This window comes from Doryrhamphus excisus, linkage group LG23 (assembly GCF_037039965.1).
Source record: "Doryrhamphus excisus strain RoL-2023G ecotype Guam linkage group LG23, RoL_Dexc_Guam_v1.1, whole genome shotgun sequence".
Classification (NCBI taxonomy): Eukaryota; Metazoa; Chordata; class Actinopteri; order Syngnathiformes; family Syngnathidae; genus Doryrhamphus; species Doryrhamphus excisus.
Window position 1 is genome coordinate 6,520,139 of NC_136379.1, and position 207,362 is coordinate 6,727,500.

Here is a 207,362-nt window from a genome sequence, read left to right on the forward strand (position 1 = left end):
GTCAGATATAGAAGATCTCTGACTAGCATTTAGCAGTAGGTTATCAAAAATAGCAGAGCACTCCTGCCATATAGGGTTTTTGTGTCATTTTTTTGCTGGATGTCCTCAAAAACAGCATAGTGCCCCGGTCAGATGTAAAAGATGTCTGGCTAGCATTTAGCTGTAGGTTATCAAAAATAGCAACGCACTCTTGCCATATAGAGTTTTTGTGTCTATTTTGCTGGATATCCTTAAAAACAGCAAAATACCTCAGTCAGGTATAGAAGATCTCTGACTAGCATTTAGCTTTAGGTTATCAAAAATAGCAGAGCACTCTTGTTGTATAGGATTTTTGTGTCTATTTTGCTGGATATCCTTAAAAACAGCAAAATGCCCCAGTCAGATATACAAGATCTCTGACTAGCATTTAGTTGTAGGTTATCAAAAATAGCAGAGCACTCCTGCCATATCAGGTTTTTGTGTCAGTTTTTTTGCTGGACGTCCTTAAAAACAGCATAGTGCCTCTGTCAGATACAGGAGACCTCTGACTAGCATTTTAGCAGTAGGTTCTCAAAAACAGCAGAACACTCCTGTTGTATAGGATTTTGATTCATTGCTGGAGGTTCTTAAAAACAGCATAGTGCCCCGGTCAGATAGAGAAGATCTCTGGCTAGCACTTAGCTGTAGGTTATCAAAAATAGCAGAGCATTCCTGCCATATCAGATTTTTGTGTCAGTTTTTGCCGGATGTCCTTAAAAACAGCACAGTGCCTCTGTCAGATACAGGAGACCATCATCTTGTCATATAGAGATTCTTGTCCTTGCATTTTTGCAGGTTCTCAAAAATAGCAGAACTTTCCTGTAATGTAAAAGGTCCTTAAAAACAGCATGTTCTTGTCATGAACAATCTTTGTCGCGTGTTTCAGCAGTGGTGCCCCTGTCATTTTTGCAATATATCCTAAAAAATAGTATCATACAGATGATCTTTTACTTGCGTTTTTGCAGTAGGTTCTCAAAAACAGCAGAACACTCCTCTCATACACATGATTTTTGAGTAGCGTTTTTGATGATGGTCCTTAAAAGCAGCAGGACATTTCTGTCATTTTGAGGTTCTCTGACTGCCATTTTTTGCAGTTGGTCCTTAAAAACAGCAGAGCTCTACCGTCAAAGAGAATCGTTGATTAGCTTTTTCGCCATAGCGCTCCTGCGATATGAGAATCTTTGACAGTATGCAGTGCAGGCTCAAAAACAGCAGAGCGCTCCTCTCATATCCAGGATTTTTGAGTGACGTTTTTGCAGTTGATCCTTAACAACAGCAGGACGTTCCTGTCATTTTGAGGATCTCTTAAGCTCCTCTGAATGACTTTGAAGAGCGTGATGCTGGTTGTGTTGCGGTCAAGGTCAGTAATGGAAAAAAACGAGCCCACCCTGATGTTCTAATTGTGGCGGCGCTGGTCTCATTCAACCGCCGACTGACCCGCCGTGACAAATCCATTCATGCGCTCCTGAAAGGGAATCACTTTTCTGACTATTCCCGCCGCACGGCTGTAAATTACTGCCAAAGACGGGAGAAAAACGGGATTAGGGCCCACGAGCCATCAGACGGCACCTGAGGCCTCAATCAGCCGTCGGGTGGAAAATGATGGAAGGGATAGCGGCCTGATTACGCCGCACGTCTTATGAATGAGGTAATAGCCGGCGTCAGAGTCCGGCGTTAATGGAAGAGGGAGGGGCCAGTCCGCCCATGTGACCTAGAGAAGATAAAGCACTGACAATAGATAATTAAGAAAGCGCCAGGACCTCATTTCTCTGCACATGGCTGTTTTATTAAAGGAAGGATCTTATTATAAGCCAGCCTGTGTGGCCATGATGGAATATAAATGGAGACGGGTGGGCATGGAAAGCATTAGGAGAAGAGTGCATTCCTCGATGCTGTCGATCACAAACGGCACTGTCAAGCTAACATTTACACCGACATGAGTCACAATTGTGATGCCCAGCATGCCTTGCGGCATTATGTGGATAGTTATGTGTTCTGTCCTTGTTCTAGTCCTTGTTTATGACCTTAGAGTAGTATCAATGTTTTCTCTTTTCTGTGCATTATAACGCCAGAAATGGAGTTAATATGAGCTAGCTAACTATGCACATCATTAGATATTAGCTATTCCATTTCCAGAAGTGACATGTATATTAACCGAGCTACAACGATATTGTTATTGTAGCAGCTAACATGAAATACTATATTTCTGGCAGAATAACACAACATATAATTTAACAAGAAAATAAAAAACACACAGCAGCAAAAATGAAAATAAAAATCAGTTGGAATAAAGTCAAAATATTAAGAGAAAAAATTGTCATCTAATGAGCAAAAAATAAAAATAAAAAATATAAATTTTAAAAGAATAAAGGTGTTCTATTATTAGGAAAAAATAATGTTACTTTAGTAGCATGAAGTTGGAATATATTTTTTTTAACATGAGAAACAAAACATTAGGTAGCAGAAAATGTTCTAATGTTACAAGAATTATTCCAAATATGATGGGAAAATTTAAATGAAGAACAACGTAAACAATATATCAAAAATTAAAAAAAAAACTGCTGAAATTTTATGAGAATAACGTCCAAATATTATGACAAAAAATAATAATGACATGAAAAGTGAGAATGAGAATTAATTTAATGTTAATTAATTAATGTTAATTTTAACAGCACGGCGTTGAAAGATGAACTAAAACTATTTTTAACTATATTATATTTGACTATATTTAAATATATTTATAATATAAAAACTAAGAAAAATAAATTATAAGTTATTATAAGTTATCAAGCTGAAAATTAGATTGGGAAAAATTTTATAATATTATGGGAATACCGTGAAAATATTCTGGAAATAACGTCATAATATTAGGATACAAAAATTATTTTATTTAAAAAGAAAGAAAAAAACAACCGCAAAAGTGGAAACAACAAGGAACGGCTGAATTTGATACGAAAAAACACCCTTCCATCGACTCTAGTAACGCGAGGACCGAGAGTGGTGTAAAAATATTTCTGAATGTGATTTATATAGACCGTAGTACTAGCCACCATCCATCCTGTACGTGTGCTCGCAGTGGAATGAATTACAGATTAAAAATGGAGGATATGTCTTTAATCTAGTCGGATACCTTCCAGTTTGCCTCGGGCGGTCATACGCTTAATCATATCCGTGCTGACTTTCACATTGAAGTAGGGGAAAAAAATATCCAGAATATGATTTTCATATTATATTTTATATGCTCACTGCAGTGCATAACAAAGATCACTGCATTAAATACTGTCATTAGAGCCGAGGGCGTTTATTTACCAAAAGCACAAAGAAGATGAGGCATTAATTGGAAGCAGGGAGTCTGATACAACTTTTTAACTCTAATAATGAGTTGGAATGACCTGGAAAGTTCAAAGGGCAGGGAAGATCTCCTTGACCGCATCATGAGTGTCGAGTTTAGCAACTAAAAATGCAGTTTAACAAGAAAAAAACGATAACATTCCACATTCTATCACGTTTATGAGGTATTCTAATGTACTTTTTTACACATAGGAGCTGTGTGAAAAAGATAAATAACAGTCGGTTGGTGCCCTATTTTTTTTTTTTTCCGGGAGTTACCAACCTCGTCTACTCTGCATCTAAACCAGGGGTCACCAACACTGTGCGCCCGTGAGGCATCTTCTAAAAAATAGCATTGGTCACAAATTATCATTGTTATTTTGTGCTTTAAATTTTGAATCAGAATTGCTTACATTCATGTATTTTTTTTAATCATCTTATAACAGGGGTCGGCAACCTTTCCTATCAAAAGAGCCATTTTACCCCCTTGCTCGCTAAAGGAAAAGGACTGGAGCTGCAAAACATAATTCAAAATTCTTATAAACTTTCAAATTTTATACCTGATGCCCGAAGAAATGTGCAGCGAATTGCGAGGTTCCCATGATTTTGAATGCCAGATTTAGAGAGAATTTTGGGGTATCAAAGTAGTTCAGAGGAGAAAAAGCGGAGTTGATCGAGTACTCTTGCTAGTATCGGATCTTGCTAATATAGAAAATAAATGTACATAAATATCTCTGTAAATTAAATGTAAACTTTGTTTACATTTGTTGACAAACATGTTTACTCTGGCCCCAACAAGTCCAAGTGTTAAATACTTTGCAAAGGGGGCCACAACAAAGAGGCTGAAGAGCCACATGCGGCTCTGGAGCCGTGGGTTGCTGACCCCTGTCTTATAACATCAAAAATTCAAACAAAAATATTTTATAACAAACTCTTTGTGTAAACACAGGAAGTTTAGCTTTTTATCTGTCCTCACAAAGTAGCCCTCGGCCTCAAAAAGGTTGGTGACCCCTGATCTAAACAATTGTCCGCTTTATTCATCCATCATTACTCAATGGAATGGCTGCAATATTTCTTTATTATTATTATTATTATTATTATTATTATTATTATTATTATTATTATTATTATTATTATTATTATTATTATTATTATTATTATTATTATTATTATTATTATCTTGAAACGTCTACCCAGTGTGTCGGCGAGTCCTGCTGCGATGATTACCAACAACGCCGACATTGATCTTGTGGGACAAGATTGTGTTAGTGATTGAAGGAGCAGATATCACACTCTGGTTTCATTTGTACAGATTTTTTTTTATTGGTGAAGTAAAATGACAAGCGTTTCTATATAAATAGCAATCGCACCAAAGGGGACACGCACACAAGACATGACTACACGGACGTGAAAGCTTCTACAGCACGTGGATGAAGACGCGAGTCTTATCTTAACGAGGGTATTTTGCTTAGAAAATGGCGAGCTTTAAATCTGTACAGGCGTAATGAAGTCACTGGACCAGCCGCTGTTTGGACGGAAAGAGAAAGGATGCAACGGGATGTACGGATGGAAGTCCGGAAAAGACAGATTGACTTGATGTATGTACAATGTCCACGTCAGAAGTCCACTCGGAATGTGCCATTCAGTTGCTCGTTGGGGGTTCTAAGGTTGTTAATGCATAGAAAGGTACCAACTTGATCCACTTGCTTCAAGGCGTGGATACGTACTACACCACAAATATCCACTTCCTGTTGTCACCGCATTCCCGTTTTGTACGCTTGGTCAGGAGTTTAAAAGTTTACATTTTTTTTTCCGATTCATATTTAAATTTCCATAAAGTAGCATAACGATCCACTTTGATTTTCCGCACTTCGGGCTGAAACGAAAACTTCTCAAACGCTGGTTCTAATTGGGGATTAAAGGTTAGAGAGCGCCCGGTCGTAATGAAGCTCTCGGGCGCCACTTCAAACTGGATGGGATCACAGCGCAGGCTTCGTTTAATCAGGCGCATAGAAAAGAGCAAGCGGATCTGCCACCACGTGAACGGACGGGTCGATGAAAGTCTGCAGGCGCGCCGGGAATAATTACATGAATTCCTCTGAAGGACGGGGGTTTTTATTTGAAGGCACGGGAAGAAAAGTTTGGGATGGTTGAAGTTAAAAGAGACAATCCTGATCTAACCAGTTCTGATCTTAGAAGGTATTTGCATCATTTGATAGAACTTGGTGATTAACTGGAATGGTATCGTTTTCCGATCGGTCATCCGTAGAACTCCACGGGATCAATTTGGTTTTTCAATTACGTGACGCTCGCTCTTCCACGCCCATAAAATTCTAAAAACGACAGGAATTCAGTGCAACAGTACCTTCTGAGGAAAAACTCGATCGGCATAACGGACTAAGACTCGCCCACCCACGCCAGAACGTTGCCCTTGACGACGTCGGTGATCTCACAGTTGAGCTTGTTAAGCCGCCCGTCCAGGATGAAGAGCGACTCCCGAGACGGGGTCATAAGGTACTGGCCGAAAACACCGCCGCCCACCATGACCCTGTTCTTACCGCTCCACGGCCACTCGTACGCCTTGATGGCCTCTTTCAAGCTCTTGATCATCTTCACTTTGCCGCTGCTCAGCTCCACGAAAAGAACGTCCGTTTGGCGGCCGGAGCTTCCGAACACGTTGTACTGATGAGTCTCTGTGAAGGAACGCTGGAAAGCCAGATCCGAGATGTGAAGGTTGGTGTGGATGTCGTACGGTTCCCTGATCTGCCCTCGCTCTGAGATGGTCTGGATCCTCATCAGGCCGTCGCCGTCATCAACGGTGACCAAGTAGCGGCCGTCCGGAGACACGTAAGGCGTTCCGACGACATCCCGGTTCTGTGCAACTACGCTATCCGTCACGCTGTCTACGATAATTTGAGGGCGTGTGGCGCCGGTGGAGTCGGGCCGGCAGTTGACAAAGTAGTAACCTCCCAGGTGGGTGTAGGCCACAGACTTGGGGACGCAGTTGGAATCCCGCAGGCTGATGTTTTTCACGTAGGCCAGCGTCTCCAAGTCGATCTTGTGGAGGACAGGCTCATTTCGGTGAAAGATGAGACCAAATCTGTTGGCAATTTCAAGAGAAACAACACAGAAGATGGAATCAATAACCAATAAGGATATTTCTGGACTTGGTTAAGTCCATCGCCACTTTGGTCCAAAATCATCAACTCTTGATGTTTCTCCACAAGGCAAAACCCGACAGACTTTGGTGCCACAACAGCTTTAGCTTCTAGGCGTTGTCCCTTCATGAGTGTACGCGCGTACTACACACTCAATATCTGCTGACTCTGCGGAAAATGTATCGCCTGCTTTGCTCTGTACTAGCTTTTTCGGAATCGCCATGTTATTGATTATCGAGAATTTTTCGACTTCTCACGTACAAGTCAAGAAACAAATTACAGTTAGTTTAGGAAAGTTTAGGATGATCTATCTCAAATGAAGGGCAGACTCACATGCCTAGACAAAACACTGTTTGAATCAGGTGACAAGCATGTGGAGGACTTGTTTTGAAGAATGAGTGTGACAGTAATATGTATCTTAGCAGTAGTAGTCCATAATTATAAGTAATATTCGTATAATCAAATTGATTATTGGACAGAAAGAGTGGTTAGTGCGCATGCCTCGCAGCTAGGAGACCCAAGTTCAATTCCACCCTCGGCCATCTCTGTGTGAAGTTTGCATTTTCTCCCCGTGCATGCGTGGGTTTTATCCGGGTACTCCGGTTTCATCCCACATTCCAAAAACATGCTAGGTTAATTAGCGACTCCAAATTGTCCATAGGTATGAATGTGAGTGTGAATGGTTGTTTGTCTATATGTGCCCTGTGATTGGCTGGCAACCAGTCCAGGGTGTAGCCCGAAGACAGCTGGGATAGGCTCAAGCACCCCTGCGACCCTCGTGAGGATAAGCGGTAGAAAATGAATGAATGAATGAATGAAAACAAAAAGTGCAATACAAACAAAGCATATTTTCATGACAGGACCCCCCCCCTTCTGATTTGGTACAGTCAATTGCTAAGTTAGTGTTGGTGAAAGATGCATTCAAGTGCTTCAATAACACATTCTGGCCCCTGACACCTGAGCGGAGTCTTGTCTTTGGAGCACCATCTAAGCGCCCGTGCCCTCATAAAAAATGTACATGGATCACTGAAGAGACTGCGGAGAACGTGTTAATGGAGCATTACACGTTGACAGCAGCACAAGGTAAGCCTGCTCCTGACGGGCCACAACTAAACGAGAAGACCGACGCTGGTTGACGGGCGGCTCAATCTCGACATCGTTCGTCATCTTTTATGCCGTTTGAACACAAAGCAGGCAGCTCTTGAGACACGAAGCACATTATCGGTCCCGTCGAGGCAATCATCGATCCACAGATTGTGTTTTCTGCAGGCGGCCTCTCTGGCTCACACTGGCCGTCACAACCTTTTTTTTTTTATACACGTCACTCAGAAGATAAGACATTGATTGAACGGTAAACAATCTTTTACATATCCATAATTCCATTCCGAGAACGACTGTCACCATTGTCAGTTTAGCGATAGCTCCACTGTAAAAAATAAATAAAAGTGAACTCTGCAGCAGGGTGAATAAATGGAGATATTGAGATGCTGCTATCACAATAGCGAGGAACTCCTGGAAGTGTTGTGATGCCTAGATAATAACTTTATCGTGTCCTCCATCCAAATAAATGTGTTTTGCCATTTTTATTCCCTTTTCCGAGATAAAGTCTGGTGCTTGTGTAGCAACAACTGCCATAATCACGGTTCCGTTTTGAGGTAGAGCAGTGCTGGAGACACCGGGACCACATTCAATATTTGTGAAGACCTACCAACATGTATGAACGTGTCGTACCCAGCATGCAATTTGACTCTTGAACGCTTATATCCTTCACTGCCCTCCATTTTCTTGCATTTCGTAACATTCATTCATTCATTTTCTACCACTTTTTCCTAACGAGGGTCGCGGGGGGTGCTGGAGCCTATCCCAGCTGACTTTGGGCGAGAGGCGGGGTACACCCTGGACTGGTCGCCAGCCAATCACAGGGCACATATAGACAAACAACCATTCACACTCACATTCATACCTATGGACAATTTGGAGTCGCTAATTAACCTAGCATGTTTTTGGAATGTGGGAGGAAACCGGAGTACCCGGAGAAAACCCACGCATGCACGGGGAGAACATGCAAACTCCACGCAGAGATGGCCGAGGGTGGAATTGAACCCTGGTCTCCTAGCTGTGAGGCCTGCGCGCTAACCACTAGACTGTCGTGCCGCCCATTTCGTAACATATATTTGAAAATATTGACAGAAAATAATTGAGAACCACTAAAGTAGAGGAAGGAATCAAATGCACAACATAAAACTGCGGAAAATAAGCAATCAAATAAAAATACAAAAATAATTTGATTGGTGTTATAATTATTATTTATTTTTATTTTGAAAACGTATCAAAAAAATTTGTTTTTTATTGCACTGCAAAAATGTTTTGCATCCATTCTTCCATTTGATATTATTACAGAAAGCAGGAAGTGAACAAATGTAACAGTTAGTTTTAAAAGTACCAGATGGAGGGGTAGGATTTAATAAGCTTTGCTTCTTCCTACTCCTTTTGGACATGTGGAACTGTGAACTGATTATGGGATGCATTCAATTGTAATCTGATGCATGTTCAAATGAAATAATACCATTACCATTTTCGGTACGTGACAAAAAAAAATTCTATTAGGAAAGCAGGAAGTGAACAAATGTAACAGTTACTGATTGTAAAAGTACCAGATGGAGGGGTCGGATTTAATAAACTTTGCTTCTTCCTACTCCTTTTGGACATGTGGAACTGTGAACTGATTATGTGATGCATTCAATTGTAATCTGATGCATGTTTAAATGAAATAAAACCATTACCATTACACTAATATTAGTACACAGGAGGTCCAAAAGAAGTCCTCCACATGCTTATCACCTGATTCGAGATGTCTTCTCAGGTTGTACCTCCTATTTTTCTCAAATAACGTGTCTCGTCTCACATCAATATTGGATCCAGCAGCAGATTTTCCCTTGATAATATGTAATTTATTATTACTGTTATATTTATATTCCATTTATATGAAGTGCAACATAGAGTTTGAAGAGACTTCAGAGCTCTGCTTTCTCCTTGGCACTATCGCTCCAGTAACTTGGTGGTTAACTTAATAAGCCAAAGTACAATACTGAAAACTCCCCTCATGTACCTTGGTAGATTTCAGTAAATGAAAATATGGCACAAGAATTAAAACCTGGTTAGATGTTTGTTTGCTGAAAGTGATTTTTGAATAAATAAAAGCCGAATGCGGATTAGCATTAATCGTGTGTATTGTCCGATTTTATGCGTGTTTGTTTTGTGTTGTGTTGAACACATGGAGTTTCTTCACTGCCAAACTGACAGCTGCTGCTTGTCATTCCCTTCCATGGTTGATTTATTGAAACATATTTCAGCACGCTGTCAGAACAGTGAAGCGTTCAAACAAGGCCTATTTGCATTTTTAGTATCAGCGTCTTCGCTCATCCTGATGTGATTTTTGAGTGGTTTGATTTGAAGAGCCTGAGGGCATAGAGCTTCCACGCTTTGCAAAGCTATCCAGAATCCTTGCATTAAAAAAAAAAAAAAATATATAAGAATGAATCAACATCTTGCTTGGAGCAATGATTGGATATTGTTGACAAAGTGATAGGGGCTGTCTCTGCTAAAAATAACAAGTAGCCCTGAGTTGTTTGAATGTATTCCCTCGCTGGATGAAAGCCCGCGGAGTTGTTGCTCACATTTGAGTTGAAGGGCATCCTGGTAACAAAACAACACTTGGAAGAAGGAAACTGGACTTGTTGGCTGTTTTGTCCACAAAATGATCTAACATATTGGTATGTTAAATAAAAGAAAAATAAAGTAAAGAAACAAAATGTTTTTTTTTTTTTTAAACATCTAATGCCATTGTTTTTTGTTTCTTTTTCAGTTGCTGCCATGAATTGGACTGGTGAACATCGCGCTTTTATTGTGGAAACTTTTATCAAAACAAATCTGTAACTGCAAGCGTTACGTTTGCACTTGGTAGCACTTGGTGGCATTGAAACCAAAATCAACCGGCCGACCTCGCACCGCCAGAACTGATTTAATTTTTAAAACATAATGAAAAATTATGGCATTATATGTACTTTTTGAAAAAAAAACAAAAACATTGTTGGGCTGCATGTTTTGACCAAATTTCACCCATCTGTGTGCATTGGTTCAAGAGTATAAGAGATTCTAAACAATACAGTCATTACTATATACTCTACAGCAGGGGTCTCAAACTCAATTTACTTGGGGGCCACTGGAGCTCGGGTCTGGGTGAGACTGGGCAGCATCAGGTTTTCCAAAAAAAAAAACAACAAAAAACGCATTTATTAAAAACAAAAAACTTCACTTTGGTTCCAATTTTCTACAATAAAAGCTCTTAAAACATTCCACTGTTCTCAAATATCTTACTTTTTATTTTTCTACACAAAATAAGATGAAAAATAAATAAACAAATCAAGAATAAAGAAAATCAATCAATCAGTAATAAATAAATATAATAATAATAAAACGGCAAATAATAAAAACCCAAGAAACCACATATAGTTGGTGGGTAGACAAATGATTTTTTTCAGATTAAAATGAACAAAGCATTATTAGAGCCCTGTAGACATGACAAAACACGACTATAGTCACATTTATACTCTTTTTATTTACAACATATTGCGCAACTGCAGGGTCTTGAGACACATGCTAACTCGCAAACTAGAGAGCTAGCGACCTAAACGGTAGCCTTCAAGTTATTTCCTTTAAACTTAAATAGCCGAAAACTTACCACTTCCACACGGATAGGGAGGATAACTATTAACAGTTATTTAACCTTTAACACGACGAGGGTCGCGGGGGGTGCTGGAGCCTATCCCAGCTGTCTTCGGGCGAGAGGCGGGGTACACCCTGGACTGGTGGCCAGCCAATCACAGGGCACATATAGACAAACAACCATTCACACTCACATTCATACCTATGGACAATTTGGAGTCGCTAATTAACCAAGCATGTTTTTGGAATGTGGGAGGAAACCGGAGTACCCGGAGAAAACCCACGCGTGCACGGGGAGAACATGCAAACTCCACACAGAGATGGCCGAGGGTGGGAATTGAACATGGTCTCCTAGCTGTGAGGTCTGCGCGCTAACCACTAGACCGCCGTGCCGCCCGAACATTAATCAAACGTAATAATTTTTTCTGGGTACATGATACCATACAGCATCCATATCAAACTTGCGCGGGCCGCACTTAAACATTAAACTTTCATATCAAGGCGGGGGCCTCAAACTAGTGTCCTGCGGGCCACATTTGGCCCGCGGGCCACATGTTTGAGACCCCTGCTCTACAGTATACAGTATGTATTGTATGTGTCTTGATAAACAATAAGGACGAATAACGGATAAAATCCGATGCAAAGGTTGTGCCCGAAGAAAGATAATGATGCTCACTTGACGATATAGTTAGTAGTGTAATTGTACTTGGCAAATATTAGCTTCAAAATATTATTTTCCATACTGAAGAGTCACATATATATTTTTATTTTTCTAAAAAAGGGCATCCAAACAGAAAAGTAGAATCTTTCCTCAAAGTCCCAGTGGATCTAATTACAACAGCGCTAACATACCACCCAACCTTGACTGTGACACACACACACACACACACACACACACGTCCCCTCGAAATGTTTCCGACCTCCCGCTTGTTGTTGACCTCTTGGTGACATCGGTCAAATGTGGTTGTGTTCGTCTCCACATTGTATTTTTAGATTCGGTCATAGCAGTCACCTGTAAGTGTTGTTTATTTGCTTTTACACGCATTTAAAAATACAAACCAAAAAGTGTCATTATCTAAACGCAGTACCCAGAGTATGGATAAAAGTATACACAGGTGGTCAATATACTGTATACAGAAAATGAATGCAAATACGGAATTGGTCTCTTGTGTGAAGCATACAGTAATTATTGCAGGATGTGCTGCCATGACCATTTTTCAATGCACACTGAATGAAAGTTAAATCCCAGCCAGATTAATTATAAAGGAAATTTGGTTTCCGTCATTAATTTATCAACAAAAATCAAAACGTAAGAAAAGTCGAGAGAATAATATAAATCCAGTTCATCGGTCGCGGACACCCACAGTATATAATAATACACAAGAAAATACATTTTATAGAGATGAATTATAGGCAGTCGCGTGGTTAGCGCGCAGACCTCACAGCAAAAAGACCCGGGTTCAATTCCACCCTCGGCCATCTCTGTGTGGAGTTTGCATGTTCTCGCCGTGCATGCGTGGGTTTTCTCCGGGTACTCCGGTTTCCTCCCACATTCCAAAAACATGCTAGGTTAATTGGCGACATCACTTCCTGTCCACCACACACACACATTTACAGCAAAACATACTCACAAAGTCTTATTTCCTGTTATTATGTCTACAAAATTCCCGCACAGTGGTCGAGTGGTTAGCGCACAGGCCTCACAGCTAGGAGAGGGTCTTACTCAATCCATTCCATAGTTTGATTCCACATACTGAAATGCTATGGCTTTTTAACATAGTCCTAGCATATAAGTGTTTCAAATGTACTTCTTCCCTGAGATCATATTTCTCCTCTCTTGTAGAGAAGTATTAGATGACATTTTTAGATAATTGGTTATTTTTAGCCTTATGCATTATTTTAGCTGTTTGAAGATGAACTATATCAGCAAGTTGAAGTATTTGTGATTTTAGAAATAAGGAGTTAGTATGTTCTCTGTAGGCGGCATTATGAATTATCCTTACTGACCTTTTTTGCAGTACATTTAGCGAGTGAAAATTGCTTTTATAGTTATTATCCCATATTTCCACACAATAAGTAAGATATGGTAGAACCAGAAAGCAATAAAGAGTGTGGAGTGATTTCTGATTGAGAACAAATTTTGCTTTGTTCAATATTGAAATATTTCTGGCCATTTTATGTTGTATATTTTCATCTATTGTGATCCCCAGAAAATTATTTTCCTTTCCTTCCTTCCAGATTGTTTATTTTTTTTTTGTTAATATGTAATTTTCAGTGGGAAAGGCTTAAATATGTGAATATTCTTGTTATTACGCTAAAACAAAGTTGTCATAGCTTATGGTTTGAATGTCTGATTTGTTAATTCTCTTTTTGCTCTTTTTCCAACAGTGCACTCGCACACACACACACACACACACACACACACACCCTTCATGGTATTGGAAAATAAGGCCGAGCTAAATTAAGACTGCCTCCCTGGCTGATGGCGGTCATCAGCCTTGACTCTCTGCCCTGGACGCTTGGCACTGTAATTACGCCGCCTCCCCTCCTTTGATAGACAAGTGGCAGCACCTTCTCAACATCCTTGCACGGACAACGCTCCAGGGGTCCTCCGGGAATCAAACTATCTGCTTTTCTACTTTTAGAACACTCCACAGAAGGAGCGCAGGTCCAATTCGGTGAGTATTAAGATGGTATTTTTGGAGAACATGTGGGTTGAAGGTCATTCCGTGGAGAGCGATGTTGACTCACGTACCTGATGTGGTTGTCGATGAGGCTGGACGAAGGAATGAAGAAGTCGTCCACTCGGTCGATGCGCCTTCCCACCGGCTGCATGTGGACTGTGTGATGGGAGACTTTTCCACTGGCCTGATTGATCACCTGATGGATCGGGAGACGTGTTAGCATCTTATACCAAGCAGGCTTCTCTAGACTTTTACCGAAAGTCCAAACCTGCAGCGTTGGGAAGTTCTTCTGTCTGTCTCCCCAGCTGAGAAGCCACACCTGGTCGCGGGACTTGTCGTAGTGCAGCTTCACAGGGTACGGGTCGGTACTGACCGTCTGGAAGGCCACACACAAACCCGATGTTCAAGTTTGTTGGTTCTTCCGAATGTTATCACGCAGCCATGATTGTCTTAATGGCTTGCAACACAAGCGAGTGCCGCCAGTGCCGAGGAACCGCGGTTCATTAAACGGAAAGATGAATTCCAACATTGTGAACCAGATCATGACCCCCCCCCCCTTCCTTTGGGAAACAGATTTCGTACATAAGGAGTCCAAATCCAGCTACAAGACGCTTACCATGCTGAAGAAGCTGAAGTGGATGTGTGCGTGGCCACGCATCCTGACTCCCCCACACCTGAAAACAATCGTGTACCTGAGGGGCATCCTCAAGCAGACGGACAAGGTCCGGTCATGGAGAGGGGGGGAAGATTCCAGGATCCCACTAACAATTCCATACCCAGGAGGATTACGGCAGCAATAGATACAATTTGGACTTCGCTTATGGGGTACACTCACTTGTATTTTCAGTGGGCTCATATTAACCCACTAGTAAGATCTCATAGTGTATAGACTGGTCATATATTTCATCTCATTTCATATCTGCAAACTGTATTTGTATATAAAATAACAACTGAAATTGTTGATTTGTTAATACTTGGGTTGTTTATATTGTTTATTTTTTATATTTTTTATACCGAGGGACGAATAAAGGCATATATTATCTTATCTTGTCATGTCTTTGGGTCAAAGACATTAATAATTCATACGTTTCATAAGTTAGTAATAAATAGCTAAAAGTTCTAATAAATATTGTTAAAAACGCTAAGGTTAAAAAATTTACAGAGTGAGACATCTTCTCTAGAAAGTATCGTTTCGGGCCACCAGAGAGTGAGTGCTCTCGCATATACACAAGCTTTGACGTTTTCTCTCGGTGAGAAGCAGGCTAGCCTCACGGCAGAAACGAAACAAGAAAACCACATAAACACGCTGAAAGTTGCTCTAAACGCTTGTTTCTTGGGAAATTATTGTCTTTGTAAGTACATTGGTGTATAAAACACTTACGTAGATGCATTTTCTATTTCAAAAGTTGTACTTTTGTCAAGTTCGCTAACTTCATGCTAATGCTAGTTTGCATTTGCAGTTGGTGTACGTGTGTTAGCTAACTGTTAGCTGATGTGTGTTTAGCCTGAAACGTGAGCAATATTGGAATTTTGTTTTATTTTTTCTGTATGTTTCAGTTACCACTTATTTTTTACAAGAAAGCTTCATAAAGCAAGAAAAGCGAGCCTTGTGTGCGGAGTTTTCTTCATTGGTTGGCTGGCTGTCTCGCAGCATTCAGACACGGGCTTGTTCAGGCAGGGACGGCAAGTAGAAGCACGGATGAAAAATGACTACAATCCCACATCTTACTTTTAATAAACACGTTCTGGCTGCAGATTGCTAATGCGAGTGTTTACATGTCGTATGGATGAGAGAACCCCCGCAGTGTGTTGCTGTGGATTCACACTATAATCTCTGGGCATGGAGCCACTGGAGGAAACAGGTGTTGTTGCTACGTTTGCGGCTGTGGAATGTTCCGGAGAGCCTCTGTGTCGTGTAAAGTCAAGCCAAGGGAAGACACTGGAAAAGGGGCAGGAGGCGTACGATGCATGGGGGACGACTCGTGAAATTTCTTCAAGGTCGGCAGTACAAATAATTTATGCGAGTGCGTTCATAACCACCAAACATTGTAACATAAAACGCAATAACAAAATGAAATAATATGAAACATCCAGTCCGGTCTCTGTGTGGAGTTTGCATGTTCTCCTCGTGCATGCGTGGGTTTTCTACGGGTACTCCGGTTTTGCTTGGTTAGCGACTCCAAATTGTCCATAGGTATGAATGTGAGTGTGAATGGTTGTTTGTCTATATGTGCCCTGTGATTGGCTGGCCACCAGTCCAGGGTGTATCCCGCCTCTCGCTCGAAGACAGCTGGGATAGGCTCCAGCACGCCCCACGACCCTCGTGTGGATAAGCGGTATAAAATGAATGATAGTTGTACATGCAAAAAATAATTATAATTAATAATTAATCTAAGATTTACATAATATAAAAAAACAACAAGAAAAGTACTTAGTATACTTGTATTTAGTACATAGTATTTTTTCAGGTATTGAATCTAGCTGAGAATGCACTTTTTGCCGTGTCGATTTAGGATCTTTAGGAAAACTGACCAGGATGGAGATCATCTCAAACTCTTGTTTTGCATAGTAACATATTTGTTGCCTTGTTTTCCACTTTTCTGACCTATAACTGCTTTTACAATGTTGTATTTTTGTGTAAAACGATGCCAAATGTCAGATAATGAGGTTTGTGTATTTTTTTTTCTCACACTGAGATCTACTGACATCAATGCGATGCTTCCTTTTATAGGCTGCAGATGGCCTCCACTCAGTAACCCGATGTATCCTGAAGTCCTCTGGAGTGCTTTGGAGTGTGACCAATGACGGCGAAGTGGGGGTGGAGTAAATTAAAGAGTCATCAGAAGCAGGAAGTCTAAGAGGTGCAGAATCTGGAAGAGCTAGAAAGCTTTCTGTGCGGGTCATTGTGTGAAGCTGGTGCTTGTTTGTCTATATGTGCCCTGTGATTCTTGCCCGAAGACAGCTGGGATAGGCTCCAGCATACCGGCGATGGTCTTCATCCAGTTTCTCAACCACTTATTGTTATGTTCATTACTGCAGAGGAGCATCCTCCGTAATAGTAAGCCTTATTTACAGAAAAACAATTTACACAAGGCAGTATTCCATCCACTATGCTGTTTCCTGCCCCATTAAATCCCATTGCAATGGCCGCTAAGCAAGGACGGGAGGAACCTACTATGACACGATTTTACCGCTTCATTGATCCCCACTGCTGGTGTCATCACATCGCTACTTTAAAGCGTTAAAAGTGAAACTGAAAGCAAGAGTGCACGTGTTTTCCCGCAGCTGGAGGCAGGCGGTTCAGGTGGTTAATTAACGGCTGCTAATACAATGCGGTGAAGCCAAACCTCCAGGCGACCTGAATAATGAGCCAGTGACAGTTTTTAGGGGGGAAATGCAGGCTGCTTAGCGGCGTCTCCCCGTGAGGCTTGTGAGCTGTAAACTGCCATCTGCAGAGGACGTACTACGTGAGCCGCCCTGGATGACACGCCCACAAAGGCAATGACACAGGCGACTGAACTCGCAGGCACTTAGTTGTTGGAAAAAAAACAACAATAACTGTCACTTTAAGAGGCACCCGGCGAAATCAAACACCTCTTCTCCCCACCATGTTAACACATCTGCAATGGGTTGCTTAGTTACCATTTCAAGGCTACTCAGCCAAGCCAGCAGCATTTATTAACTTGAAAGGTCCTCATTAAGCAAAAGGGATATAAATGGTGTTCCAACACTAATATGTGCCAGGAGTCTGCACCAAAATTATTTCCCAGGCTTCGCTACACATCTTAACATAAAGCTCTATCAACTAGTCAGTTACAGATGTGGGAGCTGTAAGTTTGATCATGTTTTCCTTTAGCGAAAAGGCTAATCTAGCATGACATTGCTGTTAAAACGGAAGTGTAATGTTAGCGTGTGTTGCTAACTCATTAAATCCCAGCCATTTTTCAAAAGCCGTCCTAAAGAGGTTTGTTTAGAACCAGCAGTATAACAGGGGTGTTCAAACTACAGCCCGGGGGCCACATGCGGCCCACCAGTTGCTTTCTAAGTATTTCAACTTTTAGCATACAAACTGGCAAGTCGGATGTCTCATTAAGTAAAAAAACAACAAAACTGTCAAATTAAATGACATAATTTGATGTGGTCTGATGTTTAAAGTGCTCCTGAAAAAATTGACATGAGAACATACAGCTGATAGTATAACACCTCTACAGATAAACTTACACAAATAAATAAAAATAAAATTGTGTGTATTAAATATATGTTTTGGCCAATTTTGTTAACTCAATGTGGCCCACGAGTCAGAATATTTACCCACCCCTGCAGTAGAACATTAGTACGTTTCAGCAAAATATCAGTTCTCAACAAAGAAAAGGTAGAAAAAAGGCTTTTGTGAAAAATGTAGCCATACATATTTCGCCAAAATGTCTAAACAACAAAGCCATGACATAAACAACACAAAAAAATGGTTGAAAATAACAAGAGATGTCCGAGAATTATCTGTACCAATAATTATCGTCCCAACATCGGTTGATATTGGTATTTTTTCCCCGATCAGAAAAAACAATATTAAACAAATGCTGTATACAGCACATATGTGTTCATTGCACCATTACAATATTGCCAATTCAGTTTTCTGTAATAATGTTTAATAACTATTTATAATTTTCACATTTGCAAGTGAACTGCGTGTGTACGTGTTTGCGTGCACACGTGTGCATGCCTTAAAAGTTTCCTTTCAATGCCTAACCTCCCTTGTGCAACATGGATCCCAGCCTTTCTACTTCCTGGTTGCTGCATAGAAGGCAAAGATGCAGGCCATGCTCTTGAGGACGTTTCTTTGGCTTAAAATTGAACCAAACGGGCTCTCTTTCTCTCTGCAACACCGACTCTCTCACAAAAAAGACGTATAAATATGTCAAAAATGTAACATCTTTGGTAAAGAAATGAGTTAAGGTTACTTCCTTGTACGTGATATATGACTCTCACTACGTTGGACAGCGTTACAATGTAGAAGTAAAAGGTGAATGAAGCTCGACACACACAAAACAGCGTGTTCCCTTTCAGACTCACTAAAAGCACTTTTAGATTTTGGAGCTCTGACATTCATTTAGAATTGGTGAAAAAGAATAAATAATAACGAGGGACCTTTCAACATGAAGACATAATTTGAAGGTGATACGGCTCTCTTTTTTTTTTTTTTTACATTTTCATCTGTCGCACTCCCCAACTGGAGTATTCAGCCGTGATGGATTCAATGCCCTTAGAGTACAATGACTGTCACATAAGTGTAAAAAGCAAATTAAGCACAGTAAGACCCACCAAAAGAGTCGACGTTAACGTGAAGTCACGTCGAGTCTTATAGTTTTTAATGGAAACCTTTTTGGTGAGGGTGATGGTGCATTACTCCTGTTTTTTTTATTAAAAGTTGCATTTTTGCTCGATTGAAAAAAAGTGAGGATCCTGAACGTTACCTGGACAGCTTTCTGGGACTGGATGTCCACTATGAGCACTCGATCCAAGGTCGGCTGCGCTGCGTAAATAAATTTATCCTTCACGTTGACCGCTGAGGACCACACACACTTCTGTACCGTGTCATCTTCCAAAGCGGGACACACCTCTTCCTGGAAAAGAAAACACACAAAAGATATAGAGTGGTTATCTCCATTTTTTCACTGACTTATCAATGTTCTTCCTGTGTCACTCCAATCCACACAACAAAGCCTGCATTTAAATTTACTCAGTTTGTGAGCCAACGACTTCTTCATGTCGTGTGGTGGAAATTGAATGTGTGTTGCAGCTGAGGGTGTGAAGGTGTTGTACAATGCATACTGTACTGTACTTGTACTGTGCGTGGGGGAGTAGCATAAACAGAACAGAAAATATAAAGAAGGCGGCAAAGATGTTTGTTCTTGTTCCATATGGAATTCTCCTGACACTGACCAGTATTTTTCTTCTCATGAATGAATTAAGATATTTAATCTGTGTTAAACACACCATGCAGGAGACAGACTGAAGAAGATTATTTGTACACAAGCTTTCTTGCTGTCATAACCATGCTGAAAGTCATTATAGTTCATATTTTTACATCAGTTTAACCCTTTTAAAGCATTAGAACCTCAAAGAGCTGACTCAAGACTGAGGGGGGTACTGTTTTGAAAACATGCTTTTTCATAAGACCACATTTTTCCCAATGAAAACTTCAAAAAATTCCCACTTTCCTCGTTATTCTAAATTTGGCATAACACAAATTCACTTTCAAATATCAACATCCATGCCATATACAGGAATTGTTTATAGTTCCGTAATAAAAAAGTTCCTAGCTAGTGAAATCCAAAGTGAAAACATTAATCTCATTTAGGACACTCCCATTTCTCCTGTAATTCCTTAGTTTCTGTAACACAAATTCCCTTTGAATTGAGAATTCTTTATACTTCAATTTTTCTTTACCAATTTAAACTACCTGTAATACATTTATTCTTTCATTCTTTATCTACCGCTTATCCTCACGAGGAGCCTATCCCAGCTGTCTTCGGGCGAGAGGCGGGGTACACCCTGGACTGGTGGCCAGCCAATCACAGGGCACATATAGACAAACAACCATTCACACTCACATTCATACCTATGGACAATTTGGAGTCGCCAATTAACCTAGCATGTTTTTGGAATGTGGGAGGAAAGCGGAGTACCCGGAGAAAACCCACGCATGCACGGGGAGAACATGCAAACTCCACACAGAGATGGCCGAGGGTGGAATTGAACTCGGGTCTCCTAGCTGTGAGGCCTGCATGCTAATCACTCATCCGCCATGCAGCCTACAAGTGTTTTTTACTTTAATTTATTTCAAACATTAAAAAACGTCATCATGACTTAAGAGATTAAGTCATTAAATTCTTAAGCATAAGCATTTTTCATATTCCAAAAATTCTCATATTTCACAACTTTTTTTATATGTATTTAACCTTCAGGTTCTTTTTGCATGAAAAAAAGCCTATCTAATAATTGTGCATGCCTTGTTATAGAATTACATGAATACACATTTTATTTCACATGTGACCTTCGCAGGTACCAAACTAAACAGTGTAGTGGTACCTACATTGAAAAAAAAAGAATAATCCAATTATCCTTCCAGGTATCTCAGCAGGGAGTAAAAACTTGTAAATAGTCTGTCTGTCGAGAGAAGCAACATAAAGAGGCTTCCTGGAGGGTTTTTTGTTTACAAGCACAGTGCATATATTGCAGTAAAAGACTCCCTGGTACAGTAGTTGAGCACAATAGCTCGGCTGAATGATTATGGTAAACAAATATGTCAGGAAACGCCAGCGCCTCTCTGATGTCTATCACCCAAGATGCCCGCGTGTGATCACAGCAGCCACCACTGATTGATACACTCGTACTAGCGCTCTCCGAGGACGGCTCCTTGTCTTGCATTCATTGTGGAGCGCTTTATGTTTGACAAGGATCCAATCAGTGCACACTCTCGGGGGGGGGGGGGACGTGCCCATTCAACAACACATGGAGATAGAACACATGGAAATGAAATCTGCATTTAATACATTGACAACAATCCCACAACCCCCTTATGTTTGTTATATACATTTTGGATTGTTGCAATAAAAATAAACTACCATAAATGCTACCATAAAGCTGCTTTTTATTTTTTAATTTTAATTTTAATTTTAATTTTAATTTTAATTTTAATTTTAATTTTAATTTTAATTTTAATTTTAATTTTAATTTTAATTTTAATTTTAATTTTAATTTTAATTTTAATTTTAATTTTAATTTTATAAAGCTGCTGAATGCCGACCAGCCATGATACTTTGAATGCAGCTCTTGGAGTCTTCATTAAAAAACATCAGGAAGTTACCTTCACCCACAGCTGTTAATGTTAAGTATTGTGACCCGGCGCTAATTAAGAGAGCCCGGCGTGTGAAAGGTGAAAACACACCCTGTGAATGCCGAGAAGCTATTTCCAAAACATCCCACCATCTTTGGGAATGTCACGTCTTCTGTTTACAGACACGTTTCTTGGATATTTCAGCATTCATTCTATTATTTCCTTTCTTTGGTAATGGTAATGGTTTTATTTCATTTGAACATGCATCAGATTACAATTGAATGCATCCCATAATGAGTTCCCAGTTCCACATGTCCAAAAGGAGTAGGAAGAAGCAAAGCTTATTAAATCCTACCCCTCCATCTGGTACTTTTACAATCAGTAACTGTTACATTTGTTCACTTCCTGCTTTCCTGATTTAATTTTAATTTTAATTTTTTTCTTTCTAGCTGTGATTAATTATGAGTTAACTACATAGTGCGATTAATCATTCATTCATTTTCTACCGCTTTTTCCTCACGAGTGGGGAGGTCTGCGCGCTAACCACTCGACTGCCGTGCCGCCCGCGATTAATCATGATTAAATATTTTAATCAATTGGCAGCCTTAAAATAAAGTTATAATTCAGAAAAGAACATTTACTAGAAGACATTTTTGTAGTCTGTGGCATTCGCTGGAAAAAAGCTTAGACATCTTTGAGTTATAAGTTCATAAGAAATGACACCAGAAAGTTGATTATTATTATTATTATTTTTTTGGACCCAGCGCTAACTAGCAACCCCGGCGTTTATTTGCTTTAGTAGCCCACCCCCCCTGCGACTATAAGAGACCAGGAGTAGAGCTACAATATGATTGTTGATGTCAGTGTGTAAATAAAGCTCCGGCTGTGCAGTACAGGCCGAGCTTAGCAACTAAAAATAAATAAAAGCCTTTTTCTCCGTTGTCAGCAACTCTTTTGCTGTACAGTTACAGTTATAAAAATATGTAATGGCGTTCTTGCTCGTTAAGTTCCAATATTCAAACCTGAGTGAGTTATACGTTTCTCACCTGCAGAGCCAGCAGCTTCTCGCTGGGCTTGATATGGCGCTGGATCTCGCACGCCACTGGCTCCATGACTTTAATGCCATCCTCGTAGAACACGTAGAACATATTGCCGATACCCAGCCCTGCAAAAAAAACAAAATAAAACAAACAAACCAAAAAAAACAGCTTCTTTTACTGTGTTGAAACAGTGCACATGATATTGCAGTTTGCAAAGTAAATAAGGCAACATTATCTGCTTCCAAAGCATCCAATCATTTAATCCCGCTCGTCACAGTTCACTAACCCCATTACAGGAATTCAATTAAGGCGCTTTAATGAATTCAGCAATGGAGCAGGAGCACGTACCTTCTTCCCGCCACAAAATGTTGGCCACTGCCGGAGAGAGAGAGAGAAGGAAAGAAAGGGTTGGACATAAAACGCCACAATCAATAACGTCACATTTGTGATAGAACAGGGAATTTTATAGGAATTGTCTCACTGCGATCGAGTCCAACAAATAAGAAAGCTCTCTGCTTGGAGAATAAAGTCCATGTTTTGGATTTTTAGAGGTTGTGACCTGTGTTTAGGCGGCACAAATCCTTTTCACAGCCACAATACTTTCAGTTTCAGTTGAGAATGACAGCTTTATGGTACTAGGCTTATATTAGGGAAAATAATGGACCAGCCAGGACCACCCTCTTGTGTTTTAATGCTGTCAAAGTCTGTGTTTACGTGTTATATAACAGATTTTTTGCATTTAGCATGTACATTTACTCGCTTGTACTGTATTCTGCATATAACCACAATGTAGTTTGGGTGAACCTGTCCCAAAAAATGTCCATTGTTGACATTTGTGGACCAGCCAGGACACCTTCTTATGTATTAATTCTAGCAAAGTTGTGGATTAGAGTTGCACACACATCATATGAGAGCGACAGTTAATTACACTTTTCAACTCTAAGAGGAGTCCTGTGGCATAAAAATGTCCATTGTTGACATTGGTGGACCAGCCAGGACACCTTCTTATGTATTAATTCTAACAAAGTTGTGGTTGTTTAGAGTTGCATATACATACCTTGTATGTTAGCATTCACATTGTAGCACCGCAGTGTTGTTTAGTCAAGTTAATTACACTTTTCAACTCTAAGTGAAGTCCTGTGGCATAAAAGTGTCCATTGTTGACATTGGTGGACCAGCCAGGACACCTTCTTATGTATTAATTGTAACAAAGTTGTGGTTGTTTAGAGTTACATATACATACCTTGTATGTTAGCATTCACATTGTAGCACCGGAGTGTTGTTTAGTCAAGTTAATTACACTTTTCAACTCTAAGAGGAGTCCTGTGGCATAAAAATGTCCATTGTTGACATTGGTGGACCAGCCAGGACACCTTCTTATGTATTAATTGTAACAAAGTTGTGGTTGTTTAGAGTTACATATACATACCTTGTATGTTAGCATTCACATTGTAGCACCGCAGTGTTGTTTAGTCAAGTTAATTACACTTTTCAACTCTAAGTGAAGTCCTGTGGCATAAAAATGTCCATTGTTGACATTGGTGGACCAGCCAGGACACCTTCTTATGTATTAATTCTAACAAAGTTGTGGTTGTATATGCATCGTATGAGAGCGTATGTTAGCATTTAGCATGCACATTGTGGCACCGCTTTGTTTAGTCAAGTTAATTACACTTTTCAACTCTAAGAGGAGTCCTGTGGCATAAACATGTCCATTGTTGACATTTGTGGACCAGCCAGGACAACCAGTTTTGCAATAATGTTAGCAAAATTGCTGTTTAAATTTGTACTGTATATCCATGCTGCAAGACAGTTAGCATTTAGCATGTATGTTTATTTGCTAGTATATATTGCAGTATAATTAAGTCAAGCTAATTACATTTAACACTAGTGGGGGTCCTGTAGCAAAAAAAAAGTCAACTGTTGACATTCATGGACCAGCCAGGACACGTTGTCGTTGTGTATTAATTCGGGTTGTATCTAAATGTAATAGGAAAACTTGTTAGCATCTAGCATGTATATTTACCTGCTTGTGTATACCGCAGTATAGTTTAGTGAAGCTAATTACACTTTATAACTTTAGGGTTAATCCTGTTGTAAAAAAGTCCATTGTTGACATTTGTGGACCAGCCAGGACACCTTGTTTGGAAATAATGTTATTAAAATTGCTGTTTAAAATTGTATATTGATGTTCTATATCAGCTTGTTAGCATTAAGCCTGTGTATTCAGTTGCTTGTATATTAGACAAGTCAATTATATTTTCCTCTGGAGCCCAAAGGAAAAAAAAAAAAAAACTTAATTAAATTTTTTACAAAAAATCCATAAATACTATACTATATATTTACAAATAAAATAATGAATTTATGTTAAAATTAATAATAAAATAAAATGATTTAAAATGCAAATCATAAAAGTATGCAAATTAAACGGCCCAATTGCCTTGTGAGGTGTGAAGCTGCAGATATTCATGATCACCCCCCCCCCCCCGCACCCCCAGAAGGCACCCTCAAGTAGATCATCTTTCGGTCTAAGATGACTCTGATATGTGATTAGGTGGGATTAACGGCCCAGCCATCTTTGGCTCTTCTAAGCAGACATTTCTCATTAAAGGTGGCTAATGGCACTCCAAGAGGAATGGAAGCCACATAAGAACCCTGAGTGCTTTAATGGACAAAGTAAAAAAGCCCCCCCCCACCATCCTTTCCTGGAGAAGCTCCACAATTGGCAAGGAGGAGATTGCAACGGCGTTATATGTCGTTTGTTTCCATGCAAATATCACATGGCGTCCTCCTTAATGGTGACCTTCCCTCCACATTGTTCCTGCTCTGCTCCAGCTTTCATTTCCAGCCCACAAACCAATCTGCAGGCCAATTCACGCCGATGTTAATCTCGCCACCGCCACCACGCTCATTCCTCCCGCCTTTTGCCGGGGCTGAGAAAGAAAGAGACAAAAGCCGACGGGACGCCACAGCACCGTCAGTGTAGCGTAATCTTTCCAAAAGTGCTTTGTCGAGTGTTCCTTGTGCACTCTTGCATACCTTTTGAGCTCATTAAAAGTTACACAAAAGGAGCGACGATTGGAAAAGGGAACGGGGGAAGCAGACGAGGCCCGGAAATCAAAAAGAAACGATAGCATTTATTTGAGATGTGCCAAGAATGGAAAATATAAAAGAGTGGAGATGAGATCTGCTGCCGCTTGCTGCACGGCCACCGTTTTGATGCTATTCATCACTTGGCGGAAAGACTGCGGCTGTAGTGCTCGTGCGAGGGCCTCATACATCAACTTCATCACCCGTACAACACACACCACGGCGCCCGCCGCTGTCGCCGCCTGCTTCACTCTTTCTGCTCCTAATAACTGTTTGCACTGGACGCCAAAGCTCGGGGACGTCACGCTTGGCCGGCCCTGACGGCAAGGTTACACAAGTTGGCTCCGTCCGCACACACAACACGTACACACACACACACACACACACACACACAGGAACTGACGGTGGGCCAAGCAGCCTGAGGTGCTTTCCATCGCATCCCAGGACTGAGAATCCATGAGACGCTGGAGGTACTTGGCTGTTGGCTAATGAAAAGTGAGGCTGCAATAAAAGAAAGTACTTTTTTTATAGTGGGCTGCACGGTGGACAAGTGGTTAGTGTGCAGACCTCACAGCTAAGAGACCAGGGTTCAATTCCACCCTCGGCCGTGCATGTGTGGGTTTTCGCTGTGTATTCCGGTTTCCTCCCACATTCCAAAAACATGCTAGGTTAATTAGCGACTCCAAATTGTCCATAGGTATGAATGTGAGTGTGAATGGTTGTTTGTCTATATGTGCCCTGTGATTGGCTGGCCACCAGTCCAGGGTGTACCCCGCCTCTTGTCCGAAGACAGCTGGGATAGGCTCCAGCAACCCCCGCGACCCTCGTGAGGAAAAGCGGTAGAAAACGAATTAATTAATATTGGTTGTTGTGCTGCACGGCGATCAAGTGGTTAGCGCGCAGATCTCACAGCTAGAAGACCAGAGTTCAATTCCACCTCCGGCCGTCTCTGTGTGGAGTTTGCATGTTCTCCCCGTGCATGCGTGGGTTTTCTCCGGGTACTCCGGTTTCCTCCCACATTCCTAAAACATGCTAGGTTAATTAGCGACTCCAAATTGTCCATAGGTATGAATGTGAGTGTGAATGGTTGTTTGTCTATATGTGCCCTGTGATTGGCTGGCCACCAGTCCAGGGTGTACCCCGCTTCTCACCTGAAGACAGCTGGGATAGGCTCCAGCACCTCTGCGACCCTCATTAGGATAAACAGTAGAAAATGAATGAATGTAAGAATGAATGTAAAAAAAAAATAAAAATAAAAAAGAAAATAAAAAAAAAGAAAATGAATGAATGTATAAAAAAAAACAAATACAGTGTAGTCAACGTGACGCTCTGGAAAAGCAGCCCCTCGGGTTTTGCAAGTCACGTGGTCAGACCCCAGCAAAGAGGTATAACAGGATGAAGTGAAATTCAGGAAAGTGTGGTCGCACTTCACGTGACAAGACAAAGCCTCAGCCACCTGCGACAACTGCTTGAAGGTGATATTGTATCACTTTCACTTCTCTCGTCGTGCATCCGCCCGTCACAGAACACACAGCTCGTCTTTGACCAGCTGCACAATGCAGCTGGCAGCGCTTACTTCAAAATAAGAGCAACAAGTACATTTGGATTCACGCGTGTGAAAGGAAAACAGCACTGAGAAGAATTGGTCCCTGAAGGGAAGCATCCGAGAACATCCGTTTCTGGGGAGCGTTTGAACCAACCAAGCAGCCAAAAATAAAAGTGTGTTTCCAAACAAAAGCCGCGGTGAGAGACAGAGAGATGTGTTTTGACAGCAGAAGGCCAATAATCCTGTTAGCTCCTGATGATACGTCTCTAAAGAAGTGCCATTATCGACCTTCACCACATAACCGGGCCAACAGAAAACTGATTAAACGCCATTTTCACATTTCCCCTTCTTTTGTTCCACACAATGAGATGCAGCAGTACAGAGCAGCAAATATATTTCTGGCTGTGCAACGCCCAACCATTCAGCCCACCAGTGTTCCTCTGAAGACTGTGAGTTCCTGCTGAGGTCATTTATTATCTAATAGACCTTTACTGTGAGTCATAAAGTTTGATGAGGAGGATTTAGTGGAGTCGTGAGACCTCGCTGAGATCCAACGTAGGAATGTTCTGATGTTTGGACGAGCGCTACGCTGCTATATTTACCCACACAGAAAAACGAAATGATGTGGGGGGGCACTTTGATCGGCTTTCTGAAACTAAATGCTAAAAACTGATGCTAAGACCAAGCCAATGTGGGTCAAGATAAGGTAAGCAGTTAAATATAGTAGACCAATACATTTTTGTTATTGTAAAATTATAATGAATTAATACATTTCCTAATTATTTAAATATTATATAAACCAATATTTTTTTTTATGATTTTTTATCAGTTTTTTTTACAAAGTCAACTATAATTGTAAAAAAAATTAATAATTAAAATGAATATTAATATAGGAGGGCGGCACGGCGGGCTAGTGGTTAGCGCGCAGACCTCACAGCTAGGAGACCTGGGTTCAATTCCACCCTCGGCCATCTCTGTGTGGAGTTTGCATGTTCTCCCCGTGCATGCGTGGGTTTTCTCCGGGTACTCCGGTTTCCTCCCACATTCCAAAAAAAATAATTGGTGACTCCAAATTGTCCATAGGTATGAATGTGAGTGTGAATGGTTGTTTGTCTATATGTGCCCTGTGATTGGCTGGCCACCAGTCCAGGGTGTACCCTGCCTCTCGCCCAAAGACAGCTGGGATAGGCTCCAGCACCCCCCGCGACCCTCGTGAGGAAAAAGCGGTAGAAAATGAATGAATTAATTAATAATATAGGGGACTATTTATTTATTTTTTTACCTTTATTTACCCAGGCAAGCAATTTAAGAACAAATTCTTATTTACAAGTGCAGCCTGAACAAAGATGGGAGAGCGGAGTGCTGAAAATAAGAACAACGTGATATAAAATTCCAAATATCAATACAATAACAGAGACAATGACTTATTACTGAATGAATGAATTATTCTTGAACATCAAAATGAAGGCCAACACTTAAAAAACTATTTTATCATGCCTTTTTCATTTCAGCCTGGCCCTAATCATCCTTAGCAATGTTCTCATGCAAGCCCTCATTTTTTTTTTTTAATATGCCTTAGGCAAACCAAAATGAGCTGGGGGATGCAAATAGCTTCTGGGCCTTGTCTTGGTGATTTCCATAATTATATATTGTATATGAAGAACACCAGTATTACTTATGAAGGAAACTGTTTAATCATGACTCATCTTGTCAGCTTTACTTTAACATAACAGCTAAAAATCACACTTGCTTGTAATATATCATAATAATAATAATAACACCAACACATTACACACTAGTCAGTTTTTCCTGTATAGTATCATTCCACGGAATGCTGACTCACATGCTGTGCATTCTTATTGATCCTGAGAGCTAAATAACCCACCATGGGACCAAGGAAAGGTTGTACAGGATGTCGGCATCAACAATAAGTTCCACATGATGTTTTATTCTCTTATGTAAAAGAGGTGCTGTGGTTATTTTGTTGTACGTGTTGTACATCTAATCTTTCTTTTTGGCTAATAATCTACAAAAAAATGAATATGGGTTAATTTTGTTCATATCTGCTTGGAATACTGCAGTGTTTTTATTTTGCATCGACCAAGAAGTCACCATATTTAATGTTGATGTTGTCCACTGTATATAAAGGGTGTGTCCCCATACATTCCAAAAGAAAAGTGCCAATCCGAATGACATATAATCTGATTCCCAGGGGTGGAATATTCCTTTCCCCAATCCGATTGAGGTATCTTGTACCAACTCAAATGGAAAGTTGTCAGGGTGTGTTCTTCTTCGTTGTGTTTTTCTTCTTCTGTTGTTTATTGGTGGTTGGCAAGCAGCTTTAAGTGTGCATTATGCTAACTGTGGAACAGAATCTAAACACTTATATACTCCATTCATAAATCCAGTTTTTATTTAAAATTAAATATATATCTATATAAAACATGTCCCGAGTTTAATTATAAAATATTAACAAGAATGAATTTTATATTTTCCTGTTTAAATTTACCCCGGGTGCGTTCTTTCAGCGCATGCTCAGATATGACGTAACACACCACTCGAGACGTTCTTTAGCTTTAAAAATGGAGGTGAGCAATCGGCACTGGACTACTGCGGAAAGTTTTATTTTTTTATCCAAACTAAATTTCAAGACTGGACGAACGAAAAACTCGCAATACGGAGTTATTCCAACAAGTGAAAGAAAAAAACTCAGGTCGGAATCACGTGACGTTGATGTTTACATTTTACTGCGCATGCCCCGTTGACTATTCTGTTTGATTGCAGTAACGCATGCAGACTTGAGATTGGAATATTCCTTTGCATTGTATACCATTTTTTCGGAAAAACTCCTCATGTCAACGTGGCTAATGAAACCGCAGCGTTTACTGGTGTTGCTGGTGGATGAAACAACTCAGCGGTAAGATGAACACACCTTTCATAATTGGCACTCGTCGTATTTGAAGACGCTATGTTGTGACATGTGACTTGTTTGGTTGGGCCTTCGTGCCATGAACGCCATTGTGATAATGTCTTTTTTTCATGGACTTCTTAATTTATTAATTATTGCGTGACTGACTGACTAGTAGTGTCATTGGCTTAAGTTTTTATTGTTTTTATTTAATTGTTATATACATCCACCTATTTTCCAAAACATTTCTAATATATCATTTTATTTCAACTTCATCTTTGTTTATCTAAATAATTAACAAATTGCTCATTCATGACTTAGTCGAATGTTTTTATTTTTTTCTTGTAGATTTATTATTTCTTTTGAAACAAGAAAAAACATGTTTTATCTGATGACTTGATTAATTGAATGCTTTAATTCATGCTTATTTGGGAAGCACTGAATTAAACTGATATTAATATTGGACGGGGACACGCCTAGTACATGGCAATGCCTGGTTACGTGACTTCATACACTGCTAAACATGACAAACGTCACCGTAGCACAGCCATGATCATCACCATTAAACAGCAGACTAACAAACAGAACAGAAGCTGTAATAATTGTTCACATTGTGAAGGGCAGATTTTTGTGACAGTCCGAGATGGATGCTTTCCCTGCCTGCTGGTGACAAGACCGTTGAAGAGCTCTTAAAATGTGATGGCTCCAGCATTCCTCAAACAATTTATTGCACGGAATTTGACAGTACAGCGCTTGTAAATAAGAAGAGGCTCTGACCTTCAGAGGTGAGCCAATGGTGTCGTGTTCAGCTGGTTTGTACTTTGTTCAGGCCTTCCTAAAGCAGCATGGTCTCCAGTGTGTTAAAGATCTAAACATGCAGTACTGACTACAAAATATACCCCCTCCCCATTCGAGTTTGAGTTTAATGCTGTTCTAGCTTTTAAAGCAGTGACTTCTGACCTCCCGGAGTGTGATCTCTGATGCTGAGGTGCAAGGAAGGCGTTAAACATGCAGCACGGAAGACGTGTGACGTGACCGTATGTGTGGTTTGGGCAGCTTAATTACCCCCATGCTGCCGCTGATTACGCTATTCCATCCCCAAACACCACTTCTGACATTTCATAAAAGGTCACAGTTAATTATCGCCTGTGTGTGTGTGTGTGTGTGTGTGTGTGTGTGTGTGTGTGACTTAGCAAGTCACAATTTGAAAGCAGTTACTTGTCTCTCGGAATAATGTTGTGTTGACATATTGACGTATTTTTTACCAAATAACTGCTGGCATTTAACACTGTATTACAACGCATAGCGACACGCTCAATAGGGGGTAAACATACTTACGCAATGGAAAAGTTATTGATGAGAGGTCCCAAATGACGGTATTGTTCAGTAGTTTTAAGTAAGTCTCTCAGGACTGCTGGAATTTAGTGTTTTAGTCACCGTTTTGCATTTTCCATCTTTATTATCCACATTTCTGATAAAATAAGACACCTATAAAAAAGCATTATATTAAAGCAGCATGGTCTGCAGTGTGTCAAAGATCGATTGAACAAAGTTTGTTCTTAAACAAAAATCACTCCACACTCTTTATTGCGCTCTGGTTCTACCATATCTTACTTATTGTGTGGAAATATGGGCTAATAGCTATAAAAGCAATATTCACTCGCAAAATGTACTGCAAAAAAGGTCAGTAAGGATAATTCATAATGCCGCCTACAGAGAACATACTAACTTCTTATTTCTAAAATCACAATTACTTCAACTTGCTGATATAGTTCATCTTCAAACCGCTAAAATGATGCATAAGGCTAAAAATAACCAATTATCTAAAAATGTCATCCAGTACTTCTCTACAAGAGAGGAGAAATATGATCTCAGGGAAGAAGTACATTTTAAACACTTATATGCTAGGACTACGTTAAAAAGCCATAGCATTTCAGTATGTGGAATCAAACTATGGAATGGATTGAGTAAGGAACTCAAACAATGCACAACGATGAGCCAATTCAAGAAACAATACAAGCAGTTGATGTTTGCTAAATACAAGGATGAAGAGTCTTGAACCAGTCATGATGTGCTATATATATCACTATATTGACACTTACTATGGTACCCATTATGTCATTGGATGGTCATATCACCTCGTACTGCGGTACGGGACAAAAAAACAAAAAAAAAATAAATAAAAAAAAAACATTTTTTTGGAAAGCAGGAAGTGAACAAATATAACAGTTACTGATTGTAAAAGTACCAGATGGAGGGGTAGGATTTAATAAGCTTTGCTTCTTCCTACTCCTTTTGGACATGTGGAACTGTGAACTGATTATGTGATGCATTCAATTGTAATCTGATGCATGTTCAAATGAAATAAAACCATTACCATACATACAATAAAAATCCTCCTTGAATTTGTAGCGGCTAGTTCCGTGCAAAACCTTAAAAAAAAAAAAAAAAAGTCCATTGTGCCGGTTCCGCCCTGAACTCCAACGCATTTTTCTACAAGTACTTCTTATTGTTGCTATTATTTGATTTTGAATTGGAAAAAAAAATCCTCTTAAGGCTTAAGTATGTAGCCTTGACCTCGTGTGTGTGTGTGTGTGTGTGCATGAACTGTGGTTATAATGAACACTACGTAGTTTGAATGAAAAACACAAAAACCTTAAAACCCACTTTGCTAACTTCATACAAAGTGACTTTATTTGTATTTAAAGTGAAACTATAATCATAACTTTTCCTTCAGTGTAGTCGTAGTTTCTTGTGACATATAAAGAGCAGGAAAAATTAATTTTTTTACGAGCGTAGATATCTATTAAGTTGTATATTAAAGTGTTTCCCAATATCTACTTTGACCGAACTGCCTCAAGCATCTTGCACTGAATATCACTCATAATCAATATAGTCCATGATCGCATACGGAGAAAATAAGGCCAAACACTTTGAAGAAAGTGAAGAATGAAAGTGCCTCCAATAGAAGTTTTTGCAAGATCTGAATTTTGATCCCAGCTAGGTTGGCTGGCTTGGAAATCAATAGATGCATGAATCGTCCCTGAAAGTCATAATGTGCTTTGGAATCATAATGATATGAAGAATAATGACTAAAGAAGAAGCCTACTAGAGGAAAGTACCGTCATCACATTTACCTCCCTTGCAGAGGCTCTCTCATTGCTGCACACAACAAGGACGCAAGGACCGACACCTTGACGCACCTCCAACTCAAAGATCCGACATCTACTCACGGGTTTTGCGTGCCGAGTCTTCCACAAACAGCGAAGTGATGTCCTCGTCCACGCCCGCCTCGTTTTTGGCGATGCAGGTGTAAGCGCCGGTGTCCTCAAAGTGCACGTTGCTGATGTGCACCTCGCTCCCGTTCGCTGTGGGAATCGCACACGGCGATAAGAACCAGATGACACTTGTGAGGGGCAATTCTGTGTAACCAGTGTTTTTGTCTCTCAAGTGCTGCAGGAGCCTGGTAGTTTTTTTTTTTTTTTGGGGGGGGGCATTTGTCTCTTGTCTTTTTCCTGAAAAATGAGGCTTTATTCGTGTCCAAAAATCTACACTGGTCACATTTCCAGTCAAGAAACTTGCTCGAAAGCAGGTTGTGGATCTGTTGTTGTTGTTATTATTATTATTATTATTATTAAGGCAGAAATATATGCACTTTAACGCAACATTATTGTCTAAATAGCTGGCAAAACAAGTTTTTTCTTCTTTATTTCGAACATGAAGAGCAACCAGTTCATTACTAGTCATCCTATTGTACATCGTCCAGTACAAAATTTTCATTTTTTCTTCTTTATTTTCAAATGTGAAAATAATCCAAAGCACAACAAACCAAGCATAAAGTTCCAGTTCATTACTAGTCATCCTATTGTACATCGTCCAGTACATAATTTTAATTTTATTCAAATTTTAAGCCCTCACCCGGCTGCCCTACTCAACTTGAGTTAATTACTGGTTGTCCTATGCTGTGTGTTGTATTAAAAAGACAAGACTGAGTCTGTTGGGATGGGTAGACCCCGCCCTGCCAGACCCATGTCTACCCTACCCGAGTGGGGATAGCAGTGGTTAAAGCAGCAATTAACTTGTCAACAAAACTAAATCCAATCACTAACCAAGCCAACCAAAAGAAAAAAAAAACCATTGTAGATGCTTGACTAGTAAAAGTAAAGGTCTCACTGCGTTAAAGCCGCACGAGTGCTGTCGGCTGTGGGGAGCTACGGCTCATTGAGTGATGCATGAATTCCAGCATGCACATGGCATTCTCTCAGTAGATCTATTCCACAATTCTATACAAAGTATACTGTACTTTAGAGTAGTCAGTGTACAGCCTGTATATGAGTCTCTATTCACTATAACACAAAGCCATTATTGTCTAAAGACCAGGCAACACAAGTTAAAGAGCGTACCTTGCAGGGTCAGTTGCTTGGACAGCTTGGGTGTGATGTCCATTCCGTTCTTCAGCCAGGTCAGCTGGGGGCGTGGGATGCCCTCGGCGTGGCAGCGTAGGCTAGCGGTGACGCCCGGCTCCCTGGCTTGGCTCTCTGGGTACACGCGGATGACGGGGGGAACTAGGGGGGGGACAGTGAGGAAGTAGGCTTGAAATGACTGCTTATGAACCTATTTCAGGTACAGTAGTACCTCAAATCCTGAATTGTTCCACCGCCCAACTATTCATTTTAAGGATACACAATAATAATATTATCATCTTTCATGTCATGTCGTGTGTTCAGTATACAATATCATCAAAAACAGTACAGTAAGCTCCACGGTGGCATATACAAATCAAACATAAGTGAGGGAGAGAACCATTACCAGGTCATTGATTTCTTCCTTGGTTTCTATTGATTTTATGTCACTTTTTTTGTCAGCAAGGAGACGAGACGGAACAAAAAGCGAAGCGTCGCTCGAGCTGACTTGACACATTTCTGCACACGCTGCTGCCGCAGTTTCTTGTCTTTACCCCGAAGCCATGGCAAATCACTAAAACACACTCTGTACTTGCAAGCGGCGTAAGATAAATCAATAACGGAGATTATAAGAAGAATAATAATAATCATATGTATTTATGCATTGAGCACCCACAGGGGATTAGGTCTTGTTAATCTTGCAGTACACATTCAACATGTTGAGTGAATATCAATGAATGGGAGTTTGTGTTGAAAACAAGTACACATAACACATTTTGGACGTCTTTGTGTTTGGAAAAAAAACATGGAAGTACGGTAATCTCTCGTTTATCACAGTTCATTGGTGTGATAAGTGAATTTCCATGGAGTAGGGTTCCTTATTATGGATTTGAATAATAGATACACCACAGAAAGCCTGTTTGTTTATTCTTATAGGCATGAAATAACACCCCTATAGTCACCATTACACTCCTATTAACCCAATATAGTGGACATAATAACGTGGGTTACGATCACAACGGTAAAACGTGTTAGGGGGCATAATTCAAACCGACAATAACAGACTCTTGTTCCCGCAATCAAGTCTGGTGCTTGTGTGTCCCGCCGAACAATACACTAATATCGGTGGCACATGTTCATATCATCACGTCTTTGAATGCCTTACATTTGTACTTTACTTCATTTAGACATTTCTATGCTTGAAAATGCTTAATTTAGGCAAAAAAACATGAATATATTTGACTAATAAGAGACAGTATTCAATCAGTGTGATTATTAATTAATGCAGGAGCGCCCAAACTTTTTCCAGCGAGGGACACATACTGAAAAATGGAAAAGCAATGAATTACTATATTTTTTATTGTATACGATTAGTATTTCTTTAGCATTTTTTTTGGAGCAAATGTACAACTTTTTTCCCCCATAATAATTTGACTTCCCAGAAAATTTAGATTTTTTTTCTCATTGGAATATGCAATTTTTTGCACATTATTTTAATAAAAATCCAATTGTTTTCCCACTTCTGCTGTTTTTTTTAAATATTAAAATATATTATTTTTCAGTTATTACAATATGCTAATTTTTCCTCATATTAGAACAGCGAGCCAACAAAAAAACATGAAATCCAACGGGTAAAGTGGTGAGGGATCACTGTACATGCGGAGGGTTCAACACTGTGTGTGTTAAACATCATATATTGCATTTCAAACAGAACATTGAATGCAACACGCGGCCATCAGCAGATGAATGCAGAGCAGCATTCCCCATCTGTGCTTGGAGGTGTGAAGTGCTGTCGAGGGCCGTGCAGCATCAGCAGCAGCATCAGCAGCAGCAACAGCCGCCACGTCATAAATTCATTCTCTTTCCAGGGTGCCTTGAGAAGCCTGCATGAGCACCTATAGATCTTTTGATCGTGGAGGGGCAAATCCTGGTCTCCAGCTGGAATTTCGTACGTCTCGGTGTTAATTTTCTGCGTTTAATTCTATCATTTCTGGCCATGCATCCTCAAATATGGCTAGAACTAGTAGGTACCGTGCAGTGGAAAATGGTCCTCATGTGCAAATAGATGGTTGGAGTTTTCTTTAACAAGCCGCTCCCATTCTGAGTAATTTACATGACGATGCCTACAGCTGTCGGTCCATATAAGATTGTCCGTAGAACCACTGCAGGCAGACTGCGGCACAGCAGCGCTGACAGCCCCCTCATGCTGATCCCCAGCCGGTCGTCAATCACTCAGCAAGGCCGCCGTCTGCAGCACCTTCCTCCAGAAATCCACACGCACGCACGCACGGGAACACACGCACGCACGCACGCAGCAGGCTGTTTTGCTCTCCGACTGTGAAATTCCAACAAAGTGCACCCAAACGCTTCAATCACGTCGAGCTGGAGGCGGCTGCTAAAAAGATGGGGTCGTAACCGCCGGTTTGAGATGTCCAGGTACCTTTTTCAGATATGCACCCCCCCTCCCCCCAATCACGCACACGTGTGCTTACACAGTGAGACTAATATGTACATGCAAACATCTTCTCAGTGGTGTTTCCCCACTAGCACCTCCCACCAAGATGAGATGGCACTTCCCGATTCAATTCAGAGCAGGTAGAAAAGGTAGAAAAAGTACTAAAATAAGACCCTTTAAAAAATCGAAAAGTTTCTGTCTTACTGCTAAACTCTTGGAAGTTTTATAACATGCACCTCATGCGAGAAGGATTCTTTTATATGGGTCCAATTCACACACAAAAAAGGCGCATTCCAACAAAAATGAGCACACTGGCGACAGGCCTTGAGACTAAAACAAGCCAAATAATGTTATAGCGTTTTCTCCAAGGTTGCTTATAAAGCCGACTGTTCTATAAAACTCATATCAACTTTACACTTTTTCCACTGGGGCCCGCATGCAGAATAATGAAATGATACTTTTGTGCTTTAAAGAGAGTAAAACCAATCTAGTGTAGGTCACGATATGCTAAGCTATCAGAACAAAACATCTTAGCCGAGAAATTAAAGTTACATTTAAAAATTAATCTCCGTTCATTTTTATTTTTAGAATATGGCGAATAAAAATGAGCTGCGGGCGGAAAACACTCACACATTCCAAACTATCAGCACAAAGACACCCTGCAGCTTGCAGTATTTATGTAATAATCACTCACTCTTTCCATTATGACGCCAACATCTGTGCTGCCGCTGATTAAACATCCATCCTCGCCATCTGCAGCAAAATAGTTTGGGAGAGCGGCGACACGATACGGATAAACGTCGCACTGGAGATGGACGCTTGTGGTTGCACCGTGAGTGAGGGAGGTGTCCGGTTGGGTGTCTTCTTGGTTTTCGTGTCAAAATACCATTTTACAAATGGATCAATCATTTTTGTTATTGGGTTCATTATAAGACTTGATTGAGGACTTGTTTCAATTGTTCAAAAGATAAAGACAAAAAAAGCATTAATTAGTTATGGCCTAATTAATGTATATATTAATCTTTTTTTTTTTAATCTCACCTAAAAATTGCTTCAAAAGGCCCTCACCATGAGGTACAGTCATGCCTAGTTTAAGGTTCCATTATCATAAACTTATATACTAATATTAAAAACTTCATTTATTTATTTATTTTTTTACTTATTTTTTTTTCCCTTTTCAAAAAAAATAAAAAAAATAATAAACTTAATTTATTTTTTTTAACAGTCCCACGTGCTGATGCAACCTTTAGTTTTAAACACAAGGGCAGAATATTACTGTGTTCTTTAGTTAATCTCTAAATAATTATTAAATAAAACTAAAATAGGTGCACAGTGGACGAGTGGTTCATGCGCAGGGCTCACAGCTAGGAGACCCAAGTTCAATTCCACCCTTGACCATCTCTGTGTGGAGTTTGCATGTTCTCCCCGTGCATGCGTGGGTTTTCTCCGGTTTCCTCCCACATTCCAAAAACATGCTAGGTTAATTAGCAACTCCAAAATTGTCCATAGGTATGAATGTGAGTGTGAATGGTTGTTTGTCTATATGTGCCCTGTGATTGGCTGGCCACCAGTCCAGGGTATACCCCGCCTCTCACCTGAAGACAGCTGGGATAGGCTCCAGCACCCCCTGCAACTCTTTGTGAGGATAAGCGGTAGAAAATGAACGAATGACTAAATAAAACTAAAATACATCTTTCACATGCACTTCCATTCTCATGTCTCCTTTCCTCAACTCGCCGCTCCTCACCTTGCCCTCAGGGTATGAATGACTATTGTTTTTCCAACCCTAACAGCTCTAGTCCAAGAAGTTTAACATATAAAAACAGATTAAACATTTAATTCATGCAATTAATCACCACTTATGCTTTATTTTTCACGCTTGTAATGGTGGTTGATCCTCTGTCAGCGCCGGTAATAATAAGGCCATGTAGCGGTCTTATGATTGAAATGGAAAGGTTGCGAGTGCTTTGTTTTTATTGAGTTTCTCACGTCTAGATTGTACAATTAAGTAACAGTAACAGTGTGGTTTCCACTTTCCAAGGGGAACAAATATACCAAATATAGATATAGATCCATTATTGGACTCAATTTATGTACTGCATACTTCCTAACAGCAGTACTTTGGAGATTACATAGAAACGGCTAATTGTAAGGAGTCAAAAGTATGCATGCTGTGGTGTGAGGGCCATGAACTTGTACTTTTATGTATTTCCTGCTCTTGCCACGCCCTCCCCAGGTTTACAGAAAAACATGGCGACCATGGCCTCCCCCCAAAGAACATACAGACTGAAAACCTGCACGGCGGGTTGTGACATCTTCATCGTCGTATGTTTGACAGACGTCTGCTTCATTCTCCTTTCATTTAAAGCAGGAGGTTAACTGACACGCAATGGCGGGACCGCCAGCCTTATTACGGCCATTGTTCTGTTTATGAAAAGGAGCGAAAGCCTGAGAGAGCGGCGACTCTCTCACTCGTAATTGATTGCGAAGCGGACCTTTTCAGCACAGACTATGGATTCCACGTTTCTCGTCTAGGCCCCCGGTCCCTGGAGGAGCCGCTATCACGCTGCGGAGGCGACTGCCATTTTCTAAAACTCAATTAGGAAACGGGCCGATGAGTGAGTGGATTGGCGATGCTGTTCATCACCGACGGAATTGACTTTTAATCAGAAGGAGAGACGCACTTGAGGCAGAGGAAAGTTTTTGGCTTGGCTGGCAGCGAGCTGATGTTTGTACAATGTAAAGGATGTAAAGTTTCCAAGCAACACTTGAGATTGATTTCAAAAAATCGATTGTGTAACTTTCTGATGCCCCTCCGTCCTCCGTCCTTTGCATTTAAACTATCGATGCCGTTATTGTCAGCCATGTTTGCTCCGCCTTCAACCCTTGTTGCTGACTTGAGGCAAACAATAACTTTTGAAGTATTGGACTTTTATGATTTAGACGTCCCATATTGTGTTCTTTGTTAGCCTATTCGCTGAAAAAAACGAATTAAGAGCGCTAGAGTCTGCATTTTAAGATGTGTAGCGAAGCCTAAAGACTTAAGCCAACAGAGTCATTTATCAAGGGGCGTCCGTGATAAAGGGGCCATCTTCTTCCGTTCATCCGAGGTTGGGTCATGGGATCAGCAGCTAAAGCACGGAAATCCATGGCGTTCCCAGGCCACTTGAGAGACAGTGTCTCTCCAATGTGTCCTGGGTCTTCCCGAACTCCTCCCATTGAACACTGAACACCTCCAGGGAGGCGTCCCACAGGCTAAAAGTAGGACTTTAGGACCAGGGACCGGGCAGGTTACACTTCCACTTTGGAAAGCCCCATTATTGTATAGTATATATGTGATACTTGTTTACTGGTATGTACAAGTACAAACAACACAATACTTGGCAAAATCGGAATAGAGTCAAATTTGGGCGTCAACTTGAGGAAAAGGTGTGCTCTCTCGTGGTCAATAAAAATGATCCAATATTCCGCTAACAGTGAAGCTTCTTATTAGTGCTGACAATAATGAAGCCGGATTTACTCCAACAGATGTTTGGGAATCCCATAGGAGAAATCCCTCTGTGATAAATGTCAAGAGACTACCACGATCAGCGGAGCTCATTTGTCTCGCCGAGTCAATCCGTCTTTTAAGGTGGCAAGAATGATTAGAAATTGAGCATCTGCTACATGTGCCGTAACAACAAAGTGATTCAGGAGCTCCGGAAAAAACAAAGGAAATCATGGAATTTATGACAGCAGCCTCTTACCGTCCACTTGTAGAACGTGCGTCTGAACGAGTGCATCGTAGCCGTCGGCGTGGCAGGTGTAATTGCCCATGTGGGCGGTGGTCACCTTGGTGAAGTACAATGAGCCGTCGTCGCCAAAGTCCTGATTCAGACAGAGAAACAGAGTCGGTTAAAAGCTGCTGGATTTTGGAATTCAGGACAAATATTTCCATGTTTCATGAGCAACGTCCTTCCAAGGAGGACGCGCTTCGGAGTCGATGGCCATCAAAGTCTAGATTGTATGACATAACACGTATGGACAGAATTCCTGCATCAGAACACATTTTCTGTTAAATAACCACTTCCACACTAATATACATGAAAAACAATACTATTTTTTGTTGGGAAGCCCATGAATAGACTTCCCCAACAGGAAGTTACCCAGTTACCCGTGATTTACGGGTTATACATTTGTATAAAATATAATTTTTTTTTGCACGTTTATCAGCGTGTAAGCCCTTATCTCAATACCGACATCGGCTATGTGGTGCAGTTACATTGTGGGTTACTTGTGGTGTTATTTGTGTTGCACCGTGAGTAAGGATGTCATCCGGTTGGGTTGCCTTAGAGTTAGTTAAATGCAATAACACTGAATTTGTGTCCGATCCCATACTGGTGTCAACTTTTAACGCTACTGAGTCGAGTGGTTAGCGCGCAGACCTCACAGCTAGGAGACCAGGGTTCAATTCCACCCTCGGCCATCTCTGTGTGGAGTTTGCATGTGTTCTCCCCGTGCATGCGTGGGTTTTCTCCGGGTACTCCGGTTTCCTCCCACATTCCAAAAACATGCTAGGTTAATTAGCGACTCCAAATTGTCCATAGGTATGAATGTGAGTGTGAATGGTTGTTTGTCTATATGTGCCCTGTGATTGGCTGGCCACCAGTCCGGGGTGTACCCCGCCTCTCGCCCGAAGACAGCTGGGATAGGCTCCAGCATCCCCCGCGACCCTCGTGAGGAAAAAGCGGTAGAAAATGAATGAATGAATGAATTACCTAAACAAAAAGTTTCATTTGTTTCTCTTTGGAAAATTCGGAGAAAGTTTCTCCCCTGCATGTCAACCTTGATCGTGAGACAAGAATTTGTGCTTCATAGGCCTCGGGAAAAAAATGCCACAGGTCAAAAAGCTTTGATATGAACAGCTGTGGCTGTAGGCAACCTCCCGATGCGTGTTGTTGTCACTCTCAAGTGACGTTTTCTTCAGTAATATTAAGGTATGAATGTGAGTGTGAATGGTTGTTTGTCTACATGTGCCCTGTGATTGGCTGGCCATCAGTCCAGGGTGTACCCCGCCTCTCGCCCGAAGACAGCTGGGATAGGCTCCAGCACCCCTGTGACCCTCGTGAGGAAAAGTGGTAGAAAATGAATGAATGAATGAATAGTTCAAGAAACAGGAGAACTTCCACCAAATGACTAAAGACGCCTCTCTATCTGCGAACACGAAACTCGTTGAAAAGCTCAATTGCATACAGGACATCGCTAGGAAAGCCAATATGGCCGCATCTCTTGGCTCGACATGCCACACGCTTTGTTTTGTGGTGTCAATCAAAGCTCATGCTCTTTTGCATCATTACCATCCAAACGCTGGTTAACATGCACACTAAGACGCGCTAATTCTCACTTGGCCTATTAGGCGGCCCGTGACTTGAGCGTGTGGCCCAAGCCATGATTAATTCATGCTGCCTTTGTCAGACAGCAAACACGTAAACAACGCTGCTGGCCGACGTGGAAAAAAGATGCTAACGGAAAAACAAATATTTGCGGCGCTAACACAGACCCCCCCACATCCCTTCCAAGCTAATGAGCTCATTGGCGGCGTGCGGCACGCGTGGAGGTCGCCCGGAAAAGAGGAACATTTGTTCCAACCACATGGCAATCTCTTGAAAGAGGATCTTGGGGATTATTCATGATAGTCAAAAGGAAAATTTTGCTTTTGTGAAATGGGAGTGTTCCGTTTTTTTTTTTTTTTTATGCTGCACTTTTCTCAAATATGTTGTAGATTTAGTCCAACTTCATCGATGCCAGTCATATAAATGCAAGACAAGTAGCCAACCTCTCCAAAGGAGCTCTAATAGTCATGAAAGGTGGAGACCCCTGCAGTATAGTGATTTATTATAAAGCTGCTGTTCAGGCTCTGGAGGTATCTCACACAGCTTGACGCAGCAATTGAACGCTGATTTTTTTTTTCCACGAGTAAAAAAATTGTATTTTTATAACAAATGTAGAAGCAAGAACACCGGCTTGAAGTATGAGGCCCGAATGTAATTCTTTAAGTCAGGGGGTGCCTATGAAGTACTTTTAAAATAACCAAAAATATCCACCTCCTACTATAAACATAGAAAACATATTTAGAAATAAAATAAAATATTACCCATAAACTTGAAAACGACTAACCTCAAGAAAAGGTGTGCACCATAATAACTTCTGATCAGTATGAGAGTATTATAACGACAATAACCTACAATTAAAACACTATGAGGCAAAATTACCCATACTTCCTGGGTGTGAGCAAATCAAGCGCTCCTTTTTTCTCCTGCCTGTGACATCATAATTTCCCCTAAGCTCACTTATAAACAAACATTTCCCGTTCCGAGGAAGACTTTTTGCGTCCTCGTTGTACCAAATGGGGAACAAAGCTCATCGAACACACACAAAACCATTATCTGCTACGTGAAAAGCCAGTGTCACTGCGTTTGAAAAGTGCAAAAAGGTTTGATCCCATCTCCGTGGCATCACACCAGCTGCTCTGAGCGTGTGCCCAAATACAGTGCACTTTGCTGGGCCACGTCAGGTTCCTTCTCCTGCTCCATACTCTGGTTCTCCTGACCTCCGTAGCAGCACACTGACTGTTCGGAGCATGTATCCGAATACAGTACACCTTTCTGGCTAGGTGGATCCCTCCACTCTATACTCCGGTTCTCCCGATAGTAAGAGAACTATCGCCATCTGTAAAGATATGCATCTCTACTAAATACTAATGCTTAGTATTTCACATTATTATTAACATTTGCCATGAAACATTACAGACATTTATTATGCAAAAGACAATGCAGCCCAAGTCAAGGCAACATATTTACAAGGTTTCAGCAATGAGCACATTTTCCAGTTAATCATGAAATAATAGTTTAACAAATGTATTTTTTCTGCAGAACTTTGCAATAAAAAATGGATAACTTACGGCTGAGTTAGTTTATCTGTAATCAGAATACTAAAGATGAAAGTCACATCTCCGTGTGTATCTTGAGATGACTGGTCATCACTTAATCATTGCCATGGGGGGGCACAGCTAGTCAGGAGGGGAGCTGAATGTCAGCTGACTGATGTCAAATGACAGCTACAAAGTGACCTTTATGCAATCGACCCATACTATACCTTCGTGATCGACCGGTCGCTCGCGATCAGCAGCATCATGGGCACCGCTGCTTTAAGTCCTCCCAGACAATGTACAACGGAAATATACCCGATACCCGACGAACCGATACATTTGCAGTCAGGTCATTAGGTTAGCGCTACAACCACGCTTCCGTCTGTTGTCATCCGTCTCCCCGAAAAACTGTTGGCTCGTGCCTGGCTGGCTGAGAAGCCGCATCTACATAATCCACACTGCTTGCCTGTTGGAATTCTATTGTGTATTAAAATTGTCTATATATATATAGATATTTATTTTTTTATTTTAACCAAAAATCTGCAAATATGCAAGAAATCCACTGTCGCTGTCCATGGTGGCCTCACTGTCTGGAACATTTTAACAATCACGACATAACGTGTCAAAGGGGGCGGAAGTGACACGCTGAGACCATCCATCATGACGGCGTCTTCCTGCGTCTATTAGTCTGACGGAGGCCAGGAGGCGAAAAACGTGTTGCTGTGGAATTGCCGCTGCGCATTAAACATTCATACACGCATCATTCAGCATGCGACCTTCGGCTTTTAGGGACATGTAATTCTGCCCCCCCCCCCCCCTTTTTGGTTTCTTTGTCGCTTCTCATTAAGTAACTCGTAACCCTAACCCTTAACATTCTGACCGACTGACCATTCTGACCACGTTCCATTGTAGTGACAAAACCGAGGTTTTATACCGCCTTCTATTTGTGTACCAAGGGGGGGGGGGTGCTGCGTATAATTGGCAAGCTTATTTCGCTGGGATTTGACTAATATACAACATTCAAGCAACAACACATAAACCTAAATGCTTTGAAAACTCGGTATTCCAACTGCAAATATATCTCCCGCCAGAATGAGCCGATTATGTTGACAATGAGCCAGTAAATGTACTGCGGTAAGACAGTAGGTTCACATCAAGCCTTTATTTCTTAAAGGTACACTAACCTGTTGTGTACATATTTTCCACATACTACCGAGAGTAAATCAGACTCATTCTATCAAAATAAAGCACTTTTTTTGCCAGTCGACTATCAACTTCCATACTACGTGATGACTGACTGAATAGCCAATAAAATTGTGAAAACGGTTAAATGCAGGTTAATGGGTAAGGAAATTGGGCTTCATGTGCCTTTGACGTTGACTACTGTTTGTCCTATCTAGTCATTGAGCATGAAGTGGAGGCAAAAGGTTTTCTAAGACAATCCAGTTGTGATCCATTCAATGCTACAAGAATACAATAACCTGCATGAATGATCATATTTCCAGCTTATGTTTTTGTTCTTCTTATTGTACAAAAAATAATGACAAACTGTCTAGAATCAATGGAGCTGTTTCCATCCATTCATTTTCTATACCGCTTATCCTCACTAGGGTCGCCAGCCAATCACAGAGCACATATAGTCAAACAACCATTCACACTCACATTCATACCTATAGACAATTTGGTGTCGCTAATTAACCTAGCATGTTTTTGGAATGGGAGAGGAAATTCCATGCAAAACTCCACACAGAGATGGCCGAGGGTGGAATTGAACCCGGGTCTCCAAGCTGTGGGGCCTGCATGGTAACCACTCGTACACCGTGCAGCCCATGAAATCCCAGCTGAGAGGCGGCGTACACCCTGGACTGGTGGCCAGCCAATCACAGGGCACATATAGACAAACAACCATTCACACTCACATTCATACCTATAGACAATTTGGTGTCGCTAATTAACCTAGCATGTTTTTGGAATGGGAGAGGAAATTCCATGCAAAACTCCACACAGAGATGGCCGAGGGTGGAATTGAACCCGGGTCTCCAAGCTGTGGGGCCTGCATGGTAACCACTCGTACACCGTGCAGCCCATGAAATCCCAGCTGAGAGGCGGGGTACACCCTGGACTGGTTGCCAGCCAATCACAGCCAATCACAGGGCACATATATAGACAAACAACCATTCACACTCACATTCATACCTATGGACAATTTGGAGTCGCTAATTAACCTAGCATGTTTTTGGAATGTGGGAGGAAACCGGAGTACCCGGAGAAAACCCACGCAGATTCTAACCCAGGTCTTCCCGATCTCCTGACTGTGTGGCCAACATGTTAACCACTCGGACACCGAACCTGTGTAAAATGCTCAACTTTTGTCATATTTTGTAGCATTTAAGATAGGCAAGGACTCAAGCCTTAGTTATTTTTAAGATGAACTTACAAAATTTTTTTTTGTCTCTGCATATTCAAACTCATCTTCTGAAATGTCAGCAGCACTTAGACGGATTCTCATTTCCGAGGATATAATTCCGCTTGTTAGCTTTCAAAAGAGCCTGATGCCCTTATTCCAAATAGCTAAATGACAGCTTCACATTTAGACTGAAATTCCCGGAATGACAAGCAAGGTTGTGTTTATCAGTTCTTCACTAAGTGTGCTCATCTAGCCTGCGACTATGAAAGCAAATCGATGGCACGTTTTGGCCCCTGGAGACCCCCAAGCGTCCACCGTGTCACCTTCTGAAATGAAAAATGAACAGGGCGCACCAATGAAAGCCAGAGCGATGGAAGCGAGCAGGCTGTCGAGTGGGGACGATAGCTGTGGCTATCGGGGGTGCCCGGCTCAGTGCTGACAAAGCGTACACTGTGGTAGGTTGGGGGGGGGGGGGTATAGGTAGACAAGGGCAGGTGTAGGTGGATTTACAAATAGGCCATGGCCCCCAGGAGGCTGTAATTAATATAGCCGTCAGAGGAGGGTCACCCTGAATCAAGCAGCTCAAAAGTGGACCTCAGCTAGCGACATTACGCTCACGCACACTTTTTAATGTATGGGAATATCAACACAATTTTCCCCTTTAATATGATGGACTGGGATGAATACACAGGCGGATGAATATGCAGTTGGGCATTACTACACTGAGGAAGGACGTCGCTTATTATCTTTTTTGTGAACTTTTCCCCGTCATTATGACTGTTACCATGTGTCAAAGAAAAGGAAAGTGAAATTAGTACTTTCATGCTAGGTTAATTGGCGACTCCAAATTGTCCAAAAGTATGAATGTGAGTGTGAATGGTTGTTTGTCTACGTATATGTGCCCTGTGATTGGCTGGCCACCAGTCCAGGGTGTACCCCGCCTCTCGCCCTAAGACAGCTGGGATAGGCTCCAGCACCGCCTGCAACCATCATAAGTATTAGCGGTAGAAAATGAGTGAATGAATCATTTTTTTTAGGTTTTCATACAGGATATTACGGCTCTCATCATCAGTTTATGATTAAAGACTAGATAGGACAGCTCTAGTCTGAGGGAATGGTTTATCCTCCCAGGTAGCAGCACGCCCCCCCCCCCCCCCCCCAAACAAGAACACCTCCAGTTGTAACAATAATCATGGAGAGACCTAAAATACATAAAGGAAAGAATACGTAGACTGGACAATTTGCTACCTTTTTCTAGTTCACTTCCTCTCATTATAAGACTCTTCTGATTGCGATGCATTCAAAAAAAATGGAAATGAAAATTGCAGGGCAATTATCAGGCCATTAAATCAATCACAAATGGACAGTTTAGCTTGTCTTAGAAGATGTTTCAGCTGTCATCCGAGCAGTCTTCCATCATTCAGACAAGATAAGACGACCCTCATCTGAAGGAATGGTACAGAATCCATAGTATTTATTATTCACTCCTTTATGGTACAAAAATGATAAGATATAGTAAAAGGAGTCATTTGAGTGCAATCACTCTTGCTAGCATAACATTAATTTGTAACAATGGTCATGAACGGACCACAAGAGATTGAAACCGTTCTTGTTTGAATAAACACTTGGATCCTGGACCAGCATCTCAGAGTAGAGCTGTCCTATCTAGTCTTTTAGCATGAACTGTTTGACCGGTTGAGAGGTGAAACGGACAACCTGAACAGTCCAGCTGTGATCAATCCCGTGCCTTTAAGAATACACTTATCTCCATGTTTGTGTTTATTAGATAGATAGATAGATAGATAGATAGATAGATAGATAGATAGATAGATAGATAGATAGACTTCCTTTATTGTCATTGCACAATAACACAGCAGTGAAATTGCCAACGAAATGTCGTTACCTGGCTCCTGTATAATAAATAATAAATGATAAATGATAAATGATAAATAAATGATAAATAATAATTAAAAATAATTAAAAATAATTAAAAACAACAATAAAAAATAATTACAAATAATTAAAATAATTAAAATAATTAAAAATAATGAAAATAATAAATAATAAATAAATAAAATAATGTGGAGAATTAATAGATGACATCAAATATGAACAATGTACACTGTAAACATTAATTTGTACAAACAGTTTAAATAATTTTGAATAAATAATAATAATTTAAAGTTTTGCGTGTGGGCAGAAAGAGGGGCTTATTTGGCATTGAGCAGTCTGATGGCCTGGGGGGGAAGTAGCTGTCTCTTTATTTATTTATTTATTTATTTATTTATTTATTTATTTATTTATTTATTTATTTATTTATCTATATATTTCATTATTCTAATGAAAAAAAGCAACAACACATTCTTTGTGTTTTGATGCAACAACAGCAAGCATGCATTCGTATCCAGAATGACTTGGCAGCTTTGTGTGGAAGAGAGAGAGGAAAGGAGCGACAACGCCGCAACGGGGAGACGAATGTGAAACACAATAAACTTCCTACCTGAGACGGGATCTGTCAGAGGGGGGGGGGGAAACAGAGGTCAAATGTAGAGAATTGGAGCGTAAGAGCATGGAAAAAAAAAAAGGAGTGTCTTCCCTGCGCTGACACCTAATGACATACTTGGTATATATCTGGTATTTCCTGATCCGAATGCATCATCGGGGTGTGTTGAGCTTGTTTGACAAAAAACACTTTGACAGTCGGGGAAAAAGAGAAAAGATTGAGTTTGTTAGCCTGTGAAATGGAGCAGGAAGAGAGCAAGGAACTGCACAGGAGGTGAAGCTCACCGATCAAAGCCTCAGGCAGAGATTTGAAGAATAATCATATCCTGTTATTGTTTTACCGCTAAAGCGCTGACAAACTGGGAACTTCACAACAAAAACTCCAATGCTCCTACTGAGGCATGCATTTTCTCATTATTCACAGATTAACAATGCATAGAAGTTTGATATTTGATAGACCAGGGGTCTCAAACACGCGGCCCGCGGGCCAAATGTGGCCCACAGGACACTAGTTTGAGGCCCCCGCCTTGATAGGAAAGTTTAATGTTAGTGCGACCCGCGCAAGTTTGATACGGATGCTGTATGGTATCATGTACCCAGAAAAAAATATTACGTTTGATTAATGTTCATGTTAAAGGTTAAATAACTGTTAATAGTTATCCTCCCTATCCGTGTGGAAGTGGTAAGTTTTTGGCTATTTAAGTTTAAAGGAAATAACTTGAAGGCTACCGTTTAGGTCGCTAGCTCTCTAGTTTGCGAGTTAGCATGTGTCTCAAGACCCTGCAGTTGCGCAATATGTTGTAAATAAAAAGAGTATAAATGTGACTATAGTCGTGTTTTGTCATGTCTACAGGGCTCTAATAATGCTTTGTTCATTTTAATCTGAAAAAAATAATTTGTCTACCCACCAACTATATGTGGTTTCTTAAGTTTTTTATTATTTGCCGTTTTATTATTATTATTATATTTATTTATTTATTACTGATTGACTGATTTTCTTTATTCTTGATTTGTTTATTTATTTTTCAACTTTTTTTAAATTTTTTAGTTTTTAATAAATGCATTTTTATTTTTTTTTGGAAAACCTGATGCAGCCCAGTCTCACCCAGACCCGAGCTCCAGTGGCCCCCAAGTAAATTGAGTTTAAGACCCCTGCGATAGACATTCAAATAATGGACTTGCCCAAAGATACCTGAACATGGTTATGTGACGACTTTGGATCGAACCAGCAACCTTCACATTTGGAGACTCGGTTCCTCCCATCCAAACAACCACTAAAAGTCTGCATCCCCATCCTGTACAATGGCACCCATTTAATAACACCAACAACCAATCCAGGAGCTCCGTAACGCTGACAGCTTTGACTGATGATGCAACAACCAGGCAACAGCCGGCAACCCACTGGAATTACGCCGTAAGCCGCTTTCGTGAAAATGTCGAGAGGCTAAGATGAACTCCCGGGGTACACGGGTGCACGCTGCGGGATTAGAGAGGCGTTCACTACCGTTAAATGTTGACGGGTTCTAACATTGGCTCATTCTGCGTGGCTGGAGGGCTGATTGAACCACCCGTGCTGATGAGACTGGCGACGAATAATTCCAGATATCCCTCGACAGGAAGAATCAGTGAAGGAATTTCTAATGACGACGATGACGGCAGATGCAGAAAGCATTTGTTTATTTTTGTTATGATGTTTCCTTGGCATATACCAATGACTATCTGGCTTCTCCAAGATGGAGGAGTAGCGGCTTTACTCTGAACTCGTTCCAGATAGCAGAACTTCTCACGTTATTTTGTGATCATCTCCTTTGAGTCACTACCCAAAGCTCATGACCATAGATAGGTGGGAGCGGGAATGCCGATCGAGAGGTAAATTTAGAGCTTTGCCTTTGGGCTCGGCTGCCTCTTCACTGGGACGGACCAAACCAGTCGATCTTTGGGCTACCACCTTATGGGTTTGTGTGTTCCAGTTGTGGAATCCAGTTGGGGACCCATGCCCTTGGTCGAGGCACCCATGACACCCACGTCCAAGGAGAGGAGTGGCTAGTGACCCAATGGAGAGACCAAACATTGGACTTAGTTTTCTATTGCTTGGAAGCCGGCGGTTGGGGCTCGATGGCGAGTGACTGGTAGCCAGGCTTGCACCTACGGGGCCCGACCGTGCACAGTCCAAAGAGACAACACCGGGACCCCCCTCCAATGGCATCACCCCAAAGGGGTCAGTGTGCTTAAATATTTCAATTTTAGACTACTAATAGGTCGTAGTCAACCACAAAACAGCCATGAGTCCATTCATTCTTTTTCTACCGCTTATCCTCATGGGGGTTGCGGGGGGTGCTGGAGCCTATCCCAGCTGAGGTGGGGTACACCCTGGACTGGTGGCCAGCCAATCACAGGGCACATATAGACAAACAACCATTCACACTCACATTCATACTTATGTAAACTGGAGAGAACATGCAAACTCCACACAGAGAGGGTGGAATTGAACCCCGGTCTCTTAGCTGCGAGGCCAGCATTTTATCCACTCCACTCCTATTCATTGATATATATTTAAAAAACTGTTAAAGTGAAGCTGCAAAATTCCAAGTAAGGAATCATTCATTCATTTTCTACCGCTTATCCTCACGAAAGTCGCGGGGGGTGCTGGAGCCTATCCCAGCTGTCTTCGGACGAGAGGCGGGATACACCCTGTCCTGGTGGCCAGCCAATCACAGGGCACATATAGACAAACAACCATTCACACTCACATTCATACCTATGTAAACCGGGGAGAACATGCAAACTCCACACAGAGAGGGTGGAGTTGAACTCGGGTCTCTTAGCTACGAGGCCAACATTTTACCCACTCAACCACCGTGCAGCCACAGCGATGAGTTATTCATTGATATAGTATATTTAAAAAAAAAACTCTGTTAAAGTGAAGCTGCAAAATTCCAAGTAAGGAATCATTCATTCATTTTCTACCGCTTATCCTCACGAGGGTCGCGGGGGTGCTGGAGCCTATCCCAGCTGTCTTCGGGCAAGAGGCGGGGTACACCCTGGACTGGTGGCCAGCCAATCACAGGGCACATATAGACAAACAACCATTCACACTCACATTCATACCTATGGAAACCGGGGAGAACACGCAAACTCCACACATAGAGGGTGGAATTGAACTCGGGTCTCTTAGCTACGAGGCCAACATTTTACCCACTCAACCACCGTGCAGCCACAGCGATGAGTTATTCATTGATATATATTTTAAAAAAAAAACTCTGTTAAAGTGAAGCTGCAAAATTCCAAGTAAGGAATCATTCATTCATTTTCTACCGCTTATCCTCACGAGGGTCGCGGGGGTGCTGGAGCCTATCCCAGCTGTCTTCAGGCAAGAGGCGGGGTACACCCTGGACTGGTGGCCAGCCAATCGCAGGGCACATATAGACAAACAACCATTCACACTCACATTCATACCTATGGAAACCGGGGAGAACACGCAAACTCCACACATAGAGGGTGGAATTGAACTCGGGTCTCTTAGCTACGAGGCCAACATTTTACCCACTCCAGCACCGTGCAGCCACAGCGATGAGTTATTCATTGATATATATTTAAAAAAAAACTCTGTTAAAGTGAAGCTGCAAAATTCCAAGTAAGGAATCATTCATTCATTCATTCATTTTCTACCGCTTATCTCCATGAGGGTCGCGGGGGTGCTGGAGCCTATCCCAGCTGTCTTCGGGCAAGAGGCGGGGTACACCCTGGACTGGTGGCCAGCCAATCACAGGGCACATATAGACAAACAACCATTCACACTCACATTCATACCTATGGAAACCGGGGAGAACACGCAAACTCCACACATAGAGGGTGGAATTGAACTCGGGTCTCTTAGCTACGAGGCCAACATTTTACCCACTCAAAAATGCAAAATTCCAAGTAAGGAATCAGTGTACTCTAATTTTGACTTTTACACCCCAAAGAAGAGAAGCTGAGAAACGAAAACAAAAACCTACTTTTGAAATCAGCGACAACCTTCCGACAGCCTTCCTTTTTGATTTTACTCCTCTCACATTCATCCTGCCAAAGTGTGAAGAAATAATCTGACTCGACGTGTGGAGCCTCCTCGCAAAACATCTTTTTACCCACAAGGACACTTCCAATGTATGATGGAGAGAGAGAGCGAGAGCAAGAGAAGGGGCAATCAAGGATTTAAATGTGAGCGGGGCCTCGTCCAGACGTGCTTTCCAGTCAGAGGACGGTGTCGAGGAAGACTGGGGGGGGGGACAGCTGGGCTCCTCGCTTCTCATTTTAAGGGTCATCAACATTTAATGTTACATTGGCTGTGTCTCCCTTTATCTGCTGCGACAGTGTTTACTTAATTATGCACTGCAGCATCACCGGGCGCCCACGTCCACCCTCACACACACACACACACACACAGTGGAAACGTCCATTGTGGTATCTCCCCTTGATACACAGGTCTGCTGCTGACACACACACACACACACACATTCACAGAGTCCGCAACAGCATTGTTGTAGAAGTCGGCTTTGAACCCCTTTGGTATCCGCCTTCATTTTCTTCTCCCGGCCCTTAAATCCCACCTCAGTCCCTCCCAGCACTCTCTGAGCACAGAAGACCATCTGACATCCTGGATTATTGTCAGAGTCTCGACACAAAGCACTAAAAGTCACAACAGCCAAGCATCTACTCGGAACTCTCTCAGACGGAGAGTGGAAACAAGAACTATACTTTTACCTTTTAAAATGTCTTTTTCCGACTCCAAAGCTCCAAAGATCACCGACGTCCGTGTGATTAGAACCAACTTCACAACACTTTTAGCTACCTGGAAAGGGCAGCCGTTTGATTCCTTGTTACGAGGCGGAATCGGCATACCATAAATGCTCCAATTAAAGCTGCTACTTAATTAATTACAGAATACCCAATGGAGTCGCTGGGGGAAAATTACAAATTTGCAACCTCCTGATGTCGTTTTACTAGCTGCTTTTATGAAAGACACATATTGAATCATATTTTAAACAACTGCTTGATAAATAAAATGTAAAACTAAACACTATTTTTTAAACTCATTACATAAACGGCCATTATTATCTTACCAAAAAAAAGCATCATAACCTCTGGTTTGGTTGCTAGCTTGCTAACAACTCTCACTGTCTGTTCCTAGTCATTTGTAAGTGTGAGTGAGTGACAAGAAAAAAAGCTCTGACTAGTTTGGAAATCCGTCATTTATCATGGCTACTTGGTTCCAGGTCCGACCGTGATAAGTGAATTTCCAATTTCAGTATAAATGAAATATTTTCAAAAGAAAAGAAAACCTTTTAAATACTGTTTTTCACTATTAGAGCCCTGCAGACATGAAATAACACCCCTATAGTCACTTTTACACCCATATTAACCAATGCAGTTGACATAATATGTGAAAATAAGATATATTAGACATAAATAAGACTTGTGCTTGTTTGTGTTGCTGTAAATGTGTTCTGATGCTAGGGGAGCTGAGTGGGTGGCGGACAGGAAGTGATGTAAGGGGTTAGGGATTATTGTGTCTGTTCTGAGATCCTACAACAGTTGTTGTTGTTCCAGTGAACAAGTCGGGTGCTTGTGTGTCTCATCGAATATTACAGTAAATGTAGGCAAATATGCATATTTGTTGACTAATAATGGGTGGACTCTACTCTGTATTAACTATAAAGTACACTTTTGGATCTTTGTTCCAGTGAACAAGTCGGGTGCTTGTGTGTCTCATCGAATATTACAGTACATTTAGGCAAATATGCATATTTGTTGACTAATAATGGGTGGACTCTACTCTGTATTAACTATAAAGTACAATTTTGGATCTTTGTTCCAGTGAACAAGTCGGGTGCTTGTGTGTCTCATCGAATATTACAGTAAATGTAGGCAAATATGCATATTTGTTGACTAATAATGGGTGGACTCTACTCTGTATTAACTATAAAGTACAATTTTGGATCTTTGTTCCAGTGAACAAGTCGGGTGCTTGTGTGTCTCATCAAATATTACAGTAAATGTAAGCAAATATGCATATTTGTTGACTAATAATGGGTGGACTCTACTCTGTATTAACTATAAAGTACAATTTTGGATCTTTGTTCCAGTGAACAAGTCGGGTGCTTGTGTGTCTTATCGAATATTACAGTAAATGTAGGCAAATATGCATATTTGTTGACTAATAATGTGTGGACTCTACTCTGTATTAACTATAAAGTACAATTTTGGATCTGCTGCATCACTCCAGGATGTCGGCCAACTTACGTTGATGTCCTCCAGGTTCAGGGAGTTGAGATACTGACGGTTCCTCCTCCAAAGTATCGGCGGCCGGTGCTCGCCTGTGATGGTGCATGTCAGCACGGCGCTCTGGCCGACGGTTACGGTTTTCACCAGAACCCTCTGGTGGTCCGGGAGGTCAAGCAGATACACGTCTGTTGAGGACAGAAGAGTGGTAATGCGGTTGGTCGGGGTCGTATGTGCTTCTTTTTTCACTTTAAGGTGGCTAAATAAAAAAAAAAAACGTATCTGAGAAGATGGCAGTGTGTCCAGAGAGCTGAGTAAAATCACCGATTTTGTGTTATGTAACGCAGCTTGTTAGAGAATGCATTCTAATCATCCTCTGCAGCCGCGAGCGGTGGCACCAGAGTAAAACAGACTCCATTAGTTTCTGCTCCTGGAGGCATGAAATGCAACAGCTGAAGATAGAGCGAGCGCCGACCCTCCAGCGACCTGTGGAAGTGGTTTTTTTTCTTAACCTTTTCAGCCAATTGGAGGTTTGGTCCGCTCGGCGTGTTCGGCGACCGACGACCTGGGTGAACTTGCGAGAGCCCAACCGGTCCAATCAGAGCGCAGCGCTGACAGACTGGCGAGGCTCAGAGTCAGGACTGGTAATCTCTCAGTTGGCCCAGTAAATTGACGCCTGGATCACAACAAAATTAGAGGATTAAGATCGTGTACGCCCGGCCAGTCGGCGACACCTTCAACCTTCCATTTTCTTATTCTGTTAGTGTGAGTTTTCTTCTTCTTTTGCGCTCATGTGCCGTTTCAGTCAGCAAAAGTGATGACTTGCAACACGAAAAGGCAAATGTTTGAATCCGAAAACCAAAAAAACTCAAATTCTTATTTGTTTCTCTTTCAAATTCGCACCTGATATACCTAATTAATAAATCGGCATACCATAAATGCTAAAATTACATAACCACATTGTAACTTCCAGCTGTGGCTGTAGGCAACCTCCTGATTGTTTTAACTCTACAATTTTGTCTCCTGTGTCGCTCCCATGTCATGTTTGATTCATTAATAGCAATTTATTTGCGATAGAAATCATTCATTTTCTACCGCTTTTCCTCACGAGGGTCGCGGGGGTGCTGGAGCCTATCCCAGCTGTCTTCGGGCGAGAGGCGGGGTACACCCTGGACTGGTTGCCAGCCAATCACAGGGCACATATAGACAAACAACCATTCACACTTGCATTCATACCTATGGACAATTTGGAGTCGCTAATTAACCTAGCATGTTTTTGGAATGTGGGAGGAAACCGGAGTACCCGGAGAAACATGCTAGGTTAATTAGCGACTCCAAATTGTCCATAGGTATGAATGTGAGTGTGAATGGTTGTTTGTCTATATGTGCCCTGTGATTGGCTGGCCACCAGTCCAGGGTGTACCCCGTGCCTCTCGCCCGAGGACAGCTGGGATAGGCTCCAGCACCCCCCACAACCCTCGTGTGGAAAAAGCGGTAGAAAATGAATGAATGAATGAATTTGTTTCTCTTTGGAAAACTCGGAGAAAGTTCTTCCCTGCATGTCAACCTTGATCGTGAGACAAGAATTTGTGCTTCATAGGACTCGTAAAAAAATGCCACAGGTCAAAAAGCTTTGATATTAACAGCTGTGGCTGTAGGCAACCTCCTGATGCGTGTTGTTGTCATATACAACAGTAATAATAGTTTGTCCTTCTCATTTGTTTCGCTTCTAAAAACTTTTGACAAAGTTAAATTTCCAGGCAGGCTCAACGACTCGGTGGGTCTATTCTAGTCTGACTAGGTAGGACGGCTCAAGTCCTTCAGACTCGGGATTCAATGCCCTGAGAAATGTAATTCAATATTAAAAAAAAAAAAGTTTGCCTAACTGAAACGTTCACCCTTCATGCCAGCCTGGATTTGTGGGAATTAGGCCCCATGTGACACGGATATCCAGTCCATCCCGCTCCTCGGATCCTGAATCCCAGCAAAGCCGTCAGATCAGCTCGCCACGACGCGTCCCCCTTGTCCGGGTGGTGGCTGCTGGATCAGCGGATCCCAAATCTCATTCCAGTAATGTCGTCCCTAACCATTCAATCACGGACACCTTGTAGCCGAACGCTCCGGCGGGATATGCTACAAGCCACAAACTCGATTTGCCGCTGATCCCCGGGGAGGATGGAGCCTGGTGAACTTCTCCGCCGCCGCTTCGGCTGCAAGGTGGAAAGTGAAAGTCCCAGGATAGATGCTCTTGGATCGGAATGGAAGATTCCGTGTGCAGGAAGCTTGTCTTTTACCTCTGATTTTAAAGCTCCAACGACTGAACGCCCCCCCCGGGGAAGAGGTCAAGCTTCCATCGGTTGAGCTGTAATTAGCGTTAAAGGACGAGGCTCAGATGTTAGATTTACTCCGAGAATGGGATGCGGTGGCACGCTCTGGTTTTAAATTGGAGTTTGTCAGGGAAGAGAGCCAGCAGGACTACGGCGAAGGGGGTGGACTACATGAAGACAAATTGCGGAGAGGTTGCTTAGCCAACCTCTTTTGACTCAGCCCTCAATCACGCGCTGCTTCTCAAGCGCTCGCGTAATCTTCGGGTCCGTACGGCGGAAACTGAACATTTTGAACATGTTGGAGTGCAGATAAAAGTATTTTCCATCACGCTGCCACATGGGCATCAAGTCAAAAAAAAAAAGATCAACATCAGAAAAGACATTCAAGCGAACGTTCTCTGATCTTGGATGGCTGCGTTCATTCACTCTTTCCCAAAAGAAGAACAACAAGGACGGGTTGCAGTTTTTGATACCGCACACGAACGACTCCAACGCATCCAAATCTCTGACAGAGATCGAAAATAGTTTGAGCGATGAAACACAAACAAGTCCCTTTTGTCTTCCTAAGGAAAACTCTTTTTTTTTTTTTTTCGTCTTTGATGTCGAGTTGCCGCCGCCGCTGCTGCTCGAGCGCCGCAACCAAACAAAGGGAGTCTCTGCACAACATCAACGTGGATCTTCAATTCCCCTTATGTTTGTCTTCCAGGCCTGAAACTAAACTCACTTTATAAGAGAGGCTGCTTTTGTAGACAAAAGGACACCTTTAAAGGAAAACTGCACTTTTGTTAGAATTTTGCCCTTTTTTTTGCCTTCTGAAGATATAAAAACATATTTAAAAAGAGACAGCTCATTACTGCATGTAATGAGACACGCATCAAAAAGTTTAGTGGTTTTATATACATCCTGTAAGCATGTAGTACATTCATGATAACACTGAAAATTGGCAGCAACCTTGTTGGGATATTGAACCATCAACTTTACAAGCATGAAAACAATGAAACCGGGACTGTATCTCACCTCACTGGTTTGTGTGGGATGTCATTATAATGCAAAAAGGACACGTACTTACCGACCAATTTGTCTTTCGTCTACCCACAAACGCTAGCAGCATAATAACGCCTCTAATGTGATTACAAATGAAACGCTGCTGCAACATCATGACAGTTTTTTGTTTTTTTTTTGTGTCCGAGCAGCTGCGGTGGCAAAATCCCGAAGGGTGACGCGTACTGCAGAATCTGATCAAATTGGGCTAATTTTACCACGGCTATTGTGCGGTAAGGAATGTTGTTGAAATTAAAATTGAGAATGCAAAATCACGGATTCATGCTGTAATTAACACCTCGATCTAACGAAGCACAGTGTCTCCTGTAATGGTCCCGGTGTCTAATTTGTGTTAGAGCAAATTAGCAATGTATGCTGAAATATGGAGAAAAAGTGTCTTCACTTTATGAGTATTTTTTTGTGTCTCCTCAAATTTGCAGATTTTGGTAAAAAAAAAAAACATTCTTTCATGCGTTCCTTCAGCATTTTTGATGTGTAATTAAATAAATTAAATTAAATAATATTTTTTTTTAACAAAAAGCACATTTTTGTAACTAAAATATGTGATTTTTTTAACGTATCAAAATCATTAAAAAATAAAATAAATAGTATATATGTAAATACATTGTTAGACTATGGATTTAAAATTCATATATTTATTTAAAAATTTTAATTAATTATTTTTTAATGAAAATATGCTGAAATATGGAGAAAGTTTCCCCACTTTGAGTATTTTTTGTGTATCCTCAAATTGCAAATTTTGGTAAAAAAAAAAACATTCTTTTTTAAATTGATGGTTGGCGTTCCTTCAGCATTTTTGATGTGTAATTAAATAAATTAAATAAGTAGTATTTTTTTTAACAAAAAACACATTTTTGTAACTAAAATATGTGATTTTTTAATGTATCAAAATCATTAAAAAATAAATCATACATATGTAAATACTTTGTTAGACTATGACATTTAAAATTAATATATTTATTTTTAAATTTAATTAATAATTTTTTTATGAAAATATGCTGAAATATGCAGAAAAAGTTTCTCCATTTTGAGTATTTTTGTGTCTCCTCAAATTAGCAGATTTTGATAAAAATGACTTTTGTTTATACGGTATTCATAATTTATGGGAGTGCATACCGAGTACAAACGAGAGGTTAATTCTTGTGTTAGCAATATTTAAAGCAATATTTAATTTTTATACATTGAAATAAATTTTAATTTAATTGATTTGTACAAAATATTTTTAAATATTAAATTAATTTAATTTATTTTTTTAAATGAAATGATATTAATTTTTACATTTTAATCTTTCTTTTATTTGAAAATTGGCTGCTTTACTGTAGAAAAAAAACATCTCTCTCATCGTAAGTGTCCAAGATGGACTTTGTTTACTTTGTCCCATACGCTTGTATTCCAAAATGTACGCCAAAGCGTTCGATCCCCATTCTATTCGATTGCAGCCTCGCTTCCGCGTCCACTTAGAGAAGGGCGAGGGTGGGGGGGGGGGTGTTATTGGGCTATTGAAGGGTTATCTGTTTTCACTGGGAGCAGAGATGTTAAGATAGAGCACAGCCAGGCCCAATTGCCTCCTGAAAGCATACTTCAAATAACAGATGTCCGCTGGTGTGCCGTGTGTGCGACCAAGTCCGAGGCAGCACGTTAGCTGACGCGGCCGTGGATCACCTGACAATGCTCAGGGCGTTTTAGCTTACGTTTACATTTGGTCTGTCTTTTGCAGCTGCAGCACTTTCCACTCTTATGGAAAAATGACATTGGTGGCCAACAGATATCCTAAAACAAAATATAATTATATAATCAGTGGCTTATGGACAGTTAGTTGCCAATCTGACACCACTGCACCGCTTATTATCACTGTTCATTTCATAGGAATATGAAATAGGAGTATCGCACCTTTACCCCTCATAGTGGTCACTGTGTTTGAAGGGCTAGGACCAGGCATGCAGCCAATGATGATTGGTGTCTCTCCCTTCCACACTAATTGGCAGATTTTTGGTTAAAAAAATGTTTTAATTAAGTAATTTTTTTGTATTAAATTAAATAAATTGTATTTTTTTTTAACAAAAAGCAATTTTTTTGTAACTAAAATATGTGATTTTTTTAAACATATCAAAATCATTAAAAAATAATTCATACATATGTAAATACATTGTTAAACTGTGACATTTAAAATTCATATATTTATTTTTTAAAATTTAATTAATTATTTTTTAATGAAAATATGCTGAAATATGGAGAAAAGGTTTCTCCACTTTATGAGCATTTTTTTGTGTCCCCTCAAATTAGCAGATTTTGGTTAAAAAAAAACATTCTTTTTGAAATTGATGGTTGGCGTTCCTTCAGCATTTTTGATGTGTAATTAAATAAATTAAATAAGTAGTATTTTTTTAACAAAAAGCACATTTTTGTAACTAAAATATGTGATTTTTTTAACGTATCAAAATCATTAAAAAATAAAATAAATCATACATATGTAAATACATTGTTAAACTGACATTTTAAATTCATATAGATATTTTTTATTTAATTAATTATTTTTAAATGAAAATATGCTGAAATATGCAGAAAAAGTTTCTCTGCTTTATGAGTATTTTTGTGTCTCCTCAAATTAGCAGATTTTGATTAAAAAAAAAAAAACATTCTTTTTGAAATTGATGGTTGGCGTTCCTTCAGCATTTTTGATGTGTAATTAAATAAATTAAATAGTAGTGTTTTTTTTTTACAAAAAGCACATTTTTGTAACTAAAATATGTGATTTTTTTAACGTATCAAAATCATTAAAAAATAAAATAAATCATATGTAAATACATTGTTAGACTATGACATTTAAAATGCATATATTTATTTTTAAAATGTAATTAATAATTTTTTTATGAAAATATGCTGAAATATGCAGAAAAAGTTTCTCTACTTTATGAGTATTTTTGTGTCTCCTCAAATTAGCAGATTTTGGTAAAAAACAAAACAAAACATGAAAACCATGAAATTGATGGTTGGTGTTCCTTCAGCATTTTTGATATGTAATTTTCACTTTTGCTTTCCTTTTCTTTGACACAGTGCCATCAGAAGCTTTAGAGACATAATAAAAGGGAAAAATTTAACTAAGAAAAACAAAAAGGATGTTGACCTTCCTCGGTGTAACAATGCAATATTCTTCCTGCACTTTTGTTTATACGATATTCATAATTTATGGGCATGCATACCAAGTACAAACGAGAGGTTAATTCTTGTGTTAAAAGTCGAAGCCAATGCTTGGCTACCTTGAGTCGGTTTATTCAACATATTTTACCTCCCCTCGGATCTTTAATAACAGTAACCAGGAAGTACTATGGTACAAAAAACTTTAAAAAAAAGCCTCCCATGGATACAGTATTTGGTCGAATTAGCACACATGCTAAATGAGTCAAACAACGCATGTGGTCTGTCATGTCCACATCAAGTAAACATCAAATAAACAGATGAAGCAAGGATACTTTTGTAAGCATTCGTTAAGAAATTGTGACTCGAGTTGACCTGGAAGATCACTTGACAACATAAAAAGGAAGGACTCGTAATTAATTTCAAATCTCTCTAATGCATTCCGCCTTAAGGGAGCGAGTGAAAAGGCACATTTGGGATAACGAAGCGTGAATTACCATTTTGCCGTGCTCCTCGCAGCGAGCGGAATGAATTCCCAGCAGGGTTTTTTTGACAGCGAAAACCCCGAGTATCCATTAATTGGTGTTTTATAACGCCGCCGTCTCTTTAATGGATTAAAACCTTCCCGAGTGTAAGTGACGTAAAAAAAAAAAAAAAAAAAAGTCACTGTCACTGCAGCTTTTTTCTAGGTGTGACGTTGTCAAGCTGACAAAGGTTTACTTTGCTATTCCAGTGGAGTTTTTCATGCTGGTGAAAAACTGTAGTGTGACCTTTTTCTTTCCGCTTTGTTTGGCAGCTTGTGCCTGGTGGGCTGCACACGGCGGACCTTCCTCTCCGTGCTCACTGCAGCTATCTTTGTTTGCAAGCATTTCACAGCTCCACGCTGGGGGAAAGACAAGCAAACACATACCCAAAAAAATAAATAAATAATAACACAACTGCAGTCCTGCAGTACTCAGTCCTCTCATCCATCTCTGTGACCTTCCTTTTAGTTTGGTGACACTTTCCATGAGCTTAAACTGTCATAGTTGTGTTTTTTTTTTTTACTGTCGGAATACCAGGATTGCTTCCTGGTTGTAATTTGCTGTCTCCAACTGTAAGAAATGCTTTTCAGTAACACTACTACAAATATGATGATGAATAACTGGCAAACTATGAACAAATCATGAATACACTTACATTTAACTTCATTCATTTGACCTCTAACTGACTCATTCAGCCTAAAATGCGACCATAGTTGCGTTTTGGAATGGATATAATAGTCAAATAGAGGAAGGAAGAGGCAGCAGTGAGTGGCTGTTATTGCTACACAGGCAGGATCATCAATTATTGATTGCTAAGAATAACTAAAGGTAAATTTAGGCAATTGCATAGGCAAAATGCATTGCACTACTTGGCTACAATCTGCAGGGGCGCTGTAACCAGTCTCCATTCTAAAGACTTGCAGACTAAGAATAAACGACATCTTTGAAGCTGTAACTAATTCAGTAACATTCCGACTGAAAGAAAAATTCCAGAGGAAATTTTGAATGGGCCCACGACCTTGGCTGACACTAGTGAATGGCTGCTATTGCCCCGTCGGCAGGCCCGTCATGAATCAATCACAAAGAATACTAAAATGATAGGGATGAGCCGGATATTCAATATAAATGAGAAATACTGGGATTGAATGTGTTAATAATCATAATAATGGTTTAATTTCATTTGAACATGCATCGGATTACAATTGAATGCATCCCATAATCAGTTCACAGTTCCACATGTCCAAAAGGAGTAGGAAGAAGCAAAGCTTATTCAATCCTACCCCTCCATCTGGTACTTTTACAATCACTAACTGTTACATTTGTTCACTTCCTGCTTTCCTAATATAGTTTATTTATTTATTTTTCACGTACCGAAAATGGTAATGGTTTAATTTAATTTGAACATGCATCAGATTACAATTGAATGCATCACATAATCAGTTCACAGTTCCACATGTCCAAAAGGAGTAGGAAGAAGCCAAGCTTATTAAATCCTACCCCTCCATCTGGTACTTTTACAATCAGTAATTGTTACATTTGTTCACTTCCTGCTTTCATAATATAGTTAAAAAACATTTTTTTTGTCACATACCGAAAATAGTAATGGTAACATTTGAACATGCATCAGATTACAATTGAATGCATCCCATAATCAGTTCCCAGTTCCACATGTCCAAAAGGAGTAGGAAGAAGCAAAGCTTATTAAATCCTACCCCTCCATCTGGTACTTTTACAATCAGTAACTGTTACATTTGTTCACTTCCTGCTTTCCTAATATAGTTAATATTTTTTTTTGTCACGTACCGAAAATGGTAATGGTTATATTTCATTTGAACATGCATCAGATTACAACTGAATGCATCACATAATCAGTTCCCAGTTCCACATGTCCAAAAGGAGTAGGAAGAAGCAAAGCTTATTAAATCCTACCCCTCCATCTGGTACTTTTACAATCAGTAATTGTTACATTTGTTCACTTCCTGCTTTCATAATATAGTAAAAAAACATTTTTTTTTGTCACATACCGAAAATAGTAATGGTAACATTTGAACATGCATCAGATTACAATTGAATGCATCACATAATCAGTTCCCAGTTCCACATGTCCAAAAGGAGTAGGAAGAAGCAAAGCTTATTAAATCCTACCCCTCCATCTGGTACTTTTACAATCAGTAATTGTTACATTTGTTCACTTCCTGCTTTCCTAATATAGTTAATATTTTTTTTGTCACGTACCGAAAATGGTAATGGTTATATTTCATTTGAACATGCATCAGATTACAATTGAATGCATCCCATAATCAGTTCACAGTTCCACATGTCCAAAAGGAGTAGGAAGAAGCAAAGCTTATTAAATCCTACCCCTCCATCTGGTACTTTTACAATCAGTAATTGTTACATTTGTTCACTTCCTGCTTTCATAATATAGTTAAAAAACATTTTTTTGTCACATACCGAAAATAGTAATGGTAACATTTGAACATGCATCATATTACAATTGAATGCATCCCATAATCAGTTCCCAGTTCCACATGTCCAAAAGGAGTAGGAAGAAGCAAAGCTTATTAAATCCTACCCCGCCATCTGGTACTTTTACAATTACTGTTACTTTTACTGTTACTTTTGTTCACTTCCTGCTTTCCTAATATTATTATATATTATTATATATTATTCCTAATATTCCTATATATACATTTTTTTATTTTATTTTTGTCATGTACCGAAATAATAATAATAATAATAGTCACCGCTTAGTTAATATGTAAGTCACATTCTAAATAAATGGAGAATTTTTGCTGCTTTTTGGAGTCTTTTTCAGAAGGCTTAATATGTTTCCCATTACTCGCAGTAATGAGCTGTTTCATCTGTTTTTAAACTTTTACAGCACACACAGAAAAGAGAAAAACGCGTGTTCAAGTCCCCCAAAAGTGCAGTTTTCCTTTAAAACTGAGGAACACCCTGCAGCGTGTTAACGGCACCCTTAATAAATGCCTCATTGGTGATAATGTAATGTGATGTAATTATGTAAGGGACTGTTTATGATGTAATAATGATTATCATCAGCGACAATCAGTAATATATCACCAAGCATTACTCCTGCATTCAAAGTAGGAAGGAGTATAACAGATCCATGTTTACACGTGATTACAGCTGCATGCTGCTGAGAGTTGGCTGTACAAATTGACGCTCATTTGCGATATGATCTCATGACCCCCCCCCCCCCCCCATTGCGAGACGGCGCCGCCGCTAATGCTGCAAGACCTCTATGCATTTTGTGTCGCCGGTACAGACCGACCGTCACATGACTCAAAACTAACAACGCTTTGTGATAGATGAGACTTTATCTGCTTAGCCACGACGCCGCCACGGCCGTCATTCAGCGAGTTATTTGACGGTGGCAAGAGGCCGCCTATCAGCATTCCTATCAGTGGCATCATCTAATTAAAAGACATCGCTTGTGCCAGACGGCTTCCTTTGCCGCAAGCTGAGGCAAATTGATTGCGGAGCGCCTTCTAGGAGCCTTTGAATAATGCATGGGCTTTAAGGCGATATCTCTCGCCATGACAAACAATGTTGCCACACCATGCTGGCTCCACAAAGGTGCGCTTCCTGGCTCTATAAAGGTGCGCTTCCTTATTAACAGGTGCCGCTCTCATGCCGGAACGTTGAAATCCCACAGCTGCTCCGGACACAACGAGTGACTCAGTTTAGCGGCGACGCTGACGATATTTTGCATAGTCGGATCATTTTTTTGATGATGTTGACACTGAGGGCTGCACGGTGGTCGAGTGGTTAGCGCATAGACCTCACAGCTAGGAGACCAGGGTTCAATTCCACCCTCGGCCATCTCTGCGTGGGTTTTCTCTGGGTACTCCGGTTTCCTCCCACATTCCAAAAACATGCTAGGTTAATTAGCGACTCCAAATTGTCCATAGGTATGAATGTGAGTGTGAATGGTTGTTTGTCTATATGTGCCCTGTGATTGGCCGGCCATCAGTCCAGGGTGTACGAAGACAGCTGGGATAGGCTCCAGCACAAGTGCTAACATTACACATTTTAACAGCAAAATCATGCTATCAAAGAAAAAACGGATGACCTCTGGTATTTATTTTAAGTTGTGTAGTGAAGCCTTGCTTTTTTTTTTTAATAAAAAAGCAGCACATTTTTGCAGGAAATTCCTAAAAACAGCAAAAAACAACAAAAAAAAGCTCCCATGTCTGTAGCTGACTGACTTGATAGTTTCAGGCTGCATTTTAAGATGTGCAGCGAAGCCTGAAGTGGCCAAAGGTGTCAATTTCACTGTGAGCGCCTCTTCACCCAAACTAGCATGTTCCAAAAACATGCTAGGTTAATTGGCGACTCCAAATTGTCCATAGGTATGAATGTGAGTGTGAATGGTTGTTTGTCTATATGTGCCCTGTGATTGGCTGGCCACCAGTCCAGGGTGTATGAAGACAGCTGGGATAGGCTCCAGCACAAGTGCTAACATTATAAATTTTAACAGCAAAATCATGCTATCAAAGAAAAATCGGATGACCTCTGGTATTTATTTTAAGTTGTGTAGTGAAGCCTGCTTTTCTTTTCTTGCTTTTTTTTTTAAATAAAAAAGCAGCACATTTTTGCAGGAAATTCCTAAAAACAACAAAAAAAGCTCCCATGTCTGTAGCTGACTGACTTGATAGTTTCAGGCTGCATTTTAAGATGTGTAGCGAAGCCTGAAGTGGCCAAAGGTGTCAACTTCACTGTGAGCGCCTCTTCACCCAAACTAGCATGTTCCAAAAACATGCTAGGTTAATTGGCGACTCCAAATTGTCCATAGGTATGAATGTGAGTGTGAATGGTTGTTTGTCTATATGTGCCCTGTGATTGGCTGGCCACCAGTCCAGGGTGTACCCCGCCTCTCGCCAAAAGACAGTTGGGATAGGCTCCAGCACCCCTGCGAAGTGTAACTTTTTCCTTGGGCTGCAGGAGACCTCGCCATAGTTGCTGGTTTGTGTCCGATTCCGAGTATTACATGCACGTAACGCTTATGCATGGTTTAATCATGTATGTACGTATTACTAGAAGTACCACACTGCATGATAACAGCTGTATATATTTAATATCAACATACATTATTGACTAAAAAGATGGCACCACAAGTGAGCTGCAAGATAATGGTGATGGTAGCGTCATTGTTTTGGGCTGCACGAGTGCTGCCAGCAATGGGGAGTTGCGGTTATTATGCTGCAGTGTCACGGTTCCTATAGCTCCTCCCGCTTCGCTTCAATTGTGGCACAATGAAACGGTTTCTCATGAAAAGCTTTGAGTTTTGGAGGAAAAAAAAAGTCCAAGCAGGTGTTTGAACTTCTTAGCAGATGATTAATACATCGCTGCAGCTAGCATGGGCGGAGCTAAATAAAAAATGTTAAAAAGCAAGTATGGGACCGTGATCTCATTAAGGGTGTTGCGTCTTCTTTGTGAGAAGCGGAGCTGGAAGTAGAAGATGAAAAGCGGAGAAGTGGCCCCTTCAAGGCGGCACGACGGTCCCCAGATTGGTTGGAGTTTGAAGAGCTTGAAGAGCTTTGCACCTACGCACTCGCCCTCCTTCATGTTGCTATTTGCTGCTGCAACTCCGCGTCGCCTGCTGGGTCGACTCTCCACCGAGGTGATGAGATGAAGACGATGCCTTGTGAGCCCCCCACCACCACCCCCCCGCACCCTTCGCGCTCCCGCTAAATGTGTCACTCCCGCCAAATGTCACAGGAGATCCCGTATGAAGATACTGATCCCGCTGCAAATGTCAGACAGGAAGGAATCATGAAAGATACATGCAGGAACAAAAGGAGGAATCTGGTGCACACATGTTTGCCTTTTGTGGAGCATCTGGCGCCATAATGCCTAATGAGTTGTTGTGACCTGCTTGCTTTGGCAACACATTCATCAGAACACCCCGGTGGACCAAACATAAGCTTCACACTTTTGGATAACGCAACTTTCGGAATCACTTCATCAAGTTCACGTTCTAATGGAAATTTAAATCCATTTGTTCTTAAAATATACAGTAATCCCTCGTTTATTGCTGTTTATTGGTTCCAGACAAGCCAATTTCTGTAAAGTACGATTCCTATTTTTATAGTGGGGCTGCACGTCGGTCGTGCACATTCCCACACGCCCACATTCCCAAAACATGCTAGTTTAATTAGCGACTCCAAATTGTCTATAGGTATGAATGTGAGTGTGAATGGTTACTCAACCAAATAAAAAATGGATATATGTGGCAAATTAAAAAAACCCTTAAAAAAGCAATGTTTGAATCACAGGGTCTTTTTAATCTATCTTTAATCTTTTTAATCTATCAAACAAACAAACAGATTTAAAGTTTTAACAAAATCGTCACACAGCAACTTAACACTCAAATGTTATACCTCAGAAATTTAGAATATGGATCAATATAAGTTCAATACGGGCTGCACGGCGGTTGAGTGGTTAGCACAGAGACCTCACAGCTAAGAGACCAGGGTTCAATTCCACCCACGGCCATCTCTGTGTGGAGTTTGCATGTTCTCCCCGTGCATGCGTGGGTTTTCTCCGGGTACTCCAGTTTCCTCCCACATTCCAAAAACATGCTAGGTTAATTAGCGACTCCAAATTGTCCATCGGTATGAATGTGAGTGTGAATGGTTGTTTGTCTATATGTGCCCTGTGATTGGCTGGCCACCAGTCCAGGGTGTACCTGGAAAATGTACAAAATTTTTCTGTAAAGTGTCTTTAAGTATTTTGAAAAGCGCTATACAAATAAAATGTATTATTATTATTGTTATTATTACCCCGCCTCTCGCGGAGACAGCTGGGATAGGCTCCAGCTGGAATAGGCTCCAGCACCCCGCGGCCCTTGTGAGAATAGCAGTAGAAAATGAATGAATATGTAGTATATAGCTACAGTATAGAAAACCTGTTTACAACTTCTAAATAGTTTTCAACATCATTAGAGCTCTCCAGACATGAAATAACACCCCTAGAGTCACCTCTACATGACTATTACCCAATATAAAATAAGATATAAATAAGAAATGCTTGTGTGTGTTGCTGTAAGAAGAGTGGGGAGGCGGATGGGAAGTGATGTTGGGGGTTCAGAACCGGCATGGATTATTGGACCTGCTGTGAGATCATAAAACCTTGCAATAAAAGTGTTGCTTGTGTGTCACCCAACATTACAGCAACAACACTGCCACCTAGTGACCGGTGTAGAATGCTGCATATCGTCACATCTTTGCATGCATCTTCTGAATGCCTTCAATTCTGTATTGGGCTTTATTTTGATGCTTGACAATGCTGTGCGTATGGTGATTAATCATGATTAATCTATTAAAAAAACTGATTAATCTGATTAATCTTTTAAAATTATTTGACAGCCCTATTGAATATGTGTAAAAATACTGTATCTTTGAAAAGGGGGTAAACTTAATGAGCAGGGTACTGAAATACGTACGTCCCCGCTGCTCCTGACATAAAGACATCAGCATCTTATTCCCATTGTTCCCTTTACGGGTTATGATTCCATTATCGGTATCCATGGAAGCGCGCCACAATGCAAAAACCTACCGAAGGCGGTGTAGAACTCCTCCTTTGTCAGCAGCTCATCATCGTCCACGTCGCTGTACTTGAGCAGATCGAACAACGAGCACTTGCCCACGTCCTTGGATAGACCCTCGTGCTTGATGACCTTCAGAGAGTCGCATTCACAATCAGACACAAGATCAGAGACCAAAAGTTTCACAAACATCCCAAAGTTAACAAGGTGGCTTTGTGTCCCAATCGGATTGTGTTCGATGCTGCCTTGCGACAAAAACATAAAGGATGAAAAATGCCATGGTTTCTTCCTTTGTGAAAAACTAGAATATATTATACGTTCTAGTCAATGTCAGAGGTATCATTGTTCAACTCAACCTTTCATTTAATGCCCATACAATATATGAAATATGTTGAAAAATATCCAGCTTAAAAATCTATTAGCCCACCTGTTATGCAAAGAGAAAGCATACCGGAACAGATATTTTATTATTTATTTGCCAAATACCGTATTTTCCGGACTATAAGTCACACTTTTTTTCATAGGTTGGCTGTTCCTGCAACTTATACTCCAGAACGACTTATAAATGAAAAAAGATCTTGATCTTGGACTTGCGTTTTTGCAGTCAAACCATAAATACAACAGAGAACTCCTGTCACATAGAGGATCTTTGACTGGCATTTTTCCTAAACAAAAAATAAATACAAAGATGGACAGGTGGACACAGATGTCAGTAACACTAGCATAGCTATGTGAGCTAAAGTGCTAACATTACACATTTTAACAGCAAAATCATGCTAGGTTCATCAAAGAAAAAATGGATGAACGCTGGTATTTATTTTAAGTTGTGTAGTGAAGCCTGCTTTTCTTTTCTTGCTTTTTAAAAACAAAAACAGCAGCACATTTTTGCAGGAAATTCCTAAAAACAGCAAACATGTTATACTATGTATGCTGTTCCTGCGACTTATACTCCAGAGCGACTTAGAAATGAAAAAACTTTATGTAACATAAACACTGGACACCTTTTCTGTTCATGTTTATTTTTTGTGTAGCTTAATAACCATCGTGTTAGCATATCTTACATCTATTCAGCCTGTTCTCTATTCTTTTATTGTTACAACTTATGTAATATCTGTTTTGGTCATGTAGTTTGTCAAATAAATTACCCGCAAAAAATACGACTTATACTCCGGAGCAACTTATGTATGGTTTTTTTTTCTACCTAATTATGCATTTTTGGCCTTGTGCGACTTATACTCCGGAGCAACTTATGTATGTTTTTTTTCTACCTAATTATGCATTTTTGGCTTTGTGCGACTTATACTCCGGAGCGACTTATGTATGTTTTTTTTCTACCTAATTATGCATTTTTGGCCTTGTGTGACTTATACTCCAGTGCGACTTATGTATGTTTTTTTCAACCTAATTATGCATTTTTGGCCTTGTGCGACTTATACTCCGGAGCGACTTATGTATGTTTTTTTTCTACCTAATTATGCATTTTTGGCCTTGTGCGACTTATACTCCGGAGCGACTTATGTATGTTTTTTTCTACCTAATTATGCATTTTTGGCCTTGTGTGACTTATACTCCGGAGCGACTTATGTATGTTTCTTTTTCTACCTAATTATGCATTTTTGGCCTTGTGCAACTTATACTCCAGTGCGACTTATGTATGTTTGTGCGACTTATACTCCGGAGCGACTTATGTATGTTTTTTTTCTACCTAATTATGCATTTTTGGCTTTGTGCGACTTATACTCCGGAGCGACTTATGTATGTTTCTTTTTCTACCTAATTATGCATTTTTGGCTTTGTGCGACTTATACTCCGGAGCGACTTATGTATGTTTTTTTCTACTTAATTATGCATTTTTGGCCTTGTGCGACTTATACTCCGGAGCGACTTATGTATGTTTCTTTTTCTACCTAATTATGCATTTTTGGCCTTGTGCGACTTATACTCCAGTGCGACTTATGTATGTTTTTTTCTACCTAATTATGCATTTTTGCACGACTAGTGTCGTGGGGGATATGCTGGAGCCTATCCCAGCTGACTCCAGGCGATAATTAAATAAAGCAGTATTAGGGAAATTGATTTTCAGACGTGTACCATCTATTGATTTGATTTGCCCTATAATTTGTCATTAATCATGATTAATTAATTTGAAAACCGTGATTAATCTGCTTTAAAATGTGTAATCATTTGACAGCCCTAGTCTAGTGCGTTTACTGTAAGTGTACATGGTTTCTGGCGTATCCTGCCAGCAAATAACCCAGAAAGTGTAATTGTATGTGAAGACGCGGAGGTTGGATCACACGGCGCCTCAACAGATGTGCAATGAGCTTGTTAGCCCAAGTCTGCTTCCTTTGTGCAGAGAAAAAGGCAAACTCTTCTTCTTCCTCCCAGAGACTTTCAGTAATTGCTCTCAAAAAAGAAGAAAAAAAAAAACGAAGCCATGAAGACTATCTCCCCTAAAGACGCTCATTACGTGATTTATCACACCCATGAAGACACCGTAGCAACTTTTATGTTTTGTCACTTCATAGACAGCAAAACTTTCGTCAAACTTTTCAGGCTGATGTCAACTCACCTCATTTGCAGATTAATTTTCAAATCTATTTTTGGTCCAATTTCAGTCTCATAGTATTTTGACTTACAGTACATATCACATACAACAAACATGAAAACAAATGTTAGCAACATTAGCATTGCTACAGCTAAAATGCTACGTTATACGAGTCATTTAAGCTCCCACATATGTATGTAGTTGACTGACGGATAGTTGGCAGACTGCCATGCTGTATTTTAAGACGTGTAGCAAAGCCTGCTTTTTAATTGTGGTTTTGGACTCCTGGCAGATTATAGAATCTAAGACAACCATTTTTGCAATTGGTCCATAAAAACAGCATAACGCTTCTGACATGAATAAAGTATCTTTGAATAGTGTTTGCTGCACGGCGGTCGTGTGGTTAGCGCACAGACCTCACAGCTAGGAGACCCGATTTCGATTCCACCCTCGGGCATCTCTGTGTGGAGTTGACATGTTCTCCCCGTGCATGCGTGGGTTTTCTCCGGGTACTCCGGTTTCCTCCCACATTCCAAAAACATGCTAGGTTAATTAGCAACTCCAAATTGTCCATAGGTACGAATGTGAGTGTGAATGGTTGTTTGTCTATATGTGCCCTGTGATTGGCTGGCCACCAGTCCAGGGTGTACGAAGACAGCTGGGATAGGCTCCAGCACCCTCTGCGACCCTCATGAGAATAAGTGGTAGAAAATGAATGAATGAATGACTAGTTTTTTTGCCAGTAATTCCTGAAATTCAACAGAATATTCCATTATACATAAGGTACAGCAATGTAACATTCAGGAATGGTGACAGGAGAACAAAAATGACAGGAGCGCCAGGATAGCTACGTGAGCTAATATGCTAACATTACACTGACTAGCATTTTTGCAGGAAATTCCTAAAAATAGCAGAACACAACATTATAGATGCCATACTATGTAACATTAACATGCTATAAACTAAAGTGCTAACGCATTTTAACAGCAGCATCATGCTAGGTTAGCATTAGCACAGGCTGCATTTTCAAATGTGGAGCACACCTTGATTTATATTGTGCTGAGCACCAAGCTAGCTGAGCATTTCTAGTGTATAAATGATCTTGTACTTGCGTTTTTGCAGTCAAAATCATAAATACAACAGAGCCCTCCTGTCACATAGAGGATCTTTGACTAGCATTTTTCCTAAACTAATACAAAGTGGGACAGGATGTCATCAACACTAGCACAGCTATGTGAGCTAAAGTGCTAACATTACACATTTTAACAGAATCAAAATCATGCCAGGTTTATCAAAGAAAAATGGATTAACTCTGGTATTTATTTTAAGTTGTGTAGTGAAGCCTGCTTTTCTTTTTTTGCTTTTTTTTTAAAAAAAAAAAAGCAGCACATTTTTGTAGGAAATTCTTAAAAACAGCAAACATGTTATACTATGTATGCTACAGTGCTAACAGCAACATCATGCTAGGTTAGCCTATTCACTGACAAAAAAAAAAAGCTCCCATGTCTGTAGCTTACTGACTGGATAGTTTCAGACTGCATTTTAAGATGTGTAGCGAAGCCTGAAATGGCCAAGTGAGGAAGATGATGATTTTTTCCCACGTTTGGTGCTCATCAACAGGCTCTAGGGACAGGAATTACTGTTAGCATATGATGAAAAAGTCACTTTTGCATAATGGGCGACCTTTAAGACACATGACACATGAATCGCTTTTAATCTTCTTTTTGTAGCAAATTGAGATGAAAATGCAGCAAGCAGGCTCGTAAAGGGCACGTCCAAAGTCACATTCGGGAAACATGTCTCCCAAATCCTATCAAATAAAAAAAACAAAAAAAAACACAGCACATCCTCTTTTATTGACTTAGCGTTTGGCTCAGCAGGCGCTGATTCCTGTCAGGCTGACACAAGCAGGGTGTAAAATGTAAAAACATGTAAAAATATGTAAATATTATGAAAAGATGCCATTTTCTTGCACAGTTATTTGGGCGCTTTAAAGCAAAGCTGCAGTAGATGAAAATTGATTTCCAAAAAGAAAGAAGAGGGCCCTGACAAAGCGAAACAAAAGCCAAACCCCATGAGAAACGTCAGGTTCTCCTCATCTACCAGGAGATGCACGACTTCAATGGCTGCTCCTTTCACCTGCGTGGCGGGGAGCAACGTTAAAAGGCCGCCGCCCCCGATGACAACCGGGATCTTTTGACCCCCGCCTATTGCTTTTCTAAACATGTAACAGCAACAACCAGACGGAGGGCAGAAGAGGCCTGACATGGACTCAGCTCACGGCAAATTAAACTTTAATGATACTGTATATATTAATATCATATATTAACAATAATAGCAATAATAATAGCACTTGCTCACATCTCCAAGAGTTATTTTTAGTAGAGATGTTCGATATTGGATTTTTCTGCAGAAAACCGATGTTGTCCAACTCTCAATTTCCGATACCCGATGAAAAGAATCTTTGATTGTGTGTGTTAGTTTTGGTTTTTATGACAAAAAAAATTAGGGTTGTCTGATAATTATTGCTACCGATAATCATCTGCCCAATATCAGCATAAAAATACAATATCGGTTTTTTGACCTGGAAAAAAATCAGATACCTATCGCATTTTTATGCTGATATCAGGCAGACAATTATCAGTATCATTTTTGTCATTAAAAACAAAAACTAACACACCCTAGTCAAAGATCCTTATTATGGCAGGAGAACTAAGTTGTTTTTAACTCATTGATGATTTGGACTGGCACACAAAATATTGTGTTCTGGTGCAATCTAGACATGGCGTATACCAAAATAAAGGTTAAACTCTCATCTTTCATGAGGCTACCCTTTCCTGTTCTTTAGTTATCAGCAAAATATCAGTTCTCAACAAAAAAGGCGACATTCCTACAAAAAAGACACAAATTAAGCCATATATATTGAAAGTCGAGTTGAAAAAAAAAAAAAGTCTAAAAACCGGCTGCACGGTGGACGAGTGGTTAGCACGCAGACCTCACAGCTAGGAGACCAGGGTTCAATCCCACCCTCGGCTATCTCTGTGTGTGTGCATGTGTGGGTTTTCATTCCAGGTTGAATGCTAGGTTAATTAGCGACTCCAAATTGTCCATAGGTATGAATGTGAGTGTGAATGGTTGTTTGTCTATATGTGCCCTGTGATTGGCTGGCGACCAGTCCAGGGTGTACCCCGCCTCTCGCCCGAAGTCAGCTGGGATAGGCTCCAGCATACCCCCAGCGACCCAAATGAGGATAAGCGGTATATAAAATAGATGGATCGAGTCTAAAGGTGACTATAGGGGTGCTATTTCATGTCTAGAGGGCTCTAATAATGTTCATTCCATCATTCATTCAAGACAGCTGGGATAGGCTCCAGCACCCCTGCGGCCGTCGTGAGGAAAAGCGGTAGAAAATGAATGAATGAATGAACGTCTAAAAACGTCGGTAGCGAATGAGTTAAGGACCTGTTGCAAAAAAAAAAACTAGTCAAAGATCCTCTATCAGACAAGACCTCTCCACTCTACTGTTTTTAAGGACTTAAATGCTAAAATGCTAAAAATGCTAGTCAATAATCCTCCATATGACAGGAGTACTCTTCTGTTTTTAAAGCACCTACTGCACAAATGATTGTCAAAGATCCTCAAAAATGCTCATCAAAGATCCTTTATTAGTAAGATGTGTTCTGTTGTTTAAGGCTAAAATTGCACATCTCCAACAGTCACTTTTAGTCATAAAATGTAAAACAAATACACATTAGTCAAAGATCCTTTACATGGCAGGATCACTCTGCTGTTTTTAGGGCCTGATTCCAAACCCGCTAATCCACTTGATAGGATCATTTGGATCCATTTGGTGTAAAGAGGAAATGGACTCAGACGTGAATGCAGTATCTGCTTTACCTGTGAAAGCTCTCCTGTCGAGATGTGCGAGTTCCCGTCTGCGTCGAAGCCTTTGAACATTTTATCGACCAGTTGCTTCCTGACAGCCATGTTGTCCCTGTGGACCCCGTGAACCGTGGAACCCGTGTATCTTTTGTCGTAGAGGTCCAGCATCTTGGCTTTGAGCCTTCGGTAGTCGCTCAGCCTGCAGTTGTCATCTGTAAAGAAGAAGAAAGCCGCAGATTTAGACGTTAAAGCCAAACATCTTATGAGCGTTGAAATGTCGAAGGAAGCATGGTTTATACAACTGCATGCAACGCTTGCAAACACTCATGGAGAATTGCATCATGGGAGAAAAAAAAAACCAAAAAACACCAAATCGGTGCCGGTCTTTGAACGTCTCCACGGCACTGACTGGGAATCCTTCCCCCGCTGAGGTGGCTTTAATAGGACGTGGTGGACGAGAACATCACACAGGTGTCATTCCCACGGAAGACAGCGAGGTTTACGCCTTACAAGACACCTTCCCATGGATCCCAGCATAAGACTGAGGTCAGGAGTCAAAGTGCTGCTATTGTTGGACACGGAGGTGACGTCTCCTCTGACAATGTTACTAACATCTGCTGTCCCAACGTTTCATCAAGATGCTGTTGGCATCTCAGGAAGATCCAGCAGAGAAGCAATGAGTGGGTTTCTTTGTGAGCAGCGATTTGTTAGAAAGAAGAATAAATTATCCCTGCTGCACCACTTTTAGGCAGTCAAACGTCAGTTGCTAGGCAGATTTTAGCAGCCAAAATATAAATATATAAACCCAAAGGTCCCATATTATGCACAAGTGCATTTTTATGATGTCTTAACAATGGTAATGGTTTTATTTCATTTGAACATGCATCAGATTACAATTGAATGCATCACATAATCAGTTCACAGTTCCACATGTCCAAAAGGAGTAGGAAGAAGCAAAGCTTATTATTAATCCTACCCCTCCATCTGGTACTTTTACAATCAGTGACTGTTACATTTGTTCACTTCCTGCTTTCCATAATACAGTTTACTTTTACAATCAGTGACTGTTACATTTGTTCACTTCCTTCTTTCCACGATACAGTTTACTTTTACAATCAGTAACTGTTACATTTGTTCACTTCCTGCTTTCCACGATACAGTTTACTTTTACAATCAGTAACTGTTACATTTGTTCACTTCCTGCTTTCCATAATACAGTTTACATTTACAATCAGCAACTGTTACATTTGTTCACTTCCTGTTTTCCACAATACAGTTTACTTTTACAATCAGTAACTGTTACATTTGTTCACTTCCTGCTTTCCATAATACAGTTTACATTTACAATCAGCAACTGTTAGATTTGTTCACTTCCTGCTTTCCACAATATAGTTTACTTTTACAATCAGTAACTGTTACATTTGTTCACTTCCTGCTTTCCACGATACAGTTTACTTTTACAATCAGTAACTGTTACATTTGTTCACTTCCTGCTTTCCACAATACAGTTTACTTTACAATCAGTAACTGTTACATTTGTTCAATTCCTGCTTTCCATAATACAGTTTACATTTACAATCAGCAACTGTTAGATTTGTTCACTTCCTGCTTTCCACAATACAGTTTACTTTTACAATCAGTAACTGTTACATTTGTTCACTTCCTGCTTTCCATAATACAGTTTGTTTTTTTTTTTTAAATAATGTACCTCGTACTGAAGTACGGTGTGATATGACCATACAATGACATTATGTGTACCATAGTAACTGTCAATATAGTGTTGACAATGACAGCTGACGATTTTGAAAACAAAACTAGATAGCAGGCTTCGCTACACATCTTCACATATGTACTGTGGACCATGGATTGGCATGACATGGCATATAAAATAAATGAATGACATACTTCATGTGACTTTTCAGTGCTGCTAATCAGAGAGGCGGCGGTCATGTGACCGATACCCGCCATGGCTGATTTGGTGGGAAAAAAGAGAGACGTTTTGATTGGATTGTGGTGGTGGGAGCGGCACGCTCGGCACATTACGCCATAGTTTTGACAAGCGTCAATGCCAGCCAGACAAGCCGGCTGCGTGAACGCAAATGGCACAATGAATAAAAGATAAATGGCTGCCAGCAGACCCGTGGGACGTGAAGGTCAAAGCACGCCACACACACACACACACACACACACACACACATACACACATGTTGCGAAGTACAGTAGCTATAATCACATGACTTTTTGAACCTGCCAATACACACGTCGTTTTGTAGCAGGAAATGTGACTGTGATCTACGTTCTTATTGCTCATGCAAATAGCTGCCATGTCTTGTTTGCTTGTACCGTGCAGTACCGCCACCTACAGGATGGGGGTGACACAGTACACAGTCATTTAAAAGAATACTTAAGGAGGAAGTTGATTATGTCATATAGAGGATCTTTGATACATTTTTTGCAGGTTCTTAAAAACAGCAAAGGGCTCCTGTCACAAAGAAGGTTCTTGATGAGGCTTTTGCAGTCGGTCCTAAAAAACAGCACTTCTGTCATATACAGCATCTTTGATGCCCTTGACTTGTATATTTTTGCAGGTTCTTAAAAACAGCAGATCACCCAAAGTACAGTATTTGACTAGCGTTTTGCACTAGCATGTGCTTAAAAACAGCAATATGATATTTGATGAGTGTTTTCAGAGTAGACACTAAAAACAGCACAATGCTTCTGTCATGTAGAGGATCTTTGACTGCATTTTTGCTGTGTGTGCTTAAAAACAGTGGAGCACCCTTGTCATATGAATTATCTTTGACTAGCATTTTTGCTAAATGTGCTAAAAAAAACAGCAGACAGCTGGGATAGGCTCCAGCAGTGAGGATAGAAAGCGGTATAGAAAATAGATGGATTGAACACTCATTGTCATGGAAAGGATCTTTGACTTACAAGGCGCTCCTCTCATATAGAATATATTTGACAAGTGTTTTTGTAGTAGATCCTCAAAAACAGCACACCACTCCTGTCGTATAGCAGATCTTTGATGATTATTTTGGAAGTATTTGTTTAAAAACAGCAGAGGACTCATTTCATATAAAGGATCTATGATTCATATTTCTGCAGCAGGTCCTTAAAAACAGCAGGCTGCTCCTGGCATATAGAGGATCTTTGACTTGATCTGGTCCTATGGCATACAGGATCACCGACTAGTGTTTTTGTCATAGGCCCTTAAAAACAGCAAAGCATGCCTGTCATGTAGGGGATCTTTGACTTGATCTGGTCCTATGGCATACAGGATCACTGACGAGTATTTTTGTAGTAGATCCTTAAAAACAGCAGAGGACCCCTTTCATATAGAGGATCTATGACTCATATTTTTGCAGCAGGTCCTTAAAAACAGCATGGTGCTCCTGGCATATAGATGATCTTTGACTTGCATCTGGTCCTATGGCATACAGGATCACTGACTAGTGTTTTTAGTAGGTCCTTAAAAACAGCAGTGTGCTCCTGGCATATAGAGGATCTTTGACTTGCATGTGGTCCTATGGCATACAGGATCAATGACTAGTGATTTTTTTTTAGTAGATCCTTAAAAACAGCAGAGCATGCCTGTCATATAGGGGATCTTTGACAAGTGTTTTTTTGTGATAGATCCTTAAAAACAGCAGAGCATGCCTGTCATATAGGGGACCTTTGACAAGTGTTTTTTGTGGTAGATCCTTAAAAACAGCAGAGCATGCCTGTCGTGTAGGGGATCTTTGACAAGTGTTTTCTTTGTGGTAGATCCTTAAAAACAGCAGAGCATGCCTGTCATATATGGGATCTTTGACAAGTGTTGTCTTTGTGGTAGAGCCTTAAAAACAGCAGAGCATGCCTGTCGTATAGGGGATCTTTGACAAGTGTTTTCTTTGTGGTAGATCCTTAAAAACAGCAGAGCATGCCTGTCATATATGGGATCTTTGACAAGTGTTTTCTTTGTGGTAGAGCCTTAAAAACAGCAGAGCATGCCTGTCGTATAGGGGACCTTTGACAAGTGTTTTTTGTGGTAGATCCTTAAAAACAGCAGAGCATGCCTGTCGTATAGGGGATCTTTGACAAGTGTTTTCTTTGTGGTAGAGCCTTAAAAACAGCAGAGCATGCCTGTCATATGGGGATCTTTGACAAGTGTTTTTTGTGGTAGATCCTTAAAAACAGCAGAGCATGCCTGTCATATATGGGATCTTTGACAAGTGTTGTCTTTGTGGTAGAGCCTTAAAAACAGCAGAGCATGCCTGTCGTATGGGGATCTTTGACAAGTGTTTTTTGTGGTAGATCCTTAAAAACAGCAGAGCATGCCTGTCGTATAGGGGATCTTTGACAAGTGTTTTTTTTGTGGTAGATCCTTAAAAACAGCAGAGCATGCCTGTCGTATAGGGGATCTTTGACAAGTGTTTTTTTGTGATAGATCCTTAAAAACAGCAGAGCATGCCTGTCATATATGGGATCTTTAACAAGTGTTTTTTTTGTGGTAGATCCTTAAAAACAGCAGAGCATGCCTGTCGTATAGGGGATCTTTGACAAGTGTTTTCTTTGTGGTAGATCCTTAAAAACAGCAGAGCATGCCTGTCGTATAGGGGATCTTTGACAAGTGTTTTCTTTGTGGTAGATCCTTAAAAACAGCAGAGCATGCCTGTCATATATGGGATCTTTGACAAGTGTTTTCTTTGTGGTAGAGCCTTAAAAACAGCAGAGCATGCCTGTCGTATAGGGGACCTTTGACAAGTGTTTTTTGTGGTAGATCCTTAAAAACAGCAGAGCATGCCTGTCGTATAGGGGATCTTTGACAAGTGTTTTCTTTGTGGTAGATCCTTAAAAACAGCAGAGCATGCCTGTCATATAGGGGATCTTTGACAAGTGTTTTCTTTGTGGTAGATCCTTAAAAACAGCAGAGCATGCCTGTCGTATAGGGGATCTTTGACAAGTGTTTTCTTTGTGGTAGATCCTTAAAAACAGCAGAGCATGCCTGTCATATATGGGATCTTTGACAAGTGTTTTCTTTGTGGTAGAGCCTTAAAAACAGCAGAGCATGCCTGTCGTATAGGGGATCTTTGACAAGTGTTTTCTTTGTGGTAGAGCCTTAAAAACAGCAGAGCATGCCTGTCGTATAGGGGATCTTTGACAAGTGTTTTTTGTGGTAGATCCTTAAAAACAGCAGAGCTATCCTGTCAGATAGAGATCCTTAAAAACAGCAGAGCATGCCTGTCATATAGGGGATCTTTGACAAGTGTTTTTTTGTGTGGTAGATCCTTAAAAACAGCAGAGCACTCCTATCATGTGGAAGATCTTTGACACAATTCCTAAAAACAGCATGGTACTCCTGTCAGATAGAGGATCTTTGACTAGCAACTTTGTATGTGAGAATGGTCCAGTCATATCGAAGCTCTTTGACTAGCGCTCCTGTCATATAGAGGATCTTGGACAGATGTTTATGTGGCGGATTGTTTAAAACATCTTTGCTTTGTGTGCTAATCATAAAAAAGTGATAGTGATGGGAAATGAGACGAATGCACGTACAGTATGTGAAGATATTCATGGGAGAAACAAAACGAGAATTTGGATGATGTTGATGTTGGAAAAGATAAGTCGAGCAGCGGAGCTTGAAATGAGAATGGGGAATGTAAATATTAGGCTTTTTTAAATATGTTTGTTGTTTTCACTTAAACCAAAATATAAAAAACATACCATGTGACTTGAAGTAAAATGACTTCTCTCCATATGATACATCCGAGGAATACTATACATAGATTGTGTATTTCCTAGCAGTGTCTGACACATCAGACACATCTTTTTAAATGCTTGGCTTTTCTCTATTCAACGTCGTGGTACGACTCCCGGCGGATCTCTTTAGTGTAATACAACATTATTCACAGAAGAAATAAAACCTTTTTGTGCTAGTCTGTTTTTTTATTGCGACACTCGTCAAAGTGCGCTCGCCTTGACTGCACGGTGACCTTGTCACTGACAAACGTCTTGCGTGTGCGTTCCACAGGGAATGTGCTCCGTTTTGGTCAGGAGAGCAGCAGGAGGCAGCTGTCTTGTCTTCATTATTACGACATGTTGCATTAGTCGAGCCGACGCTTGTTAATAATAATAATAATAATAATGCAGAGCTTAACTTGAAGAATCATACAGACGAACATTTCCATTGTGGTTCAAACTCCCTGGTTCCTCATATGAAGACGTTACGGCATTAAAGTGCCGTTATTTTACCGTTTATTTGTGTTGCAACTTGCAACGTGTGCAACACCTCCACAAAGTTACAAAGAAATTGGCTGTGTAGTTTTTATGTCATCTGCTAACTAACTCCCATTGGTTGCCAATTTGTGTGAGCAAACCTCTTGAAGCGACGTATACCAAAAGCGGGAAAAATTGGTCAAAACATCGCTGCTGTGTGGCTTATGCTATTATTTTTCTGACAAATCCACCACATGATAATAAACCCCAAAGTTTGACCCCATAAGTCAAAGCGGTCAAATAATACACCCCTGTAGTGTTGCTTGTGCTATTATTCTCTGTTGTTAAACCCCAAAGTTTGACCTTGGAAGTCGGATTGACTTAAAATGTCTTAAAGAGCTCAACCAAACAGCCACTGTAACTTTAGGGTGTTTGATTGAATCTCAACACAATTTGGTACCCCACTTTAGTAAACTGATGGGGTACTTGTGGTTACATTTTTTGCAGTATTGGTTATAAAATACATACTGGAAGGTTCATATAGGTTTGTTTTTGTTTGTTTTTGACTGTGCATCTAACTCTTCTACCCACAAAAGGAAGAAAAGGAATCAAAAGGGATCTTTTGCTTGTCCCATTAAACTCCCAAATTTGATCCCAGAAGTCAAATTGACTTGAAATGTCTTGCAAAATTCAATTCAAAACCCGTTGTAACTTGGGGGTGTTTAGTTGGATCCCCATAAAATTTATAAAACTTATAAAAAAATTAAATTAAAATTAAATTTGCCCAATTAAAATTAAATTAAAATAAAAAAATTAATCCGTTCCAGACACCCATGAATATGAACAAAAATACATTTTATAGAGAATAATTTTACATGCATAAACCATCCTGGCAAGATGGAATCCAACTGTGTTTTTTTTTACCCAACTACTGTGCTTGCATTTTGACCACAACCCATAGGGGGTGCAAAAAACATTTTTTTTGTTAACTCAACTCCTGAAGCTGGCTCACCGCCGTCTTCAAAACTTGCATCAAAAAAAAAAACAAAAAAAAACGTTGTCTCAGCAGCACGAGCGTCCCGAGCTGTGCAGCCACCGCAGCATCCTGTCATCCATCACGGCGGCTCGTTGACAAGCAAGCTACCCCAATCACAGGTCAACCATTGCAATCTTTAAGTGTGACCGAAGGTGTTGCCACCGCCGCAACACCTGGCCGAGCTGCAAACACGCCGGGGTGGGGTGGAGAGTAGGGGGGCGTCACGGCTGCTGAGGGCTGAGATGGCGCATGACTTGTATCGCTTTAGTTTTGACTTCCACAAAGATCATATTTCAGCATAATAGCATAAAGCTGCCATGATGCTACCACTGATGACAATAAATGACTTTCCCTTTAAGACGTCTACATTGACTTTACATCGTGTTCTGAAGATGAAGCTAAATTGATCCATTCACAGCAGGGATGGAATAAAAGAGGATGGTAGAGGATTTCTTGTTGATGACACCGAGCTTTCCCTCGGACTCAATACGGGACTTAAACAAAGACGAGGAACAAAACACCGCTGTGCGTTTTTGTAGCAGAGATAACAACCGAGAGGAGAACATTCCTCAGATAAACTGCTGCAGAGTGGATGCCACCGCTTGATTTAAAAACTTAATAAGGTTTGTCGCCGGCTCGCTGGAAAGACAAGGGAGTTCAATTCTATGCGGCAGAAGCAAAGACATGCAAAGCGATTTAGCGACCATTTCGTGCACAACTAAATCAAATCAGTCTGAGTTCAAAGCCAAACTCCAAAATTGTGTTTTTCTTTGTTTTTTTTAATGATGCCAGGTGGAAGGTGTGATGATGGCCATAGAACAGGAAATGGACAATTAAAACTGTATTGTACCGATTCCTAATTTAACGTAAGAAACAAGTCTGTCTGGCCTTACTGTGTCGTTTCCGAACAAACCACCCAAAGCGTTGCTGACTGACCGTAAAATAGCCCACCATGGGGCCAAAAATTTTTTTAAGTCCCAACAAATTTGCAAAGAAGGTAAAAAAAACACTGTTGGATGTTTTCTGCGTGTAAAATTATTTTCGATAAAATGTATTTTTGTTCATATTTATCGGTGTCTGGAACTGATTATTTTTTTAATTTTAATTTATGGTAATGGTAACCATTACAATAAATTAAAATTAAAAAAAATAATTGTAATTATTAATTAATTAATAATTATTAATTAATTTAATTTTAATTGGGGGAATTTAATTGTAATTTTTTTTGTAAGTTTTGTATTTTCTTTAACTTTTTCAAACAAATTAATTACGAAAACTGAGGTGCCTCTGTACAGTCATCCTTCGCCACGTTGCGCTTCAAATTCCGTTGCTTCTATCACATTTTTTCTCTATTAATTAAGCAGTTTCGTGGTTAAATACAGGCTATAAAATATTCATATTTAAGCAAATTGTACACATTTTTTTGCCTAAATTAAGGGCTTTTAAACAACAAAAAATGATTAATTGAACTAAAACAGTAGAAATAGTATTCTAAAATTGGTTGGTCACTAGATGACAGTAATGTTGCACTGAAGACACTGACAGAAGAAAAAAAAGAACAACAAGGAACTCTCCCAAAACATATGAGTATATATTATGTCTTATTTATGTCTTATTTTCTGTTATTATGTCTACAATATTGGGTAATAGGAATGTAAAGTTGATTATAGGTTGCCATGTGTAGAGTGTTCTCATCATGTTAAAAACTGTATTTAGAAGGTCATAAGCAGTTTTTTTTATACTCAGAAATTCACTTATCCCACGTCTGGAAGAAATCAATGGCGATAAACAATGGATTACTGGATTTATTTTTATTCATTTTAATGGATTAAGAGTAGCGTGCAATATACGACGCTTGGACTTGCTACAGTGCAAAAGCATTTGCTAAAGACCATCAATGCCCCAGTTTGGACCTTCATTCAATGAACCGCCAAGACTCCTACAGTTGCCAGGTCTACATGAGAAAATATAGTTATCCTTCTTTTTGGAACTTTTATTTCCACTCTGTCTCATATTTTGAGAGATTGAGTGATGATGTTTTCCAAGTGCAAGCACAGTGCAGAGGTTATGTTTTTGACTGTATTTATCAGTTTATGTTCAAAATAACTTGAAAAACTCCAAATGAATTTGGATGAAATTATCAGGACTTGTCGGATATGAGATATGAAAGAACTGTTTACATTTTGGGGGGGGTGATCTGGATGCAGGATTTTTTTTATGATTCTTTTGTGCATATAACGACACAATAAATGGTCAGGTCGCTTGGGGAAAAATACACACAATGTCAAAAATGTAGGATTATTATTTTGGTATAAATCACAATATGGTGGGGGGCTATGACACTTCTCTACTTCGATTAGAAATTTACCTCTATCCTATTAACACCCCGTCGTCTGTAGGTGCGTCAGGTAAATTAACATCCTGTGATAATTGGGGATCGTTTAAAATAATGACTTCTTCTATCCGCCTCTCGGCATCATGCAGTGTCTTCTTGTAGGCCCGTTCTGAAGGTATGAAAGTAGATCATTGTAGTCAACACACTGATTGTCAACATGCCTCTTGAGACCTGCCTGTAATCCTCTCTAGGGTCAGCAGCAGGTAAACACACACACACACACACACACACACACACACACACCACTGTGATCATCATCACCAAAATCATTCATCCATCCAGCCGGCCGCCCCCCGCTAGCTGGGACCCATAAAGCGATGTAATCCTGTAGATCTACTGCGCCACATGAGGCGTCTTCCCCAGCTTTTCATCGATCGGCCCTTAAAGCCATCGGCTTGACAAAGAGGTGATGCTAACAGGAAGTGTCACTATTTCCGTTTTTTTTTTTACTACCTTCACTGACAAAGTTTTTTTTTGTGTTCTTCGACTGCAGGTTGTTTGTTGGTGAACATGATTACTTCAGAAAAAACAAACCTGGTACCCAGTGTACCAGAGAGTATCTTATCATTCTTAAACTCATTCATTCATTTTCTACTGCTTATCCTCATGAGGGTTGCGGGGGTGCTGGAGCCTATCCCAGCTGTCTTCGGGCGAGAGGCGGTGTACATCCTTCTTTTATAACCATCATAGACATTTGGTAATGTACTCCTGTTTGTTTCTGTGTGTTTTTTTCTTTTTTCTTTTCTATCCCCTCCTGCTCCGGGAGCCCGGCAGCTCCAAAACATGCTGGAGCCTATCCCAGCTGTCTTCGGGCGAGAGGCAGGCGGTGTACACCCTGGACTGGTGGCCAGCCAATCACATGGTACATATAGACAAACAACCATTCACACTCACATTCATACCTATGGTCAATTTGGAGTCGCTAATTAACCTAGCATGTTTTTGGAATGTGGGAGGAAACCGGAGTACCCGGAGAAAACCCACGCATGCACGAGGAGAACATGCAAACTCCACACAGAGATGGCCGAGGGTGGAATTGAACTCGAGTTTCCGAGCTGTGAGGTCAGAGCACTAACCACTCGTCCGCCGTGCAGCCCGTATTAAACTTGTATTGATCCATATCGATCCATATTCTACATTTCTGAGGTATAACATTTGAGTGTTAAGTTGCTGTGTGACGATTTTAAATCTTTTTGTTTGTTTGATTGATTAAAAAGTCCCTGTTATTCAAACATCGCTTTCTTAAGGTTTTTTAAATTTTCCCATTCAATCCCAATATCTGATTTTGAACTGCTGATACCAATATTATGCCACATAGATCCATTTTTTGTTTGGTTGAGTAACCATTCACACTCACATTCATACCTATTGACAATTTGGAGTTGCTAATTAACCTAGCATGTTTTTGGAATGTGAGAGGAAACCGGAGACCTGGAGAAAACCCACATGGGGAGAACATGCAAACTCCACACAGAGATGCATGAGCGAAGAATCGAACCCAGGTCTTCCCGATCTCCTGACTGTGTAGCCAACATGCTAACCACTCATCCACCGTGACGTTGATAGGAGAAAAAGTTCATACTAGTAATGCTTTGTCGCTGATAATAGAAAACTGAGATGCAGGCTAAAAATAGGAATAAAACATCTTTGCATATCTACATGGGTTGGTTTTAAAAAAGTAAAAGTGGCCCCGCATCTTGGACACCCCTGTATTTCTGTGTATAATCTTGCTTGGATATCAGATTCTGCAGTGTAATGTGGGATTCCATCGCAGGAGGTGTCGATCTGTGGTCTGCCGTGGCGGGGTGGGGGTCTGCTGCATGGAATTCTAACACGGTTCTTATTTTCGTCTCGGGTTGTGTGCTGGTGTGTCAGTCTCATTGATCAAATTGACGTCAACGACCGCGTTCAGCTGCACGCAACCATCACGGCGTTGCCTGCTATGTTTGCTAACAGCGCTCATAAAAGCTGCATGACGCCGCCGCTTTCTGCATGATGTCACGTTCTCGCTCTTGCAAGAAGCCTGCATCGATCTCACCGATGATGGAAGCTTAGTGGACGAGAGTGGATGGATGGATGGATGGATGCATGGTTTGATGTCGAGTAGAAAGTAAAGTGTATCCAGGTCAGCAGGATCATAAAACACGAGCGTCCATTTGTCTTGCCGGTAGATTGTCAGAAATCGAAATGTTTGCTGATGTATGGAGTCATCCTCACTATTGGCAGCGAGCGCCGCTTGTTTATCCTCCAAGTTGGCAGCGGGAGGAAGAAAGTTTATGGAAGTGGGACAAAGACAAGTGATTCATCAACAAGAAGCAAAGGAGGAGTTCAGACCTTAAAAACGTGGCCTGGAGACTCAAAAGGTGTTTGGAAAGTATTTGAAACCAGGAACAATAAGACTCTCAAGAAGCACGAAGTACACAGGTTCACCCAGGTGACCGTGTAATGTATCCAAAAACATATTCAAACCACCCTTTGACTATGATGTCCACTAAGTTGGACTTAAGTCCTTAGTTGTCCCTGTAAAAATCCTTATTATGGAGACAAATCTGTGTTTTATTTACTCAACTAAACAAAATATGGATTCAAAAGTTCAAAATCAGATATTGGGATTGAATGGGAAAATTAAAGAAAGCAATGTTTGAATCACAGGGTCTTTTTAATTAATCAAACAAACAAAAAAAAATTAAGTTTTAACAAAATCATCACACAGCAACTTAACACTCAAATGTTATACCTCAGAAATTTCGAATATGGATCAATATGAGTTTAATACGGGCTGCACGGCGGTCGAGTGGTTAGTGTGCTGACCTCACAGCTATATGAGACCCGAGTTCAATCCCACCCTCGGCCATATCTGTGTGGAGTTTACATGTTCTCCACATGCATGCGTGGGCTTTCTTCGGGTACTTCGGTTTCCTCCCACATTCCAAAAACATGTGAGGTTAATTGGCGACTTGTATTGTATTAAAACATAATGTAAAATGTAATATAATAAAATATAATATAATAACAAACAAAAAGATTTGAAGTTTTAACAAAATCCTCACACAGCAACTTAACACTCAAATGTTGTACCTCAGAAATTTAGAATATGTATCAATACAAAGTTTAATACGAGCTGCATGGCGGTCGAGTGGTTAATGCGCAGACCTCGCAGCTAGGAGACCAGGGTTCAATTCCACCCTCGGCCATCTCTATGTGCATGTTCTCCCCATGCATGCGTGGGTTTTCTCCGGGTACTCCGGTTTCCTCCCACATTCCAAAAACATGCTAGGTTAATTAGTGACTCCAAATTGTCCATAGGTATGAATGTGAGTGTGAATGGTTGTTTGTCTATACGTATGTGCCCTGTGATTGGCTGGCCTCTTGCCCAAAGACAGCTGGGATAGGCTCCAGCATACCCCGCGACCCTTGTGAGGATAAGCGGTATGTTTACCCCATAATGCTTAGAAAGCATAGAAAACAGTGAATGGCGCTGCAGTGCTTCCTCTGTCCACCATAGGGATCCAAAGGACCCAGAGAGCACAAAGCCCAGAGGGAAGCTGACGTCATTGCAGTGCCTCAAAAAAAAGCATTGCTCATATGCAATGCCTTATTGGAAAACTTTAAAATTGGGTTTTTCCTATTTATTTTCAACTCATATTGAGATATGTTTGTATATATTCACAAATGCCCTATGAGTGTTAACTTGTCGGGTGATGAATTTAGTGTTCTTTGAACGATGACATCTGTGACTGTTATGTTGTTATACATACTGAACTGCTATTCCCAATGGTTTGACAAGCTCGTGTGGAGTGCCAAAACAGGCTACTGACGGCTGCAAGAATATCAGCAAATGTCGCTAAAAGAATATCATCAAACACACAAGCTAATAAAATCATCATTAGCATTGATTTGACATAGGGTTGTTATAAACAACAAAAAGGTGAAGAACATCAAGCCCGGAGGTTTTGTGTCGTAGAGTGTGTGATGCCCGACTCATTTGTGTGGCCGTGAAGGCATCAAGTGTGTGAGATTTTGGACAACACACTTCCAATACACCTTTCACACTATTTACACACACACACACAAATGGTATATATATATATATATATATATAGGGGACATTTTTATCCAATATTTTTTCACCACATTTCACATCAGAAGTAAAAAAAAAAAGCTATTAGTAATGTTTCGGGGGGGGGGGGGCGCTAATGACAGCCGATTGTGTTCTGCCATTGGAGCCGCTATTTACTGGACTCTAAGGAAAGAATCTTCAATGGCCTTTACATGGAAATATGGTCGCCATGGTGATTCCAACTCATGCTGTGCAACCACGGTGGAAAGCACATATTTTAGCTCATATAATAATAATAATAATATGTTATGTGTCATTTTTTTTCTTTCACCTCACCAGAATGTGTGAACGCCTGAGTACCATTTAATTACAACAGACTGCTTTTTTATTATTATTATTATTAAGTACCGCAGACTACTCTTAGAGTAAGTTTACTTTCTGCAGTACTGCAGTCCGACAAGATATAATAAAATACTTGCTTAAATGTGTCCTGGCTTCTGTGAGATACTGTATAGTATCATGTAATACCATCAAATTGGCCCAGGAGGAGTATTATAAAGATGTTTTATTGAGAGCTTTAGAGGACATAAAATGACAGTAGATCATAGGAGAATGACTTAACGGGACATACAGTATGACACGGAACGTTTACCTCATTGCTTCTATGTTATTTGGATTCTCTGCAGGAGTGCCAAAGCATTCCGTCTGCAGCGTCAACATCTCATTCAGCTCTACAGGGAGGGGAGAAAACATCCAAGCTGTTTACTCGGCTAATTTGTCATGCGATTGTTTGGGACTAGCGCAAGGAATAATGCTCCATTCCAGGCCCATAATGAACATGCAGATCAATACGCAAAAGGTCTGAAGCGGAGCATGCTATAAATAAGCCTATTGATCACACACACACACACACACACACACACAGTCGCGCACGTGTGCTCGTCAAGCTGCAGGAAAAGCGAGACAAGCTGAAGGAGAGAAAACGTTTCGGTGCAGCTTGTTTTGTCAAACTCTGATGTCATTGATGGATTTTATTATCGACAAGATCATTGAATGGAGACCTTCAATAGAAATGGACATTAAATATAAAATGTCATGAAATAATGGAAAGGATTTTTAATTGATTTATTCATCATTATTTTAAACAATTTAATACATTTTGTGGCAAAATAAATATTTAAATATTTAATTAAACATTTAATTAAATTAAATTTAAATCAAAATATTTAATAAATATATAAATATTTAATAATCAATAATAATATAATATTATAAAATATAATTATATTATTATTGATGATTATTATATTATTACAATGATTTATTTATCATTATTTTAAACAATTTAATACATGTTGTGGCAAAATAAATATTTAAATATTTAATTACACATTTAATTAAATTAAATTTAAATCAAAATATTTTATAAATATATAAATATTTTATAATCAATAATAATATAATTATATTATAATATATTATTTATTATAATACAATTATGTTATATAATAATATATAATATAATAATAATATATAAAAATAATAATATAATTATATTATAAAAATAATAATATAATTATATAATAATATTATAATATAATTATATCATTATTGATTATAATAATATTATAATATAATATTATAAAATAATTATATTATTATGATTATTATAATATATAATAATATTATTAAATATTTATATATTTATACAATATTTTGATTTAAATTTAATTTAATTAAATGTTTAATATTATATAATAATATTATAATTATATAATATAATTATTATATGATTAATTATATTATATAATATAATGATTATTATATTGTTATATTATTAATGAATTATATTATTAATAATTATATTAAATAATAAAAATAATTTCCCAATTTGTCCCAATTTAATTACCTTTTTATTTGGCTTTATATTGAATTAATTCTCACACAGAAATCCTCCATTTACCTGAAACTTACATGAAATATTCAATAAAATATGTCAAGAAATTAAGTTAAATGCCAAGAAATAATTCATAAGTAATTCAAAAACTATATAAATGTCTCAGTTAATTATTTTTTAATGCAATTATATTTGCATTATATTTATATTTCACCGTTGAATATATTATTTAGTAAAATAAAACGATAAATCTTTTTTCACATTCATTTTGCTTTCTATGAAATAGAATGCCCGGAAGCTTCCATGAAATATTGATGAAAACATGTCAGCGGTCAAAGTTCCTGACGACTGTGATTAGAAACGTTGCTTTCTGTCTTTTTCTGAAAGGAAAAGTGAAAGCGCGTAGCGTGCAATTGATGCTTCAACGTGTAAGTAGAAAAATATCTGAGCTGTTGAGTTGTTCAGGGTCGGGTGCTTCATATTTGGAATAATTCTTCACTTTGCCAAGACTTGAGACGCACGCTTTCAATTTGTTGATGAAGTGCTTTGAGGTGCCTGAAAATGACACCCATTTCTCCCACATGAAGCCAAATTAAAGAACACCGGGGGCCACTTATTTGATGTTCTTCACCTTTTTGTTGATTAAAACACGCTGAAAAAAGAAACGTGCTCGGCCTGGTGACTGGATGGATTATCTCAGATTGTGTTGTTGATGATGAGAGCATCACCTTTAATCCTTCGGGGGTTGCCATGACGCCTGGAGGCCACCCGGTAGGAGACAAAGCCCGTAAGATGACCTTGCCAATCTAGCAAAGACGGTCAGGTCTACATTTTTAACGAGGAGCTTGTTCTTTGCGCTGAAGTCGTTAAAGCAAGACAAAACAGAAGACAGAAGCAGGTCCGGTGGGACGTAGCGACGCCTCGTTAGGGTGGATGGTCTCCAGAGACCTCAGCATGTTCTTGGCTTGTTGTTGTCGGGGGCGTCGTGCAGCTCGAGGGAGTTTCCAGCAACCGGTTGCTCCAAAATAAGCTAATTAGTGGAGCTCATTATTGCGAAGGTACATAAAGTACAGTACTTGTACTGTAAGTTCCCTTAACTATACGCTCCCAAAGATGTATCTCACTGTGTAGTACACAGGTGGTTACACACTGAAGTTACACACAGTTCAGTTGGAAATGTGGAAATTGTAAATAGTTAATAATAATAATAATGGTTATTTTCATGTAAAACAACTAAAAATGTCTGATAACAATCGGTACCGATAACTATCGGCCCGATATCGGCATAAAAATGCAATATCGGTATCAGATTTTTTTTCCCCCGATCATGAAAAACGATATTTAAAAAAATTCTGTGTACAACATACTGTACATGTGTTTATTCCACCACACAAGATCTGTCATCGGCTGATATCGATATTGGAAAGTAAGAGTTAGACAATATCGGCATATCGGTTTTCAGCAAAAAAGCTAATATCGGACATCCCTAAAAACAACCATTTTTTGTAATGTTTATGTTATGGCATTGTTTAGACGACATTTTGTCTAAATATATAAATAAATTTAAAGTGAAAGTTATGCTTTTTCCAAAAATATTTTTTTTTCCTTTTTTTGTTGAGAAGTGATATTTTGCTGAAACTTACCTATGTTCTACTGATGATGACTAAAGAACGGGAAAAGGTAGAAACAAACCTTTTTTCTGATTTTTGTTTTGCTATATAGCATGTCTATATCGCCCCTACAAGACAAAATTCTTTCAAAATCATCAAAAATTGACTTTTTCCCGATGACAACGATATTTAAACAATGCTGTATAGATGAACATTTCAACTTTGATGATATGTCGTGTTACACATATCAGTATCGGCTGATATCGGTATCGGAAATTGAGAGTTGGGCAATATCGGCATATCGGTTTTTGGCAAAAAAGCTAATATCGGACATCCCTAAAAACAACAATTCTTTGTGATGTTTATGTTATAGCATTGTCGTTTAGACATTTTGCCTAAGTATATATGGCTACATTTAAAGTGAAAGTTATGCTTTTGCACATTTTTTTTTTGTTGAGAAATGATATTTTGCTAAAACTTACCTATGATTACTGATGATTACTAAAGAATGGAAAAAGGTAGAAACAAACCTTTTTTTCTGATCTTTGTTTTGCTATATAGCATCGCCCCTACAAGACAAAAATCGCTCAAAATCATCAAAAATGTACTTTTTCCCAATGACAACTGATATTTAAACAATGCTGTATAGCTGAACCAACTGTTACACTTATCGACATCGGAAAATGAGAGTTTGATGATATCGGGATATCGGTTTTTGGCAAAAAGGCTAATATCGGGCATCCCTAAAAACAACAATTTTTTGTGATGTTTATGTTATGGCATTGTTGTTTAGACATTTTGCCTAAATATATATGGCTAAATTTAAAGTGAAAGTTATGCTTTTGCACATTTTTTTTTGTTGAGAAATTATATTTTGCTAAAACTTACCTATGATTACTGATGATTACTAAAGAATGGAAAAAGGTAGAAACAAACCTTTTTTTCTGATCTTTGTTTTGCTATATAGCATCGCCCCTACAAGACAAAAATCGCTCAAAATCATCAAAAATGTACTTTTTCCCGATGACAACTGATATTTAAACAATGCTGTATAGCTGAACCAACTGTTAGACTTATCGACATTGGAAAATGAGAGTTTGATAATATCGGGATATCGGTTTTTGGCAAAAAGGCTAATATCGGACATCCCTAAAAACAACAATTTTTTTGTGATGTTTATGTTATGGCATTGTTGTTTAGACATTTTGCCTAAATATATATGGCTAAATTTAAAGTGAAAGTTATGCTTTTGCACTTTTTTTTTTTGTTGAGAAATGATATTTTGCTGAAACTTACCTATGTTCTACTGATGATGACTAAAGAACGGGAAAAGGTAGAAACAAACCTTTTCTGATCTTTGTTTTGCTATATAGCATGTCTATATCGCCCTGTAAGACAAAAATCGCTCAAAATCATCAAAAATTGACCATTTCCAGATGACAACTGATATTTAAACAATGCTGTATTGATGAATATTTCAACTTTGATATGTCGTGTTACACATATCGGTATCGGAAATTGAGAGTTGGATAATATCGGCATATCGGTTTTCGGCAAAAAAGCTAATATCGGACATCCCTAAAAACAACCATTTTTTGTGATGTTTATGTTATGGCATTGTTGTTTAGACACTTTGTCTAAATATATATGGCTACATTTAAATTAAAAAAAATTAACCTATATTATGAAAGCAGGAAGTGAACAAATGTAACAGTTACTGATTGTAAAAGTACCAGATGGAGGGGTAGGGTTTAATAAGCTTTGCGTCTTCCTACTCCTTTTGGGCATGTGGAACTGTGAACTGATTATGTGATGCATTCAAGTGTAATCTGATGCATGTTCAAATGAAATAAAACCATTATCATTATCATTACCATATCGCCCCACAAAACAAAAAATGCTCAAAATCATCAAAAATTGCTTTTTTGTGATGACAATGGTATTTAAACAATGCTGTATAGATTAGATAGATAGAACATTTCAACTTTGATGGTATCGGAAATTGGTCGTTGGACCATATCGGCCAATATCGTCCAAAAAAAGCCAATATCGTACATCCATAAGCTTCATTTAAAACCGTATTCTAGTTTTAGTTGTGTTATTACTGACTAATACTGTATTTAAATTAGTTTTCAAACATTTAAGTGTGACAATAATGCCCAAAAATACGAATCATGACAAAGCTAAAATGTCAGCGTAATGTTAGCACTTTAGCTCGTGTCGCTAACGTTGGTCCCACTGATACCAAACGCCGTCACATGTTCCAAATGTCATCCTGATGCCACGCCGTGACATCACCCAATCTATTGCACAACTTCCGTGCGCTCCTGTTAATTTCCCCATCAATATTCCATCCCGGTTAAAGAGGAGCAGCTCGACGCTCCAAACCCCCCCCCCCCCCCCCCTTTCCTCCCTCGCCGTACGCTAATGAGAGCCTTCACTCAACACATGGCTGTCATGGCTTCTCCAGTGGATAACGCAGCTTTGACTGACATCGGCAGTCCGGCGGCAGCGATAATGGCTCGCACCTCTTTGCATAAAACACTTCAAAGTGATAAATGCCCCCGTCGTCGCTTGGGGGGGGGGGGACATCTGAACACAATCTGTATGTCCAATCTATCCAGGCACAAAAAAAACATTGCAATCTCATATAGATACTGTTGTGTACATTAAATGCATATCTATATGTATTTATGCATTGCATTTCATTACTCGCTATATAAAAGACCGCCGGGGACTCTTTCACTGAATATGTAAATACTATAAATACTTCAATATGAATGACTTGGTGTACTGTTTGCATATGTTATGTTCAAGAGGCAATATTTGGGATGGATGCTGCTGCCGGTGCTGGGGGGGGGGTGTATGGGGGGGGCACACTGTTGATTAAGACTTCATCTACGTGATGATTTATTCACCCAGACGCTCTCATATGGTTATGATGTTATAATTAGAAGGAGTTCATTTGTGGCATCAGCAGCTACACGACGTACTCGTGCCCGTGTTGCATTTGTGTGTCGTTTGAGCACAAAACGAAAATGATTAGAAATACAACTGACTTTTTTTTTTTTCCTCTGGCTTCTTTTTGTCTTTTTTTTATGTGACGAGCAAGACGGAGCCGCTTGCGAGTGCTTTGAAATCAGGGGCGTCTGAAATGCGACTCGAGGCTGTTATTGCTCGGTGACACGTTCTAAAATTATAATGTAACAAGACAACTAAAAAACATGGATAGATCTGCAGTCATTAAGTGTAAAAAATATGGAGGGAAAAAAAGTAGGAATCTAATGAGAAAGTTGAGCGCTCATCAAATTCACAGATTTTATGGTTTAAAAGTGCTCTGAAATATTATTAAAATGTTTTTTAAAATGTTTTAAAATACAAGCACCAAAACAGAATAAAGTTTGCATTTTTTGGAAAATTAGGTTGGGGGAAATGCAGTAATATTATGGGAATATGGCCAAATATTGCAAAAATTAAAAAAAAATGAAATATACACAATTTCACCTCTATAACAAAGATAACTTTTTATGTTTTTATGTTTTATATTTAATTTTTGGAAAAATAGGTTGGGGGAAATGCAGTAATATTATGGGAATATGGCCAAATATTGCAGGAATAAAGTAAAAAAAATGAAATATACACAATTTCACCTCTATAACAAAGATAACTTTTTATGTTTTTATGTTTTATATTTAATTTTTGGAAAAATAGGTTGGGGGAAATGCAATAATACTATGAGAATATGGCCAAATATTGCAGGAATAAAGTACAAAAAAATAAATATACACAATTTCACCTCTATAACAAAGATAACTTTTTATGAAGTTTTAATTTTTGGAAAATTAGGTTGGGGGAAATGCAATAATATTATGAGAATATGGCCAAATATTGCAGGAATAAATAAATAATAAAAAAATATTTATACACAATTTCACCTCTATAACAAAGATGACTTTTTATGAAGTTTTAATTTTTGGAAAATTAGGTTGGAGGAAATGCAATAATATTATGAGAATATGGCCAAATATTGCAGGAATAAAGTTTAAAAAAAAAATAAAATAAATATACACAATTTCACCTCTATAACAAAGATAACTTTTTATGGAGTTTAAATTTTTAGAAAATTAGGTTGTAAAAAATAACAATACTGTAATATTATGGGAATAAAGTCCAAATATTATGGCACTGAAGCAGTGGTGAGCAAACTGCGGGCCACGTCGTGCCTGTCAAGCATCTTAATCCAACCCCCCCCCCCCCCCCCCCCCCCCCCCCTGGAGATTTCCAAAGTCCTTAAAGGGGAACTGCATTTTTTGGGAGGAATTTTGCCCATCATTCACAATCCTTATGTGAAACATGAACTCATATTCCTTCACCTTTTCTGTGTATTTTAACACAAGAAAACGAGTTAATATGAGCTAGCTAACAATGCTGTCATTGGGGGATACTGTACCTATTTCGACTATGAAGCCCTCTAACAACATTGCATGGTTTGATATCCATGCTGTGATCATGCATTAATATGTACATTGATGGTAATATGAAATAGTTGCAGTATCTTGCCGTATTTTGCTGATTTAAAACACTACCAAAACTTCTTTGCCAGGCGCACTGATACACATACTTATGCTAGTTCCGTCAACAACAACAACAACAACAGCAGCATAGATACAGCGACAACACTTCCAATGTCCGCTCTCCTTGGGATGGCTGTATCTTCCAGCACACGACGTGTGCTACAGTCCTCAGGTAAAAAATGCAGATGGCAAACGAGCATCTTGTTGAGTCTTTGTAGCGAAATTGAGAGCTAGGTGTCCACTCTTTTGTCCGTACGGAGTTGGAGAGACAAGATGCACTCACCGAGGGTCCCGTTATAATGTGTTTATAAGCCAGGGCCAACAGGTAATTATTAAATCTGTTTGTGCCAGTACAAACTTAATCGTGTCGTGGCGCCACAAATGAATGAATGCATGTGAAGCACTGGTAAGGACTGGTAAAGACTGGTAAGGACTGGTAAGGACTGGTAAAGACTGGTAAGGACTGGTAAAGACTGGTAAGGACTGGTAAGGACTGGTAAGGACTGATAAGGACTGGTAAGGACAGGTAAAGACAGGTAAAGACTGGTAAGGACTGGTAAGGACTGGTAAGGACTGGTAAGGACTGGTAAGGACTGGTAAAGACTGGTAAAGACTGGTAAGGACTGGTAAGGACAGGTAAAGACAGGTAAAGACTGGTAAGGACTGGTAAGGACTGGTAAGGACTGGTAAGGACAGGTAAAGACTGGTAAAGACTGGTAAGGACTGGTAAGGACTGGTAAGGACTGGTAAGGACTGGTAAAGACTGGTAAAGACTGGTAAAGACTGGTAAAGACTGGTAAAGACTGGTAAAGACTGGTAAGGACTGGTAAAGACTGGTAAAGACTGGTAAGGACTGGTAAGGACTGGTAAGGACTGGTAAAGACTGGTAAAGACTGGTAAAGACTGGTAAAGACTGGTAAGGACTGGTAAGGACTGGTAAAGACTGGTAAGGACTGGTAAGAAACTGGTAAGGACTGGTAAAGACTGGTAAGGACTGGTAAAGACTGGTAAGGACTGGTAAGGACTGGTAAGGACTGGTATGGACTGGTATGGACTGGTAAGGACTGGTAAGGACTGGTAAGGACTGGTAAGGACTTGTGGCATGTTACGTAACTTAAGTCAAATATTCTGACTTGAACACATAGGTTATGTTTACATTCTGCAATCAAAAGCTTCCAAAATAGACTTTTCAAGAGCAGCTAACATATCTGTCATAATTGCATGCCGTCATTTTGGCCTGTGTATCATTCACGTTTGACTTGGAGTTCACTTCCAAGTGCTCCGAGATCAATCCCTCAAGTGTTGTTGGAGCGAAGGATACTAAAAGAATGCCAGGACAGCAGTGGTGCAGGCAGCGGGAATGCACAAACATTCCGCAAGCGGCAAAGGCAGGCAGGAGGTGCACGGAAATAACTATGGAACGTTGCATTCATGTTTCCTTCCAGTCTATATGGAGCTACTTGACAATGCGGTGCAGGGGGGGGCATTCACATCAGGCCATCCTTACCGTGCCATCACTATATTCATATTTTATGGGCTACATTTTACCATGCACTGATTTCATTTATGTGTATTCAAATCAATAAATGGCGACTTCGACACCTCTAGTCTAACCCTCTGATGAATACTGCGTTGGTAAACAACTTACTATACCCCCCCCCAGACCCCCCAGGGACACAACCTTGATGTCTCCTGTTACGAGGGACAAAGAATAATTGGTGTTTTTATGAAATCAGTGGCGGCAAAGAGTCAAGCTTCTCTGTGGGGAGAAACACGAACTCTCAAAACAGGCGGCGTTGTTTGTTTGTTTGCGTGTCTCATTCACTTCCTCCACAGCCAAAGAACGCTGGCTGACAAATAAATGTGTGTGTTTGTTTGTGTGGAATGTCGGGAAGCCGTTTATGCCAACGCAGACGTAGGAAAACACAAACCGAAAAAAAATGGGTGATAATTAAGGAAGTGTGCATCTTCTTATGGTCTTTCCATATTTCCATGTTTCCTGATGCGCTTATTTTCTTCTACGTCCTGACTTTAGACGCAAAAGTGTTTGCGGATGGGAAAATATTTCTTCCGGTGGATAACAGTCTTAAAAAAACTAATTTTGTTAATTTGGGTTAAAACTACTCTGCCTTTATTGACACTTACTTTGCACTGAACAGGAAGTCGCCGTCATTTAATGCTGTGTAACTAGACAGTAGTTATGTTGCTTAGCAATAATGATGACGTTAACAACATTAGTAAAAAATAATAATAAATTTCATTTCATTTTACATTTTATTTTACATTGACATTTTTGAATATTGTGACTTTATTCCCATAATATTTTCACATTTTACAACTTTTTCCTAATTTTAGAAGAACTTTGTTTTGTTTCTCATAATGTTACAACATCTTTAATGTTTCCACTCTTTGGTAAAAAAATAAACATTATTATATTATTATTTATATTAATAATATTTTTATTTTTCCCTATAATATTACCAGTTTATTCTTGTAAAACTGCATTTTTTTCTCATTAGTATATGACTTTTTCTGTTAATATTGTGATTTTATTTTTTTAAATTACAGCTTTTTTTTTCCATTTGTGCTGTTTTTTTAATTTAATTTTATTATTTGATTCTTTGTGGTAATGATGACTTAATCCCATAATATTTTCACATTTTACAACTTTTTCCTAATTTTAAAACTGTTTTGTTTCTCATAATGTTGCAATGTCTTTAATGTTTCCACTCTTTGTTAAAAAAATAAATATTTTTATATTATTATTTTTATTAATAATATTATAATATTATTATTTTTCCCTATAATATTACAGGTTTATTCTTGTAAAACTGCATTTTTTTTGTCATTAGTATATTACTTTTTTTTGTTAATATTATAATTTTATTTTTTTAAATTACAGCTTTTTTCCCATTTATGCTGTTTTTTTTAATTTATTTTTATTATTTGATTATTTGTGGTAATGATGACTTAATCCCCATAATATTTTCATATTTTACAACTTTTTCCTAATTTTAAAACTTTGTTTTGTTTCTCATAATGTTACAATGTCTTTAATGTTTCCACTCTTTGGTAAAAAAATAAATATTATTATTTTTATTAATAATATTATAATATTATTTTTCCCTATAATATTACAGGTTTATTCTTGTAAAACTGCATTTTTTTGTCATTAGTATATGACTTTTTTTGTTAATATTGTAATTTTATTTTTTTAAATTACAGCTTTTTTCCCATTTGTGCTGTTTTTTTTAATTTATTTTTATTATTTGATTATTTGTGGTAATGATGACTTAATCCCCATAATATTTTCACATTTTAAAACTTTTTCCTAATTTTAAAACAACTTTGTTTTGTTTCTCATAATGTTACAACTTCTTTAATGTTTCCACTCTTTGGTAAAAAAAAAAATAAATATTATTATTTATATTAATAATATTATTATTTTTCCTTATAATATTACAGGTTTATTCTTGTAAAACTGCATTTTTTTTCTCATTAGTATATCACTTTTTCTGTTTATTTTTTTTAAATTACAGTTTTTTTTCCCCATTTGTGCTGTTTTTTTAATTTATTTTTATTATTTGATTCTTTGTGGTATTGATGACTTAATCCCATAATATTTTGTCTTTATTGCTGTAACATTAGAACTTTTTCTGCAACCTCATTTTCCAAAATTGACAGCTTTTTTTTTTATTGTTTTGTTTCTCCTCACATAACTTAAAGAAAACATATTTTTTTTCTTGAATATTCCAAAATATTATTACTACTTCCAGTGTATGATGTATTTGTTTGAAAGGTGCTCATTCACTGTAAGATCTGTGCAACTTATTTTAATAGCGTGGTTAAAAGTGGCCCCACAATGTGTTGTATCAGCAACCTCTGCAAAATGTCTTTGTGCGGGCGGGCGGGGGGGGGGGGGCGCCGTGTGAAATCCCATCATCAACATTATCGGAGCGTTGCCATTTTATCCACTCCATAAGTTGCTAAGTCCCCGGGTAGGCACTTTCTGTTTCTGCCAGCATTCACCTTCCAACTCGCGGGAAGATTAGAAGGGAACCTCTTAATGACGCTTGGGAGGCCGCCAAAGAGACGGCGCCGAGCGGAGCGGCCCGAGTTTGGCTGGTGCTTCCCGCTCGTTGTCTGTGATGTTAGCGTTCCCGATCGAAAAGTCTCCTCGAGTCAATGAGCCAACGACTCGATGAGCGAGCCGACTTAATGCGCTAACTTGTTTTGCTCATTGAACGCCGTTGTTGCTCTGCGGTGGAACCTCCAAGGTCAAACGTCAGATATTCCCGCATCATTTGCTCAGGTTTGGAAACCATTTTCCCTCGGGAAAGCAAGGAAATATAACTAGTATTTAGTATTTTAAGAAAAAACAACAAGAAAAAGTAGAATTTCTAATACAATAACATCATATTAGGAGGAAAAATGAGGTCATTTTAGTTGAAAAAAAGGTGTCATTTTTTTAAAAAAGTTTCTCATAACTGTGCGACTTAAAAAAAATACACACTTTTTCTTAAATATTGCAAATCTTGAAAAATATATTTTTAAATATTTCAACTTTATGCTGCTACAATTATTTTTTTAATTAGTTTTTTAAATTTAATTCTTGTAAAATTATTGCAGTATTTTTCTGTTTTTAAAAGAAGTTTCTCATAACTGTGGGACTTAAAAAAGATACACACTTTTTCTTAAATACTGCAAATCTTGAAAAATATTTTTTTTAATGTTTCAACTTTATCCTACTACAATTATTTTTTTAATTAGTTTTTTTAATTTAATTCTTGTAAAATTATTGCAGTATTTTTCCATTTTTAAAAGAAGTTTCTCATAACTGTGCTACTTAAAAAAGATACACACTTTTTCTTAAATATTGCAAATCTTGAATTTTTTTTTTTTAATATTTCAACTTTATGCGGCTACAATTATTTTTTATTAGTTTTTTTATTTAATTCTTGTAAAATTATTGCAGTATTTTTCCATTTTTAAAAGAAGTTTCTCATAACTGTGCGACTTAAAAAAGATACATACTTTTCCTTAAATATTGCAAATCTTGAAAAATATATTTTTAAATATTTCAACTTTATGCTGCTACAATTATTTTTTTTATTAGTTTTTTTTTATTTAATTTTTGTAAAATTATTGCAGTATTTTTCTGTTTTTAAAAGAAGTTTCTCATAACTGTGCGACTTAAAAAAGATACATACTTTTTCTTAAATATTGCAAATCTTGAAAAATATATTTTTTTATATTTCAACTTTATGCTGCTACAATTATTTTTTATTAGTTTTTTTATTTGTAAAATTATTGCAGTATTTTTCTATTTTTAAAAGAAGTTTCTCATAACTGTGCGACTTAAAAAAGATACACACTTTTTCTTAAATACTGCAAATCTTGAAAAATATTTTTTTTAATATTTCAACTTTATGCTGCTCCAATTATTTTTTGTATTATTTTTTTTATTTGTTAAATTATTGCAGTATTTTTCTATTTGTAAAAGAAGTTTCTCATAACTGTGCGACTTAAAAAAGATACACACTTTTTCTTAAATACTGCAAATCTTGAAAAATATTTTTTTTCATATTTCAACTTTATGCTGCTCCAATTATTTTTTTTAATTACTTTTTTTTATTTAATTCTTGTAAAATTATTGCAGTATTTTTCTGTTTGTAAAAGAAGTTTCTCATAACTGTGCGACTTAAAAAAGATACACACTTTTTCTTAAATACTGCAAATCTTGAAAAATATTTTTTTTAATATTTCAACTTTATGCTGCTACAATTTTTTTTATTAGTTTTTTTTTTTATTTAATTCTTGTAAAATTATTGCAGTATTTTTCTATTGCGGCTGTTATTTCTTTTTAGTTTCCCAACTATTTACACTTTCTTCTTCGAACTATTCTACTCATAATATTAAAAATATTAGTATATAATTAATAATTAATGTTAATATATAATTTTTTTTTAATTTGTACTTTTCCTTGAGATAATTTACAAAAAACTACAATTATATTTTGTAAGTTCCTCATGATTTTACAACTAAATTTTTTTTTCTTTAATATATATTTTATTTTCTACGTTATTTTTTTCTCATAATATTCAGACAATATTTTTGCTAAATTATAGCCTTTTTTCTTCATATTTTGACTTGTAAAAGTTGTAAAGTAGTGGTTTAGGTGCTGCGCTAGATGGGATGAGGACTGACATTTCGGTGTAGAACTTTCCAGAAGTGTACGCGCGATGGTGGGTTTATTGGCGGTATTAGCGTAAATCCTGCTATAATCCAGTCCTAAAGGCTACAAAGGGACCTGATCAGCATGGTAAAGGTTGCTATTCCTCCACGCGTGCATAGAGTCTGCTTCGTTAGGTAAAGGTCATGTTGACGCCTACCTTTGTAGAAGCACTCCTCGCCGTGCACGATGGTGATCCTGCGGCGCTCCAAGCAGGAGGCCCGGTGCAGCTCGCAGTGGTTGGGATAGAGCTTCCCGTCCGATCCGCACACGGGCTTGTAGTGGTCCTTGCAGCGCTCCAGACAGTCGCACTCGCCTCGGCCCGTGGCGTGGTTGACAGCGCAGCGGCGGCCCAGGCCGCAGTACTTGTGCTCGCAGGCGTTGGCGTTTCCACTGTGGCCCGTCAGACCTGGCAACACAAAAGAAAAGTCGCTTTGAGGGAACGTGTCTGACTGACGGCCATCTTTGCCGGCTGATGATATATTGGACCTCGTCCTGTTCCGTTTTTCTCCCCCTGCGCCAACATCGCATGCTGTTTCTTCTCGCCGCTCAAAGTGTCCGTCGCATTCAAGCCGGCTACAAAGTGTCCTCGCTGGGAGTGCTTAAAAGTCGCTGCTTTCATGGCCGGTATCACACGGCATACATTGTTTATCTCTCATCAAAGGCACATCTCTCTCAATTTTGATGCTTTTTGGCGTCGCCCTTGCTTAAGCCACGGCAGATGTGCTTTTATTTTGAGGAGCGTTCCAGATAAGTCGAGCTCAGCGATAGCAAATCAGCGCTGGCAGAAAATGTGCAGTCCCGTATGGCAACCAACATCATGAATGTTTTTCCAAATGAGTTGTTGTTGTTGCTCCAGGAAGGAGCCCAGTCCCACCCTAAACAACCCCTGACTAGCAACGCAAGGCCAACAGGAGAACAATGCCACCATCTTGATAGAAATAAAGTACTGCATTCAAACAAACTAGCATTTTAAAAGCCATTAAAATAAACAGGATGAGTCCCATTTAACTCATTTGCTACCAAACCTGAACGCCACGTCCGTTTTATGGTAAAAGAGGTGATGATGCAAGTGCACAATAGATGAGATCATGTTCAGTGCAGATTTAAGATGAAAAAATCTTTCCCGTGTAATAATAACACTTTCCGCACCAAACAGGAAGTGGAAAAGCATGGAGGGGTGTAGCGTGCAGAAGGTTTACGCACAAACACATACAGTTCAGTTCCAAATGTGAGATAGTACGGTGGATAAGTGGATAGGATGCAGGACTCGCAGCTAGGAGACCCGAGTTCAATTCCACCCTCGGCCATCTCTGTGTGGCGTTTTGCATGGAATTTTCCTCCCACATTCCAAAAACATGCTAGGTTAATTAGCGACTCCAAATTGTCCATAGGTATGAATGTGAGTGTGAATGGTTGTTTGTCTATATGTGGCCTGTGATTGGCTGGCCACCAGTCCAGGGTGTACGAAGACAGCTGGGATAGGCTCCAGCACCCCCCGCGACCCTCATGCGGATAAGCGGTAGAAAATGAATGTCCAACAACCATTTTGCTGTGTTGTTTATGTTGTGGCCTTGTTGTTTAGACCAGTATCTCCATTAGTCGCATCTTTAGACCTTAGACCCTTTAGACCTAGATCTTCCACAACGAAAAAAAAAAACCCTATTGTCGTTTTATGAACCCATTTGCCACACCAAAGACCTATTTATATGTTTTTTTTTCCCACTCGAGGCATATAGAGGTGATGATGCAACTGCACAATAGAGGAGATCATGTTTGGTGCATGATGTGCAGCAACCAGGAAGTGGAAAGGCGCCTCACTGTGTAGCGTATGGGAGGTCATGCTTGTTTATTTTTATTTTTATTTTTATTTTTATTTTTATTTTTATTTTTATTTTTATTTTTATTTTTATTTTTATTTTTATTTTTATTTTTATTTTTATTTTATTTTATTTTTATTTTTATTATATTCTTGTTTTTATATTATATTTTTATTATATTTTTATGTACATGTGAATGGTAAAAATAATTGACTTTGCTGTTATATTCATATGGATGTCTGATGTTGGCTTTTTTGCAGAAAACCAAGATTATCCAACTCTCAATTTCCAATAACTAATCATATTTTTGTATATCTATCTTATTTGCCAAACTTTTTTTCAGAATATTTGTAATGTTTTGTACGCATCCTGATTTTCCAAAGATTTACAGTTAAGTTTCCTTTATCGGAGGATGTATTTAGCATTTATATTTGTTTCCTATATTTTTCTGTGAATAATAAATCGATATTTCTAATAGATTTTCATATTTCAACAGCCAAAACGAGGTGAAAGGACGTGTTGTTGCAGCAATGGAAGCATCCATCAATATTTGTTGCCAACCACAAAGCTTTTGTAGCATGTGGACCTGCAGGCTATTGCTAGAAAAATAAATGTGCATGATCCAATATTAAAGGACGGGTTAGACCAGGGGTGGGCAAACTACGGCCCGGGGGCCACATCCGGCCCGCCAAGTGTTTGAATACGGCCCGCCCAATCTTTCCAAAGTATTTCATTTAAACTCAACATACAACCTGGCATCATGGCCTGAGCCAACCTTTTGATGGTTTTATCAATTTCGTTTTTTGACATGGTCTGTTGTTTACAAAGTGTTCCTGAAAAAAGGGACACAAGCACATAATAATAATAATAATAATAATAATAATAATAATAATAATAATAATAATAATAATAATAATTATTATTATTATTATTATTATTATTATTATTATTATTATTATTATTAGATTGTTATAATTATTATTGGAACTATTATGATTATTATAATTATTATATTAATGCTAATTATTATATTAATTATATATAATATTATTGTTATATTTGCATATTTTACATAATAATAATATAATAATTATTATTTTAATCTTATTGTAATATTATAATATTTTATTATTTTTTAAGTATTTAAATATAAATATAAAATAATAAATAATAATAGCAGATTGCATGACAATTTTACAGATACAATAATACCAGGTGGACTGTTACGTGTAAAATATAGTCTGCCCCCCCCCCTGTAAATTTTGTCATATCAATGCGGCCCGCGAGTCAACCCCACCCCTGGGTTAGACGCTGATAGCCTGAGGTCATCGGGTCGGAGATACATGATGATGCACGGCATCGGCATCCAGCAGCCGCGTCATTTCTGAGGAAAATGACGTGACGCCCAATCCAGCAGATTAGGCGACCCCGGCGTGTGCATGGCGGGTAAACAAAGTGAGAACATTAAAGCTAATTCAGCCGTGTGACGTCACACTGGGGGGTTCACACTGCGACCCGCTGATAGACAATTTGCTAGTCTTTACATTCCCAGCGGTAATGATTATTCCGCCAATTGCCGCGACACGGGGCGAGCATCCTTTGCCACCGGCGGGGTCGTTGAAGGGCGCGCTTGTTTGTTTGTTTAGTCATGACGCTTAGCTTACCGGATTCAGTTTTTTAAAAACTTTTTTTTTTCTAATTCTAATCTCGAGTTTCCATATCTATCTCATTTATTCACCTGGAAAACTATTATTACGGATTCTGGAACAGATTTTTAGGTAATGTGTTCTTTCCGTGTGTGTGTGTGTGTAAAGGGAATATGGTAGCACATGCTGCAAAAGGGATTGCAGATGTACGAGGACAGCGGCCCGAGCTAAGCCTCAATATCGCAGTAATGCATAAGTAGACTCCACAACAAACCCCGGGCCCTTTTGGGGTGCCTGCACTGAATCTAAATGCTAACATCCACACCAAGCGACGTGCCCTGATGTCTTCAAGCACTTTACCGGTACTATCCACCCTCTCCCTCCTAAAAAAAAAAACTGGGTCCTGTTCTCGTTTTTTTTTTATTTATTTTTTTTATTCCTTCTTCCTCCTGAACCGAGCGTGTTTGTCTGCTCTACATGTGATGTTTTCCATTACAGCGGCTCTCCGTCCTGAGGGAGCGAACGCACCGTGGTAAACAACAACCAAAGTTGGTGCGACCGTTGACCACCGGGGGCGCCAATCCTGGGAAAGCTAACAATAATTGCCGTCTCATGGTATATTTCCATTTCCTGTAGCCTAAAGAAAGACTTTGAAAGGACATGGTGTACGAGTCAAAAGTTTAGAGACACTACCTCATTCAATAATATGGGGAACTGTCTCCAAACTTTTGACCGCTAGCTTGTACGCAAATGTAATAACAACATTTTATATATTATATGTGAGTGTGAATGGTTGTTTGTCTATATGTGCACTGTGATTGGCTGGCCACCAGTCCAGGGTGTACCCCCGCCTCTCACCCAAAGACAGCTGGGATAGGCTCCAGCACCCCCGATAGCGGAGACACTACCTCATTCAACAATATGGGGAACTGTCTCCAAACTTTTGACCGCTAGCTTGTACGCGAACGTAATAACAACATTTTATATATTATATGTGAGTGTGAGTGGTCGTTTGTCTATATGTGCCCTGTGATTGGCTGGCCACCAGTTCAGCAGGGTGTACCCCGCCTCTCACCCAAAGACAGCTGGGATAGGCTCCAGCACCGCCAATAGCGGAGACACTACCTCATTCAACAACATGGGGAACTGTCTCCAAACTTTTGACCGCTAGCTTGTACGCGAACGTAATAACAACACAAAGCTCATCTTTTATAGCCTCTTTTTCCAGGCTTTGTCACTGTTCTGTATGAAAGGCAACACAACACAGAATTCAAGTCAACAATCAAGTTTTCCGGCTTCTGAAGTGACATAAAAACTATAATAATTCATTCATTTTCTACCGCTTTTCCTCACGAGGGTCGCGGCGGGTGCTGGAGCCTATCCCAGCTGTCTTCAGGCGAGAGGCGGGGTACACCCTGGACTGGTGGCCAGCCAATCACAGGGCACATATAGACAAACAACCATTCACACTCACATTCATACCTATGGACAATTTGGAGTCGCTAATTAACCTAGCATGTTTTTGGAATGTGGGAGGAAACCGGAGTACCCGGAGAAAACCCACGCATGCACAGGGAGAACATGCAAATTCCACACAGAGATGGCCGAGGGTGGAATTGAACCTTGGTCTCGTAGCTGTGAAGTCTGCGCGCTAACCACTAGACCGCTGTGCTATAATAATTCAAATTATGTCATTATCTGATTGTGGGATACTATGTCGCTGCGTAGAAATCCCTGCAATATTCCACTTTTGGGGTTCTTTCTAACAGAAAATGCATGATCTGCTTCTATGGCTTGGATTGTTGCCACTGTTTCTGTGTGAAAGAGGCTAAATATTCTGTACTTTAACAGCTTTTTAGACAATTGTGTGCAAGAAATAACCGCTCACGCTGAAATGACAAAAGCTACAACGCCAGGGATGTATGGATTCTGACTTGGCACCAGAGCTGTAAAAGAGGCAGGACAGCACCTGTGTAAAAGGGTATCCCGCATTGCCGAGCTTGGGGTGGAAAGTTGGAAAGTGCTTTGCTGTGTGAAAGGAACAAGTGAATAAACACGTCATCTGCTGTTACGATACAGTTTTATGCCAATTTTCTGTGTGAAAGAGGCATCAAGTCAACATAGTTAATATTTGTACACTTGTTACACGTAACAATGCGTAACCTCCTATTCCGGGATGCCTTTTCACTTCCTGGTTGCTGCACAGCATGGATTTCAATGGGAGGCATGCATGCAGAGCTCTTATAAAATGCACTTCTGCCACCTTGTGGCCATTTTTTTGGCTTAAAACTGCACCAAACATGGTCTCTTCTATTGTGCGGTTGCATCATCACCTCTATGTAAAAGACGTATATATTTATATATCTTTGGGAACGAGCCGTGGGGGTGAAAAAAGCGTATAAATAGCGAATGAGTTGACGTAATGACGATATTTCTTCCCGTTGTGGAAGGTGAGGTCTAAAAGGCAACTAATTCTACCCTAAAAACAAAATGGCGTTGGTGTTTGCATTGGCGGTTTGGCTGCAGACGTTGAACAGGAAGCCACAGATGACGTCTTTTGCAGGCCACCTGTTGCCACGCAAAGACAAGCACTCACTCGTACAAAGGTCTGATTCCATTAAAGCCCGCCATTTTTTTTCTCCCGCCGCCGTGACTGAAGCAAAGCGGGAACATTAGCGTCGTCCCGGCATGAGCATTGATTCGTGGAACAAAAAGAAGATGCTTCTTAAGCCTGTTGCCATTTTTGACTCGGGTCTCGGTCTTATCTGTCACGTTGCGGCGTTATCGCCTGCTGAAACGCATCCCCACCTATGCTAATTGCTGCACGGCGGCAACACTTTGAGCTCCTGCTGGCATAAACAAGTGGTAAACATTTTATGAGGAGCTATTTGAGGCATAAGAGCTTTTTCATCCCTTTGGAGCGCTGCTAACTCGCTGGCTTTAAAACATTGATGACTTCCACCTCGGTGAGTCTGCGAGTGGCGGAGATGCAAAGAGCTCGCCGAGGGAAGTCGAGCTTTCAGCCATGTCCCTGTGAGGTTTGCACAGTGAGAGCTAAAACTCTTCACTGGGTTGAGTTTAGGGAGTTTGCACCGTCATGCTATGCAAATATTGTCTCCAGCAATTAGCAATCTGGCACCCGAGCTAGCTTGTTTTGTTATTCTGTGCACACAAAAGACACATTTTAATAGAATGCACGTCTTCCATAATGCATCACGTCTAAGGTCTTCATCTATGATGCTCGGCCTTCATATGGAAAAATACAATATTTGGATTTAAAACTCAGCATGTTCAAGTGAAGCCAGGTCAATCTTAATTTGCATCTCTTAATTAAGCAAAAGTGGGGCGATACTGCATAGTTTCTTATCTATCTGATACCAAGCAATTAAGGAGCTAGTATCGCCAATACCGATACTGATAGAGACGCTCGGATTAATCGTTTGTGGATAAAATCAAATAGAACAACACAACCAAAAACTCAAATATTTATGAAAAAAAAACATGGAAAAGAACTGGAAAATATCAGTTTTATTACTTATACTTATACTAATAATGATGTGATACTGATACTACCCTTGGTGTGCATATTTGCATCAAACCAAACCAATGAGAAACATTCATTCATTCATTCTATCCCAGCTGTCTTCGGGCGAGAGGCGGGGTACACCCTGGACTGGTGGCCAGCCAATCACAGGGCACATATAGACAAACAACCATTCACACTCACATTCATACCTATGGACAATTTGGAGTCGCTAATTAACCTAGCATGTTTTTTTGGAATGTGGGAGGAAACCGGAGTACCCGGAGAAAACCCACGCATGCACGGGGAGAACATGCAAACTCCACACAGAGATGGCCGAGGGTGGGAATTGAACCCTGGTCTCCTAGCTGTGAGGTCTGCGCGCTAACCACTAGCCGCCGTGCCGCCCAATGAGAAACAATAGCCACGTATACATGGACCCAAATATTCCAATTGCATTCGGTTTATTTGCTCAAACGGAAAAATGTAACTTTTTTATACACATCATTCCAAAATAAAAGTGCCAATCCGAATTGACATATAATCAGATTCCCAGGGGTGGAATATTCCTTTCCGATAATCCGATTGACGTATCTTATACCCGCTCAAACGGAAAGTTTTTTCTTTGTAGTGTTTTTCTTCTTCTGTTGTTTATTGGCGGTTGGCAAGCAGCTTTCGGTGTGCATTACCGACATTCACAAGTCTGGTTTATCTTTAAAAATTAAATATATACGTATCTAGATAAAAACATGTCTCGAGTTTAATGATAAAATATTAGCAAGATTGAATTTTATCTTTTAAAATTTGTTTAAATTTGCGTTTTTTTCAGCGCATGCTCAAATATGACGTAACACACAGTTCGGGATGTTCTTCGGGTTTAAAAATGGAGGCGAGCAATCGGCACTGGACTGCTGCGGAATTTTTTTTTTTTTTTATCCAAACTAAATTTCAAGACTGGACAAACGAAAAACTCTGAGTTATTCCAACAAGTAAAAGAAAAACTCTAGGAAGTCGGAATCACGTGATGTTGATGTTTACATTTTACTGCACATGCCCCGTTGAATATTCAGTTTGATTACTGCAACGCATGTAGATTGGAATATTCCTTTCCATGTATACCATTGTTTTCGGAAAAGTCATTTGGAAAGATTATTAAAAAGAGGAAAAACTCCTTATGTAAATGTGGCTAATATCACAAGCTAAGTTGCTCAGCTCGCCATATTATTATTATTATTATTAGACTTCTTCTCTGCTCAGGAAGTTATTAAAGACAAATTTACGTGATGGAACATCCAGTTTCGGAGAGACTGGCTAAATCAACAAGGAGGGAAAATATTCAACGCTGAAGTTAAAAGTATCAATTTGTGCGTTTTTTTCCATTAGTGCCAGAAAATAATATTTAATGTATGCAAACACTCAACAATCAGCCCCATTTATCTCTCCCATGCTGATCGTGCATGATGACTATTTGTTCTAATTAGACTAATTGCTTTTGTGGCTCAAACAATATCCCCCCCCCCCCATAAAAAAAAAAAATGTTTGAGGAGATTATCCTGAAAAATACTGTATCATGCAAATATGCATACTGGCCTAAAATGCAAATCATTCAGATGAGACCAATTTCAACACCATAAAAATGCACCATTAGCTTCTCCGCCTCAGTTGCACACAAAAGGGTGAACATTTCTCAAAACATGCACCCCCACTGTTGTTCTGACAAATACACAACACACTGGTGCTGTTATTAAACACCAAAGTTTGAGCCCTTAAGTGGACTTCTACACAATTGTACGTATTTGTGAAAGCTAACTCTTTACTCCTTAACGGATGCACACAAAAGGATGGAAATTTATCAAAACATGCACCCCTACTGTGTCGTCATGACAAATACACCACATGGTGGCGCCGTAATTAATTAAACCTCTAAGTTACACCACAGACTTAACAGTATGTGTTTATGTTCACTTTTCAAGTCCGGAACCGCTTCACATAAAAGAGTGAAAATTGGTCAAAATACTCACCCGAACGGTGCAACCCGTGCTATTATTTTTCAGAGAAATACAACAACAACAACTTCCATTTCTTAACCTCTTCTCACAAAAGAGTGTGGTCAGAACACGGACCCCTGTGGTGTTACCTGCGCTATTTTTTAGCACCAATACATCACATTGTGCTGCTGTTACTAAACCCCAAAGTTTGATGTCTAAGAGAGGTGAGCGGTGTCACGAATCGAGTGTTTGTTTAGTTTCCTTTCACGCTCTTATTTTGTAGTCACTTCCTTTTGTTGTTGCTTTGTGCCTTTTAGTTTGTGGTTACACACACCTGACGCTTATCTTTTGTTTATTTAATTCAGGTGCTGCGCTTCTCTACTTGCTGGAGCATTCTGTCACGGCCGTGTTTGTCGACGTTGCGTTGCAAGTCCAGGATGCAGACAGCAGGACTCAAATGCAGGTAAAAATATTATTTTTTTATAATAATTGCGTCTGTACAGCAGCAGGAAAACAAGCAACATGTAGCAAACCAAACATTAGCAGCAGGTGCGTGTAACCAGAAATTAAAGGAAGAACAGAACAACAAAGGAAGTGACTACAAAATAAAGGCATGACGAATGTGAGCTATTAAACATTTTCTATAAATTCAGGGTGTTTAGCCGTGTTATCACAAAATTTGGTACCCATCTTGAGGTGATTGACAAGCTGTGTCAAATTTGAAGAAGATGGGTTGAAAGACATGGCTGCCATATTTGCAGGGGTATTGACATAGCTTGCCAAATAACTCTCCAAAGGTGTAATAATAATAAGTATTATAATATATTATAAAATACAAATAAAATATTATAATTAATAGTAATAATAAACAATGTGTAATAATTATGCAACGTTGGGGGTTACTATGGACAGTATATACTACGCAAAGTATTTTGACCACCACCCATAGGGGGCACCACCTATGGGGTGGCGTCTTTTTTTTTTTTTTGCATGATTAAGTTGTTCGGTCATTTCATTCCATGAAAATATTTGTATTGCTAGCGGCATAGTATGCTTCTATTAACACAAAGATATATTATTTGTATTGTTGCAGTGTGTGTGTGTGTGTGTGTGTGTGTGTTTGTGCACGTCCATAGAAAAATGGGAGCACCTGGCAGCCACTTTCCGTCTCATTTCATCGCCGCGCCAAACGACCGAGCATGAGCCTTCCTCTTTTCTCATTCTGTCCTCATAAAGGATGAGGCAGAGATCAAAACATCTATCACCGTGCCAACTAATTACTACTTCACATTCCAGTCAGATGCTTGGCTAACTTAGTGGGCTGAAGTTGTGTTTTTCTCGACAAAAAGTGCCACGATTGGAGGACTTTTATTTGGGATTTAGACAGCGTTGTAGCAGTGAAGCATCGCTTGATCAATATAAAGTTAAAGTCTACATTGTTGTAACACATTGGAAGATGATGACCATTTCAGGTCAGTCGGGGTCCCTCAAGTCTCTATGCTAGAACCAATATTACTTCTACATGGACCATCCGAGAGCTATCAATAATAGCAACAGGATTGGCAATAATAACAAATGCTTTGACTAGAGTAATCCCTCCTTTATTGAGGTTAATCGGTTAATCGGTAATTTCCGTATAGTAGGATTCCTTATTTATTAATGGAAAAGTCAAAGCATAGAAGACCTGCTTAATACATTTTTTTAACATTATTAGAGCCCTACATACCTTAAAATAGCACCCCTATAGTCACATATCTATTACCCAATATAGTAGACATAATAAGAGAAAATAATACATAGACAATACAAAATTTAAGATGTTCTCAAGTGTGCACAATGTTTGAATAATTATAGGTATTATTATAGAATAAAAATTTATTTCTATCATTATAGAATAATAATAATTAGTATTATTATAGAATAATAATAATAATAAAAATAATAATAATTATATTATAATAAAAATAATAATAATTATTATTATTATTGTTATAATAATAATAATGATAATGATAATGATAATGATAATAATAATAATAATAATAATAATAGTAATAATAATAATAGTAATAATAATAATAAAAAATAATAATAATAATTATTATTATTATAGGTACACACACAAAAAAAAATATTTATATAAAACACCTGTAAAAAAAAACCTCTGAAGCTTACTAGGCATGGTTTTCATTAAAAGTCCAAATATGGACTGGCACCCCTCTCTATCCGTCCAAATGTATTATGCAAGATTATGCAAATTATGCAAATGTGACTTTTTAATTACAGTTGTCCCTTGTCCATCGTGGTTATGAATGTATTTCTGCAATATAGGATTCAATGTTGATAAATGGAACATATTGGAATTTCGAGCACACAAAACCTGTTTATGACTTTCTGAATGCAGTATCGAACAATAGCAAAGCCCCCGTAGACATGAAATAACACAAACATAATCGCCTATACACTCCGGTTAGTCGTTGTTTACAACACATTGCTGAACTCTTGCTCTGCAGGGACTCAAGACAAATCTAAAAAATTACCACTTCCACACAGAATTGGAGGATACATTTTTTTTCACTTTGTCATGGCTGACTTAACTAATTAAGATTAATCACCATGCGCAAACTACGTCTGAAATATGACAATTTTTACTATATTTAAGTGCACGGGTTAGTTTTTTTTTGTTTGTTTTTTTCCATCCTCGTTCCGCTCCCACCACCACCACCACCACCAGCAGCAGAACTATTGAAGGAACTAGAGACGTGTGGGTTGGTGATACATACAGTATACGTGTTGGAATGTTCAGGTCAGACGTTATAAAACAGTGTCCCTTTTTTTGGAAGTGATGTTTTGATGAAACTTAGCTATGTTCTACTGCTGATTACTAAAGCACGGAAGACGGTAGAAACAAACTTTTTTTTTCTAATGAAAGACAAGAGTCGGATCTTTCTCTTGGTATGATCCATGTTTATATAGCTGTAGAACACAATATTCTGCGTGCCTTGAAAGATCAGTCAAACTTCTGGCTGGTAGTGAATGAGTTAATGTTACGTTGTGTGTGATTTATGGCATCTATTATATTGGACAAGTGCTAAAAAGTGGATAAAGTACGCAATAGCGCTTCTTGGAGACATCGGGAGACAAACACAGCTCATAAACATTAAAAGGGAACTGAACTTTTTGGGAAATTTTGCCCATCATTCTCTTTTCTGTGCATTGTAGCGCGAGTACATGACTTAATATGAGCTAGCTAACAACGAACATTATGGGAAATACCTATTGTGATGCTAAAACCCTCACAAAAAAAAACTCAAAAATGGCAACAATGTACATCATTTATATAACACAATTTATGTAACTTTTATATTAGCTTAACTACAGCGATAGCATTGTTGTAGCAGCTAACACGGAAAATGTATCTAGCGGACGCCTCATGAGCCATTCGTGACGTCGTCATTCACAGATACCTAGCTGTCAATTACGCTAGGAAGACTAAACAAGATTCTAATTTGCTGGTCAGCGAGTAACGCAGCAAAAATCTTGTGCTGGAAGACACGGCCATCCCAAGAAGAGCGGACATCGTAAGTGTGTACGAAAGTACCGTCAGGTAAATGCTCGATGTGAAATCAATGTGCGAGGAAATAAGTTTGGTTGTTTTTTTAGAGGGCTTTGTCGTCAAAATAGGTATGTCCCAATGTCGTTCATTGTTAGCTAGCTCACATTAACTTGTTTCTGGTGTTTTAATGTACAAAAAAGTCTTTCACGATCTTACGGTCGATTTGTAAAGGTAGTTTTGCTACTTTTTAATGAAAACAATCAGCACAAATTACATAACTCAAAACGAGTTTTCAGGCATAAACGTTGCATACTTCATGGCTACTTTTAACTCCGCCCCTCGCATGCTTCCACCTTCTGGAAACGTGACTTGCAATACGAGCTGAGCTAGCTAATCCCTCAATGTTCTCCTCTTTTGTCACCCGTGAGCTCCTGCTCCTTATTAGCCGGGTAAAAAATGAGTAGGTATTTCCAGGAAGAAACCTTCTCGATGCCTTTCCATCATTTTGTCATCATCGTTTGTAGCGAGAGTTATTAACGCGCAATAAACGTTGACTGATTGACTTGCCAAGGCTGCACTCTTATGATGACACGCCATCGATTTTCCTGAGCTGAATCGCAATCGTGAAGCGACCAGGAGCATTAAGCGGCTTATGGGGGAATGATAACAATAACACACAGGAAGTTAGCAAGACAGAGAGAGAGCAACATTAGCATTATAACAGCCCCAAATTAAGTAGAGTTTGAAAAAAATCTTATTGAGATTTAGCGAGCGATTCGAGGTGTTTATGTCTCAAGGTCAGTGCGTTCACGGTGGCGTCCGATGAACGTAAACGTTGCGTTTTAGCCGAGCATCCATTTTTCCAGCTTCTCTCGCACGTCTCGCTGAACACGTAGCTTGACACTGATCGGGCCCGCAAGCCGCGGCAATGAGCCTAATTCTGAGACAGTAAATTTAAGACGCCTTAAAGCCAAAGACGCTGAGGTCTTAGCGTTGGATCCCAGATGATCCTTTGTGGCTGCTGTGTGAATTCCAAGTGATGAAAAAAAAAAGGAGTGACAGAACACTTGTCTTCTTCAACGCGCTTTTTGTCTCGTTGCTAGCGGGGTCTCGGCTTAGATGCTGGCTGCAAAACACAACAATAGCGTTTGGCCTTGGCTTTGTCACTTCTCAGCCCTCCAATCAAGGACAGACAATAACGCCGGCGGATACTGCAATACTCAACATTTTTAACACTCCTATGTTGTGGCAGCAGAAGTACCACGACAGTCCTGAGGGTGGCGATAAAGCACATTTACAATTTTATATGAAACTAATCCCTGGTTAATCACGGTTAACTGCATCCAGACCTGACTGTGATGAGTTAATTTCTACAGAGTAGGATTCCTTATCCACAGTAGAAATGAAATGTTTTCATACTTAGAGCATAGAAAACATATTTACAACCTTTTTTAAACAGTAGAGCCCTCTAGACATGAAATAGCACCCCTATGACACCTTTTAGACTCCATCAATCTATTTTCTATGCTGCTTATCCTCATTAGGGTCAGAGGGGGTATGTTGGAGCCTATCCCAGCTGACTTTGCGCACAGGGTACATATAGACAAACAACCATTCACATTCACATTTATACCTATGGACAATTTGGAGTCGCTAATTAACCTAGCATGTTTTTGGAATGTGGGAGGAAACCGGAGTACCCGGAGAAAACCCACGCATGCACGGGGAGAACATGCAAACTCCACACAGAGATGCCCGAGGGTGGAATTGGACTCGGGTCTCCTAGCTGTGAGGTCTGCGCGCTAACCACACGACCGCCAATATGCAGCCCATAGAAAACTAGAAAACCTATTTACGTAAAATTTTCAACATTATTAGAGCCCTGGAGACATGAAATAGCACCCCTATAGTCACCTTTAGACTCCATCCATCTATTTCATATACCGCTTATCCTCATGAGGGTCGCGGGGGTGCTGGAGCCTATCCCAGCTGACTTCAGGTGAGAGGTGGGGAATACCCTGGACTGGTCGGCAGCCAATCACAGGGCACATATAGACAAACAACCATTCACACTCACATTCATACCTATGGACAATTTGGAGTCGCTAATTAACCTAGCATGTTTTTGGAATGGCGGCACTGCGGTCGAGTGGTTAGCGTGCAGACCTCACAGCTAGGAGACCAGGGTTCAATTCCACCCTCGGCCATCTCTGTGTGGAGTTTGCATGTTCTCCCCGTGCATGCGTGGGTTTTCTCCGGGTACTCCGGTTTCCTCCCACATTCCAAAAACATGCTAGGTTAATTAGCGACTCCAAATTGTCCATAGGTATGAATGTGAGTGTGAATGGTTGTTTGTCTATATGTGTCCTGTGATTGGCTGGCCACCAGTCCAGGGTGTACCCCGCCTCTCGCCTGAAGACAGCTGGGATAGGCTCCAGCACCCCCGCGACCCTCATGAGGAAAAAGTGGTAGAAAATGAATGTTTTTGGAATGTGGGAGGATGAACGAATCGCAAGGAGGAGGGCGAGTCGCACCCAAGCCCCACCCACGCCTCATTCAACAGTATCCAAAATGTCCAAAGTCTATTTGCTGCCGAACGACTCCTTTTTTTTAAAAAAAAAACCCTGTTTTATTTCCCCCTGCTGTGTACGCCCCATCATTTTTTCCACGTGAAAACACCACAGCTCCAGCACCATTCCCAAAGGCGAGTCCGACACAGGCGACTAAACCCGTCAGTGCCCTTGCAAGCATTGCCGCCCCCCCACTGCCAAAAAAAAAAGACAGATCCTGCTGGGTGGATCTCCTCTAACTGGATGGAGACGTACGGTTTTGAAAGCCATTGCGCGTGAAATTGAGGCGTGACAGCGCTGAAACAACAGGGAGTCGCCGACGCGCAGATGGGATGACTTATTCAAGGTGTGGCCCGGCGGCCCGAGGAAGGGGGGGGGGGCGTTGTGTCGTTTTAGATCTGGCAGCTGCTAAATTATTCAAATGCACCTCTTGCTTATGAACCTGGTGGCGTCCTGGGGATGCTGGCATACTGATGAAGATCTTACGTTATGTATGACGGGGATGGGGGCTGACAGATGAGAGCAACGTAAAAGCAAACGCAAAAGACGTGCGATGACGGGGGGGGGGGGTTCAGACTTGTTGCTGGAGGTCGCCAGACTGACACGCGCAAAGATGGTCTTGATGAAGCGACACAATCTGACGCATCCCTCCGCTTTGAGGAGATGTGATTAAGCCTCGCGAGTGTCTTTGAACACGCGACATATTAGTTGCGGTGCCATTGATTGGACCCCCCCCCCCCCCATACCCACACTCAAGCGTGCAATAGGCTGAATTTGATTACAAACATTCTCACGTTGAATGCAATTTCCAATTACGAAGGGACCGTTTTGTGACACGTAATTGTGGTTTCTTTCATTTAAAATGACGACTTGCTATCAGACGCCAGCTTATGAAAGCCTTCTTCACCTCCTTGCTAGCTTGCAGCTGAAACGCACGTTGCTTGAAGACGACGTCCAATTTTAGCTCCGATTGGCGGCTGCTTCATTAAGACCAAAACACAATGGAACCACTAAGGACCAACGCAATCTGTCTTATTAGAGGCTGCCTCTTATGTAAAAGGGACTTAGTAATGACGTTTTACACGAGTAACATGTGCTCATACAAGGACTAAGTCATATCATGTCAATATTCCGTGTCATAAACTCACATTTTTAACATTAACATTATTAGAGCGGCGGCACGGCCGTCTAGTGGTTCGCGCGCAGACCACACAGCTAGGAGACCAGGGTTCAATTCCACCCTCGGGCATCTTTGTGTGGAGTTTGCATGTTCTCCCCGTGCATGCATTTTCTCCGGGTACTCCGGTTTCCTCCCACATGAGGAAAAAGGGGTAGAAAATGAATGAATGAATGAATATTGACTCCCACCCGCTTTCCAAACTGATTAATCTCAGTTAACTTATTATGTCTCAGTTAACTTTTTCACACAGGGCCATGTAGCTTTGATTTTTTTTCCCCTTAATAATAAAAAGTTTTATTTAAAATTAGGGCTGCACGACGGTCGAGTGGTTAGCGCGCAGACCTCACAGCTAGGAGACCAGGGTTCAATTCCACCCTCGGCCATCTCTATGTGGAGTTTGCTTGTTCGTGGGTTTCCTCCCACATTCCAAAAACATGCTAGGTTAATTAGCGACTCCAAATTGTCCATAGGTATGAATGTGAGTGTGAATGGTTGTTTGTCTATATGTGCCCTGTGATTGGCTGGCAACCACTCCAGGGTGTACCCCAGGGTGTACCCCGCCTCTCGCCCAACGACAGCTGGGATAGGCCCCAGCACACCCTGCGACCCTCGTGAGGAAATAGCGGTAGAAAATGAATGAACGAATGAACATTATTAGAGCCCTCAAGACATGAAATAGCACCCCTATAGTCACCTTTAGACTCCAACCATCTATTTTATGTACCGCTTATCCTCATTAGGGTCGCGGGGAATACGCTGGAGCCTATCCCAGCTGACTTCAGGCAAGAGGTGGGGTACACCCTGGACTGGTGTAAACCCTTACTGTATTGCGGAATCGAGCACTCAAACAAACATGTTGCTGATTTTTAGTGCAACTGCTAAACAACCTACCACGGGGCCAAAGAAGGTTGTGAGGGCCAGCACTAAAAATATCTGAGCAATACTATGAAACTTAAAAAAAAAGGATGAAAATGGCGTCCATGTCCACTTCACGCCGTCCGCCCTTTCAATGAAAATGCTAACGTTTTTCCATGTTTCAGTTTTGGAGTGAGGTACCACTATATATATACTTTTTAAATCCTGGAGTTTTTTAAGGAGTAGACGGTGTAATGCTATTTTTTTTTTTTCTTTTGGCATGAACTCCATCATCCAATCAGCTGCGGCGGTGTCATCCCGTCATCCCACGGAGGTTGACGTGGCTCGTAAAAGTGAGGCATTAAGGCTAAATTGACCTGGCTTGCGTAACCATCAGCGGAAGCCTCCGCCGTGTGAATTATTTATGACTTTCTCCGAGACGCCGCCCCGGCTCCTCCTCGTCAAATGGGTTCGCTGGAAATAGTCGAGAGAGAGCGAGAGAGACCTCCTCTCTCGATTTATTGACGAAGAAGAAGTCGTTGAAGCGAATCGCAGCAGACAGGCGGAGGGAGGGAAGATTGCGGGGGGGGGGGGGCTCTCGTTATGCTAATGCCCCCTCCGCAATTACCGCTTTGACCTTCCGCGCCGCAGAGAAGCGTGGTGGCGTCCGATCTCCGACGCTTAGCTCGGGGCCACAAAAGCCTCGTTTACACGACAACAGCTCTTGTTTGGAGGAGCTGAAGCGCCCGTTTACACTTTTTAGGAAATGACGAAAGGTTGCTTATATTCAAAGGAATCAATTAGCAATCGGCTAATCAATTCTGATAAAATAAAATAAATAAACCTGATGAATTGACTAGCGGGCGTGTCCTCCATTAGCATGGAATGAGGATGAGCCATGATGGTGGATGACATCAATCAATACTCAGTCAGAGAGAGGAATTTCCTTGCCTTTGTCGCCCATGTGGGGCAGACAAAAAATGAATGTGACATCTTGCATTGTTGCCCTGTGATTGGCTGGCGACCAGTCCAGGGTGGACCCCTGGACTGGGGGCATTCATCATATTATGAGTTATTAAAGTCTGGTTTGAGATAAAATGACATCACATAACATTTTTGTAGTATTAATTACATGATTAATACTTTTAAATAACATTTTTAAAGTTTGTAACTGTCATAAAAGTGTAACAGGACGATGTAAACATTTGATTTCTTCTATGTAAATAGAATATTTCTGTGGTTAGAGCATAGAAAACCTGTTTTATGAGCTTCTGAATAATTTTTTTAACGTTATTAGAGTCCTCTAGACATGAAATAGCATCCCTATAGTCATCTTTAAATTATTATTACCCAAATAGAATATTTCTGTGGTTAGAGCATAGAAAACCTGTTTTATGACCTTCTCAATAATTTTTTTACCATCATTAGAGCCCTCTAGACATGAAATAGCACCCCTATAGTCATCTTGAAATTCTCATTACCCAAATAGAATATTTCTGTGGTTAGAGCATAGAAAACCTGTTTTATGACCTTCTGAATACATTTTTTTACCATCATTAGAGCCCTCTAGACACGAAATAGCACCCCTATAGTCATCTTTAAATTCTTATTACCCAAATAGAATATTTCTGTGGTTAGAACATAGAAAACCTGTTTTATGACCTTCTGAATAGATTTTTTTACCATTATTAGAGCCCTCTAGACATGAAATAACACCCCTATAGTCATCTTTAAATTCTTATTACCCAAATTGAATATTTCTGTGGTTAGAACATAGAAAACCTGTTTTATGACCTTCTGAATAGATTTTTTTACCATTATTAGAGCCCTCTAGACATGAAATAACACCCCTATAGTCATCTTTAATTTCTTATTACCCAAATTGAATATTTCTGTGGTTAAAGCAAAACCTGTTTTATGACCTTCTCAATACATTTTTTTACCATCATTAGAGCCCTGTAGACATGAAATAACACCCCTATAGTCATCTTAAAATTCTTATTACCCAAATAGAATATTTCTGTGGTTAGAGCATAGAAAACCTGTTTTATGACCTTTTCAATACATTTTTTTTACCATCATTAGAGCCCTCTAGACACGAAATAGCACCCCTATAGTCATCTTTAAATTCTTATTACCCAATATAAGAGATGTAATAACAGAAAATAAGACATAAATAGGGATTATTAGGAATTGTTGTGAGATCATTCAAACCTGCAATAAAAGGCTGTTGTTTTGGTGGTCGGGTGTCTCACCAAACTCCACATTAGTCAATCAACTTGGAATTGCGACTTCGACTTCCTGTCGAAGGACCCCTGACCAGGAAGCATAGCCCTGACCCCGCCTAATTAGCGTCCGGCATATATCATTATTCTGCTAATTAAAAGTCTGACATGAAAGCATCGGAGAGCAGCGGAGTCCAAATGCAGCTATTTTAATTGCTCTCTCGTTACATGAGCATCCACGCTCGCCGCCGCTGCCGCGTCCAAGTCTTTGAGTTTGAAACCCGACGTTGCAACTAAATGTGTCTAAATGTGCAACGTTGCCGCCCGTTAGCTTGTGTAACCTGATTTGATTGGCGCACAAAGAGAAGGAAACCAGGACGAATAAAAAAGCAGAAGCCAGCCTTTTGTGCCGGCCGAGTCCGCTGTCAAGCTGCCAGCAAAGAACTCCACAATAAAAGAGCTAAAAAAAAAATGTTGCTGGAGGAAAATAAATTGAAGCACTTCTAAGCTCAACGCCGTCACGAATGTGGGATTTTCCCTTCATCGATGGGACTGTCCTCCGCTTTGATCAGCGCCGTTTAGCCAAGCGACGGGACCGCCAGCTCCGAAATAACTTGTGAAGGCGCATAACGTGACGTCCGTGCGCTTCCCGCTCATTAGTATTCCGACCTTCCTGTCTGCGTAAAAAAAAAAAAAACGCCAACGCCGGAGAGAGGAAATTCGAGCTCGGTGTACGTCCTTGGAGGCTTCATGTAAAAACCATGTTGAGGTCATCGCTCTCGCCTGCTTTTTCAAACCCCCCAGACCCCCGGCCCACACTGTGGACCAAGATAAATGTTTTATATATGTTTTTGTTTTGTTTCCCATTGTGCACAAACACATGCATTAACTCTTGCCTTGACCGGTGCACAACATTCCGCTACGACTGGGAATAGGATGCAGACCAAAAAAGTGGAATGAAAGATTCCTGTTGTGGTTTGCTTCGCGTTCACACTGGTATTGAACCAGAAACTGTGTCGTCGATAACAGATACATCAAATAAGGACTGGATTGGTCAGATTAGTACAATTTTGCCTTGATTTTCGTACAATATTACACATAACTAGTCCGTTTGTATTGAGTGAAATTGCTAAATAACCTGCCATGGGGCCAAAAAAAAAAGTTGCGAGTCCCAGTGATTTCATAAAGAAGGTGAGAAACACTATTGAATTCCATTCCATTTTCTCCGGGTACTCCGGTTTCCTCCCACATTCCAAAAAGATGCTAGGTTAATTAGCGACTCCAAATTGTCCATAGGTATGAATGTGAATGGTTACTCAACCAAACAAAATCTCTGTGACTTCAGCATAATATTGCTATCAGCAGTTCAAAATCAGATACTGGGATTGAATGGGAACATTAAAAAACCTAAAACCAAAAAGATTTGACGTTTTAACAAAATCATCACACAGCAACTTAACACTCAAATGTTGTATCTCAGAAATTTTGAATATGGATCAATATGAGTTTAATACGAGCTGCACGGCGATCGAGTGGTTAATGCGCTGACCTCACAGCTAGGAGACTCGAGTTCAATTCCACCCTCGGCCATCTCTGTGTGGAGTTTGCATGTTCTCCCCGTGCATGCGTGGAAAAAAAACAACTCCCCCAATGCTAATATGTGTGAGTCTATGTTATGCCTTCTCTTATTATGTCGACTATATTGGTGAATAGGAGTGTAAAAGTGACTATAGGGCTGTTATTTTATGTATAGAGGGCTCTAATAATGTTAAAAAATGTATTTAGAAGGTCATAAAGAATCCTACTTTGGAAAAATTCACTTATAACAGCCAGGTCTAGAACCGACTAACCAACTCCAATCAGGTATCTTCTGCATGCGAGAAGGCTTCCTTAGCGCCCCCCCCCCCCACCCCCCCCCCCTCAAATAGAACCGTCTTAATTAGATGTTCACTAAAAGCCAAAGGACATGAAAGCTGCTGACAGTCGCCATGTTTCTGCCATCCATGCACACCACCCCCCCCCCCACATGTCATTCGAATCAGAAATGGGGGAAAAAAAGCAACTTACCCTTCATCCTTAAGCTGCCAGGGATTCCATCCTGCGAGATAAAGAGAGAGAGTTAAATTAAGCCAAGCTGGGGTGACAGAGAACCTTTTTTTCTTTCCATTTTAGAGGAATAAACACGACACTGATGCAATGCTAAGGTCCTCATATTCCATTGATTCCATGATCCTGGAATGTTTACACCAGCGCGGCGGGAGGCCAACATAGTGGAAAATGTTCAATATTATACAACTTTATTTTATTTTAGTTGTTTTCATGAAACTCTTCAACTCAGAAGTACTAAAACAACATTATTTTTCATTTCATCATCACAAGCTTATTTCAAATGTATTCTTTCTCATTAGAATATGACTTTTTTCTTCATATTTTGACTTTATTCTCGTACAATTACAGCTGTTTTCTTTTTGCTATTTCTTGTATATTTTCTTCTCAAAATATTTTGATTCTCATAACATTTGAAAATTTTCTACATCATTTATGGAATTTGTCAAAAATTACATGTATTTTTATTTCAATTTGTAATTTAATTTACATAATATTTGGATTATTTGACTGATTATTTATTCTTTTCCTATTATGACTTTATTCCCACTTTATTATGACTTTATTCCATTACATTATAACGTTTTCCACAGCCTAACTTTCATAAATTACGACTATTCCTTATCCCGTTCTTATTCATTTATTATAATATAAATATTTATATAAAATATAATATTTATATATAATATTTAACTATGAAAATCATATTATTTTTCTCATTATACTCCTAAAATTATGACTTTTTTTTCTCATTAGATTACTTTTTTCTTATTTTTAGTTTATTTAGTTTTTTTTCAATTTATAAAAAATCCAAAGCTCAGGAGCCATGGATATCCCATAGCTAATTTTTTCATGTGCCTGTGTCATATTAAAAAAAATATTTTTTTTAATTCATATTCTAATTTTTTTTAGTGTGTGTAAGAAATTCCCAGCTGCATAGAAAAGTAAAGGTATAGTTATTTTACAAAGTGCATGTGTGTGAACATAGCCTTGTATTTCCTCATCTACTTTCGTCCATCATTCCTTTTTTCCGTGTGCGAACATCTAAACCACTCTCCGGGCCGCAATTTCCCCCCGACCCCCGTGTCTATTTCGTGTCAAAGCACACCTGATTATTTTCCAAGAAAGAAATAGCCAAACGAGGACGCGGACGAGTGGGTGAGGGCGGTGCATTTGCTGCACGGGAAAAAAGAGTGTTTTTAACATGGCCGCTGTCCACCATGCATGAATATGAAAAATGCTGCCATCAATATTTGATTTCTCTGAGTCGCCACAGTCCTTCTTGTTCCTGCACACGCTTTCTCCTTGCTCTCGCCCAGATTCAGCAAGGAGGTGTTGTGAAGACGATGCATTATGCAACAGGTCAATAAGCAACAAGGCGATCTGGCTGCTTGCTGAAAATAGCAACATTAAGCATTTTTTACCCGATAAATAAACCCTGGATGTCGCACTTTTTGGAACCTTTTGATGTCGATAGATGAAGCACATTAGAAGTATCGTGAGTGGTCATCACCCAGCAGGTCCATCTAGCTCTGCATGCGCTTTAAAATGGCTCTGCTGGGCTGTCTATGTGCAACGCTATTAATGCTGATTGAGCAGTTTGCTCCATACCGCTGTTACAGCATTGCTTCTTGGATGATCATGTGATCAAAGATCGTTATCATAAGTCATTATGAAAGTTAAATACGTGGAAACATATACACACAAATATGTATATACATTACATATACTTTTGCAATTTAGAAAAATTAATAAGAGCTAAATAATACAATTGCATGTGCAAATATATTACATATTATATATTATATTATTATATTATATTAATTATAGAATAATTGGATATGCAATATAAAAATATAATATAATATATGCAATATGCATATATAATAATTATATATTATATATTATATTAATTATAGAATAATTAGATATGCAATATGTAATTATTATATATGATATATACATATGATATGATATATTATTGTATATACAGTACAGTGGTGTAAAAAAAGTGGGGGGTTTTGCGTGTTGGCCTTAACAAAAGGCTATAAAGTCATTTCTAAAGCTTTAGGACTCCAGCAAACCACAGTAAGAGCCATTATCCACAATCAGTGAAAACATGGAACAGTAGTGAACCCTCCCAGGAATAGCCGGCCAACCACAATTAGCCCAAGAGCACAGCAACGACTCATTCAAGAGGTCACAAAAGACCCCACAAGAACAAGACCCCAACCTCACTTTGCCTCAGTTAAGGTCGGTGTTCATGTGTTCAGTCTAAGACGAAAACCAAAAGAACATTAGTTAACTTAACAAAGGTTAAGAACATCAGTTCTTTCAACAGTAAAATATGGTGGTGGTAGTGTGATGGTCTGGGGCTGTTTTGCTGCTTCGGGACCCGGAAGACTTGCTGTGATAAATGGAACCATGAATTATGCTGTCTACCAAAACATCCTGAAGGAGAATATCCATGACGGCCATCTTGACCTCAAACTGAAACCAACTTGGGTTCTGCAGCAGGACAATGATCCAAAACACACCAGGAAGTCCACCTCTGAATGACCTTAAAAAGACGCTTCTATTGCTCATATCGTACTGAGCAAGTTCCATTTCGGATTCTAAGATGTTCTAAAATGTTACTTTCATGGTGTTTGACTGTAAAGTTAAATGAAAAGCGGCGTGTCGACGCAAAAACAAGCTCAGAGCCATCGCCGCCGCCGCCACCTGTGGCTGCGTGCTATTCCTGTAGCGTGCCTGACATTTAGCAAAGCGCCACAGGTAGCTGGGAGATATTACCATGAGCTTATTTGCATATGTCCACACAACTCGCACTCCCATTTGTTTGAACAGACTGATTTCCCCCGAGCCCCCCCCCCCCCCCCCCCCCCAGGGGGCACTTTGTGGGAGACGAGTGAAGCAGCAAGTATCCCCCAGTCGTAGGGGGGCGTCATTCTGCGGAACCATCTCCCCTTGGCTGACGGCCCACAGCTCTCTTGGGCACGTTCAGGATTTATCGGTTCAAACCCACTCGCTCCGTCGACACCGCAGCTTCTGATTACACAGCCTCCACATCCTCAAAGTCCAAGAGCCCTTCAAGTTGGAGAAATAAAACTCATGTGGATGGTATCTTCTGAACAGAACCACAAACTAGTGGCTGCAACAATTATTTTTATTTTGAAATATTATCCCATGCCAGCAACTTCAATGATCTGTCATGAACTCACATTCGCAAACAAACAGGAAGTTGGCCATTTTGGTTTGGACTGGCCAGTTTAGCCCAAATCAGGGGACATATTTTAACAAACATCTCGTAAGGATTTTGACCGAATTAGCTCAAATTAAGATGACGGACACTAGACATATGGGCCATGATCAATTCCAAAGCATTTTTGCCTTCGCCATAGGGTGTGGGCGTGGCATAGCGGCAAACTTTGATGGTAACGCTCAACAATAGAACGCTACATAAAATTAGTCTTTCAATGTTTTTTGACTAATAATAGACCAAAGTCAGCATTCATTCATTTTCTACCGCTTATCCTCACGAGGGTCGCGGGGGTGCTGGAGCCTATCCCAGCTGTCTTCGGGCGAGAGGCGGGGTACACCCTTAACTGATGGCCGGCCAATCACAGGGCACATATAGACAAACAACCATTCACACTCACATAACAGCCTCTTATAACCATCATAGACATTTGGTAATGTACTCCTGTTTGTTTTTGTGTTTTCTTTGTTTTTCTTTTCTATCCCCTCCTGCTCCGGGAGCCCGGCAGCTCCAAAACAAAACATTCATTCATTTTCTATCGCCTATCCTCACAGGCGATATTTTGAGCCTATCCAAGCTGTCTTCAGGCAAGAGGCGCGGTACACCCTGGACTGGTGGCCAGCCAATCACAGGGCACATATAGACAAACAACCATTCACACTCACATTCATACCTATGGACAATTTGGAGTCGCTAATTAACCTAGCATGTTTTTGGAATGTGGGAGGAAACCGGAGAAAACCCGGAGAAAACCCACGCATGCACGGGGAGAACATGCAAACTCCACACAGAGATGGCCAAGGGTGGGATTGAACTCGAGTCTCCTTGCTGTGAGGTCAGTGCATTAACCACTCGACCACCGTGCAGCTCGTATTAAACTCATATTGATCCATATTCTAAATTTCTGAGGTACAAGAGTTGAGTGTTAAGTTGCTGTGTGATGATTTTGTTAAAAAAAAAAAATCTTTTTGTTTGTTTGATTGATTAAAAAGGTTTTTTAATGTTCCCATTCAATCCCAATATCTGATTTTGAACTGCTGATACCAATATTATGCCGAAGCCACAGAGATCCATTTTTTGTTTGGTTGAGTAACCATTCACACTCACATTCATACCTATGGACAATTTGGAGTCGCTAATTAACCGGAGGGAGGAAACCGGAGTACCCGGAGAAAACCCACGCATGCACTGGGAGAACATGCAAACTCCACACAGAGATGGCCGAGGGTGGAATTGAACCCTGGTCTCCTAGCTGTGAGCAATCATTTATTAATTATTGTTTTAAAAATCACAGCATAGTGATATTTGAACCACAATATGATCTTCCTGAACTGCTGTGACATCGTTGCTTTTTAGTGTAATGTTGTTTACGTATGCTTGATGCGGACAGTGAGTAATAAATAATAATAATAATAATAATAATAATAAATGATGTCGTTGATGGCAAACGTGGAATGTGATATGATGGCAAAGCGTCAAGGATAGGATGGCAGTAGGAGTTTGAAGTGCAGCTTTTGGACTATTTTATAATTCCAGTCGTGTTTCTCTCGCTGCATGTCATCACAATCCCTCCCCACTCAGCCCCCGTTAATCTGGATTTGCCATGTAGCTCAGCCCAGTGCGAGTTGGACGGTCGGGGCTTTAGATGTCAGTCCCTTTTGGCCTCCATTTTGTTTGTGTTGACGTCACAGTATGTTTTGTTCCCTGCAGATTTTCTACTAAACTACGTTATTTTTTGTCCTTTAACTTGGGTCTGTGTGCGTGTATGCATCATTTGACCACTTGATGGCAGTGTTGGCTTACCATTCCCCCCTCTTCGGCTGCAGCCAAACGGCTGTTCATGCTTTGACCAGTTGATGACGAGCTTTCGAAAGTCAACAAAGCTTAAAAATACAAAATAACGCAAAAATAGTGAACATTATTGATCATAAATCCAATTTTTACGCAACCGACTTTCACCATTTATAAACTGGTGGAGTGCTAGAAGTCTCCACTTTGTGTCACCATGCTACATTGACGCTAATAAACACACGTTTACCCGAACGCCTCTCTGACAGTGTCCGTCAACAGGGATCATGGCTAATTTCAAAGTGACACAAAGAGTTAAGAACGTCTTCCAAGACTTCACGAGGGGTTCAAGATGACGTGACAAGCTATTTATGGCTGAGTGCCTTCTGGTGATTGAGGGAAAACTTCAAGGTCGCGACTCCTTACGTAACCGCATCCCTCCCCGCTGCAGAGAGAGTCAGTGCACACCCATCACAACATTCTTCTCACTCTATCCATTAACTACAAATATACTCTATCATATCACTCGAAAATGATTAATAATCACAACAATGCCGCCTCCACTCACGGTGCAACAAAAAAATAACACCTACTATATGGAACACTGCACCACACAGACACTAAAATGTTTATGCTAAACCTTTTTTCTCATAATAATGACATTATTCCCATAATATTCCGACATTATTCCGCCATTTTTTATTTTTTACATTATAGCTTCTGCCACAATGTATTTTTACAAAAATTACAATTCTTTTTGTGTGCCATAATATTACAAATGTACATTATTTTTACTTGTATTACATTTTTATATATTATATTATTTTTTATTTTTATTCATTTTCTACCGCTTTTTCCTCACGAGGGTCACAGGGGGGTGCTGGAGCCTATCCCAGCTGTCTTCAGGCGAGAGGCGGTGGGGTACACCCTGGACTGGTGGCCAGCCAATCACAGGGCACATATAGACAAACAACCATTCACACTCACATTCATACCTATGGACAATTTGGAGTCGCTAATTAACCTAGCATGTTTTTGGAATGTGGGAGGAAACCGGAGTACCCGGAGAAAACCCACGCATGCACGGGGAGAACATGCAAACTCCACACAGAGATGGCCGAGGGTGGGATTGAACTCGAGTCTCTTAGCTGTGAGGTCTGCGCATTAACCACTCGACCGCTCGTATTAAACTCATATTGATCCATATTCTAAATTTCGGAGGTACAACATTTGAGTGTTAAGTTGCTGTGTGATGATTTTGTTAAATCTTTTTGTTTGTTATAATTTTATATTATATTATATTATATTACATTTTACATTATTTTTTCTTGTTATATAACATTTTTGTCTTCTAAAATAATTTTTTCTTCATTTTCTTGTGAAATTATACTTTTAGAATATGCCACCAATCAATAAAAAATTAGCCACGTAGCCTTTGGATTCAATTATACAGTCTAAAAATAAAGTTTGTGCAAAAAAAGCAACAACACGGCACGTCATCTATTGTGCCTTTTTCCTCCACAATACTCCAAGCATCAACAGAAATAGAAAATGAGTACATAAATGTATAAAAACAATAAATAATTAAAATAAAATCTTCCATGATCCTACTTTATGGAACACTGCACCACGCAGACACTAAAATGTTTATGCTAAACCTTTTTTCTCATAATAATGACATTATTCCCATAATATTCCGATATTATTCGAATATTATATTATATAATATAAATGAATATTATATATATTATATTATATATTATTTATTATTATATTATTCGATACCATTTTTTATTTTTTACATTATAGCTTCTGCGACAACGTATTTTTTTACAAAAATGACAACTCTTCTTTTTTGTGTGCCATAATATTATATACTTTATTTTATATTATATATATATTATATAACAACTTCACAACTTAAATTCACATTATTTTTACTCATATTACATTTTTCATATTATATTATATTTTACATTTTTACATTATTTTTTTTTACATTTTTGTCTTCTAAAATGATTTTTTCTTCATTTTCTTGTGACATTATACTTTTAGAATATGCCACCAACCAATAAAAAATTAGCCACGGGTCGGAAATAGCCTTTGGATTCAAAAAAGAATTGAAGGCAAAAAAAAGCACACTTTCCTGAGCATTTCATGCTATTTATATTAATATAATAATTATATATAATTATAATAAATATTATAATTAATATTAATATTTTACCTCATTGTCCATCACAAACACTGAGACATGATATCAGACAATCTGTAAGCGATACTAACAACACGACACGTCATTTATAGTACCTTTTTCTTCCACAACAGAAATAGAAAATGAGTATATAAATGTATAAAAACAATAAATAATTAAAATAAGATCTTGCATGATCCTACTTTTAAAGTTGCAGAAGAAAAGAAGCGTAATATTTAGCATGTGAAGATTGTTTGAGCTGAGAAAAGTAATGACACGGCCGTCTTCTCCAAGCTGGATGCTTTTGCCTTTGATTGATTTGGAACCCGATGAGCGATGGCACCGCTATTACACACGATGGGGGAGGGAAGAAAAAAAAAAAAAACAGTTGTTGTTTGTTTGTGCGCACAATAGCGCGAGCCCGAACGCTTTGTCTCTCAGCAACGTTCAGTCAATGCCTCGTAGGAAACTTCCAAGTTATTGTTAAAAATGATCAGCATGCTCAGATGTGATGCATCTGCTCTCATTCTTCATCTGTGCTGACGGACGCCGCGACCGAAACGCCGCCGCAGGCCCACGGAGGAAATTCTCTCAGCGATGAAAAAAGTCAGATGTGGCCATTTTTCACCAAACGGTTGTAATTTCCCCTCAGTCTGGTCTGACAGGTGGCATGAAGAATGAGCGCCGGGCTCATCATAATAAAACTAATATGAGCGTATGAATGCTGGACAGAACGCTACTCTACTGTCTGATATCATTTATCCGGATTTCATTCATTTATCATTATTGAGTCTTTATCGTACGTTAGCGCTAATTCCAGTGTATAAGACGCTACGTTTTTATTATTTTAAGCCATGACTCAACAGTAAGTGAGCGAATACTAACACTTTTTTGGTAGCTTTCTTTCTCACCAGCTATCAGTGTACTCACAACAAGTACTAAAGTCATCACACAGCAACTTAACACGCAAAAGGTATATATAGAAATATACAAACATGTCCCAATATATATATATATTTTAATTAAAGGCATTAATCTGAGCAATTCGTTCATTGTGTGCTGCAATGACATCAGCTTCCCTCTGGTTTTTTGGTTTGCTGTGCTCCTCCAATGAAATGCAAAATGCAGTATGGGAACAATTTAAAATGAAACTCATATTGATACGTTTGTCTATTTGTGATGTATAGCGTTTGAGTGTTAGTTGCTGTGTGATGAGTCGAGTAATAATCGTCTGGAAATTTGTTGCAAGTCATTTCACAGCTCATGATCGACTCCTCTCGAATAAATGGCAGCATAAAATGCAAACAATACCTTGTGTCTGAACCTCAAGACCGGTCGATAGGGCGGCGACGCCACTCCCTCCTCGCCGGGCTTCCCGTCAGCGCCGAGCGCCGTCACCGTCGCCATCAGGAAAGCCGTGTAACACCATCTTCCCGCCGCCATCGCTGCTGTCCTGTCCAAACACAAACGTTGATGGTGACGATAGATCTGGTGAAAGTAGATCAAGTTGTAATTAGCGTCGCCAGTTTAAAGTGAGGCCATCAATCCAGCCTGAAGATTAGATCTGCTTGGGAATCAATTAAGAGGCGATAGACGTCACCGGGAGACAAAGAGACGGCGTATTAAGACAATTAAAGTCAAGCCTACAACTTAATTAGGCTCTCGCTCAAGACATCTCGCCAACAAAACATGTTTATTCATACCCGCAGTCGCAGAATTCACTTTCAACTTGTCCTCGCACGATGACTCAATTATTCATCTCCGCCAGTAAAAATAACCTCGCACGGCAAACCAAACCAAACAAACAAAATAGCCCTAATGGCAACAACGCAGGATGAAACATGCATGCAGTACAAACCTGATGTGATGTACCGTGACAGGAGACATTTATCTTTACGAGTGCATCTAAGAACAGGAAAGCATCACGCAAAATGTCGTCCATTTTGTTTGTACCGTCGAACAATGAAAAGGATGTCTAGTCTCCGAGCTACTTGCAGGGTAGCTTGCAATAAACAACTTAAATTATTTTCTATTTTATTATTATTCATTTAATTAATTGTAATTAATTCAACAATTATTAAAATATTTAAAAATATTTCAGGAATTTATTTTATATGTATTTGTATTTTTTTTTAAATCCAATATTTAAAAAAATACTAGAATTTACAAAAAGAAAGTAGAAATAGCTGGAAAATTAAAAACAAAACAACAGAAATTGTAAATAAAAAACACATTAATTTTACAAGAATAGTCAAAATATTTAGAAAAAAAGTTGTACTATGCAGAAAAACTAAAAATTTGTGTTAAAAATTTGTGTTAAAAATAGGACAAAAATACAAAAATAATAAAAACTAATTATAACATTTTCATTTACGAAAAATTGACAATACAGTAAATGTTACTTACTGAATAAATTTATTTTAATATATTTTTAATAATTTGTTGGTATCTTTGGTCTTCAGTTTGGTCTTAATAATAGTTCAGGAATTATTATTAATTATTTGTATTTCTTATAATTAGAATAATTCCATTTAAAACATCTAATATTTAAAAACAGCAATAAAATGGGAAAATAATTTAAAAAATTATATTTCAAATAATAAAATCATATAAATAAAAAAAATAAAAAAAATAAAATCCAGATTTTAGTAATGCCAAAATTATAATTAGAAATTATATGAATAGAAAATGATATTTATCTCTTCTTCACTTATATTTTTACAATATTTCAGGAATTGTATTATCAATTGCTTGTATTTTTCAAAGATATTTTAAGGTATATTTTTAGATTATTTTAAAAGTGAATATTTAAAAATATTAATATTGCCATTGAAAATATTCAAACATAGAAAGAAATCATAAAATATTCATGAAAATGATTAGATTTGTCACTGATTAGATTTTTCATATATTTATCATAATTCATATATAAATTAGAATAAAACATTACATCTTAGTCTTCATTTACATCTTTAAAATATTTCAGGATTTGTATTATTATTTGTATCATTATTAAAGAAAATAATAAAATAGAAATATTTATGAAATATTCCAAATGCAATAAAGACACTTTAGTATCTGACCAAATATATTATCATATATTTTTATTAATGAATGTAGAAATTCTATCGATGAAAAACTTGTACTTGGCTTTCATTTGGATCTTTCCAATGAATTTGTGGGATTTCTAAATGCAGCTTTAACCGTTGAGCTCACAGTTGAGGTCAACATTCACGCCATCACAAACCAAACGAAGATGAACACGTTATCGTCATCACTTTAGCCGACAAAGATTAACACTCGCGTAATTACAATTTCCATTTGAACGTCTTGATAATCGTCCGTCAGATTAAAGCATCTCATTAGCAGACTTCCCATTAGCAATTAAGCAATTACGCCCTTCGTCAGCCTCTTAAAACAAGCCAGATTAGATCTCCTCCTCGCTGGACGTCCCCCAGCGCCTCAATCAAGTCATGCATCCGACTGCGGAGTCGCATCCTTGCAAAAATTCCTCTGGTAATTACTGCGGAATATGGAAAGGAAACAACTTCAAAAAAGCAATTAAGTTAATAAATGATGCTAGCTAAATATTGCTGCTTTGAGTCATAGAAGCCTTCAATGTGCAGTCATGAGGACGTCTCTGGGGAGGTGGGGGGGTAGGGTGGGGGGGTGTTGAATGTGGCTGGATGATGGTTTTAATGTACACAACTGATGCAAAAAAATCCAAACGTTTGCTTACAAATAAGGACCCCCTGCAGGCCAAGTGTAGCACTACAACAATTATAAAGCCAAAATAATACTCAAATATGAATTATTTCATTAAAATGAAAAAATGATTTATTTATTATTAATATTTATATTATTAATGCATTTTTCCAATTATTTTTATTTTATTTGTTTGTTAATTATATTAAAATCATTCATTAATTTTCTAAACTACTCGTCCTCATTAGCAGACACACAGCTGGAGCCTATCCCAGCTGACCTGGGGTGTGAGACGGAATACACCCATGACTGAGAAAAAAAACAAAGAAAAAACAACAATTATAAAGCCAAAATAATACTCAAATATGAATTATTTCATTCAAATGAAAAAATGATTTAATATTATTTATATTATTAATGTATTTTTCCAATAATTTTTATTATTTTATTTGTTTGTTAATTATATTAAAATCATTCATTCAGTTTCTAAACTACTTGTCCTCATTAGCAGACACACGGCTGGAGCCTATCCCAGCTGACCTGGGGTGTGAGGCGGAATACACCCTTGACTGAGAAAAAAACAACAATTATAAAGCCAAAATTATTTATTTATTATTAGTATTTATATTATTAATGTATTTTTCCAATCATTTTTATTATTTTATTTGTTTGTTAATTATATTAAAATCATTTCTAAAAACAAAACACGTATGTATGTAAACTGTATGTTAATTCATGCAAGTGCATTTTCATTTATTTGACAGAATGAAATCATATTTTAATGATTTACTTTATGCTGGAATTACTATATATACAGCACTGTGGCCTTTTTAATTATTTAAGTAGATGTATAATTATATAATTAGCGCCTTCTTTATTTATTAATGAGCCGGAGCAACAGTACAAGCCGAGGTTTCCTAGGAGTGCTGGTTATACAAAAAGGTTATGAACCGCTGCCGACGAGCTCGCACCTTATCAACGGGGCCGTGCCCCATCCCACGGCACATCCGGTGCATCCCGGCCCGGAATGCGGCAGCAGCTGCTGGTTCTCCGCCTCACTGGAGCGTCGTTGCGCGATAAAGCAGCTGGATTACTTTTCTATGTTATCTTCTCCTGGCGCCGACCCAATCAATCTCTTTGTGTTAAATGACTTATTAATGGAGCCTCAAGTGTACCGTGCTCAACACACACACCACAAACACACACACACACACACTCACTCAAATAATGGATCCTCTTAAGTTGAGCTGGTTGAGATTGAAGATTGAAGGATGCTTACGCTGTTTGGGGGTTTTTTTTGGCTGCGCCACAGGGTTGGTGGTGTTAAACTTCCCTGGTTTTGTGCCACCATGGCAACGTCTACGATTGAAATCTATGTTATCATTAAATCTATGGATGTAATCTGTCCGTATCGGAGTCCTGATATTGGAGATTTTAGACGCAGGCTGATATAATCCTCATTTTTTTTCCAAATATTGTTCCGACAGCCGATATCAAGATCAATACTGATGTTAATATCGCTATTGATATCACTATTGATATTGGTTACTCACCCAGTATTGATATCGATATTGCAGACATTAGCTGCAGGTTGATACAATCAATTTTTTATATTAATATTGCTCAGTAACGATATCAGCAGCAGATCGGGATACATGTGGGATCAGCATGGAATGGACTGCTTGTATCGGAGTGTTGATATCGGAGACCAATAGCAGATATCAATATCAAGATAAATATTACTCAATATTGATAGCAATGTTAATCACGATTTATCACAATTAATATCAGCTATTTGTCCTGAATGGATATTGGTATCAGAGAATTTATCAGTAGACCGATATTATTTGTTTTTTTCTAACTGCAGGTTGATGTAATTCATGTTTTATACTAATATTGATCAGTATCGATATCAGCAACAGATCGGGATACATGTGGGATCGGCATGGCATACATATGGGATAGATGTGTTGGTGTGGCATTTATAATGGACTGCTTGTATCGGAGTGTTGATATCGGAGACCAACAGCAGATATCAATATCAAGATAAATGTTACTCAATATTGATAGCAATGTTTATCACGATTTATCACTATTAATATCAGCTATTTGTCCTGTATGGATATCGATATCAGAGAATTTATCAGTAGACCGATATTATTTGTTTTTTTCCAACTGCAGGTCGATGTAATTCATTTTTTATACTAATATTGATCAGTATCGATATCAGCAACAGATCGGGATACATGTGGGATCGTCATACATGTGGGATAGAAGTGTTGATGTGGCATTTGGAATGAACTGCTTGTATCGGAGTGTTGATATCGGAGACCAATAGCAGGTATCAATATCAAGATAAATATTACTCAATATTGATAGCAATGTTAATCACGATTTATCACAATTAATATCAGCTATTTGTCCTGTATGGATATCGATATCAGAGAATTTATCAGTAGACCGATATTATTTGTTTTTTTCTAACTGCAGGTTGATGTAATTCATGTTTTATACTAATATTGATCAGTATCGATATCAGCAACAGATCGGGATACATGTGGGATCGGCATGGCATACATATGGGATAGATGTGTTGGTGTGGCATTTATAATGGACTGCTTGTATCGGAGTGTTGATATCGGAGACCAACAGCAGATATCAATATCAAGATAAATGTTACTCAATATTGATAGCAATGTTTATCACGATTTATCACTATTAATATCAGCTATTTGTCCTGTATGGATATCGATATCAGAGAATTTATCAGTAGACCGATATTATTTGTTTTTTTCCAACTGCAGGTCGATGTAATTCATTTTTTATACTAATATTGATCAGTATCGATATCAGCAACAGATCGGGATACATGTGGGATCGGCATACATGTGGGATAGAAGTATTGGTGTGGCATTTGGAATGAACTGCTTGTATCGGAGTGTTGATATCAGAGACCAATAGCAGATATCAATATCAAGATAAATATTGCTCAATATTGATAGAAATATTAATTGCGATTTATCACAATTAATATCAGCTATTTATCCTGTATGGATATCGATATCAGAGAATTTATCGGTAGACCGATAATTTTTTTTAATAGTCCATATAAAAATCTATATTAATATTTCTCGATATCTATATCAATATCGGATGGGGACACCCCGAGTAAATGCCTTCTTGTGCACACATTCTGAATGAAAGTCAAATTGATTTTCATATTGATATGAGAACTTTTAGATGCAGGCAAACATAATAGGTTTTTTAGCAATATGAATATCAATATTAATATTGATCTATATCAATATCCATATTGGATTTTGCATGCATTCAAATTATAAGCTCACCAATGTCTGGAAGACGGATAGTCCCGCAAAAAACATGTAATGACCACATTACCGCTAGCGATGTTGTGCCAAGATTGTCTGCACACAGCAAACGTGGACCCACGTTACCGCTCTTTGAGTTCCTATCCGGTAAGTCAGCGGTCTCCAACCAGTAGCTTACACTCCTTACCTTCTTTTCAAGTATTCATTTATTCATTTATTATCAACTCCTATACTGACAAAATTAGAAAGTGGGTTCCGGCAGTAGTGTGGAAGTCCTCGGGAGTCAACGGGGGCGGGCCATGTGTGGAATAAATTAAAACAGACTGTTTTGTAAACTCAAGGAAATACAGCTGGAATAGGTGCAGATCCTGGAAGATTGTTTACCTACTAACCAAGTTAGCTACGCTTGCTAACGTCAGACATCAGTCCCTGCTTGCCTCCCCCCCCCCCCCTGTCAGTCCAGCAAAGGTTTTTAATGTGTGTATGTTATTACCAAAACAAAAGATGTTGTTTACCTCCAGCTGGTACTTCCAAGCTGTGCAAGTGCTCGCTGAAAGACGTATGAGTCACGAGAAGAAATACGGTCCAACAGCAACATTTTTCCTCTGCACATTTTCTGCTCACTCTGCCGTGAAATGAAATTCTTATGGATGCACCGTTAAAAAAAAAAAAAAAAAAAAAAAAGAAACAAGAAAAACACAAGAAGACTCCATTTAAAAATCTGTCAGAAAGACAAGCGGGTCCTCGTGACCTTTAGAAGGAAAGTTCACAGCGTAATTGTGACAATGCTAACATTTAAAACGTGTCACATGACCTTTTTCACGTGGAGAGCAATTGCCACTTCCTTCCATCCTTTTGCCTTTTTCATTTCCTCACTATTCAAACTCTTAAATGTTTTGTTATGATTTTAAAACACAAACGTGAGGGTCAAAAAGGAATATAAAAATAAAAAAGCGGGGGGATGTTGGCTGATTTGCATAAAGGTTGGAGTTAATAATCATAAAAGCCAAAGCAGATGTGGCCTCGGGTGGTGAAAGTGAGTTAGAGAGAACATCTTTGGTGTTTGAAGTCGCCTTCACAAAGTGCTGCTTGGGCCATGAAGTCAAGTATAGTTATATTTAGCAAAAAAAAAAAAAACTCTGATATTTGATATTTGATTGATTTTTTACAGTGTGCAGGTGCTGCATAAGGACTTTAAGGCACAGCATTAAACTTTATATTAGCTGTAAAGCTTTTCACACAGTCTGATTTTTAACTGTGCACTCAAGGAGGAGGTCCAAACACATTGATCCCCGCCTCCAAAACACTTGATTTTCTAAGAGTCTTGTATTGATTGCAATATAACTAAAAGTATACATCAGCCCTGCCAAGACAACACTTTAAGCTTAGCTATAAGACCCTATAAGCTTATCCCCAGCTACGTATCATGTCCATTTCAAAGGGAGAAAAGGTTAACTAAGAAACACAAAAGTGACTTTATGCTTCCTTAGTGTATCGACGCATGACTACATAATAAGACCGCTGCACTGCTTAGTTATCAGTGTTCATTTCATGGGAGCAGATCCTTTCATATGTTCAAGGATATGTTCATTGTGTTTCCTGTGTGTATCGACACTAAACTATGTATGGTCCTTATAACGAGACAGCTACAGTGCCTAGTTATCACTGTTCATTTCATAGGAACAGATCCTTTCATATGTTCAAGGATATGTTCATTGTGCTTCCTCGGGGTATCGACACTAAACTATGTATGGTCCATGGTCCTTATAACGAGACGGCTACAGTCCCTAGTTATTACTGTCCATTTCATAGAAGCAGATCCTTTAATATGTTCAAGGATATAATATGCACCCTTCATGATTGTTAAGTTGTCAAGGGTATGTTCATTCCTCGTTCATTGTGCTTCCTCGGTGTATTGACACTAAACTATGTATGGGCCATGATCCTTATAACGAGACAGCGACAATGCCTAGTTATCACTGTTCATTTCATAGGAGCAGATCCTTTCATATGTTCAAGGATATGTTCATTGTGCTTCCTCTGTGTATCGACACTAAACTATGTATGGTCCATGATCCTTGTAACGAGACAGCTACAGTGCCTAGTTATCACTGCCCATTTCATAGAAGCAGATCCTTTAATATGTTCAAGGATATAATCTGCACCCTTCATGATGGTTAAGTTAACTAAAAAGAACTAAAGTGACATTGTGCTTCCTAAGTGTATCGGCATAAGACTATGTATGGTCCATGATCCTTTTAACGACACAGCAACACTGCCTAGTTATCACTGTTCTTTTCATAGGAGCAGATCCTTTCATATGTTCAAGGATATGATATACACCCTTCATGATGGTTAAGCTAACTTAAAGGGACATTGTGCTTCCTAAGTGTATCTGCATAAGACTATGTATGGTCCATGATCCTTATAACGAGACAACTACACTGCCCAGTTCATTTCATAGGAGCAGATCCTTTCATATGTTCAAGGGTATGTTCATTGTGCTTCTTCTGTGTATCGACACTAAACTATGTATGGTCCATGATCCTTATAACGAGACAGCTACACTGCTTTATCACAGTCCATTTCATAGAAGCAGATCCTTTCATATGTACAAGGATATAATCTGCACCCTCCATGATGGTCAGGTTAACTAAAAAGAACAAAAGTGACATTGTGATTCCTATGTATGTTCCATGATCCTTATAACGAGACAGCTACACTGCCTAGTTATCAGTGTCCATTTCATAGGAGAAGATCCTTTCATATGTTCAAGGGTATGTTCATTGTGCTTCCTCTCTGTATCGACATTAAACTATGTATGGTCCATGATCCTTATAACGAGACAGCTACACTGCTTTATCACAGTCCATTTCATAGAAGCAGATCCGTTCATATGTTCAAGGATATAATCTGCACCCTCCATGATGGTCAGGTTAACTAAAAAGAACACAAGTGACATTGTGATTCCTATGTATGTTCCATGATCCTTATAACGAGACAGCTACACTGCCTAGTTCATTTCATAGGAGCAGATCCTTTCATATGTTCAAGGGTATGTTCATTGTGCTTCTTCTGTGTATCGACACTAAACTATGTATGGTCCATGATCCTTATAACGAGACAGCTACACTGCTTTATCACAGTCCATTTCATAGAAGCAGATCCTTTCATATGTACAAGGATATAATCTGCACCCTCCATGATGGTCAGGTTAACTAAAAAGAACAAAAGTGACATTGTGATTCCTATGTATGTTCCATGATCCTTATAACGAGACAGCTACACTGCCTAGTTCATTTCATAGGAGCAGATCCTTTCATATGTTCAAGGGTATGTTCATTGTGCTTCTTCTGTGTATCAACACTAAACTATGTATGGTCCATGATCCTTATAACGAGACAGCTACACTGCTTTATCACAGTCCATTTCATAGAAGCAGATCCTTTCATATGTTCAAGGATATAATCTGCACCCTCCATGATGGTCGGGTTAACTAAAAAGAACAAAAGTGACATTGTGCTTCCTATGTATGTTCCATGATCCTTATAACGAGACAGCTACACTGCCTAGTTATCAGTGTCCATTTCATAGGAGCAGATCCTTTCATATGTTCAAGGGTATGTTCATTGTGCTTCCTCTCTGTATCGACATTAAACTATGTATGGTCCATGATCCTTATAACGAGACAGCTACACTGCTTTATCACAGTCCATTTCATAGAAGCAGATCCGTTCATATGTTCAAGGATATAATCTGCACCCCCCATGATGGTCAGGTTAACTAAAAAGAACTAAAGTGACATTGTGATTCCTATGTATGGTCCATGATCCTTATAACGAGACAGCTACACTGCCTAGTTCATTTCATAGGAGCAGATCCTTTCATATGTTCAAGGGTATGTTCATTGTGCTTCTTCTGTGTATCGACACTAAACTATGTATGGTCCATGATCCTTATAACGAGACAGCTACACTGCTTTATCACAGTCCATTTCATAGAAGCAGATCCTTTCATATGTTCAAGGATATAATCTGCACCCTCCATGATGGTCGGGTTAACTAAAAAGAACAAAAGTGACATTGTGCTTCCTATGTATTTTCCATGATCCTTATAACGAGACAGCTACACTGCCTAGTTATCAGTGTCCATTTCATAGGAGCAGATCCTTTCATATGTTCAAGGGTATGTTCATTGTGCTTCCTCTCTGTATCGACATTAAACTATGTATGGTCCATGATCCTTATAACGAGACAGCTACACTGCTTTATCACAGTCCATTTCATAGAAGCAGATCCTTTCATATGTACAAGGATATAATCTGCACCCTCCATGATGGTCAGGTTAACTAAAAAGAACAAAAGTGACATTGTGATTCCTATGTATGTTCCATGATCCTTATAACGAGACAGCTACACAGCCTAGTTATCAGTGTCCATTTCATAGGAGCAGATCCTTTCATATGTTCAAGGGTATGTTCATTGTGCTTCCTCTCTGTATCGACATTAAACTATGTATGGTCCATGATCCTTATAATGAGACAGCTACACTGCTTTATCACTGTCCATATCATAGGAGCAGATCCTTTCATATGATATAATCTGCACCCTCCATGATGGTCAAGTTAACTAAAAAGAATAGGTGACATAGGTGACATTGTGCTTCCTGTATGTCCCATGATCCTTATAACCAGACTGCTACACTGCCTAGTTATCACTGTGGATTTCGTAGGAGCAGATCCTTTCATATGTTCAAGGATACTATATTAATCCTTTTGAGTGGCTTGGACAGAGCATAGCCAATGTTTATCCATTTTTCTCAGCATGGTAATTTCACTTCACTTTTCACTTTCCTTTTCTTTGACCATCAGAAAAGAGTCTGCCTGTACCTGCCTGTACGCAAGACTGGTTGAAGACTGGTAATTTGAGCATCCTACAGTCTTACAGATTCTGGTGACGATCACATGAACCATTATGTGTTTTGGAGGGTTGCGGTTTGGTAGTTTTGGGTATTTTTAACCCTCAAAAATGCAATTTAGTGGCGTAAATATTAACAAATCGGATTGCATTTGGTGTGTTCAATGAAGAATGGCTCCCAAGCATATGCATTTTTCCGTAACTCAGTGGAAAGAGCGGACTGTCTGGGTCAACCAGAGGATAGGAGCAGTAAATCCACAGCTAGATAAGCCTACTGCATGGACTGTACCAAGTGCAGTATTAGGGAAGTGTAATGTAATAAAGCTTTAAAGCCTTGGACGTCATAGACATCAGCGGAAATGACACACTGTCCCTTTCACCAAGCCCATGTTTACTACCGCCATTATAGTCTAGTCTTTTATATCCTAATAGCACATTGGATTATGTCGTATTTTAAAGTAAAAAATCACTGTCATCATTATGTTCTTTTACCGATAGGCTGGGAGACATAAAACATCCCTTTATTGTTTTATAGCAAGGCGTGAGGGGCACTTTCTGATGTGAATCTCACCGTCTGATGGGGTTTTGAAGCAGGAAATGAACACTCAGCACATCATTTTGTGAAGAAAAAAAAAAAAAGTTGCTGTCACGGTGAAACAACGATGTGGTTTTAAAACAGAACAATGAGAGGAATTTGTCCATCCAGCAACTTTACACTTGAAATGACTTCTTGTGATATCTCTCTCTACTTGCGGCGCCGTCTCCCCAGGAAAGACACTATAATGACGCTTTTCAGTGCTCCACCAGTCACAAACGCAGGCGGGAAAGGAGGGTTCGACACTCACGGCTTCCTTCCTGGAATAGTCAATGATCTGTCACATCTGTAACACTTAGCAAGAGCTGCTAAATAGCCATTTCCTGCGCCATGTTTGTGATGGAGCTTATTCTTTCTCGATTCGATTTTGGCTGTAAATTGTTTTGTTTTGTAATTTCTTCTTGTTGAGCATTAATGGAGCACGACATGAACGCCATTAGGAGAAAAAATAGACCCAATAACGGCCCAAACATTTAAATGAGCTATATAAGGCTGCAACTTGCGAGTATTTTTGTACTCAATTCAACTGAAGTTTTTTTTTAACTGCATCTCAGCTTTGTGAAAAAAATATTAGGATGTTCTCATAGAATTTTTGTAAATTTTCTTTTCATAATATTATGACTTTTTCCTCTCTAATATTTTGACTCTAATCTAGTGCCTCTCCAATAGTGAGGCGGGCCCCCTGGGGGGTCGCAGGAAACTATCAGAGGGGGGCCTGAGAGGGGAACTTCACTTTCTTGGGAATTTTGCCCATCATTGAAAATCCTGAGGTGAAACATGAACACATATTTCTTTCCCTGCATTTTCTATGTAATTTCAGCTAGCTTACAATACCGCCATTGGGATGCACCTATTTTGACTTGAATCCCTCTAAAAAAAAAAAATTACAACTTTTTCTTGTTAGATTACAAATGTTGTCTCTTTGACTTCATTTTTGTAATACTACTGATTTTTCAATTTTTGCTGTTGTTGTTGGGGTTCTAGTTAATTATATTCTTAGAATGTGGCAATAAATAAAAAAAAACCAAAAGGCCCCTGGGTCACACTTTGGACACCCTTGCCCGAGATGGACCAAAACAGTAATATAATAAAATATTTTTTGGGGGGGGGGCAATAAAGAAAGAGTTACAGATGACAAATGGCCCCCAGGCCACACTTTGGACACCTCTGCCCTAGCTGGACCAAAACAATAATATAATAATATAAATTGTATTTTTGGGGCCGATAAAAAAAGAGTTACAGACCACAAATGGCCCCCAGGCCACACTTTGGACACCCCTCCCCTAGATGGACCAAAACAGTAATATAATAATATAAATTATATTTGTTGGGCCAATAAAGAAAGCGTTACAAACCACAAATGGCCCCCAGGCCACACTTTGGACATCTCTACCATAGATGGACCAAAACAGTAATATAATAATATAAATTTATATTTTTGGTGCCAATAAAGAAAGAGTTACAGACCACAAAGGGCCCCCGGGCCAAAGTTTGGACACCCCTGCTCTAGACGGACAAAAACAGTAATATAATAATATAAATTATATTTTGGGGGCCAATAAAGAAAGAGTTACAGACCACAAATGGCCCCCAGGCCACAGTTTGGACACCCCTACCCATGATAGACCAGAACAGTAATATAATAATATGAATTATATTTGTGGGGCCAATAAATAAAGAGTTAAAGACCACAAATGGCCCCCAGGCCACACTTTGGACACCCCTGCCTTATATGGACCAAAACAGTAATATAATAATATAATTATATTTGTTGGGCCAATAAAGAAAGCATTACAAACCACAAATGGCCCCCAGGCCACACTTTGGACACCCCTGCTCTAGATGGCCCAAAACAGTAATATAATAATATAAATTATATTTTTGGGGCCAATAAAGAAAGAGTTACAGACCACAAATTGCCCCTAGGCCACACTTTGGACACCCCTGCCCATGATTGACCAAAACAGCAATATAATAATATAAATTATATTTTTGGGGCCAATAAAGAAAGAGATACAGACCACAAATGGCCCCCAGGCCACACTTTGGACACCCCTGCCTTAGATGGACCAAAACAGTTACTATATAATAATATAAATTATATTTTTGCGGCGCCCAGTGATTGGCTGGCCACCAGTCCAGGGTGTACCCCGCCTCTTGCCCGAAGACAGCTGGGATAGGCTCCAGCAACCCCCGCGACCCTCGTGAGGAAAAAGCGATAGAAAATGAATGAATGAATTTATATTCTTGAGGCCAATAAAGAAAGAGTTACAGATGACAAATGGCCCCCAGGCCACACTTTGGACACCCCTGCCCTAGATGGACCAAAACAATAATATATTTTTATAAATTGTATTTTTGGGGCCAATAAAGAAAGAGTAACAGACCACAAATGGCCCCCGGGCCACACTTTGGACACCCCTGCCCTAGATGGACCAAAACAATAATATATTTTTATAAATTGTATTTTTGGGGCCAATAAAGAAAGCGTTACAGACCACAAATGGCCCCTGGGCCACACTTTGGACACCCCTGCCCTAGATGGACCAAAACAATAATATATTTTTATAAATTGTATTTTTGGGGCCAATAAAGAAAGCGTTACAGACCACAAATGGCCCCTGGGCCACACTTTGGACACCCCTGCCCTAGATGGACCAAAACAATAATATATTTTTATAAATTGTATTTTTGGGGCCAATAAAGAAAGAGTTACAGACCACAAATGGCCCCCGGGCCACACTTTGGACACCCCTGCCCTAGATGGACCAAAACAATAATATATTTTTATAAATTGTATTTTTGGGGCCAATAAAGAAAGAGTTACAGACCACAAATGGCCCCTGGGCCACACTTTGGACACCCCTGCCCTAGATGGACCAAAACAATAATATATTTTTATAAATTGTATTTTTGGGGCCAATAAAGAAAGAGTTACAGACCACAAATGGCCCCCGGGCCACACTTTGGACACCCCTGCCCTAGATGGACCAAAACAATAATATATTTTTATAAATTGTATTTTTGGGGCCAATAAAGAAAGCGTTACAGACCACAAATGGCCCCTGGGCCACACTTTGGACACCCCTGCCCTAGATGGACCAAAACAATAATATATTTTTATAAATTGTATTTTTGGGGCCAATAAAGAAAGAGTTACAGACCACAAATGGCCCCCGGGCCACACTTTGGACACCCCTGCCCTAGATGGACCAAAACAATAATATATTTTTATAAATTGTATTTTTGGGGCCAATAAAGAAAGCGTTACAGACCACAAATGGCCCCCGGGCCACACTTTGGACACCCCTGCCCTAGATGGACCAAAACAATAATATATTTTTATAAATTGTATTTTTGGGGCCAATAAAGAAAGCGTTACAGACCACAAATGGCCCCCGGGCCACACTTTGGACACCCCTGCCCTAGATGGACCAAAACAATAATATATTTTTATAAATTGTATTTTTGGGGCCAATAAAGAAAGAGTTACAGACCACAAATGGCCCCTGGGCCACACTTTGGACACCCCTGCCCTAGATGGACCAAAACAATAATATATTTTTATAAATTGTATTTTTGGGGCCAATAAAGAAAGCGTTACAGACCACAAATGGCCCCCGGGCCACACTTTGGACACCCCTGCCCTAGATGGACCAAAACAATAATATATTTTTATAAATTGTATTTTTGGGGCCAATAAAGAAAGCGTTACAGACCACAAATGGCCCCCGGGCCACACTTTGGACATCCCCGCCCTAAAGGACAGAAAGTGCTGTATTTAACCTAACGTGACAAAAGTGCCACTTCCCTAACCGAGTGCTTTGATTGCTCATCCGAGTGGAGGAGAACAGCCAGAGGTGTACAAATGTTGCATCATCCGGCTGTGATGTGCGGTGACATGTTTGGACAGGAGGACACGGACAACAGAGCGCAGCGTCGCTGTGCTAACACGATAGCAGAGCCGGGAACTGATTGATTATCATCCTTTTTTTTTTTTTTAAATCTCTTCCTCACTTGGTGACTTGTTTTGCTTTGAACTAAATCCACCGTGCCGTAGTTCCAGAGCGGGCGAGACTCCTGGGCACGTGTTTGTGCCCCCCATGCGTGTCTCCGTCAGTTAGTCCACTTCTTCCGACTTAAATGAGTTTTCCCTTCGCCCGTGTAAGCGTCTGCCGAGCTGGAGAAGTGACATCATCTGTCAGAGTTGCGGTGAAACCGAGGTCACTGATGGTGGATTTGCTGTTGTGGTGCATCCCAAAGGTGCTCCACGACGGGGCTTGTTATGTTACTCCTCACTCCAATCCGAATAAGCCGTGCCTGGCGAAGATGAAGATGAAGATAAAGACGCAGGGACAACTAAGATGATGTGTCCCGAGACTTCCTCCTGGGTCCAAAGTGTCATGGTTGAGTTTTACTAGCAAAAGTCTGCTGGTGTAAATGAGAACGTGGGCTGCGTAAGGAGAGTTCATGCGCTCAATAAGTGGAGCGCTAATGAGCCTCCGATGAATTTTCCGAGTGGACAGGCTGCTTTGTTCTCAGCAGGGCATTAGCGTGTGCATGCTGGACTGTCAGCGTTCACTCAGGAACGCCCGCAGAGCTCCTGCTGGGATTCGAACTGTGAATTCTGATCCCTGAAAATTGTCTTTAGCTGGGATTTTTTTTTTTTCTTAACATTTAAAATTCAGACGGTAAAAGCATGGTGGTTTCAGCAGGCTTGTAGAGCGCCCGTGGGTCTTCTCAGGGCGTCATTTGAGTGACATTGCGTAACAATGCCGGATGCACGAGCAGCGCATTGTGACTAATCAGCTTTAATTGCAGCCCTGAATCACAATTACAGGAGGAAATCAGCAGCGGGATGATCACTGGACACAATATTAGGTACACCTGCACAGTAGAAGACGTACAGTGTCAACAATGCTACATATCTGTTGTATTATATGTATTCAATAGTCAATTCCCACCGATTTGCTATTCGCATGAACCACATTTGTGGATTTCCGATTTTAAAACCAAAAAAAAAAGTTTCTATTTATTTGTGAGGAAAACCCGCCCATTTTCTCTTTGAAAATCAGCTTTTTTTTTTACTTTTTGGAGGTGGAAAGTGAAAGACATTGACCATTGAATTTCTCACAAAAGTTGCCCAATCATGTCCTTACTTGATGCATTAACGGAATCGGAAAACTGGCCAATAAAAAAGGAATCTACTGTTAAACGCGGAATCTTATTATGCGAATATTGGCATAATGTGAATGGAACGCCCGTGCATGCGTGGGTTTTCTCCGGGTACTCCGGTTTCCTCCCACATTCCAAAAACATGCTAGGTTAATTAGCGACTCCAAATTGTCATAGGTATGAATGTGAGTGTGAATGGTTGTTTGTCTATATGTGCCCTGTGATTGGCTGGCCACCAGTCCAGGGTGTACGCCGCCTCTCGCCCGAAGACAGCTGGGATAGGCTCCAGCAACGCCCGTAAGGATAAGCGATAGAAAATGAATGAATGTTTTGTTGTTTTGGAGCTGCCGGGCTCCCGGAGCAGGAGGGGATAGAAAAGAAAAAACAAAGAACACACAAAAACAAACAGGAGTACATTACCAAATGTCTATGATGGTTATAAGAGTATGTTACGTTGACAAGTTCATCACATGGTTGAAATGTCATTCCAGACTACGTTAAGTTGAGTTTGAGATCCCTGATTTACATTATTTAGCACAACTCTGTTAGGTTTGATTGCTTTGAGATTGGCACGGACCATCAGTCAGGATTTGCGGGAAAAGAGTGCAATTATTCAACAAAATAGAGCTTAACTTTTTGTACAGTTGCCTACTAAATCCTGCAGAGTGCATGTTGTGTTCAAAGATGATTTTAGAAGACAGCTGGGATAGGCTCCAGCACCCCCTACGACCCTCGTGAGGTTAAGAGGTAGAAAATGAATGAATGTTGTGTTGTTTTGGAGCTGCCAGGCTCCCGGAGCAGGAGGGGATAGAAAAGAAAAATCAAAGAACACACAGAAACAAACGCCGCCTCTTGCCTGAAGACAGCTGGGATAAGCTCCAGCACCCCCTACGACCCTCGTGAGGATAAGAGGTAGAAAATGAATGAATGTTGTGTTGTTTTGGAGCTGCCAGGCTCCCGGAGCAGGAGGGGATAGAAAAGAAAAATCAAAGAACACACAGAAACAAACGCCGCCTCTTGCCTGAAGACAGCTGGGATAGGCTCCAGCACCCCTGCAACCCTTGTGAGGGTAACTGACATAGGAATGGAACTCGGTCCAAGGACTTCCTGTATTCTTCTAGTTGTTCCATACAGCAGAATTGTGACGTTTGTGCTGTGTTAACAAGATAAGTCAACATGTGACAAAGGCAAGTTGGCATCTATACGGTCCACCCTACAACCGTTTACGACTCTCCCTGCAAGCTGGAGCGTTGGCTTTTTCCTCTTTAATTTATGGAGCGCTCCAAATGCATTGTAAGTACACTCTGCAAGGGGGGGAAAAAAAATTCCTGGCAGCGGCACAAGGCTAACGATCATTATGTAACGTGACGGATGTGATGTGCTGCACTGTGCCCTCCACAATGTTGTCACACTCGGCCACGAGGGTGTCCGACAACCGGGCCGCCACCACCGCCATTAAGATGCAACGCATGGCCGGACCGCCTCCACGCTCACCTTCCACTGCGTTTCCCGCCACACAGATGGCAAATACCGGCGCTATTATCTCAGCCGTGCTTTTAATTCCACTACGCCGGGATCTGTGCCTCACCGAAAATAAACGGTGGACTGCCATTTCATCAAATGAAAATGACATTTCACATGTTTTAATTAGAAGAAACTGGCACTTGGCTCCATGAAGGACGGAGGAAAATAAAACCAGTCCATTGCTGACGGGACCACTCCAGCTTATTGGCTCACATATCAATTACAATAATCCCGAAAAACTGGAAGCAGGTTTAATTAAAAAGCGGCACTGGCGGCGTGGAAAATGAAACAATCCATCCTTAAATATCAAAAGACCACAAAGTAGTCAGCGCAGGTCCAAACAGCTGGAACAGCTGTAGCTTTCCAGCCTCCCTATTCCCCCCACAAGATGGCGGTAGCTGCAATTGAAGTTTCATGATTATCTACCTCTGCATGCACTTTAAAATGTTACTGCTCACTGTGAGTGTGAAACTGTCCTACTGTTGTTTGCAATGAACCAATCAGCGCAGTTTGCTTTTTGTTGTTGTTACAACATTGGTTCTGTTGCAGCATTGTTGTGCAATACACACGGTTTTTGTACAGCCCAGTTTTTGTATAATTTCGTACACTGTCTTAAGTATTGTACATCCATTTAGTAGCCCTGTACGGAGAGTTGCAACAATTAATCCGTTATCAAATTAGGAAACAACTATTTTGATATTCCATTAATCTAATGTGTTTTCATTTCCTTAGTCATCCATTAAAGCAGACCTATTATCATTGTGTGTCAGGCAAAACAAACCATGTACGTAAATCCAATTAATCAATTTAGCCAAAAATGTTAACACAAAACATGTTTTTATAGTTTTAAAATTCAATGTTGACATGCAGAAAACAATTGGAAATGCCTATAATTACATACAATGATGAATTAAAGGGATAACTGGTTGCTTTTACCATCACTGAAGACATGATTGTTGCCGTGACGGGAAACAGGGAGGTGGTTGATCTTACTGCAACATTGTGTCTTTGGAAACAGTCATATCTTCACTGAAGGTAAAGGTAACCTCAATTGTTCATTTAGCCTTTTAATTTCTCAATTATATGCATATAAAATTGTTAAATGTATGTAAAACTATATTTGTAAACCGATAAAACCATGTTTTGTGTTAACATTTTGAGAGTCCACCACTGGTTAAAGCATTCACGGTTTCCATTATGTGAGCTTGCTAGTAGGATGCTAACAAGCAGGGGACGTTTTGTGGTAGGAAATACATTAAAGTTGCCATTTTGTGAGCTAGCTAGTAGAATGCTAACAAGGAGGGGACATTTTGTGATCACAAATACATTAAGGTTGTCATTTTGTGAGCTAGCTAGTAGGATGCTAACAAGGAGGGTACATGTTATGATCGGAAATACATTAAGGTTGCCATTTTCTGAGCTAGCTAGTAGGATGCTAACAAGGAAGAGATGTTTTGTGATAGGAAATACATTAAGATTGCCATTATGTGAGCTAGCTAGTAGGATGCTTACAAGGAAGAGATGTTTTATGATAGGAAATACATTAAGATTGCCATTATGTGAGCTAGCTAGTAGGATGCTAACAAGGAGGGGACATTTTGTGATAGAAAATACATTAAGGTTGCCATTTTGTGAGCTAGCTAATAGGATGCTAACAAGGAAGGGACATTTTGTGATCAGAAATACATTAAGGTTGCGATTTTGTGAGCAAGCTAGTAGGATTCTAACAAGGAAGGGACATTTTGTGATCGGAAATACATTAAGATTGCCATTTTGTGAGCTAGCTAGTAGGATGCTAACAAGGAGGGGACATTTTGTGATTGCAAATACATTAAGGTTGCCATTTTGTGAGCTAGCTAATAGGATGCTAACAAGGAAGGGATGTTTTGTGATAGGAAATACCCAGCTGGACTCATGCAGTGTACTAAAAACACTACAAGATGTGCGCCATATTGTACGTATACGTTAACCAGAGAATGCACGCAAACCAAGGTAAAATGTGGTGTAAATGTTCAATGTTAATGAAAAAAAACATCACCAGGATGGATGCTAACTGAGGTTGCAATGTGGTAGTCCTTATGTCCACCACAGAGTACATAAATGTACATAAGCTATCTTTTTCACCTCTCTCCACAGCCCAACTTTATTGAAATAAGGCTATGAAACGATTGACAATTGTAAAGGTCTTCCTGCTGTTCTTCACGGGAGGTCCTGGAAAGACAGTTGATGGAGGAGAAACGAATAAATGAGTGAAAAAATAATCCACCAAGTCAAAATCAACCCACTATATATTCATCATGGTATGAAATGAAAACAAGTGAATAGGAAACTCAGGTAAGCAATCACTTCTCCCACAAGCTGATGAATGATAAGCAGTATGCCTTGCCAGCCAAGCCTACGGAGCCAAATCGTCCTGGCTGGCAAGGAGAGGGGGGGGATTTGGCTGGAAAGCTCGTTATGGCATTTTTTTTTTAATCATCACTATTTAGAAATTAGATGGCATGCGGCGTGAATCATGATTGCAGGTTTTCTTCCTATTTTTTGGTGCAGCCGCGGTGTTTTTGTCCTTCATGCTGACTGAGTCTGACTTGTGTTGTTGGTCTTTCTTCCTCCTTCCTTAAAACAAAAGGTCATTTTGGCAGCTATTCACCGACACATCTGGAATTTGATGGCACATGTTTTAACATTCCAACAGCGAACACTGAAGACCCGCGTCCTCCCATTTAGGCCGCCCTCCATCTGCCAAAAAAATAAAAAAAAAGCCGCCTTTGGAGTCCACCCAGCCTTGACTTGAAAAGTGCCTTGTTCAGCTCGTCTCTATTAAACGACTTTTCGGCAATAACAGTCCGACAATCCACTCAGAGTTCCATCTTGATGCGGAGTGAAGAAGGTCATGCTTCACAAATCCGTTTGAAGACAAAGACTCTGAGACTGCGGCAGCGGACTGATCCGCTAAACGGAGAGGGAGCTAAAATGTTGCTTTATTGCAGAAGGAGAGACACAAATTAAACATGCTAATGTCTGCCTTGTTTGTTTGCCTCCAGCAGTACTGGGAAAAAGTGTAAAATGCGACACAGCGCAGCGGCCCAGCTCACCACAAGAGAAGTCACCCTCCATCATATCAAGGCCGCTGGAGAGAAAACCAACCCCCCCAAAAAATACACAGGTATATTTCAGCTATAGGGCTCTGGTACCCAGAGAGGTAGCATAAGATTATATCATATTTATATGCTAATTAGACAATTAAACACATTTAATGTTCACAGGTGACCCCACTGAGCTGCTGGAGAGCTCAAGCTGGCCAGGTAAGAGCTCTCAGGGGACGTTTGTAGAAGTAAATAGTGTGTAAATGGAACAGAGGGGCCCATTAAAACAGCACCAAGTTGCACCGCTGGAGTCTTTTGCGCTGTAACGAGCGCGTCGCCCCGCAAAGACAGGAAGCGCCAGCAAATATGGTGAGGATTTATGTAGGGTCAATGACAAAAAAGTATAAAGTCCCACATAGCTGAAGCCATTAAAGGGCAAGGAAGCCCACAGGAGGTCGGTCAGAATGATGACATTTGCTTCAACCACCTGAGGGGGGCAGTGCGCAGAAAAAGTAAAGAAAACTGTGGACCAACAAATATCCACAAGCAAGATGTCGCCTACTTCTCACATAGAACTTGAAAATATCATTTAAAACTTCTAAGACATCTGATCCAAAAGTAGAAGAAACTTCCACAATCCAATCAAAAAAACAGTAATACATTAAAGCACATGTTAACACAAGTCAAAGATCACAGGAGCGCTCTGCTGTGTTTAAGGATTAACTGCAAAAACGCGAATCAAAGATCCTCTATATTCTATTTTTAAAGAGCTACTACAAAAATGCTTGTCAAAGATCCTCCACATGCGGTTTTTAAAGACCTACTGCAAAAATGATCGTGAAAGACCCTCCTTGTTCTGTTTTTAAGAACCTACTGCAAAAGTACTGGTCAAAGGTCCTCAATATGCTGCTTTTAAGGACCTACTACAAAAAGCTAGACAAAGACCCTCCATACACTGTTTTTAAGGAGCTACAGCAAAAATGTTGGTCAAAGATCTCAGAGCTATTGTTAAGGATCTACTGCAAAAATGTTGGTCAAAGATCCTTCATATGCTGTTTTTAATGACCTACCGCATGCAAAAATACTAGTCAACGATCCTCAATATGGTATTTTTAAGGACCTACAGCAAAAATGCTTGTCAAAGATCCTCCTTATTCTGTTTTAAAGAACCTACTGCAAAAGTACTGGTCAAAGATCCTCCTTATGCTGTTTTTAAGGGCCTACTGCAAGCGGTAGTGAAAGATCGTCCATATGCTGCCTTTAAGGACCTTCTGCAAAAACGCTAGTCAAAGATCCAACCAAAGCTTTTAAGGAGCTACTGCAAAAATGTTGGTCAAAGATCTCCCAGTTGTTCTTGTTGTTAAGGATCGACTGCAAAAATGTTGGTCAAACATCCTCCATATGCTATTTTTAAGGCCGTACTACATGCAAAAATGCTAGTCAAAGATCTTTCCATATGGTATTTTTTAAAGACCTACTGTAAAAACGCTAGTCAAAGATCCTCCTTATGCTGTTTTTAAGGACCTACTGCGTGCAAAAATGCCCCAAATTGCCCAAATTTCATGGACGATCGTGTATGAGATGTTCATTAGACAACCTCAGGAAGTTCATGTTGTTCTTTCAGAACCAATTATAAAAACCTTTGTCAAAGATCCTTTATATGCTGTAATGGAGGACCTAATGTTACTTCCTAGTTTTGAAGTGAACTTATGGACTGGGCCAGACTGAATAACATATCATTACTAATACTATACTATACTATACTATACTATACTATACTATACTATACTATACTATACTATACTATACTATACTATACTATACTATACTATACTATACTATATCATAACTATTTATGGTATGAAGGGATGAGCAACACTGCACTATAAGTAACTAAGCACTTTGCTGTCACCTGAATGCATCATCCATACAATCTATAGTCTCATTTGTAGCAAAAGCTGCCAGAGGGAGCGCATACCGGCCCATGGAGGCCATTCTACACCCTGCGGCTCAATAATGCTTTGGCTTTCCATCGATGGTTTTAAATCAACAGCATTGAGTGTGTGACCTCCGAATCAGGTCAAGTTCCCTGAGCAAAGTTGCGCGGCGGAGCGTGTTGAAAGCAACTTATCGTTGTCAACGCGGCGAGGGAGGCTGTCAGGGTTGCAGTAAAGTTGTCGGAGTCGTCTTGTCTATCTGGTCGGGAGAGTTTAGAGCGGAGTGTATTAAAAAATAAATGCACAAGGGCGGACAAAAAAACGAGAAAACACTCACACAGATGCACACTTTTTATATCTTTCAATGCCATTGAATATATAATGCTCATTGATGAGTGTGTGTTATTTGAGTTGTATTGTGCAGGGCTCAACTCTTTTCTACGTGATCTCATTAGAGTGCACAGGTGTACCTAATGGAGTGGCCAGTCAATGCATACAGTAGGCAGCCAGCCTAGTTGCTGCTCCAAATGGAAAATCCATTAATGAGTGCAGCCCGGGAAGAAGAATAACGGATTCTCATTGGCAGAGCAACAGGAAATAGATTGTGTGCACTGGTTTTTGCCAGGGGATGATTAAATAATAATAATAATAATTTGAAAACTGTCAAAGTGCATAAATATGCATTTAGGTCTATTTCCCGTGCTCGTGCTTGGGGATGATATTCTCCCTGAGTCGTATCCTTAGCAGAAGTTAATCTGCTTTATAGGTCCAGGGTCCAACTCCATCTGCTGCAACTATTAAATTAAAAGTCCACCCCCCCCCCCCAAAAAAAAAATCCCATCAGTAAAACAACACAATTAAAGTGACCGTGCAACACATCCTCACTTGGACCAGAAGCCTACAAAAACGAGGAGGATAAAAACCAAAGTCTAATCCCTGTACTAGAAAAAAAACGGTGTCACTCAAGGATTAGCGTGCACGGCAACACGCACACTCAATCACACACACACACACACACACAAAGTAGTGTTGATAATTTAAGGCTGAGGTGGCGTCGTGCTGCAAAGACAAGTGGCGCAATTGCCACAAACATCACCAGATTATTTCACTCCCTCGGAAGCAGATGGATTAACGACCGAGATTAAAAGATCATTTCTGAGCTCCAAACTCCCCGCAGACTTTGCACACAGCCAACAAAAACAACAAACATTTGTCTCCGTACCTTTACGTCCACGCGTGGGGGCTCCAGAGAAGAAATAATCCACACGCGTTTTGTGTGCAAAGTGCAAGAAAGGCAATCCGAGTGATAATCTCCCTTTTAGTTTAACAACGTAGGCGCGTCCGCGGGAGTGGAAGTTTGCGGCCAAATGGAGACGGTTAATCCGCGCTGGAAGCGTCACGCGTGGAGGACAGAGGAAGAGAAAAAAAGAAGGAGGAAGAAGAAGTGGAGTCGAGCACCACGGCGGAGTGGACAGCTCCCTCCGAGTAGCAGCGATCTCACCTCGGCCGCGCTCGGCTCGCTTGTGAGGGAAGAACGCACAACTCACCTCCACGCGCGTCCCCGCGAGATTTCCCTACAGTCGCGAGAGAGAGAGAGAGAGAGAGAGAGAGCGACAGAGAGCGGAGCCAATCGGAAAAAGAGAAGAGGTGGATGATACTACAATGTTACTACAATCGATACCAAATAAATACACGGCCCATATCAACAACACTAATACTTTTTACTTGAACTTGACTACTACTTATCTCCTTATTATTAAAAATAATAAATTATAAATAAATAAAAATTAGCTGAAATTTCAACTTAATTGTGATGAATTAGCAAACATTTCATATTCATAGCAGCAGGGCTGCACGGTGGTCAAGTGGTTAGCGCGCAGACCTCACAGCTAGGAGACCAGGGTTCAACCCTCGGCCATCTCTGTGTGGAGTTTGCATGTTCTCCCCGTTCATGCGTGGGTTTTCTCCGGTTAATTAGGTTAATTAGCGACTCCAAATTGTCCATAGGTATGAATGTGAGTGTGAATGGTTGTTTGTCTATATGTGCCCTGTGATTGGCTGGCGACCAATCCAGGGTGTATCCCGCCTCTTGCCCAAAGACAGCTGGGATAGGCTCCAGCACCCCCGCGACCCTCGTGAGGAAAAGCGGTAGAAAATGAACAAATGATGAACGCCTATAGCAAGTAAGCAAATACGGTCAAAAACTGTTGGAATTAACATCTGTGGCTGTAGGCAACCTCCTCATGTAGTTTTTTAATCAACTCCCCAAAATAACAGTTGCTGAATTTGAAGTATGCAGCCACTTTATCGAGCTCTGCGTCCGCTTTAAAATGTCAGCTCCCTACAGCTATCACAACATTGGTTCTGTTGCTGCGGTGTGATGCAATATTGGTACCTAGTAGATACACACAAGGAGGTACAATATGCCGCTGAGCTGTGTTGTGTTACTACTCGCCACAAGGGGGCACTCATGAGCACAAAGAAGCCGCTCATGCACATGCTAATGCAAACTAAATGAGCTTCCACTGCTGACATTATCTGCAAGTGTGCGACAAAATGAAGTCATGACAGTGTGATTCATCGAGGACAAACACAACGGGTGGACGATGGGTTGGGGGGTGGGGGGTGTATTCCCTTGACATTCGACGCACGACTCTGGGAGATTACGTGGTGGCATCTGTGCTTATAAACAAGCCACACGCCTCTAATTTGTCATGCCTACAATTACTGTGCCGCATGCTAATTGAAGGAGATGTTTTCTTATGCAAAGTTGGTGTGTCATGTGTGTGTGTGTGTGTGTGTTTGTGTGTGACTGTAATGGATGGTGACACGTCGTACAAGGATCTTGAGCAGGAGCCGGCTCACACAGACGTGATGCGCGACCGCTTTGCTATTTCCATTAAGTGTTAAAGTGTTGGCAGCAGGACCAGATTGTGGTGTCAGCTCCAGGTTTAATACAAAAGACACGGCCGTAGTAGAAACCACACACCTGCTCTTGGGTTTCACGCACAGCTTTGGCTTCAAGTGTGACCTTTGATTATATATTCACAATGAGGAATACTAGAGAATCAATGTCCATTGTTAGCTAGCTCATATTAACTTATTTTCTGGCATTATAATGCACAGAAAAGGGAAGTAAATGTGTTCATGTTTCACATAAGGATTGTGAATGATGGGCAAAATTCCCCTAAAAGTGCACTTCTCCTTTAAAGCTAAGCACGTCTGTTTGATTAACTTATTTTTACCGGTATTTAATAATAAAAATAATTACATTAGATTAGATTCAACTTTATTGTCACTGGTACAGGGCAACAAAATGCAGTTAGCATCCAACCAGAAGTGCAAATTTATAAATACCTTATTAGTAAGTAAATGTAGAAATAGAATAGAGCTGTAAATGGACAGATATATGTACAAACTATAACAGGCTATGACTATGATACAGTGTGGATATATACAGGGATATAAATGACTATAATATGGCTATTGCAGATTATTCATTCATTCATTTTCTACCGCTTTTTCCTCACGAGGTTCGCAGGGGTTCTGGAGCCTATCCCAGCTGTCTTTGGGCGAGAGGCGGGGTACACCCTCGACTGGTCGCCAGCCAATCACAGGGCACATATAGACAAACAACCATTCACACTCACATTCATACCTATGGACAATTTGGAGTCGCCGATTAACCTAGCATGTTTTTGGAATGTGGGAGGAAACCGGAGTACCCGGAGAAAACCCACGCATGCACGGGGAGAACATGCAAACTCCACACAGAGATGGCCGAGGGTGGAATTGAACCCTGGTCTCCTAGCTGTGAGGTCTTATACAAATTATAAACAGTATGCACAGAATGAATGTGACAAGATATAACAGTAATACTATGTACAGTAGTGCAATGAAATAATAATAATAATATAAGCTATATAATAATATAATAATAATAAAGAATAATAATATCACCTTCAAAATTTGACCCTGGAAAATGTTATTTCTGTTGTCAGAGGAGAGTTGTTGTTTTGTATGTAGCGCATGCTATAATAATAATAATTATAATAATGCTTGCTATTTGGGGAGGTTTGGGGGCGTTTCTAAATATACTCTCAACATTTGCTTTTCCACCCTCTGGTGTTGCGATATGTTCCAGCGCGGCTGAGTGTTTGGCACTCCCCAGTGTCTCCCTCTTGTCGTTTATGCGTGGAAATGTCTCGGCAGAGTCGTGGCTAATGGAATAACCCACCAGGATATCCATAATGCAGCAGTCCTGCCACTTTAACTGAAAGCTTTTGTCTCTGGTGGCGGGTCAGGGTAGTACTATAGTGCACACACCAAGCATGTAAAGTACACCATTTTGGATTGAACTTGACTTTCCTGTGATTGGAAACCTTTTTGAAACGGGGTTCTTCAACATCTCGGCGCATCCTACTGTGATCAAACATTTTTCCTGAAGGACAAAGACCAAACGATATCAGCACAGATCAAGCGCGTTGCAAAAACGAGAACTGTCACCTTCTGAAGTCCGCTTACAGTACGTCGGTTCCCAAAGGGAGTGTACTTCACTTTCACTCAGTGGGAGCCGCAAAAAATAAATAAAACAACACTTTTGGCATGAAAAGACATGTAGAGATGATTAAAAATAGACTCAGTCCATAGAATCATGCTCATAGGCAACAGGTTCTCTAGCGAACACCAGTTATAAAAAATATTTAACCAACTAAAGTAGCTAACTAATGGATCTTCATAACACATAATAATGCAACGCCAATTCATAGTATGTCTGCTAGCTAGCGCTAGCCAGCTCTATGAGTTGGCAGAAAATGATAACCTGGTTCTCACAAAGAAGTAAATGAACAATCATTAATGGGAAGTCATAATTATGAGATTAAAAGTCATTGAGATAAAGTCATAATTATGAGATTTTAAAAAAAAAGTTGCTACTATAAGATTATGTAACCAAAGACACGTCATGGCAGCGAGACACCACACTTACTTGTAATCGTACTTGTAACTTTCTTTGGCTCCATTTTGGGTTATTGAGGTAAGAAGCACTAATTCAAGAAATAACTGATGGCAAAACAGGAAGATGGTTTCCACGTGGTGTCTCAATGACACTATGTGTCTTTGGGAAAAGCTCAAAGTAACTTTAAATGTTCTTTTATCTCTTTCATTCCACATTTAAGTGTATTTGTATGCAAGGGGAATTGTTGAAGTGAGCTTTGACAACAAGCCAACATAATATCGATTGTATTTACATTATTTTTTATGGGAAAAAGCATAGTATATAGCAGAACAAGTCAACTAGCCAGCTAACATGCTAAGCTGTTAGCATTGCAACTGTGATATTCTTTAGTGAGCACTGTTGGCTGGAAAACTTGAATGAAATGAATCTGCTAGTTCTCACAGAACTGTGAGAAAACAAAGATAATGTTTTAGTTTTTCATCCAATGTGAATGAAATTGAGTTTTTAGTTTGTAGTAAATCAGCTAGTCGGTTAAACTGAAGGTGTTAGCATAGCAAATAAATATACTGTAGCTTCACACGCATGCAGTCACAAAAAATAGTATTTTTTATTCTGTAAAGGAACTTATTAGCATTCCCCACCCCAATAGTGATTTATTGCTTATTTTACTGGAAACATTTTAAACGTACATGTCAGGAAAATGTACCAATATTACATTAGAATACTATATTTCATCAATTCAGCACCAGTATTGGTATATATAAAAACTAAACCCAACCCTCGCCAGGAACGGATTCATTATTTTCTTAGTTAGAGACATTTGGCTGGGACATAAAACATCGGGTGTCAGTCCAAACGTGGAGTTGAGGGCGGTTCAGAGACGTAAACAAGCTGACTGGGACCGATGCCGAGTTGAGGCAGGAAACAGAGAAACAAGGAGACAACTAACAAACGTGATCATTTTGACTTTGAGTGTTTATTTACAAGAAAGCCAACAAAGGAGGGTGAAATGCCAGCAATGCAAACACCCGTACTGATTGTTGATGTTGCTGTACTGGGATTATTTTATTATGAACTTGATGATCACGTCGGGATTAGCCTGCCCAGCTAGCATTTATATGCACGCCTGCATTGTGTCCATATTGCCATCAGATCTCATTATGCAAAGTAAACGAAGATGGCAGCTTCTGCCTTAGTGGGAGGTTGGGTGGAGGCGTTATACTTTCATAGTGAGTGACTGTGATGAGAAGACTTTGGATTAGCATCCCTGGTGAGCTAGTGGAGTTCATGCTAATGTTGTTTCCAGATGGACCAAAGAGAGCAATGGGCAAATGTTGACATTCCAACTCAATGACAGTGCTAACAAAGCTTGAGGTACGGGGATCTGTCAAGTAATTACCGGACTCAAACATGTCCCGAAAGATGCAAGTACCAGGTACCAGTACCAAAGTACCAAAGCAATACCTTTTTTTTGCTGTACGTCCTTGTATTATCTCGTTGCGTTCGCCAAGGCTGCCTCCAGCCATGGCCACTTCAATATCACAAAGCCTTGGGCGGCTCGACTATCAAGCCGACCTGCTCCTCACGTTATTAACCTTTCATCCTTCTCTACGAGCGTCCTTGTCTGCTAAAAATGATACTCCCCTACAAGCGACGTGCTCTGTGAGTTTTGCTGAAATCAGAAAATGCCTTTGGGATTCTTCACTGTGTCAAATAGTAGTAAAGTAACAGTATGTCCAAGTTCTTTAAAGGTACAAAAGCAGAGCCTTTCAGGGTACCACCCAAAGATATATGTTTATGGTGGGGGCGGGGCTGCTAGTGAGTTGACACACAGAGTTCAACTCCACCAGGTTAGCGTTAGCACAAATATGAATGAAGGCACAAAAGCCATGGTTCCTAAGCCAAATTCCGCAGCCCCATTATGGGAATATTTCACTTTTAAACAGAATCAACAAGGTGAGAGCATTAAAAAACCTACGAACCGGAATGTGACATTTTCTGGAAAAGTACGTAGAATGATGACAAAGAAGCAAGTTGCACGAGCACCTCAAACACAACGATCCTGCCCAGGTTTCCATCTGGGAAAGAAACTACTAAAACATAAGATATGCTTAGTTGGCAAAGTGAATGTACTGTAGAATAGTGAAAAATGGTGCACGCTCACAGACGGTGTAGTTTGCTGTATATTATGTTAAGCCTTCATACTAAGGAATAATACCCAGTAATCATTATTTATTCAAATGCAATTTTGTTTACAGAACACACAAGGGGGCGGCACAGTGGTCGAGTGGTTAGCGCGCAGACCTCATAGCTAGAAGACTAAGGTTCAATTCCACCCTCGACCATCTCTGTGTGGAGTTTGCATGTTCTCCCCGTGCATGCGTGGGTTTTCTCCGGGTACTCCGGTTTCCTCCCACATTCCAAAAACATGCTAGGTTAATTAGCGAATCCAAATTGTCCATAGTAATTGTACATATTTGTAAATAAATGCTTATTTTCATGTGCTGCACGGTGAAGAGTGGTTAGCATGCAGGCTTCATAGTTAGGAGACCCGAGTTCAATTCCACCCTCGGCCATCTCTGTGTGGAGTTTTGCATGGAATTTCCTCCCACATTCCAAAAACATGCTAGGTTAATTAGCGACTCCAAATTGTCCATAGGTATGAATGTGAGTGTGAATGGTTGTTTGTCTATATGTGCCCTGTGATTGGCTGGCCACCAGTCCACGGTGCACCCCGCCGCCTCTCGCCCGAAGACAGCTGGGATAGGCTCCAGCACCCTCGCGACCCTAGTGAGGAAAAGCGGTTAAAAATGAATGAATGAATGAATGAACAGACAGGGTTTCTTTTATTGTTTTTGGTTATAATAGTGATTTTTACTTTGCATCTAGCGCCCCCAATGAGATGCTTGTTAAGTTAGCCAGTATGCATCACAAACATGCCAAACTACCAAAGTTATGAAAACTCCACCTGCAGTTGACATGCTGCATGTTCTATTCATATTTGTGCCATGCCTGCGAGCGCAGCGCACGTTTCAAGCCACGGGGGGAATGTTTGACAGCGTAACAGTTGCTCGTCTTGCCGCCTTTTCCCAAGTCTATCAGATTCTTGCCTGTCACCTCTCACGTCGTTTTCCCGCCTTCCGTCTCCCACACAGAGAATGTGGAAAAAATGGGTGCAGAGCAAAAATAACAATAAATATAATGACATTTAATACAAAAATTCAGCCTTACTAACAAAGGTAACACTTTGATAGAGGTATTGATCTAATACGTAAAAGTAGTAATAAGTACTTAGTAATAAGGTAGATCTCTGTATGCTACAGTCTTGACACATGGTGTAAAATATTGCGTGTAAATGTTTAATGCGTTTTCCCCTTACACTGTGGCATCATTACATATTTACATCCTTAAGTAACACAAATGCAGCTTCTTAGAGCCGGAGAAGAAGCCATAAAAAACATTATGCAGGCAGATGCAATCTGTGATGGTGGACAGTAAATGTCAGCACAGTGGGAAACCAGGTTTTATCGTCATATATATATCTAAAAAACATGATCATACAACAGTGGTTCTCAACTGGTGGGTCGTGAATCCATTCTGGTTGGTTGCTCTATCACTTATTAGGGCTGCGGGGGTATGCTGGAGCCTATCCCAGCTGTCTTTGGGCAAGAGGCAGGGCACTCAGGGTACTCTGCACTCTTTTATTCCCATATTTATGGTTGGGGTTTTTTCTTCTAAATATTTCAACTTATTAAATAATCTTGGTAAATAACATTTTCTTTCTGTAATATTATGACTTTATTATTTTGACTTTATTCCCATAATATTGTTACTTGTTACCTAATTTAAAAAAGTACAACTTCATTTTGTTTGCTTCTCATAATATTACAATAATAATATAATAATACATTACTTTTAAGAACCTTATTTAATATTTCAACTCTGTGCTACTAAAATGACACAGTTTTACTCATAAAATTGCGACTTTTTTTCTTGTTACAATACAATTTTTTCCTCTTAATATTTTGAATTCATTCTCAGAAAATTAAAACGTTTTTTACATGTTAGAACTATTTAAAAAAAATTTCTTGTCATATTATGACTTCAACCAGTCCAGGGTGTACCCCGCCTCTCGCCCGAAGTCAGCTGGGATAGGCTCCAGCATATCCCTGCGGCCCTAGTGAGGATAAGCGGCATAGAAAATGGATGGATGGATGGATTATGACTTCATTCTATAAGTCCCCCATCGATAATATAGGTGACTATAGGGGTGTTATTTCATGTCTAGAGGGCTCTAATAATGTTAAAAACTGGTTTTAGAAAGTTGTAAACAGGTTTTCTGTGCTCTAATTCCAAAAATATTTTATATACAAATCAGGAATCTTACTTCAAGTATATTGACTGATCACGGTCGGGTCTGGAACCAATTAACTGTGATAAACGAGGGCTGACTGTATAGTTTGAAAAGAAATAGCTTTTCCATCAGGATTCTACTTATGTTGACACTATTGAAAACCTCAATCAGTGTTTTTGTCTTTTAAGACGCAAGGGAATAAGCATTTTCTCTGATGCTTTCATCAGAGAAATTAACCAAAGAGCCAGAACAAAACATAATTGAATCTATCATTTCTTGTTTTGCTATCATTGTTGCCCGTTAAGCGAGAGTGGGGAGACTGATGAGGAGATCACGCAGCAGATGAAAGCTTGTCAAGTGAAAAATGTTGGCTTAGTGAAACAAGTTCGTCAAAAGATTCAAAAGTAACAGACAGCGATGTTATTTTTCATTGTTTTTTTTTTTTAACTTAATTAGTCGTGCGAAGAGCGTCGGTGTCATGGAACAGCTACTGGCACTCTTACACGACGTACTTCTCCTACGCGATACTCTTGGCTCCAGGGAACATGCAACAGTTCCGACCCTTGATATTCCCTACACTTCATTGTGATTGTTTCTTCACATGCGGGAAAGTAAGACCTCAATATTCACCTGCACAGATGCTGTTGATTACCTGCGACTTACCTCCAATCTCTCTCTAATTACGCCGGCACCCCCTGTGACGCCTCCCTTGTAAACAAAAGTTTCAAAGCATGACATGGTGCAGCGTGAGGGAAACTGGAGAATAAAAATGATTTAAAAAGACTACAATTTAATAAAAGTAATAGAATTGTTTTCACGCCCAATTTATAAAAAGTCCAGCTAAATAGGTTAGAGGAAGTGGGGATATTAAGTAAAGCAAGGACATTGAGAATAAATATATACATTATACCTTATGTGTGATTTATGGATATAGAATAAGTAATAACTTATTGATCACTTTGATATTGTCTATTGTTGCTGACTTTAAGAAGCATCACGTCTTTGCCAGTTGTGTCTTATCTTTTTATTTGTCATCTTCAATATTTGTCCAGATATTATTTGTATATATTATATTTGTCCTCTGGTCCTACACTCAATTTGATGCGGCAAATTAGGATACCTTATGTAAAAATTGAATATTTTGGTAGTTTGATCATACGGTTTAAACATTATTAGAACCCTCCAGGCATAAAATAGCACCCCTATAGTCTCATTTGCACTCCTATTACCCAATATAGTAGACATAATAACAAAAAATAAGACATATATAAGACTTGTGACAAGACTGTATTGCCCGTGTGATTATTGTGCGTTCGGGGGCGGGGTCTTCGGGGGCTGTCATTGGCTTTGCCCGCCTTTGGTGGGGGCTTAGCCTGCCTGTGAGGGGTGGGGGTTGCTGGGTGGTCGAAGGCAGTCCCTCTCCTTTCTCCTTTCCTGTTGTGAGATCATTCACACGTGCAATAAAGGCCTGTTGTTCCGGCAAACAACTCTGGTGCTCGTGTGTCTCACCCTGCATTACAGTAGTAATACTGACACCGGATGACCAGTGTTGAATACTACATCCTGTATCATCACAGCATCTTTGTATGCCTTATATTAGTATTTTAGTTCATTTATCCATTTTTATGCTTCAAATGCTTAACCCATTTGCTATCAAGGACCGAAAAAACCTCCAGTGAAATATTTAGTGACTTTCTTGTGTCATTTCTAGTCAGAAGATAAACATTCAACACGTACAAAAATCTTTTCATCTGTAAATTTGCCCAGGGTTGGAATAATTTCGAACCGTTTGGGTCGCCATTGAAGCTTGAAGCACCACTCCAAGCATCATCTGTTCTCTGTGTGTGGTGTGCTTCTCCCACAGGGGGTGACACATTCAAAGACGCGTGGGGACATCTAGTGTTGGCTGAGGAAAAGACAATGTGACTGCACCAAGAGCAGGTAAGACCTTTAAAGCACAAGGAACAACACTTACTGTATGCATGTAGGATATGATATTAAGATATTAACCACTGGACAAAAGTATTGGAGTGTCCACTTTTTCGACTGCCAAGTAGACATTGAATGGAGCTTGGGAGTGATGAGAGAAGCTACTGAGGATGTCTGAAGCATCAAAATCCAAACCCTGAGGGAGATGATGGACTTCTGGAATGTGTCCATTTCATTTATCTGACAACACACACATTTGTCAGGGATGAAAGAAGAAAGACTGCACACAGCACACCGACGTGACAGTCATTTCCAGAAAGAGGTAGACGAAGAATTGCAATGAGTTGCTGTACGTGAAGTGGTGGTGCTGCCGTCTCGGTACAAAAGACGTCCGTTTCTGCACATTTTCGAAAGCAACAAGGTCATTCGGTGAAGAAAAAGAAGAATCTACACGAATGTAATCTTTGTGCGACACATACAAAAAAGGGGTACATTATATGAGATGGAGAAAAGCCGAACATTCAGTGAAAGCACCTCGATGATTCTTTATTTATTATTCTTTATTCATGAAGCATGAGTTTTAACCTCTCTTCGATTGGTTCAAATGGTTACAAAATATTAAAACAGCAGGTATGTAACGCTACGTGAATTTCTTAATTAGATGTTCAGTACAGTAAAGCGGAACACATTAAGTGAAGGACAGGAACTCTAACTGTCATGACCACGTTTCTACTCGGTAAACAAACACAGTGCAGTCAAGCCTTTGGTTAGCTAGCTTAAAAACGAACATTTTGCCGGTGAAATATATCAACAGACAAATATATATATTTTTAAAACGAAAGCAGTTTGCCGCCGTTGTTCAGAAGAAATAGAAGCTGATTAGTAAAGCAAAACTTAAGGCCATAAGAAGATTTAAAGACCGTGCTGGTGGCGTACTTTTTCATTATGTTTCATGTTTTAGCACTGAAGACATACAACTAGCCCAAGGTGAAACTTTAGCGCCATCTAACGGTGAGTCCACAGCATTGCACTTTCTTGTATACTACATATTTTAACGATGTCAACACAACCACTAAGCATTTTATGTGCTGCATTTTCTTACGTAACTGTACCCAAAACTTATGTAACAAACCCTGGTTATGCTATACTACTACACCCATAGGTGTTCGTAAACCCTACTTTTTCTAGTAATTAACTAACTAATCAGGTTTGCATCAAAGTAACCCGCCATGGGGCCAAAAGAAAGTTGTGACTGTGAATCTGAAACTGAATAATTGGATTTACATTATTATTATGAGGGAAAAAAATGCTAAATTTTTCGTCAGACTTTTGTGAGCGTGTTCCAAAAATCGAGTTTGGCAGAATCCTTGTACTGGATCTCATTACACGGGTATACCTAATATAGTGTCCAGTGGTTGTATACAGCATACGGTACGTGTCAGCAGCCATCACCGCTACATGTGCAAGAAGTCCTACACCGCTGTCGTCGTTAACACAGGCTCGGCGTTGCCGCCGCATGTGCACGGTGAGCATTGCAGGCAATGCAGGCCTAATTTGATGTTTGCTGACAGTCAGACACCACCCGACGTGTGAGCTTCGTGTCTTCCCGCATCTTGCAGATGCGCCAAGCAGACAAGCGCGTAATGAATGTGTTGTCTCTGGTTCTGCCTCCTCCTCAACTTTCACAGAAAATACACCCTCAGCCTCAGGTGGTACAGTTCAATATGTCCAACAGTTTAGGGAGGGGGGCGGCAAACCCCTAAAGTCGCACTAAACTGTAAAAGTTTGAACCCCTGACACTCACACCATAGTAGTAATAAGCAACTATACATTCAACCATTAACTATGCATGTGTTTTGTTTTTTCTTTTGCTTTTTTTGGCACCCTTATTCCAACAGAAGAAGCCACAGTCTCAACAGAAGCAGATGGACACACAGGATGTTCAAAAAAGGTAAGACTTTTCAGAGGGATTGACCTCTTTTTATACTTTAGCAACAGCTTAAGAATACTTCAAAGTGAACTTCATGTTCTGTCTTCAAGGTACCATTCAATATCTGTGTAAACAGAAATAAACATAGATTACAGTGGTGTCCAAAGTATTGGCCTTCGCCACATTGTACAATTTAACATGAAACATGACAACTTAAGGTGTGACGGCACCCCTTTGTGGACAGAGGGCTCTGTATTAAATATAAAGCACCTACTGTAAACATACTCATAATAATAGAAAGTTGTGTTTGTGGTTAATGTTTAAGTTTGCATACAGGACATAACAACAAGCCGACGTGTTGTCATCTAAAGTGAAGGCGATACACATTTGTGCTGTAACTATGCAAGATGACACAAAGCAGGAATGTATTTGTCACAGCTGTTTATGTGTGTGTGTGTGTGTGTGTGTGAGACATACAGTACAGCCTGGATACAATGGTGTGTATTATTCATGAGAAGCAGGCTTGTCGCGTTGACACAGCACAGAAAGTAACAACAACTCTGCTGTGTCATCAACTAGCACTGTGGGCACCAGATGACTGCAAATGATCCAATACGATCCAACTTTATTTTAAAAGAACCATAAAACAACCACATTGGACCAAAGTGCTGTGCAGGGAAGTGGGAATGTAAAACATTTGCAAAATATTTGGGGAAAAAAATCAATGCAACAATACAAAACATACATGATAGCTTGTTAGTAAAATCCATTAAAATTAATAAATACAATTCAGTCCCTACAAGGTGCTGACATTATTTTGTATAAATGTATATTCTTTACTACTACTTTACAGTGTGGCTTCTGATGTAGTAATTTCCCATCTGGCCTCCTCCTTACATGCAATTTACTTGAAATAATCTCCTTCACTCGCCATAGTAACTAAGTCATACTAAGTCATGTTTCTTCTCCCTCTTCCTCCTGTCACATGCTTTGTTCTTTAATACATTTTGAAATCATACTGTATAATGAGTGAATCAGTACATTAATCACATTCACTTCCCTTATTTTCCGGAATGATCAAAAGGGTGACCCCGCCTCTCGCTCGACATCATCTGGAATAGGCTCCAGCTTGAAAAAAAAATGTATGGATGTTATTATTATCATTAATCTTTTTTTATTTTTATTAACACCAAACAAGGGGCTGCATGGTGGTCTAGTGGTTAGCGCACAGACCTCACAGCGAGGAGACCAGGGTTCAATTCCACCCTCGGCCATCTCTGTGTGGAGTTTGCATGTTCTCCCCGTGCATGCGTGGGTTTTCTCCAGGTACTCCGGTTTCCTCCCACATTCCAAAAACATGCTAGGTTAATTGGCGACTCCAAATTGTCCATAGGTATGAATGTGAGTGTGAATGGTTGTTTGTCTATATGTGCCCTGTGATTGGCTGGCGACCAGTCCAGGGTGTACCCTGCCTCTCGCCCGAAGACAGCTGGGATAGGCTCCAGCACCCCCGCGACCCTCGTGAGGAAAAGCGGTAGAAAATGAATGAATGAACACCAAACAATCAAAATCAAACACCTCTGGTTGCTTCAGGTACATATACCAACGTGGGATTTTTTTCATTAACTATGTTCACTTTCCACTATTACTTTTTACAATACTTACTTATACAATACTTACTTGATTGTTACGTCACCCATCTGGTACTACTCATGTATACTACTCACGATGATTATATTGTTATGTAAACTGTCATTTTATTTTCCCTTTTGTGTGGGCGTACGATAATCGTAAAGCGGACATTGTGAATGAAATTTGAGGGCTTTACGGTGTGTTCCTGAACGCAACACTAGTCCAGCTCCAGCTCCCACGGGAGAGCAACAGGTTGCTCTCCCGTGGGAGACGCCTCCTCCTGCAGCTTTGACTCTTTAGCCTCATACCGGTCCTGCCTCGGCTCACTCCCTGGCCGCTCGTCCCAGAAGAACCATGTCAGCTAACAAGGTGATTGTTTACGGCGGAAGAGGAGCACTGGGCTCCAAGGTTGTCCAGCATTTCAAATCCAAAGGATGGGTGAGTGAAAGCATGCTAGCAGCAGGCTAAACGGGGCTAGCTAGCGAGCTAGCTGCTCTTGTAACGTGTACTGACTTTAGAGTTAAAAATAAATGTTGAATTAAAGTGTATGTTCTTTTAACCCACTAGTGGGTTGCCAACATCGACATGGCTGCCAATGACGAAGCTAACGAGAACGTCATCGTCAAGTTGACGGACTCTTTCTGCGAGCAGGCTGGACAGGTGAGTGATTGCTGACAGCTTTGCGGTTCCACGGAATAACCAGTTCTAGAAGCAAAACGGCGTAATTAAATTGTGTGTTCTAGCATAACGACAACGCGCGTTTGAGAGGTTTGCTTGTGTACTGATGACCAAGATAGCTTTGTGGCGCTGCATCTATGTCGACCAGAGCGTTTATGATGTGCGAGTCATGAACGAGTCGTTCTAAACTCCCGTCTTTGTACTGAATCATGACTCACGAACACTTGTCCCCTTTAACTTCAGTGACTCATGGGTACAATCAGGTTTCACATGCTCTTCATGCAAGTAATTCCAGTGAATCGAATACCAGATTAACTTCAGTGACTCATAAGAACTCAATTCAGTAAAAATGAATAGTGTTTCTCATCACTGAGACTTCAGTTACACTGACTCGGGTCATCAAGAGTTTCACCAACTCATGGTACCGAATGAAGACTGTTTCACCAACTCATGGTTAATGGGTAAAGACTCGAGGTTCATTGACTCACCACTCACAGTTGCTTGGCAAACACGTGAGTTTCACCGACTTACAGGTACTCGACAAAGCCTCAAGTTTCACTGAATTACAGGTTAACAAACATTCAACACTGTTTCTCTTTACTGTTTCTACGTGTGCCCTTCACGTAAAGTGACTCCAGTGAATCAAGTACACGATTCACTTTGTTCGTTCATGAGTGACTCCTAAGAACTCTAGTCAGTAAAAGAAATTCCGTTTCACAGCTGTTAGCTGTGCCTGCTGTGTTCAAGTCACACATGAAAATGTCAGGTGTTTTGCCTGGAGCGGAAACCTCTGATTATCTAAAGCCAATTTATGGTTGCCGACACGCAGCAACGTCCGCAAACTTTCATTGTGTTCCGTGTACTTGCAGCATTTCTCTCATGCGGTCGTATTTGAGGTTTTTGGCATTTGCAACATTTAAAGGTTATTGTGCATTTTAGAATGAAATCGCACCCTGAAGCTGAATCTCACTAACTACTATAGTACTGTGGTGTATTTTAAAAAAAAGAGCTTGTTTTTCCATGGAGCCTTTCATGTTTTCTTTTCAATGTGGCCTTAATTTTGATTTCATCGTGAGAATATGCTGTGGATCATTAAAAAATGAGTTGCTGCCGCAAATATCCCCAGGTCTGCTTAAGGGGAATTTCAGTTTACACTCAGCTGTATATACACATTGTGTTGCACACTACACACACACACACAAACACAAACGGTGTCTACGCCCTCTGAGCTGATACAAGGTGGTTCGGTGCCTTTCTCAACAGCTTGTTTTTGAACACGGTAAGTCTGGAACCTGTGTACTAGGTTCTTCCCAGACTAAGCTACTGCCACCTCATATAAAAACGATATTAAAGGACAATACAAGCGCTTCTATTTCTGTTAACGGCCCATTCATGCTAATAAGCATCTATTATACTACCCAAATACAAGCTGCCTGGTTAAGATGCCATGTGACCGCAGACATCAGCTGATGCAGATTATCTTTAAAAAAGAAAAATAGTGGGGAGGATTAATCCTCCCTTTTATCACGAGATGTGTTTCAATGCTCTACTAGTACTGTGGGATGTACTGAATAACAAGGCTTCTGGTCTCGCAGGTCACAGCAGACATGGCCCAGCTGCTCGGAGAGCAGAAGGTGGACGCCATTTTGTGTGTGGCGGGCGGATGGGCAGGAGGAAACTGCAGTTCTAAAGGTTGGAACCCAAGTTTGAATCCCCCAATGTTTCACATCACGGTCTTAAACAGTAATTAGTAAGATACATAGTTTTTAATTTTAGTGACTATCCAACAGTCCAACTATCCATGCCAAAGAAATTGGAAATAATGGAAATGATCTGTTCCAGGGTCAAACTGCTGCCAGCATGAATGTACAGGCAATCAGTAAAGTCATGTTTACAAGTGTAAAAAGAAGTTAACCACTGTAAAACAGGAAAACAGCCCACTGTAGGTTTGATGACAGGTGAGTACGGTGGTGCCGGAGTCTCACTGCTTCACTGCTGTTGTAAAGAAAAAAAAGCCAAAGAAAAAGCAATCACTGCCATGGAACCGTGCTGCATCTACTGCGTGCCAGTAGAGAATGTAAACTTTGTATGTATGTCCTGTTTGGGGATCATTTGCAGCACACAGCTTGTTTTTTTTGATTGACCCATAAAATGCTGATTATTATTATTTATTTGGATAACCAAGAAATGCATTCATTAAAATTCTTGTTTAGAAAATAATAATTGAGAAAAAAATACTGGCCTCTATTTTTATGTAGCCAACTGTATTTTATTTATTATGTATTTATTTTTATGTAGCTGCTTAGTATATGTTGACCTACATTGGATGTTATTAGAATATCAAAGTATTCATAGTATTTATTTCTGTGGAAAACTTGTGTGTTTTCTTAGATTTATACAAAAACACAGATCTGATGTGGAAACAAAGCGTGTGGACTTCCACCATCTCCAGCCACCTGGCAGCTCTGCACCTGAAACCCGGGGGTCTGTTGACTTTGGCGGGGGCCAAAGCCGCTCTGTCAGGGACCGGAGGTGAGACATTTGTTTACTGTTCTCGTCATCCTTACGGGTGGTCGTCATGGTAACAGGCATTGAGCTTTTGAGGGGCGGGTGGTGTGGTGGTGGTGGTGGGGGCAGAAAGTGTATGTTTGTTGTCCAGCTTGTCAATACAGATTACACGTGTAATAGAAAGCACCACAGGGCATCATTGAGGGAATGAACGCCTTTATAGGAGGCTCACAACAGCGAGGGCAAGAGGTGTCGATAAAATGGATCCAAGCCACAAACTGAGACGAAGAATTGCAAAAGGATTCTCTGGCAGCGCCGTGAGAGTAAGCAGAAAGTCGATGCTTTGATCGGCCTGTTTGTCCGTCAGCTGCTCCTTTTTGACCTCGCCACGAACCGATCGCTTCTTCTCCAACACGGGCCAAATCAGGCCAAGTAAATATTTAAAAGGGAGCTCACTGGAGGTGACGCTCTAAAAGTCTACATTTGACAATGATATCAACTGTGTGATACATACAAAATGCAGAAAGATTGACAAATGCGGTGGGGGGCTTGGGGGGGTACTGATAAAATACTATACGATACAATTTAGGGATACATTCTTTAATGTTGGAGCATAGAAAACCTGTTTACAGCCTTTTTAAATACTTTTTGTAAACTTTAGAGCTCTCTAGACATAAAATAGCACCCCTATAGTCACATTTACACATTAACATAATTATAATAACATAATAATGAAAAATAAGACATAAACATGACATATAATAAACTCATGCATGTTAGCATTGAGCGAGTGCCTTGATGTGTTTCTTTTTTTACTTCCTGTTACTTCCTGCGGTGACTATTGTCTCATCAGTGTAACATTACTGACACCTAGTGACCAGAGTAGAGTACTACGTATATCACAACACCTTTCAATGTGTCTTCTGAATGGCTTATATTTGTAATTCAGTTCTTAGAGCCATTTTTATGCTTGAAAATGCTTAATGTTGGCCCAAAAAATCATATAATTTGCTTAAATGTGCATATTTGTTTGACTAATATTAAGCCGTATTCAACCACGAAACGGAAATTATGTATTAAGTTAAAAGATATTGTTTTGTGTATGAAAAAAATGAGTGCTGGCACGCTAAGGCCTAGCTATTTCAGCCAATCAGGAGCTTGAAGAAAGCCATTATCAGATAAGGTACAGTGGCGTGCGGACTGAAATCGTCGCTGCACTTGAATACTGTATACAAAATACTATGTATGTATTGTCAATTCATTAAATATAAATGTAGTAATATGAATTGAAAATGTTTTTGGTTGATGTGGCACCAGCTTCAACAACAAAGCTTCAACAAATATGCGTTTGCTGTCATGTGACCAAAGTCCATGACAACCCTCTTATCCTGTTATTTACACTTTAGACACTGTTATTGACAGACTATGCTTCAAAAACACACAAGGCAATTAGATCCATCATGGATGGTGCACAAGGATAAGCTGTGGCCGACGTACTCCGGAACGTCTGCATCTGCAGGCTAGCCTCAGGTCAGATCGCCACCGCTCGCTTGTTTCACTCATTCAGCTCTTCTCGGGAAGCCAAACTTGAAAGAGAACTCCCCTTCTTTTCATTGGCTCATTCTTTATTAGCGTGTCATGAGACAGCATCAGGCGGAATTCTTGGGATTCTTTGGAAAGCCGGTTTTGCACGGAGGGGGTGTTGCTTAATGGATCCAGATTCTGCAAACTTTCACTGCTGGGGTGTCATTGAAACACATAATGATGGGGTCTTATATCTAATGTACATTAGAAAAAGGTGACTTCTTTTTTTTTTTTCTCCTGGTGTTGTCTTCATGTACGCTCATTTACCCCCAGGCATGGTCGGTTATGGCATGGCCAAGGCCGCCGTGCACCAGCTGTGCCAGAGTCTGGCCACCAAAAACAGCGGGATGCCTTCAGGGGCCACCGCAGTAGCCATCTTGCCGTAAGTGCTCAAGTCTACATTTCCCATCATGCACCCCTTCTAACCACACACCAAAGCCATTGGGTTTGTCTTTTTGTTCAATTATAAACTTTATAGGAGTTGATAAACTGTAATATATCTTTTTAAAACATCGGCTTTTAACATACTGCCATATATGTTCGATCCTGAATCCAATCCGGAAGTAGACTAGAGACAGTCCGATGGACAGTCCGAAGTTTCTCATGAAAAATAGTAAGTAGCTTTAGCAATTTAGCGTTTCTCCAGCATCGGTAACGTCTAATGTGGTCGTTACACATTTTTTGCAGGAATACCAGTGTTAAAAAAACCTCAGACTATGGGAAACGGCTGTTAGCAACCCCGCTCCCTGTATGCACACTCTATAATGCTACACTGACAAACAATTTTGTTCCATGACCTACACATAATAAACACAGGACACTGAAATAAAAAATAAATAAATGACTGTTTGGGGACTGCACGGACGAAGAGTGGTTAGTGCGCAGGCCACACAGCTAGGTGACCCAAGTTCAATTCCACCCTCTGCCATCTCTGTGTGGAGTTTGCATGTTCTCCCCGTGCATGTGTGGGTTTTCTCCCACATTCCAAAAACATGCTAGGTTAATTGGCGACTCCAAATTGTCTATAGGTATGAATGTGAGTGTGAATGGTTGTTTGTCTATATCAGGGGTCGGCAACCTTTACTATGAAAAGAGCCATTTTACCCAATGCCCACTGAAGAAAAATAGCCTGGAGCCGCAAAACATATAGTATGTTTAAAACAACATTGGAGGGAATTTGGGGGTATCAAAGTAGTTCAGATAAGAAAAGACGAGTTGGAGTACTCTTGCTAGTTTTGGAGATAAACTTACATAAATGTATGTGTAAACTACTGTAAACGTAAAAACAAGTTCCCATGCCGCTGTTTTTAAATTATCTCGAATTTATTTTTTAGATTTGTAGGTAAGTATTACTTGTTTTTCTTCATGTACTGAACTGGATAGCAGTCAGAACTCACTCAGGATGCATTCATGGTCTCAGACAAAGTTGGATTTTTTAAAACTCATTACAAAAGACGTGCATTTTCCCCACTTGGGTGTTAAAAATATTCAAGCATCGCAAAGGGAGCCACAATAAAGAGGCTGAAGAGCCACATGCGGCTCTGGAGCCGCAGGTTGCTGACCCCTGGTCTATATGTACCCTGTGATTGGCTGGCGAGTGTGTACCCTGCCTCTCGCCCGAAGACAGCTGGGATAGGCTCCAGCACCCCTGCAACCCTGTTGTTAGAAAATGAAAATGAGTGAATGTCAGACAGTACCAATGCATAGGGCTGCAAATGGAATATCACTAATCATGCACATGACCATCATGATGGTCTACAATGTTATTTTTTATTTTTTTTAAATGGTGTATCTCTCCGGTGTCTTCTTTTTGGCTGCACGCTCCACAAACACAAACACCAACAACAACATTGGCAGCCCGGAGGGATGTTGCTGTCACATCTGCTTTGTATCAGACCAATGACTTGCATTTCTGCAGCTTTGGGTCACATGACTGATGCTGTCTGGCCTCATGAATGTGCGGCTGCTTTTGTTGGCAGCTTTAAAGCGCTCCCACCTCGTGATGCTTCAATAGACCCTCTAGGGACATTCGCACAATCTAGTAAGTTGTGTCCAATCATGGTGCCCACGCTGCTTAATGATGTAAATAAATGTTGCAGTAAAAGGTGCTGTGTTACAAAATACATAAAGCAATTATTGTTATGCCTCACAGACAGATTGCATTTGTCCTTCTGCTGATTGTCATCTCTCTCCTTTTTAATAGTGTTACCTTGGATACGCCCATGAACAGGAAGTTCATGCCTGATGCCGACTTCGGCACGTGGACGTCGCTGGAGTACGTCGCAGAGTGAGTGTGCTAACAGTGGCTCATCATTTGTATTCGGAGCAGAAATAGTAGATTTACATCTTAAACTGTATGCTTCAGTATGAGCCTTCTGGTAAATCTTATTTTTATATTATATAATCTTATTTTATATTTTAAATGAACATTTTTATCAGAATCAGAAATTTTTATTGAACGGTAATGCCTCATTTATCTCGATTAATTGGATCTACACCTGACCATGGTAAGTAGGATTCCTTATTTATAAATGCAGTGTTTTAGTCTACTACTTTCACATTATTAGTGCCCTCTAGACATGAGATAACACCCCTATAGTCACATTTATACTCATTTTACCCAATATAGTAAACATATTAGGAGGGAGTAAGACATAAATAAGATTCATGCTCGTGTCTGTTACTGTAAATGTGTTCTGGGGACATAGACAGGAAGTGACACGAGGGGTTCAGAGTTGGGTTTTATTGTGTAATATTACCGAGTAACCAGTGGAGAATACCACATCTCATCACACCGTCTTTAGATGTGTCCTCTCTATGCCTTATATTTCTATATTTCCTCATGCATATTTTTGACTAATAATAGGCCCTATTCAAGCATAAATCATAATGATTATGAATTAAAATATTTTTAAAAACAGTGTTGCAGAGAAGCCACGAAATTCAAAGTAGTAGTAGTAGTAAAGACACAATGAAAAAAGAAATCATCTGAAATAACAAATTACTAGGCAAGTTTTAATGCGCATTAATTAATTAACTGTATCTTAATCACTTCAAAAATATATAGTGTTTACAAATACCTAAAAAGGTGAACTAAGTATTGCTTACTAAACAGCGCTCTGTGTCATATACAACCATATTAATAAACATATTGTTGCATTAATGAACTGGAAGTTTGTAAAATCTTCAGTAAACAAATGCTGGTGTCATACGAGATAAGAGATATGAGATAAGTACATTTCCAAAATGTTCCATGACCGATGACATGTTATTTCAGACAAAGGTGATGAACGAAACACAATTTGCGCGTCAGTAAACATGCATTGTAATTGAGCGAGCGCACGGCCTGAGCATCAGACACAGCAGATTAGATTAGGCCAGCATCTGCCACACAGGGGCCGCAAATAGAAACCGCATCTGCATGGCGGGAAATGAAAGGCGACGACTATCGCTTCATCATTGTCCTTTTTATTACCGCTCTGACCTTGGCACGTGACGAATGATTGTCGTAAAAGCGGCAGCGATGGCGCGGAAAAAAACAGGCTGATGTCGTTTGTCAGGAAAAAGACAACCATAATCGCTTCTTCCCTCAACGAGACGTCATCAATACTCAAGATGCTTTTTGCCCGGGAACGCTTTAATGACGCTGTGGCTTCTTTGGGGCGTGGTCTGCATCGGCTGGGGACCTTTACTCAAAGGTGCTCTAAAGGTATCCACTGTCTTTGACCTTTCCTGGGTGTTGCTGCAGAATGTTCCTCAAGTGGGCCTCCGGCACTGGCAGGCCGGCTTCCGGAAGCCTGATACAGCTGCTCACCTCCGGAGGGGAAACCCAGGCCGTGGCCGCGCCGTAGAGCAACCCAGGGAAGTGGCGCCATGGCGACAAGACCCACAGGAGGAGGCAGAAGATAAGGATGGAGAGGTGATAGGACAAAGGAGCTCAGCAGGTGGTCAGGTGATTGGAGGGGGGGGTAAGGGAAGGCGGTGTGTGTTACATGAAGGCTAACACCGCCATCTAGCTGTGGACGTTATAATTGCAACACCTCAAAAATGGATTCGCTTGCGTCAGTATTGCTGTGACGTCATTGTCCTTGTCGATAACGTGACAAAAATAAAATTACTAATGTGATGTTGAAAATTGAGTTGTATTGTAATTATGAATACTTTTATGGGCCACTACATTAGGGACCCCATTTAATGAGTTTCAATTCTGCATTTATGATAACCATAATAAGCTCATTTAGAGGTTTTAATGTAACAGTGGTTACAGTCTTGGATCTGAATAAGTTGTTACATGTATGCCTCTCAAAATTGAGCATTATCTTTTGTAAAGGCAGAATTTTTTCTGATGCTGTATGGATTGTTGGTTTGTGAGTGTGTGTGTTTTGATTGGTATATTTACAGCAGGGATGTCCAAAAAGTTGCTCAGGGGCCATTTTCTAATGGCACATTCTAAAAATATTTAAAAAAAAAAACAGAAAAAATTGAAAAATCTGTAATTTTACAAAAATTGTGTCAAAATATTATGAGGAAAGATAACATCATTTAAATACAGTAGTATCAAGTTGAAGTCATATGAGAAACAAAACAAAATAAAGTCATTTGGTGGAAAATTAGGTCGAGGGAAAAGTCAACTTATGGGAATAAGATCCATCCATTTTCTACACCGGGTATGCCGGAGCCTATCCCAGCTGTCTTTGGGCTAGAGGCAGAGCACACCCTGGACTGGTTAGGGGATAAGGTCATAAAATAAGATTTACAAGGAGAGCTGCACGGTGTTGGAGTGGTTAGCATGTAGCCACACAGTCAGGAGATTGGAGAGACGTGGGTTCGATTCTCCTCATGGAGTTTACGTGGGTTTTCTCCGGGCACTCCGGTGTACAGGAAAGGTCCCTAAACCTATCATGCAGTATACAGGTGTCCACCAGATGGCAGTATTTAACAAGCATCTTATCCGTCCTAAGTGCATGCATGCACTACCATGTGTGCTGGGTGTAAAAATAATTTACACAGTGCTCTCTTCTTCAGCTCGCCTCCCCCTCACCTTGGTGAATGTAAATGCGAACTGCATCAATTTGCAAAGTTGTATTATGACCAATAGATGCTTTCACGGCTCCAATGGATGATTTCTGTTTTGCAGGCTGCTGTTGTCCAAGCGGCTCATATATTCAGCAGCAGCCTGGAAGGGAATGCTCATAAATGGCGGCGGCGGGGGGGGGGTTGGTACTGTTAAACTCTGCTATTCCTCGTAGCGGGCCAATGGCTGCCGTGGGAGCGTGTGGCTGTTGACAAGCATGTTGCCATAAATCACCGTGCTGAGGATTAATAGGAAGGACTAAAGCGGCCTGGCTCCATGGCGCCGATATGTATTTTTTCTCATTCATAACATACACAGTGCGTGAAGTCAGAGGGCCTCTGGTGCATCCTTGCCTCCATGCATGTGTATATATGGCCTCCCATGATGCTTTGCTGCACCGTAGGGATGGAGGGCGTCCTTTAAACATGTCAAAGATTTCTTACAAATTGGTGATTGGTCAATTTTGGAAGAGTTCCTCTCTTCCAGGAGTTGACTTCCGAGCCAGTGGAACTCACAGGAAGTAATGGAAACAATCTGTCAAAGGGTCAAACGCTCACCATTATTAAATCATTATCAAATCTACATATTTAATATCGTATATATATTAGCTTTGTAACTGATACAAGTTAGATTTCTTTAATATTTACTACAAGTGAGTGAAATGCTAACACATGGAGCTAAATTGAATGCCTGAATGCCATGTGACCTTCTCTGTGTCAATTGGATGTAAGTTGAAGGTCCTGAGGGTCAAGCCAGCTTGTGACACCCCACCCCCCACCCCAGTAAACACCTCCTTTGCCTTTTTTTTCCTCCCCAGTTTGTCTTCTCATCCAAAGTAAAAAAAAAAAAAATCCCCACATTGAGAATGCAATGTAGAACATGAGGCATTGCTCTGTGTGCAATCAGTCATGCTTGTTTTCATTCAGACACTTGTCTCCACACAGGTCGTACGCCGGAGCGCGTAAGAGATTGGGTTTCACACTTAGCGTTATTGGCGCCCGGGTCCAGGCTATCCAACTCGGACGGTCCCGGTGATTCATTGTGCACGGCCACCAGAAGAGCGGCCCCGCTCGCGTGGAGGCCCCCCAGAGGTGAATTTGTTGATTAAAGCCTTGCTCGCTTCCTCACAGCAGACGTTTGTTTGTGTGTGTGTGTGTGTGTGTGTGTGTGTGTGTGTGTGTGTGTGTGTGTGTGTGTGTGTGTGTGTGTAAATAAAATGTGGGTATTGGTGGGTGCACTGTTATTCCTCAGCATGCATTGTTCATATATTTTACATGCAGTCTGGGGAAACAGTCTACTATGTGTTACAATGGAAACCATTCAGCCATCCATCCATTTACTATGCTGTTTATCCTCACTAGCGGTGCAGGGTAAGGGGAATGCTGGAGCCTATCCCAGCTGAAATTACAACTTATTTTTACACTGGTGTGGTGTGTGCACATGTGTTTTATTGAAATAAATAATTACAATTAATTAATAATATATGCAAAGACGTATTTCATTTTTAAAAATTTTTATTTTTTAATTTTTAAACTTTAGTATTTTTTTATTTAAAATTATATTTCAATAAAAAAACTTACATGTATTTTTGTATTTATTTATGAGTAATTAATAATTTTATTTTTTATTTAAATAAAACTGTTTAATTTTTTTTTATTAAAAATCAATTTTTAAATATAATTCATTAAACATTTATTAATTTTATTTATTTTGTTGAAATAACACATTTTTACATTTATTACATTTTTTACAATTCTGAATTGTTTTATGGAAATAACACATTTTTACATGTATTTAAATGGAAATAGCAAAGCTTTCCCTCGTCATCGCTGTGTTATTAGTCATTAGCGTATCATGGACCATTTCCTGTTCTGTGGTTATCATCACACTTTCCCTCATTGTTGCATAACAGCAACCTTTTGTTTGTAATTTTTTGTCTTTTTGCAGAAATAATGAAGATGTGAAGAGCCTGCAAAGCGATGCGGCATCTCTAATGCTGAAGTATAAAACCTCAGAAGTTTATTTAATATCAGTAAAAAGTATGCTCAATTCCATCGTGGCATCACACATGAAGACGGCCATGTTTTGTTTGACTTTTGAAGCAGAAAGTGCTGCTTGAGCTCCTCGCTATGTAATGCAAAGTCGTAAAAGTTGGCTCCCTGCACAGTGGTGACCTATACTGCTGCTTTTGTGCCAAATGAATGCATGTTTTGTGTGTGTGAGATGAGGAGGTCCCATGTGGAAGCCATCGGGGTGCGCGTGGAAGGTGCGTCCAGATGGTAGTGTTTAGCCCTTGGCTGCCCGTGTGAAACCCGACCTGCAGGGGAGGACCTCTCTGCCTCCCAAGGACCAGACGCCACATGTGTTGCGTGAGAGTAAGTCACCCAAAACCCAGGAACCGCCTCTCGGTTTCCTGGCATCTTGTTCTCATCGCCGTCTTCTCCTTTCTCTCTGTTTTTTTTTCTTCTTTCTTCTTGTTGAACGAAGATGTGAAACAACATCAAGTGAAAGTGGATGAAAGGGAGCAATTCCAAGATGGGATCAAGGTGTTGTTATTAAGAAACAACAGTTGATCTCTTTAAGCACATTGTTGGTGCACATCCCTTATTACGTCATTTAAAAGAAATACCATCCAGTATTTGCATGTATTGCATTGCTATAGCCTTCCTTCTTAACACATGGCATCTGTAAAGCTGACGTTTATGCTTGAAAAGTCCCATGCCTGCAGAACTTTCATGATTACCATATTGGCGGAAATGCTAATAATAATCACCAGGTTTGGTCGTCCGCTTAAATAATACTAATAATAGTCTGTCACCCAAAGCTAGCTGGGATAGGCTCCAGCATACTCCTGTGACCTTAATGAGGAAAAGCAGCATAAAAAAAGCTGAATGGATCGTTAGTGCAACTAATTAACCTTTACTGCAACGGTAACTTCTTGACTTACACAAAATAAACACAGTTCATTCATTCATTTTCTACTGCTTTTTCTCATGAGGGTCGCGGGAATGCTGGAGCCTATCCCAGCTGTCTTTGGGCGAGAGGCGGGGTACACCCTGGACTGGTGGCCAGCCAATCACAGGGCACATCTAGACAAACAACCATTCACACTCACATTCATACATATGGACAATTTGGAGTCGCTAATTAACCTAGCATGTTTTTGGAATGTGGGAGGAAACCGGAGTACCCGGAGAATTGAACCCTGGTCTCCTAGCTGTGAGGTCTGCGCGCTAATAAACACAGTTAGGACACTGATAAATTGTTACTTACTGTTTGCTCACGCTAGTCCAGCTGAATACCAACCCATGTTTACAAAACAGTCCAGTTTGAAATGCCGTTGATGGATTAAAATCAATTTCCTTTGCTGGTAGGGAATCAGGAACTCCAACCACTTGTTCCTGATGTTTGCGTCCTTAGGAATTGTAAACAAATGTGGCTTTGCTAGGATGTAAACAAATGAGCAGCGCTTGGGAGAGTGTGGAGAGCTTATCTGCTTACAGACACGCCCATATAAGGATGTCCACCCCTCTGTGACATCACAAAGGAACAGTTTTGCAACGCCTTTTGAAACAGAGCGTTTTGAGCCATCCAAAACTTTTTTCAGGGCTCATTTCCAAATGCCCAAACCTCATCATCTGAAACTTTAGCATGGTTTAACACGAGAATACAACATTCTAAATACATTTATAGGTCAGAACAGTGGAAAAAGCATATTCGATCGCCTTTAATAGTTGGTGCCACTGTGTAGTCTTTACTGCGCTCTAGACCTTGTAAAAACAACACGAAACACCTCCAGCGCACTCAACACATCGGTAAAGATGACGTTCATGTGGAAGGTTTAAGTTAAACCAAACAAAAACGGTACAGGACACTCCTTTTTTACGAGTTATTTGAGAAATATGTGAAAAAACGTCAAACAAGGATGTCTGAGTTATGTGAAAAAATAGCAAGACGTAGGCCCTTCCTTCACTTAACACATGAAATGAACTTTTTTACTTGTAATTCATCTATAGTGGGGACATGGCATCTGTAAAGCTGAAGTAAAAAAAAACATTACAAGCTTTTTCATTTAATATTAGTAAAAAAATTATGTGTGTACAAAGTACAATGAGTACCTTATCCTGCTGGATGCCTGTTACCTTCTGTAGTTGAGAAGCGGAACGACCCCAACTTGAGGAAACACAATGTATTGAAGTACTTTAGCATTTTAGCCAACATTCCAAAGTATAGTCTGAATTCTCCCCAGAAGAGTGGAACTTTCTTCCATCTTCACAGCCTGTATTTTGTGTCCATAGGCAGCAATGAATGGCAATACCCACACTGACCCCTAGATGGCACTAAGGCACAAGTGAAGCATGCGTGTGCAGCAGCATAATTAAAATCCCAGTGATAAGTTTGTGATTTAATTAAATGGCCCTCAAGCCAACAATTGGCAGCGCAAGGTCGGCGTGGTTGTGGAATGTTTTTTTTTTTTTTCGTTTTTTTTTTTTCCCCCACCCACAGAAAGGCAACATCAGGTTCACAGTCGCTCAAGTTCAAGGCAGCTTGAGATGTTCTTCTCGCTCAGAGAGAGAGAGTGAGAGAGTGCAGCTTGGAAATCCATGTCAATGAATAAATGATGTGCTGATGAGGAGCTGCTCCACATCCACTCCTTCACTGCACACTGCTGCTCTGCATGCATGCAACGCTCCGACTCAAACTTTCACTCAACTTTTTTTTACACCAGTGTCATTATTATTGCGGCTTGCAGTGCTGTGCAAATGCACAAAAGTCTTTGGCATCTTAATGGCGTCTTCCGTGCCATGTGTCACCCCTCTGCAAAGTTATGTGGAAATGGATTTACTACTTTTTCTATGTATTTTTTTGTATTTCAAAGTTTGGATTGGCTCAATACCTTTGCACAATATATTGAAAACATATTAAAATGGCAACATTGTTGGACAGACATAAGAAATCATCACTGTTATGCTGTTGAATGAGGCTTATTATTACTCAAAAAATATATGCAATGTATAATATATATATTAATATATGGCTATTTAAGCAAGCATAAAAGTGGGTCAATGAGGTAAACCCTTGTGATGATATGTAGTGTTCTACGCCGGTCAATTGGTGTCAGTAATGTTACATCAATGAAACAATGGCCATTGCAGGAAGTGCTGTACAAAACAGGAAGTAAAACAAAAAAAGAACAAGGAACTCTCCCAATTCTGTCATGTGTTCTTAATTATATCTATTTTTCTCTTATTATGTTTACTATATTGGGAAATAGGAGTGTATAGGGGATTATAGGGGTGCTATGCCATGTGTAGAGGGCTCTAATAATGTTAAAAACCATACTTAGACAGGTTTTTTATGCTGAAAATAGTTAATTTATGACTAAGGCGTCCTGCACGGTGGACTAGTGGTTAGCATTTTCTGTATTTTAGCAACACAGTCAGGATATCTGGACTATCTGGGATCAGATCTTTGTTTGGGAATCTCTGTGTGGAGTTTGCATGTTCTCCCTGTGCATGAGTGGGTTTTCTCTGGGTATTCCGGCTTCCCTCCGCATTCCATAAACAGATCTGATTAAATAGAAAAAAAAAGTGTGCTAAATGAGAGCCGGTCTTCTTACGTGGTGCTGTGGCTAATTAGTGTATTTTTTGAGCTGTTTGATGACTGGATGCACTGACTGTGTCAGAAAGACCCCAATTTTGCATGGGAAAGTCAATTTATGCTTTCACGAATAATGTGTCTTTGTCAGGCTTTGCGGTCTCTGTTTTCTGTGGTCTTTGAACACACCGTGTGTGGTGCAGATTGATACTTATGCGTTGTTATGTGTCTCATGCTATATGTGCTGATATGTCCATTTGGCTCACTAATAAGCCTCTGAATTGAATGTATTTCCTCATTGATTTCTGTTCATTATATGCATATGATTTCATAATGATTTATAGTTATGTTTATGTGTAACAGTAGTTGTATTGTACTGATTATTTCCATGTTGTTGCAGACCAAAGTACGGTAAAAGAGCCTAAAAATCACAGTTCAACACATGTTATCACCACTTACTATAAATACTCATACAAATAAATTCACCAAGCAGAAGACAAATATTAATTGTAAATGTTTCAATATTTGAGTACACATCTAACAGAAAATTTGCCTTTTAATATTATTTTTTTCAAAATCAGGTCTTGTCAACACAGCTTCCTGCTGGAAAATGTTGCCTGCATTGACTTGTGAGACAGCGCCCTCTGCTGGATCCTTGGCTTCGGATAGCGCCATCAAACCACATTTTATTGAAGGTACCATAAAAAAAATGATTTTTAATTTAAAGCAAAGAGAAGAAATGATTGTTATATATTATTATTTGATATGCTTCAGTATAAAACGGAGCAATATGACAGAGAAGCAGACTGTGCAGACTCCTGTTACCTCTCCTCTTGACCTCGCCCAGGCGAGAGCGAGCACTCCCACCCCTCCTGGGCCTCGGGCTATCATGACCTTCCCCCTCAACTTCTTCTTTGGCCGTGCAAAAACATTTGAGCCACGGACTTTAACTATAGGAGAAGAATGCTGCCGATTTAGCTCTCAGTCCCGCTCCTTCCTGCACACATGCAGCAGCAGCATGAAAGGAGGAAGGCGGCCATAATGGACTCGTTATTAGCTCGGGGAGCAACGGGGGGAAGGGGTGGTGGGGGGGCGGCGGCAGGGGCGACATCACATACGACCCGCCTAATCACATCTGACCCTTGTGAGGACAAGAAATACCTATCAGCTTCTTGTTGCTGCTTGTTAGGACGCCTCTGACAGCTTGTGCAGCATTTGTCCGACGTAACACACGCACACACCCAAACACGGAAGAGTAGGGAAAGGTCAATTTGCTACTTCGTGAGATTTGTAAAACTGTGTCATTTGCAAGCTGGTTTTTGACACAATTTAGCAGCAGTGGAACTGCAGCCGCCTCCAGATGTGGTATTTCCTTGCCCAACATAGCATGCTAAAGTCAAGCCAAACTTAAAACCTCATATGTGACGATAACCATAGAACCGGATACGATCATAGCCATATTACGACTTGATTCGTCACTTGTACAGTTATGGCTTTGCTTTTCAAGTTTAGTTTTGTTGATTTTCCTTATTTTGTTTTTCTTTTGGCTTTTTACGGACGCGCCAGAGCGGATAATATTAATAATATATGTGTTGTTTTTTTTCTCCAGTACAGTCTAACACAGGGGTGGGCAAACTTTTTGACTCGCGGGCCGCATTGATATGACAAAATTTACGGGGGAGGGGAGACTATATATTTTACGCGTAACAGTCCACCTGGTATTATTGTATCTGTAAAATTGTCATGCAATCTGCTCTTATTATTTATTATTTTATATTTAAATATTTTAAAAATAATAAATATTATAATAATTACAATAAAATTAAAATAATAATTATTATATTATTATTATGTAAAATATGCAAATATAACAATAATATTATATATAATTAATATAATAATTAGCGTTTATATAATAATTATAATAATCATCATAGTTCTAATAATAATTATAATAATCTAATAATCTAATAATAATATTATGTGCTTGTGTCCCTTTTTTCAGGAGCACTTTGTAAACAACAGACCATGTCAAAAAACGAAATTGATAAAACCATCAAAAGGTTGGCTCAGGCCATGATGCCAGGTTGTATGTTGAGTTTAAATGAAATACTTTGGAAAGATTGGGCGGGCCGTATTCAAACACTTGGCGGGCCGGTTGTGGCCCCCGGGCCGTAGTTTGCCCACCCCTGGTCTGAGTACTACTTGGAGTACTACTTGGCACTAAGCCATCTGCTCCGAATGCAGATTCGCTACTGTTTGTTTATTTTCTGTGATGAACATTTAGAAAGTTTTGCTTTGAAGTAGACCATTTGTGACGATAACCATAGAACTAGGCCAGGTCTGAATAATTCTGACGTTACGTTTCTTCTAAAATAAACATTCATTCATTTTCTACCGCTTTTCCTCACGAGGGTCGCGGGCATGCTGGAGCCTATCCCAGCTGTCTATGGGCGAGAGGCGGGGTGCACCCTGGACTGGTGGCCAGCCAATCACAGGGCACATATAGACAAACAACCATTCACACTCACATTCATACCTATGGACAATTTGGAGTCGCTAATTAACCTAGCATGTTTTTGGAATGTGGGAGGAAACCGGAGTACCCGGAGAAAACCCACGCATGCACGGGGAGAACATGCAAACGCCACACAGAGATGGCCGAGGGTGGCATTGAACTCGGGTCTCCTAGCTGTGAGGTCTGCGCGCTAACCACTCGACCGCCGTGCCGCCTTGTACTGTAATATATTATATATATTATGTCAAAAAAAAAACAAAAAAACAGCACCATTGGCTGCACTCGGTGGGGCACTAAGCCATCTGCCCCGAATGCAGATTCACAACTGTTTGTTTATTTTCTGTGATGAACATTTAGAAAGTTTTGCTTTGAAGTAGACCATTTGTGACGATAACCATAGAACCAGGCCAGGTCTTACAAGTTAATTTGTGAATAATTTTGACGTTACGCTTCTTCTAAAATAGTTTATTTTATTTTTAACATTTTTTTCCCACAATTCTAGCTGTTAATCACACAACACACAACTAACAAACACACAATAACACAACAGAAATGTTTATATTTCATGCATAGAATTTGTTTTGTATGTGTGACACTAATACTATACCTAATACAAATGTTTTAAAAATTGGGAAAAAATCCTGCTGGAGGTGGTGGGGCACTACTCCCGCTGCCCCTCATGCACTTTTTTTTTGTTTTCTATATTATCAGTTTCACAGCGTGTGCATTCACATGTTTAGAACTAAGATTAAACACAAAAAATGAAAAAAAATGCAGTATTCCACATGAATGTACACATGCTAAATTCTGTAATTGTCACAAATATGTCAATTGTGATATTGCTGCTATAGATTGCTATTAATTGTTGTTGTGTTCTATCTTTAAGCAGACCCATACAGCAACCTGGGTGCCTGTCCAAGTCTGCGTGGGCGTAAACTGCAGTGGGCAGTAGCCAGTCAAATCCAGGTCAGTGCTGGGGGGGTTGAATGAGCTGGAGGGGGGGGGAGTGAGTTCACGTACAATAGCCCAGACCAACTATGTGACCAAATTGAGAGTTTCCATACAGTCAACAGGATCTGACCAAGTTAATCCTCTTGAGAGCGCCGCAGTCGCCTCTTAGGACGGATTACGCAGACTTTCCTCTGCACACATCTGTCCTTGTGTCTGTCTGTCTCCTGTCTGCATGCTCATATGTCCATCCGTGACAGCGTCCCTGAAAAAAAAAAAAAATATATATATATATATATATACACACGTATATAGTATATATATTAAGTATGAGCATAGTGCGGATCTTCCAAGGCTCTGGTCGCTGTGGAAACCGTCTCCCCAAACATGACAATGTCCCCTGCAGACACATGCAGGACGCCCACACATGTGCTTGTCATTTCCAACCTGGGGTCACTCAAAGGCTGCGTGTGCGTAGGGGCTTGTGTGTTCATCCTCCATATGTAACGTAATAACAACAACCACACACCCGCCTCCTTGGAAAAAAAACATGGAATATGGTATATAAACATCTGTGTCATCCACCCAGTGACTTCACTCCAATGCAACATCCTCCATTAGTACACACAACACGAGTGTACAAGAAGTACTACCAATACCAAGGTATATCAATACTGTATTTATCTGGGACTAGCCTTTTTGCAATGGTACTGAAAAAAACATCAGATTGCTCCGTTCTTGTCCGTTCTATATATATATATATATATATATATATATATATATATATATAGGATTTTTGACTTTTTGTACTAGGTCCTTAATATAGGATTTTTGACTTTTTGTACTAGGTCCTTAAAAACATCAGAGTGCTCCTGTCATATAGAGGATCTTTGACTCGTGCTTTTGTTGTAGTTGCATCAGAACAGCAGAGTAATCCTGTCATATAGAAGATTGGTTGACTTCAGACTTTTTTTGCAGTAGGTCTTCAAAAACAGCAGTACGCTCGAGTGCTGTTGTCATAGAAAGGATCTTTGATTAGTTTTTTTGTACTCAGTCTTCAAAAACAGCAGAGTGCTCTTGTTGTATAGAGGATCTTTGATTAGTGTTTTGTCGTAGGTCTTCAAAAACGACAGAGTGCTCTTGGCGTATAGAGGATCTTTGAAGAGTGTTTTTTGTGGTATATCTTCAAAAACAGCAGCATGCTCTTGGCATATAGAGGATCTTTGATTAGTGTTTTTTGTGGTATGTCTTCAAAAACAGCAGCATGCTCTTGGCATATAGAGGATCTTTGATTAGTGTTTTTGTCGTAGGTCTTCAAACACAGCAGGACGCTCTTGGCATATAGAGGATCTTTGATTTATGTTTTTGTAGTAAATCTTCAAAAACAGCAGAGTGCTCTTGTCTAAGAAATTATCTTTGAATAGTGTTTTTGCAGTAGTAGACAGCAGAGTGTTCCTGTTATACAGAGGATCTTTGATTAGGTTTTTTTGCAGTATGTCTTCAAAAACAGCAGAGTGCTCTTGGTATATAGAGGATCTTTGATTAGTGTTTTTTGTCACAGGTCTTCAAAAACAGCAGCGTGCTCTTGTTGTATAGAGGATCTTTGATTAGTGTTTTGTCGTAGGTCTTCAAAAACAGCAGAGTGCTCTTGGCATATAGAGGATCTTTGGTTAGTGTTTTTGTCATAGGTCTTCATAAACAGCAGAGTGCTCTTGGCATAAAGAGGATCTTTGATTAGTGTTTTTTTTTCATAAGTCTTCAAAAACAGAGTACGCTACTCTTGGTATATAGAGGATCTTTGATTAGTGTTTTTTGCGGTATGTCTTCAAAAACAACAGAAAGCTCTTGGTATATAGAGGATCTTTGATTAGTGTTTTTGCAGTGGGTCTTCAAAAACAGGAGAGTACGCATGTTATATCAAAGAGCTTGGCTGAATATTTTTGCATATTTTTGTGTGTCGATTATATATACATATTTTTGCAGGTTCTTAAAAACAGCAGTGCCCTGGTATTGTGTTTGACTCCATTCACAAGGAAAATATTAGAGATTTGTCAGGGTGATGCAGTACAGTTGGACACCATTATAATAATCATTATAATATAGTCATTATCTTCAACAAGGCATGATTTATTATTATTATTATTATTATTATTGTGACCAGAGATTGCTACCATGAAAAGAATGTCCTAGTTGGTTTAAAAAAAAGTGCTCCACAAAGCAAAACATGAACTTTGTTTCATGATAACATGTTTCCAACATTTCAGATATTTTCCCTCCCGCGTTCCCAATTGAAGAATATCTTTGAATCAGGCAAGTTGAAACAAGCTTTGTCCTTGATTAGCCATGTTAATTTATGCAAGCCAGCACCCAACTAATACAATTTTGGAATATATAAGTGTGCCTCGCTCTGCGGTAATGAGATATGCCAATAATAGTATGTAAATGTGCTGAATTATTGAATAGGCATGACTGAGGATTTCTTATTAGTTTGCATGTTTATCCCCCCCCCCCTCCAAAAAAAAAATGTCATCAATTTTTCAGAGTCCAATAAGTCAGTCTAATCAAACACAGATTCAATAATTCAGGTGTGGTGTGTGTCTGGGCGTCAAGACTGCGCTTATGTCGGGGGGGGGGGGACACAAAAGTTGGCGCCCTCGCCGGCGGAATTGGCCCGAGTCCCCTCGTTAATAAACTCATGACTGATTGGAGATCAATACAGTTTAGCAGACACTCACCGACAATTAGTGCTGAGTGCTTATTCCAATTACTCAGCTGGAGCTGGACTCTGATACAAAATTATAGGAAATCATAATCAATTATTCATACAGAAATATTATTAATATTAATTATTATAATATATAATATTGAAAATTATTTGTAAATGTGTGCTAAACCTTGGTTTTTATTGTAATTACTCAACTGATGCAGGACTGGAGGAAACAAATAATATTAAATAAATGGTAAAACTTATATTATTTATTATATAATTTTTAAAATTGTAACTGTATTTTTATATTCTATTTCATTCTATTATTAATGGTAAAATATGTTTACCCTCCAAAATAGTTATTGTAATATATAATAATTAAAATAAATATACTGTAGAAAAAAGAAATAATAATAAATGATTAACAATTAAATACAAAATATTACTGATTATAATACAAAATAATTACACAAATATTAAATTTTTATTTAATAAATAAGTGTGTGGTAAATGTTTGTTATTGTAATGATTCAGCTAGCACAGGACTGAGAATATGAAATAAAAATAAATTATTGGCATTATTGGCAAGTACATTTGTCAATGTAATGTAAATGGTAAGTACAAAATATTATTCAGAATATATGTATAATAATGAAAAAAAATGTTACTGTATGTTTTTATTTAATTACTCGGCTGGTACAGGCCAATAGCACACAATTAATAAATTATTGATAAATAAGTACACAATCTGATTTCTCATATGTAATCATTTTTTATGATTACATATGAGAATAAATAGCTGTAAACGTATGTTTTTATTCCTCATGGACTCTCCATTGCCGCTGCCTCATTTGCAATGATTATGTTATCAGGGCAGCCAGGCAAAAGGGTGGAGCAACCATAATTTTCAGCTCGGGATTAGGCAGAAATAACGAGGTCACCAAGTTACAGTTGCCATGGAGACGACACATCCAAGAACACAGGATGCCGTTGCTAAAAAAAAAAAAAAAAAAAGAAAGAAATAAGAAGGCCTAGGATTCTTCTTTTTTTTCCCTTGTATCGTTCCCGCTCCTTCCACATCCACGTGTTCCATCTCGGGGTTTCTTTCTTGTTTGAGGCAAAGGGAAAGAGGGAACGCTCGCCTTTTGTTTCCTAGCATCGTCACAATTATAGCTTCAGCGCATTTGCATCTGTCTGCTGTTGACTCTCATTATAACATGGCTGCACCCCTTCTTCACCTCCATCCTTCACCACAAGCCCCACAAAGACAACATCTTTTTGCCGGCCAATCACCAAAAAAACCAAAAAAAAAAACCCGGAGCAACAATTTGATGTGATGTCCGGGCCCACCTGCAGCATCGATTCGGCAGCATCACGTTGCCAGGAGCTGCTGGGCTGCCGTTCAAGCACGTTCCCATGATGCACCTGGCTGCTGAAGCGCCGCAGCTTCACGCCGTCCAATAATCAGCGGGCGCGCTAACGTTTGAAGCTGTATTGATCATCTTTGGGATCATGCCAGTTACACACTACAAGGATTGTGTGTGTGTGTGTGTGTGTGTGTTCCTAATCTTGTGTGGCGCTCCCCACCTTTATTGTGTCGACATTATGGGGGATATTTTTGCCAGGAGGATCTCGGTTTATACTCTATGCGGCCACTTTATTAGGTACACCTGTAAAATACTTATTTCAAAATCCATCCCAAAATGTACATCAAGAAATATTAAAATAGTCAATTGCCACAATGTAAAAAAACAAACAAAAAAACATAATCCCAATAAATTAGTTAAATAAATTTTAATGAATGAAAAATCAACAATTAAAGATATTTTATTAATAAAATAAAATATGTATTTATTCTGTATTACATTTTTATAATTTCTCATTAAATGTTATTAAATAGTTATAATTAAATAATAATTTTATTACTTTTAGAATTTAAATTAGATTGATGAATTAAATTAAATTAACCGACTGAGCACAATAACATAATAATAATAATAAATGAATTATAATTATTCATATTATTAATATTTATTTGATTTGACTGGCAACCAGTCCAGGGTGTACCCCGCCTCTCCCCCAAAGTCAACTGGAATAGGCTCCAGGAGCAATTATTTTCTTATGTAATACCATATTGTTCCACCGGTGGGAGTAGTGAGCAAGGTGTAGCATGTCCACCGTCTTGGAGTGTTTTTTTTCTGAAATGATTGTTCAAATTGTGCAGTGTTTCGTTTACATATTTAAGTGTAACCTTGTCGACTATATGACCCTGCATGGAATCAATTTCTGTAAGTATGTCCAAGTATCACGATGATAAACCAGTCTTGTTCCGCTGTGTCACGTGATGTAGTCCATTGTTCAGTGCTCCAAAATGGCCACCAAACGTGTTTTTACTGCTTGTGATTTGAGTTACTGCATCTCATTTACTGTACTCCTTTTGCACTGTTAGTCACCTCGACTTAAAAGAAAATAAATGTGACCAAAGGGACCCAGGCCAAGCCAGAAGTTTGATCATGTGAGACAGAATCGAGTCAATGCAGTCGGCGCTACAGTAGAAGCATGGCAGCCATCTTGGACTGGTTTGTTATTGTTGTCTTGTTCCCCCAAAGAAAAACCTCAAAATCGCTGCAGTGTTTAATTACGTGTAATCAGGTTGAATGTGAATGCCAAAGGAATTATTTTGTGGAAGAATGTCCAAGAATATTGATGTTAAAAGAGGTAGGAGGAAAGAAAATGCTCTGTTATGGTGGTGGCTAGCGGTGCTCCAAGATGGCTGCTAAACATTGTTAAAGATGGCAATTGGCCATACTGCTGTGTAGCAAGCCAGGCTACACCTAAAACTCTCATTTTGACAAATTTACTAATTTTAGTGAAAAAAAAATAAAAATAAAAGCTTAATTTTGTGAAAACTTAACATTTTGTGGGTCAGATGTCTGGTACTCTGCTGCCCCCTGTTGTTGTGTACTATACTGTGCTACAAGTGCTATAGCTAGCTCATTTTGGCTAAGAATTATATTTTTTCTGTGTATTCTGATTGCGTGAGTGAAACATTAGTGTGGCTTTACCTGTTTTTTACCTCCTTCAACCAGCAGCTAGAGCCGCTTTAACTTATGTTGGATTTAATGAGAATTAGGGCGAGAGCGACGTGATTTTTTTTTGTTTGTGTGAATAGCACAGGAACATTCATTGTGTTTCTGGATTATTCTCTCTGCCTCACATCAGGTAGCACGGAGAGATGGACCGTGTGTGTGCGCATAGTTTGTGTGTGTGTGTGTGTGTGCAGGCGCTTGTGTGCGAGGCTTGCTGCCATGCCTACGAGATGGGGGATGGTAGCAGCTCACCAATCTATTTTTTCTTTCTTTCTTTCTTTCTTTTCCCCTCCTGAACATCAAGTTTGTGCTCTTATTTTTATTGTCTGTCTTTCGTGAAAATGATTTTTCTGCACAATATTGTGCGACATCAAGACACTAAAAATGTTAGTTGACTTCTACTGCACACTTTGAAGCGAACCATGACACCAAACAAGAAAACAAGTCATTGTATGTGATTTATTGAGGTAAAATGTAAGTGTTATATTCACATAATTAGTGATGTGAAAATTATAAATATATATCGTGTCGACCTCCGACATATTATTACAAATAATTGAAATAGATGTTTTAAAAAGTAGAATGTACGAGCTTGAAATCATCAAATCCACACAGCCATATAAGGGGCACTAAATTGATGCCAATAATATGAATTAGCATCTATTTAAAAAAAATTATAATTACAGTAAAGTCTCGTTATATCGATATTCTCGGGAGTCGGAAAAAATACCGATATAACCGGACTATCCATGTATCCGATCCGAATTGCATCAAAAGGGGGCGGATCTTTGATATGGCATGTAATTTTCTCCTTGAGTTGATGGATTGCGTATCTAGCATGCTTTTGTACTACAATACATTTTGTACTACAGTAAATAAAAATAAACTTACGCTGTAGTGATTACCGGTTACCGGGACATAATTCACCCCGGAACTATCGATAGGGAAGGTGTTGCCACCCGGAGGGGTAGGCGCGAGGGACGGGTGTTTTCCGCTGTGTGTGCTGCACTCTGGTGGTGGAAGTGTGAAATATAAAGTCGACTGGAAGCAGCCGTTCGCCGTGTTCTTTTTTGGTATTGAAATCCTTAAGCAAAGATTGATTTAAGCTGCTTTTGTATCGATATAAGCAGACCAAATTGGCTGGCGGGAGATGAAAAGGGCATCGTAGTAACCGGATTATCATAATAACCGTGTATCGTACTACGATACGAACGGAGCTAATTATATCATAAAAGACTAGAAATTTGCCGGGAAATGAAAATAGTATTGTAATAAGTAGTAATTCGTTTTAACCGATATCGATATAACGAGACTTTACTGTATGTTAGACATACTTATTAGTGGCTAAATGCACATTTTAGATAATTTTTCATAGTAAAATCCGCCAAAAAATAACAAGGTGAAACTGTTACTGTAAACTGTCACTGTTATGCCCCTTTGGACAAGGTTCCGACAAAATAAATGATTGAAAACTGCATGATTGTAACCGTACTTGTCGGAGTTCGTTGAGCATTTTCTGACATGCCTCTTCCCTGTGACTGCATCATTCCCTTTCTGTGTGTGTGTGTGTGTCCTGAAAAAAAAATTGCACAAAACTGTTGTCATCTGGCACGTCTGCGGCAGGGAGGCAGGCTAATGACCTCGCTACATTACATGAAACTGACTTTGGAGCAGGAAACATTTTGTAAGCTCGTAAATAGTGCAATTGCAATACCGCTTTAGTCCATCAGGGGCAACAGTGAGGCATTTCAACGTGAAATTGCAGCTCGGCAGCCATATTAGGACCGCCCTTTTACAATTTTGTTTTGATTACTCCACCAAAATACTTCTTCTATCTTATGATTATGATGCAACAGTATGATTTTTAGGAGTACAGTTTCATTTAAAAACATATTTTCAATCATGTAAGCACATCCAGCTTGGGGTAAATAAGAGAAACATGAAAAAAAAAATTGACAAGAAAGTGTATTTTGTTTGCACTCTGGCACTGGGGTCTTAGTTAGCTTCACTTTCAGTAAAGTATTACTACTTTTATTAGTCCTAATATAATCGGTATTTCACGTAAGCTCGTCAAAATACTGCTGTTCTGTGTAAAAAGCATTGTTGCAGAATTACACAGACTACACTCGAGACTCACTTCTTGTGCCATTTTGTATTGAAAGTAATTTCTGCTCGTGTTTACCATGTTTAGATAATTGCGTCTGATTATTTACGTGGCTCACTTCAACGTCCCACTTTGCTTGGTTCTGTGTGAAATGAATAGACATGACAAATGCAGGCTCAACAGTGCGTCCCTGCTAATTCATTCATTTTTGAACCCCACAAATTGTCTGTAATAATTTATAAACATGTGATAATACAGGTAAAATGTGCATACATGCTCATGTCTTTAGGCTTCGCTGTTCACTGTTTGAGATTTTGCACTTTGCTCGGTGGTCCTTGAATGCACCGTAGTGTGTGCTAAGAAAGCAAGAACATTGCCATTGTGATCATGGGTCACCTTACATTACCATTTATTATTACTTGAGAGTAAACAATGGCAATTGAAGAGAGAAGTGGAGCATTATTGGAGCTGAGTAGTCGCTTCTTTTGTGAATGTTGATCGGAAATTGGAGAAAGTCAACGTCAAGCTAGCAGGACAGTTTCGAGCTTTGCCGGCTCCTGGTCATTCAGGGTAGGGAAGCTCATTTTTGAATGTGTTTATTTATGTAGTATATATAATTGTACCCTTTGTTCCTTTTTAAGAAATTGATCTGTTACCCTGTCGTAACACAATGCTAGTTGTTTTTACCAAAGACAAAGTCACTGGTGATGGGGAAAGTCTCAGAATCAAACTTTGCTCACTTAGCTAGTCAGGGTTCCACCTCACACAGATCATCCAATCATCATGCACAAGCTGAGCGTCCGGGCCAGGCCACTGCCCCATAGACCCCAGAGAAGCTGAGCATCCGATGGGCATGCCTAAGCCTAGCATTTATCCAATGATTGTCCAGTTTTGTGCAGTCACTCTACGCTTCCCCATTGACCGTTGATGATTCTGAAAAGATGAAGGCATTCTAGCGCATATTTAGACTATGAAATGTACGCACAGCAGTACGTATTTCACCACTTTTTTTTTGCAGACATTTTAGGGGAAGCTGAGTTTCCTTTGCAGTCTTAGAGCGGTCACCACTGGTTCTGAGGCGGATGTGTCCAAACTACACAATTTATGGGCATCTCAGTTACTCTCTGATATCAGTAATTGCTGGTGGTCCAGTAACGTAACTCCCGCAAAATGGTACTGTAAAGTCAACAAAGTGAATCTGAAGTCCTTTGCCCCCGCAGACTGAGGCCACTACAGACCTGAAGTGGACCAGAAAGAACGAATGGGTCACTGTAGGACGACGCAGTACGTGAAAACTCTGCTGTCTTTCTGCACCGGTACTTTCAGCTTTGCCAACCAGGACTGGAACACAGCGTCAGCTTCTGGCCTCACCTCCACGTGACCTCCCTCCGTCTCACCGCTATTGGCAGGCGCTCGCGTCTGCGGCTCACCTCGCCTCGCGGTCGCCAGCAACTCTCCTCTGAACGAGGTCCGCAACTGAGGAGACGATCAAGTGAGCTCCGTTTTGCTGCTACAGCTCCTCCATAAAGAGCATGTTCCCCCCCACCCCAAAAAAAAAAAACATCTGCAGCAGAGTGAGCAGTGCGGGGGAAGGGGGTGATGTGGGGGTGGTGGGAGGCGGGGGGGTAGAGAGGGGGAGCAGAGATGTAAGGGGGGGAGCGGCAGGCAGTAGAATCTGACGAGGACTTTTGAAAGGCTAAATCCCAAAGAGAGCGCTACTGCCGCCTCGGTTTATTGCCAAACCAAACTGAGACCCGCAGGAAGAAGCTCGCTCAAATGCTAACTTCTATTCATTTTCTCGTCACATATTCCATATTCCAACTTCTTGTGTGTGTTTTAATGCAATAATAATAATTGTCTATGATCAGATCTGCTTGTGTAACATCCGCCGCAGCAGTGTGCCGCTTCAATCCCGCTGAGGCCGACAGCGCTTTACAATCCGTGTGACTGCTAATCCCATTGGAACAGTGGAGGTAATCTGCAACACTGGGATTGCTCTGATTGGAGATCCCATCGAGGCTCAACGGGAACAGAAAATGGGATTGGGATCCATCCCTGCCTTGACTGGTCGACAAGATAAAGACTTCCCGCAAATGTATTTTACACGTCAGCACAACTATGTAGTACTGCCGGGTACTCTTTCTAGTACTTGGTTGGAGTGCCGAACTAATGATGGTCACTCATTGGTGGAGCCAGTTAGTCAGGTCCACATAGACCTGGTTTAGTAGACCTTGTTTGATCTGTTTGTGGTCAAGGAGAGACTCACCATGCACTTGAATCCGTTTAGCAGAGACCACGCATGGACACAACCGTCACACAGGAGCTGCTGTCAGACACTCTCTACACTGTTGCTGGCGCTCTTCTAACAGTCAAGCTGATGTCACGCACGCCACTTCCCTGCCCCTGCTTCTTAAAGGTACACACACCAAAAATGCTTAATTTTGTCCAAGAATCCATACAATTTGCTTAAATATGCATATGTTTTTTTTAAAACTAATAATAGACCATATTGAACCACGAAACTGATAATTTTTTAATATTTTTTTTAAAAACTCAGCTAGAATGAGAGTGTGATGATCGAAGCGTGTTGTAGTGAGGGATGCCTGTATATGCATTTGGAGTTGTTTACTGCATGTAAATGTACATCTTGTGGAGAAAAGAAGAGCGGGGTACACCCTGGACTGGTCGTCAGCCCATTGCAGGACTATGGTATATTATTAGTGAAATACTATGTAGTATTCTGGCCAATAGACGTAGGTAATCATCCATTACTGACACATGACATCGCATAGCATGTTCGACACAATAGAGTTAAAAAGAAGCTCTCCTCCCATTCCATGTGGAAGTGGTAAGCTTTTGGCTTCTTTGTCCTTCTTCCCCACTCCATTTTAAACTGTTTCTAAACTTTAGAATACTGTAAATAAATTGGACTATTTAGGTTGCTTGCTAGCTTGCTAATGGTTAAAGCTTGTGTCCACATTTGAGCAATGTGGCATAAACAGAAAATAGGCGCATGAAGTGTACAGGGCTTTAATAATGAGTAGAAATTGTATTCAGAAAGTCATCATCAGGGTTTTCTACAGTCTACAGTAAAGCTACACATTTTGGAGCGGCCTTTTATTGTGGCCAACCTCAGCATTTTGACCCCTGTGAGAGGTGGATGGCTTAGCTCGTCTTACTGACACAGATTTGTGAACAATATCGGAGGGAAATATAACTTTTGTGTACATGTTAGTACATGGTTTGAGTTCAGTAAAAATGTTGCATGTCAGTCATTGGGTCTTTGGATTCATGTTTGCTGTATTAACACCTGTTATGTTGTCTATCATGGGCTGTATACCCCTGTTATGTTGTCTATCATGGGCTGTATACCCCCGTTATGTTGTCTATCATGGGCTGTATACCCCTGTTATGTTGTCTATCATGGGCTGTTATGTTGTCTATCATGGGCTGTATACCCCCGTTATGTTGTCTATCATGGGCTGTTATGTTGTCTATCATGGGCTGTATACCCCCGTTATGTTGTCTATCATGGGCTGTATACCCCCGTTATGTTGTCTATCATGGGCTGTATACCCCCATTATGTTGTCTATCATGGGCTGTTATGTTGTCTATCATGGGCTGTATACCCCCGTTATGTTGTCTATCATGGGCTGTATACCCCTGTTATGTTGTCTATCATGGGTTGTATACACCCGTTATGTTGTCTATCATGGGCTGTATACCCCTGTTAGGTTGTCTATCATGGGCTGTATAGCCCCGTTATGTTGTCTATCATGGGCTGTATACCCCCGTTATGTTGTCTATCATGGGCTGTATACCCCCGTTATGTTGTCTATCATGGGCTGTATACACCCGTTATGTTGTCTATCATGGGCTGTTATGTTGTCTATCATGGGCTGTATACCCCCGTTATGTTGTCTATCATGGGCTGTATACACCCGTTATGTTGTCTATCATGGGCTGTTATGTTGTCTATCATGGGCTGTATACCCCCGTCATGTTGTCTATCATGGGCTGTTATGTTGTCTATCATGGGCTGTATACCCCCGTTATGTTGTCTATCATGGGCTGTATACCCCCGTTATGTTGTCTATCAATGGCTGTTAGGTTCTATCATGGCCTATCTGCAGCGTAGGTCGATGCCATGGCGGTACATGATGCATGTCGATCTGACCGCATCCCAATTTTTGCTCCTGTGCTCATGTCGTTCCACAAAAAAGCGTGTTTATTCCGCCTCTTAAGTTTGGGGCCGCCTCTCAGCCATCGGCCCCCCCCCTCCCTCCTCGCTGCACAGGGACACCAATAGATGGAGCTGTGGCTTTGAGGAAGAGGAGCACGACTGTCTCCTCCACACTTGAAGTTGAGACACAAGTGAGAGGAAACGCTGCAGTTTCTAAATCTGCGGGGCAACTCATTAGCGGCCCAACATCGACGTGTGTTTGGATTCACAGAGCGCCGCCGCGGCCCTCGCTGCCCCGTCCCCCGTGTGGACGCTGCGGCTATTAAGTTAATGATGGCTTCTAGATGGTTCCCTGTGAGAAGAAGAAGGAGTGTGTGTCTTCCAGCTAGTGGTCACTTTACTCAAAGCCGCCGAGAGACATTCCCTCAAAAGCCAACCTTGGGGGGGGGGTGGGGGGGTGAATGTGGCAGCACATGTTTTGCATCTTTGTGTGTGTTTGTGTGTAGGTTTCCTGCTGCGTGGTGCGGCCGGGGAGCACCAGCGAGGGTAAAATTCCATTCTCTCGACGACGGATAGCTCAGCATTCTGCATGAGCCAATTCCCGGGAGATGTCTCTCTCGCTTTCTCTCTCTCTCTCTCTCTCTCGCTCTCTCTCTTTCTCTCTCTCTCGCTCTCTCTCTTTCTCTCTCTCCATGTCCTCCAGACAGCCGAGCCCAGGCACACAGGCTCAGGCTCGCTTATTACCTGACCTGGAGGGGGGGGGTGTTGGTGGTGGTTTGAGGAGGAGGATGGTGGGGCTGTTGGGGGTGGTGGTGGTGGTGGGAGGACGGGGGGGTGGGGGGGGCAGAGATGGAGAATGGAGGAGAGGAGGGGGGTGGTTGTTGAGCCCAGGGAGGAAGCGGTGGAGGTGGGGGGGGGGGGGGTTGTTGGGAATTATGGGCTTGTGTGTGTGTGTGTGTGTGTGTCTGTGCGCACGTGTGTGTGTGCGCTTGAGTCTGAGTGTGATCAGGGGTGATGGGTTGTGTGGATGTGTGTGTGCGTGCGTTTCTGTTTATGTGTGTGCATGAATGTGTGTGCGTACAAGACTGAACTGGTAGAAAATATTAACTCTTTGCTCCCTGCACTGCTACACGTCGTCCAAACTAACTAAACGTGTGTGTGTGTGCGCATGCATGTTTTGATGTTTTATTCTGCATGTGTGTGTGTGTGTGTGTGTGTCCAAGCCATCACTGGTAGAAATATGAAATGTTTGCTCCCCCGCTGTATAAATATGACAGGGAATGTCCAAAATGCAAATGTCTAACAAGCATGTACGAGTGTGTTTGCCTGTCAGTTTTTGTTTTTCTGTTTTTGTGCAGCATAACTCTTGACACTCCCACCTTGATTGCAGGGACATTTTGGCTGGCCCACACCAGAATGATGCTAGGATTAACTCCTTTTGCCCTCTGTGACTGCGTGTGCACAGGTTAGCTTCTGAAATGCAAATTCACTGATTTTTGGTTACAAATCTCAGAAAATTTAATGGAAAACATCTTACTCATGCTAAGTCAGGAGTAGTTCATAAATACGCCCCAACCAGGGATGTAATGATGTGAAAATTTCACAATTATTATGACCAGAATAATTGTGTTTATCATTATTATCACGTATTGCTGAATCAGCTCAAAATGTTTAAAAAGTACTGATGCACACTGAAGCTATTAACAAAGATTTGTGTAGCAGCTGTAGCATTACAGTTGCCTGCTGCACGTCCACTCAGTAAATAAGCCAAAAACAAATGTATTATTATTATTATTATTATGATTATATGATTATTATTCTGGTCTGCCAGAAACACACACTAACTTTACTCCTGTAAACTCCTGCTGCAGTGTTTCCACCAAAATGTTTTTTTATTCTCCAAATGAAGCGGATCTATGTCAGTCTTTCTGTCGCACTCAAATTCAAAAGCAGCATAGGCAATAATGAAGTAGCAGCGGTCATACACAACAAAAACCCACAGAAACAATATCTCATTTTGCTCTGCTCGTGTGCAGGAATATACCCATCATGTACACCCCCCGTTGGCCTGTTAGTAACGTTAGCAAACACTTAACTTGAGTCTACTTTATTGATAAACTATCACAGAGATGGCTCATCATTTTGGAAGTGTTTGCCCTGTTCGCTGAGACTTTTGTTTCTGCATTATATAGGTTGATTATCTTCAGTTACTATCCTATGCTAGTCCTTAATATGTCCGAACTTCAGATCTTGTTCTTTAACTGGGGAAGACAATGTCAGGATTACTGTTTAGGGGGTGTCGTACCCCTTTGTAAACATTGCAGACTGTTTTGATTATCAGTCACAGTTTTACGATAATTTGAATATGAAATTGTAATACTGACCGGTGGGAGTTTTAATGTGGTTCATCATTAATACCGATAATCGCTACATCCATATGAGTAGTCCAACACAGGCAAAATACAGTACAGCATGCCACTGTTACAAAAGACCACAATTCTTAGCGGTTGACGTCTCTGTGCTGTCTGGATATTGCACTTTGTTTGGCGATCGTCGGACACACCATGTTTGTGTTTGCCTACTGAAACACTACCTTAAAAAATTGCAGCAAAATTTGCAAGCAAATAATATATGATGGTAAATAAATGTTTCCCCAAATTAATTTTTTTCTATTATAATTTGTATAATTCTCTGTTTTAACTCTGACACTTATTTTACCAGCATAGAGTGTGTGATTTTTGTCCATTCATTAAAAGCAAAAATCCTTACATTTATTCATGCAATACATCATTAGGCAATTTTGCTTTGTTAACTTTTTTAATGAGATGTCAGCCTCAGCACACATTGCTACAAAATCCTCAACAAACTGTAATGGCTGTGCTTGTGGTTAAGGAAGTCCAAGTCACTGATGAAATTCCAATTATGGTAATAATGTAATCTATTTTTTATGTTACACTTATTTTGTTTACACAATTAGACGGGATGTATCGTACAACGCTCTTATTTTGAAGGCCGGTAGTGTGTTCTATGTGTGTGTGTCTTAAGAATGTCTGTTGACAGTTCATAGAGGCTAAGTTACAAACAAAAATAACTGCCTATTGTCCTTATTTCTAATAATTCCAGCAATCAAGCCGTATGGATTATATAGACACGACTTAGCCTGCTAGCCTCTAGTGCTAGCCAGACGATCAGTTTAAAGGTCTATCTCCCATTTCATCTGTTTGTGGTTAATCTTACGTAGTGGTGAGTATCTATACATTTTATGCTTTAAATGTGTCTCATAAGTGTGTGGAGCATATTTAGCACTTAAAGTGCTCATGACACCAAAACACATGTTAATGTTGTTATTATTCCCGTGAAAAATGACATTGAAAGGCATATGTTTCCCTGTGTTTGACATGCTGAGATATTTACCATTTGTTACAATTTTTGTCTCTTCCAGTACTGGAGCAGCAAGACACCAGAAGAACTCGCCTCAAAGCTGCCGTCCACACCAACGCTACCCTGTTTTTATGGTCCAGTTCAGGATGAATTGCTGTGGTTTGTTATATACTTTTATTCTATTATACCCACTTGTTGTGTTGAATGCGTTTCAATTAGTAAGCTTGTTCACCTTTCCAAAAGACACCATTCGCCTTGTCAGATGCGTTGGCAAACTAAAAATATTTCAATACTATCCCTCAGATAGAAATAAAAAGTCGAAAACCCACAAGGTTTTGGAAAAGCGTGCCAAGGTGGCAGCAAGTCAGTCCACATTTCTTCTGCTCATATTGTCGATAGCAGTAGGCAGCCTGGTGCTGGCGGCTAATGCGGTGTGGATTCCTAACTGACGTGCTAGCTAGGCAGCGAAAGTGCTATCTGTCGTAGCTTGCAACGATAAACCCAAGAGGTCGTTTTTGATTGCAGCATCACTACCAAGCTTAGAATTATAATAGCTCTTTAATGACAAATTACTAGCTAAACAACAACAGTATGTAGTAATTACAACAGTCTCTTTTATTGCAAATGTAGATCCAAAATGGAAGAAAAACATACATATTTACGGACGAATGAAGAAGCCATGCAGTATTGCTGTCCCAACTTTTTCCACTAAGAGGCACGGAGTAAAAATGGTTTAAAACCAATTCTCAGATGTGATGTACAGTTATATTTATAGAAAAAGCAATGCCAGGCGTATTACTATTATGATTATTAAGCCTTAATAGTTTCAACATTTCATCTTTTGCTTGTTAGATTACGCCTTTTTCGCTATTCTTTTCAGTTTTAA

At 39.8% G+C, this 207,362-nt stretch overlaps 3 protein-coding genes and 1 long non-coding RNA gene across 7 annotated transcripts in view; 3 read left to right on the forward strand and 1 right to left on the reverse strand.

The window, feature by feature from the left end:
• Positions 1–4,646: 4,646 nt before the first annotated feature.
• fstl5 (follistatin-like 5) lies at positions 4,647–158,856 on the reverse strand. 3 transcript variants are annotated; one of them, XM_058049606.2, is made up of 16 exons: positions 158,524–158,856; positions 134,346–134,522; positions 125,755–125,785; positions 104,485–104,733; positions 76,338–76,534; positions 69,904–70,024; positions 55,293–55,459; positions 40,941–41,061; positions 34,740–34,901; positions 33,570–33,704; positions 23,141–23,167; positions 22,799–22,917; positions 19,387–19,536; positions 14,184–14,291; positions 13,987–14,111; positions 4,647–6,448 (listed from the first exon to the last, which is right to left on the reverse strand). In XM_058049606.2, the coding sequence occupies exons 2-16, from the start codon at positions 134,475–134,477 to the stop codon at positions 5,746–5,748; spliced, it is 2,547 nt and encodes an 848-aa protein (XP_057905589.2). In that variant the 5' UTR covers positions 134,478–134,522; positions 158,524–158,856; the 3' UTR covers positions 4,647–5,745. The 3 variants fall into 3 exon arrangements, with proteins under 3 accessions (XP_057905589.2, XP_057905596.2, XP_057905604.2); XM_058049613.2 differs by having other exon boundaries at positions 134,346–134,487; positions 158,524–158,855; XM_058049621.2 differs by lacking the exons at positions 125,755–125,785; positions 134,346–134,522; positions 158,524–158,856 and adding an exon at positions 104,814–105,737.
• On the forward strand, positions 113,666–158,014 carry LOC144894899 (uncharacterized). 2 transcript variants are annotated; one of them, XR_013625437.1, is made up of 4 exons: positions 113,711–113,764; positions 155,323–155,444; positions 155,545–155,583; positions 157,726–158,014. It is a non-coding gene; the product is annotated as an uncharacterized LOC144894899 (long non-coding RNA). The 2 variants fall into 2 exon arrangements; XR_013625438.1 differs by lacking the exon at positions 157,726–158,014 and having other exon boundaries at positions 113,666–113,764; positions 155,326–155,444; positions 155,545–155,700.
• Positions 158,857–170,474: 11,618 nt separating the features above from the next.
• qdpra (quinoid dihydropteridine reductase a) lies at positions 170,475–181,008 on the forward strand. Its single transcript, XM_078788487.1, has 8 exons — positions 170,475–170,492; positions 172,390–172,541; positions 172,671–172,763; positions 174,377–174,473; positions 175,173–175,313; positions 177,147–177,255; positions 179,077–179,160; positions 180,622–181,008. Exons 2-8 carry the CDS (start codon positions 172,458–172,460, stop codon positions 180,722–180,724), a joined length of 711 nt encoding a protein of 236 aa, XP_078644613.1. The 5' UTR covers positions 170,475–170,492; positions 172,390–172,457; the 3' UTR covers positions 180,725–181,008.
• Positions 181,009–182,350: 1,342 nt separating this feature from the next.
• The window catches only part of LOC144894885 (uncharacterized), a 29,056-nt gene continuing 4,044 nt past the window's right edge, over positions 182,351–207,362 (forward strand). Inside the window, exons 1-9 of the mRNA XM_078788421.1 lie at positions 182,351–183,038; positions 183,895–183,948; positions 184,176–184,322; positions 188,127–188,240; positions 190,950–191,029; positions 200,238–200,403; positions 201,199–201,327; positions 204,486–204,560; positions 206,538–206,635. Coding sequence (XP_078644547.1) covers positions 188,156–188,240; positions 190,950–191,029; positions 200,238–200,403; positions 201,199–201,327; positions 204,486–204,560; positions 206,538–206,626 — 624 coding nt within the window. The 5' untranslated portion in view covers positions 182,351–183,038; positions 183,895–183,948; positions 184,176–184,322; positions 188,127–188,155 and the 3' untranslated portion in view covers positions 206,627–206,635. The remainder of the gene's footprint in view (positions 183,039–183,894; positions 183,949–184,175; positions 184,323–188,126; positions 188,241–190,949; positions 191,030–200,237; positions 200,404–201,198; positions 201,328–204,485; positions 204,561–206,537; positions 206,636–207,362) is intronic.

Coding starts and splice junctions, on each gene's coding strand:
- fstl5 (XM_058049606.2), bottom strand. CDS start 134,477: ATGGCGGCGGGAAGATGGTGTTACACGGCTTTCCTGATGGCGACGGTG. Junction 125,786..134,345: donor TCTTGAGGTTCAGACACAAG/GTATTGTTTGCA, acceptor TTTATCTCGCAG/GATGGAATCCCTGGCAGCTT. Junction 70,025..76,337: donor CGACAGGAGAGCTTTCACAG/GTAAAGCAGATA, acceptor GACTCTCTGAAG/GTCATCAAGCACGAGGGTCT.
- qdpra (XM_078788487.1), top strand. CDS start 172,458: ATGTCAGCTAACAAGGTGATTGTTTACGGCGGAAGAGGAGCACTGGGC. Junction 172,542..172,670: donor ATTTCAAATCCAAAGGATGG/GTGAGTGAAAGC, acceptor TTAACCCACTAG/TGGGTTGCCAACATCGACAT. Junction 172,764..174,376: donor TCTGCGAGCAGGCTGGACAG/GTGAGTGATTGC, acceptor CTGGTCTCGCAG/GTCACAGCAGACATGGCCCA.